Source organism: Canis lupus, chromosome 4 (assembly GCF_011100685.1).
Source record: "Canis lupus familiaris isolate Mischka breed German Shepherd chromosome 4, alternate assembly UU_Cfam_GSD_1.0, whole genome shotgun sequence".
Taxonomy (NCBI): Eukaryota; Metazoa; Chordata; class Mammalia; order Carnivora; family Canidae; genus Canis; species Canis lupus.
Window position 1 is genome coordinate 9410478 of NC_049225.1, and position 288358 is coordinate 9698835.

General features: G+C 46.8%; 1 protein-coding gene and 3 long non-coding RNA genes across 8 annotated transcripts; 2 read left to right on the top strand and 2 right to left on the bottom strand.

Annotated features, from left to right (window-relative positions):
* Positions 1–22794: 22794 nt before the first annotated feature.
* GALNT2 (polypeptide N-acetylgalactosaminyltransferase 2) lies at positions 22795–213926 on the bottom strand. 3 transcript variants are annotated; one of them, XM_038533940.1, is made up of 16 exons: positions 213733–213926; positions 113693–113786; positions 91820–91973; positions 58958–59056; positions 58670–58737; positions 58366–58431; positions 54843–54964; positions 52519–52606; positions 49008–49095; positions 47812–47915; positions 43309–43435; positions 38264–38356; positions 37846–37929; positions 35536–35662; positions 29580–29699; positions 22795–25395 (listed from the first exon to the last, which is right to left on the bottom strand). In XM_038533940.1, exons 1-16 carry the CDS (start codon positions 213856–213858, stop codon positions 25240–25242), a joined length of 1716 nt encoding a protein of 571 aa, XP_038389868.1. In that variant the 5' UTR covers positions 213859–213926; the 3' UTR covers positions 22795–25239. The 3 variants fall into 3 exon arrangements, with proteins under 3 accessions (XP_038389868.1, XP_038389869.1, XP_038389870.1); XM_038533941.1 differs by lacking the exon at positions 213733–213926 and adding an exon at positions 210509–210592; XM_038533942.1 differs by lacking the exon at positions 213733–213926 and adding an exon at positions 129373–129392.
* On the bottom strand, positions 75592–76944 carry LOC119871446. The gene is made up of 2 exons (XR_005357803.1): positions 76490–76944; positions 75592–75827 (listed from the first exon to the last, which is right to left on the bottom strand). It is a non-coding gene; the product is annotated as an uncharacterized LOC119871446 (long non-coding RNA).
* Positions 189104–203843, top strand: LOC102152185. 3 transcript variants are annotated; one of them, XR_005357801.1, is made up of 6 exons: positions 189104–189549; positions 194409–194514; positions 196325–196589; positions 197974–198161; positions 198682–198761; positions 203240–203843. It is a non-coding gene; the product is annotated as an uncharacterized LOC102152185 (long non-coding RNA). The 3 variants fall into 3 exon arrangements; XR_005357802.1 differs by lacking the exons at positions 197974–198161; positions 198682–198761; positions 203240–203843 and having other exon boundaries at positions 189105–189549; positions 194373–194514; positions 196325–196859; XR_005357800.1 differs by lacking the exons at positions 197974–198161; positions 198682–198761; positions 203240–203843 and having other exon boundaries at positions 189108–189549; positions 196325–196859.
* Positions 213927–275910: 61984 nt separating the features above from the next.
* LOC119871613 lies at positions 275911–277559 on the top strand. The gene is made up of 3 exons (XR_005357546.1): positions 275911–276666; positions 276852–277191; positions 277304–277559. It is a non-coding gene; the product is annotated as an uncharacterized LOC119871613 (long non-coding RNA).
* Positions 277560–288358: the final 10799 nt, after the last annotated feature.

Here is a 288358-nt window from a genome sequence, read left to right on the forward strand (position 1 = left end):
TGCTCCTGAAGAAGTCAGAGACAGCCGAACACCAGGGTCCCTGCACCAGGCACCCCTGATGAGGAGACAGTGGCTGACTGTCCCCTCTCCTCCCTGTCCCCAGTCCCAGGAACTAGAAAAAGATGGAGTAAGACGCGTTCTCCGGGTCCGCCCCACCCGCGGCCCCAGCCCTTGGCACCAGGGTGACCTTGGGCAGCCTGGGTTAAGTCTTGTGGTGGCCGCCACCTCTTGGTCACATTGATCATCCAGCATAGCCACCAGGAGTAACCAAACCCCCAAAAGAGACCCAGGACCTGCAACCTAGGCGTATTCTTGGAGGTGACAGGATGGCGTCCAGAGGGCTGTTGCCCTGCTGGGGACCGTAGAAGAGCTGGGAGGGTGGCCTGGGGTCGGCCTGGTCTGAGTTCAACACCGTCACAGCGAAGAAAGAGAAGCGCTTGGCCCCTGGCCTGACTCGGCCCAACGTCTCCAAACCAGAATCCCGGGCCGCCCGGTGCCTTCCGGAGGGCGCCGCCGTCCCCCCCGCGCCCGGCAGAGGGCAGCAGAGCACCGGTCCCGGGCCCGCGGGCCGATCGGGTGGCGCCGTGAGCAGGTGACCCGGGGCCCCGGGACCTCCCGGTCGCGCGGCCGAGCCCCTCCTCCGGGCGCTGACGACCCCCCGTAGGGAGGAGCCGCGGCAAGTGGACGGGGGTCGGCGGTCCTTGAAAACACACCGGGTGCTCGGGAAGGAAGAAATCGGCTCTGGGGATGTTGGGGCGAGGGGCCCAGGGGCGGGTGACATGGGGTTCAGCGGCTCGGACGCCAGCAGGTTCCGAGCGGGGAGTCCGGCCTGGAGGGGCCCACGGCAGCCGCGCCCCCGCCCCCCCCCCCACCCGGGTGGGGCCCGGCCTGGAGCAGCGCGGCCCGAGCGGCGGGGGCGGGGGCGGGGGCGGGGGCGCCCAGGGCCGAGACGGTGCCTCGGGGACCCGGGGCGCACGCGGCGGGGAGCGGAGCCCGGGCGCTACCGGCCTGACGGGCGAGGACCCCTCGTCCCGCGCCCCCTCCCGGCTCCTGCCGCGCCCCCAGGAGCCAAACCCCGCCAGTGGGGCGCCGGGGGCTCCCGGGCCGGGGACGGCGGTCTGCAGGGGGTGCGCCGCCCAGCACGGGCTCCGGGGCCGCCGCGGACAGTAAGCCTCGGGCACTGCCCCCCCCGACCCCCAGGCCCTGCCCGGAGGAGGCCGGTGGCCCCTGGCTCGACTGGGACTTCGGAGGAGGCGAAAACGGGGCTCCACCTGCTTCCTTGGGGAGCGGTCCCAAGAAGCCAAGGGGGGCGCAGAGTTGGTGGGGTCCGCGCAGGAGGTTCCAGAGCGCAGCGCGGGGTCCCCGCGGCCGCCGCTGTCCCCGCCGCCAGGTCGCGCAGTACCGCGGCTTCCCGGGAGAGGGCAGCCTGGAGCAGCCAGAAGGGGGCGGGGGCCCGCCCAGGGCCCAGGTGACCCGACCGGCCGCGAGGAGCCTGCTCCAGGGGAGGGTGCAGGAGGGTGCCCCCAAACCCTCGGAGACGCTGCCGGGCCCTGTCCACCTACACGGCCTTGGTCTCCGCTCGTGTCGCCGGTGAGCACCCCCCACCTCGGGGAGGAGGCTCCTGCCGGTGGAAAGCACTTGGGGACGCACTGCGCGGACCCCACTTCAGGGTTCAGCCTCTCCAGGGGCGGGCTCAGCAGCATCTCTGCCTCGGCTCCCCAGGAGAGTACCTGCCTGGCCTCCTTCCCAAGGACACGGGGATGACAGCGGGAGGGGAACCCCCAGGCACCACTGTCCTCACTAACACACCATGGCCTCAGCACCCCCCCCCCCCCCGTGACAAACCCACAACCTCGGCACACCGGAGGTCAGCACTGTCACAGGCCACCTGCTCTCGTCACCCCATTTCTTGTACCCAGGCGGGAGGTGGGTGCTGGTCCAGGGATGGCCCTGCAGGCCAACCAGCGCCGAGGCCTGCTTCCTACCACGCGCGCGGCCCAACCCGCAGGTGCTCCGGGGCTGGCTGGGTCACGTGTCCCCTCATTAGCCGGGGAAAGGCTGGCAAGTAGGACGTTCATTCCCTGATCAGCTTGCTAGACTTGCAAACATAGATGATGATGATAGATACATGATAGATAATAGATTGATGAATCATAGATCATAGATAATAGATCGATATAGATGATAGATATAGATAGATCGATAGAGACAGAGATAGATGATAGATAGATAGATAGATGATAGTCTTTTTGCTAAAATGTGCCAAAAGCTGGCTTAGAGTCCCATTCTGGATTTTTTTCTATTTCTGAGATTCTGTCCTTAGCCTTCTGGTATCTCGTGGCTCAGAAGCAACCGAGGTCCAACCCAGGTGGGGGAGCCACCAGCACAGGGAAACCTCGGGGGTCCCCATGATGCCCTTGGTTCCCACTCCCTGCTGGTGGTCTGCAGCGCCCTGGGGGCAGAGGTGCCGGCTGGCCACAAGCTCTGGCAGGCCACCTCCCTTCCCCTGTGATTGTGTCTCACAAGCAACCACAGCTCATTCAGTAGAGGACTCAAGAACAACCCCAGATGTGATGTGTGTAGTGCCAAGAAGACCTGTTGTGTGACTAGATCTATTTTTCCAAAAAGAGAGAGAGAGAGAGAGAGAGAGAGAGAGAGAGAGAGAGAGAGAGAGAGGAGAGAGTCAAGTGGCCTGCGGTGTGTGGTGCTTCTTCTTCTTTTCTTTTTTTTTTTTTTTTTTTGGTGTGTGGTGCTTCCGATGGTAAGTTCTGGATTCAGTTCCTGACTGCATTTTTTATTCAGCAAGCTATCAGGCTGTTTGGGGTTCACTGTTCTCACTTGTAAAATGGAGACAGTGATTCTGACTTACAGAGTGTCGGAAAGTAAGTCCCCTTCCCCCTGCCCCGGGCCTGGCAGCCACAGGTCCCTTTGGTACCAGAAAGCCAAGTAGCAGGGAAAACATTCTTTACCAGGGAACCTGCAGAACGTGCACATTCTAGGGAGAGGCTAAGCCTTCTGGGGCTGCAGGTAGACCCCAGAGCAGGCTTCTCCTATGCTCCCTGTTCCTGCCAACCTACCCCCAAGCAGCAGCAGAACCCAAAGGAAGAAAGAAAGGGGAAAAAAAGAACCCAGTGTAGACAGTCTAGCTTAAAGTGGGGTGGGTGCGGTGTGGGGGGTGGGGGGGGAGAAGGGATTACAGGTCTAGGGAAGTGGGGAGGAGGAAGAGAGGAAGAGGCAGGTGGCCTTGTAGGGAGCACTCCCTATCCAGATCCGAGGAGCCGGGAGGGGCAGCACAGCTTTAGGATCTCGCCATGGCCTCCCTGCTCCTTACTGAGCTCACCACTTGAACCATGAGAAATGACCGTCTTCTCAAGTATGTATGTTTTACCAGCCATGCCTGTCGCGGAGTGCCCACTCTTCCTTCTGGTAATAAGGGACACTCTACTCAGATTTGCTAATGTGTGCAGATCTCACGGCACGAGGGTGAGTGCTCAAAACATGGTAGATTTTATGGAGATAGGGGCACCTGGGTGGCTTAGTGGTTGAGCGTCTGCCTTTGGCTTAGGGCGTGATCCCGGAGTCCTGGGATCAAGTCCTCCATCAGGTTCCCTGCAGGGAGCCTGCTTCTCCCTCTGCCTGTGTCTCTGCCTCTCTCTGTGTGTGTCTCTCATGAATAAATAAATAAAATCTTTAAAAAAAAAAGATTTTGTGGAGATGGATGGAGAACACCCGGAGGGCCGAAAACGAACAGTAGATGTCCAAGTGCTTTAGAGGGCTTGCCTCCAAGTCACACCAAAAGATTTTAATAGATATTATGATCAAAGCTGTGTTGACCCACAAAAAGTAGAAAACAGAGGAGCCTCCAGGCTATTTCCCACAACAGCTGCACCATTTTGCATTCTCACGAAAGGTGTATAGTGGTTCCAATTTCTCCACAGGCTCCACAACACTTGCTGTCATTTCTTGTTTTGATAATGGCCATCCTGACAGGTGGGAAATGACATCCCATTGTGGTTTTGAGTTGCATTTCCCTGATGATAAGTGCTGTTGGCATTTTTTCATATACCTGTTGGTTATTTGTATGTCTTCTTTGGAGAAATTAAAAACAGAACAGCCAAATGATCCAGCAATCACTTCTGGGTATTTATTCAAAAGAATTAAGTCAGGGTCTTCAAGGATTCTCGTCCCCATGTTCATTGCAGCGTTAGCCATGGCAGCCAATATGTGGAATAATCCAAGTGTCTGCCAGCGGGTGGATGGATACAGAAAATGTGGACTGTACATCAGACGGGATATTCAACCTTTAGAAAGAAGAAAACTCTGCCACATGTGACATCATGGCTGAGTCTTGACATCATGCTGAGTGAAATGAGCTGCGCAACAGAAAAGCAAACATGTCAGGATCCCACTTGTACGGCACTGCTCAGAGATACAGCAGATTCCCTTCCAGGACCACCTCAATAGAGCAAATATCTCAAGTGAGTCAAATCAGTGTTTTGGTGTCCCAGTGCAGATACATGTTATGCTTACACCAGACTGTTGTCTATTAAGTGTGCAATAGTAGTGTCTAAAAACACAACGTGCAGACCCTAATTTAAAGATACTTTATGGGCAGCCCAGGTGGCTCAGAGGTTTAGTGACGCCTTTGGCCCAGGGCGTAATCCTGGAGACCCTGGATTAAGTCCCACAACGGGCTTCCTGCATGGAGCCTGCTTCTCCCTCGGCCTATGTCTCTGTGCCTTTCTTTCTGTGTCTCTCATGAATGAATGAATGAATGAATAAATAAATAAATAAATAATCCTAAAAAAATAAAGATACTTTATTGCTAAAAATGCCATCATCTAAGCTTTTGGGGAGTTGTAATCGTTTTTGCGGGTGGAGAATCTTGCCTTGATTTTTTGTTTGTTTGTTTCTAAAGATATTTATTTATTTATTTATTTATTTATTTATTTATTTATTTATTTATTTGAAAGAGAGACGTAGAGTGCATGAGCAAGAGCGGGGACAGAGGGCGAGGGAGAAGCAGGCTCCTCGCTGAGCAGGAAGCCCCACACAGGACTTGATCCCAGGCCCCTGAGATCACAACCGGAGTGAAAGGCAGACACTTAACTGACTGAGCCACCCAGGCGCCCCTTGTCTTGATGCCAATGGCCGCTGAACCATCAGGGTGGGGGGCTGGTGAAGGCTGGGGTGGCTGCAGCCACGTCTGAAGACACAATCAATTTTGTTGCATCAGCTGACTCTTCCTTTCAAGGAGGATTTCTCCATGGCACGCAATGCTATTTGATAGCATTTTGCCCACAGTAGAACTTCTTTGAAAATTGGAGTCTGTCCTCTCAAACCCTGCTGCTGCCTTAACAACTAAGCTTCTGTGATATTCTAAATCCTTTGTTTGCATTCCAGCAAACGTCACAGCCTCTTCACCAGGAGGAGATCCCATCTCAAGAAACCACATTCTTCGCTCATCGATAAGAAGCAACTCCTTATCCGTTAAAATTTTATCATGAGATTGCAGCCATTCAGCCACAGCTTCAGCCTCCACTTCTAATTCCACTTCTCCTGCTGTTTCCACCCCATCCGCAGTGGCTTCCTCCACTGAAGTCTTGAACCTTCAATTTGAAGAAGACAAAAAACCTGCAAAGGGCCACCAGGCGAAGCACAATAAAATGAGGTATGGCCGCCTAAGGCGCCCACGATGGCCACAGTCACAGAATCAGAGGGGACTGGTGGTGGCCAGGGGCTGGTGGGGGGGGGGGGGGAGTTACTAATCAATAACACATAGTCTCAGGTAAGTGGGAGGGACGGCTCTGGGGACCCCCTGGATAACATGGTGCCTGTAACCACCGACACTCTATTGTACACCTCGAACGTTCATTAAGAGGGTAGATCCCGTGTTATGCTCTTATCACAATAAAATAAAATTGAAAAAAAATCAGAAAACAGAACCATGACAGGTGCAGCCCAAGTAGGTGGACGGCACGATGACCAACAAGTGCCTTCCTCGCCATCAAGCCTGATGGGGTCCAGCGCAGCCTGGACCTCAAGCGTTTTGAGCAAAAGCAACTCGGCCTCATTGCTACAAAATTAATTCGCTTTTGAAGACCTTCTCAAGGAATGCTGCGCTGACCTGAGGACCTGTAGGACCCTGTATCCTTTGCGGCCTGGTGAAGTGCACGCCATCGGGCCTATGGGGCCACAGTCAGGGAGGGGCCGAATGTGGTGAAGACAGGTGGAGGGCTGCTCGGGGACCCCGGCCCTGTGGGACCTGGGACCATCCGTGGGGACCTTTGCATCCAAGCTGGCTGGACGTTACCATGGCAGCGATTCCTCGGAGAGGGTGGAGGAGATCGGCTTGTGGTTGGGCCCGAGGAGCTGGTGGATGGGAGGAGCTGTGCTCAGAGCCGCTGGACGAGGAAGGACACGAGAGCAGACCCCCGTGCTCCCCGCGCCCTGCCCGCGGCCGCTCACCGCAGGGCCCAGGCCCTCGCAACCCCAGTTATTTTTGAGAACTTCCTTAACATCTGGAGCTGGACATGCTCCCTGTACAGTATCATGTGGTACCGTCAGATTAAAATGTTTCATCCCATGTAAAAGAGAAAAAATAGAACAGAACCATGAGCTGGTCACACAGCAGCTGGACACGAAGCAGGAAGTTAGATTCTTCTTTGCATTATCTGCTCGGCGTGGTCAAGTGAATGAGCAGGTGTCTCACCTGTGCACAGGGGAGGTGCCGGGAGGAGCCAGGAACAAAGAGGCTCCTATGTCTATTTCTGGGCATCTTTGGTACAAAGATAAACAAACAGCAGTCTTTCCAGAATGGTCCACATTAATCTTGCCAAGAACCGGGAGCGCAGGTGTAGGGTCCTCTTAGGGTCTCCCCGTGATCTGATGATTAGCACTGAAATAGGAGCGTGTCGGAAGAAACAAATCCTTTCCCTGCTCCTGCTCCCGCCGCAAGCGCCCCCGGCGGTGTAGACTGCTGGCCCGCTGCCATCTGAGAGACTCTGAAAGTCCTCCCGTCAGTGGGGCCTTCCCTCCATCACTCACACCTCAGAAAGTCTGTGCTTTGTCTCCTAAGCATCTCTGATGGAAGACAAAAGTCCCCTGCCCCTCTGAGGGTGATAGATAAACTGTCTTCCATTAATGGTTTAATGTGTGAAATAGTTAATTGCTATCGTTCATTTAAATTCATTGAACCAGTCTTTCTAGAAAAACCTTGCATAAATCAAGGAGGCGGGTTTTAACTATTTCCTGGTTGCCAGCTTGGGAAGACCGGTGAGACCCAGGTCCCTGCCTGCCCAGCAGCCAGGCGGAGGGAGGCACAGACACAGGGAGCCACCGTTTACACAGGGGACAGTTCTGTGCAGAGCGCTATGGAAACTTGAAAGAATGTTCTGGGAGGCCAGGGCCATTGAAAGCTAGGACTTCAGGGATGCTTAGTAGGGCCCAGGGAGGAGTGAGGCAGAGGGCTAATGAGTGAAAGGGCTGGAAGTGGTTGGCAAGGGTCAAGGTCGATTAAGACCTAGTGATGACTGGTCACAGCAGGAAAATGTTTTCCTTTGTTTTTAGTCACAGGGCAGGCATGGGGGTTCCAACTATAAAGGAAAGCATTGTTTTGTGAATGTAGATGAGATTTATCTTTTTCTGGGAAGAAGGTCTGTGGAGTTCTTCAGATCTACAGAGTCCATAATCCTGGAAGAGTTAGGCCCCCTGTGCTCCTCAATGGCAAGACCTTGAGAGCTTTTAAGCAGGGGTGTGTCTCCACAAGAACACAGCTGTGCTCTAGAAAGTTCTGGCAGACAGCTGTTCAGCTCAGAGGCAGGAGGCCAGGCTGACCATGCTGAGGCCGGAATCCATGTGGCAGGTGGTGGGACTGAGGGGACCTGGGCTCTGACTTGGGCTCTCTGGCTGTGGGTACCGCTGGGCCCCACTTTCTCTGCTTGAGAGGAGCCAAGACGGAACCGAGTCTTTATAAAGTTGTTGCTGCCACAGTACTAATGCAAACTGCATCTTGACAAAGAGAAACGTTCGGCGGGGCACCTGGCTGGCTCAGTCAGATGAGCATGCAACTCTTGATCTTGGGGTTGTGAGTTCAAGCCCCACGATAGGCAGGGAGCTTACTTTAAAAAGAAGAAGAAAGAAACATTCATTCTTCATGTAGGCACCTTCTATAGCTGACACTATTCTGGGCATTAATGTCCCTCTCGTGAGGGATCTCATGTCCTGGTGGCAAGATGTACGGGGAACATCCACACACAAACAAGAACATTTTAGAAAGTGTTACGGAAATACAAGAAAGGAGGGGTGGGGCGGGAGAGCCATCACAAGAGGCATCTCTGAGGAGGGGACGTTTGATCTGAGGCTTCAAGAGAAGAAGGCAGGTCCTTAAGATCTTGGGGGAAGAGCATTCTGAGCAGAGGGAATGGTCAGAGCAGTGGACATCAGCTCTGTAGCTTAAAGGAGCAAAAAGAAGGCTGGAAGGGCAGAGCAGAGTGACCGCAGGGAATGTGGCAAGTGGCCAGACTGGGGGCAGAGGGCAGGGAGCCACGGCCCAGACTGGGTGGCTCTGGGGAGTTGGGAGCGTTGCACACTAACAGTATTTGGAAGCCATCGGAAGGTTTTCTTTCTGTTTTTCCTTTTGTTTTCTGTTTGTTTTTTTGTTGCTGTTTTAGAATCTCTAAATTCTACCTCTCAAGCTAATAATACATTATATGATGATTAAACTGAATTTAAATAAAAAAGAAAAAAACGTGGAAGCAACCTCATCTGATGTCTTTTTTTTTTAATAATTTTTTATTTTGAAATAGCTCAGGAGTCACAAGAAGTGGCAAAACTAGTAGAGGTATTTCCCATTTATCCTTCACAAGTTTGTGTGTGGACAGCTATTTTCATCTCCCTTGAGTAGGCGCCTACGAGTAGAGCCATGATTATTTATTCATGAGACACAGAGAAGCAGGCTCCTTGCGGGGATCCCAATGCGGGACTGGATCCCGATCCCCGGAGCCTGGGACCACACCCTGAGCTAAATGCAGCCGCTCAGCCGCTCAGCCACCCAGATGCCCCATCGGATCTCTTTTTTTGAAAGTCATTTTAGCACTTAGGGAGAGACAGCATTGAAGAAAAGCAACTGTGGGCACGAAGAGGCTAACCTGGGGGTGCCGCGAGGCACGAGAAGGCAGGGGCTTGTCCTGGAGCAGCTGAGGAGCATGAGAGCAGCCCCGGACCTGGGGTACGTTTTGGAAGGGAGAGTAATGAAGGGCACCTCTCAGGTCTCGGGGAGCAAGTGTGGACTGCCAGTCAGAAGCCAAGCCTCTGTTTTCTGGGTTACGTGAGCCTGGCTGTGGGGTCTTGAGTACATCACTTAACTTTTAGTCAAATCACTCATTCTCGACTCATAACTTGGAGCACCACTGTGGGCCCTTGGAGGAGTTTCCAGCTGTTGAATATTTGAAGTGCTGTCAGATAGAACAAATGGACTTATTTGAAACCGCTCAGAATTAGGGCCAGAGGTGGGCTCCATCTAAAAGAGCTTTTCCTAATAACCTGAACAACCTGCATGGGTTGTGCCACCCCGGCAGCTGGGATCTGCTCATTGAATGGCAAGCTGCTGGCGGGTTGCATTTGTTTTTTGAGATTTTTAATTTATTCTTGAGGGAAAGCAAGAAAGAGAGAGAGTGTGTGCACAGAGGGAGAGGGAGACACAGACTCTCGGCTGAGTGAAGAGCCAACATGGGGCATACCAGGACCCTGGGATCATGACCTGAGCCGAAGGCAGATGCTTAACTGACTGATCCACCCATGTATCCCACTGCTGGTGTGTTTTAGATTAGCTGCCCTCAGCCTATGGAATGGAGAAGATATTTGCAAATGACATATCCAATAAAGGGTTAGCATCCAAAATCTATAAAGAACTTATCAAACTCAACACCTGAAAAACAAATAACCCAGTTAGAAATGGGCAGAAGCCATGAATAGACATTTTTCCAAAGAAGACATCCAGATGGCCAACAGACACATGGAAAGATGTTTAATATCACTCATCCTCAGGGAAATGTGAATCAAACCTACAATGAGATATCACCTCACACCGGTCAGAATGGCTAAAATTAACAACACAGGAAACAGCAGATGTTGGAGAGGACGTGGAGAAAGGGGAACCCTCTTACACTGTTGGTGAGACTGCAGACTGGTGCAGCCACTGTGGAAAGCAGTATGGAGGTTCCTCAGAAAGTTAAAGGTAGAGCTACCCTACGATTCAGCACTACTAGATACTCACCCAAAGGTTATAAATTCTTTAAAAATATGGATTCGAAGGAGTACATGCACCCCAATGTAGCAGCATCATCAATAATAGCCAAACCATGGAAAGAGCCCAAATGTCCACCAACTGATGACATGGATAACGTTGTGGTGCAAATACATAATGGAATATTACTCAGCCATCAAAAAGAATGGAATCCTGCCATTTGCGACAATGTGGGTGAAACTAATCAAAATATAGAAAGACAAATACCATATGATCTCACTCATATGTGGAATTTAAGAAACAAAACAGATGAACATATTGAAAGAAGGGGGAAAAAAAGAGAGAGGGAGACAAGCCATAAGAAATGCTTAAAGATAGAGAACAAACTGAGGGTTGCTGGAGGGAGCTAGGTCGGGGGTGGGCTTGATGGGCGATGGGCATTAAGGACGGCACTTGTGATGAGCACTGGGTGTTGCATGTGAGTGACAGATCACTGTATTGTTCTCCTGAAGCCACTTTTGCACTGTATGTTAACTAAAACTTAAATAAAAAATTGAAAAGAAGGCAGCCCGGGTGGCTCAGTGGTTTAGCTCCACCTTCAGCCCAGGGCCTGATCCTGGAGACCTGGGATCGATTCCCACGTCAGGCTCCCTGCATGGAGCCTGCTTCTCCCTGTGCCTGTGTCTCTGCCTCTCTCTCTCTCTCTGTCTTTCATGAAATAAAATCTTTAAAAATTTTTGAAAAGAAAAAGAAATAACAATAAATCATTTGGCTGCCCTCAAAGAAAATGAGGGTGCACTTGATGAAGAGTGAGGTCCACTATGACCCCAAGCTCTGGATGCTTTTAGACTCCAGCTTCACCTTTTGTAGACTGAGCATTGAAGCCAGAAAATGTGCAAAGGTATGCAGGTGCTTTCACACAGGTGCTCTTTCTGGGTTCATTAAAAACTGACTGGAGACAGTAGGTGCCTAGTATATCTCTGGGTGCTCTGGGGCTTATACTAAAGATTAATGAAACCAGAGCTGACATTGTTTTACTGCCACTTATTAAGTAATTATACTAAGCACCTTACATATATTAGCTTTTGTTAAGCCTAATAACAACCCAATGACATAGGTACTTTTGTTATCGCTAATACACAGATGAAGAAATGGAAGCACAGACAGGTTAAGAAACTTGGTCAAATCACACTGGTAGTAGGTGACACAGGTAGGGCGTGAATTCAGACAGCCTGAGCCCACGGCCCGTACTCTCAGTTTTTACCCTCATCACTAAGATGTGGCTCCAGGACCATTGTAGCCAATCTGGGAATATCTGACCCTACCATGTGAGACCATTTAGAATGTACTAAGGCAACACAAAGTTGTTTGTGGTAGTTGTCACCTCCTGAAATTGCAATTTAAGTTGAGAGGAAAGAATATTCAAAGTATGGACCTCTCTCCTGCCAGGCTGGCTTTCCTTGTGAGGAGTGAGTAAAGCAGGCTGTGTACAGGGGGGTGGCTGGCCTGGGGGAGGCTCCTGTCTGGGAAGCAGCTTCTGTGAAGGGGGTGTGAGACCGAGCTCCACACCGGGCCCTGCGCTGGGCGCGGAGCCTGCCTGAGATGCTCTCCCCCCACCCTGCCCCCCTCCCCCATCTCTAAAAAAAAAAAAAGGAAAAGGGAAGAAAAGAAAGAGCAAGCCCTGGGCCAAGCTTGAGGAGCACAGGCTCGTCTGTAGGGACCCCCACGGCCCCGTCAGCCCGTCTTCATGTGGGTGGGGGGGCCTGGCTTTCTTGCAGGTGCCCCCCCCCCCACCCCAGCTGCCTGTGAGGCTCTCCTCTCTCTCCTGGAAGACACTTCTGCCTGCGGGACACAGGATGTAATAACACCGCGGGCGGGGGGGGGGGGGGGGTGACAGTGACAGGTGGTGCTAGTCTGGAGCAGGGGGCTGCTTGAAATCCCTCGATCCCATCTCCCAGCAACCTCTCGGTGTCAGCACTGGCTTCGGCCGGCACCTGGCACCTGGCACCTGGCACCTGCGGTGCCACCTGGCCGTGCAGACCTCCACCTGCCTGGATGCGCTTCTGAATGTGAAGTCTCCCCCGATTTGGATTTTCTGCCTCTGGGCCTAACGTGGCTAAAAGAAAAGGAAGGAAAGGAGGGAAAGAGAAAGGTAAAAAACTGAGTTATCACCAAAGGGGGGGGAGGAGAGATAGAGAGAGAGAGAGAGAGAGAGAGAGAGGGAGGGAGGGAGACTGGTGCGGCTGATGTAACTCGGGTCAGGTGTGTGGGACCCGAGCTGCCAGCCTGAGCAGCTCTTTCCCCTAAACTATCATTATGGGAAGAGACTTTTGACAGACAACAGTGTTTATCGCGCTGGCAGCTCTGCTCTCAGGAGCCCTGCTGAACCCGGCCGTGGCAGAGGGAGGACACAGCGGGTGTCCCCTGGAGGGAGCAGTCTGCTCTTGGAACGTGCTGGGACCCCACCGCCTCCCCTGCCCCGTCTGCTCCTGGCAGCCCAGAGCCCAGGCGGGAAGGCTGGGGCTTGATTATAGCAAGGAAGGCTTGGGGAGAGTGTGTGTGGGGGGTATGTGTGTGTGTGTGTGTGGGGGGGTATGTGTGTGTGGGTGTGTGTGGGGGTATTTGGATGTGTGTGGGGTGTGTGGGTGTGTGTGTGGGTGCCCGAAAGCTTGCCTGGGGAGTAAGGCGGAGAGCAGCCACCTGGACCGGGTGTCCAGTTGGGCTCCTTACCGCTTCTAGAGAACTGGCCCAGAGCCCACCCACTTCCTTAAGGAGCTGATGCGAACAAACCGATTAAGCTCCTAACATAGACCAAAAGGAAGAATTTGTACTAAAATGCTTTCTGGAACCAATTTCTGGGTTCGATTTCCTCCCCCGTCTAGGGAGGTGGAGGAGCTCGGGCCAGTGGTATGGTTTCATTGGTCTCCAAATCCCTGATCCAGAGCAAAAGAACAGAGCCGGGGGCGGAGGGTGGGCTACTTCCCAGCCCTTCCCCGCGGCCCAGCTCACCGGCCTCTCGGCCTCGGTTCTCCGGTAGATTTTCCGGTAGGCGCGGCGCTCGGGACGTCTCCACCCTCCACTCTCCGAGGCTGTCCCGGCCACATGTGAGTGCTTCACGCCCCTCGGATCCTTTTTATCCTCTGATTTTCAAGATCAGTTCTGTCGCCCACAGGCTTCTGCACCCAAGGATTCCAGATGGAAACCACGAAGTGAAAGGTCCGTGATATTAAATCCCCTTGAGCTGCAGACGCGGGGAGAAAGGTTTTCTGATGAAGCAGGTCAGAGAGGAGGCCGAGGAGAAGCCCCCACGTGGCTGCTGCGGCTTCCTGCGGAGCCTATGCCCCTCTTACCCAGGAGAAAACAGAGCTCGGAGGGGTTAGGACACTTAACCCAGAGCCATACAGCCAGAGTCCAAGTTCGAGCCCACGGAAGCCGGGCACACAGCGGCCCAGCTCGGAACCCGCAGCCTGAGCACCACCCGCCGGCCTCTCGACACTGCCGTGGGACTCGCAGCAGACTTTAAATTAAAAAGTGTGGGGGCAGCCCCGGTGGCTCAGCAGTTTAGGGCCGCCTTCAGCCCAGGGCCTGATCCTGGAGTCCCGGGATCGAGTCCCGCGTTGGGCTCCCTGCATGGAGCCTGCTTCTCCCTCCGTCTGTCTGTCTGTCTCTCTCACTGTGTGTGTCTCCCATGAATAAATAAATAAAATCTTAAAAAAAAAAAGATTAAAAAAAAAGTGTGGGGATTTCCTGTCGCCTAACAGAGGCTGTTGAGCCAGTCACAGCCTGAACCAAGTGCCTGTTCCTTCAAGTGTGGCTGGACAGAAGCACTGCGTCACTTGGGAGCTCTCTAGAAACATGAATTCTCAGGCCCCACCCCAGATCTCTCAAATCAGAAACTCTGGGTGTGGGAAGCGGGAATCTGTCGCCACGAGCGCTCCAGGTCACCCCGCAGCACACAGCTGGAGAAGCCCTGGTCTGGTCACAGCCTGGCTGCACGTTAGCATCCCCGGGGAGCTCCGCGGACACAGCTGAGGCTTAGCCGCATCGGTCTCGGGCTGGTGTGCGTCCGTGCTTTTCGTTTTCTGTTTGTAGCCAGTAGTGTAGACAGGTTTGTTTTTCAGCTCCCAAAGGATTTGCAATATGCAGCAAGGTTTGAGACTTGCCACTGTCACACAGAGAGCTGGAGTTTGAAGTCTGGGAACTGGGTACCAGTGATGGTTCTCCTGGCCACCAGCCGTGTCTCCGGCTTAACGAAGCCCCACTTTGTTCATGGGGTGCAAAGGTGGAAGTGACCACTAAACAAGGTCCTTCGTAATGCAGCTGGCAGTGTCTGGCCAACTGTGGGCACTCGAGATATGGGCGCTTTCACCTTGCAGGTGGGCAGCCCGCTGACGCACCCCAGCTGGTGCCCGAGCCCGCAGCAGGAGTGGGGTCCGGGACACCGGGAGTGACCTTGGGGCCGGTCCGTGCTGAACCCCTGCCCCGGGGGTGCGCTCCCAGGCAAGGCCTGTGGACATCTGGTTTGGAGCTGGCAGGAGGCTGAGCCGAGCTGTGCTCCTGGATCTGGGGATTCCTGAGGGCACCAGCCTTTGTAGGAGTTCTGAGGGCGGCAGCTGTAGGGAAGGATCACTCACGAAGTACTTCAACATTGGACATTTATTTTCTCGCAATTCTGGAAGCTAAAAGTCTGAGATCAAGGGGTCGCCAGGGATCAAGGCGTTAGCTCCTTCTGAGGCTTATAGATGGCCATCATCTTCCCTTTGTGTGTGTCCTGATCTCTTCCTATAAAGACACAGGTCCTATTGGATCAGGGCCCTCCCCAATGACCTCACTTAACCTCAGTGGCCTCTCTCAAGACCCTATCCCCAAACACAGTCACATTCGGATGTACTGGGGGTTAGCACTGCAACAGATCAATTGCGAGGAGGACACAATTCTCTTTGGGGAGGGATATGACACCCTGTCCTATGACCCCCCCCCCCCAATCACATCCTTCTTATATGCAAAATACACTCACCCCATCCCAATAGCCCCGCAGGCCGGGACACATTCCAGCATTAGCTATAAGATCCAAATCTCACGTAAACGTCACCGAAAGCAGTTATGGGTGAGACTAGAGGTACGATTGTTCTCGTACCATCTCAAACTGTTGCCTCAAACCAGACAACAGGCGAAAGGGGATTTCAACCACTCCATTTTGACCTCAGTCTGGACTAATTAAATTCTTTCCCGCTTATCTCTTAAGGTAGGCAGAAGACCCAGCAGGCAAGCATCCCAGACCCCAGGAGCAGGAGGGGCTCCCCCCAGCCGGCAGGGCCCCTCGTGACTGCCTGCAAGACAGTGACCCACATGACGTTCCACCCAGCTGCACGGACCCACCCACCTCTGTCCTGCCTTCTCCTTTCATAAACCCAGGAGTCTTTTCAGCACTTCGGAGACTGTCTTTGAGGTGCTAGTGCACAGTCTTCCTGGTGTTGGCCTCACTGGACTAAATCCCTTTCTTGTTTCACCCCTTTTGGATTTGGTCAGTGGTGAGTGGCTGGACCTGGTCTGTTCGGGACCCGCAGGGCAGGTGCTCTTGGACCCCAGAGCCCCGGGTATGCTTAATTATCTCCTTCGAAAATACAGCAGATCAGGCCTAAGACAGACATCCCCAATCCCAAAGGGAGAAGCTGGAAACAAGAAAAGAGTGTCAGTCCCAAGCAAATCCCTACCAGTATCCCAGGGCAAATTCCATTAGAGTTTAAGGCTCAAGAATAATCCTCTTTGGCTCCATGCTCTGCTTTTTGGGCCAGCCAGGATGGTGGCCGTGACTCTCAGCCCTGGGGACTGTGTGTCAGTGGCAGCCCTGTGACCTCTAGACTGCCTTCAAGGTCATTCTTGTCTTTGCCTGAAGGATAAGGCATTCCCAGAGGGATGGCTCTGTTGTGCTATCCTGCTGAATCCCGGAAGCCCAACAGCCTTCCTTCATTTTGTCCTGTCTCTGGTCCCCTAGGTCTAAGCTGGCATTCCTGCTGCTATAACATTCTGAGAACACTTGAGATGGGTCTGACGGGTCCAAGCCATCAGACGGGAGGCTCTTCATGGATCTTTCCTGGATAAGCCTGTTTCTATTTCTGGCTTCCATGGAGATGGCTGATCAGATCCTTAAGTGACACCCTTAATCTCTTTCTCATTTTTCAAAGTGTAGACAGGTTGAGAATTTTCCAAATCTTCAAGTTCTGATTTCTTTTTCAATTTGTCTCTTTTCTCTTGTATTTTACTACAAATGGCAAGGAGAAACCAAGCTGTACTTCCAACCGTTTGCTTGGAAACTCCCCAGCTCTGTACCAAGCTGATCACGCACGAGTTCTAGCAGTAGAACACCCCGCAGTCAAGTTCACTGCACTTTTTGACAAGGACGGCCTTCCTCAGTTTCCAATCGCCAGTTCTTCATGTCCATCTGAACTCGTATTAGCACCTTCGGAGTCTATATTCCAACAGCAGCCTGTTTGTGATGATTCATGGGTCTCTCCTCTTTTCTCAAGGAGCCCTTGACGGAATTGTCTTTCATATCTATGTTTCTACCAACAGTTTCTTCAAGGCGATCTATGCTTTTTCTAACATTCTCCTCAAAACTCTTCCAGCTGCTACACATCCCTAGTTGTGAAGCTACTTCCATACTTTTTAGGTGTTTATTACATAGCAACCCATCTCCCGGTACCAAAATCTGCATTATTTTTCTAGGTCAGCCAAGAAAAGTATCATAGACTGGGTGGCTTATTAACAGAAATTTACTTCTTCAAAATTCTGCAGGCTCAGAGTCCGAGATTAGGGTGTTGGCAGGGTTGGCTCCTTTAGAGGCCTCCCTCCTTGGTATACAGATGGTCGTCTTCCCTGTGTCTTTGTCCAGTCTTCCTTATAGGCTTCTGTGTCCTAATGTTCTCTTCTCTCTCTCCTTTTTTAAAGATTTTATTATTTGAGAGAGAGACACAGTGACAGAGATAGAGAGAGAATGAGCAGAGAGGAGAGAGAAAAGCAGGCCCCCTGCTGATCAGGGAGCCTGACATGGGGCTCAAGCCCAGGACCCCAGGCTCATGAACTGAGCCCAAGGCAGATGCTTCACTGAGCCCCCCGCCCCACCCCGGGTTCCCCTAATGTCCTCTTCTTTTTTTTTTTTTTTTTTTAATGTCCTCTTCTTATAAGGACACTAGTCATGCTGGATTAGAGCGCCCCCTCCAAAGACCCCACTTTAACTTATTCATCTGTTTAAGGACCTTATCTCCAAATATAGTCGCATCCTGAGTTATTGGGGTTTAGGATCTCAGCACGAATTTTTGAGGGGTGAGGGGGATATAACTGAGGCTCCATAATAAGCCTTAAACACTCACCACTTGCTAAGAACTGACTCACATGGCTTAGTGACGTCACTCTGTGGCTGTGTCCTGCCCGCCCCACTCCAGCCCTGTGAGCTGCTGTTGCCCCGACTGGAGAGACATGGGCCATGCTCTCACTCCTGACATGTGGCTGTGGGGAGGGGAACACTTAAAAGTGAGAGATATGGGGCACCTGGGTGGCTCTGTCAGTTAAGCATCTGACTCTTGATTTTGGCTCAGGTCATGATCTCAGGGTCATGGGATCAAACCCCACATTGGGCTCCATACTCAGTGGGGGGTCTACTTGAGATTCTCTCTGCCACTCCTTCTGCCCCTACCCTCCCCCTGTCCCCTCCCCATGCAGGGACACACTCTATCAGAAAAAAAAGTAAAATCTTTAAAAAAGAATGGAGAGGTGCTTAGCTGTCCCTCTGAGGCCTCTGGTGCAGCTTCTGGGGTGTGTAATGGCAGGCCTGACACCGGTCACTTTCTTGCCCACAGTGACCTTTCACTGAGAACTCAGTCTCTAACACCGACTGCCTCGGCCCCCTGTTCCTGTGCCCACATGCCTGGGGGGAAACGACGGTGGCTCGTGGCAGCTACAGCTCTGGCCCGGGAGGCAGTCGCCCAGCCATCATCCTGTGGGGCGAGCCAACTGTCCCCATGTCACAGACCGGGTTAAATGACATTCCTCAGGTGACACAGGTGGTGAGTGGAAGCGCCATCTTTCCACTTTTTTTTTTTAAGATTTTATTTTTATTTATTCATGAGAGACAGAGAGAGAGAGAGAGAGAGAGAGAGGCAGAGACACAGGCAGAGGGAGAAGCAGGCTCCATGCAGGGAGCCCAACGTGGGACTCGATCCCGGGTCTCCAGGATCACGCCCTGGGCTGCAGGCAGCGCTAAACTGCTGAGCCACCTGGGCTGCCCCATCTCTCCACTTCTGAGACCTCACCTTTCACTCACAAGAAGACTCCCGAGGCTTCTGGAAGTCTCTCCTCCAGGCCTCGGCAGGCCATCAACAGCCTTTCTCACCAGCCCGTCACCTGCCCCCTGCTCCTCAAAGTGCCCCCGTCCCAGCCCGACACACTGCAGCTCTGCACGGGCCCCACGCTCCCCCTTAACCGCACTCTGACCCCGTCCTGTCTCAGCGCGGTCGTCTCCTGGAGGTCCCCTGTCCCCCGTGGGGCTGGGAGAAGCATGGATCAGGGGAGTCTCAGCTTCCCCGATGGTGAAATGGGGTTAATGACAGTGCGGCAGGCAGGCCAGTTATCTGGGGGGCGGTGCATTTATTCCAGGGTCAGGCAAGTCACAGCCAGGCTTCTTGGGGTCACCCCAGTACCTCCTTCCACTTGCCTTTCTTGCGTCCCCCTAGGCCTTACTCCCTGCCCTTAAACTTCTGTCCCTGATGGCACCCAAGGGTGGTGTCCGACAGGTGATACCCTCTGTCCCTTCCCATCCCACTCTCCCCGCAGCCTGTGGTGAGGAGCTCCGTGGAAGCAGGGAGTCCGGAGCTGCGGTCCACGCCAGGTGGGCTTGGACATGACGGTTTCCTGCATGAGGCCAAGCCCGGGTTGGTCAAGAAACACCTCCATCTCTCTTATCAAGGCACTTTTACAAAGTCCTTCTTCCGGGTCCCTGCTCACTGGGCAACCTTCTGCTCGCTGTAGTCCCATGTGGCTCCAATATGGAGAGAAGTTGGTCAGAAAATCCCAGGCCCCTTCCAGCTCACCTGTTATAGGTTTAGCCGGTGGTTGTTCTGGGGGCCCGGTGGCTCCCCTGCAGCTGCTCCTGGGCTCCCTTGCCCACCTGGCCAAGGCATTCATTAAATGCTGTTCTCAATATAAATGAAAATTCCATGACTATGAGTCTCTGGGTGCATGGCTCACATAAGTCCATCCTCAGGGGCACTTCTTCCCACTTGGTCTTCGGAATCGGGGTGAGCCCAGGTCCAGTGTCCATGTCAGACTCCCCTCTGCCTCACACCCCATTTTCAGGTGATGCTACAGCAAAGGGACAGACCCATTGAAGCTGGGGGATGGTTCAGGCACAGACAGGTCACGGATGTCATCTACACTGAGGTTCTTAGGATTCAGGGGTTCCAGAAACTTTGATGGGAAAAAAATATTTTTTTAAAAAATAATTTTATTATTATTTTAAGATTTTATTTATTTATTCATGAGAGAGAGAGAGAGAGAGGCAGAGACACAGGCAGAGGGAGAAGAAGCAGGCTCCATGCAGGGAGCCCAACGTGGGACTCGACCCGGGGTCTCCAGGATCAGGCCCTGGGCTGAAGGCAGCACTAAACCGCTGAGCCACCCGGGCTGCCCAACATCTTTATTTTCACGAACCTCCAATTGAATATAAAACTGGGAACTCTTGTCACCATTTAAAAAAAAAAGATCACAGATATTTTCATAGAACATTAATTATCACAGATTTTTCAAAATACTGCTCATGCTCATCACGACTTTGAAATTACAGTAGCTATGAGATGTGAGGCCTTGTTATTTAATGCACTGAGAAGCACTTATTATAAAAATATTTTGATAATTGTGTCCTAGTCTAATTAGTCGTGTCTGTAATCCCAGGCCATGTGTTTCACTCATTTGAGAAGCTCAGAAGAAACCCCACGTTGCCAGCAGACGTCAGACATCAGGAGACCTGGAAGCCGCCACCACGGAGGATGCCCCCGCCTGTCCACCTGCTTCCAGAATTCTTCCGGGGGTAGCAAACGTGGTGGCTGCCGTGGTGGCCCAGTGGGTGGCTGGCCCTCCCGGTCCTCCTCGCCAGCAGAACCCACGTCTGTGACCAAGGACAGTGGCCCCGGAGAGGACGACTGCTGGCCGTCTAAGCACCTGAGCGCCCGGTTCTGGGCTGCGGGCCCGAGAAGCCTGCGGGTGGGGGTGCTCAGTGGAAAGGAGAGGAAGGAAAGAAGGGAAAGGGAAAGGGAAGGAGAAAGGCAGGCAGGCAGGAGGGAGGCAGGGAGAGGGAGAGAAGGAAGGAGGGAAAGCAAGGAGGAGGGCAGGGGGAAGGGGAGCCAACCTGGACAGGCAGCCTGGGGGGTGGAGGGGGGCAGTCAGGCAGAAAGCCGTACTATTTGTTCCGACAGGGTCGAGCCCCAGGACTGACCCGGAACCCTGTCACCTTTAGACTCCTCGTTATACAGGACAGTAAATGTCTCTTTTCATTCAGGCTGCATGTAACTGAGATTTCTTACCCTCGACTCCGAGCTCTCCAAGAGTCTCCTGCAATTCGAGAGCGACGTGACGGCTCATCCTGCAAGTTCATCAGCGAGCCCACAGGGGCCACTCGGAGGTCTCACGAGGCGGCCCCCGGAGGGCCACCCCCTCCCCCAGCCTGGGCTCCAACAGGACCGAGGAGGCCAGCGCCTTTTGGAGGCCGTCTTTATTCTCGTAACTGCATTCAATGCGTTCAAGGTCGTCTGACCCCACCCCCACCCCAGGCCGCAGGTGTGACGTAGGGTGAGCACCACAACGGTCTATTTTGCAGCCCTGTCCCACTGACCCCAGGTCCCCAGGGGCTCAGGCAGGGGCTGCAGAGCCATCTCTCATTACTGTTTTGGGACGCTCTGGTCCTACAGTGTCTTGGAAACAATGTGTATCATCTGCAGCACACACGATACAGAAAATCAACTACCGACCCTTGTATTACCTTACCGGTAGACTGGTCAGGAATATTAGTAAGTTGGTCTAAGAAGGGAGTTTGCTTTTTTGCTTTTTGGGAGGTCCATGAACAGAAGAGATGATGAGATTTTATTTTTCTGGTGGAATATTTTTTAAGAGTGTGGAATGTACTGTAGAATCAAACAGCTGAGTCAGGTTACATATTTTGTTATAATCAATGTTGCACATCTGACCCTCTCCAGCTCCAGTCCAGGGCTCACAGAGCTCCCTTCCCCCTGTATCAGCTGAAACTCCTTCCAGAGCATTCCAGAGCCCACACCTGACTCTACTACCCAGGCTCGTCTCTGCAAAGCCCCCACTCAGAGCCTGCAGAGCACCCTGTCTTCTTGCTTGGCATGGAACATTCCCTCCCCTCCTAAGTCTTCAGGACTGTCAGGGCAATACAGAGTTTCTCAACAAATACTGAATGAATAAACTTTTCCCTGATGCCAAAGCAGGAACCTCACACACACACACACACACACACACACACACACACTCCTAGGACTCTGAGGGACACTGCACAATTATGCTAAGATCTTTGTTTCTCAGATGGTAGGAAAACTGAGTTTTTGGTTGTCTCAGATAATGGGGAAAGAGGACGCAGAAATGTGGTCTCTGGAACATTAAGAAAAACTCATCTGGGCCAGCCTTTCCGGTGTGCTCCTCTCAGCACCCAGTCCCCATCCAAGAACAGGCCATTGTAGTGTTTTTGTGATGTACCTGTGGGGTATTTCAAAGGTAGGTATTTTCAAAGGCTGAGAATAAGGGGGAAGGGTCTCAGGCAGCTTCAGATGGCCCCGGAGAGCCCCAGAGAACTGGTAAACAAGCCTGTGGGTTTTATTTATTTTTTATTTTTTAAAGATTTTATTTATTTATTCTTGAAAGAGAGAGAGGCAGAGACACAGGCAGAGGGAGAAGCAGGCTCCATGCAGGGAGCCCGATGTGGGACTCGATCCCGGGTCTCCAGGATCAGGCCCTGGGCTGAAGGCGGCCCTAAACTGCTGAGCCACCTGGGCTGCCCGCCTGTGGGTTTTAAATACTATAAAAACTGTGAAAATGTTTGCCCCCTCGCCCCACCCCAATTCGGTGTGCAAGGCTCTGAGTGCCCAGGACTGACTCCAGGTGAGCACTCGGGAGTGGTGTGACCTTGAGCAGGTTAGCCCCTGCTCTTGAGGTTAAGGGCTTCAAGCCACAGCCTCTCAGGCCAGCTGTGAAAGGCACCCCATCACATCTTCTCTCAGGTTACCGCGAGCAGGACAACAGAACGAATCCCAGGGCTTGGCTCAGTGCCTGGCACATCATAAACACTCCACCGACGATAATGGTTATTACTACAAATAAGAATAAACACCACAAGGGCGCAGCAGTACTAAGCAAATGCTTTTAAAAGTGTGCTAAGAAATGGTCATTGAGCAGGGTCCCCAAAGAAGACAGGCCGTTTCTCAGACATGAGTCACCCCCCTCCAGTAAAGCCCAAGAATGACCGCAGCCACCGCCAGAGAGCGTTATCTATAAAGTATCTTCTCTTTATTTAAGTTAAACAATTTTCAAGGATGGTTTCCATCTATAAAATGGACAAAGTACAAGCTCTGTACAGCAGTTCTTTTTTAAAAATCAACTGGAAAAAAAATTACCAAACTATATTTTGAATTTGCAAAACATACTCACAGATACCATCATTTTAGCTTTTATGAAGACATAAGAAAGACCATCAGAGAGAAGAGGACTGACTTCGCCACGCTTTGCTCAAAGGGCTCTTGGGAAAGAATCTGTATTTGTAAAAACGGGAGTGAGAGGGTGGGATCGTCCCGATGACTAAGAAATAATGCAACCACAGTAAGTCACTTTGGCACACTGTTGTCTTGTAAACATAGCCCACCTCCAGGGAGCCCTCCCGGCCCACCTCTACTCACGAGGCCCGCACGGCCGGCCACCTCTGCCACCCCCACCCGCTCAGGGACGGGGAACAGCCCCAGAACAGGGGGGGTGGGGGGATCCTGATGGTACAAGCTCGGTGAGAGTTCTGGGTGGGGTGGGGGCGTGTGGGGGAAGGATTCATCAACAACCTGACTCGAATTGGTTTTACATCAAAGCCAGATTTGTTTGCTAGCAACGGGTATTTTTTGCTAATGCCTGCAGGAGCTCACAGGTGACAGGGTCCGATGATGGAACCCAGGTGCTGGGGCAGAATCACCAGTACCGAGACTGGTTCCCGTCCCACCTGCCCTCAGCAGCCTCGCACAGGGAGCTGGCGCTGTCCCCAAGGGCCTACCTGCAGTCCCGACAGCCTCTGAAGACAGTGCAGAGGTCAGCCATCTGTGGCTTCCCTGTGCATTGTGAGCACATCTGGTTGCTTGACAGAGGGCAGGAAGACGCAGGATGGTGGCCCAGCCACGCCTCTGTACCTAAGCCCAGTGTCCCAGGGCAAACACATGGGGCTTTTGCAGTGGAGGAAGAAAGACCAATAGTGTCCCCTTTCCTAGAAGAAAGGGACAGGGAAGAGAGTGGCACTTTGCAGAGTGTCAACCCAGCAGAATCTTCTAGGGCCACTTCTCACTCTGTGACCTCCAGGCCCTCCCCAGAGGGGCCTGAGGATGTGCATGTCTGACGCATGCCCCACCACGCAGCAGCTGTGGGTGGTCCCGGGGTGGCCTCTCTGATGCTGGGCATACGTGCGGGAGGGGTGGGTGAAGGCAGTGAGGGGAGAAGGCAGGAGGGAGCCATTCTGTAGGGGGCCAAGGGGGCTCTGCAGGCACCTTCCTGGGCATCCCTTCCTGCTACAGCTTTTAGTTCCTAACTGTCTTGTGGTTTATACGGACCCCTGCTTCCTAAAGCACAAGCCTCCTGTTTTGTGCCTGGAATCCTCCACGTCAACTGATTAGGCATCGTCTGGTGTCCCCCTCTCCTAACTCCGGGGCCCCATGACCAAAAGCAGGCACACAGGTCTGGGAGGGACAGTGTGGGCAGGCCAGATTCAGGCCGTCTTGCCAGCTCATGGGACACTCACGATTAGCCCGATGCCCGTCTAGGACAGCTTCCTACCCTCACCTATTGGAAGCTGTGGGGCTGGGTTCTTGTTTTTTTGCTTTTTCCCTAAGAGAAAAAAAATCTAATTTTAAAAGACCCAAAGTAATGTTTGTCAAAATAAGTAACCCATCCAGGTTTACAGATACTGAGGGCACAACAATGGATTCCGACACTTAGCAGCGACTCCCAAGCTGAAGCCCCCAGGGGCCCCCGCAGCACCTGCTCACTGATGGGGCTCCCAGGGGCCACGAGGCCACCTCCTCCCCGGGGGAGGGCCCGGTCCCCGTCCTTCCGGCTGTGAACTGCTTTGTGGGGAACTGACACGATGAGGACAACCTACAGAAACCATAAGGAACTGACCGTACATTCTTTCCTTATATATATTTATACTTAGTGTCCCACCATAGAAAAGTTCATATTCAAACAGAGCAAGTACATCACGTGGAAGAGGGGGCTGTGCTGGGAAGACAGCGGGGACGGAGGAGCGGGACGGGGGAAGAACAGAAATCTGCAAAATGACACGGTTCGGCGTCGTGGAAACCAGATGGGATTTCGATGGGATCGAAAATGGAGATTTCAAGAGTTCTCCTCGCGGTGACGTCGCAACTACACTCCCTGCCCCCTCCCCGCCCCTGCCCCCCTGCCCCCGCCGGTACGTGTTCGTGTTCGGCGGCTCCTCGGGCCCTCCCAGGGATCGCTGGGGCTTCGGTGGCGGCGGCGGCGGCCCTCGCTGCCTCCCACGGGACGAGGAGCGCGGTGTCCACCCGGGCCCTGGGCCTCGTGCAAGTTCTCCGACTTTCAGACCATGATGGAATACTGAGGTATATAGTTTCGCAGAAAGTTCAAGAAACATAATCAATAAGGTGATCACCCCACTCGGCCTGCTGCTGTGGGCGCCGGGCCAGCTCGGCCTCGGGGCGCTCCTAGGGCTGCAGGTTGAGCGTGAACTTCCACTGCTGGGACAGGGCGGGGCCGCACACCTCCACGCTCAGGCCCCCGTTCTTGGCCGCGCGGCTGTCCAGGCACAGGTTGCTGCCCACGTGCCGCAGCTTGGAGTTGCCCTCGATCTGCTCCCATTTCTGCAGGAGACAGGACAGTCAGTGCCTTACGATCAGAGCCCACACCAAACACCAAACAGCCCACACGAAACACATCGTTTGCAGGGTCTTCTAGCTACGTTACAGACAGACAAACAAAAAAATCCAAGTATTTTTTTGGGGGTGAGGTGGGGGTGGAATCTCTGATCATAATGGAGGAATTACCAACTGTCCCAAGACAAAGCAGCCCAGGGGTGGTTCAGCATCCAGGAAGGAAACCTACGCTCTCTGCCTTGGTCTGCAACTCAAAACCTCTGTGCTGGGCCTGCTGAGGATGGCTTCTCCCACCCCACCACCCCCCTTCCCTGGCTGTCCCCGCAGCCAAGGACCAGTGCTCTGGACACCTGGCCATTCTGAGTGATTAACGCAAGGACCTGAGGTAGGGAGCTTCCAGTAGGGAATTTGCATTCATCCACAAGAAGGCCTCCTCTGAGGATATTTCACCATAAAGAAGGAGCCCCAAGAAGCTGAGCCAGAAAGAGGACCCCAATCCCACCCCTGGCTACGGAAGGTAGCCCTGCCCAGAGGCCGTGGCCTGGGCACCTCCATGCTCCCACTGAGGGCCTTATGCGCAATTAAAGCAGGGGAATGGGTACGAGATGCTTGAGTGGACAGGATGTCATGCTGAAGGACCCGTTTCTAATAATGTCTGTTTTCTCTACTAGTCTGTGAGCTCTTCAATGGGGGTGTGACAAACCTGTCTCAGCCACTCCAAGGGCCCCCAGTGCTCTGCATGGCAGGGACCAAGCAATACTTGCTGAGTTCCAAATGTGACACTTGCATGCTTTTTTTTTTTTCTTTCTTTTTTTTCCTTTTTAAATATTTTATTTATTTATTCATGAGAGACACACAGAGAGAGGCAGAAACACAGGCAGAGGGAGAAGCAGGCTCCCTGTGGGGAGCCCAATGCGGGACACTATCTCAGGACCCCAGGATCACAACCTGAGCTGAAGGCAGACGCTCAACCACTGAGCCACCCAGGTGCCCCTCAAATGTGATACTTGTAAAGCACAGGGTGTAGCATCTTCTTATTTGAGTGTGTACATCCTCCCTCCACCAAGACCAACCCACTAACCTCAAACAACCAGCTAACCAAACTCAACCAGTCAACCAACCAGCCAACTCACCAATCAACTAATCAACCAACCAAACAAGAAAGAAAACAGCCCACAGGCTAGCCTAAAAGAAATCTGAGGTCCCCTCACCTTGTTGTTTACCCCTACGTAAAAATTTCTAATGTTTGTTCTTTAAAAGAAAAAACGATCACACTTTTTTTCCCCCAAAAGCTCTCCCTTCATTAATATAGTCTGTGATTCTAATTAATTTTTTACGCTGTGTGCACTAAAGCTCCTTTCCGTATTTTTGCAAATCCTTTTGACACCGTGGAATTGAATTCTCTTCCTCCTGCCTCCCCTTCCCCTCTGACTCTGCAAATGCACACACAACACGAACACACAGACGTGCCTGGAAACCAAATAGCCCAACTGGCAAGACGGTGTAGTTTCAAGATAAAATTAGTGGAGGAGCCTCCTCTCAGAGGGCAAATGGATGAGGTGGGGAAAGAGGTAGAGCGAGGCAGACAGGAACCCAGCACCTCCAGGACTGGCTTGTGCACAAGAAGAGGATGCTAAGATGTATCAAGGCCCCTATGATACTCACACCATCTCTAACCTGGAGTTTCTGCCAACAGTGAAATTCAGTGCAATCAGATGAGCAGTGGGGAGGTCACAGCTACCTGCCCATCATGGCCTCCTTTCTGGCTCCCTGGCTGTCAATCATCCCTCCATTGTCATGTAAAGTGTGTATGCGCTGCCAACATCCCGGTGTCACTCTGAGCGGCCAGAAATCAGGCTTGACAAAGAATGTGGAATGAATGGAATCTGATTCCCTTCTCTGGAGGGGCTGTGCCTGTCATGTGTCAAAGCTTCAGCTAAATGAGAGGTCTTTAAAAAAAATAACCCAACTCCAGCTCTGTCTCTGGAAGGCAGTGTCGTCAGCCCAGAATCATGGGTCAGATTTCTAGGACATGGAGGCTCTAGCGAAACAGCCCCCACACGGCTCTCCACTGGGTGAAATCTCGGGGTCAGACAAGCTGTTTGCAGGACATTTCCAGCCCATGGTGTGAGCCTTGGGGGCATCATTATGCTTTCCAAGACTTGGGAGTCGCACCAGGAACAGCTGTTAGCTCTGAAATTAGGCGAGGTCCTACTGAACTCCTCCAGATGTTAAGCATCCATCAGAAGCCAGGCTGGGGTTCTGCAGCATGGGGAATGAGGGGCACCCCGCAAGCAGGCCAGGGATGGACAGATGCAAGCATTTCCCTGGCAACTGGGATCTAGGCAAGGGACCTGGTCCTGGCAGGTGACATTGGAGAGATGCGCTGACTCTATGGGTCTCAGCCTCCTCTTTTGTGAAATCTGTGTTGGACTAGAAGCCCACTGAGGCTCCTGGCTCTGGAAGGCTCCATGTCTCAGTTTCCCTACACCCACCTATCTCATATAAAAAGGGATTGTACGAAGACAAGACAGGGCTCCATGTGTTGGCACATTGGAAGTTCCTCTCGTTGGCTGCATCTCTGACACTAGTCATTACCCCATGGCTCAAGAAAAGGCATGTCTCCAAGCTACCACCAGGGAGCATGTCAGAGAAAATCAGCTTCAAAGGTTAAAAACAATCTGAACTGTTTGGAAAAAGTAATATATTCAGATAGACACTTAGAAGAGTATGTGTGTGTGTAGAAGGTCTCATCAATTCGACCTTACTCGTTTAGCATTTTTAGAAACTTAAAAAGTAAAAATATTTAATGGATAAATAAGAACATGCAACTGTTCTTTAAAATATCTGGTGGCGTGGGATGAGAACGTCATCAGAAATAAGCAACATCAGACAGCTGACTTGAGAAATAAAAGTGTGTGTGTGTGTGTGTGTGTGTGTGTGTGTGTGTTTAAAGGTGTGTTTATAGGCCTTTTCTTCAGGGCTGTGGGTTTACTAGCACACCAAAATGAAACAGAATGAAAGCACCTCCCCCTTTGGTGACGTTGTTACAAACCTCACTTTGTTTCCTAGTACTTATCTGCAGGTCAGTGTTTCACTAACTTCTCGGTGGGCTCTGAGCCTGGACTGTGTTCTCCACGTGGCGTGGCTGGCCACTGCTGCACACCCTGCCCAGTCCTTCCGGCTGTCCCTCTCTACTCCCTGGCCTGAGGTCTGTGCCTCCACATGTGGGGGTCTGAGGAGCCAGAAAGTGATGGGGTTCCAGTCATCACAGCCAGCACTCAGACATACACACGCACAGCCACCAGCACCCACCTCTCTCCCGGGCTCACTGACATCACCAGACAAATCTCTCAGGAGGCCCACATACAAGAGGCTGTGACAAAGATGCTTCTGAAAAAGGGACCAGCAGCACTGCTCATCTGGCACGGCACAGGGAACAGGAAATGACCTGTAGGTCGGGAGCCCCTACTGCAGTGCCCAGCCTAGGGAAGGTGTTTATAGACCTTCTCAGGAGCTGGACATACAGATACAGCCCCTTCCTTTTCAATCTGGTTAGAGGGTGAGGCACAAATATAAAGGGATTAAGCAAGAAGTTATGGAAAGGGGTGCCTGAGTGGCTCGATCAGTGGGGTCTCTGACTCTTGATTTTGGCTTGAGTCACGATCCTGTGGTCCTGGGACCAAGCCCCATGTTGGGCTCTATGCTCAGCAGGGTGTCTGCTTAGGGTTTCTCTCTCTCCCTTTCTCTCGCCTCTCCTGTTGCTTTTTGCACTCTCTCTCTCGCTTTAAAATAAATGTTAAAAAAAAAAAGTTATGGAAAGACATAACCTGGGATGGGTGAACTCAAGGTGGAGCAGCTCAGAGGAGGCAGAGGGCAGAAGGCATGCTGCCCAGAGCCTGTGCACCTGGGAGACAGGGAAGCCTCCTGAGCCCTCGCACCCCACACCTTGCATACAAACACCCCACGTTCACCCAGCATGGGATTCAGGGAGTGCTTGCTAATGCCAGGAGCTCCCCAGCAGGGTGGGAGACGGTGGAGAGCAGGGGCGAGCTCTGACAGGGCGGCTGGACATCGCTAACCAGGGCAGGCAATCTACTTGGGGTGCACGCTGCCGCCGAGGTCATGGAGGGTGCACAGGAAGGCCAGGCCCAGGCGTGCAGGCGCCCTACCTGTCTGGTGTCATTCTCTCGGCAGCCCTGCAGCTTTATGACTGAGCCGGGCGCCCGGTCCACCACCGTCAGGCACAAGTCCATGTGCTTCACCGACTTCTCCTTTGTCAAGGCCCATTCCTGGAACATAAAACAGGAGGTCAGGGACATGCCACATGCAGGGCTCGGAAGTGACGGGGCCCTGAGAGGGAACCGGCCATGCTGCGGAGTGCAGATCCGGACGGAGCTCCTGAGCCAATGGTGCCCCCGACACATGACCTTCTGCCAAAGGGCAAAGCCACAACTGGCACCTCCCAGCGTACCACTGGGTTGACTGGCTGATGTGGCAAAAGGGCTTTGAGAACATGAGTAACTAAGACAAACAGTATCCATGATTTTAGCCCCAGACACAAAGCGAAGTGCTACATCCAGCTTTCTACCACGGAAGGTGAGCTGGAAACAGGGTGGCTTGTGCATGGTTCCCATGGGATGGACAGTTCAGGGCCAACTTTTCCATCCACACTATTTTGCAAAGACCCTGTCCCCCAGCAGGTGTGGTTTGGAAACCACCTTTGTGAACGTGGATTGTAACATATGAACACGATAAATTATACATGGTCTATTTAAGCAAAATACATGATGTGCAGCCTCACCACTGAGCCGTGAGTTGAATTGCTGATGCTCACGAAGGTCTGAGATCCCTAGGGATGGATCTGTATATTTACACACACACCTCTCACAGCTAACACCGCGCACCTATGTGTTGGGTACCACTGCACGCTCCAGGAGAGGGGCTTCTATTACCCTCACTTTACAGATTGGAACACCAAGCCAGAGGATGCTAAAATAATTTGCTCATGATTTTTACAAATAGAAACACACACACACACACACACACACACCCCTTAAGGGCTGAGAGTACAACCATTTATTCTGAGTGCTAATTAAGACTGTCTAAAAGGGCAAGAGGCCAGAGAATGGAGAGGATGGGTGAGCGTGGCCCCAGGCAGAAGGTTCTGGGCAGGGCCACGAGTGTGACAAGAGGAGGGATTTCCGACCTTCACTGTAGGATCTGACCTCTCCAAGGAGGCGATACCCAAGTGAGACCTCGGGATCCAGAAGCAGCCAGGCATCTTCCAACCCAGAATAGCACTGGGACACACTCCTACCACCGCATCCCCCTCTGCTATCTGTGCAGGAAAACTGCTACGACTGAGCCATTCTTCCAGTAACAGTACAGTGCTCCCTGCAGGCCTCGGGCACTCCCAGGCCTGGGTCTGGGGCAGTGAAGGACCTCACACCAGGCTGGCTCTCCAGCGGAAGAATGACTAACTCATGAATACATTTATATATAACTTTAGGTGCTATTAAGTGCTATAGAGAGATTACTTTTCTTTTTTTCTGTTTTCAGGGGATGGAGATAAGGGAGGGAAAAATGATCTTTTCATTCATTCATTCACTCATTCATTGATTTATAAATGATCTTTTAAAGAGGCTTCCCTATTCGGTACTTCGGTCACCTTGGAACAAACGGTCTGTCCCAGACAGGCAGCCCACCTAGGAAATGGAAGCCTGTTCCCAGCTTCCTCCTCTCCTACAGGGAGGCAGACTGGAGCCAGTCCCCTCACCTTCCTTGGCTTCAATGTTTTCACTTTTATTGAGTGTTTCTCAAAGTGTGCTCCAGGAGGGATTCTATGAAAAGCTAGTTTCAGGTCAAATAAGTTTGGGAAACAGTTTGGGCCATGTTTCTTTCATGTTTCTTTTTGCAAAGTCACAAAGAAGCTCTTAAAGGCTCTGGAAGCCTGAGAATAGAAGAACCTGCTTAGGCTGTTTTCCTTAGTGTCTTTCAAACTTCAGAGCACAGAGCCCTGTTCCCACCTGTCCCCATCAGCAGCTCCTGGCAGTGAGCACTGCAGAGCATTCTCCGGGAAGGGCCACAAGCCTCCCCCGAGGGTTGATTCCAACCTTGCATGCTGTCCTTGCATGCTGTCGCTCCTCAGCCAGGGCTTCCGAAGGGCCAACAGGTCCTCAGCATCACCTGTGCTTCAGGGCAGCATTCAGGGCCAAAAGGTCCTAGGAAGGAGCGCCTGCACCCCGCCTTTCATTCATTCATCATGCCCCCACTCGTGGGTAAGATTCTAGATACTTCTTTGGAAGCAAGTGTTGAACGATGTTGGAAGGGTTGCAGATACCCAGTGAAAGCTCACGTATGGATGTTTCTACCACCTTCTTGCTATTGTGTGCTTAATTATTTTAAAGCAGACTTTACACTGAATTCCAGAAAACCTAATTCAGCTGTGCAAACAACAGAGCTGGCTGCCACTTTGTTCTTCTGTTGCATTTCAATGATCTGAATTTGTAAAATAAAGTTCATAAATATTTAAGAATTGCTTTTTTGAGCTGCCACTCTTAAAAAAGCACGGCCATTAATTTTCCCATTTCCTGTGTGTCTGCTGAGGCTCAACCAGAAACCAGATAACAAACCTTACTCGTCCAGAGCATGGGATCCTGTTTTCAGTTAGGAAATATTATTTATCCTCTCATTCCTCACCCGTGTGGCACACCACTCAAAAAAGCATCGCTTTCCATCAGTTCAGATGGGACTTACTCATGGCAGGGTTATGAGTCGGGACATCTGCAAGTGGCAAGCGTGAGCTCTGGCTTCCTGCTGCCTCCAGAACCACGCTTCCCCATATGGTGGCCACTATTGACCTTGATTAAGTCAAACAGAATGAACACCTGACATCCTCAGCCACACCCTGAGGGCTCTGTAGCCACATGTGGTTGGTGGGAACTATATAGGATGGTGTACATCTAGAACATTCTCATCATACAAAGCACAACTGGGTGGTGCTGCTCTAGAAGGCAGCTCTCTGGGCCACAGGCTGGTCCAGGAGGAGGGTGTTCCCAGGTTGTAGATGACCGTACACTACGTTGTCATGCTGCCTGTCACCCACTCATGTGGTCTCTCCTTCTAGAAAACTCTTATTGTGCAGCTGCTTGTTTAGGGTCACCCACCTCGGGAGCCATCACAAACCCCCATGCTCTGCTACCCCAGGCCTGTGAAATCAGGCTTTCTGGGCAGGAGACCCATCCCCAGAATTTCCTAATAAGCTCTTGGGGTGATTCCAGCACAAAATCATGGGAGGAATGCTCAGATCAAGTAGAAACCTGCTCTCTGGACAGGCAGGGCTATGTCCTCCTGTCTAGGATCTCCGAGGGCACCACACCTAGCCCAGTGGGCACTCAGCAGATACCTGCTGGAAGGAAGGAAAGCCCCGCTCTGCCCCACATCATTGTGAGAACAGCAACGGTCTCATAACAGAAGGGGAAAATAGTGGGAACGGAGTGCTCTGCACCTGCTGTCATGTCTGTTCTTCATGACAGCCCCACACAGCACTGGAACAGGCCAACATCTGGGCTGGGCCACGGCACAGCAGTGTCACCCATGCACCCAGCTAGGGGGCGCTTACCAGTTTCTTACACAATGAAGAACGTGATGCAGGACACTCATGAGCAGCCAAGTGGACAGGGATGCGGGAGAAGTCTGGGAGGCCCAGAGCATGAGAGCTTCCTTCCCTGTGGACTCGGGGTGCCCCTCCCTCCCCACACTGGGAGGCACAAACCCAGAAGCTCCCCGAACGTGTCTGGGTGGCCTCCTCCACTGTCCCAATCTACTTTCTCCCCGCCAAATGGCATCCTGAGGGCAGCTCGTCATCAGTGAGCTCCAGTGCCTATAACTAGGGGACTGAACCAGGCTACTTTGAGACCGGGAGTGGGGGAGGCTATTCAAAATTGCACAGGAAACAGGTGTAAACCAGCAATGTGCCAGACAGGCCAGGACAGTCAGCCTCCCTGTGGGCTTGCAGAGGAGTGGTGGTCGGCTCAGACCAACTTGCAGGCAGGATCTGGGGGATCCAGAGCCACAGCCACCAGCCATCATAGGTGGTGGTGGCCACACAGGCCATGGCAGCCTGCTGCCCAGCAGCCACCAGCTTTGGTTAATCGGCTGTGGGGTAAAAGGTGCCCTCCCCTCCTAAGACCATGCTGAGTGGGTGAGAGCCAAGCACAGGGCCCAAGACAGAAGCAGGTGCCTGAGACACGGAGAAGGCGGGGTGTGGAGCAACGGAAAATCCTTCACTCGCAGCCATGGTACTTACTTTTCAAATGCTCTACAGAGTAAGGCTTCTCATGGCCCAGTAGAGCGGCTACAATATAAGGGACTGACCCCTTTAACTATCACCGAATCACCAGAACATTGCAAACGTGACAGAGGGAATCCCCAGTGATTCAATGGGGAGACGCGTGAGTCCAACTTGGCATTACAAGTCCAGCGATATAGATGGTGGATAACGTGGGCCACATGTCCTCTGCTGTGTACCATGCAGGGGGAAGGTGCACTTCACCCAGCTGCATATGCATGAGCCAAATTTCTGAATTTTTGCTGTGAAGACCAGAAGCACCCTCATGCTTACCAGAGGCACGACCTTTCTGAAGCACCACCTTGCTGACAAAGATTCAACTGAGCTTCTGGAGAATCGTTAGATCCAAGAAGCTTGTCTTCCCCAAGCTTAACTTTTTGGAAGGCAACATTTTAGTATTTTCATTCTGGCTATGGAGTCCTCCCTCCCTCCTGTCCCCATCTCTGCCTGCCTCATCTTCCCCCCCTACTCTCCTTCCTTCTCTCCTTACAGCTCTTCCACCTGACTCCTAACATCTATGGGGTCTGGGAAAGAGTACGAATGGGGACCCACATATCATAGGTTGAAATACTCGAAATCCACAAATCTGGCTGCACCCAGGGCTGGATCTGTGCTCACCCAAAGCTCCCAGTCTGTCCTTGGGGCATCTGCAGGAGCCAGGGGCTGTGCCTGCAGGACAAAGGTGAGACCCCAGGAGCCCGAGTGTGGCATGTGTGTGCTGGACCGGCCCTGGCTGCCACCTGAAGCTGGCTCTCCCTCCCTTGTCTAGTTTAGGACATCTGGATCGGTCCAAGCAACTGCTAAAATGACATTACCAAGCGAAGAGAGGAGGTAAAGCATTTGGGGATTGCAGTCTGCCAAGGTACTCCTTGGGGGGACTTGGAACAACCAACTCTTTTAAAAATACTTCTATTTAAAGAAGGTTCTGGGATCAATAAATCTGAGATACACTGAGTTAACCCCCTCCCAGCACCCCCACCATTTAAACTACAGGTCCTCTTAGAGCTTGGCATTTTTTTCAAAGAGATGAGAGTACCTAGCATTACCCAAACTTTTTTGTGTACACAGCCCACATTTTACCAAATGCTTATTATTTTCTTCTGGGAAAACTGCTTTCTAGAACATTGTCATCTGGAACATGTAGGCCTACAGGCTGTCACTTCTCTGTCTTGTTTTCAGTAAGGACAGAAGGTGATGGGAGTTTAGGCTTCCAGGACAAGTTGTGTGTGTCAGCCTGTCACTGTCCAGGACAAGTGACGACTAATATTTTCTATCTAACCCACTGTTATCTTATAGGCAGGGACCGATATGACTTTGGCAGCAGCCATAGGGGCTGTGGTTAAGCACCAATTAAACCAGCCAGGAGGCTGGTGCTTACAAGCATGCTCGAAGACCAGACACAGATGCAGACATAGGACAGGTGCTTTGGGGTGAGCACACACCACAGGGATGAGAGAGGTGACAGGAAGACGAGGAAGAGGAAGAGGAGCAGATAAAGGTCACAAGTGCTATGGCCCTGCCTTGACAACGGATGTTGGATGTCAATGTGAAGTACTATCCCCTTCATTGCTGCAGCAGGGCCTGGCCCGAGGCTGATGACAAAGTCTGGGGCATCCCACCTGATCCTGCAGCCGCAGGTGGGTGACCAGCAGGGGCCAGGGGCTACTTCAGACATCTTGGGTCAACGGACAAAGGCAGCAGTTGAGACTTGTAAGCTCAGAGCCCTTTTCTGTTCTCTCTGGGCCTCCAGGTGCTTGAGACCCTCACACACATACCTGGTTGCCCCCTGCATTGTGACACTCATAGACTCCAACGACACCATCAGCAAAATGTCCCAAAGTGTCCAGGCAGTTGGTTCCCTGCTGCAAGGCCCCAAAAGCTATATCCTGGTGGTCAGGGACCCTGGAAAGCAAGGGGAGAAACATCTGCTTGATTCTGCAGGCTGCACACCCCCGTGCTCAGTGATTGTCTCAGGCAGCAGGAACCACGGGAGGAGGCCTACTCCCCTGGCTCATAACCTTCCTCCCACAGGCGGGCTGTGTCAGCCAGGCAGCTTTTCTCACAAGCCCTGGATTGCTAACCCTAAGTGAAGACTTCAAGTTGGAGAAGGATTCTTTCTATCCCATTACCAGGGAAATATTTCTGGAAAGGAAAAGCTCCTCTATTCTTCAATCTTAGGCTGCCTAGAAACTCTTTAGAAAAGCAATTCATAAGGTCAGGTCTTGTTGCCTTGAACTTCCCAGGAGACTTAAGATCTGACCTTTACCTAGTGGAAGGGAGAGCTTGAGTGGCTTTGTCAGGCGGCTGAGACAAACAGAAACAGGGCACGGTGGCTGGGGGCAACATGCCTTAGGATTTGACCCAAAACTGTGCCTGGCCTGGGCCTGTGTCACCTCTCAGACTCCCACTCTCTCTAAACCTCAAACCCCTCTTCTGCACAGCACCTGTGAACAGGTCTGTTGCAAGTATCACAGAAAACATTTCACTGTAAGCACGTAGAGCCCAGTGCCTGGCATATAGCAAGCACCCAGTAAACAGTAGTGCTTATTACAGACACAATACGAATATTAAGTTGGTGTTTCCCTTCCTTATCTGGCATGGATGTGGGGAAGCAGATTCACCTGCTGGTGTGGTGCTCAATGCTTTACATATGGTCTTAAGTGGCACAGGCCCGATGTCACTCCAAATCATGGGTGTCCTCAGGGTGAAACTGCATTTAATGTCACTCGGCCTGGCATCATCACCCACCAAGTCACAGACAACTGTGACAGCAAAAGCAGAGTACGCATCATTTCAGGGCAACAATGCATTGGTGTGAAGCCCCTCACTGGCTAGGAGGGGGATAATGACCGGAGGCTTCCCATGGGTGAAGCCCCCATGGCTTTCTCAGGCCTCAGCGAAAGCCATCCTTCATGGAGGCGGCCAGAGGGAGGAGAACATTCTGAGGTCCCTGCTCTCTGGGGTGGGGTAGGGGTGTGTGGCATGATGTTGTGCATTACTTCCCCAAGCACAGGAAACAGTTCCAGAGGGCGATGTAAGTGAATAGCAGCGATGAGGCAAAGCCACATTATCTAACTCTCAAACAAATCTCTGTGACAAGGGCTCTGAAGGAGCCGTTAGCACAAAAGATAATGGGCGTGACTCTTGAATTCACTGTCCCTGCACTGGAGATAGGGGACTCGCTGTGCGATGCTCTGGGAATATTCACAATAAGGAATGTGCCACATTAAAGCAAAACCTGTCTGGCAATCCCGTTATGAAGATGAAGTTCAGATGGATCCCGAAACCCGCAGACCTGCAGGCCCTCTGATTAGGGTCTCAGTGCTCCCTTAGGATGTGGAGCTCTCATTAATTTAAGACGAAATGCTGGGTATAGAGAGAAGACTCAGAAGAGTATTTCTGCCATCAGTGAGTCTGCGGGTGGGAAGCAGGGTACCGGTGTTATTACTTCCATGTCACACGTGGAAGAACAAGCCTGGAGGGGGAGGCGCTGCTGCAGGCAGGGTCCCGGGCTCTGGACCTCTGCTGGGCGCTGCCATCTGTTCACCAGCCCACAGGAGGGGCAGCGGCATCCTCGCAGCAGAAGCAAGGTGGGGAGTGGATTTATTCTTTGGCCTCTGCCAGGACCAGCACTAACCTTGGCTCTGGACACTTGCTCTCTAGGGCAAGATGAACAACGTGGGTGAGGCTCTAGGAGCCAGAACAGGGAGGCTGGGGAGAGGCACCTGCTGGGCAGAGGGTGCCCAAAGTGCACACCGGGGGGGGGCCAACTTACAGAGCTGGTGACACAACAGACCTTGGTCACTTAGCCCCTGTCCTCTCCCAATAGGGCAGGAGGTAAATGAGGTGACACCCGGGACTGTTTCCACCTCTGTGGAGAATGGGAAGGTCACTTGGCAGGAGGCCGCTGTTCAGGGTGCGTGTTTGCATTATCAGGGGTGCCTTGGGACAACTGCAGGGTGAGGAAACCGGGACCCCAGCTCCTGGCTTCTTGCCTGAGGTGCAACCTTCCTTGACTTCTTTACCTCTTGGGACCTCACTGCCTCTCTGACATCCGTTGAGCCCTTTGATCCCCAGTGGCTTACCTTAGTTCTGGGTAGACATTTTCCAGGTACCACTTGAAAGGCTTGCAGCTAAGTTTCTTCCTAAGCTCCAATCGGCTCTGAATACTGGAGGAGAGGGAAACAAGATTCCTTTACCAGCTTTAAGAACGGACAAGTTCCTTACATCAAATCTGAAAAACTGCTGATGAGAAAGGGTTGGGCCGGGTAGTGGAGTGGGGCCCGTCCACACTCCTGCCCCCACACCCTCGTCCCACCTCCCATACGCCTCCTGCCTCGGGCCCTCGGCCAGCCTTGAGCAGAGGCCCCTGCTTTGATACCCGGGCAACCGTCCTGGACTCCGGGAGGCAGAATGGTTCATGGGGTGTGGGCTGACCACAGGCTCCCCCCACCTCCAATGATCCTGAGCAAAGCAGCATGAGAGGGCTCAAGTGACACTTACTTTCCATAAGGAACATTTCTGGCAGAAGGCACCGCTGCGTAATAGAAATTTTTGTATTCATCCATCCAGACCTCTGCTGCCCGGCGGGTGTTACTAGAAACAAAATAAATCTCCTTGAGCTGTGATTTGCTTCCTGGCCATCAGCATCACTTCGTTTGTACTTGTCTGCATGGAGGGCTACTAAGGAAGGTCCTCTGAGGAGGGCTGGCAGCTATGGCAGTGATGCAGAGAGCGGGCTGTCCCCCTCAGCACCCATACCCATGTCTGCACGTAGCTGGCATTCAGTGGGTGCTTCCTGAACCAATAGAACTCGCTTTCTTGTCTTTCACGGAAACAAATTGCCAAAGAACAAAAGTCAGAGTTAGAACTGAAGCACAGGCAGGTACTGGAAGAGACAGGGGCTGGGCCAGCAAGGACACAGAGCGTCACTGCAATAGCCTGCATGACGTATGCACAGATGGCTGGCACCAGGGTGTATAGCCCAGAAACCCTTGGCCTCTGTGCCCTGTCTCATCGCAGCTGTAACGCTACTAGATAATTCTGTGGAAAAGTTAAAAAGACATAAGAATTACTATTCAAAAGACTTTTTTCCCCCTGCAGACTTGAGCTGAGAGAGTGTCCTGTTTGGACAAGGAATAACAGTGCGAAGGGGAGAGCTTTATGGCCCACATCGGGGGCTCCCACTAATGACATCGTGCTGGAGGGACACAGATAGAATGGGTTTTTTCTGACAAGTGAGAAAACCACATGCTTAAATCTCATAATCATACCTACTTAAATCTCAAAACCATGATGTATGATCAGTCAAAGCCATTGAACAAGCTACTTTTGCATTACGGCCTGTATGAAAGGCTCCTGCATGCGTGGGCATCAACATTCATACCGTGAGCCTCTCCGCTCCCATATCCTGGACTCGATTCCAAGGTAGACTCACTCCTCCTTAGAACCCATATAGGAGACATTATGTTCTTCCAAAATAAATACATCAGGGAGGCAAGGATCACCTTTGAAAAGAATTCCTTTTCTCTACCAGGAAGATCTCTTTTCAATGGTGAGCCTTTCAAATTATCTGAGCTACAATTATTAAAATAATTTCTATTCAGGGCACATATCTTTCACATTAAGTGATGTATAGTCCTTTTCTCCCTCTTCGTGCAGTAGACGAACTGTTGAGAAGGCCATTTATGAGACGGGCAAGACAAGATGAATGAGTGGGCCCTCACTTTGGATTCGGCAGTTCCCACTTCTAAAAATTTACCTCAAGGAGAATATATATATGTGAAGATAAGCTCAGTTCAGCATTGTTATTAATGGCAAAAAAAAAATAATTAGAAACCATATGATGATCGACAGGGAAGTGATTGAATAAATGGGTGATTCTACAGTCATTGAAAATACTGGTGGGGGAACCCTGGGTGGCGCAGCGGTTTAGCGCCTGCCTTTGGCCCGGGGCGCGATCCTGGAGACCCAGGATCGAATCCCACGTTGGGCTCCCAGTGCATGGAGCCTGCTTCTCCCTCTGCCTGTGTCTCTGTCTCTCTCTCTCTGTGTGACTATCATAAATAAATAAAAATTAAAAAAAAAAAAAAAAAGAAAATACTGGTGGACATTTTACCTGCTGCTGTGGAATGATGTCCCTGACTGGTTGCTGGGTGAGAGACCAGTGCAGGGTAGACCTGTGTGTGCAGGGAGAAGGGAAAAGACAGGAGGGGAGGACGGGGTGAGAGATGGATCTGCCACATTATAAGGCTGTCTTTGGTAATGAGATTGAGGATACTTTTTACTCTTGTTCTGTAAGAAATGTAGATGTACAGCAATGAGCATTTAAAGATTTGAAGTAAAAAAAAAAAATAAAGATTTGAAGTGCCTGGGATGCTGGATCATAAGCATTATTTCTTAGATGAGCCATTAAATACTCTTACTAGGATTTGGGGGCTTTCCGAAGTGGCCCATGCCTCAACTTCTGCCCAGCTGTGTGACTTCAGGGCTCTTAGACTTGGATTGCTCATCAATAAGATGAAAGAATTGGATTCAAGCATCTCCTAGGTCCCTTTTAGTCCTAATGGCTTCAGGGTTTTGTGAATTCCAATGACACAGTGGTTTTGAATCAGCTAAGTCATTAAGTAATTAAGTCATTTCTTAATTCCTAAATGCAAAGCAATATCCTTCTGTCTACTTGCTAGAGAAAAGATACTAGATAACTTCAACAAATCAGCTTCCTGGGCTACTCAGTGCTCATTTCAATTCATTCATTCAAACGTTTATTTGGTACCTACTATGTGCCAAACCATCTTCTTGGTGGTGTCCTCTAGAAGGGTCCACTTTCATTCATCCAGGCTCCCTTTGCTTTCTGCTTCCCCTCTGCCCAACCCTATACTCAGTGTAGACAAAGTAGCACTATCAGGAGGCAGGCAGCAGAAAGAAGGTGTGATTCCCATGGGCCAGCTCTGCTGCTTGGTGGTTAAGAAAGTAACTTTAAACCATTGGTTTCCCGTATTTAATTTAAATCATATTAGTAAAGTCTCACTGTCTCACAGTTAACTCTAAACCTAAAACCAAGTATCCACCTAAGGATCTACCCCACCTCTACACTGTTATTCTGATTGGGACCTTCTTTGGCCCCTGGGGAACACATCCACTCAAGCAGACACAGAGTCCTCCAGTCTCTTAGGGGCTTGTAGGAAGCTAACTGGAAACACAGAGACCTGTCCAACTGGATCACTCTCAACTGGTCTTATGGGATGTGGTTGCCACAACCAGAGACAGGAAGAAAGTTTTTGCGGGTGGGTCTCATCACCTTACCCTTTCTAGCACCCACATGCACACCTGGGAGTGGTAAAACAACAAAGGACCCCACTAGGCTACTTGCTCCATTCATTCATTCACTCACTCATTCACTGACAAACTAACCTACACAAATGAGATCATCCTCCACATGCTGTTCTACTGCCCATTTTAGAATCTCTATCTAGAGATACCTGGGTGGCTCAGGTTGTGATCCCAGGGTTCTGGGATGGAGTCCCGCATCAGCCTCCCCATAGGGAGCTTGCTTCTCCCTCTACCTATGTCTCTCTTTGCCTGTTGTCTCTCATGAATAAAGAAATAAAATCTTTAAAAAATATATAAAGAAGAGTGCTTTTAAAAAAGCGTATAAAGCAATGTTCTGTGTATGCTAACAGACTCTTTTCTAAAAGCCTGCCGTGTGCTGGTAGCAACCAATAGCTTTGATTTGGGTATTTGATATGTCTACACAGGAGGTTTTGGGGAGGAATCTCACATTGTCCCTGGGGGGGAAAAACATACCTATCACTGTTTGCTCTTGTAGAGCTCACTGGATAAGAACACATTTTTGTTTCTAATAAAGAACAGAAATGAAGTCAGACAACATTCGAGAAAGGACAGGCCTTTGAAAGAAGATCATTTGGTCAGAAGTTTTGCTATCTGACTTCATGAAAGTTTCCCAGAACCCAGATTCTTTGCTGAAACTAACTTCTGTGTAATATGTGTGTATTGTGCAATCTGTACTTTGAATCCAAGTTTTAAAACACTATACAGGAGATATGTTAGTCATTCTTTCCAGCTCATTTCCACCCTCTCTCAAGTGCCCCTAGTTTGGTGGCGGCACCAGGTCAGCCAAGTTGTAGGACCAACGGCCAAGGATTCACTCTTAATTCCTGGCTCTTGGTCTCCTGTCACTGTCAGGCCACTGTAAATGCTGCCTTCCAGAAGGTGGCCAAGCCTGGCACCCCCTGGGCAGGGCACTTCCTCTCGGCCTGGGCCACGGCAATGGCTCTAAGAAATGCCCTCACCCCTGCTCCTGTAGTGGAGGGGAGGGATGTTTGCACCATCATTTCCTCCTGGTGTCACCTCCTGGCCACCCTCTGCCCAGTGGCCAGATGGACCTCACTGTAGCTTAAACCAGAGAAAGTCAGGAATGTATAGCAGTTTTCCCTGGCATCAAAACAACATCCAGTTTCCCATGACCTACACAGGTGCTTGGCAAGGGCCGGTCTAGCTCCCTCATCCTGTCTACTGTCCCCTCATTGTCTCAGCTCCAGTCCCACCTGGTGTTCTTCTGCTCTGAAGAAGTCATGCTGCTCTCAGCACCGAGAACCTGCTCATCCTGCAGGAAGCACTGCTCCCCAAGAGTCCACAGCCCCTCCCTCCCACTTTTTGGGTCTGAAACAAGTGCCACTTCCTCAGAGTGTCCCTCTGGCTGCATGCCACCCCACAAACCTCTCCTGTCTCTTTCATGCTCAACCACATGACCACATTTTATCTTTTTTCACAGCATTTATCAGTAGTTGCAATCATCTTATTTAGCTATTCATATATTGGATTGACTACTCCCACCTCCTGGAGGCCAGGCTGGCTGGCTTGTGTGCAGTTTTATCTTTAGCACCTAAAAGAATTCCCTAGAAAAAACCGTGGGCCTGAGACTGGTAATTTGCCTATTTTCTTCAGAAAGCTCATTTGGCATCCTCATGTTTACTAAAATATATCTATTATCTATCATAAATCACATCCCCATGCCCCATCTTTTTGGCTTGAATTTAGTATGGCTTGACTTACATATTGTTCCTTGGATGGTAATGCATACAAAAAAATAAGTCCCTCTTCTTTACAATAATGCTTTCTCATACATTTTTGGAGGTGTGTACAGTTGTATGAGCTTTCACACATGTAAAGTCTTGTGCGATGACCATCACATGAGGATTCAGGATAGCACCGTCACCCTGGACACCCCTCAGGCTGCCCCTCTGTGGTCACATCCCTGCCCTGCCCCGCCCGTCTGCTCTCCATCACTGTAGCTGTGTCTGAAACTGTGTTAAAAGTGGGATTGTACAGTATGCAACTTTTCACTCAGCGTAACGCCCTTGAGAGGCACGCACATTGCAGTGTGTACAGCTGATCCCTATCAATGCTGTGTGGTATGCCAATGAAGGAAACCTATTTCCATACGGCCCAGGGCTAAGTCCTGTCTGGGTGTCTGGGTGGTGGTCACCAATGTCCTCGTCCCTGCTCAGCCTCCCACAACCACTTACCGGGCAAAGACAGTGCCGCTGCCCCCAGGGAAAGTGTAGGGGTGCTGCTTCCGGAACACATGTCCCACGCGGCTGCAGGGGACAATCTCCAGGCTGCCACCGCACTGCCACACTCGGAATGAGATCTCTGCGATGAGGAATGAAGACACAATGACTGACAGAGCCCCAGACTGCTCTGAGCAGCAGCCACCCCAGACAGGGTACAGACACCTGCCAATCACCATCCCATCAAAGGGCACTTGTGCCCTCAACTACTGAAAGAGATGTGAATAAGGAACTGGCCTCCTTCCAGAACATGGTCCCAAACTTTCTACAGTGGAGACATCCGACACATCCTGGATCTCCTGGCTCCATGGCACAATCCAGAAGGTATGTGCAGGCGGATATCTCAAATCAAGCTGTGTACCTTAAATGTATACAATTTTAAATTGTCAATTGGACCTCAATAAAGTTGAAGAGAGAAAAAAAGATCGAATGAAAGTTCATCCGTGGGTTCACTAAGAGGGTGTTTCCCCAGTGGTGTTGTTTTACAGAAATGTAAAGTGATACAGACAAAATGAAGAATAATGTCAAATAAACTACCTACCCTGGAACATTTACAATCTTAGATTTTAGCACAGATCTGAATTAGGGAAAAGCCAATGAGATCTGTGTCACCAAATCCAATGTTTTCATTAAACAATTCTATTCCAAATTCAAAAGAAAGAGCATGTGGAAACACTTTCCAGATTCGGATGAGACACCCTGAGATAAGTGTGAATCTTTGGTCTATTCTGAATATAAAGGACACTGAGCATAAGACCATGCATGTCCACGTAGCATCACAGTATCTACCAATGAAATGCTCACATTGAATTCTTCACTAGCTGGTTCATGACCATGGGGTAGTACATTTGCACTTGCTTAGGATCAACACTGTTAGAAAAGGTGTCGCTGAAGGTGTATAAACACTGATAGGCATGAAATGCCCACAATGTAGCTTTGATTTTAGAAACAACAGACCACCATATATGCCGTCTTCCTCTAAAACTTACTTCCGGGGCACTGAGCATTACTATGCACCTGCGCTTTCTCCATCCAGGTGAAAAAACTCTTCCTTAAATTTCAAAATTGATACTCATCCATAACTGTGCATTATTAGCAGGCTTTAAGTCACCTGGGAAGCTCACAGGTGTCTCTTGGACTACGGTAGTGACCAAAGATGCCTGAGTAATTCACAGATCCTTCAAAGCTGGCCACTAGCCAGTTTACTAGCCAGTAAACAATAGCTCGCCTGCTCTGACACAGAATCAACCTTCAGGAGTAATGAGATGCTTAGTTACATTGGCCAGCACTGCTCAGGCCAACGTCAACACAAACGCTGTTCTGAATAACCGTATTTGGGGAAAGCTCAGCACGTGGCTGCCACCCTCTGACCAGGCACCTGTCCTAATCACTAAACATCCAAGTGACTGCAGGAGACTTTGTGGTTGGTATAAAAGGGCACTTTCTTGACATCAAGAACACAAGGAGGAGGTAAGACAATCCACAGAATTAGCAGTCACTGCTACAAGTAGAGAAGGATCAGAAGTAAGGGGGGGATTACCGTAGACCATGAGTGAGGTGCTGGGTAAATCCTCTAGATAAAGCCTCATCTGTGGTAGCCGCAGGTGCCCTGACTGCTCAGTTGAAGGTGTGTTACTCCCACTTAGGGACAGAATCACAAGAGCTCCTCGTACTGGATGCGGCAAGCTGAAGTAGTAGGAATACCCCATCGGCTGGAAATGAGTGATCCTGGCAGCTGTCATAGGCCCTTTGTAACCAATACCCTTGAACCCTTGAAAAATGTAGGGTCATGACTACCCACACCCTCTGCAGTCAAGGACTTCTGATTTTCTTTCTCAGAGTCCAAAAAAACCTTGAGTAAGAAGTTCTCTGTATTTCAGGAAATAAAATTTAGATATGGGGTTGCCTAACTGGAACCTCCAAAACTGGGGGCTAGGAAGGCCCAATGGCTTCTATAGGCAGAAGCTGTTAAATACGAAGGGATCCCTTCAGAGATCTAGTGGGAGATTTTGAAGGCCACATACAATTACAATTATATTCAGCTCTGGTTTTGCTTGAATTTGGGGATACCACAACTTGGGAATGATTCCTCAAGATAACTGGGTGGATTCTGAATTAGGGAGCTTGTGTGTGCATCGTAGCTCTGCTAACGACCAGCTCTGAGATCTGAGGCAAGAACTTGGTCCTTCAAGAAAGCAGGAAATGAAGTGTATGGAGTTGTGGAAAATTTCTATGTTATATACCTGAAACTAACGAAACTAACACTGTGTGTTAACTACTTAAATTTTTAAAAAATGGGGTGGGGGTGGGGGTGGGGCGCCTGGGTGGCTCAGTCAGTTAAGCATCTGCTTTTGGCTCAGGTCATGATCTTGGGGTCCTGGGATCAAACCCTGCATCGGGTTCTCCACTCAATGGCAATATCTGCTTCTCCCTCTCCTTCTTCATCTCCTTCTGTGATCTCTCTTGCTCTCCCTCAAATAAATAAAATCTCAAAAAAAAAAAAAAAAAAAAAAAAAGAGCATATAATGAGCTGATGTACCAGAAGCAGCCTCTATCTGAATACTGTGGGGACATGACACAAAGGATACAGGTATCCAAGGAGCCTGACCCTATGTCTCCTGGGGGCTAGGTATCAGGTTCTTTGTCTTTTTAATTGCTTACATTAGACTTACATTAGTAGGTAGGAAACATGGAAGCTGTAGTGGTTCTTTTTGGCAGGGAAGTGGGGGAGGAGAGGAGGGTGTACTTGGAGGAGGTGGTTTTGGATTTTGAGTAAAGGCATCTCTGCACCCTGCCTCCCTTGACACATATCCACACATACCACGCTGGCTGGACACCTGCTGGTATGCACCCAGTGCTCAGAAAAGGAAGTCAGAGTGGTGTCAGAAAGATGGACTCAGACTGGGGACTTCTGTTGCTGGAGCTCTGAAGACAGTGGAAGACTCCTGGAACTCTTTAGCTTTACAGAGCCAGGCAAGGGGAGGGAAGGTACCAGACGGTGCCCAGGCAGGGGCTGCTTCAGCCCCTTCCTCCCTGTCCCACTCCACCCTGATCCCAATCCCCTCAAGCCCTTCCAGGGAACCTCACCTGTGTCACAGCTACATGAATATAAAAACCAAACCGACAGCAGCAACAAACAAACCAGGTCATTAAAAAAAATTCTCTCTCTTTTCTGTTCTCTGGGCGAAATAACCTTCTGATGCTTCAATCAATGCTCTTTCTCCTCTGTGACACAAAGGCTGGCCACCATCTCGTCTGTCTAATCCGTGCTTTCAGCTAATGGCACACATTGCAAAGCACATCCTGGCTTCAGGAGATGGTTGCCTAAGTGATGCACTGTCCTATTGGGTGGGTGGGGGGGATCCTGGCTGGCAGGGTCTCCACAAAGCCATCAGGGGATGTCTGTGCAGTGAGGGGGACTCAGAATTCTCTTCAGAAGGTTAATAAATCTTCTGACGCCGTTGGTGCTCAAACCACTTTAATACAAGTCCCTCCTACCTGTCAACGTATTGTTAAAAAAACCAAAAGGAGTTTGACTCCTGGTCCTTTGCCCCAGTGTAGTTACTGAGCCTAGAGAGGCTTTCAACATCAAAACACCACAGACAAACGCTCCACAGAGGAGATGTTGCCACTAACTTTAGCATCATAAAATGAGAGAAAAATAAGAGGCTAGTCTAGTTTTTTCTTTTAAATGAAAAATACCCAAATTTCTGTTACAGGAAAAACCACTAAAAATGACAGTGATGTCACGTTTTCCTCCCCGTCCTTGCCCTGCTTCCTCCCAAGGTGCACCCATCCAACGATGGAATTAACTCGAAAGCATCCGTAGCTGAGGAGAATCAGTTCAGAACCCCTGACAGAAAACCCTAAACAAACAATTAAAAAAAAAAAAAAAAGAATTGAGTCTTTTTTCTCTTAATGCAATAAATATGATTTGGCTACTAAATGTAGACCAAAGTCTATAAAATTTCATTGTCCCTAAACCTGAGGAAAACTGATTTGCACGGGTTATTAAAAACAAAAACAAAATCAAACCAAATTGGAATCATTCACAAAGTTGTAAAGGAGGGCTTAAATGCCAAGGCCTCTCTGCTCCGTCTGATTTCTACCATCCCAGTTTGGCCAACCCCAGAGGCTGGCCAGGGCTCGTTTTCCACTCCACATGGCTGAGCACAGATCCCACATGTTTCCCCATGTCTGTAAGCTCTTCAGGTGACAGAGTTAACACCTGACCCCAGACACTAGTGAAAGGGATGCTATTGATACTTGTATGGGGGCCGACGGCAAGTGATGGTGACCAAGGCCTTTAGAGTTTTTTCCAACTGGCTCCCTGCACACTGCCAGCTCCTGCCTAACAGCCTCTTCAAAGCTTCCACTTTTCATTTGGACATCGCTGAAGGGTAGGAAAAGGCCATGGTTTCATCAGACTGGAAAGAAGAGACTCAGGCTCATACATACCCAGGTTTTCTCCTCCCCACACGTCCATCATCATGTCATACTTCCCCAGTTCTTCAAAGTAGAGCTTGTCCATCACGAATAGTCCACCAGCAATCATAGGGGTTCTGGAGAGGCAGAGAGAGAGTGGGAGGGAAGAGAGGGACGGGCCAGAGGCTAAGGTCAGATCTTCTGCATTCTCATGCCAACGTCATGTCTACAAGTTGATCTTAAAAGCAATGGCATAGCCATGGCTCCCCATTCAGAGCTCAGGACATCCTCACTGTTTTTCCACTGCTGACTTCGAATGCCTCCCACCTGCCCTGCTCAGACACTCCCACAGCGCCAGGGCCTGGACCCAGCCTTTCCTGTAAGACGGTGACTATTGGAGCTGGGGGCACTCACTGACAAGGGGCCCTAGGCAGGGACTTGGTTTTTCTATGCCTCAGTTTCCTCATAGGATTAGAAAAAATAATATGTAAATAATACATATAAGCCCTTAGCATACTCAGGAGATGCTTGATAACGTCAGCTATCCTCATTCTCATCCTGAAGCTGGTTCCTGTTAGCTGGGACTCAACACTTCTGTTTACTCAGCCTGGGCAGGGTGGTGGTGGGGTTAACTGAGCCCCCACCTCCTTCCCAGTAGATGCCCTGAGAACTCAGTGTCAAGTGCTGGCAGGCTGTGTCAGGGCTGCCACCTAAGTGTGTGTCTAGCATGGAGGGGCAGCCCACACTCACACCTCCCACAGGTGGTGGACTCCTGACTCCCAACCGCAAGTTTCTCAGCAGGGCACAGGCCTGAGTTCTCTCCTCTGTGGGCAAATGGGAACGCAGGGGTAGCTCAGGGAGGGAGGCTGAGCAGGAAGGGGAGCAGCTGAGGGGACTCACGCCCCCCCCCCCAACCCTCCCTGTTCGATTTAGTCTCCAAGCTCAACCTGAAGAGCCGGCCCTGCTGGAAACCACTCTATGGTACAAATGTGAAGGAAGTCCCTAAACTTGGAGATTTGTCTCATATATATGTACGTCAGGCTTCATCTGAGGAAATCTCAAAGTACTTTATTCTGTGATGGAAGAAGCTAACTCTCCTTTGAGCTCTGACAGGGGAAACAGGGTGGGTGGTGGGCAGGAGGACAAAGAGCCTAACTTAGCGTCTACGAAACAAATGCCCCGAGCGGGGTCACTGAGGGGGGTGCCCCCTGCAGGATGCTAACACTTACTTTATGGGGGCAACTGGGTTCCCCTGCCGGGATCTTCTCTGCTCAGGGGTCATATAATCCCATTTGAAGACCAAGTTCCAGTCAAAACCTGCAGGCCATAGGAAAGAAACCAAACATTAGGGTGCTGATGAGAACGGAGGGTACTCCTGGCACCCCGTCCCTCACAGCTCAGACGATTTGGTATTTGGACTGGACTGAGAGCCACACACAGGAAAAAAAACAAAAACAAAAACAAACCCCAAAATAATAAAACCACCACTAGAGAAGCAGCAGAGGGGAGGGCGCCAAGGGTGGACCCAGGGCCAGGGAGCCAGTGAAAAGGGCGCATACCAGCGACTCCTTCCCTGAGGAGCTCACCCCCAACAGAAAATGTGGGGTGGGCTTTCCTACATAAAATGCCTGCAAATAACTCTGACAGGGAACACAGGGCGGCAAGGAGGACAAAGTCCAATCTGCCACTGTGCCTCCCATCCTGTCCCAGGCCAAAAGAGCCCAGGGAGGGGACGAGAGCACAGGTCTCCCAGCCGGCACACTTGGCTTCCATGTCCCTTGACTGCAACCAAACCATACGGGGCAAGGTGGCAGAGGGAAGGCTTTTAGATGAAAATGAGCCCAAGGAAGTGGCAAAGCCGGCAGCAGGCTGCAACTTCTGAGAAATACAGCGGCTGTCCCAATTCATTTGTAGAATCTACAGGCCAGTCAGGACGGCTCAGCCCAGGCCTGGTGCCTGCATGTAGTTTATGACATTTGACAAGCTGCTGGGTCTCACCCTTACTCAGAAGGTCCCCACGTTGAGCCATTGGGAACCAGTACACCCCATCTGCTGATGCTCTCAAGACGCACGAGGAGACCATTTCGTGGTGACAGGTGGCTCACTTACTGCATTTCCGAGGGCCTGGCAGCCAAACCTAATTACTCCAGGGTCATCTATCCCTCAGCTCTATGCCATCAGGCTTTTTGTCAGCAGGCCCTGTGCAATACCTATGTTTGGGTTTCTCCTCAGGGTGTTCTGAGGTCAATGGGTCTGTATCCTGAACAGGCCAGGATGCGAGGTTGGTGGTCTCTTGGGCCAGCACAGGATGCAGTTTCTGGCCCAGCCAGGGGCATGGGACCCAAATGGTCTCCCAGCTGTCACTGCAAAGTGTGGCAGGCTGGCCAAAAAAGAGTGAGCGGCAGGGGAGCCAGGCAGCAGAGACAGTGGCACAGAGAGGAAACTGAGGCAGGCCCCACTGGGCTTTCATGAAGAGCCCAGCTCTGCCCAAGGGAGAAAGCCTGCCTCAACGAGGAAAAAAACAAACGTCCTGCCTATGTGATTACAGACAATGCAAAGTCCTCAATGGGCCAGGTGATATAACATTACCTGCATTTTTGGTATAATTGTTAATATTTTATTAATTTGGTCCAAAGAAACTAAATTAGGTTTTGAGAATCTGCTAAAAATGTCATCCTTGATTTTTTTCTTAAAGGAATTTGAGTAAACTAGGTGCCTACTCTTCCTCCGACCCAGCAGGAGGCCAGCACTCTTGCCCCCTGCCCCCACCCCAGAGCATCTGTGTCCTGCACTGACTCTCACATAAGCAGCCCATCAAACCTCAGCTCTTGCAAATCCTCAGGGGAAGAACGCATTATGAACACTAATGTTCTCTTCATAACTAAGGATCTGTCCTCTTTAAAACTTCAAACCTTCTTACCATTTCCTAAGCATCTTCTTTGAATTTTACGTTTCCTGATGTAAGGAGAGTCCTCCCACCACGGCTGCCCTGTTGCTGATGCCCTGGGATGGGGGAGCTGCTCACTCACATCTTTGACCTGGTGCTGGCCACTCTCACCCCTTTACTACCCCCGTGGCCGGTGTTACTATGCCCCCACTTCTCAGATGGGCATGCTGAGGTGCAGAGGTGAACTGGCCGGCCTGCGGTGACAGGGCAGGTGGGTCAAGAACCCGAGTCTCACGGACTCTTGGCATTCTGTCTTCAGAGGCTGTGCCCAAATTTACAGTTTCAACGTCTTCTTCTTCTTTTTTTTTTTTTATGTTAGACTATCAGTTAATCCTGTGTGTGTCTGTCTGGAATGGTCCAACCTCTCTACTCAGCTCAAAGTGTTAGAAGGTGGGAAAAGAAGGCCCTTGTTTCCCACCAAGCAAGAGGGGTGTTGGACAACTAGAAAAAAAATCATGGATCTTAGGCGTAAAGAATCAATAGTGAATAGATTGCACAAACAGAAGGCAAAGGCTTTGACATCTCTTTTAGCAGTACTGGGGAGTCTTTGCTGACCTCTTGGCCCTCAGCCAAGTTCTGAGAGGTGTGGCTGCCAACCAGATGAGTTTCAGAGCTCAGGACATTCACTGCTCTGACCCTGGAGCACAGGTCACCAGCCCCCAACCAACCCTGCCAGTCCCAGGGACATGAGGACAACCAGGAAGAACCAGATGTCATGTGACCAGTTCCTTCAAATGGCTGCCATGATCCCTATGCACCTCTCAGCACCATGAGGCACCACGAGGCACCACATGAGACCAGTGGTTCTCCAAGGATGGTCCAGGAGCCCATGGGGGTCCATACACCCTTTCGGGGGGTCTATCACACCAAAACTACTTTTATATTTACATGCCTCTTTCACTACTCACACTCTTTCAAAAGCATATGATAGAGCTTTTCAGAAGCCGCAGGACATACAGCATCGGTACTCTGATGGACAACAGGATGTGTACCTGCGTCCTCTTGTGTTTTAACAATCTCTTGCCTTTAATTTCTAATATAGCAAATGCTCATACATACACATAAGTTCTTTGGGGCCTGTGATAGTTTCTGAGAAGGTAAGAGCATGAGACAAGTCACTCGTGGGGCCCAAGGGGTGGTGGGTGTGAAGAGCACATCCCGAGGCTGTGAGGACCAACAGGAAGCTGGTGTGGCCCTTGGAGGCAAGGATGTGGGTGGTCAGCAGGGTAGGGAGCAGGAGCCCACAGCCAAGCCAGGTGCAGGGGTGACTAGGGGGTTTGGGTGGTCAGCGAGAGTTGGGGTGACCCAGGTGGTGGGGTAGATGGCTTTGCCCCCAGGGAGACACAGGCTGTCAGAGGAGCTGGTATCAGGAAGGAGGCAGAGCCAAGCCCAGCCCTGCTACTCTATAAATCCTGAGCTCCGTGATGCTCACCACACAGCCTGTCAGCTCTGGCAACTCCTCATCCAGGCTCTGACTTGGGAAGGCTTAATCTTCACTGATTAAAAATGACACCAAAACTGTGCACTAAGCCCCACATGTCATAACAGCCACAGAAGGTCAAAGAGATAAGAGGAGAACAGGAAACACAGGAAGTTCTTTAAGGGAAATGAGACTATTTTTCTCTCTTTATGAGATGCTACTTGTCCAGCACGGAGGCGCCCTCTGCTCGCAGCATGGGCGCCAGTGGTGTGAAAGTTGCGGTCACTGTTGCTCACGACCCTGAGGGGGAGCAGGGATCAGCCTCCAGGCGGACGGCCTGAGCAAGGCAGGGTGGAGCAGGAGCGGCACCTACCGCCTTTCAAGTCTGCGGATGCCCCCACATACTGAAAGTTGTCCATATTAATGACATCGATGATAGGGGACACGACCCGAGTCCTGTCCTAAAAAACAAATCAACAAAAGACGGGAGTAGGTATCACCAACAAAACAAAGCCTCCTGTACCCCCCACCAGAGGCAGATGTCAGTGTCAGGCAGCCTCAGTAACAGCCACCCCCTCTCACCACCTGTCCCACTGGGCCTACGGGGGCCCCGGGGCTCCCCATCCCACACGCCCTGCCCTCTGCCGTCACACTGATGGGCCCTGGTCTGTGCCGAGCAGGGTCGGGGAGGGGAGCAGCTAGACAGCTGTGGCCATGGGACACCTCCGGCGCTTGCTTTCTTGGCTGAAGGCAAGGACCGCACCCGGGTGTTCCCAGTATTCTTTTCTGTTTTCCCAAATGTCAAAACTTCCAACCACGGGGGGCTTTCATTCTGATAGAATCTAAGCTCAGCTGTCTTTAAATGTCCTAATATGCAAGTTGTGGCCAACCTTGGGAATGGACTCATGGCTGAGATCCTCACACGATGATGCTAGGAATCTATTTCTGTGGGCGTGAGGGGTGTGTGATGAGGAGAGCATAGCTATCATTATGGCCGAGGGTAACCCAAATCAGCTCAAGAATCCCAGATTCGAACTTTGTCTTACCTGTGACTCTACCCAACAAAACATTTTTTCCCCCTTAGATGGAGGCATTTCTTTGACAGCCACAGTTATTATTCTGGTCGTTTGTGAACATAAGGTCTTTTACCTTTCCTGCCCTCTTTAAAATCAGAGGCTTGATGCTGGTGAGAGGCACTGCCCCATGCGGCGAGTTAATAAAAGGGTAAGTGCTTTCCTTGAGCCATTTACAGAACCCGTGTTAACCAGAAGAAAGACTTAGAAAAACAAATTAGTAACAGAATCTGCAGAGCTAAGAACAGAATACATCAGACGAACACATAAGAGAACAGTATGAAGTTCCAGCACCACCCAGCTGCAAGTTTACGGGGGGCACTGCAAACAGAAGTCAATCTTCCTTGCCTGGCTCAGTCTGGACCTGGGGGTGGGAGTCAAAGACCATAATATCCACTACTTTTGACTTCTTTTGGTAGGACTGGAATTAGTGGGAATTACAATTTTCCACTCCTTCTGCTATCCTTACTTGAGGAGAGGGTATTTGAAATAATCCTGACAGCTCCACTGTAGAAGTGTGTGGTCTTCACCGGTAGTATCTTGGTTGTGGCTTTCCTGTGTCCTCTGCTTCCCTTGGGGACAGTATGGTGCTGTGAGAACTGGCAGTGGGGTGGGATGGTGGATAGGGGTTGGGGGGCAGGGGTGGGGATTCCAGGGGGGCTTCTTTCAACTAGATGTGTGTTTATGTGTAAGAGGACTCAGTTAGGGATGTAGTAGAACCTGCTTTGCCATCCTGGCTCCGCCTCCTGTATGAATTCTGGACATGATATCAAGTTCTTCATGTGTCAAATGGGGGTAATACCTAAATTAAAGGTAATATGTAACATGTCTAACATGTAGTTAGTACTAAGTAAGGAATACTGATTATCGTAATATTACAAATTACAAGTGGACAATATCAACATATTGTATCATAATTACTAGTAGCTTGTAGTTAGTATTTCATGACTTACCGTCCGCCAGCTATACCCTTGTCACACCTGACTTGTAAAAGGCATGACTTATTCATTTTCCATTTCTCTAGTACTTTCATTAAGTTGGCTGTATCACCCCAAAGAAACACTTTCTCAGTAGGGAGGAAAGAAAGTCAATAAAACAAGTAAAAAGCAAGAGAAATGGCAAAAGGCCAAAAGTAATACCACTGATGATGTTTCGAGAGACAAAGGCACACAGAGTGTGCCACGGGTCACCCTGACAGCCTCAAAGTGTCGGTTGTGTGGTTACGGGCACCCCGTGCTGCCACAGGCCTGCGGGGCAGGTTTCTCAGGGGGCAGCATGGCTGGAGAAGGCCAACCTGCCCCCCAGCACTGAGGCAGCCAATGCTCAGATCGCACTTGGATGCCAGGCCTTGTTCTAAGCACTCTGCCCCTTTTGAGCTCAGAGAGTTGGCTGCAAAGCTGCAGGCAAGGAACGAAGGTCCTTGTGAGAAAAAGCAAAGGGTTGTATTCGACAAATCCGGCTTTCACCAGCCTCTGCTGATCCTTGCCTCCTACCTGTCAAGTGCTTTCCCCTCCAGACGTAGATCCCTATGGTGAATAAAATACTCTTCGAATAGATGTCCAAGAGGCACCCCCTCCCCCGATTTCCGGCATCAGGGAAAACCAGTGTGAACCCTGGGCCTCACCTCAGCCACCCTCTCCAGGAGGGGCTCCAGCCAGTGCTCGTTGCATTCACAGTGGCTGTCCAGGAACGTCAGGACCTTGGCCTGGGCTGCATCAGCCCCCCGGACCCGCGAGCGCATCAGGCCTGCAGAAGGAATTTCAAAAGCGCATCAGGGTAGCTGAGCAAAAGGCCACAGAACAGCCCATCCAGCACCGCATCGCCTCCCCACCATGCGGCTCTGCAGCCCTCGTGCAAACTTGGGTGGTAGGATCAATACCACCCTGTGGTTACAAAGACACAGTTCTGTCAGGACTTCTGTTTCCAAATTAATTGGATGACCGGGGAGACAATTTTCTTAGAACTACTGCCCTCTGAGAAAGGCCTTTACATAACTGAAGTCTCCTTTATCAAGCAAGTCAAAGTGTGGAACTTTCACAACTACTTTCCTGCGACACAGCAACAGAGTTTTCTAATTAGCTGGGCCACAGAAGGTGTTACTCAAGATGCTTCAAAGGGCTGATGGAGCCGATGTGAATGGTGATAATGTAATGAGAACAATGCTGCAAATATCTCTTTCTAGGACTTACCACCGCCCAGTAAACATACATGACAAACCTCAGGTGATTGGCTTTTACACAAAATCAGTCCCATTATCGGTCCAACCATACCATTTATCACGTATTTGTGATCTGTTCCTAATATACAGTGTTTACTACCACACCAAGTCCTATCACAAGTAGTATATGTGTCACTAAACAAGGTGGTTGTAAATGGCGTTTGTTCTTCATGCTGGGCTCTCTGCAGTACCCCCTGCTTCGTCTGTGGTTTAGCTTTTCACAATTTCAGTTAGCCATGGTCAACTGCAGTCTGGAAGCAGACGATCCTCCTGCTGATTGATGTATCGTCAGAAGGTCAGTAATGGCCTGACACTACGTCACTTTGTCACTTGTGTCACTTCATCTCGTTACGTGGGCATTTTATCATCTCATGTCATCACAAGAAGGATAAGTACAGTAGAACAGGGTATTTTGAGAGGCCACATGCACATAACTTTTATACAGTATACTGTTATAATTGTTCTACTTTATTATTGTTGTTGTTGATCTCTTACTGTGCCTAATTGATAACTCAAACCTTGTTGGAGGTATGCATGCATAGGAAAGAACACAGTATACATGGGTCCCATGCTACTCATGGTTTCAGGCTTCTACTGGGGTCTTGGAATGTATTCTGTGGATAACGGGGGATGACTGTTTATGAAGATAACATGACTATTCACAACCAGTAAGGATAAGTGTTTTAAGTTCTTTTATACACAGTCATCAAAATGGGTGTTCAATGGTTCTTACAGAGCTGCACACCACAGGAAGGAAGAGACAAAGGTTCCAGGCCTGGTGTTGCAAAGGCAAGAGAATCCATTTGTACTGGGCAGACCCTTCCTTAGAGCACAGTTATAAACCCTGATCAAAACATAGGAAGCAAGTATCGGGAAGGGCCAGAGAGCAGTCAGGAGCATGCAGAAACTAGAGAGGGTTCAGTCCATCAAAGAAGAAAATCACATGGAGTGAAGTCCCTGTGTATGTGCTGTTTCTCCTGAGGTTACTCTATGATCCACCACAACATCAGGTTTTTGGCTTGTGGTGTCAGAGGACAGAGTTCAGGGTCTTTACAGTGGCTGGACTCTAGAGGGGGAGATCTGGGAAAGAAGGTTAGCCCCATTCTGGTGATAACCTCCCCAGAAGTTCTTGGCTGACTCCTGAACGTCAGGCACAGTGTGGAGGATCCCAAGGAGTCCAAGGAAAGAACAATCCAGAAGGCAGAAAGAACAGAGAGTTTGGCTGGTAACCAGCCCAGCCCTGAGACACAGAATTTGGCACACAAGTCCTGCCAAGTTAGAAGGGCGTGGTCATCTTTGAATTTCCCCAGCTGATTCTAATAAAGAGCCAGATGAAGACTCACTGGCATATAAAATCCCCAGCACTAAATGGGGTTACAGCCATTCCTTCACTGCCATAATACCTTAGGCAACTGATTTTCTGTCATCAAGTAGTAATACTATAGGCACCTGTATATATGCTTAAATATATGAGATACACACACACAAACACACGGGTACACCCAAGCACACATGCAGTTGTATGCGTGCATTTTCTCACTCAACTCTCGCATACTTCATTTATTCCATACAGGCTTCCCATCCTCTGCCTTCCCCCAGCTGCCCCTCTTCATCCTGTTTCAAAACAAAGCATCAATATGGGCTCTTACCCAAATGAACATCCTAACCTGAAGTACTTAGAAGCATGATTTCTGAGGCTAACGGCACTCTCTGACAAGGCTAGCAAGTGATCTATCAGTTATAAAACGCCGACATGAAAAATAATTTTTCTTTTCCTCCTCTTCTTTTTTTTTTTTTTTTTTTTTTCCTGTGCTAGCAGACACTTTGGGTTTAAATTCAAAAAGTCATTATGCAGTTTGGGAGCAAATAGAATTCAAGATTTTCCGTCTGATCTCAAGGTTTTGGTTTATTCTAAGCTTGGGAGACAGATGTGAGTCCCGTGAATAGAGCTTGCTTAGGAGCAAAGCTGATCCCATTGTCTATGTATCTTGAACATCTGGATTGACAACCTTAGTTGGTTAAAATACGGTGCTGAGGGCACTGTCCTAACAGGCTCAATCACTTTATCGTGGCTGAAAATTTATGCTAAGAAAGACTGCATTGCTTGACTCCGGCTGGACTGTACAGTGAATCAGAAGAGTATACACTGGTCAGGGAATGCAAGCACCAGTCCAGGGCCAACAGTCATTCTCATATAATCCAAAGGGCACGTGTAAAATCTGTGCATCTTCCTATACTGACAGATTTCTCTGGATGATGCTAGAGCCTAGAATCCAGACACCGTGCCCTCCAACAGCACTGATGCACTGGATGTTAATTACATTGTGATTTTAGCTTCCTTTCCAGACACTTCAAAGTAATACTTTCCCCCTTTGGAGTCTCTCTTATAACTGCCAATAAAGTCAACTCGATGAGCCCAGCTCCAGCAGATAAGAGTGACAGCAGGTTTTGAAGCTGGCATTTGCAAGATCCAATAAGCATGTAATTGCAGTGTTATCTTCCTTCTTGGGATGCCTCACCTTCAGCGAGCTGTCAAACTTGAATCCCTTATTTTATCAGATGCCTGGAGCATAGAGTCATTAAACTTCTCATTGCTAAATCTTTGTTTTTCTTCTAAACTCTCGTACTCCAGGGACTGATAAGACTTCCTAGGTTCTAAAAGGAAAAGAGGAGCCAATTTTCTAAATACATAAATAAAAATGTAATTTGAACTCCTGCCCTAGTATACAAACAATTTCAATTAAGCTTTGAATGTCCTCCCTAGGCTTTGCTGGGCGAGGCTCCCAGGAGGCTCTGGTAGAGAGAGACAGACAAAAAGACTAGGAAGTTAATTGTGCTTTCAGCTGAAACATTTCTTTAAGTTATCTCTGGGCTTGGGAAAGTCAGAATTCAACTGTCTTGGTATTGAATTAAGAAAAAAGAGTCTTACCTTCTCGCCGATCATTTCTGAGAACCCGTACCTTCTCAATTTTTCCCAAGAGAGCCCCATCCTCAGCTGGGGAGAGAAAGAAGCAGGGCATTTGGAATCTCGTTTACAAGGTTCGTATTCAAAGATTGTGATTCTCGGTCATCTGTGGGTGGAGGAGCTCCTGGGGCATCGAAGAGGCACCTCTTCTTTCTGTGGCCCTGACTTCCGGCTTTTTCAGGAAACTCGTCATTAGCACCCACAGTAAGGAGAGCTGGCATCCAGGAGAAGGGCTGGGGAGGGGGGCCGAGTCAGACTCAGTACTTACGGTCATTGCTGTAGTCATCCACCAAGATGATCTCTTTTATGAGATGGGGTGGGCTTTTCTTAAGCACACTAAGGAAACAGATAAAGAATGGAGGCCTTTTAGGGGCATCATTTGGGGTGGTCCCAATCCTTGGTTGGAGAAGCCACTGGCCACTCCTTGTGCTAGTGACCTGCCTGTCCCCCCACAGACAGTCCTAGCCCAGGTGCGCTTGGGTCACAGGGCTGTGGCCAGCATCCCTGCCAGGGAGAACCTCCTGTAGGTCTAATAGGTGGCATCTCCTGCCCTCACCTGACCACTGTCCTCAACAGGGCCGACCTGGCTTCATTGTGGAACGTGATCACCACGCTGGTGGCTGGCAGGTCCACTCGCCACTGCTTCCGCTGACACCTAAGGGGAGAGAAAGATGGTTCTCTGAATGAAGGACCCTGACCAGCCTCGGGAAGGCTCTGGAGAGCACAAGCAGCCCAACCTGCAAAGGTGGACACTCTGGGATAAACTGGTTATCTGCAGAAGGGACTGGTCTATTCTGAGAGAGAGTGATGGCGGGACATAAGGAAACAGAAAAACACAACCGGAGTTACATTTTAAAAGATGATTTCGGCGAAAAGTAACATATTGAGAACATCTTTCTAACGCTGAAAAAAAAAAGCGTGTTTTAAAACAGTGAAGTCCCATTTATTCTCACATGCAGATACACCTCTAGAGATGTGCTTTTCACAATTCACAGTGGTTATTTCTGAGGGGTGGAACCAAATTCGTGTCGATGTTCTTTTCTCATTTCGGCAGCAAGCACGTAAGGCGTCTGCGACTCTTGGCAGCACTGCATGTGGAACCTGACTCGGTCCCGCTGACTGCCCTCCCCAACCCAGGGCAACAGGGATGCACGTCTGTCACCCTGCCAGGCTGGGGCAGGGTGAGGGCCAGGCCCATGGGAACCTGAGCACGCCCGCTCTCGCCTCTCACTCTGAGGAGTACTCAAAGACCCCAGGGACGGCCTCTGAACAAAGTCGATTGGAACAGCCAGGGATAAACTAGGGGCAGGTCAAAACAAGGCACTTCTCAGGTCTGGTCTCCACAAACAGACACAAGACTGCAACAACATGGAATGGTTCTTTTAAAAAACAGGACTGCTGCTCTAGGTTGAGGACGCTAAAGGGCCCCATGCTAGAGAAAGAAGTGACCCATCAAGGTATAGATGGAGCTCAGCAGAATCCATCACAAGGGACCTTTCAGAGCAGGCCCCCTGGACGGAGAGAACATGCCAGCATAGAGGTGATGGTTCCAGAGACAGAGAAATACGTCCGGGGTGGGCTTACAGCCTCTCAGGACCACCAGGCAACCATCAGCTTGGGGTTTAAGTGCATTCAGAGAGTTATTAAAATGATGGTACCATGGATACCAGCTTGAAAAAAGGCTGGGGAGACAGTAAAGAAGCTTTGGCCTGCCGGGAAACAGTTCTCGAATCGTCTTTTTTTATACCCAAGGTCCAAAGAGTGAAAAATTTTTGCTGTGAGCCTGCAGTAGGGTGGGGACCTGTCATTGTCCCCACAGCGAGGCCCCTCCAGGCTGGTCTCTGTGATCTGTAGACTGTCCCTGTAATTCACGCCATGAAGCACACCAGCATGGAAGAAGCTGAGAACCTTCCACGGGGCCAAAACACTTTAAAGACCTCGTTTTACCCGTTAGCTCTTAACGCAGTTTACCGCAGCTATGAGCGATCCGCTTCCAGAATTAAAGGTACTTCTCTTCAATGGCGAATCATTGGGAAAAGGAGACAGATTTAAAACAAAAAAACCAACTCATCTTTGGAGCTCAGCACTTAAGCAGTTAAGGCCTGACGTGGCCGTGCAAGCAACTCACAATGGCCAGCAACTCCACACAAATGGGTACATCTGAAAGGCAAATGGTCCACAGACACTAATTTTCCCTCCTGACTGGGCAAACAACTTCAGAGGAGCACATTTTGAAAAGGGGCAAGAAAAGCACTGCAATTAAGAAGCAATTAGGTCACAATCACAAAGTGGACTTCTTTTGTTCATTCTGGTTATCTGGAAAGCTTGCTTTTCATTAATCATGAGAAAACTGCCTAATATACTAGTCATTGTTGCCCGGGGGACAAAATGCATGCTGGCCATTAACATGGTACACCTCATTCCGGCTCCCAACAGCCACGTCTTTCATGACACGTAGATGGATGGGCAAGTTCCTTGTCTTTCAATTTCAAGAACTGACCAATTGTTAGATTAAAGAAGGTTCAACTATAAACAAATTCCTGAGGACTGTCATTCCCCGGAGCTCCATCCGTACAGCTAACGACCAGCATCAGGAGGGCAATACCCTCTGCAGTGAGTGAGCGCCACCCAGCCAGGTGGGAAGTGCGGAGCGGAGTGGGCTGCACCCACCCCATCTGGGCTCACCTGCTCACCGAGTGCCAGTCACCCCAGCCATGAGAGTATTCAAACAGGGAAGCACTTTTTCTCCTCGAATCGTAGTCAACTTAACCCATCCAATCATGTCCTATTCTCTCGGCTTCCTTTCGTCTGTGGGAAGCCTCGTTCTCCGTGAGCACCAGGAGTCTCAGGGGGCCCTGGAAACATCTTCCTGAACACAGAGGGCTGCTGCATCCACATCGTTTTATTAAAACTCCTCTACATATTCATAAGGCACCGTTTTGCTAGGACTTGGCAGTTGGGAAGCAGCTCCTTTTTAAGAGGTATCCCATTTTTAAGGCAAAGAGGGATAACGAGCAAAAACTGAGAAACAGCTTACACCGCATGAGTTAGGAGTGTATGTGTGTGTGGACGTGTATGGATTCAGATCCGAACTCCTCACACTGAGCCAAGAGAAGTAGGGGGTGGGGGTGGGTGGGGGGAGAGTGAAGAATTTCTTTAAAAAGAAACAGAATAAATCTTGCATTTAAAGAGTCCTATCTGTGCCAACCAGTCTTCACTACTCCAGAGCGAGTGAAAGGAGGCTCGATATAGCCACTCATCGGGGGACTTGGCTGCCGAGGGCACTTTCATACTTGAGCTTTCTTGGGGAATGGAGTACCAACCGCAGCTTATTTCAAGTCAGTGGCAGGACAAGTCTGCAGTTAGTTTTGTTCTCCCAGCCGAAGCTAGCTGGAAGTGATGTGATGCCTGGGGAGCGAACCTGGGCTCTGGTCACATGCCTGGGACTCAAGTTTGCATGAGTCTCCACAGGTCTGCTACTAGAGTGATCACTCTGGTAGCTTTCTATAACACACTTAAAACACAAACATGACTTTTTTTTTAATCTTTAATTTAGTTTTAAATTTTTCTGGGACCACACAGCTATCAATATTCGAACTTTTAAGGGCCTGGAAATGGAAGAAATAGTCGATCTCAAGCACCATGTGCTTCCGAGACCTTCTGAAGAGTGAAATTGTCTCTGGGCCTGACTTTTCTCTGATGCGGGTGTTGTATTTGGGGTTCATCATAAAGTTGATCCAAGAACCCAGTGCACCTCTTCAGATGTATCCCCAGATGCACGGGGAAGCCAGAGGCTCTGTTTAATAATGGAAAAGTTTAATAATGTGTAGTTTCTCCTTTACCCCAGTGCCATGGCTCACCATCACCCTGGCTGGTCTAGTATTTCTGCTAAGAGCCTGTGGTACCCTTGGTTACTGCCTGTGTCATCTGTGAAGATGGTTCTCACAATCTTGCATGGTTACTGGGAAAATCAAATAAAAATATATGAAAAAAAAAAAACAATGAAAATGGGAAAGGTCAGTATAATGTAATGCAATGGAATACGCATTTGGCGGTTGTGCATCATTGGTGCCTGTCACAGGAACGTGGAGGTTAGCAGAGTTTTATATTTTTTTTAAATATTTTATTTATTTATTCATGAGAGACAGAGAAAGACAGAGAGGCAGAGACACAGGCAGAGGGAGAAGCAGGCTCCATGCAGGGAGCCCGACATGGGACGCGATCCTGGGTCTCCAGGATCACGCCCTGGGCTGAAGGTGGCACTAAACCACCGAGCCACCGGGGCTGCCCAGCACAGAGTTTTCTGTAGCAACCTGGAATTCAGTTTGTGTTTTTCCTACTTCAAACCCCATCCTCACGGGAGTAACCACCAACTTGAATTTGGTACTTCATTACCCCAAGTGGGTCTTTAGTAAACTATATATGTCCATATTCATAAACAGTATGTAGTATTGCTCTGCATATATCTGAAATTTATATGGGTGACGTTGCACCATGACTTGCTTTTTGCACCTTGTGGGAATATGCCTGCTTTGATACACGTTGTTCTATTAATTTCAAGTTCACTGCTGACTAGCTTCCCACAGTAGGCACACAATACATTTTACCTTTTCCGTGGATTGCCAACTTCTATTAGGAATAATGGAGTAGCGGACACTGTCTTTTGCACGCTTGAGAAGGCTTCTCGGCATTATCTACTCACATGTGGGACTGGTAGTTAAGAGATTATGTACCTCTTCCACTGAACTTGAGACAGCCAAGGGCGCTGGAAAATGGCTGTTGTAAGTTTCACCCCTACCCACAAGGACAAGTTCATCTTGCTCTATGGTCTCACCACCCCCTGGTACTGTCAGAATGTTTTCATTCTGTCAGGCAGATTGGTATGAAACGGCTGCTTAGGATTCCGATTTTTATTTCTCCAGATCCTAGAGCCACACATCTGTCCGTACGTTTGTAAGTTCACTGGAGTCTTCTGTTAACTGCCTGCTCATATTTTTTGTCTACTTTTTGATGAGATTTTTACCGCACTATAACCCGATGACAGGAATTTGTATATTCTGGACATTATCCTTTGCCAGCCAGATGCGTTGTAAAAGTCTTGTCCAAGCCTGTGGCAGATTCTTTAATTTTGTGATGTCTTCTGTCCAACATATGTTTTAAGTTTGCTTTTCAAACTGTGGCCCTGGGGTAATTGTCCTCATGACCTCAGGTCACTGATACATTCACATAGATTTTCTTCCAGATGTTTTAACTTTTACAAATACTTTTCACATTTATGTTCTCCACCTACCCATTTATATTTTTATGAATGGTAGGACTAAGTCATCTCATTTTTCTTAAGTGGATGATCCGTTGACTTAGCACCACTTAATAGCTCATTACTTCCTCCCTGATTTGTAATGTCACTGCTGTCACACCGCATTTTTTATATGCAGACATCTATTTCTGGTTCCACTTCTGCTCTGTTCATCTATTCATGTAACCCTGCATTCACGCCACACTGCCTCAACTGGAAGTCCTCCCATCAGACGAGGCAGGTTGCCCATGATTTTTCAAGACTTTTTATTGGCTATTTGGGGCCACCTGCCTTTCCTTTTGAATTTAAAGATCAGTTCTTGAAATTCCATGAGAAAAAGCACCATTTGACACTGTACTGAATTCCTACATTAATTCGAACAGAATTTGTATCCTTGTAATACTGAGTGGGGTGTTTTTGGGTTTTTTTTGTCCTTTCATTATGTTTTACTGTTTTTGCTTTTGTTTTGTTTTGCTTTTAAGTAATGGCTACACCTGACGTGGGGCTCAAACTCAGGATCCCAAGATTAAGAGTTGTGTGCTCCATTGAGGGAGCCAGCCAAGAGCCCTAGTCAATTATATTTTGTACTTTTCTAATTTTCTCCAGAAAAGTGCATGGGCAGCCCAGGTGGCTCAGCGGTTTATAGCCCAGGGCGTGGTCCTGGAGGTCCAGGATGGAGTCCCATGTCAGGCTCTGTGCCTGTGTCTCTGCTCCTCTCTCTCTCTGTGTGCCTCTCATGAATGAATAAATAAAATCTTAAAAAAAAAAAGTTGTGCACATCTTTTGTCACATTTATTCCTAACATTCCTACATTCTGCTTCCTATAAAGAGTGGGGTCTGCTAACAGGCTGGTGTGGTGCTTGATTTCGCAGGTGGATGTTGTGCTTGGCAACCTCACTGGGCTCTCTTCTTGGTTCTGACAGTGTGTAGGTTCTCTTGGATTTTCCACTAATCAATTCACCCACATTTTGTCCTTTTCTTTCCCATTTCTTGTATATATTATGCTTCTTTTCTTGGTAAGGCAGTGATTATGGACTGCAACATAACATGCGATTTTAAAAAATGAGGTAGAGAACATCCCTGCCTCCAACCCATCTTTAATCTAATCACAATTTTCATCATTAAGCATAATGTTTGTTGTGGATGTTTTATAGATGCCTTTCATCTGGTTAGGGAAATTCCCTTGTTAAGTGCCACATTTTACTGATTTTTCCCCTCTTCCATCTAATAAATTGGTCATATAGCTTTTCTTTATTTTTTAAAAAAGATTGTATTTATTTATTTTAGAGAGAGAGAGAGAACACCTGCATGTGTGCTAGCGGGGGGAGGGGCAGAGGGAGAGAGAGAATCCTAAACAGGCTCCAATGCTGAGTATGGAGCCCAAGATGCAGGCAGGGCTTGATCTCGAGCCTGAAATCATGACCTGAGCTGAAACCAAGAGTCAGATGCTCAACCGAGTCACCCAGACACCCCTAGCTTTGCTTCTTTAATCCACTGAGAAGGTCAACTGTATTCATACAGTTTCTGTTGCTCAGTCATTCTTGTAGTCCTAAAATAAACTCTAACTGGCTATGATTTTTTTTAAAATATTAGATTTTTGAGTATTTTGTTAAGATCTTTTGAATATATAACCATAGCTGTGATTGGTCTACGAGTTTCTGCTCTTATACCTTCCTTTTCCAATTTCATAGCAAGGTATTCCTGCCTTCGTGAAGCACACTGGGTAGCTTTCCTTCATTTCTTTTTTTTTTTTTTTAATTTTTATTTATTTATGACAGTCACAGAGAGAGAGAGAGAGAGGCAGAGACACAGGCAGAGGGAGAAGCAGGCTCCATGCACCGGGAGCCCGATGTGGGACTCGATCCCGGGTCTCCAGGATCGCGCCCTGGGCCAAAGGCAGGCGCCAAACCGCTGCGCCACCCAGGGATCCCCCTTTCCTTCATTTCTATTCTTTAAACTGGCTTGTGTATACAACACTTGAGTAAACCTGTGTAAACCCACTTGAGCCTTGTCAGTTTGGGGAAGGCAAACTTTTTATTGCTGATGGCTTGTATGTATGTATGTATGTATTTATTTTTTTTTTAAAGATTTTATTTATTTATTCATGAGAGAGAGAGAGAGAGAAAGAGAGAGAGGCAGACACAGGCAGAGGGAGAAGCAGGCTCCATGCAGGGAGCCTGATGTGGGACTCGATCCCAGGACTGCAGGATCATGCCCTGGGCAGAAGGCAGGTGCTAAACCGCTGAGCCATCCAGGGATTCCCCCATGGCTTGTATTTATTAATATTTTTTATTTCTTGAGTGATTCTGGTAATTTCCCTGTTCCTAAAAAACTATCCATTCCATGTAAGTTTGTCACCTCTATTTGCATAAAAGTGTACTTACTATTTTCTTATGGTCTTTACAAGCTTTACTGTATCTATAATAATGTCTGTGCTTTTTTCCTAATATTATTTAATGATGGTTTTTCTTTATTTGATTCATCAGTATTCTTGGAGATTCCTATTTTTTGAAGATCAAGCTTTAAATAATCCTGCCTATTTTGTGATTTACTAGTTCATTAAATTTTTCTTTATCCTGCATTGTCCTTCCTTCTGCTATTGAGGTTTTAACTTCAACGGGGTAAATTTACTCCCACCTTCTTGAGTCACAGAGTGGGCCTGGGTTACCCTACGGAAAAAACAGGTGCCTTCAAATCCAATCAAATTCTACAGATGAGAAACAAAGACAGCTCTGTCCTCAACCAAGAGGAGGGTAGGGTGAAATGGGGAGACGTGGCCTGAGGTGTAATGATTAGCTTTTCAACGAAGTGGCACATATCACCATCCTATGCCAAAGTACACACCGAGGGCCCAGCCCTGGGGCGACAGGGCCACAAAGGGAGCCCTGGGGTTGCTCTGAGCACACTGTCCCCACAGACCCAGTGCCTGAAAGCGTCAGCCTCCACGCACCCCTGCCGGCCGGGTGAGACAAACCAGGAGAATGTGTGAGGCTCAAGCTCAGACAGCAAGGCCAGGACGTTTCAAAACCCTCGAAGCAGATTCTGTTGCTTTCCAGCCCCTTTGCTGGCTGCTTGTGTTTGGAGACGTGTGTGTGTGTGTGTGTGTGTGTGTGTGTGTAGGGATGTTAACACCCAGGACTCTGGAAGGAAGGCTCTGAACAGCAGGTGACCCCAAGAGGCCCGAATGCACATTTGTCCCCTTTGCTCACCCACAGAGACCATGTGCATGATTTCCATTTCAAAGGGAAGAAAGGGCGGGTCTGTTGCTTGCCTGCATTCTGGCAGCCTGAGGGACACAGCTGTCCCCACGTGACCTGGCATTTCCCATATAAGCTGTACAGCCGGGGCACCTGCCAGGCTGGGGCCAACCAGGGTGCAGGCACCTGCTGGACACATGCTCTTCAACTCAAGATGCCAAAGGATCTGGGGGGCAGGGCAGCTGCCCTGGCATGGACTCCTGATCACAAGGTCCAGACAGTTCGTGTCAGACTCTCAGAAGGGAGTACTAAAATGCAAATACCTTGGCCCCGCCCACCTAAGGAGGTCTGAGTGATGCCTGAGATTCTGATTTTAGAAGATCCCCTTTTCCCCAGGTGAAGATGATGCAGGTTGTTCTTGGGCCTCATTTTCAGAAGCTTTGCAGAAGACTGTGGGACAACGGGTCTCCGACACAGAGCTGTGAGGAGCTCTGGAATTATACACCCAATTCTGGTATGGACCACATAGCACAAAGGTTAAAAACCACTTCTCTAAAAGATCTTGGTTTCCCAATCCCCCTCCACCTCAACCTGAGTCCCAGTGTCCACCATGTAAGGACCCCGCCAGTGCTGCGTTCCTCACGCTCTACCACGGCTGTGAAGCCTGACACTTAGAGTCAAGTCTGAGGCCTTTGGACTAAGGCCCTGACACATCCAGGGTCCCGGGAACGAGCCCCAGCCCATATGTGAAGTCTGGACACACTATAAGAGGTGGGATGTACTTGAAACAGGCTGTCCCTCGACCTTTAGAGCATGAAGAGCATTTATAGGCCAGACTGGGTGGGATGCCTCCCTCACCCCCAGGCGCTTCCTCTCTGGCCGCCCACAGACAATCAGCCTCCCATGGCCAAGTTCACGGTGTGTTTTGCTGTGGAGTTCGAGGAAGGCTGCACAGACCATGGCATGGAAGGGCTGTTGGAAATGGAACAGAAGGAAAAATTCAAAGGGAAGAAAAAAAAGAAGAAGAAAGCTAACTAGCTGTTGTATGGTGTTCATTTAATTAAAACACACTCTGAATAATCCTCCAGCGATCATGGCACAATATTCCACCTAATCAACTAATTTCTGATCAGTCCTAATAGCTAGAAAGCTTATTCTACGGAGGTCTCTTAAAGCTGAAGAGAACCAAATCCTGAGACATTTAAGAACCCATCTGAAATTAAGCTTCTTAAAAATCTAGTTGGCAGGAGATTTGAATAAGCCCCATTAATCACCATGGGTTTGTCTTGCTTTGAAATTATTAGTCTAAAACAGCTCTCTTGAATTCTGCAGGTTCTTGTATCCTGCACTTCATATGAAATAGGAGCCATGTCCTCAAACAAAATATTTATCCTCACTGTGGCACGGGAAACTCAAGCCAGTCTTATTGACCACACTCCCTGTGAAGTCCTCTGATGCCCCTGGAAAGCCAGGGGTTCCAGAAACAAAAGCACACACACCCCTGGGGCAGGAGGGCAGATGACGCACCAACACACACTTCACGCTCAGCACCAGCCACAGCAAAGGGCACCCGGGATCCACAGGCGTTCTCCTCCCGGGAAAGGAAAACAGTAGGTTTCTACCTGCTGCCTGCAGCAGGTACCATGTGATGGAATAAAACTCTTCTTTCATTCAAAGGGCATCATCTACCCTTCACTGCCTCCAGTTTTACAGGCACTAAATTTTAACTGAAAACTTTTTCAGGAGTCAAGAGTTATTGAAAGTTGCAGAAATGACAGCCCTGGATGAAGCCATCTGAGCTTCATAAAGCATCCAAGGACACTTCAGCCATCCACTCAGGTCACCATTCTGGTGGGGTCAGTGCAGAGATGGAAAGTGCAGGACTTCAAACTTTCCTTCCTCCTGATGCCAGGGAAAAGGTTGTCCCCTCTGGAGGGAAGTCCATGCTGCTTATCAGACAATAAGAACCATATGCTCCATTTCTTGCCCCTTACCTATTCCCCTGGGCCACGAGGCACCAACTGTCCTGCTCAACGATACCACCTCTGTTTCCAAGTTGCCAAAGATTGAGTTTTTATTTTCAGTGCTCCGTGAAGAGATGTGCTTTTATTTTATCTGCTCCCTACTGTCTTGAAGTGGCCAATCCTTAAGAGTATCCCTTTTGGGGATTATCCAGGCAGTGGGCTTTCTTTTCTGCCCTGGATCTTTCTTTTTCAGCTGTGGCCTCAAAATAATGGAGTCTGGGTGGCCACTGAGCAGCAGTTCTGACTTTTCAAACTTGGTAGGAGAAAGCGACGTGCCGTCAAGGATGGTGTTTGAAGGGACCACTTCTTTCAAATATATAGTTAATTGCTCTCTGTTGTTGACTGTCATATACAGATAACGTTTCACATAACGATCCTATGACTAGCAACTGAAGACTGCACCAGATCCCTTTGCTTGTAAGGATGAAGGCAGACAGCTCGTTCTGTCACTGGACAAGTGTAAAAGGGGAGCCTGGGTGGCTCGGTTGGTTAAGCATCTGCCTTTGGCTCAGGTCATGATCTTAAGAGTCCTGGGACTGAGCCCCAATTGGGCTCCCTGCTCAGTAGGGGGTCTGCTTCTTCTCCCTTTTTCCCCCTCTCTGCCACTTATGCTCTCTCTTTTATACTCTCACATAAATAAATACAATCTTAAAAAAAAAAAAAAAGGGTAAAGAATGTAACCTTGAGGGACGCCTGGGTGGCTCAGAGGTTGAGCATCTGCCTTTGGCTCAGGGTGTCATCCTGGAATCCCGGGATCAAGACCCACATCAGGCTCCCTGTGAGGAGCCTGCCTCTCTCCCTCTACCTATGTCTCTGCCTCTCTCTCTCTGTGTCTCTCATGAATAAATAAATAAAATCTTAAAAAAAAAAAAAGAATGTAACCTTGAAAGAGAAGATTCACTATTTTAATTGCTCCTCTGGCCCTAGTCTATCGGTGTTCCATATAGAGAACCAGACACCCAGTGTTGGTCTTGACATGTCTTATGCATATTTTTTCCAACCAATGTCAGGATAATTTGTTTGGTTCCCTAATCCTTGGTTCATGTTAAATGTAACAGCAATTCTGGAATCTCGGGAAAAATCATCAACTTCTAGATTATGACAGAATGGCATATTATGGTAAAGAATGATAAGGTTTGGGATCCCTGGGTGGCGCAGCGGTTTGGCGCCTGCCTTTGGCCCAGGGCGTGATCCTGGCTGGAGACCCCGGATCGAATCCGTCGGGCTCCCGGTGCATGGAGCCTGCTTCTCCCTCTGCCTATGTCTCTGCCTCTCTCTCTCTCTCTCTCTGTGTGACTATCATAAAATAAATAAAAATTTAAAAAAAGTAAAAAAAAAAAAAAAAAGAATGATAAGGTTTTTTAACATATCCGGACACCGACAGTTACTACATTTTACGTTCAGTCCTTCTGACTCTACGATTCTGTGGGATGCCTCTAGGCACACCTGAAGAAAGATACATCCTTCTCATTAACGCAAAAACCACCCTCTCTTGTCTTGTTCCTTTCTGCCGGATTTTGCTTTGGGTGAATTGCCAAGCCCCTGAGGTAAATCCTGAATGCCTCAAGACAAACTCATTTTCCCAACCTCAGTCATGGTCACAAATAGCCATGACTTAGTTCTAGTCCAGGGATTACAACAGTCTGCTGGGCAGACTTCCAGAAAAGTAATAAGCCACTAAAGAAAAGAGCATTTTTGACCCCTTGACTTCCTGTCTTCAAAGTGATTGTGATGCATGGAGCTACAGCAGCCTTTTTACAACCAGAAGGCAAAGAGGATGAGGCTGAAAAAAATGCTGACTATGGCGGTGAGGACAGTTCTCGGTTCAGCAGAAGCAACTCTTAGAGGAGTTACCTCCTTGTTAAATAATTCAATAAAATGTCTTTCTTTTTTTTTTTTTTTTAAAGATTTTATTTATTCATTAGAGACAGAGAAAGAGGCAAAGACATAGGCAGAGGGAAAAGTAGGCTCTCTGTGGGGAGCCTGATGTGGGGCTCGATCCCAGGATCCTGAGATCATGACCTGAGTGCTCGCTTCGGCAGCACATATACTGAGATCATGACCTGAGCCAAAGGCAGATGCTCAACCACTGAGCCACCCAGGTGCCCCAATAAAATGTCTTTTTTGCTTAAAGTATCCTGACACAGCACAAGAAATGAACACAATCAGAATACTAAACAGAAAACTATAAAACAGCATATAAGAGTCTTAAAAAAAGACATGCCCAAGAATTCTGTGCATTGTGAATTTACCATTCGTGTACAAAGGGAGTGGAAAGTAATTCTTAGGATGAGCAAGCCCACGGAGCACTTCAGTTACCTGACTGCCTGAAAATATGTTTGAAGATCTACTCTAAAATAAATAAACTTAGAAAAATAAATAAAACCAAGATTCAACTTCTGGGAAAATATGGTAGGACTTGTGAAAAATACTTCAGTAGTAGGATCATAACAGGCTTGTGTAAATATGGTGGCGCAAACAAAAAACTGCTTAAAAAATCATTATATGAAATATAATTAAATGATGATATAAAAGAACAATAATCTGTGTCAAATTCCAGGTAAATCAACAAAACCAGAAAGTGAGGAGAAAGTAAAAGCTTATTAATTCATCACCTGGAAATATGTATGATTCTATTCTTGGCATTAAACCAGTACTCCTTTAATTTCAGTGTTTTTGCTGAAGTTTTATAAACACAAAAAGGTGCAACTAGTTGACTCCTATGTGGGAAACAAGCTCTCTTAGCCACAGGAGGGAAAAATAATGGACAAAACAGAAGACCAACAAGTAAAACATGACATATTTTCCACGTGACAGAGGAAAGAAAGCGGTGCAAAAAGCAGGCATGAGAAAAACAGAATGACATGAAAAAACCAGAGAACAGATCCCACCATGAAAACGGCAGGGCATTCTCTTACACTTCAGACCATCAGGTTGGCCTAAACATAAAAATACAGTACTAGTTGCTTACAAAAGACAAATCTTAATAAAAATGACACTAACACAAAAAGAAAACTAACAGAAGACAAAAATAGGGATGCATGGGTGGCTCAGTGGCTGAGCGTCTGCCTTTGGCTCAGGGCATGATCCCAGATTCTAGGATCGAGTCCCACATCAGGCTTCCTGCATATAGCCTGCTTCTCTATCTGCCTGTGTCTCTGTCTCTGTCTCTCTCTCTCTCATGAATAAATAAAATCTTAAAAAAGAGAGATGAAAATATATCAAGAATGTGTAGAATAAAGTAGAAAATTAACACTATAAAAAGTAAGATGTATGGCCAAACAGGAAGACATTGGATGCAATACCAGAGGGTAATTTTTTGTTAATAAAGGTATAATCCATCATGAATACATAATTTCTAGGTACCAAATCAGAGTAGTCTCACATATCAAGCAAATACTCTTAGAAATAAGCAGAAATTGGGGCACCTGGGTGGCTCAGTGATTGAGCATCTACCTTTGGCTCAGGTCATGATCCTGGGGTCCTGGAATCGAGTCCCACATTGGGCTCCCAGTAGGAAGCCTGCTTTTCCCTCTGCCTATGTCTCTGCCTCTCTCTCTGTGTGTCTCTCTCATGAATAAATAAATAAAATTTTAAAAAAGGGCAGCCTGGGTGGCTTAGTGGTTTAGCGCCACCTCCAGCCCAGGGCATGATCCTGGAGACCCGGGATCAAGTCCCACGTCAGGCTCCCCGCATGGAGCCTGCTTCTCCCTCTGCCTGTGTCTCTCATAAATAAATCTTTAAGATAAATTAATTAATTAAATAAAATAAAAAAGAAGCAAAAACTTGGATCAAGAGGTTCTGAATGCAATTAACCCGTTTAACAGGTAAATTTTGAACTTTGAAACAATGATACTATTAGCCTTAAAAAAAATCCGATATTTATAGAAATGAGAAGGAAAGATTGAAGCCTCTGGAGTCAGGCTGCAGTAGTTTGACTCTACTATTCATGAGTTATGCAACCTGGGGATTCTGTTTCGTCCTATATAAAACCACAATACCAAAAGGGGCACGTATTTCAGAGTTCTTGCCAGAAAGGCCTGTGAGGTGCTTAGCAGAGCATCAGGGAACAAGACACTCCACTGCAGGCAACTACCCCGGCTGTCATGCATCTCACATCACAAATAAAGCCCTTTGTGTCCTCCAGGTCAAACTATTACGTTGTAATGCCTGACTACACCACAATAAAGTGAAAAAAAGAGAAAAAAAGATCCAAAAGAAAAGGACTTAAGTTTAAACGAGTAAAAAAGAAAAAAAAATCAATTTCTTATAATTTTGATACTCTCTGAATTAAGCAAGGTATTAGAAAAGAATCCAAAAGTAGAATTCCAGACAGAGTGAGGAATAACAGTATTCTGGTCATTTAAGAGGAGGTTTGAAATTACAATGCTACGTTTCATAATAGGGGAAATTCAGTCAAAGCGAAACAAATGTTAACAGACAAAAAGTAAACATTCAGTTCTAATTGGGGGGGGGGAGAAGAGGGAAGAAAATATAAAATAACATAGGCTGACATGAATATGCTAGAAAATAGATAAATCTTAGAATTCACCTATAATCCTAGCACTTGGTTCCCAAGGATGAAAGGAAGAAAGAGTAAAGGACAAAGAGGAAAAAGTGAAAAAACCCAGAGAGACAAACCCCTGGCATTTCTAAGCAGTGAAGAGATTTAAGTGCATATGCACAAAACTCACGCCAATACATTTGAAAATCGAGTGAAACTTATCATCTTCTGGGAAGATATAAATTATCAAAATTAATTCAAATACAACACAGACAAACCTACCATATGTCCACATCCACGAGAGAATTTTTAAAAGTCATTAAAGGACCACTGTGAGTAAAACAAAAACAGCTCTGGGTTTAGATGACTTTTATAGTGAATTTCAGGAAACAATTTCTTTGTAAAGAAGTTTTTCTAAAGCATCCTTTTTTTTTTTTCTTAAAGACGATTGTTCTAACATTCATTTTACAAAGCTAGCATAAACATGAAACCAAAGCCAGATGAAGGGAGGGGAGGGAGGGAGGGAGAGAAAGCACAGATAATTTCAATGAATCTTAATCCAAAACCCAAAATAAAATAGTAGCCAAACTCAGCAATATATGGAATACATTCTGGAAGATTCTCAGAACCAAGTAATACAGTGACATTTAAAACAGGACTTCCTTTCAAATGAGTGGGCAAAAAAAGGTTATTCAAAAATATTCACCCAACACTGTTTGCATTAAAACTGAAAAGAAACAATCTCTCCTTCCATCACCAGAGGACTAGCTAAATAAACATAAAATGGAATATATAAAGCCATTAAAAATGAAAGCTATATTTAAAATGTTTCCTATGGATCAATGAGTGAAAAAAAGTAGAATGCCAAACAGCAAATATAGAAATATATTTTTATATAATTACATGCATCTATCGGAGGATAATATAAGAGACGGATCAGGAAGGGCATCGACAAGAATGCTAATGCTTGTCCCTGCCTACTGAGATTTTTCAGATGGGGTTAAATTCCTTTTAATTCTTTAGATAATTTCCTTTTGGGGGGAGTGATATATAGCAAATGTGTATCTACTTTTTATTTTTTTATTTATTTTTTTTTAAAGATTTTTTTTTTTAAGATTTTATTTATTTATTCGTAGAGATGCAGAGAGAGAGAGAGAGAGAGAGAGGCAGAGACACAGGCAGAGGGAGAAGCAGGCTCCACGCAGAGAGCCTGACGCGGGACTCGATCCAGGGTCTCCAGATCACGCCCCGGGCTGCAGGCGGGCTTTTTAAAAGCTACTGTCAAAAGAAAAAGAAACTGGAGACTCCTGGGTGGCTCAGTGGGTCTGGGATGGAGTCCCAACTGTGCTCCCCGCAGGGAGCCTGCTTCTCCCTCTGCCTCTCTCTGTGTCTCCAACGAATAGGTGAATAAAATGTTTAAAAAAAAAATCTTAAGAGGATTTAAAAAAAAGAAAAACTGTTTAAGAAATTAGGTATTTTTTGAGGAGGTCTGATACAAGCTGTCCTATGTAAGGTAGAACAAATTCTTCTGGGTGGATCACTGTCCATTTAGAAATGGACAGATTTTAGAGATTTTTCAGCTATCATTTGCTTAAGATACCGTTTGCCAATGACAGGAGGGGGCATCGTCGTCACCATCACTATCAGCACTGTCATCCGTGTCTTGCCCTGAGCTCCTCAGGGTTGGTGCTGTTTACATCACAGAATGGACAAATCCTAGGACCCTCTTCCCCTTGGAGGCCATGATAAAAGCATGTTCAGATGACGACACCACCATGCACTGGTGGGCATCTCTTTACAAATGGGATTCTGGAGATGACAGTGCCAACTGAGTCACTGCATAAAGGGAGCCACCAAGTGAGATCCGGTTCTGCCCACTGGGCAAGTGGTGGACGGTGAGTTACAGAGAATACCAGGAGCTGCATTAGGTGCTAATCTGCAGGGGAAATCTCCAGGTAACTCCAGAAGCATTCCAGGAGACTGAACTGGTTAGAGATTATTCCTAGGGTCTCTATTCTTCTCTATGACCTCTCTTCCACCATCTAATATACCTGAGAGTGAATACATCTGATAACTTGGGTTGTCTTAATCTCGAGCTATGTTAATGCAGGAGAAGTAGGCTCTGGTCCCTCTAGGGCTAGCTGCAATTCATCATGTGTGGCAGCAGGATGACATTTACTTTGCTACTCTTCTTTATTTACCTACCAGGAGTCCATAATTCCTAATCTACATTTCCAAGGTTTGAAACTCTCAAAAAAAAAAAAAAAAAAAAAAAAAAAAACCTCAGATCATATTTCGTGGCAAAACCTGAGCCCATCTGAATTCATTTGGCAGTAAAACCTGACCCCAACTGAGGTCTATCAGCTTCATCCATCTCACTTCGTGTGAATGTTCATTAAGTTTTCCTGCAAAAAATATTAGCATTTAATTACAAGATATTGCCCCGGAATTAAGGATATTATGTAATAAATCTAAGTAATATCTATCTAAAGTGAAAAAAATCTGAGTTCTTCAGGAGTTTAAGTGAGGGACTAGGGAGCCGTATGATCACAGATGGTCTCTATCCCCAAGAAGCTTACTAAATGTCGGAAGAAAGAATATGTGAGCTCTGAAACAAGGGAGCCCCTCCAGCACACAGTGGGGATGGTGAAGGGCTGTGGGTGTAGGTCATCTGAGGGCACTGATCCCTGGGCATGGGGCCAGTCGGAGGTGGCCCTTTGGAAGAAGCAAGGTGAGCTGTGTCTTGAAGGATGAGCAGGGGGAGGAGGCAGGGCCAGCTGCTGTGGGATGCTGAGGCAAGGCCAGGAGGGCGGATTTGGCTTGCTGAGGTCTTCTGTTGTTTCTTGCATGGGAAGGAGCAGGGAGGAGGGGTGTTTGGGGAGGTGGGTCTGAGTGATGGGCCTAGGCCCCTGAGGGGGGCACTTGCAGCAATTTGGGGGGTGGTGGGGAGCCAGGGACTGGAGTGAGAGTGGTGTGGAGAGGAAGGAGCTGCTTTGAAAGGAATGCCAGAAGAGAAAGGCACTCTAAGCCCCACAGGCCGTCCCTAGTCCCACAGGCCCACACATACCAGGCAACCTGGACCAGAAGGCAGGGCCCTGCTTTTCTTCTAGCTCAGAACACACACAGGGCTTCTTCAGCGCCAATACGCAGCCCCTGGATGGGAGTATCAAAAACATGAACTACCTTGGCCTTTGTACTTAATGCAAGAGCATATAAAAAGCATTTATCAACCATAAAAAAGGTGCTGGTTTCAGGGTCACAGTGTAGGTACCAGAGGAAATTCAGCAGTCACCATAAAGGAGAGAAAGTCCATGAAGAACAAACCTATTAAGCCATTCTGGTGATCAGAAATATCTCCATGCTTACTAACACACATTCAGGGATGGGGAACAGAATGGTCATCAATATCACAGAGAACTGCTTTGAAATCCCAAATGTGGGGGCCCCTGGGTGGCTCAGTGGTTTAGTGTCTGCCTTTGGCTCAGGTCGTGATCCCGGGGTCCTGGCATCGAGTCCCACATCGGGCTCCCTGTTCAGTGGGGAGCCTCCTTCTCCCTTTATCTGTGCCTCTGCCTCTGTGTGTCCCTCATGAATACATAAAATCTTTTTTAAAAAGTCCAAAATGGGGATCCCTGGGTGGCGCAGCGGTTTGGCGCCTGCCTTTGGCCCAGGGCGCGATCCTGGAGACCCAGGATCGAATCCCACATCGGGCTCCGGTGCATGGAGCCTGCTTCTCCCTCTGCCTGTGTCTCTGCCTCTCTCTCTCTCTGTGACTATCATAAATAAATAAAAATTTAAAAAAAAAAAAAGTCCAAAATGTGTAACTTCTACCCAGGCTTGTGCTCTGAATTTCAGATCTACTGCCCACTTGACCCTTCCTTCCACTCGGATGGAAAGTTCCATCCTAGTCCCTACAGCAAGGCTTCCCTACCCACAGCTGATGTTCATGCAGCGCCTACCACATGCCGAGGAGCTGGATGGAGTTAACTCCTTCACACCTCCCCACAGTCCCATGGAAGGGCCACTGCCCTTCATCACCCCAACTTATACCTGATGGAAGTGGCAAGGGGCTCAGGGCTGCACCAAGGTTGGGCAGCTGGTGAGGGGACACCAGGATTCGAACCTGGGCACCACCCCCAGCACTCCTGCTCCTCTTCTCAGGATAGGGCCTCCTTCAGGCTGCTCGGACGAGAACCCTGGCCTCTTCCTTCACACTCCACATGCTATTGCTCAGCTTCCTTCTTGTCTCTACCATCAAAATGCATCCAGAATCCAACCACTTCTCACCAGCTCCTCTGCTAACCCCTTGCTGCGAACCACTGGGTTTCTTAGATTGTCTTTGCACCTCCCTCTCCCCCAACCCCCCATAAGCCTGGTCTCAGCACACCCACCTTTAAGGAAATGATCCTCTAGATGCCTGATTCAGGTGATGTTTCTCTGCTCTAAAACCTGCAGTGGCTCCCATGTCTCTCGGAGGAAAATCCAGTGTCCTTATAATAAGCCTCCAGGCTTCCCCAACGCCCTGATCTCACATCTCCTGCTCCCCCTTCCTTGATGCCCTGATACGCCTGCATACTCCCTCTTCAGGAACTTTCCTCCACCATGTCCCAGGAAGGGACCCCTTCCCCACTATCCAGATGGCACTCCCCTGTCCCTCCCTCAGAACTTTGCCTAAATGTCCTCCTGTCAGGGAGACCCTTCCCACATGACTTGTTTAACTTCACCCAGTTTTATTGAGATAAATTGGCATACAGCACGGAATACAGCGCAGAGCACGATGACTCACCTTAACACATACTGTGAGGTAATTACCACGGTAAGTTTAGTTAACATCCATCATCTCATACAAATACGAAGGAAGGCAGGAAGGAACGTAGTCTTCCTTGTGATGACAACTCTTAGGATGCTGTCTCTTAGCACACCATACTGCAGTGCTGACTAAAGTCACTAAGCTGCACTGACATCCTGAGTACTTACTTCTAACCGGATGTTGTACCTTACGGTCACCCTTCCTCAAGGCTCCCCCCCCCACCCCTACCACCAGTAATCACAAATCTGATCTCTTTTTCTAGGAGTTTTTCTTTTTCCTTTCCTTTTTTTTTTTGATTCCACATGTACGTGAAATCAGAAAATATCTGCCTTTCTCTGTGTGACTTATGTCACTTAACATAATGCCCTCAAAGTCTATCCATGTTGTCACAAATGACAGGATTTCCTTCCTTTCTTATGGCTAAGTTTCCACTGTGTGTGTGTGTGTGTGTGTGTGTGTGTGTGTGTGTGTGTGACATTTTCTTTATCTAGTCATCCATCAACATACACTTAGGTTGTTTTATGTATTGGCTATTATAAATTTTGCTGCTGTGAAGATGGAGGTGTAGCTACCTCTGAGATGGTGATTTTGTTCCTTTGGATAAATCCCCAGAAGTAGAATTATTAGAGTGGAGGGTTGCTCTACTTTTAATTTTTGAGGAATCTGCAAACTGCTTTCCATGGTGGCTGCATCAATTTACACTCCACCAACAGTACACAGGGTCTCTTTTTTCCACATCCTCACCATTTCTTATTTCTTGTCTTTTGATGATAGCCATTCTAACAAGGTGTGAGATGGTATCTCCTTGTCGTTTTGATTTGCATTTCCCTGATGATTAGTGATGCTAAGCATGTACCTGTTGGCCATTCACATATCTTCCTTCGAAAAATGTTTATTCAAGTCCTTTGCCCCTTTTAATTAAATTATATATTAATTATTAAATTTTTGCTATTGAGTTGTATGAGCTTTTTATATATTTTTGATGTTAACCCCTTATCAGATATATGATTTGCAAATATTTTCTCTCATTCTGTTGGTGCCTATTCACTTTATTGTTTCTTTCACTGTGCCTAACCACTTGTTTAATATTGGACCTTCAACCTTGACTATCACACTCTCTGACCCCACCCTTTTATTATTTCCCTATATAATATTTAACATCGTCTTACACTATATAATTTTTAATCACATATTTTATTGTCTCCTACCCCTACCCCCTCCATGTAAGCTCTATGAAGGCAGAATTTTTTTTAATCAGTTTTATTGAGCTTTCCCTAGTGACCAGAAAAATACCTGTCACACACAGTAAGCCCTTAAATGCTTCCTAAATGAAAGCATGAATGCAAGAGTCAAAAGAAATCAACACGAGTATAAAACTTCAAATCCAAGTTCAATTTTCCTATTGGGATATTTCCTTCTTTTAATAGGCTCGAATTTCCAAAGATGTGGATTTTCTTTTTCTTTCATCATTGTCAGATGGAGGAAATCACAGTTGATTCAGTATAGTTAAGATGGGTGTTATTTTAAAAGTCTGTACTTCTAATTTTACAGATTGAAATGGAGAGCTGGGTTCTCACAGACTCCACCACTAACACTTAGCACTCCAGGGCCCTGTGAACAGGTCAGTTACACCAGAGGGCAGGCAGATGGTTAGGTATAAGAACGCAGGTATCATAAATTGACAAGGCCACCTCTTTCCAGCTTATCAGAAAAGTCACAAGAAATCTCTGAAATCATATTGTTTCAGAAAAAAGTAAAATATACAGTTTAAGGGATTGAGAGAGCTGAAACACAGTTTATACTATTTCCTAAAATATACAAAACCCTTCAGTTAATAAAGAAAAGAAAAACTTTTAACAGTTACGTGGTGACAGTGAAGCAATGTGTTTAAGCGTGTGGCTGACATAGGAGAGGGTTTGTTCAGACGCAAAGATTCATCTCATTTACCAACAACATGCCAATGACCTCCATCTTTTTTTTTTTCTCTAAATTCTTTCTGAAATAGGCAGGATTACCATTTCAAAGTTAGTTCCTCAACTGTTTTTGATCAATAACAACACTCTCCAGTGTTGTGCTGCACGAGAAGACCCACTTACCCCTCAGCACAACAGAGGCATTCATACAGAGAAGGCTGAACGTCTGCGCTCAATGGCACGCACATATCGAAAGCAAAGCTTAACAGAATAACAATTCAGTCTTTGCTCAAAGCTGATTTCTCATACACAAGCTGCTAGTCACATAAAATAATAATACAAACTATCCTGTATTTGTGAATTTGTTTGCTGCTTATGAAGTTCTTTCACAGATATCTGAGCCTAATAGCAATATGTAAGTTGGATAGGGCATGCACTATTGTGGTTTTGCAGATAAGAAATCCAGAGTTAAAAAAAAAAAAGAAATCCAGAGTTTACAGAGACTATTTCAACTTTAGTCTGGGAGTTAAGTGACAGAGCCATTAACCACTCAAGTCCACAGCTATTTCTACTTATTATCACTTGGGATAGACAATGCTGTTCAGGGCAAAATTTAAGAATGGTCAAGATTCAGGTTGAATTTGGATCACAAATAGAATACTCAGATTTTTTCCTATTTTCAGTGATAGTATAAAGTTCCTTGGTATAGACCAATCTACTCACTAAAAGCAACTACAAAGTTTGGGTGAAACATACCAAAAAATCTATTTGAAGGCATTGGAGAGTTGATAAGGCAGCTGGGTGTTAGGGGACCAGGTTCCCAAAAAGAAGAGAGGACCTCAGAGTAAGGCCAGCATTCTCTAATCCTCTTCCCCTCAAATAGTATGAAGCCAAGAGACTGGATAAGCCAAGCATAAGTGAGGGTTTTGCAGGTGGGAAGGCAAGCCAAGTTTCTGCAGGTGTCATGGTGCTGTGGAGGCCAGAACTGGAGTTCAGGTCTTGCCAACGAGAGGGGGCTCTAATAAAGTTCCCAGACTTCCAGGTGGAATCCCAAAGAGCTACTTCCTAGTAGCAAGAGAACTGGAAACTCACCAGTGCTCTACAAAAGACCAAAACCCAGCTTTAAGGCAGCTCAATTCCAGACTTGACCCAGTTGATCTGCCCTATTTTAACTATCTGCCAGGCAGCAAAACTAAATCCTCTTTGGAGGATGAAAACACCAGCTAGGGCCTTTAAATATCTCTACATTTGTCCGCATGCACCAAAATACAATAAGTAAAATTAAGAATTCAGTAGATGGACTTTAAAATCAAAATAGATACAGCAGAAGAAAGAATCCATGAACCAGAAGGAAGGCCAATAGAATGATATCTAGATTAGAACACAGGAAATAAAAAAAGAATAAATAATATGGAAAAAAGCACAGAGGGGCACAGGACATTTAGAAATATCTAACAAAGATGTGATTAAGGCCCAAAAGGGAGAGGGAGGAGAAAATGGGGCACAAGCAAAACTTACCAAAGTTTGAAGCTGTGGATTCAGGAAACTACAAACCCAAACAGGTTAAATACAAAACAAAACAAAACAAAAAACCACACTTTAACACATTTCAGTGAAATTACTTAAAATCAAAGACAAAGAGAAATATTTTTAAGGCAGCTAGAAGAAAAAGTTAAGATGTCTGCAAAAAAAAAACCCCACTACAGGTGAGAAAGTAAGATTAACAGTTGATATTTTACCAGAAACTAGGGAAGCCTGAAGACAAGAGAATGACTATATAAAAGTGCTCAAAGTACTATCAACCTAGAATTCCAAATTCAATGAAAATACTTTTCAAAACTAAAAGTGAAATAAAGGTATTTTCAAAAAGGATAGCATTCATTGCTAGAAAAGTAGCACCAAGAGAAATACTAACAGAAGTTCTCAGATGAAAAATGGTCCCAAGTAGAAAAGTGAAAATTATAAGAAATGAGGAAAAATGGAAACATAAATATATGAATAAATTGAAATATGTAATACATTTATACTGCATAAAACAACAGAAAATGCACCATGGAGTTTACACATAAAGAGGGAATTAAAGCCATATGACAACAAAGAATGTCAAACCGACAGGAAAGTTAATGGGGTGAAGTGCTGTTAAGGTCTGTGGGTTGCTCAGGAAATAATAAAATTATTCATTAATGTTAAAGTCTTATAAGTAAAGAAAGCAATAAGCTAGTAGAGGGGGAAATATTTAATGCAAAAGAAGCAGAAAAGAGGAAAAGAACACAAAGCACAAGAACACAAAGCAGGTGGCATAAAAAGGACACCAACAGGGAGATGCTAGTGTCAATCCCAAATACCTCAGAACTTCCACTAAATGTAGAAGGACTAAATAATTAAAAGACAAGATTGTCAGAGAATATAAAAATCCAAAATCCTATTAGCTGCCACTTACATGGGATATAGTTTAAACGTAAGAACAAAAAGGTTGTAAGTGAAGAAAGCATGGGAAAAGATGGACAACAGAAAACACTAAACCAAAGAAAAGATGGGACAGCTTTACCAATACTGAGCATGAGAAAAGCATTACCAGTGGTACAGGCCACCCAGAAGATAACAGCAACTCACACTGGGTCTAAAACACAAAGGACAGAGTGCGGTGAAGAACAGCCTCAAGCTGGCGGGTTGCACTTCCTAGACCATGCAACTTTCCATTTAGCCGTTGGCCTCTTTCACTGCACTGTAAGTTCCTCAAGGACCAAAAAGACCTTTGTGTTCATCACTGTATCCCGAGGATGCTGGTAGAAAGGGGACCAAAGAATAAAACAACAAAATTATATTACTCATTTTGGACCAACCCATCTCTGCCCAAACTACAACTCAAGAGTCACAGCCAGGGAAACAGAGCCATGTGTGTGCACAGCCACTCAGGGATTCAGCTTTCAAAATGTTCGCTACTGGTGCTGGGAAAATTGGACATCCACATGCAGAAGAATGAAACTAGACCACTCTCTTTCACCATACACAAAGATAAACTCAAAATGGATGAAAGATCTAAATGTGAGACAAGATTCCATCAAAATCCTAGAGAAGAACACAGGCAACACCCTTTTTGAACTCGGCCATAGTAACTTCTTGCAAGATACATCCACAAAGGCAAAAGAAACAAAAGCAAAAATGAACTATTGGGACTTCATCAAGATAAGAAGCTTTTGTACAGCAAAGGATACAGTCAACAAAACTCAAAGACAACCTACAGAATGGGAGAAGATATTTGCAAATGACATATCAGATAAAGGGCTAGTTTCCAAGATCTATAAAGAACTTATTAAACTCAACACCAAAGAAACAAACAATCCAATCATGAAATGGGCAAAAGACATGAACAGAAATCTCACAGAGGAAGACATAGACATGGCCAACATGCATATGAGAAAATGCTCTGCATCACTTGCCATCAGGGAAATACAAATCAAAACTACAATGAGATACCACCTCACACCAGTGAGAATGGGGAAAATTAACAAGGCAGGAAACCACAAATGTTGGAGAGGATGCGGAGAAAAGGGAACCCTCTTACACTGTTGGTGGGAATGTGAACTGGTGCAGCCACTCTGGAAAACTGTGTGGAGGTTCCTCAAACAGTTAAAAATATACCTGCCCTACGACCCAGCAATTGCACTGTTGGGGATTTACCCCAAAGATACAAATGCAATGAAACGCCGGGACACCTGCACCCCGATGTTTCTAGCAGCAATGTCCACAATAGCCAAACTGTGGAAGGAGCCTCGGTGTCCAACGAAAGATGAATGGATAAAGAAGATGTGGTTTATGTATACAATGGAATATTACTCAGCTATTAGAAATGACAAATACCCACCATTTGCTTCAACGTGGATGGAACTGGAGGGTATTATGCTGAGTGAAGTAAGTCAGTCGGAGAAGGACAAACATTATATGTTCTCATTCATTTGGGGAATATAAATAATAGTGAAAGGGAAAATAAGGGAAGGGAGAAGAAATGTGTGGGAAATATCAGAAAGGGAGACAGAACGTAAAGACTGCTAACTCTGGGAAACGAACTAGGGGTGGTAGAAGGGGAGGAGGGCGGGGGGTGGGAGTGAATGGGTGACGGGCACTGGGTATTATTCTGTATGTTAGTAAATTGAACACCAATAAAAAAAAAAATAAAAAAAAATAAAAAAAAAAAAAACAAAATGTTCGCTACTGATCTTTTAAGAGGGGACCTCCACCAGGCCCTTTGGAGTTGCTAACACAGGCACAATCTCCACTGTCTATGCCTCAGACTGTCTCCCAGTTCAGGGCATTTTTAATTTTAGATGCAGATAAGGCCTCCAATAGTCAAAAAGGGGACTGTATAAAGGGGAAGAGAGGAGTGGCCTGTTGCTGGAGTTGGTTTTATAAAAACACTAAAAATAAAAACAAGCAAACACAAAACAAAAGAAGCCGGTGAACAGAGGCATGGCTGTGGTCTGAATTTTGCATGAAAGGTGTAAGTCAGGCCCTAGGACAAGGTGGCAGGGGACCTGTGAAAGCAGGGAGCCTTACAGCTGGCTGCCTCTGACTGTCCAGGTGGCATGCATGTCCTGAGCCTGCCCACAGCTCTCCCAGGGGAATGAAGACGGAGTGCACCCTTCCATTACATTCCCATGGAGAGCCTGAGACTGGAAGGAGAGAAACCAAAATCTTGCTTCTTCTCAGGATCCCATCAGCATGTAGCTAGCGGGGAACCAATGTGTCTCAGGCATTTGGCTCTAAGTCACTAATTCTTGGGGCTTTTCAGTGCATTTAGGCCTCGCGCCTGAAAACCAGGAGTGGGAAAGACGTCTGTGCTGAGCCATGGCACGGCAGTTGTGCTGGAGATGGAACTCCGACGGGGAGGTCAGGTGCTTGGCACTCCTGCTCCTCCACTAACTGCCGTGCTTGACCACAGGCTAGGGGCTCGGCTTCCGAGCCTCAGCTCCCCATCTGTTGCGCAGACATGCCATCAATGTTACGGCTTCAGAACTGCAACTTGCCAGGACTTCCCAGGGACTCAGGGCTCTAGATACAGGTGGTGCCTCAGGGAGGGCTGGGGACATCCCACGTGCCTGCTAAGCCCTAAATGTGCTCCTGCTGACAACGTGACCAAGGGGGATGGCCCCCTCTGTCCAGCACACTGTCAGGGACTCTGCCTCCTGGGGAGGCTCCTGTGCCTTCTGGAGGCTGGGGTCTCAATTCACTGGCTTCTGGAGACTGGCAGATGATGTCATCAGAAGAATAATCTCTCTACCTACTTCGCAGGAGTGCCAGCAGATTAAACAAAATCAATGCACATAAAAGGCTGAGCACAGGCCATGACACTGATAAAATGTCCAATAAATACTGTTATTGTTATTACTGAACAGACTCTAAAGCCTGTTATACCACAGCCAAACTCCCTCTGCCCCACCGCCCACAAATGCCCAAGGCCACTTGAACTTACAGCAAGCCGTGGCCCTTGCTTAGAGAAGCATGTGTCTCACGTGCCATGCCTTGTGTGGCACCTGCCTCCTCCTCCACCAGGACCCTGCCCGCGGGACAGAGGAAGTAGAGTTCAGTTTGCAAAGCAGGTGCCAGGGATTCATGGGGCTGAGCCCACTGAGATGCAGAGGGAGCAGGTGCTCTGGCCAGTTCGGCCCCGGAGCAGCTGCCACACTGGGAGGTCAGTTGTGTGTTTATGAGACCACTTTTATAAGAAAAATGTGAAATGAAAGCAAAGCCCTGGGCCCTCTGAAAAGCCCCCCTTTCATGCACCTACTGACAAGGAGCCAGATTCCCTTCAGAGGGGTGCTTCTCATTTTGTTTCCCTGGATCCTCTGCTCTCCTAAAAATCAGACTCTGGGTCCTATAATAATTGCCTGCACCAGAGCATCCCTCCAAGCAGCTGAGTTTATGTAGCAAACTTTTTCTTGGCTTCCAAAGTGTTTATTCTTACTGAGTAACAATGAGAAGTTTAGATTGTATCTTTCCCCACAACCCTTAATCCTGATCAGCCACTTTTTTCAAACAACTGACATCAATGCTGACATTCCAGCCAGAATAAACAGCACAGCCCATTACTTAAATGCCCGCCTTTTTGTTGAAATTCTCTAAAAAATCACAGAAAGAACGGAAGAATGGCCCCCTCAAGAGTCCTGATTTCTGTGTTTGGGCAGCATTACAGCCAGACATTTAAAGCTTTGCCTTAAAACATAGCCCCTCAGTGATGATCCTGAACGGAACCAAATCAAACCAAACCAAACCAAACCAAACCAAACCTTTACAACTCTAATTTATAGACTAAGTAAAAGCAGTGTTTTCTTGATTTAAAGCCTGTCAGATGAATCCATTAGGTGGAAAGTTTGGACACACTTCTCTCTAAGAGAGGATCCTTTGTGGGATGTAGCTGAGACAGCCCTGCTCTCAGGAGCAGTATTTCAGCTTTAGACTCAAAAATGTTTCACAACCTTTCATTTTAAATTTAGTGATCAAAGCGAAAGGGTGGTAACAGAGAGAAACTTTCAAATCATTTAACTTTTGCAACCTGAACAAAACCTGTTCTATCAAGCAGTTCTCATTTTTAAGGGACTTGAATAAACAAATGAAAAGGAATGGTGTTTAGCTGACAGGGAAAAGAAGAAAACAAGATAATAAGATTTCTCTCCCTAAAGGTTTATTTGATTTTACTTATATAAACAATTTTAAAGCAAATCAGCTCCAGCTTTCCCCAGTAGGCAGAATGATATTTGATAAACTTCTTGGGCTGCACTTGATTTCTGGACTTGACTTTCCCGTCAGATGCATTTCCAGGCAAACAAAGCAAAACAACACACACATGCATGCAAACGAAAAACAAACTACACAAAACCCTTGTGAGTTGGATGCTGGAAAGGCCTTAACATACCTCCACTCTAAGAAGTACAAGAGTACTCCCCCGCTGGGGCCTTGGCACTCACAGGAAATTGAAAGTGGTCTACCACACTGGACTGTACTCCAAGTGTTAGCCTTGGCTTCAAATTTATAGGTGAACATTTCAATGGTGGAGTCATCTAGAGCTTGGTCTATGGGCCTCTCCTTATTTCTGTCTGCATTCACTGCCTTGGAGTTGACATCAGTGGCATGGCTTTAAGAACCATCAGCATCCTGATCATCCCCAAATTTACATTACCATTAAGACCTTTCTCGAGAACACCATACACAAATCCAGTCACATACAATGCATCTGGAACTTAACGTGCCTGAATGTTAATTCCAGATGTGTCCCCCACACCTCTGCCCCCAGGCAGACCCTTTGGCCACTCTATTAGTGCATCCTGTTGGCTCCGCCTGCAGTACATACATATCTAGATTTGTCCAATGTGCTTTGCATGACCTTTTGCCACGGCCGTAACAGCTTCCCAGAGGTGGGAGGGGTAAGAAACAAATCGTCTGAAAAAGCACTTTCAAATTCTCATTGGTTTTTAATTTGCTTTTACTCTCGATAACTTATTTGATTTCAAGTAACAATAAATGAGGTAGAGAAGCTTTTTTTTTTTTATTTTTTTAACTGAAGAAACTGTACTTTCAAGAATAGGATGGGCTTCCACTGTAATTTCTAAGTGTCCAATATTTCCTGTATGTCAGATCTAGGATTTCACTCCTGGCAAGCTTTCCTAGGCTTCCTGCTTCTATGTTCGTATTTTTTTGGCACAGTATTTTTTGTATACTTAAAAAAGTAAATAAAACACAGCCCAGGGCAGCTTGGCTGGTTCAGCAGTTTAGCACCGCCTTCAGCCCAGGGCGTGATCCTGGAGACCCATGATCAAGTCCCATGTCAGGCTCCCTGAACGGAGCCTGCTTCTCTCTCTGCCTGTGTCTCTGCCCCTCTCTCTCTATCTGTGTGTCTCGTGAATAAATAAATAAAAATAAATTAATAAAACAAAATAAAATAACACAGCCCAAGAGTTTTTGTTTTGTTTTTGCAAGGCTCTGATGCTCTGACTTCTTTTATCTATCTCAAAGGACCGAAAATAAGGAGTAGACACAAACACGGTATAGTTATTTGGGGTTTATCATGGGGTTCATCTGATCTCCACTGCCTAAAAACCTCTCTTTTACTCTCCTTTATTCTTTTATGACTGTTAATATTACTAACGACTTAGTAGTTACTCACCATATGTCAGGCTGTGTGCTAAACAATACACTCACTCAACAAATATTTACTGAGTTTACTGAGTGCTGTTAATTGTCCAATAATAACCCTGGCCACGGTGTCTCACTATTCTACTAAGAAAAGACAGATGAACATGTAAATAAGTCAAATGCATGGTGTGTAGGTGGTGATATGGATTATAGGAGATCAAGTGTGTGGGGGGAGATTAGGAATGCTGGTGTAGGGGCCAGAGGCTGCACTCCTAGGGCAGGCGGTCAAGGTCAAGGGCTGCCTCGCTGATGTGGCTCCCAAACAAAATCTTGTGGGAGGAGGAACCAGCTCTTGTGAACATTCCATTTAATCCTCAGGGTAACCAGAGTGATCGTGTGACATCATCTAGCAAATGATAACAGTCACAGAATTAAGAACTGGAGAGTTTGGGATTGCAACCAAGATCTGTGTGACTCCAAAAACCTTGTTCTTAATTAACCACGTGCACTGCTTTCAGATTTATCTCAAGTGAAGACTGAATCCAAATGTTTCCATAATCCTAGACCAATGGGGATTCTGCAGAGACAAACAAAAACAAGTGACATTTATATGGAAGGTCAAATGCCTTAATTGTTCTCTATCAGAGAAACAGTGGGGGGAGATTCACAGAGGTAACTAGACCTCCTTAACCTGACATTCATATGAGCAGGTTATCCCAGAGCTTATGCTTGGAGGAGAGCACACTGGCTCAGTTCCAGGCATCGCACAGACTTGGGTGGACTTTAATTTAGCCAAAGTCAAACAAACATGGAAGGCATCCCAGCTGTTCCTTTAACACATGCAAATGAACATGACACAGTAGCTGCAACTAGAATTAAACCCACCTATAACACATACCATCAAGGGATGAATAGACATGTTTGGACAAACTCATTTTTCAAAAACTGAAAAAAAAATACATACACACACACACAGTTTGGGGGACTTTGAAAGGGCTTGCAGTGGAGGCAGAACCGCAGCCCACACACTGATGAGCCATCACAAAAGACACGAGTTTCCCTCAGCTCTAAGGAAAAGTCTATGGAGGAAAAGCCACAGCAGAAAAACTACTCAAACCCAAACGGTGCAGAGACACTCACATCAACTTACAGAGATGGGATTCTAAACAGTCAGTTCAAGTCACCAGGTTAGGTTTCTGAGCTAGATCCTGCTAGAACTTTAACTACTCTCTTGGGCTTAGGCCAAGACCCTCTTAAAAGCCACACTGCCCCTTCCTGGCCTTAAGTTTTTAAGGACAAGTGTTTACAGCAGGAGCCTCGGTTTCCTCTCTGTGCAAGGAGGACATCCTTTGTGTCTGGTGCCATGAGTCTGGAGGACTGTGTAAGTGCAACTCCCAGGAGCACAGGGGCCGTGCAGAGTCCAGTTAGCTTGGGGGGGAGGAAGGTGAAGGGGGGACACAGGCACTTGGGACCTCTCCCCAGACATACCTTGGGACTGTACACACAGCTTTGGAGCTTTCAGGGTCCCAAAGCTTCCATGTGGGCTCCCCGGTGTCTATGGATCCTAGGTCAGCAAATCCTAGTTTAGATAGGGTGTTAAACACTTAACCATGCTGACTTTAACCAGGAGCACAGCATTAGGACTGAATAAAGCTGCCTTTGAAAAAGAATTAATGGATCATAGGAAATATCAGACAAAGACAACCTCCTGGACTGGACTTAGAAAAATGATAAGAATTAATGCTATGTATCACATCCATTTATACATCAATCGCATGTTTCATATATTGAATACGTATCATACACACACACACACACACACACACACACACACACACACACACACACTGCACACTTCCTTCCCTGCTCCAAAAGACCTGTAAACCTGTATCTTTATGCACTGTTATGGGCAAATAGAGCTATCTAGAAGGCAAAGACAACTGTTAGGAAGTGAGCACCTGGCAGTTAACTGGTACCTACATAGTTAAGTCAAGCTCCCCTGAGAGTGGGAGAGGGAAAAAAACAAAAACAAAACTTTTCCATATATATTACTAACTTACGAAATAAATAAAGCCAAACTTTAAGATGTGTTCGTGTGGAATTTCGTTGACTTTTGTCTCTTGTCACTTACCCTCCTCTTAATCCCTGGAACACAAACCCAGAGCAATCTGATCCCTGGCTGGCTCTCTGGAAGCCCAGGGCTGCCTGTCACAGCCTTGTCCCCCTTTCTTTCTGGAGGCTTCCAGCTCAAGACCTACCCGTCCTTGGAGCCTTTCCTGACCTTCCCACTTCCATTTGGGGCCCCATTTGCATTGATTTGGAACAGACTGTCCAAGCCTCAGCATACTGCATCCCCTTGCTTCCTGGTGTACTGTCATCCCCTGACCAGCCAGAAAAGGATAAAACATTCATTCATTCATTTATTTAGATTTTACTTATCTATTTGAGATAGAGCAAGCACGAGCAGGAGGAGGGGCAGAGGCATTGGGAGAAGCAAACTCCCTGCTAAGCAGGGAGCCTGACTAGAGGCTTGATCCCAGGACACCGGAATCATGACCTGAGCTGAAGGCAGATGCTTCACTGACTGAGCCACCCAGGCACCCCAAGACTTTTCTGACTGGAATCCTGAGACCCAAACACAGTGTCTGAGTAGCAGCAGATGTGTAATCCATGACAGAAGAATGTGACTCTCTAAGTTACTCAGTGAGCAGCAGTGCCTATCAAGCACCCAGGAAAACAGCTCTCCTCCAAATGCAGCTCCCTATTTTTTTTTACAATCTCAAACAATACTAACCCCTAGTGATGCCCATGTGACAGCCTCCCCAACAGAGATTCTTAGCAGCAAGGTTTAGGGTATAGTTGCAGTGAGGGCTGTGGATATCACTTTTGTGGTACGTGGTGACAAACAAACACATGTTAGTATGTCTGGAGACCTCATCAGCCAAGCCTGAAAAACCCCAGGGTACCCTCCACCCTCAGGTCCCAGATCCCTGAAGAATCAAGAGAAGGACGCAGACGAGAGCACCTGGTATGGTAAGATGTCACCCTGCCTCTGTCTCCATTTTACACCTACTCTGCTAGGTTGTTTCTTTCCCCTTTCTGGTCTCTATATCATTTCTGACTTAAGCTGTCCTAATAAGCAAGGATTCAGATTTTCTTCCTTCCAACAAGGTTGTGAACAGTGGAAAAATTATGCTTGTTTGTGAATGGATTTTAGAAACGATAAGTGATTAGTGAACATGAGGCCAGTACCACAGGTTTCTCTTGCTGACTCCCACACTCTGGCCAGCAACCCACAGCCTCTGGATCTGGCCTTAGGGCAGCTGAAAGACTAGAATCCGATGTCAAATGGGCCTTCACTTTCAGTAGGTGAAGTTCCATTGCTATGTGCCTCAGAAGTTTTCCGAGTTTTATCACCCCGTTAAAGGCCCCGTATGCATTCAGTTTCCCAGAGTATCAGAAAAATGTTAGTGTTACGGTAAAAGCTGCTTGCTGGACTGTGGGAAAGCAAGTGAAGCTCCAGGCCAGCACACGGCTTTGTACTTACTGGTCATGTCTGGTGTCGGGTATGGCTCTGTCCATCCGCAGCTTATCACTTTCCACTTGGTTGAATTTGTTGCGGGCATAGGGGTCCTGCCCAGAGCGGACCATCGTCCCTCCGACGTAGGCTTCCTGATTAAAGTCTCGCCACCGCACTTTTCCTGAAAGCAGCAGAGCAGACGGTGTGGGACAAGGGGGAAATGAGGCCAGGGTGGCCAGCACACACCTCAGTAACGGTGCTACCTTAAGAATTAGTGCCCAGGGCTTCCTCTGATGGCAGTTGTAATCAACAAACTAGTTAGAAACAGCCTGAGCAAGCATCATCATGCCCATAAATTGGAAAGCTGAATGTTTACAGTTCACAACAGGGAAGTTAAAGACTTGGACCTCAGGTGTTGTCTAATGAACAACATTTTCTTCCAGCCAAAGTGTGCGTAAGCATGGTACCACATTTTGTAAGAAAGAGATTATCTGCTTGTCTCACCTTTCCAGGGGTTATGGTAATGCCGAAAAGCATCTCAGATATGGTGAAAAAGATAATGTCCAAATTAAACATAAGGCATCCCATTGTGCTACATCAGGTAACTCAAAAATAATTTTTAAAAAAAAGACTTATTTATTTTGAGAGAGAGAGAGAGAGAGAGAGAGCATACGGGTGGGAGGGGCAGAGGGAGGAGGAGAGAGAGAATCTCAAGCAGACTCTGTGCTCAGTGTGGAGTCTCTCACAAACCAGAGATCATGACCTGAGTGGAAACCAAGAGTCAGATGCTTAACCTACTGGACCACCCACGTGCCCCATGAAAATAAATGTTTAAACAAAGAATAACACCCCCCAAAGAAGAGGCTGTCTAAACACCCCTCAGTGAGACTCCCTCAGGGATTCTTCTCAAAGCTGTTGCCATGTCTGACCCCACATGGAGGTGAGCGAAGCCTTTCCTACCATACATGCCTCTTAGCACACACTTCAAGAGGGAACAGAGCCAAGGTAGCCTGTCCTGTCCATGCATAAGGCAGCCCTGACTCATGATCAGATAAGTGGCTGCTATTCTAGAAGGCCAAGCACAGAGTTCTCCAGGAACACAATAGTAGAGTGGGTAGTTTTTACTAGGATCTGGCGTAGGGGCAGTGTTGGCAGTACCTTGGGATCTAGAAGAAAGAGCACAATGTGGTGGAAGAGCCTGGACAAGCCTGGGCATAATGAAGGCAGAGCTAAAGAAGCATGCGAAGGTGTCAGGGCTGAGGCCAAGAGGTGGAAGGGAAGACAGACCCAAGGCAAAAGAGAAAATTCAGGACTTGATGTCTATCTGGCTTTAAAAGACCACTGCTTGCTACTTGCTACCTTCAGGGTCATGGTCAATTTTTTTATTCTTTGAAATAGTTTCCTAAAGATAAATAAAAGTAATAAAAAAGGGTTCTTCATGAGGGATATAATGGCCTACACATATGCCAGTTTGGTAGGTGTAGCTAACTCAAACCAAACTCAAAAAAAAAAAAAAAAAAAAAAAAGGAAAAAAAAGAAAGGGAAACAATGACCACAACCCTGCCCCCATGCATGATACTCATCAAATTCCAGGTAGTCCTAGTGCTGTGACGAAAAGGCATAAAGGGACAGATCATCCTGGGGTTGCTGTTTTATGGGGTGTCTGATAGGAGCTCTCTACTAGGGAGACTTTGAGCAGACATGCAGACAAAGGGAGGGAGAGGGCCATGTAGCCTTCTGAGAAGAACATAGGAAAATGCTCAGGAAACCACAGTGCAAAGGCTCTAGGGTGGCAGTGAGCTCACCTGTCCAGGACCAGCCAGGAAGCCAGTTTAACAAAGAAAGGTGCTAGTCAGAGAGCTGAAAGCAGGCCTGCTGACAGCTACTTGGAACAGGCAAGTATGTGCAGGCAATAGTTCTGCCCCATGTCAAACGTCAGGTTGTTTAGTTAAGACCAACAATACCTACATACAAGCTTTTCCAACATGGATCTTCTCACGTACAATCAAAAGAATGTCCTGTTCCTTTCTCTATTTCAGAGATGAGGAAACTGAGATTCACTTACAGGAGATTTGTTCAAGGCCATAGAGTAAATTTTCCATCTAAAAGCTCATCTGCTTCTTGTTGCAATTGTCCTGCGAGGTCAAAACCCTCATCTCATCACAGCTGGTTGCCGTGGAAATGATGCTTGGGGTCACAGAGGTCCAGTCTCTCAAATGGAAAAACAGTTTCAAAACTCACGAGCTCCCTGGCTATGACGATGCCATGCCCTCAATAAGTGTCTGCTTATGGGAGCCAGCCAGAGTGTCAGCATTCTCTCCCACCTAAAATAAAATGTTTCCAAAACATTTTTTTGGAAACATGTTTTTCATGCTAAGGTGACCCTAGAAATAACTTGATCCTCCTCTCACCCCACCTTTCTGCCTTCACCCTTATAGACTCCTAAGATGGAGGAAAAAAAAAACCACCCACCTGTGCTCAGACTAACACAAGTCAGAGCCTCAGCCTAAATCTATACCTGCAACACTCTCTACGGAATCTAAATGAGCTGGTTCCCACTAATGTTTAATGGCCTGAATATTCTTTACTGCAACGTGAAGCTTGTAACTATGAACTGGGAATTGCGGAGCTCCATCCATAGCCAAAGAAGAGACCGTCACCCAAGAGATGGTCCATCTATAATTTTGCTTATGCTTTACATGATCCTCGCCTGGAGCCCTGGGAACAGTAAGGTCACCTCACTCCTGGTTGGTGTGGGTCTATGTGCGGAAAGAGCAGTGGCTATTGGCTCTTAGCCTTAGGCCCAACCTTAGCCACTGCTGACCTCTTGGGGCTTTCAACCCACCCGTACATCTTGTGCTATCAAAACCCCGCCCCTGTTCTGGAAAAAGACCTGAGTATTGCAGAGGGTTTTACAGGATGCCTGGTGTCAGTCGACTGCAGGTACTTGGCCTCAAGCCACTGGTGTGTATTAGGTGTGGACTACACGCTAGGCATCACATTGGCTCCTGCAGGTGCAATAAGCAAAAACAGACCTGTCCTGGGGAGGTCATGTTCTAGGAGACGGAGGGAGATCGACAATAAAATGACCATAATGTGTCATTAAAAACTGAGCTAGGTGTTCTGATGGTAAGGAATGTAGTTCTGTGGAGGCATCTAGCAGAGGAAGCTGATAGAAGAGGGAACAGGGAGGGTTTCCCCAGGGAAAGACTATCTGAGCTGAGATCAGAACAACAAGTAGCAGTAACAGAAGAGAAACCATCCTCCAAAGACTATAGGAACCCACTCAGAGGCAGTCCACAGTGACTCTGCCACCTTGGGAACATTCTTAGACAGGACTCTTGGTGGCTCTGCCTTGCCTTGTGATGATTTTCCCAAGGCATACAGCCATTTTACTGGAGACAGATTATAACTGGTTTCTCTTTCATAAAAATTTAGCAATATGTTAGAAATTGGCAGGGACTTTCTAGTATGTTTGACTAGGACACACATTTTCTATCCTGTCCCAGATGTCATGATGTGCACAAATGCACACAACTGAAATGAAGGTTTCACCCTTCCAATGTGTGAACAGATCTAGTCTATCCTATTTTTCTTACGTGGGTCTGACACACCCTCTAATAGTCACAACCCGTAATTTGAAAAACGCAGGGCTAAAGTACCATTATAGGAATGAGTTATTTCTGTATTATACAGAATTCCTAGGGTTGGAGCCACCCGAAGAGGCAGAGGCAGGAAAAAGAGAGAGCAGGGCTCCTAGAGGGCATGCGTACCCCAGTCTGATCCCAGGTAGCCAGGGAAGCCCCCAGATGCAAAGATAACAGAATAGGAGGGGCAGGTTGGAGAGAAACAGTCCAAATGATAGATACAACGTTTGAATAACTTGACTTTAAAAAATGCCATTCATACATCATCTTGTACTTCTATCACCTTCTTAAAATTATTAGAAAGAGCCTTGCAAAAGAACTTTAGAAAACAAAGAAATACAGGCAAATCTAGTGACCGTGCACTTGGCTAGGCAAAAGCAGTGCACAGGAAATACCCTGGAGATAGAAAACTTTACAGGAGAAGCCAGAAAGCAGCTTCAACCCCAAGGAAAATGGGAAAAGAGCCTGCAATTAGAGAACACTAGAGCAGAGAGCCAACATTACCCTACGAAGGCCCAGGAAAACTGCTTTTTATTAAATGAGGTCCTGAAAATGCTGACGAGGAAATGGATTTCCAGGAGGTAAACTTCTCTGAGAAGGAGGGACTGTGTGGCCTTGAGAATGTGGAAACCTATGATTCTGTAAAACTGAGATGCTTCCTGGTGGTCATGTGCGGGCAGGAAGAGCCACTTGTCTGCGCCCTCATATTGACCGATGGGGCTGGGTAAGAATCCCCACCCCATTCCAGCCAAACCCCCAGGCAGCCTGCCGGGGTCCCCGACCACTCTGTGAACACACACAGCCAGCCCAAGGCCACCCTGCCTTTCAAGGTCAAGTTTGTCCTTCAAGGCTAATAAGCTTCTTGGAGAAGCAGGAGGTTTCTGATGCTGCCCCACCTGCCTCCCATCACCCCAGACATACTCCTCCCAGCTGGACTGGGAAGGAACTCCTCGCCTGAGAGCGGAATCTCCTGTTTTGTTGCTATTTCTCACCCACAGAGCCCAGCAGCCTATGCACACATGACCAATTGCTTCTGACATCCGCCTCTGAGAAGCTTTCTCTACCTGTGCTGGACAGTGGCTTCCACTCGTTTGCTGACACTGCTGCCCTCGTGAGCCCATCAGTCAGATCATCGCTCGCCACGCAAGCAATTGAGGACTCGGGTTGAACAGCAGTCCTGTGCCAATGCTCAGGTCACAGTGGGGGCTTGGAGGGCCACGGCCAGTGTTCACAGAACGTGAGCAGAGAAGCAGCCGTGAAGAGCAGGGGTCCCAGGCCCAAGACCTGGGCATGAGCTCAGTCCACCCACCCCTCCTCACCCCTAGTCTGCATGTAATCAGAACATTCCACCTCTGAAGTTGTGAAAAATAAACGAAGTAATGACAGCAACAGTAATTCCTAAGCCACTAACTACTGTACAACATTAACTGACTTCATAGGCGGAACTGGCCAAGCAAACTCAATTACCTCCACTTTGCTGATGTAACCCCTACCTAGGCTCCTTGCTTGGGAGGGTCGTTGGGAGATGCCGAGCCCACCCAGCCCCTCCATGGCTTCCCCTGGGGGTCTCACCTCTGCAGCTGAACCTGGGAAATGAGTGGAGAGCCTCACCTTCCTTCCAAGGTTCCTGTGAGCACCTGCCCAGGTGAACATGGCACCTGGCTAGGTGAGCATGGGCTAAAACACATAGGAGAATGCAGTTCATACCTCAGTGCTGCCCAGGAGCACCTTCTGCCTTTGACCTACAGTGCCCAAAAGAAGAGAGAAGGGGGACCGTGGGTAAGTTAACCTATGTCTGCACCTCTATTCCTCCATCTTCATCTGCTATGCCCAGGAAGCACTTAGAAAAAATAATAAACACAATGTCAGTGTCTGCTTGCTTCAGGCAGGGAGACAGTGTGATACCATCACATTTCAATCATGGGCCACGGGGAGAGGGGAGGGAAGGCCTGCTTGGAAGCATGGGAATTACTGCCTGGAAGAGGAGAGTCAGGCTGGAGATCAGGCTAGAACATGGGAATTCTAGTGGCCTATTCTCAGATAATATTAGTTTTGCTGTCAGTCATATCATGATCAGGGAGGCCCCTCAGCTTCTCACTTCCATTGTTTCTTCTTAGAAATAGATACCCCAGGAGTGCAGACAGGAAGCAGAGCACCCAGCAGCCCTACCCTGTGTGCCATGGGCCAGCAGGGGCCAACTGCAGACACAGATGCCATGCTTTGGCTCAGTAGGGAGGGGGAGGGAGGGGGAGGGAAGGGGAAGGAGGGGAAGGGTCCCAACCCCGTGAAGCCGTGTGTGTGTGTGTGTGTGTGTGTGTGTGTGTGCGCGCGCGCGCGCACGCAGAGGGCATGAGACAGGGTGGGAATGGATTTCTGGTCCCATTTCTACCTTCTCATTTCCTGGTGAGTCCCAGAACCCACCCTGTCACCTTTGACATCTGGAAGCCTCTTTTGTAGGGCAGCTCGCATTCTGTTCCTGCTCACATTTGCAGTCCTGGGGAACTACTCACTGCATAAGACAGCCGTTCTATTCTGGGCAAACTTACTGTAAGGAAGTTCTTAATTTTGGAGGAAACATTCACTGCCTTCTGTTTCCCCCAAGTTGGGTGGAACAGGCCAGGACAGAGAAGATGCCAACCCTGAGCAAGCATACGAGGAGTGCAGCCTCTGTCCCGGAGCTATACATACCTTGTGGGAAAAGGTGTGCCAAGTGATATGAACAAGATGAGAGGAGTCTGGAATCCAGAGGTAGAAAAAGCCCCAGAAGAGGGGCATTTGGGCTGGGTCTTCAGACATGAGTAGGAGCCTGCCACGCCCTGGAAGGGCTGTGTTGGAAGACACAATAGGATGGAGGGAAGGGGGTATGAAGCTGGGATGACAGGAGAGAAGGCGAGTCTGTGCCCAGCCCCAAGTCTCAGCCCTAGCTCCACTGCTCAAACTATATTCTCCGCATTCTGAGGAGCACAGAAGCTCTGAGCAGGTGAGTGCTGACCAAATTTGTACTCCAGGAAGTGATTCTGGCTGCGGGGAGAAGGACGGATGCTCAGAGGGGGAACCCCCAAAGTAAGGGCATGGTTGACCCCCAAACACCTGCCCCCTCGACTCCCTGCCGAGGAAGACCCCGTCTACCCCCAGGGATGCGTCCCAGGTCCCCAGAATCACATCTTTTCTTCTCTAAGCCCAGCACCGTGGACCTGAACCTGCGAGGACATCTATCCCCTGTGTGCGCTGCCCTGCTCTGTCCTCTCGGCATCTCCCATCTCCTCAATGAGGAACCACAGCAGAAGCCAGGGCCCCAGGATGGCACCTCTCATTTATGTGTGAGATCTCATTCCTGTTGTCGTCAACCTCGTCTCTCTACCCTCTACGGACTACCTGTAAACCTTTACTAAACCCATCCATGCAGAGCTCATGCTGTGTGTACTATGAGACATCACGAAACTGTGAGGCGGGGCTGCTTCTCAACGTGGTCACCTCCTCCAAGAGGCCCTCTCGGGTGTCCCCGGCTACAGCATTCCTCTTCCCTCTTCCTCACACACACAGCTCCATTCCAACCACAGCTTTGGCACAAGCCTCCTACCGTCTAATAATTTAACTCAAAATTCTGCCGAGGACAGAGTTCAAGTCCACCCTCGAAAACAGAGATGACCGCGTGTGCTCTGCCCTTCCCCAGGAATTACGGAGCGGGTTCTGCAGAGACCCGTGGGTCCTCGCAGGGCCCATCTCTCTGCTTATCTGCACTTGGAGACGCTTTCATGAAAGCCGTCTGACACCGGTACTCAGCCCCTCTTCATCCTGCTCAGCCTTTTTGGTTTGGACATCGGTGTCTAGATAGAGGCGACAGAAACCAAATAGAAACTGATGAGCTCTGCGCTTTCCGCCCGGCGCCCTAGTTCCGGCCAGGGTGGAGGCTGGCCTCCGTCTGCACCTCCACCCTCATAGGCCCGAGCACACCTCCGGCGCACCCCACACATGCACTTGCATCGCCTGCCTGCAGCTCTCTTTGCTGCCTGGTCCCTTTGCTTGCTTGTTCACTCTTTTTGCTCCCAGGCAGGGGCCGAGCCTCAAACCTGCCACGCAGCACATGTTTAATAATGCAAAGGAGTGTCCCACAAAAGGAGCCTTCTACAACCAGGCATGGCCGGCAGCCTCAGCTCGTTCTGCGGCCGCTCCGCTCCCACGGATGCAGGCAGTGCAGGAACCCTGGCCTGCCAGAGCTGCTACCTGCTGGGAGAGGAGGCCAGGCCAGGGCCGGGGAGGGGGGGGCTGGCTACCGGCAGGGGGAAGCCAGAGCACTCCCCCCTCACACCCTTGGATCAACACCCCGAGGTCTCCCGGTTGGGCCGGTCAAGGACACAGTCCCTTTCTAGCCTTCCGAGCCACAAGAAACAATGTCCAGAGGCAGGAGAGGATGAAGCCCGGGGCCACCATCTTGGGAGAGAAGGTTCGGACCAGACGCTCCCACAGGCCTCATGAGTCTCAGCTTGCGGCCCCCGCGGGCTCGGGTCCTCAGGTCAGTAGCGAGAAGACAACTTCCTGCACTTGTACCTACTGGTCCATGCTGCAGACGCGCACCTGCCCACTCTGTGCGGCCATTACCGCACTGCCTCCTGGCCACGTGGACCTCAGCTCGGGCCCGACAATTTCTTCCCGTTTTCTTTTCCTGTCTTTGACTTTCCCCGGCAAGCCTGCCCGCTCACATGCTTCCTCTTTCACGCTGCTTTCTGAAGCCAGAGTTTCTTCTCTCCCCCCGTAATCCGCCCCAGCAGGCTCTTGAGCTACTCCTGACTTTTCAGAATCTTTTTCTTCCTAGCTGAGTACCAGTAGCCCCCCCATTCCCACCCCCCCCCACCACATACCCCAATCTCATCCACACTGCAGAGCAGCACAGCACCCCTCAGGCAGAGAGACCAGCTGGTGATCATAACTGCACACGATCCACGGGGCCCAGACAGAGGCCGCACAGGTGCTGAGGTCCATGGGAGGCCTGGCTCTGTGGTCTAAGGTCAGGACCTGTTCCAGCTACCGTGGGGGTCCTAAGTGCCACCCAGGACAGCATTTCTGCAGAAAAGCTTGTTCCAGGCTCCTAATAACCAACCCTAAAACTGATCTTTTGGAAAAGACACTTTCATAACCAGGAACTGCTTGCATTTGGATGACTCTTTCCATTAAATTTAAAACAATACCACATTTCCAAACAACATCATTTCTTTCTCAAAATTTGTTTTTTGCTAGGCCTCATATTTAAAGCAACAATGATGTCAATCTATGAAGATGAACCTTCTAAAGGGTTAATACCACGAAACCTATGAAAACCCAAGTGCTTAGGGACATACACATGTGGTCTTCACATCAGAGACCTGTCAGATGTGATGGTCCTTTGGCAGATCAGGGCTGTGCTGACATGTGTCCGTCCCCGAGGACAGCCTTGTTGTCACGAGTGTACAAGGGAAGCAAAGTGCCCTGGCTGGTGTGGGTCCCTCCAGGCCAGCAGATTGGGGGGGGGGGGCGGGGGACGGGGGCAGGAGACTTCTGGATTCTGTGCTACTACCACGGCTGTGCTGTACTGTAGTGCTTCACTCAAATCCTCCCCGGGAAGGATGGCTTAAACAAATTGAAAGCCAGTCTGCGTAAAACAGAGCAGCCTCTTCCGGGAAAGCAGCCAAGAAGGGAAATAGAATGTATTTTAAATCAAAGGACAAAGCTCTCAGATTTATTTTAACCTCCTGGTTGATCTCAAATGGAATGTAATTTTACTATACTTAAGAGAAAAAAAAATCCCTAATATTTTTTCTCTAGAAGGTCATAATGCTATAACATGAAAGAGGAGACTGGGGCAAGGCTCGAGCTACAAACAAATATATCCATTTAATGACAATGACATGTAAATAATATTTTATTATTATTTGTCACTGAATAGCTGGTAGGAAAAGAAATTTTGCTCACCAATGAGAAACTGTCTCCTGGAATAAGAAATCGTACACAATTCATTTTTAAGAATGAAAAAAGAGGGAATTCAAAGAAGAGATTAAAAGTTCTTTAGTCACATAATGAAAAGAAAAACTCAGATGTTATAGGGTAAATACCCTTAATTTATTTAAAATTACTTGTGCCGTCAAAATAACTACAAAAATAACCACCCTGAAGCAATTATGATTTGCATTATGAGGTCCATACCTGGCTTGAAATCATGCAATCTTCACATATTTCTTTTCCAAATTTTAAATGGAAACTCTTCATTTTTCCTCTAAGTGACAATGTCTAATTATAATCGATCTAGTTTGTTGTACTTAGTCTCCACTGATCCCCTATTTCATCCCCAATATTAGTAGAAGTATCAAAGTGAACAGAACTGAAGCTGTTGCATTGGAAGTACAGGTGGAGAAAGAGGTAGTAGCCTATTAACCAGTGACCACAGGACAGCCACTTCACCCAGACCCAATCCCATACCATGCAATCACCCTGTAAAATATGTATTATTATTGCTCCATTTTACAGATTGGGAAAGTGTAAAATGATGGTACCACAACTCAAACCCAGGTCTCTCACTTCCCAACGCCGTGTTCCTTCTACTGTGGCCTACGACGCACTTTAAAGGAATTGAAGCAAGCACCAAAGGTAACTCCACAGGTCTGTGCAGGTCGCACTCCCCCTGACAAGCACCCTCTCACATGGCACAAGCCATGGCACGGCCTTCCCCAGGTGTGATGGAGCCTCTGAGTTGAAGCCATGTACTACTCTCTTGAATGCTGACATCCTATGTGGCTGGAGTCAGAAGGAACCAGGGAGGCTATTTCTCTATAAGTGTGGGAAAATCTTTTCATTAAAACTCCTAGCATCCAGCCACTGCTTATGAGTTTCCAGTGATGGAGGAATCATTGTTTCAAAGGGAGTCTGTTTCACCAGACAGCTGGAATTGTTGGCATAGGTTTCCTTATACAATAACAAAAACTGCCTGCAACTTCCACTCTCTGGAGTCTCAAATAAAAAGAAAAAAAATGAGACTTTAGCCTCTTTTGTATGGCGGCCTTCCAAATATTTGGACATCACGATTCCATTTTCCCCTTCTAAGCCGTTCTGTAAAAACATGCTGTTATTTTAAGTGCTCCTCATCAGATGCTGTTTCCGGCCCCCTCACTGTCTGAGTCACATCATCTGGACCTACTCTAGCTTATGAGCATCTGTGAAAACCCTGTGCCCAGAGCAGAACAGAGGAGTTCAGGTGTGGTGTGTCAGCATGAAGGGCACTAAATGACATCTGAATTATTTGCAATGCTCTATTTCTACTAATAGAGCACAAGACAATTCTACTTCTGGCTACTGACCTGATCTCTGTCTGCAGCTTTTTTTCTTACTTGTTGGAAGGTGGGGGGAAGGACATTAGAAGGTTTGTTTTTTTTTTAATGCTGGCTAGGGTGCAAGGAAACAGGCCACCTTGGGAGACAATCTGGTGACCGATATAAAAAATTCTTTAATACGTGCCTTCCCCCTGACCCTGCAGTTTCACTTTTAGGGATTTATTTCAAGGAAGTAATTAAGGGCATATAAAGATTTATCTCTTTACTAGAAACTTTCTATATGTCCTACTGCACAGGATAAGTTCAGGGAGCTTAGGTAACAGTACATTGATGTCATTAAAAATGCTGTATAGGGGGAACGCCTGGGTGGCTCAGCGGTTGAGCATCTGCCTTTGGCTCAGGGTGTGATCCCAGAATCCCGGGATCGAGTCCCACATCGGGCTCCCTGCATGGAGCTTGCTTCTCTCTCTGCCTGTGTCTCTGCCTCTCTCTCCATCTCTCATGAATAAATAAATAAAATCTTTTTAAAAAATGCTGTATAAAAAAATAAAAAAATAAAAAAATGAAAATAAAAAAATGCTGTATAGGAAGTATTCATGGACACGAGAAGGTGTTTATGATAGAATACCCCAGGAAGAAACGGGTGAAGTCCAGTGTGGTGCCTTATGTATAAAAATGTCGATGTAACCAGCTGGTAGAGGCTGCTTGTGGCCTGTCCTGAGCCATCCCAGGAGGGGGAGGGAGGATGGAGGCTTGAGGTGTCGCCCATGACAGGCTCGGAGAGAGCCCTGAGGTGCTATGCCCAGGAGAGGGGGCCTGTGGGGGTAGACTTCTCAGCTAACCCCCAAATCCTTAGCAGTGTTACGTGGTGGACTACTTGCATATTTTTTGTAAAGATTCATGAAAACATGAAAATCCCAGGAGCTGATTCAGAAATTGTGCCTAGGCCCCAGGCCTCCCATACCTGCGCTTGGCACATCTGGCTGCAGACACCACGTCATCTTAGTCACGTGGGTAAGTGCATCTGGATATATGCCCAAAACAAATCCAGAGGAACAGGCAGTGGCAGAGAACGGTGGTGACTTTGGGGTAGTAGAATTACACTTGAATACTTTCCTTATTTTTGCTGATCTGAGTTTCTAATTTTTCCACAATAACATACTGCTTGTTTTTAAAAAGATGCTTCTCCGAAGGATACTCAACCACTTATTTTCCTAATGACAACGCTGTGCAGAGCAGAGCCCTGGGCCTCAGGTCTGGGTCATGGCGAGCCACGCAGAGTGAGCTGTCCCATGGCTGTCACACAGTGCTCCCTGACCATGCGGCCTGCAGGGTGCCTGGCACAGAGAGATTACGGGGGAGGAGTGTTCAACCCTAAGCAACAACCCTGACGTGTGCTACCACATGTGTGAACGCAGAGGACACTACACAGAGTGAAACACACCCATTGCAAAAGGACAAATACCGTATGATTCCACCTATGTGAGGTGTTGGGAGGAGTTGAGTTCATGGAGACAGAAGGAGAATGGTGGCCAGGGACCAGGCTAGGGGGAATGGGAGTCAGTGTTGAATAGAGACGAGTTTCAGGCTGGAAAATGAAAAAGTTCTGGGGATAGACGGGGGTGATGGTTGCACAACTGTGTGAATGTGCTTAATGCTACTCGACTGTATGCTTAAAAATGGTTAAAATGGTGAATCTTATGTTATGTGAATCTTACCATGATGTTTTAAAAAACACATACCATGCTGGAACCCAGTAAATCCCTGAGAAGGAGAAAGGTCAGGGGAGCATTTCTCCCGACTCTGCAGCAATGCTGAATAAATATACAAGTGGTTCATCTCATCTCTCTTCCGGCAGGTGGGAAGTAGAAAAGCTAAAACGTTTCCATTAGCATCAGCGGCAATTCACACTGGGATTTGGGTTCTATTACACACCTCGCCATTCCCGTGTCATTCATCTTTGTGTGAACGCGAGCCATTTCTGTTTGGAGAAATCAACTGTCTCGGGTAATGAAGCAGCAGCAGGCAGGGCCGCGGCGGGAGGAGACCCCGGGACAGATGGGGCCACCTCCCAGACAAGCCAGAATGTAATCAGGACTCTCCCCCTACCCGTGTCTCTCCCCCTTCCACGAGGTTGTAACGAACACCAGAATGACACCACGGTTTCAGAGAGGCAGAAAGAAAATCTCTCAAAGGAGACGTCAGCATCTGAAGGATGAGAGCTGCTTACGAAGAACGTGCCTCAGAGACAGGCCTCGGCCTTCCCACCCCTGGCCAACCTCTGCTTCTCCCTGTCCTGGATCATCGGCCATCCTGCCCCACTGGCCTCATCAGTCAGAGTGGCAGATGCCGAGGATGCAGGATGAGAGGATGCAGGAGGCACAATTACTAAGAGAGACTAATTTTTCAAGGCAGAGGACTTTTTCTGTATCCAGGGGGGAAAAAAGATTAAATTTGTCTCCATCAGGGTGCACCTGGGTGGCTCAGCACTTGAGCATCTGCCTTTAGCTCAGGTCTTGGTTTTGGGGTCCTGGGATCAAGTCCTGGATTGGGCTCCCCACAGGGGGCCTGCTTCTCCCTCTGCCTGTGTCTCTGCCTTTCTCTGTGTGTCTCTCATGAATAAATAAAATCTTTAAAAAAATTCATCTCCATCAGATAGATTTTAAGAAAACAAAAAAACAGACAATCAGCACCAAAAAAGAAACTTCAGTAGTTGATATGGAAGGAATCAGTCCTGGAATCTCAGGGCCAAAGGCCTTCCTTCCATTCCAGACCTGAACTCTGCGAGGAGGGAATCACTCCATTTCTGAGGCAGTGAGGTTGGTGATCCCAACCTCGGATGAGAGGCTGGAAGGCAGCAGAAAGACAGAGGTGAAACAACAGAATCTAGGGCTCTCAGAGTGAGAAAGTGTCTCTGTTTTACATAGAAGGGAAATGAAACTGCAAATAGACACAATTTTTCTAAGGCCAAATACCTGGGGGCAGCGCTAGGCCCTGAGGCCGGTGCCTGGCTCAGGATGCTGGCCTTGTCCTTAAGCCCTGTGGTTCTCGAGGACAGCTCTCACATCCCAGTTGCTGTGCGGCTGCTATTTAGAAATGGCAAAAACACTGGAAAGAGGACACGGGGTGTTGCTATCCAACGCATTCAGGAGTTCAAGAATCTTGCAGCAACTCCTCAACCTCTAAAAAAATTGTGATAGAAGAACATGTCCACTTGAGAATACTGTGCACCCTCTCTGGTGCCAGTGGACTCCCTGCGAGTGCTGGGCAGTTAGCAGGACTCTCCCCATGAGCATGACCTCAGCCTCCTCTGCAAGGCACCAGGAAACCCACCCCAGGTGCAAAGGAAACACAGTACTCCCTCCTTCCTTAGGCAACCGGAGGAGAACTATCTGACTTCTAAGCTGTCTGTGACCCAGACAAAGTGCAGATCTATGAAGGGAAACGGAGGATTCCCTGAGTGACCCTCGAGCCCAGGGAGCTTCCAAGGGAGAACCCCTGGCCAGCATGAGCTGGGTGAGGGCCAGCCTGCTTCACAACCGCACTCAGTCACCCTGATGACAGTGGGATCCGACTAAACAGAAGTAAAAGATGATGCTGACCAGATCTCTCACCCCAATTCCCCAACCTCCTTCTTGGATGGGCTTTAGACTGGAGAGCTTGCTGAGGAAATCACAGGTCTCTAAAAGGCAAACACTAGATTCAATTGTTTAAGGATTTAGCTGCTGCCGTTCACACACTGTGGTTCTGCCCCTGCCCAGAGCTCACAAAGCCCACTGGGGCTGTGCCCTGGCTCAGCATGTAGCATGCAGCTTGGTCTGTGCTCAAGCCCCTAGAATCTACAGCTGGGATGTACATGATTGAGCTTTCAACAGAAAATGAAGGCCAGGACTCCAGCCTCCAGGCCTCCCCTCTGCCACAGCCACTTCACTGGCATGCTTTATTGAAATTCCAGATTCTCCCCCAAAGTACAATGGGCTGGGACAGGAGATCTAGTTAAAAAAAATAATCTGGGCTTTTGTGGCCATGGTTGACTCAAGAGCAGTGATATCCGAACTGGGGCCACATGAGACACTCTTCAGGGATAAAGAAACAGTAGATATTTTCAAGTATTTTTCCTAATCCATTATAATATCCTATTGAAAATATGCCTTAGAATGCATCAATAGATTCGTAAGGTATTATGTGTTTAATTTATGAATATTTTAAGATATACAGAGGGAGAGTGAGCTATACTCAAAATATTTTTGCTAATAGGGTGTTTGGTCAAAAAAGTTGGAGCTGTTGCCTGGGGGCATCATTGCTATCTCTAATCTGGCTCCTACATCTGTCAGTGGGTTTCGTGGCCATGCTGAAAGACACCAGGCTCCTATATTCGGCTTCATGCTGCCTCCTCCCACCCATCTGTCTACAACTGCTAGATATCCAACACCTAGAACACAGGAAGCTACTGAGCTTCTGAGCAACCCACTTTACAAAGTGGAAAGTGCTATGAACAGTGGTTCCTTACAGACCACAACTCTGGTACTGCCCATCATTCTTGTGGAAAATATGTTTCTTAACCATGGCAAAATAACTTCTAAAGGGAAAATTCATGTGTATGCTGATTTAGTGAGAAAAAAAGGTCACAACAAAAACAGATGACATCCTCTGGCAAAATAAAAGGACATAGTGCCTTCATCAAAAGTTATTAGTAGTAACTCAAAAAAAGAGGAAAATCAGTACATTCCTATCTCTGAAGGAAATTACTGTGTAACAGCTAGAAACATGAAAGCCAGGGTCACTATCACATTGAATGGATTTTAACTAGAGTATGACTCTTAATAGTAACATCTAGTATATGCCCTGAAGATGGCTTCCCCCTCCCTCTCCATATATGTCTTAAAATCCACTAGAACACTCTTTTTTTTTAAACAGAAGACAACCCACAGGAAGTCTCTCATTAATCCACACAGTAGAAGCATATCCTATTATTATAATAAAGAAATGCTTATTAGCTAAGTATTCCATTCAGATGCTCCCCACTGCGTGGGTAATGCCTATTTTACATAGGAAGGAACTGTGGCTCACGCTGCTGACTCATCTAGGAGTTGGGAAAGAAGAGAGGGGGCCGCCCTAATAGATATATCTAATGCGCGTGCACACACACACATTTCACATCTAGTGTAACTGGGACAATGGGAAGGGTATGTAGACAAAGGAGGGTCTGTATTCCCTGGGGTGATGCTTATCCAACCTCAGTAAGAAACATCAATATACAGACTCTTCATCATCATCAAAGTAAAAATGTCACGGACTAACTTCTGGTTTCTAGTGTATAAAGAGCTTGGAAGTTATCATTCCATTCTAATAATAAAGCAAAACACTGAACAAGGCAAAACATCAACTCTTCTTAGCTTGCTCAGAGAAGTGAGATCATAGAACATGCTGCTACTCCAAAAACTGGAGAGACCAACAGGTGAGTACAGGGAATCACAGCAGAAACCTCTAGGGGAACGTTGTCTGGGGAATGAAAACCAGACTGTAGTGGATGAACAGCTGGAGGTCACCACAGACAAGGCTGAGAAATAAAAACTCCAGGGGCCTCAGCCATAGGTGGGCCCCCACACCTCTGTAAGTTTTACCACCAGGAGCTTAACTAGGTTTCTCATAGTGAATAGTGGGAGACAGATCCCTTCATGTTTCCCATAGAACAGGAGAGGAGAAAGAATCATTTTGAAATATGCCAGAGCATTCTGTTCTTAACAAGGCCTGCCCTCAAGAGAAATTGTTTTACCACAGCTAACCTATTGGGAGTTTATCAGAGCCTAATCAACCTGGAAAAAGGAGAATACTCATTTCATTTTTTTTTCTTTTTTTAATTTATTTTTTATTGGTGTTCAATTTACTAACATACAGAATAACACCCAGTGCCCGTCACCCATTCACTCCCACCCCCCGCCCTCCTCCCCTTCTACCACCCCTAGTTCGTTTCCCAGAGTTAGCAGTCTTTACGTTCTGTCTCCCTTTCTGATATTTCCCACACATTTTTTCTCCCTTCCCTTATATTCCCTTTCACTATTATTTATATTCCCCAAATGAATGAGAATACTCATTTCAAATCACCTCTAGCCACACTGTCCCACCTATTTGATAGAGAAACTGAGGAGTATTTGTGAAGTTGACAGCCCAGGGGTGCAGATCTATCCTATGACTATAGAATGTGTCCCCTACCCCTCTAGACCTTATCATCATGTCACTAAAGGCCTATTTACTGGAGTTCCTTTTACCCAGCACATCATATCTAGTGCTGAAGAAATACAAAGCATACTAAAAAGCAAAAAAACATAGTTTGAAGAAACAAAGCAAGCGTCAAAACAGACTCCGATATGGTAGGGATGCCAGAATTATACCAGGAATTTAAAACAAGTATGATTAATATATTAAAAGTTCTAATGGAAAAAGTAGACAACATGGAAGGACAAATGAATACTGTAAACAGAGAGAGAAAATTCTTGTAAAAAAATCATAAACAATTATTGGAGATCAAAACACTGCCACAGAAATGAAGAATGGCTCTGATAGACTCATCAGTAAAGCTGATGGAAGAATCTTTGAGCTTGAGAATAAGATAGCAGAAGCTTCCAAACTGAAAAGCAAACATTAAAAAAAACTGAAAAGAAATCAGAACAGAGTATCCAAGAAATGTTGGGCAACTACCAACAGTGTACAAACATGTGTAATGGGAATACCAGAATGAGAAGAAAGAAAGACAGGAATAAAAGAAGTATTTGAAGTGATAATGACTGATCATTTCCTTAAATTAAAGTCAGACACCAAAACACAGCTCCAGGGAGCTTAGAGGGCACCAAGCAGGATAAAGAACAAAGACTAACAAACAAACAAAAAGCACAAACTATACCTAGACATAGCACATTCAAAGTGTAGAAAATTAGTGATTTTTTTTTTAATCTTAAAAGAAGAGTTGGGGGGGGGGGGGACAGCTTTACAGAAACAAAGATTAGAATTCCATCCAACTTCTCATAAACCATGCAAGCAAGAAGAGAGTAGAATGAAATATCTAAAGTGCTGAAAGAAAAAAATTGCCAACCTAGAATTCTTTATCCTGTGAAAATAATCTTCAAAAGTGAAGGAGAAATAAAATAAAGACTTTCTCAGACAACAAAAATCGAAGCAATATGTTGCCAGTAGACCTGCCTTGCAAGAAATATTAGAAGACGCTTTTCAGACAGAAGGAAAATTATATAGGGCAGAAATTCAGAACTCCATAATCAAAGTAAGAACATCAGATAAGGAAAAAGTGATGGTAAAATGACAACTTTAGTTTTCTTATTCTTAATTTATCTGATAGATAACCGTTTATTCAAAAGAATAATAGCAACAATGGATTTGATTATATATGCTTATATATATGTATATACACACATACATGTGAAATAATAACAGTGATGATACAGGAACGGAAGGGAAGAATTCTTAATATTTTGTTATAAAAAACACTAAGTATGAAGCAGGCTAGTGCTATTTGAAATTAGACTTACATTAGTTGTAAATACATATTGCAAACTCTAAGGCAACCACTAAAACTAAGGAAAAAAAATAGGAGAGAAAAATGGATTCATGTAGAATGCTTAATGAAAGCTAAAGAAGGCAGAAAAAAGTGTGGAAGATAAAAATAACAGAACAAGAAGAAAAGAGTAGCAAATATGGTAAATATTAATACAACTAGATTGATAACCACTCTAAATGGCAATGGTTTCAATACACCAATTAAAAGATAGAGATTGTCAGAGTAGATAGAAACAAGACCCAACTGACTGTATGTTATCTATATAGGAAATCCACTTCCAAAACAGAAAGCACTGAGCCCAGATGGGTTCACTAGTGAATTCTACCAAGCATTTAAGGAACAAACCATATTAATTCCCTATAATCTCCTTCAAAAGATAGAAGCTGAAGGAATACTTTCTAACTTATTCTATGAAGTCAGCATCATCCTAGTAACAAAACCAGAGGACATTCCAAGAAAACAAATCAATATCTCTTATGAAAATAGATGCAAAAATCAAAATATTAGCTAATTAAGTACAACAAAGTATAAAAAGAATTATATACCATGACCAAGTAGGATTTATCTTAGGTATCCAAGGCTAGTTCAACATGTGAAAATCAATATAATCAATTGACAAAATCCAACTCATTCATGATAAAAATTGTCAGCAAACTTGGAGTGGAAGGGAAACTTCTTCAACTCGATAAAGAACATCTGCAAAATCCTAGAGCTAACTATACTTAATGCTGAGACACTAGAAGCTCTCCTGCTAGATCAGAAATATGGCAAGGATGTCACCACTTTCCAACATCATACTAGAAGTCTCAGCTAATGCAATAAGGAAACAAAAAAATATAATATAGATTAAGAAGGAAGATGTTTGCAGTTGATATGACTATGTAAAAAATCTGAAAGAATCAAAAACTCCTAGAACTAATAAGTAATTACAGCAAGGTTGTAGGATACAGGGTTAATATACAAAAGTCAATTGTTTTCTTATACATGAATAATGAACAAGCGGAATTTGAAATTAAAAACAAAATACCATATACTTTAGTGCCTCCCCAAATATAAATCTAACAAAACAGGCACAAAATTCATACGAGCAAATTGTAAAACTTATGATAAAAATTTTTTAAAAACTAGGTAAAAGGAGAGAGATTCCACGTTCACAAGAGGAAGACTCAATATCGTCAAGATGTCCATCCATCCTTACCAACTTGACCTAGAAGTTTGACACAAATGAAAATCCCAGCACGTTATTTTGTATCAACAGATTCTAAAGTTTATATGAAAGGCAACAAACAAACAGAATAAGGAACACAACATTAAAGAGAAAGAACAAAGTTGGAGGACCAACATTATCCGAATTCAAGAATTACTATAAAGTAATCAAGATAATGTGGTATTGGGAAGAGAATAGGCTAACAGATCAATGGAACATAATAGAGTCCAGAAATGGACCCACATAAATACAGTCAACTGATTTTTGACAAAGGTGCAAAAGCAACACGATGGGGTAAAGACAGTCTTTCCAACAAATGGTGCTGCAACAACTGGAAAACCACATTCAATCAATCTAGACACAGAACTTACACCCTTCGCAAAAATTAACTCAAAATGGATCACAAACCTATATATAAAAGCAAATTATAAGACACTTGAAACGTAATATAGGAAAAAAAAACTTAGGTGATCTTGGGTAGGGCAATTACTTTTTAGGTATAATATCAAAGCCAAGATCCATGAAAGAACTGATAAACTTCATTAAAATTAAAATTTCTGTTTTGGGAAAGATACTGTCAAGAAAATGAGAAGACGGGATCCCTGGGTGGCGCAGCGGTTTGGCGCCTGCCTTTGGCCCAGGGCGTGATCCTGGAGACCCAGGATGGAATCCCACATCAGGCTCCTGGTGCATGGAGCCTGCTTCTCCCTCTGCCTATGTCTCTGCCTCTCTCTCTCTCTCTCTCTCTCTCTCTCTGTGACTATCATAAAAAAAAAAAAATTAAAAAAAAAAAAGAAAGAAAATGAGAAGACAAAGATGGAGAGAAAATATCTGCAAATGAATATCTGATGGAGGACTGTTATCCAAAATCTATAAAAATGCTTAAAATTCAGTAAGAAAATGAGCAACCCACTTAAAAAAATGGGTGGAACACCTGAACAGATACCTCCCCATAGGAGATAAACAGAGGGTAAATAAACATATCAAAAGAAACTCAATATTATACATTATTAGGGAAATGCAAACTTGAACAATGAGATTTCCACTTCCCACCTATTATAATAGCCCAAACTGAAAACACTGACAACACCAAATGCCTGCTGAGGACGTGGAGAAACAGGAACTGTCATTCATCGCTAGTGGGAATGCAAAATGGTACAACTACTTTGGAAGAGTTTGGTAGCTTCTCCCAACACTACACATACTCTTACTATATGATCCAACAGTCTTATTCCTTGGCATTTACCCAAATGAACTGAAAATGTATTATCTACAAAAAAAACCTGCACACAGATGTTTATAGCAGTTTTATTTACAACTACCAAAGCTGAGAAGTAACCACAATGTCTCGCAGTAGGTGAATGGATAAGCTGTGGTCCATTCAGACAACAGAATATTATTCAGTGATAAGAACAAATATACTATTAAGCCATGAAGAGACATGGAGGAGCCTTCAATACACATTACCAAGTGAAAGAAGCTAACCTGAAAGGGCAACATACTGTATGATTCTAATAGGAAAAAGATGAGTGGTTTCAGGGATTGGGAGGAGAGGGGAACGGAAGAGTTGGAAAACAGAGGATGCTTAGGGCAGTGAAACTATTCTGTAGGATACTGTAACAGTGGATTTATGTCCCCATAGATTTGTTAAAACCACCAAGAGTGAAGACTAATAAAAGCAATGGACTTTGGATGATTGTGATGTGTCCCTGTTGGTACCCTGATTGTAGCAATGTATCACTCTGGTGGGATATGTTGTCAGTGGGGGTGGTATGCATGTGTAGGGGCAGGAAGTATATAGGAATCTCTGTACTTTACGCACAATTTTGCTATGAACCTAGAATCACTCTAAAAAACAGCCTTTTAAAAAAATTTGTGAATCGATATACTATCCTGTATTTTCTATTTTATTCTATTTTTTTTTTCTTTCAACAAATTTTGGGCATTTCCTAGTACACTTATTTCACCACCCACTAATGGGCTTGAAGGAAGACCACAACACATTGCCATAGAGCGGTGTCTCCAGCAGCCCTATGAAATCCATGTTCTACCCCGCAGGCTCCACAGGCTCTACAGGTCACATTCAGCTCTACAGTTTCTGAGCAAGAGGACTTCCCAGCCACTAGCCACCAGCCACCAGCCCAAGGCTGGATGGGTCCCCAGGGGCTGCTGTGGTACCTGGAGGGAGGGTCTCCATGCTTTGTGCTTTCTCATCCCCGTTGCTGTGATGAAGGTCTTTCTTTTTAATTGGGTCAATTTCATTCCAGTCCTCCTACGGGGAACAAAGACACCAAATGAGTTGATCAGTTTTTCAAGCACACCTGCGTTCACCAGTTCAATAAACAGTAAGTGTTAGGATGCCAGTGGACCCCGGGGATGCAAAGGATGAGGGAGAGAGAATTCTCATCTCCAGGACTGCATCCTAGAAGTTCTCAAAGGGTGGAGATTTGAGGGGAGAAAAGTATGGGAGTGACTTTTTCCAGTGAAGGATTTCCACGTCCCTCTTCATTTTATATTTGCATTGTGTATCTATGGGAAGGAAATACTCGAGGCAAATCCCAGGTCTCTGTGGATCCGCGAAGGTAGGGAAGGGAGATGGGGGAAAGTAGATTAAATAACTCAGTAGGGGTTAAATTAAAGCCATTAAAATCAGGGTAGCTCTCCAGACATCTTAGATAGTTTAAGGACACCCTAGGACCCCATTCTCCCTCCGGGCCCCTTGGAGCCCTCCCTTGAGGTTGCTAAATGATTTAATTCCGCTGAATAACAGTGGACAGAGGAGGAAGGACCAGCCAAGCTTTTCCTAGGGCTAACTCTAATAACACTGCCAATGGAACAGAGCTGTAAATTAAGGGTTTAATGTGAAACCAGAATAAGATATAAGTTCTGGCAGAATTTATTCAGCTCATCTGCACAAACAATTTAATCCATCAACATTAAATCAAACTAAAAAACATCTCCATGACCACAGAGCTAAATATATTTTTCAACCACTTGGAATCTGATTTCTGCGAATCAAATAAGAAAGGCTTCTGTATATAACCCAGATCAGAAATGTCCCATGGCTAGTCATTTTCCTACACAGACTTGTGTGAGCCAAGCATTGCCGACTGGCCATTCTCCTGAGCAGATGCTGCCGGGATGATCCGCAGCAGCATTAAGCCCTTCCTCAGGGAGACCCGACCAGTTCCGCGCAGGTCTGTCCAGCTAGCATTCCTCCAGACCAGCGTGGGCTGTGCGCTGTGCAAAAGCTGTCCACTGGAGACATTTTGGCTCTTCAACATGTAAAGTGAGATCTGCAAGGAGGGCAACCCTCGGGGGCTGGGCCAAATCATACATTTTTCCCAAATGTGACTTGCTTTGCCAATAATCTGCATTTTTACTCAAACGGTATGGTAATTAAAGAGCAATCATGCCTAAGCTTCCTCCCTCTTGAGGCCACCTTTTCCTTCAGCTGCTTCTTCAGTGATACAGTTAGGTTTAAACCAGCAGGGTCAACATGGAAATGACAGGTCGAGGCACCCAGGAGGATGACCCCACTGCAGAAACAGTAGTCTGGTGAGGAACCCTCTGGCACCTTGGAGGTCTTTGTCCCACCCAGCTGTGATAATGGCCTCAGTCCTCCAAGCGCCCCAAGTCCTGGGACTTTTGAAGATTTTTATCCTGCATTTTAACAAATGTATTAAAATGCATCTGTATCCCCATTCAAGTATTTTTTGCTGCAAAAAAAAAAAAATTTCCAAAGGTATTTATAATTTGGCTTTTGAGATTATTTGGTTAAAAATAAACTTCCGGTTTACTATTGGCAATGATTTCACAGCAAGTTTGGCAAAAGTATGAGAGGGAGAGACTAACCTACTACTGCCTTTACAATATATGGAAACGTGTGAATACTAATTCGGTAAGTAATAAAGTAACCAGAGTCATGCTGTGCAGGCTTTTAATTAAGCATTATTAATTTTTATTTTGCAGCTTGCTTGTAGCATTTTGTGGCTAATAACTTTTTTCTCCACAGGCATTATACTGGTTAACGGATCAAACCATTTAACCTTGTACTTGAATAAAATCAAAAGTGAAAGTTGCTGGTGGGGCCGGAGCCTTACTTTCTATGTGTAAGAACCACGGCATTCGCTGTACTGTTGACAAAATCAACACTGAAGTAGGCCAACCGTCCATGTTTTCTCAGAAAATAAATGCCTCTTTCTTCCCACAGGCAAGACTGAGTAGTCCACAGGCAACATTCCTTAACCCTGCTCCCCACCCCAGTCCACGAAGCCCACCACAAAACTAAAGTGGGAGATGAGAGTGTGCTGAATGACAAAGTCCCAAGCAGGTGAAATAAAGCTAAGTGCCGTTTATGAACACCTACCATGTGCCACGTGTTGCACACAGATACCTCCCATCCCTGCAACAGCCACCCTGGCAGTTTATAATTCCTATTTCACAATGGGGACGTGGAAGACCAGCAAGCCTAAGCAATTTGCCCACACAGGTCAAAGAAAAAAGTAAGAAGCTTAAAGGTGGCTTTTCCTAAATCAGGACTCAGGCTAAACCAAGTTACAAAAGCCCAATTATCACAAAATCATAAAAATCCAAGGATACGTTTCTAGGAGGTCATTCACGAAGGACTCTCTTATTCTGGACTCCCAAGTCAAGAACTGCAAATTACCATGGTAACTACCTTCTCCTAGAGGAAAATGAGGAGCAGGAGGAGGAAAAGGAGGAACTGCCTAAGCTACTAATAGGGAGCGTTCAGGAGATGCCAAGCTCCCCTCTAAACACTGTGCACACACTGATCTTCCTTACAGTACTCTAACTAGCCCCATTTTACAGATGAGGAAGTTGAGGCACTGAAAGCTAAAGTAGCACAAAGGTCACAACGAGGCTACAATCGAACCCCAGGGGGTTTAGTATTGACTCCACGGTCTCCATCATTCTATGCACTGCCCTTAGATAAGAGAGCTTCCCCTTCTACCAGCAAGATAGACACAGTAAAGCAAAACAAGGTATTAACTATTCATCTCAGAGTATGTCTGAGCACCATAAATTCTTGATCGTTCACGATCATTGATTGGATTTGCTGCCTGAGACAGCCAGTGCCCATGAACGACCCACCACCTGTCAACAGCTCACCCTTCCAGACACCTGTCATGTTCTACTCTCTTCCTGAAACCCTGACCTGTGGCCTTCGCTGGGTGGAAGAAAGTCCCCAGAGACATGGTGGGGACCTGGCAGCTTCACCTCGGCTGAGTGTGTCCGCTGGGGTGCAGACAAGCATCCAACAATGATGGCACCGCGCCACTGAATACTGGCACACCTTGAAGACTGTGGGGGCAGGGCACACTGGCAGCAGTGCCAGGAAGGCTCCAAGAAGCCTATGTATGAGAATTGACAGCTTAGTAGAGATCTGAGGGGGTCAAGAATTAACCTGGCAAGGAGAAATGATGGGCATGAGGGAGAGGAGGGTTGTGGTGGAGAGAACACCATGAAAGACAGGAAACAAGAAGATGTGGAAGTGGCAAGATACGGAGACTTGAGACTTGTGTTCCAGAAACATCACTCTGGCTGTAGTGTAGGCAGCAGAGGGAGGGGATAGAGGAGAGGCCAGGGGGCCATGAGGGCAATGCAGCAAGGGATGGTGGTGAGCTGGCTCACGTCCGGGTCTTGGAGATGCAGAGAGGAGGTCGGCACAGCCATGGGGTGATGGCTGGAAGAGAGGAGCAAGGAAGAAAGGAAAGGATCAGAGATGGAGGCTTCCAACCTGGACATTTCAGACAGGCGGGGCATTCACCACTAAGGAATACGACGACGCTGTGTGGGTGCGGTAATGAATGGTGCTGGGAAATAAAGACAGCTCTGTTTGGGAAATGTTGGGGTTACTGCGAGATACCGAGAGGAGGTGGCTGGCAAACATGGGAGACATGTGGCTGGAGTTCTGGAAAGGCAGGATGAGCATGTGAGAGCACCCTGGGAGGGCAGGAGCTGAGTGAGAATGGGTCCTGGGCCAGTGGGAGATACCAATACTTGAGGGGCATGTTGGGAAGAGTCTCGGCCCGGGAGCTGGAGCCTCGGGTTCTAGCACAGGAGTCTGAGGAAGTCACCAGCCTCTCTCTCCCCATGGGGGGCCCTGGGCTGAAAGGGCCCTGGGACCAGTCCCATGGTCCCTGCTTGCCCAAGCATTCCTGGGGACCAGATACACCCAGCACTTTTTTATCCTTTCTACCTATCTTCCATATGCTTGGTATCTGAAAGCACTTCAGGGCAGGGCATACCTTTGAGGGCAGAAGGGCTTTGTCACATCTCTGGCGTATCCCCGTGGCACCAAGTATGCTGCTGGTCGCACGTCAGATGCATAATAATAAACAGAGTTGAAAAAAGCTCTCACACTACTTACTCAGATTGATTTGACTGGCTTCGCCCACTTTGCAGTGGAAGCTTTTCATTACAACAACCCCCTGCCATACATCTACATACATTACGAGGCTTATTTACGCCCGTGGAGGCTCCTTTCAAACGGGAAACGTGCAGAATGTAAATAGATGGAGAAGCCTCTGGTGCCCAGGACCCACTGACAGCCGGGATGCGCTACCAACTGATCTGTTTTCTCCCAGTTGAGAGAAAACGATGCGGTGACAGACAGGTCCTCTTTTTAGTGACAAGGATAAACTGCTGAGATTAGAGGAGTCATGATGAGGTTTGATGCTGGGTCAGAAGTTGCAGAGAATTCAAAGCCCAGGATCTGGTAAGCCTGCTTTTATTCCTGGGCTGCAGCCCCATCCTTGCATTGTCTCTCCCACCCTCTGAGGAGGGCTGCTGACACCAAATGCATAATGAGTAACCCACTGAGGGCCAATGCTGCTGGCAAATGTAGACCAGGGAGGGCTCAGTGCTTCTGGCCCAACACTGGATTGTGTCAGGGAAGTTTAAACAGAGGTCTGCCAACACCCATCACCCATCGTGGAGCAGGGGGTGTGCTGTTCCCCGCGCCCCTGGACTTTATCATTTTGACCACACTGCAGGAAAGCCCTGGAGAGCCTCACCTACGGCATGAGATGGTCTCATCCCTGTTAAACATTTGAGTCAGATAATGCAAACTCAATTTCCTGTCCTCCTACTTACTAACTGACCTGAGCTCACAGCTGTTATTATTCGTATTTGAATTGGTTGAGTTTTCATAGAGTCTTTAGAAGCTCGAGATATGCACTTTGCCCACATTGTTCTTACAAATGTGTACAACGGAAGCAGTCTATTACCTGAAGCACAAATGGAATTAAATCAGGCCGGGAGTGAAATCAGATGGAAACAAATGACTGAGTGATATCTATTTATCTACCGTAATTAGAGAGTACAAAAGCCAAAATTCATCCTATTTCCAAGAAGATAAAAGAACAATGAGTTTTAATAAAATGACATTATTTTCAGAAATAGTAAAATCCAGTAGGTTGGTTTATTGAGTAGTTATGAAAATTAATTTAGTGTAAATATAGCTTTACTTATTAAAAGAGTATTACCCATATTCCCAATATGCTTTGCCTCCATTTCAAAATAAGAAGAAGTAAGTAACAAGTGGACTTGACTTTTGCCAGAAACAGCCGACAGTGGCTAAGAGGTGTGGAGGCAGAAAGGCCAGTGGGGGGTTGGGGGAGAGATGCAGAGAGGGTCAGCTGGTTTTTGAGAGCAGCCTTTTACATAGGAATAGATTGTCATCAGCTTATTCAGGGCCCTATTTCATCCCTGTTTCTTGTCCCAGATGAGAAAGCGATCCAGAAGGGCTAAGTGACTTATGTTATTAACCACTGCAAAACAAGTTCCCTCAAAACTGAGGAGCTTGAAACAAGAAACATTTTTTATCTCACACTCTGCTTCTGCGAGTCAGGAATCCGGGTGGCTCATGGTCCCTCATGAGGCTGCAGTTAAGATGTCAGCCCAGGCTGCCACCATATCAGGGTCCGACTGGGCTGCTCCCAAGATTGGTCACTCACAGGCTGCTGGTGTGCCCTCACAACACAGCAGCTGGCCTTCCCCGTAGTAAGAGATCAGAGAGGAGAGCAAAGTTGGGGGAGAAAGGGAGAGGGGCAGACACCAGGGCTCCTTTTACAACTTAATCTTAGAAACCATATCCTGTCACATCAGCACATTCTGTTGACCGGGAGCACATCACTATGTCCAGCTCACACTCAAGGGGAGGGGAAGTAGATCCCACATTTTGAGAAGAGGACTGCCAAAAAATTGGTGAGCATACTCTAAAACCACTCTGTGTGTCAATGCCTAAGACGGAGAATGGCAGAGCTGAGGACAGAATATTCCAAAGGGAGACAGAACACTGCTGTGACCCAGACAGTCAGTTATCCACACATGGGAGCCATGAGATGATGGGAGTCCAAGAGATGAGTCACGAAAGGGTCAAGTCTGCACAGTAAAAATGTCATTTCATCTCACATTCTCTTGTCCACAGTCCAATATAAAGACTAACACCACTTATGGTAACACGTTTGAATCATGAACCACCGAAGCAAACATGCTTACACACGTAAAACTGGATGATAAAGGTTGGGGTATATTGTAGACTCAGCAAAGGCTGTCTTCATAAATTTTAAGTGGCTAACATTGTATTTGTTAACAGAGATAAATATATCACTGTGGAAGGAAAAAGGAAAATAAATAGGTTGTTTTTAATCTCCCGTTACTGAAATATATTTTGTCACTGTTAAATTATTTCAGCCGGCTAGACCATATGCTCAGAGACGATTAAGTAACCAAAAATATCATCTGAATGACTACTTGATTTTTTTCTTCATCAACTGTCTACTTTCCACTGTTATTTAATGACTGTTCAGTGATCACCGCTACCACAACCAATCTCTAACAGCAACATTTGAGTTCTGGGAGGTAAAAAAGAAAGCCAGGTTGCTAGACCTGTTAAAAAGATATGATCATTTATATTTCCACAGCCCACTGATACTGAAAACTAACTAGTTACTTGAAAGCAAATTTTTTAAAGAGTAGACTTAGTTTCCTGCTAAAGACCAAGACTTCCCATACTCCAGCATTCTCACTATAAAGTGATCCATAGAGGAACGGAAGGACTATTTATTATTTCTAATTCTTCAGGGTGGATATCCCACCACATCAGTGCAAAAGAGTATTCCTGGGTCTTCTTATGAGAGGATGGAAAAAATCTGCTGATATAAGGTATCACTATCAAAATTTTAGTTTCCAAATAAGGTATTACCCATTAATAAAGTGGCAAATGTAATTTTAACTCACTGGGGAAACAGCCTAAGAAAAGAATATCAGAATACTCAGGGGAAGCCTCCTTAGCTAGGCTAGGAGTCAGGTCACTCTGAACCATGATCAAATTTCAGTTAAGACCAGAAACCTGTACCCTGCAAACAATGACCTCTGCATTTATAAAAGAGATGGTTTCTGTGACACTGTATATCAACACAGATAGTAATGTTTTTTCAAATAAAAGCAATAAGACATGAAAATAATTGGTGGGAAAAAGATTTCTGCTTCTAAATAACAGTTCCCACTGAAAGCAGTAATTTAAGAGGAAGAGTGTGCTCCTCCCTGATTCTCAGGATAGAAAGGGGACATAATATACTGTAGAGACCAGAACCACACTGGCTCAGTTATTCAACCATTTCTGAACATGCATTTTGTGCGTGGGTACCAGTGAGAACCCCTAATGCCAGGTTTCATCACTTTAGGAGAGCGAGTCAAACAAGCTAGAAGAGTAGGAAGAGCTCAGGGTGAGCTTCCAACGGCAACTTCCCAACAGTTTCCAAAACTTTTATTCAGGTAAGTATCCTAACATAGGAAGGGTTTAAGAATCAGGAGCTGGGTAGAGTGGTGAGGGAAGAAACAAGACAGAAAGGCCAGGTCCTTGCCCCAAGGCCTGGTCCGTGTCTCAGCTTGGGTGTTTTCTAGAAGCTCCCCCGGCAGCTCTAACGCACAGTCAGGCTTGAGAACCACTGGCTTCACTAATGCACTTAAAGTTGTTCGCATTCATTTCTCCAACTGAGTTCATGAAACTCAATGCTGCTAAAATGGAAGGGGCAAATTTCTACTGTGGATTCAAGTCACAGGCTACTTCATACATAATCACTTGCTCGCAAATAAAAAAATATATTATGATAAAGGTCACTGCTTTGTTTATCTTACAGTGTAGTCTTAGAGAAACGTGGGCTGGTGAGAAATACCATGGGGCTGCTCGTTATTTGGGAGCTGTAACGATCAATCGTACTAAAGGCATGAGTTAGAAGAACACCGCTTTTTATCCTCCGTTATTTAACTTTTCTAACGTGCAGGGGGCCAGGTGCATTATCCCGCACAGCCAGTCAACTACCTTAATTCGGTCAAAATCTTCCTGTTCACAACCTGGTGGCCACATATAGATGAAATGTCATCAGTGACCCCCGCCTGTTCAAATCCAGAAACTCTAGAGCCTAAGATGCAATTAGGAGAGGTTTGGGATGTGCTTTGGGAATGGCAAGGTGATCCTGGTCTATCTCTAACACCCTGGGCAATTCAGGGCCTTGGGTTTCCAATATGCAACACAGAAATTTAAAAACCCCTCTATCCTATCCCATAAAAATGTGACAGGGCTCCAATGGACTGTAACGCGTTAGACATTAAGTCCCATTACTGAGAACATCAAACTTGCCTTCTTCTAATCTGAGGGACCGGTCTTCCTCTCTTTGTCCTCACACTAGGGTTACTGAACATCCCTCCCCGCCCCCATCATTAGCTCATTCACTGACTTGTTAACATGTATACATATGTTACCTCTGTGGTCTCCCCTCCCCAAATCCTAAACCCCTGTCTCACCATGATGAAAACATTAGATAAACCCCAAATGTGGGATATATTTTTATCAAATGCTTGACCAGGATGCCTAAAAACTATCAAGGTCATCAAAAATAAGGAAGGCTGAAGACTGTCACAGCGCAGCCCAAAAATATCTGACAAGTTAATGTAATGTTGGATCTGGACAGATCATAGAAAAGAAAAAGAACATTAGGGGAAAACTCAAGAAATCTGAATAAAGTAGGGACTTCAGCTCATAAAAATGTATCAGTATTGGTTCTTTAATTATAACATTTGGGGGGATCCCTGGGTGGCTCAGCGGTTTGGCGCCTGCCTTTGGCCCAGGGCGCGATCCTGGAGTCCCGGGATCGAGACCCGCATCGGGCTCCTGGCATGGAGCCTGCTTCTCCCTCTGCCTCTGTCTCTGCCTCTCTCTCTCTCTCTCTCAGTGTGTCTATCATAAATAAATAAATAAATCGGGCAGCCCCGGTGGCGCAGCGGTTTAGCGCCGCCTGCAGCTCAGGGCGTGATCCTGGGGACCCTGGATCGAGTCCCACATCGGACTCCCTGCATGGAGCCCGCTCCTCCCTCTGCCTGTGTCTCTGCCTCTCTCTCTCTAGCTGTGTCTCTATGAATAAATAAATAAAATATAAAAAAAAATAAATAAATCTTAAAAAAAAATTATAACATTCATACCATCCTAATTTGAGATGGTCATAAGAGGGGAAACTGGGTACGGAGTATATGAGAATCTCTGTACTTGTGTTCTCGTTTTTTTCTGCAAATCTAAGACTACTCTAAAAAACAGCTTAAAATTTTTTAAACTAAATGTGTGCATAAATCTTATTTACATAAAGGGAAAATAATTACATTAAACACTCCTGGTCCAACATCTGTCAACTGTATTTCTAGGGTGTCTGTCAATTTTTAATAGCAATTTTAATTCCACTCCCTTTCCCTGCAGGGAGCTAAGGTGTGAATCTCTTGATAAATGCTGATTTTAAAGCCAATTTTTGCAATGAGACACAGAGCCCAGGAGTAATCCATTTCACACCACAATTCTCTTTTCAAGAGCAATCAATCCATCCTCAACTCCCATGTTCACAGTAGATGACCAAAGCAGTAGGAAGCCCAGAGCAGAGGGAGCACAAGGCAGGCTATTAACATGCAGCTTTTCCTTATTCCTGCTTCTAAATAAGAGTTTATGAAGCAAGACGACTCTTGGGCCAGATCATAAACATTCCTGAAGGCAAGAGCAGCAGGCCTTTTAATACAGAGGCACAGGATGGCAGAATGAGAGCCCACAAGTCAGCTAAGCACCTGCTATTTTAAGGAGCTGTTTATGGTCTCATTTTCTATCACTTGATCTGATTCTACCTCTTTCTTCCTATAAACAGAGAAACAGCTTCTCCTATTTGGGGGAGGGGGCTCTTGGACAAAGCCCCTTCTTAACGGCTACTCTACTTCTTGTTCTGGAATCTTCAACATTAGCTGAAGCAGATTCTCTTTAGGGAAATGATGAATAGCAGCAACCTTGACAAGAAAATGTCTTTTTTTACCCCCCCCCCCCCCAAAAAAAATGTATTCTAGAAAATTACTGGGCTGCCTGGGTGACTCAGTTGGTTAAGCGTCTGACTCTTGATTTTGGCTGAGGTCATGATCTCAGGGTCATGGGATCAAGCCCCGCATCGGGGTCTGCACTCGGCAGGGAATCTGCTTGAAGTTCTCTCTCTCTCTCTCCCTCTCTCTCTCTACCCCTCTGGCTGCTCGTACATACGTTCTCACTCTCTAATAAATAAAATCTTAAAAATAAAATTATTTCCCCCATGACTTTTGCGAAGATCAATTGTATATTAAAATTTAAAAAACATAATTCCCAGTAGATGAAATAAAAGTGGGAAGAGAAAGGTTAGGCAGGCAGTGGGCATGGCACGGTGTGCAGCAGCCAGCAGGAGGAGTAGCCAGGCGGCACCCTCCTCAGCCTTGAGGACCAAGAGCCACAACCTACCCTCACCAGCCTCTCTACATGCACACCCACGCTGTCCCACCCTCCCCCACCCCCCACTGCCACCAGGATTCCTCCAAGTCTGGCAGCACCCTGACTTCTGTGTCAACACCCCGGTAGAGCTGCTTCCCCACTTTGCTTCAGCTCACGGATATATCAGGTCTCATAGACCTGTGCTGCAATGCTCCCCTGCCATCAGTAGGTGCCACCAACTTGCCCATTTGCTGATTAAATCCAACCTGCTGGAGGGGGGGGGGGGGGGGGGTTGTCCTCCCCTTGCTCAGCTCTGTAACCACTTGAGTCAGATATAATAAGGGAATGATCCTCCAGGAACAACAGATCTGTTTGGAAGAGCATCTGCAGGAGAAAGTAAGTCCTAGAATGATATGCTAAGGGTTCCAAGGGGACCCAGGATTAGAAATTAAATGGAAAACATGGAATTATGCCCCCTCCCCCTTTTGGAATCACAGGTCATTAGAGTCAGAAATCCCTGGCAGCAAAGCCCAGGTGCAGCTGACCAGGAGGGACGATCTCTTATTAAAGCCTCAGCTGGTCTTGTCTCATTTCCTCCTCCAGACTGTCCGGTGAGGCTGATACAGCCATTCTGCCCCAAACCCGAGGTTCCCCTTACAGTACCTGACCCGCACGCCTCAAAGGGAAGACTCTCTAGATTTCGACTCTCTTTTCTTTGGGGCCAATTAAATTCAGAGAGATCCGGATGTTAGAAAAAGGAAAGAAGCAGAGAAGTGAGGGGAGAGGCGGTGGCTCCCCCAAAGCTGCCCTAGGAGAGAAGGGGAAGGCAGCAAAGCCCAGCACACCTCTGTGGCCAACACCAAGGCTGTGCAACCTGAAGGCTGAGGAAGGATGTGTTTGGAAAATAAATGATAATTCGAGTCTTTTTAGAAAATCAGTGTGCATGGCTAGAGGACCAGAGACACTACATGTGAGCCACACCTTGGAAGATGCATGTCATGAGCAGTGAAGGAAAATAAACTATGAGCATCTCAGTGAGATGGTGGGGAGGAGTTTTCTGAAGTTTCTAACCAATGAGTAACAGCAAACGGGAACTATACAGCATTGACCTTTATTAATGTAAAATCTATTCTCATTAACATTCTCTTCATCTGGGGTCGATGCCTAGGAAGGCATTCTGCCATGGGAACACATGAACATCACAGAAAAATCCTAGAATGGGTTGTCCTAAATCTGTTTTTCTCACTGGGCTTTCATTTTATGAATTACAAATTCTTTTTTCACAAATGATTTGTGCAAACAGAACACTGTCGTACATCATCAGCCCACTTTATAAATGGGTAAACATGGGGGAAGGTGGGTGACCTAGCACCGCCTGAGCCCAGATTCCACTCCGGCCTGTTTCCAAACAGTGTTTTTCCCAAAGCTCCATGCTCTTCTCTTAGGAGGTTATTTACATCAGATCACAGAAGCCAAGTGGAGTGTTTGCATCCTTTGTCTGGTGTGAGGGGCATGCAGCAGGACACTGCACTCGACAACACAGAAAGCCCCGCCCAGCTGGGTACAGTCTGCTGGCATGTTGCAGGGTGCTGGTTGCCACAGGAGCCTCCCACCGTCTTGTGTTCTGTCATGGGACAGGACGGACAGCCCTGGTCAGGGACAAGCTGTTTGCTCCCTCAACCCCTGGCACATTTACTTACATGTCCATTCTGTGCCTCCAACAGCTGGGACATTCTCCAGACTATTACAGTATGTGGTATTACAACATGAGTTGTAAATGTCCCACTATCTTATGAAAAAGCAAAAGGAGGGGCGCCTGGGTGGCTCAGTCAGTTGACGGCTGCCTTTGGGCTCAGGTCATGATTCCAGGGTCCCTGGATCAAGCCCCCACATGGAGCCCCCTGCTTCTCCCTCTGCCACTCCCCCAGCTTGTGCTCTCTCTCTGTCAAATAAATGAATAAAATCTTTTTTTCTTTTAATAAATAAAAAAAAAGCAAAAGGAAAGAGTGTAAATTAGTCCAGCCTGACTGGAAAGCAACTGGGCACCACACATCAAGAAGTAGAAAGACACCTATAACCTTTAAGCTGAGAAATTGCATTACTGTGAATCTATCCTAATGAACTAACCTAGAATAAGGAACAAATCTTATGCACAAATGTTGCAGCATTGTTTCTTACGAAAAAAAAGTACCAAAAAGAGGTTGGTTAAATTATGTTATAGCCCCTCAAAAGAATATTATGCCACCATTAAAAATTCTAATTATAAGGATCACACAGCCATATGTAAACGCTTATAATATGTTAAATGAAAAAGCAGGAAACAAAATTTTATGTACACAATGAAACAACTATATAAAACTACGTAGCCATATGGGTTAGCTTGGAATGAAACGCACTAAAATAAAAATGGTGTGTTAGAGTGAAGAATAATGAGTTTTGTCTCTACTTCTTAAACTTTCTGTCATGTTTTTAAATTACCTTCATGAATAATAAATTTAAGCACAGACACGTTTAGGTTGGAACTTCAAACCTATGCACTATTTCACATCATTAAAGGCATTGTGGCAGAAGGCTTGTATCTGGCCAGAAGGTCTGGATGCTGCCCAAAGCAGCCAGGGAAACCTGTGGTGGCACAGGACCTGTTTCTGGAAATGGACATGAGCCTAGCCTCTCCTTTCAAGGTGTGAGGACAAGACACTATTCTAGAAGTCGGGGAGGTCTTCTCTTCCCTCAGGCCCTGGAAGGGTCCCTGCTGTTCTGGACAGGATTCAGCACTGCCAGACCCATGGAGAGGCCCATCTCCTCTGTGTGCATCTCTTCCTCTATTGAGTGTTCCTTCCAGAATGGTCGACAAAAGACCAAACTGATCTTGGATACTTAGGGCCAATGCTGGTGCTGACCTGAACTAAGGGGTACGCTGGGCACTAACACTGAGTTCACGGGCAAGTATAGACACAGAAATCAAACCATTCTCTTCCACCAGGTCACCCATCTCTAGCTTGACTGGCCCTGTTCCTCTAGTGTAGAACATGTAGGCAATGGGAGTCACAGTGGCAGTGGCACTGCCTCCACAGAACAGACATTTACAGAGAAGTCCCTAGGTGCCAGGAGTGGTGGGGTAGCTGTATATATGCTCTTTCTGCCATTCCTCACAGCATTCTGGAGATGCGGTATTAATGCCTCCATTCAAAGACGAGAGAATTGAACACCAAAAAGAGAATTGAGGGCATGTGACAAACAGGCAGCGCATCCAGGGTCACACCCAGGTCTGACCGGCCCAGGGTCTGTAATCCATCCATCATACCCAGGCAGGTCTCGGGTGGACTGGATGACTCAGTGCCTACCTGCATAGTTAGAATAACCAAATCCAGCTCATCTAAGTTTCTGGCCCACAGTTTATAAGACAGTAACTGGGGGCTCCCCACCCTTCCTCTTTATCTAATCTTACTCAATTTCAGAAAATTATAATCTTACATTAATATTTCATTTCAAAGACTGCTTTTCCTATTCACAAACTTTATCTCATTTAATCATAAAGGGAAAGTTGGGGAGCAGGTGATCTGCTGCAGGGAACTTGGGCTTTGCAGGCAAATTCAGATTCCTGCTCTGGAGCTCACAGCAAGAAGAATCGTGTTTTCCACCCATGGTGATGTTGCAAGAATTAAATGAGTTAACATGCATCATGATAATGATGCCAGCAGGTTCTGACACACAGTAGGTTCCCCAAAAAAGTGAGCCTTTGTCCCACACAATAGTCTTCTAAGTTATGAGGCACTCTATCTTATAGCAGAGAAAACTAAGCACAAAAAATCACCTGGGTTACCCAAGACCTCATAGTTACTGACAACCAGTCATGAGCCTTCTTTCTGCTGCAGACAGAGTCTATGGGACTCAGAAATGGACACCAAGGTGAGTCAACTCCACAGAATTTGTTTCAAGTGGTGCTTGTATCTCTCCTCTAGTACATACTAGGTCTGAGAAGTTTACACTCTTTTGACACAGTGGTTTTTTTTTTTTTAATGCTGCATTCCAAAGAGCCTGTTTGCCTGCTAATTTACTCTCTGTAAGCCAAAGATTCATGTGCCCATTGGCTTTAAAACAAGAAAGAACTAGATGCAAATCCAGGTTCTAGAACCTTTTTTTTTTTTTTTTTAAGATTTTATTTGAGAGAGAGAACATGCGTGAGAGTGCACACGCAGGGGGAGTGGCAGCAGAGGGAACAGGGAGAAGCAGGCTCCCCGCTGAACAGGGAGACCGATGCGGGGCTTCACCCCAGGACCCCAGGATCATGACCTGAGCCGAAGCAGATGTTTAACCAATGGAGCCAGCCAGGCATCCCTAGAACTTTATAAATTATCCATCTCTCTAAGTCTTGGTGGCATCATCCAGAATGCTAGCCTCCAAGAGTATTTGAGCAAGTGTACCCGAACATAGCAGACAGAGAAGCTGTGATACAGCTCAGATACCGAAGCTTCGCCCAACACCTCGAGGACATGGTGGACCAGATGTAACACGTGCCAGAAGAAACACACTACAAAGTTGACTCGCCCATGTGCTCGTGAAAAATGGCAAAGTTCATCTGAGTCAAATCAAGCAGGACATGCAAACTCACTTGCATTCCTGTGTACACAAGCTTGGACAGCAGTACAAGAACCCCGAGGTTTACCAGCAAAACCAATGAACTGGCAGTGCCGGAAATTTTTACCTTTTTAAGGAATTTTGCTGGTGGGTCTTACCAAAGGTTTATACCCCATCTTCCAAAAGCTTAAAACGAAAGACTTAAAGAGCAACACGGAGGGGATGGGACACAGAGACTGGGGAAATGGGGAAGCAAAATACTGTGGTCAACTTGAATGTTAACTCTGAGCTTCCCAGGCACAGGAGTATAGGGAGTAAGAGGAACGAGAGCTAGGCTGCAACGAGCTTCGGCCGCGAGCCCGAGGACACGTATGCAAGTAACCTCCCAAAGGCAAAGCGTACGTGATGGAGTCCGTCTCCATTCAGCCCAGATCCGACGGCTACGCTTCAACGCACTGCATTTTCAGTCCCCAAGAGAAGTCATAATTACCTTAGGAGAGACTGAATTTCTGGTGCAAAATCCTAAATTTGTCACGAAAGTCACGGACTGCAGAAACGTAAGGTGGAGGACTCAAGTAGGCCACGTTTCTTGGCTCCTCCTCCCGCCCCTCGCGGCCGCCGGGCGTGGGCGTGGCCGGGCGTGGGCGTGGCCGGGCGTGGGCGTGGCCGTGGGACGGCTCAGCCAATGGGACGCCCGCCCCCGAGGCCGGGGGGTGGAGCTTGCACCTGCCGTGCAGGGGGCGTGTCCTCTCAGGCCCGCACAGGCCCGCACAGGCCTGCACAGGCCGCAAGGAAGCCGAGGTCCTTGGCACTTAACCTGGGCCTTCGGGCAAGGAGGCTCCCAGGCCGCGGCCGGCAGTCCTGGACCAGCCAGCCAACTGAGCTGTCACTTGACGGCAGGGACACACGCGAGCCCCAGACGGATCTGGAGAGACCTGCAGAGGCACTGTCCCACAGCGTCGTGGGGAGTCATCAATCATTCCCATTAGGGCCACTATGCTCAGGGGGACCTGCCAAAAAGCAACAGATAACAGACAAGGATGTGGACTGAAATAATACAGGAAATCCTCAACAACAGCTGACAGAAAACAGGAAGTGATTTTCCATGGCTGTTGCCCATAAAAACCACGGGAGCATGACATGGAAGGGCAGTCACAGGATGCTACATGGAGCAAAACCAAGTATCAGACACAGTCTGAGCCAACAGCCCCCAGTTTAAATATTATACACGCCCTTAAGTAAATATAAAAAGGGATCTGGGATAACCTGTGCATCAGCAGGGCTGAAAGAGTTTCTGAGCTTCTGAAGCCATCTGCCAGAGACGATTTATTCCTTTAACAAGTTTGAATGCTTACTATATGCCAGGTCCTCTGCCAGCTAGTAGAGCTGCAGAGATAACTGCTCAGTCAGGCCCTGTCTTCAAGAACACCACAAGGCATTCTTCCTGAGTACTAGGTGGACACCGTGATCTTGGGCACATCTACACCCTCCCTAAGGCTCAGCTCTTGTCTAAAGAATGGGAACAGCAGTTGATAGTCACCACACAGGATTTCTTGGTATAGTGCCGGACGCACACTGTATATTCAGCAACATTACTGTCATTAATACTGCCATCAGTACTATAATCCCGAAACTAACACAATATCCCTTTGCTATGATATGGAAGATGGGCTGCAGAAGTCATCAGTGGGAGGAAGGGAGGAGGGACTTTCACATGACAATGGTCACCCTGGAGAAAAGAGATGAAGGTCTGACCAATAAGCAGAGGCTTAGGACACTGGCCCAGAAGCCAGGGAAGAAGCCCCTAGTGCGTGGCTCCTGGAGACAGAACACACCACAAGGGCTGTGACTTCCACCTCCCCACCCACTCCTCCAAAACTCTCCGTAGTCATTCTGGCTCAAAAGGCAGAAATGGAAGGCGTGCTGGCCAACTCCTCCAGAGCTGGGAACAAACTGGCAAACATGGGTTGGCCAATGGCTTCAGAAAGCTGGCACTCCTCCAGGATTCTGGTTCCCTAGAGGCATAATGGTCTACCAGGTCCACCAGGTCCACCAAATCCCTGGTGAAAAAGGGATGAAGGGACAAGGAGGCGCAGTATGGCCAGAGCCAGCCTGCCTGCAGGTGGTAGGAAGACTCTGCATTTCCATCCTGGAGCTGACCGATATTCACCTGGCCTTGCTGCACATGAGCCATCCAATTCAGTCTTCACTCTGTTCAGTGGTACAGCCCACCTGTCAGAACCAAGATGGACCAGGGTGATTCCCTATGGACTCGGTGTGTGGTCTTCAGGCTGGCCATGGCAGTGTGGAGCCCTAGGGCCAAGGGCAGAGCAAAGTGACCATCTCTTTCCCATTGAAGAAAGTATGGTCCATGCGGTCTCAAACTAAACTACAGTTTTTAAATATTTTCTTCACACCTGGCCGAAATGCAATTAGGTGAACTTCTCTTGCTGATCCCCTAGTCTCACAATGAGTATCTTCTTTCTGGAGATCCTCCTAATAAACTCAAGGTAGTGCTCAGCATTTTGAGAGAAACGGATGGAACGGCTTGGTGTCGTGCAAATAGAAGTCATGTGCATCAGATATCTTTGTGGAGGCAGGAGCAACCAGTAAGAGAAGAGAAGACAGTTCCCTGCGTAAATAAAATATCACATTGATAGCAGCCAAAACTGCAGGGTGATTGGTGCTCTTCCTGGGCTGGGTAAGCTCGCATGTTTACAGACTATGGGTGAAAGAGCATGCTTCTGATAAAGCTCTATTTCAACCCCAGCTTCTGTATCATCAAAAAGCAGTGTCAGTGCCCTGGGCAGACACACTGGGTCGGTCCCTTCACCACTTCAGGCATGTGATGCAAGAAGAAACACACTGCTGCCCAGGTGCTGGACATTCAAGTAGCAGGGGATGGGAGCCGTGCGGAAACACTGCCTCTGAGCCTGGTTCTTTTTGTGGCTGCTTGTTCACAGCTCTGCATAGAAACAAAGCCATCAGACAGCATTCATCCAACCAACTTAGGGGCCAATGGTACAAAAATCTTTATCTGTGCTAGGATGGCAAAACACAAGAGCTCCAGAGGGAGAGTCAACTTGACTTGATTTACCTGGAGGGAGAGATGGTAGGAACCCTTCCAGTAGGCCAGACCAGCTGTCTCATGAGGTGGTTTAAGCTCTACTCACTTGCTGGCCACTTCTGCTTTCATGGGAAGAGGGGGATATTCTGGCTAAAAATATCCTGCAGACTACCACTGGTCCCATATGCAAAGTCTGGCGGTGTCACAGGAGGTCTTAGCTTTCTCCTCTATTGGGCATTTTTCCAAAACAAAAGTTGTTGACTTCATACCTTAGTATTCCCATCTCTAGAACATGCAGCATATGTTAGTGATGGCCTCAAGCCCCTCTCTACAACCCCTCGACAGATCCACTGTGTGCAGGCTTTACCCACATGCTGGAGAAATGCACTGGTCCCTGGCTGCTCCCTTATCTGTCCCTTGCATGACACAAAATGCCACCATCACTCTGCCTCCCACTGCCTGGGTAGTCCTGAGGGTGGCTCACCATCTTCTATCCCCTCAGGTACAAACACTTTCAATACCCCTGTAGCCAGGCTCCACCTTACCCACCCAGGCTTATTTCTTACTGATCCTGCCAACGGCCCAATTCCAGGCCTGTTCCAGCAGGCTCTTTACAATGACATGATGGTTCTAAGTTCCCTGACTTAGCTCATGATTTGTTTTAAATTAAGATACAATTTACATACAGTGAAATTCACTCTAGTGTTCAGCTCTGTGAGTTTGGACAATTGCACATTCATGAACCACCACTACACACAAGATACACAGCAATTTTGTCACCTCAAAAATTCCCCTGCATACCTTAACTCAGCCTCTGGCATCCCCTGATCGGCCTTCTCTCTCTGTAGTTTTGCCTTTCTGGAACATGTAAATAAATCATACAGTAAGTGACCTTCTGTTTTGCTTATTTCATTCATGTTGTGCATGGAGATCGTCCATGTGTATGTTTATCAGTACTTGCTTCCTTTCTGCCACGGGGTGGTATCCCACCGCGTACCACCTCGCTCTTTCTTATGGGTGTACCACAGCTTGTTCACCCATTCTCCAGCTGAGGGGCAGTTAAGTGGTTTCCAGTTTGGGGTAAATATGAATTAAGTTATCAAAAATACTGTGAGCACAAAATTTTCATTTCCCTTGGAGAAATACCTAAGTGGGACTGCTGGGTGGCATGGGAGCATGTGTTGAACTTTATAAGAAACTGCCAACAATAGTCACACCATTTTGCTTTCCCACGAACAACATGGGAATTCCAGTTGCTCTATATCTCTGCCAGTGCTTGGTATTATCATTTCGGTTTTTTTATTAAGTCATTCTACACAGATGTATGGTGACACGATATAGCTTTCTTATTTGCTATAATTATACTTCCTACCTGCCAGGCACCATGTTTAGTGGCTCATATACATCTCGATTCATACTTATTCCAACTCTACACACTAAGTTCCTATATTTTCTCTGCTTTTAAATGCAGAAATTGAAGGGCACCTGGGTGGCTCAGTCAGTTAATCCTCTGCCTTCAGTTCAGGTCATGATCTCAGGGTCCTGGGATCTAGTCCCATGTCGGGCTCCCTGCTCAGTGGGGAGCCCGTCCCCTTTCCTTCTGTGCTAATAAATAAAATCTTTAAAAAATGCAGAAATTGAGGTGGCACTTGATCCAGGGTCATATGACTACAAAGTTCATGGCCTTAAATAAGACTTCACCTAGGATGACCTTATTTATACCTTCCTGAATTCTCTCCTTGCTTTTGGGTTCTGGCTCAAATTTCACTTCCTGCGTGATAGTTTCTCCAAATCATAATGTAACACAGCCCAGCCTGACCTTGCGTGTGTCCTATTGTACTTGATCAATTCCCTAATTATTTATCTTCAATTAGAAAACCAAAGTATTCTTCAAATACCTCATGTTTCTTGCTTCCCAAACAGGATGTTCAGCCTCTCGAGACCAGAGCACCTGTCTTCCCAGCACTACTTTTCACCTTTTACATTTCAGGCACTGATTGAAATGAATCAGAACTTGTAGAAAGTGTTTGGAAATTGAGGAGGGAGGTGTGCTTGCATGTCATGGCCTCAGAGTTCCGTAGTGCTTTACATAGCCACAACCTGCAGGTGGTATCTGCCCTACCAGGGGGACCAGGAAGTTAAGTTACAGAAAATAAGATAGGTTATGAGTCAAGGTAAAGTACATTCCTCCCCTACCCAACAAAAATTACCATAAACGGATCCATGACAAATGATAATAAAATATCTAGTGTCTGGAAAATAGGGTGAAAGTTGTTGGTGACATCATGAAGGATCAGTTTTAGGAAACAAACATTGAAGGCAAAAGAAACACAAAATGGAGCCTCTTGAGTTAATTAACCAATTAACATTCTACCAGGGACAAGGAAACTTCTTAGGATGACAATGCAAAGTAGTGCTGAAGCCAGAATAGATGCTAAAATAACACAGCAGGCCTCAGCCACGTCACCAGAAGCTGCCGGAAAGCAGCCACACCTGGAGGCCAACCAGCACACCCACCAGCTCCTCCCGTGCTCAACCCCATCATGTTGCTTTGCCCACAGGATTCAGGAGCCAGGTCCTTGCTGTAAGTCCACATCTCTGTACTCTGCTCCCTCTCCTCCCCCACTCCAGCCCCAGTCTCATGACATCAGCACCCAAAGGCGAGGCCTACATGCTGTCTGGTCAGCATTTCACATCCAGGACCCACATCCTAGAGAGTGAAAGCCTTTGCCTCTATTTCTATCCGTCACCCAGAGAAAGCTCCCAGTTACCTTCCCTCACCCCAGCCTGTGTCCTGGAGTCCTACCACGGTGTCATTCACATGGCTCTGGCCATCCGCAGAGCCAGGGACCCCAAGTCCGTGGCATGGATTCCATGGTGTCTCCTGACCTGATGCAGTGCTTCCCTCTTTCTCCATGTGTGAGCCGTTAGGGAATCTGCCCTTCACAGCAACACTTTATCCTCTGCTCAGGCCCTAGAGCAAGCCGTGTTTCACTTCCTAGAACCCTCAGGGCACTCTCCTGACCTGGCCCCTTAGCTAACCTGTCTTGGTCAGCACTTTGTCCTCTAGTCACACTAGGCGATTCTTGACCTTCTGTGACTTCCCCGTTCTGTGTTCTTCACACTTGGGAATCCAGTTTGGCTTTATAATCACTCTTTCTCTTGGAAATGGCCTTCAGGTTATAAAAGCTGCAGACCCCAAAGCCTGACCCTGCCTGTGGAGCCATGCTGGGAGAGTCCTGCCCCGTTGCTACCAGCCCAGGGGACGAGACCCCATTTGGCCATACACCCTACACTTGCACCCCTATCATAACACTTGTGGTGGGATGAACTTACTGACCTATCCCTGAACATTTCTGATCTGTTTTTGAAGGTCCTGGAATAAGATAAAATTTCTTTTTCTTCTTAAGATTTATTTGAGAGAGAATGCTCATAAGCTGGGGGCGGGGCGGGGGGCAGCAGAGAGAAACAGACTCCCCGCTGACCATGAAGCCCAAAGTGGGGCTTGATTCTACAACTTGGAGATCATGACCTGAGCGGAACACAGGCACTTCACTGACTGAGCCACCTAGGTGCCCCTAAAATTTCTTTTTCCTAAACATCTGAATTAATGGCCATTTCTAAAAAATCTCCTGGTTGAGTTGTACGCCAATCACCGGTTCAGGGACAGCCAAGCCAAAGTATGGGCTGGGAGTGAGAGGTGAGCTGTGATGGGGAAGGCAGAGAGGCACCACTCTCCCACAGTTCAGAGGCAGCAGGCCCAACTGCAGAGATCAGACCAAGATTCTAGACAGAGAGCCTGATGCAACAGGAGAGACTGACAGAGCCAGAGCTCAGCATGCACAGCTTCGAGAATCCTTGGGTGGAAATCAGAGGGCACTCGCTCACCCAGATGCAGGGGAAAGTGATGCTCTTTGACGGGAAGGAACCCACAAATTTGGGAAACTGCTTAGAGGCCAGCCACAGGCTCCAAACCTAAACCCAAATAGTTAAAAGTAAAACTGAGTGGAGAGCCAGCCCTACTTGGGAGGCCCTGATGTCTAGAAAACAAAGCCCCAAACCTAGATCCCAACCAGCAAGTCTCGGAGTCCAAATGTTCCCATCTGACAAGGATACCATCCTTGCTGGAATAGGGCTCATCTTAATAACCTTATTTTAATTTGATTACCTCTGTAGAGAACTTGCTTCAAGATAAGGTCACAAAAAAAAAAAAAAAAAAAAAAAAAGATAAGGTCACATTCTCAGGGACAGGGGGTTAAGATTCACCATATCTTTTTTGAGGGGATGCCTGTAAGATGACCTCTCCCCCAGGGCAGCCCCAGTGGCTTAGTGGTTTAATGCCGCCTTCGGCCCAGGGTGTGATCCTGGAGACCTGGGATCAAGTCCCACATCAGGCTCTGGGCATACAGCCCGCTTCTCCCTGCCTGTCTCTCTCTCTCTCTCTCTCTCTCTCTCTCTCTAATAAATAAATAAAAAATCTTAAAAAAAAAAAAAAAGATGACCTCTCCCCCAGAGATTTCACAGCGGGGGCAGAGGATACAAATAGAAGGGCCCAGACACCTCTTGTGGCTCAGCTGCGGGTTTTCCCACTGACCTGAGGCTATTTGTTTTCATCCCATCTGACTCAAGACTATTTCTTAAAAAGGCAGAAAGCATCGGCTCTGTGCCACGGGGGAAAGCTGGCACAGAGGTCAGTGAGCTGAGAGGCCTGTGGTCCCCCCCTCTATGCAGAGTTCATCTCCTATGGAGAAGAACTCACCCACCGCATGACCAAGGGAACCACATCTTGATTCCAGGCACAGGCAGCTTGATTTCTAAAGGACTGAACAGTGCAATATTTAAAACGTACAAAATATACATTCCCATTGCACAATGGGGATAAGTTCTTGGCGTAACAGCTCAACAGACACTCTGATTATGCAAGTGCTTTTCAAAAAGCATAGAGCCTCCAAGAAGCTAATCTGACAGAGACTTATTATGCTCTCCAAATAATGGGTGAAAAGAGAAACCATTTCTGAGTCTTTAGAAGATAGACACCCAGGCAGACAGACCCACACAATAAATCTGCACAGTTGGTAAGAGGCCTGGACACCAGTAGTTTTTATGAACATATCGATTCCACCGGACTCCAGTGAAGGAGAGAGCATGAATGTTCAGGGCCACCGGCAGGAGGGCCCCCCACCCCACACCCCGGGGCCCAGGGCCTCCTGCGGGCTGCTGGCGTGCCAGGCCGGCCAGGAGGGCCAGGGGAGCAAAACAATGGCAACAAATGGCTGTAATCCATCCCGCGGGGGTGGGGACCAGGGCCATGGCCAGACAGGCTCAGCTCACTGGGTCTGACAAAAGGAACTTTTCACCACTGAGACCTTTGGGTTGCAATTATGAAAAGGCAGCAGGGGTGGGGGGTCAGGAGGGCACTCTGGGGGACTGGTGATTGGTGAATTGAGAAGCCGTCCTCAGACAAGACTGGATGTTCCCTGAGAAGTATTTTTCGAAAGGACTGGGGAAATGAACACCAAGGCCACTGTAATGCTGGTTTCAACGTAGCAAGAATTATGGGGATGTTTTCTGTTTCCCAGAGACATGAAAATGTGCTTATCGTGATGTTAAACAAAAAAAAAAAAAAAAAGAAAAGAAAAATCTTTAAAATGTTAAGAGATGGGTCCTCATAAATTGTTATTTAGGGTGTCTGTCAAATCTGACTACAGAAATGCTCTTTTTACTAAGAGAAACAGAACTGGTGATCAGTGGGTCTCTACTGTGTGTGTGTCCCAGGCATGGCACTGAGCCTGCCTGTCCTCGTTCTCTGTTTCCATCTTATCTCCTTTAGATGTACCTAGGGGGGCTGAATGCACTGGAGTCAGGTCACCAAGTATTAAAAGCTTTCCTCAAAGTGGTGGACAAGAAAATCTAAGTGCAGGGAGCTGGGAGGGACTGCCTGTCCCAAACCAGAGCCAGGCACGAGGCAGGAACACAGAGGACAGGGGACAGGTAACAGGGTGCAAAGGCGACCAAAGGTGGGCAGTGCAGTGTCTGAGTAGTGCACCTGGGAGCCAGGCAGCAGGCGCTGCAGGGAGATGTGGGGCATGGGCAGGTGGAAGGGGACCCTGCCCCATGAAGATGATTTATGAGGAGCCATCTGAGGAGTGGACCAAGGCCGCACATCACAATGATGCCCATCTTGTCACACTTACCCGAAACATGAATACGTGTTCTAAATGGGATTGGCTAGCTCCTCTCCTCTCCCTAGCCTCTCCTCTTACTCCTGTCCTGTCTATGCTCTGGCCCAGCAGCTTTCAAGTTTTTTTTTTGCCAAAACCCACAGAAAGAAATAAACTCAAGGTAGAGACCTAATATTACATAATTCATATTACACATATCTAATATATGATACATATATTATGTATTATATTAATTATATTAATATATTTATTAATTATAAATATAATACATACATTATATTAATATATGCACGTACACAGATGTATACACATCCACATACATGTAACAAGTTTCACTCAATACTACCTACGCTAGTAGATGTCACGTGCTCCAGTATCTTCTCTTCTATTTTTCTTTTAAAGATGGATGCCATCTTCCTAAAGGAGTTTCATGATCTGCTCTACAGGTTGTGACTTAAAATCTGAAAAACTTTGCCCTAGCCTTTGGAAGAGTCATGTTCCAGATTCCAACTGGGTGTTGGGTCCACTCACAGGCCACAAGTTCAAGCCTGAGTCAAGGAAGTAAAAGGGAATAGAGCCCGGACCCTCCGAGGGCCTTCTTTCCATTCACCTGCAGCTGAGGACACAGGTGGAGCCCAGCATCTGTGTTGTCCTTCCTCACACCCATGTGGCAGGAGCAGGGCCTAGGAGGGAAGGTACCTTGGGCGAAGGCAACTGTGAGTGGATCATAGGACTGGAAATCCTCCTCCCAGGGCCACACTGGGGAGGCCGGCTGCTCAGGGTCACTGCCTTATAAAGGAAACATGGGCCCTGCACTACCTCTTTAGCATCCTGTGCTCTGAGGTAGTTTTCATTTCTGGCTGGGCCATCACCAGGCTCCCGGAGGCATCTAGACGAAAAGCCCCACCTTTATCATCGCCCTTGCCTGGATCTACACATGCAGCACTGATTGTACCTGAATGGAAACAGGGCAGGAGATACATGCAGAAGGCTCTGCTGGAAATGCTCCTCCAGGCTCCTGCCTCCCAGAGCTTGCAGGGACGTGAGGGACAGGGTGGGACAGCGAGGCAGCAGTGACAATCAGGTGCTCTGGAATCACTATGATGACAAAGCTACAAAATCTGATCCAGAAGGCCACACAAAACCTGAACACATCTGCCCAACAGGAGGAATATTACGTTCCAGGAAGCAACTTGGGTCGCAGAGTAAACAGAAAAGAGCTGCATGACATCACATAAAAGCCCTGACACACCTGTATATTTCTGCTACATCCACCCTAGTCTGAAGAGTTGCACACAGCAGCCCTAAGTAGAGGTTCTGTGAGTTGCCTGGAGACCACAAGGACAGATTCCTCAGGGAAGGGAAAGGCTAAGACGTGTTCCTGTGTGTTCAGAAGACAGACAGCAGGCTTCTGTCCAGAAAACTCATCAGAGACGAGCAGCAGAGCCTGTACTTGGGAAGCTCACTCTCCAGCTTGTCTGGATGCCTCTTGCCATCTTGAAAGGCTGAGCAGAGGGCTGGGTGTTCCAGCATATCTTCCACGGGAAGGCCAAGCACTGCAGCAGCTCTACAGAGGTGCCCTGGGCAGAATTTTTGAATTCTGCTTTTTAAAGCAGAGCTTTAAGTTTCAAAAGAAGAAAGGAAGAAGGAAGAAGGAAGGAGAAGAAGAAGAAGGAGGAGGAGGAGGAGGGCTCTGAAACCGCTGTATAAGGGGGTAAGACATCTCTGTAAGAAAAGTTTTTTGCAACAGAAGAGATTAGACTTTCCTTTCAGAATAAAGTAAGACACACCCCCTCCCTGATTCCCAACTCAAACTCCAGCGGAGACCTTCACTTTTCCGGGGAGGCTGTTGACAAAAACAAAGCATAAGAAAAGAGGAAACGTGAAGTTGCTGTTTTAGTACATCTTCTGAAAGCAGGTTTCAGAAATAGGTTCAAAAGTTAAAAAAAAAAAAGAGAGAGAGAGAGAGAAAGGATTTTTGTTTGTTTTATCCAAACATAAGTTTTTGGGAGCAAATATGCCACCTTGGGAGATGTATGAAATATTGCCTTTTATTTCAAGCCTGTGAAGTCTCTTCTGGGTTTTCTATCTCAGGCTTCCTTTGGTGAAATAAAGAAGTGAGTCTTCTGTACCGAGAAACAAGCACACATAGGTGGGCAGCTGCCCAGGCACCAAATGAACTGATGACTCCCTGGCTCCGAAGCTCAGGAATGGAGAGCAAGCCGGCAGGTCCCTGGTTCACTGGCTCCCAAGCCCCTGCAGCCATCCCCATCCTGGGGGCTGTCACACTCCATTATGGCACAATCAGGTAAGACACGGGCAGGACGTGAAGCATTCGAGAGGATTAGATCAGAGTGGGAAGCCCGCAGAGCCTACACGTCAGCATGGACGGCTCTGATGGCTACCAGAGAAGCCCTGCCAGACTAATTCAACAATCTGCCCCATCTCCAGAGAGGAAATCCTAATGAGGCAGGAGAGCCTGTAAGGCAGTTTTGTGGGTGTTCCGTCCAGCCACACTATTCTGAAAGTGAAGAGCATTTGGCTGCAATTTCCTGCTCTGGACATAGAATTATGCAATACCTGTCTGTTTATATTTACATGGCCAACATATAAAACAACAAAACCAAAACAAAGCCCTTCGCCCACCTCGTTAAGCCAGCCGAGGCGGCACATGCATATGCACACACACACCAATCAAGTGGTATTTTCAATCCTCTAAATGCAAGGATCCTCAAACTTCTGTTGTACTCCAATGCTTGGAGGGGGCCCTATGTGCCCCTGCCATGACACTGGGCCACCCCAGTATCACTACAAAGGAGAGGGGATGTGTTCAGCTGAGAAACGTCCCTCCGCACAACACCAGACCCAAGAGTTGCCATAATCCTAGAGCGCCCAAACCAGCAGAGCTGCACATGCTCTGGGCCCCAGAAGCCTGCAATCAGGCTGCACTCATGGCTACCACTGCTAAACCCTAAGCAGCCCTGCAATGACTCCCTGCCAGGAGAGACGAGATCTAGGCCACAGGATGACCTCTAGAGCCAGGTGACAGCAGCAGCAGCTCTTGTAACCAGACAACCAAGACTCAGATAGGAAAGCCCCTCAAGATGCTGCAGACCCCGGAACTGACTTTGAGGGAGTGAGGCACATCCTTCTGGAGAGACATTCAGGAGCAAGGCATCTGGCCCTCTCTGCAGCAGGGAGGGGGCCACAGGGTGCTCTTCCAGTCCGGCAGGCCCGGAGGAACCCGACTCCACCATCCCACCACCATGCAGACTGTATTGAAATGTTCTAGATCTTCCCCTGGTAGAAGGCCCTCGGTAGGTATCAGGCTTCCCCATTTCAGTTTGGGAGAAAAGTAGCTCATCACCATGCGTTCTCCCTCACTGAGCACTGGGCACATGCGGGCTTTCTCGAGTGATCTGGCTGTTGGAAGGGCAGGGGTAGCCTTCATCTGTGGGCCACTGCTTCTCCCCTCTGGGTCAGTGCTTCAGTCTTTGAAGACTCAGAGCCTAAAAGCAGAGGTGGTGAGGGGTGGAGTCTGTGTCCTCTAGGCTGGTGCCAAAGGGCTACAACTGTATTTATTACTATCAACAACTGTCTGAAGGGTCAGCAGGTGTAAGAGTTTCAGAAGCAAACTGGATGAAGCATAAGTTGGCGTTTGCTATGAAGATCTGGGACATGTGCCTTCCTCTGTCCAGGCACTTTGTACAAGGGCCTCCAGCACATAAACAACCCTCGGAATACTGCTCAGCTCAAGCTCCCAGGCTGGAAACCACGACACCCACCAGGCAAAGCCGAGAAGAAGCCTCCCATGCAAGCGGGGCAGTGCCAGGGGCAGGTGTGCTCCCCGCAGGAGGCAGCCTCTGCGAACAGTGACCCCCAAGCCTCAGCCCCTGCTCAGGGGTGCAGCAAGGTCATCAGCCAGCAAGTGCTCCCAATCAAGACAAGCTCTGCTGAAAGCAGGCATGAGGTGCAGCTCTGGCCTGAGATCTCAAGAGAGGGGAGGGAGAGAAAGACAAGGGACCTCAGGGCCAGGAAAGGGGAACCAGCTCTCTGTTTCTATTTCTTCTCTCCCAGGGGAGAGGCACTCACCCACCCTGCACCACAGCAGTCCCAGCCTGACCAGCTCTCCAACAATTTCTGCCAGAAGTTGAGGACAGGCAAAGTGAACACTAGGTGAAACCACACTTCACCAGGAAGTAGGCTGCTGTCTATGAGAAGTTTCACCATAATAAATAGTTTTTTTGGTTTGTTTTGGTTTTTGAAAAGATTTATTTAAGAGCAAGCGAGCTCACATGCATAGGGCAGAGGGAGACAGATAGAGAATCTTAAGCAGACTCCCCACTGACCATGCAGTCCCACATGGCTCGATCCCACGACCCCGAGATCACGACCTGAGCAGAAATCAAGAGTCAGAGCTCAAGCGACTGAGCCACCCAGGTGTCCCACCTTAAATGTTGCCATATGTATCAGTCAGGGATCAACATGCTGAGAAGAATACAAAAGCAATCCCTCCAAACTGAGGATGGTGTCAAAGCACAGAACTGAGGATGGAGAGTCATGGCTGGCCATCTCCCTGGACTCAGTGACTCCACCGCCTTCCCGCTCACCCCCAGCACTGCCTCAGGCCTCGAGTTCTTCTGACTCCACTTCCCATTTCTCTGGCTCCAGCCTCTCCCTCCAGATTCTCTCAGAAACACCCTCCCAATGGCCCACCTGCCTCTAGACTGGTTTCCCACTTCTCCCACGCAGTGCTGCCAGGGGAACATTCCATCCACATGCCCTACATGATTCTCCCCTTTACCTTCTCATGGGTACGTTTCCAAATACACACACACACACACACACACACACACACAAATGAGCTACACGTAGCTCCCCGACATGCCATCACCACTTCTTAGGCAAGACCCCCTGTTCCCTGTCCCACCGAACCCCCAGCATGGGCCACACTTCCGGCTCAGTCCTGATGACACTGCATCATTATCAATTTTGGTGCCTTCTTTCTCCTAAAAACATAGGCTCCCTGACCACAAGGTTGGCTTCTTACTCTGATGCCCACCGTGTGGTACACGCACAGTAAAAGCTGACCCAACCATAAAGACATAGGGGAGTGATTCTGAAACATGATTTAATTATTAACAAAAAATACTGGGGAAGGAGGAATGGTCATGTCCATATATGACGCGGTGTAATCAAATTCTCGGCCTGGGGCTGGAGACGTGAGTCAGGACCACCCCCCAGCCACCCTGTTCCTCTGGGGCTCCCTCACAGTCATAATGAAAGGGGGCGGGCAAAAAGAGCCAGTCTGCCTTTATCAGTTTCTCATGCCTGACTCCAAAGTGCAGAAGTATAATGACTGTCTTTTTAATTCCCAGCTCAGGAGGAAGAAGGAAAAAGCGCTTATTTTTAGCCAAGCCAAAAAACATAAGCATCTACAGATCAATAAGGAGCAAAGGAGAAGAAAGAAATCTCACAAGAGATCAGAACTGGATCCAAACCCTCCAGGGAGCACCAGAAACGTGTACACTGATTGCCTGAAGCGGCCTGGACAAGGAGTGGACCGTCTTCTCTCCTCTCTGGATAATAATCTCAGGATAATGGAAACACATGCCGTAAGCTTCTTGAAAACACACACACTTCCCAAAGGAGCTGGGCAAGTGGGTAAGAAAACGAGCAGTGTGAACGCCTGTTTTCTCTGTAATTATTTACAGAGACCTTGTTTCAAATGTGATCTTTCCAAGTTCAGAGAGAACCACTGCCACCAAGGCAAGAACTGGTTCTCTGTGGGGCATCCTACCTGGGCCTGCAGACACCACCCCATTTCCTCCTGCACCCACTGCTCAGAGGCAGCACCCAACACCCACCTGGCCAAGCCCCACACAGGCATCATGCCAAGGGGGGTGGCTTTCAACACTAGCTATGAAGCAGAGTTTTTGTTTTTGTTTTTTACATGGAAATGCCTAAGCCCCAGCCTCAGCGGAGTCCAAGCTGAACAATCCAAGCATCCCCAGGTGTTTCAGGGGGCTGAGAGCCACTGACTTGGCTGTGTTTTCTCACCCACCACTGAAGTGTTTTAAAAACAAAATACAGAGGAAACTGGAGACTGGCTTCAAACACTAGACACACAAGGAACAAATGCACATACGCTTCCATGACAAACCATCTTTCAAGTTGTAGGCCTGACCCAGAGACTCCCAAGCCTTGGGTGCCCAGGGTGGGAGTTTAAAATATGGATTTCAGAGCCCCTTCCCTGCTCCTCCAGGGATTCTGATTCAGAGGGTCTGGACTGAATTGGCCAATTGTCAAGCAACACAGAGGCACTCTGAGAAATGGTGGTGTGAGGATCATCTTGGTAGTATGATGAAAGAAAGGATGAGTGAGAAAGTCTCCAGATGCCCTAACTCTGGAGGGGCCACCGGGGAGCCACTGGGATGCTCAGCCCCTTCTCTCCCTGCTTTTGCAGGTTATCAAGGAAAGGGAGCCCAACCTCCCTTGAGAACTTTCCCGAAGATCTGCAGGGAGATATCCAAAGGTTGCCAAAGGGAAAATGAGTTGCCATCCTCCCCTCCATGTTTGGAAGCCATAACATCAGAAATGCTCACCATAACCTCTGCCCTGAATCAGCTCCTCACAGGGCGTTTTGACACCTTCTAAATGCAGCTTCTCCCCCATCCTCCAGTCTCTAATTAGTCCCTTCGCTCCTCCTGCCCCTCATGAGAACAGGGACTCAGGCCAGAGATGCTTCCTTTGAAGTAAGTATCACAAGGAGAAAAACGATGCCTGGGATTTGCGTGAAACTACAATAGGGACAGAATAAAGCGCACATGGAAAGAGACAAACCAAGCACAGTAAAATCCCAGTGACTACTGAGAGGGTGGTCAGTACACAGTTCATTGCATCTACTTCTGCGGGTTTTTCATTATTAAAAAAAAATTCAAGAAAAATTACTGAAATTCTATATTTTGATTACTACCATAATTCTCACAGCAAGGAACAGAGACCATGGAGAGACCACTGGATCTGTGGTCATCTGAGGTATACAAGTGACCCCAATTGTCCTGATCTGGAGCTACTGTTCCCCTGTAATTACTGACTCTCCTTTGCTTTCACTCCCCAAAGGGCCCTGGATCCTAAATTGCAGTCACTCTGGATATAGGGAACAATGAGCCTGTCATAACAGAACTATCTCTTTGAAACGCAGCCCAAAAGCAGCATAGTAACATTTATTCCCCTGACCTGCTCTAAATCATGATCTAGGTCAAAATACTGACCCAGATCTGTTTCTGCACACCTCCTTGCTACAGACACCAGGCTGCAAAGCATTCATGGGTGAGGCTTTTGGAAGTTGAGCATGTTTCAGCAGATTTCAGAGGCATGGTTGTGTTTGAAAGGGTGCTATTTTAAAACTGATTAAGATTCAAAGGTTAGCAATTAAAGCTATTAAAAACAAAACTCTTGGTATCTGACAAATGCCCAAATGACAGGAGGAACATCATCTGGGAGAAACAAAATGAGCTATTTACCACTGAACACGGTGACAGTCAAATGCTGCCCGAGAGAAACGTCAAAGAACAGCTGTTGCAGCTGGAAAGTCTGGCCATCTTATGGATGTCACCCACGTGACTGTCACAGATAAAGACAGGCCTAGTATCCTCTGAATCATCAGAATGGTAAAAGAGGCCTGGGAAAACCAGGGGCTTCAGTAAGGGTTGTTGGGCTGACACTTTCCCACATGAAAACCATATGCTACATAAAGCCAAGGAAAAACAGTGTTCAGGGCCAGCTGGACCATCTCTTTCTCCTTGATCCCTTCTGCATCTGTTACATCTCTTTACAGAGCAACAGCAGCATTCACAGAAAAGGCAACTGGTCCCCGTGGCAGGTTCCTGATGGAACATCAGGGTTATCTGAAGGGTAGAAGCCAGCACGTCATGCTAATGTGCCCACCTGAACACACCCACACTGCTGCCACTTCCACTTCACCTCATGATCCAGTTTCTGTGTTTCATTCCTGCTGCTGCAACAGATGGACAGATGGACAGGGGGCCCCTGGCATCTTACCAGAAAATAATTACTTGCCACAGAACCAGTCATATGGCCCCTCCCCCCCCCAAGTTTTCAGATGTGGAAACCGAAAGCCAGAGAGCAGGGACCCTGTCCAGGTCACGGGGCCCACAGTGATGAGCCAGAGAGTGCTCCAGTGCCTATTCCTAGGGTCTACTGCTAGAAAAGACTCCAGGGTTCTGCCTTTGGATTCACACTCCAGGAATACCAGAAGCTAAACTGAGCAAGCACCATTCTCTCTGCCAGCTGCTCACACACAGCCCTCTAGCCCCCTCTTCTAAAACCAGCTGGGCTGAGGCTCTGAATTTCAAGTAGCCACTGCTGGGACTCAGCTGGGGACTCCCCATCTACCCCTGGTATGCATACAGGCCGATCCACACTTTGGGTTTAAAATGAACATTAAAAGGGTAATTTATAAGTGAGTATTCAGAGAAAAACCATGAAAACCAGCCTTCCTACCCAGGTGAGGCAGGGGAATGAGAAGTAGCTGACCAGTTAAGTACCCAGAGAGCATTTAGCAAATATGCAAATGTATTTTATTAAGGGATTGAATAGACCAGGCAATGTCCAGTTCATAGAAGTTATATTCCAGACTCCCACACTTACCAGAAGCCTGGCCTATCTTCACATATCTATCTTTATATGCCTGCCTCTTCTATCTGTCCCACACACCCCTGCAGGGATTCCTGATCCTGCAACAGCCCAGTCCCTTCCACCAACACACACACAAAGTATGATGATTTTCCAAGTTCCAAATAATCAACTCACAGAAAACTAAAAATGTTTTATACCTGCTTTCAAATCACTTGCCAAAAACAAGGAGAGGACCTGCCATGACACTGAGAAATACGAGAAAGAGGGGACCTATTCCATCCCACCATCTTGATGCGGCCAGGAGGTGACTCATGGTGTGCCTCTGACCTATAGCAGATGACCCTGAGCCTGAGGAAGGGTGTGTGTTGCTGTCATCAGGGTCTCCCCTCAGCTTCCTTATCCACAAACTTCAACTTGGCACAAATCATCTAGTCAGGCCTACAGAGCGTTTACAAGGCTTGGTACCCTTTATAATCATCAACTTATTTCATTCTCTTAACAACCCAAGGTCGAGGGTACCTGGGTGGCTCAGTCAGTTAAGCATCTGCCTTCAGATTAAGGTCCTCAGGGTCCTGGGATTGAGACCCACATTGGGCTTCCTGCTCAGTGGAGAGCCTGCTTCTCCCTCTCTGTCTCCCCCCCGCCCCAGTTGCGTACTCACTCGCTCACACACACTCTCTCTCTCTCAAATGAAGAAATAAAATCTTTAAAAAACAAACAAACAAAAACAATCCAAGGTCAAAAAGCAAAGTAAGATCTATTAAAAAAAAAAAAAAAAAAAACCAACCCCACCCAAAACTCAGAAAATAACAAGTGTTGGCAAGGATGTAGAGAAATTAGAACCCTGTGCACTATTGATGGTAATGTTAAATGGTGCAACTATTAAAGAAGATAGTATGGTGGTTCTTAAAAAAATTAAAAGTAGAATTACCAGATGATCTAGCAATCCCACTTCTGAATACAGACCCAAAAGAATGGAAAGCAGAGATCTCACCAGATGCTCATAGTTGATTTGTAATAGCTGAATGGTGGAAGCAACACAAGTGTCCACCTACAGATGAATGGATCAACACACCATGATACATACATACAATGTAATTCCCTTAAAAAGGGGAAAAAATGGTACATAGATGAGCCCTGAGGACATCGCACAAGTGAAATACGCCAGTCCCACCAAGACAAATACCGTGTGATTCCACTTATGTGAGGTTCCTAATGGTAGTGAAATTCCTAGAAACAGAAAGTAGAATGGTGGTGGTCAGAGGCTGGGGGTGAGGGAGGAGAATGAGGAGTCAGTGTTTAATGGGGGCAGGATTATAGTTTGGGATGATGAAAAAGTTCTGGAGATGGATGGTGGTGATGGTTGTACAACAGTGTGAATGTTCTTAATGTCACTCAATTGTACAGTTAAAAATGGTTAAGATGGAAAATTCTGTATTATATATATTTTACTACAATTTTTAAAAAAATTTTAAAGCAAAGTAAGGGGCACAGCCAGGGTCTGAAGCCAGCATCTGAAGCCAGCATCTGGACCTGAAGTCCATGATTATCTTAAATGATGGGTAAGGCCCCTTCTTTCAGGAGTAATATCAAGACTCCATGATTGAAATACTGTGAACGTTTTTGAAATAAATCAGCTCCTGTGATCCTCCCAAAGGTCACCCAAATCACATGCGAAAAGAACACATCTTCTGTTTTCATGTTTTTAAGAATCTTTATTGCATAGCCATGTATTCTTTCTTAGTTTCTGGTTTGTTCCAAAATATACACATTTGCAGGGAATGCTGACATTTTCCCACGATGACACAAAACCAGAGAAATAAGGATAGAGCTCTTCCAAAACCACGAAGGACCCAGGAAAGCACAAATCTTATTTTTTTCTTCCCCTTAACACCATCATTCGGTAATCAGAAAGAAGATCCTCTGCATAAATTTAAATACTGTAGAAGTGGGTTGTATAAAGGCACGTGCTACCAGAGTCACCTTATTTTGCGTTATGCTAAATGATTTAGACAATTCATTTACCACTGAGACACACACAGGCCTCTCCCTGAGGAGAAAGGGAAGGGGGGCTGAGGAGGAGGATTTGTAAACAAGATGATATCTAAACACTGACACACGCAGAATCAGGCGTAGGAGGGGAAAGGATGGAACTGTAATATATTTGTAAAAAAGCCTCCCGCCGTGGAAGTGAGCCGCACTAGGAAACCCGGGACACAGATGCATCCTCTCATCAGAAGGAACATACACAGAGAAGAAAAAGCACTTGGGTGGCTCAGTCAGTTGAGCATCTGCCTTCAGCTCAGGTGGTGATTCTGGGGTCTTGGGATCAAGTCCTATGTCCAGCTCCCTGCTCAGCAGGGATGCTGCTTCTCCTCCCCATTGTGCCCCTCTTTGGCTCATGCTGTCTCTCTCTCTCTATCTCTCTCTCTCTCAAGAAGGAAAGCAAGCAAGCACATATGCATTTCAACATAAAAACCATGACTCTTCAGATTTGCCAGTTAGACCTTCATTTACTGGAATTTCCTAACTATAAGATATACCCATGCTTAAGTTTCACCTAATTCCCTCATTTAAATATAAAATTTGCTAAATGTTCACCTAAATTTCCACATTTAACGTAAGAACTCAGAGATGGGGATGAGTCTACCTGCTTTGAGAACGAGCAAAGGGAAGCTCAAGGAAGTGGTGACTGCCAATGGTTGATGGTCAGTAGTGGCTATGAAGAGCCAGAAGCTTCTAGCTAGACTCAGCAGTCTGTAAGTCCCTGGAGAGCAGATGCCAGGCACTCTTGCCTGGGTCTCCAGCAGGTGCTTGGTCAACAGCCGATGAGGCAGTGGGGCGGGGCCACAGCCAGAAGTCACAGGAGAGATGCAAGCAGTGACAAACAAGGTCACTTTTTCCTATCAAACTGGCACTGAACAAAATCCAAGGAGAAAAAGGCAAAAGGGATAAGTGAGGTGTCAGGATGTAGCACAGCAACTTGTAAAACAAGAACTAAAAAGCCAGGGAATAATAAAAATATTTAAAGTCTGGAAGGAAATCTTTATTTCTAACACCACATCAAAAGAAATCTAAGGAGAATATATTACATTTCTCATTAATGAAGGAAAATAAAGGCTTAACCATATAGAAGCTGAGCTAAATCCTACTTTACCTTTAGGGCAGTTTGCTTTTTTTTTTCTTTTAAGATTTTATTTATTTATTCATGAAAGACACAGAGAGAGAGAGGCAGAGACACAGGGAGAGGGAGAAGCAGGCTCCATGCCAGAAACCTGACGCGGTACTCGATCCCGGGTCCCCAGGATCACACCCTGGGCTGAAGGCGGTGCTAAACCGCTGAGCCACCCGGGCTGCCCGATTCTCCCATTTTTTTTGTTTGTTTTTGATTCTCCCATTTTTAGTGTGTTTCGCTAACTAGGTCCCACTCTTGAACTGGACATGTCCAGAAAGCTAGGCAGACACCACGGTGGTACGTGGCACTGGAGTCTGGCACGTGTAGCGGAGCCAGGAGAATTCAAGTGCAGGGCAACGACCCTTCTGCAAATCAGTCGGTGATTCACGTCCACCTGCCACCAGCAAGCACCCCTGCAAGCAGCAGCAGGTGAGGAGGTGTGAGACCCGCTCCCCAACTGCAGCACCTGACCACATGCACTTCTGGGCAACAGCACCCGACACAGTATGAGTCAGAAATGGACTTGGCTCCCAGTTGAAATCTTCCTGCTGCGTCTGCCACGTCCACGCAGGCTTTCTGCTGTGCAGCACAGACCCTGCCTACACTCCATTCCATGATGGAGCCCACGGCAGCAAGACAGACCATGTGATTCCTCTCCACAAAGCACTTGTGCCTCCTAGCACCCATTCATGCCAAAATGAGCAATACCATCTGGCTCCACCCAGTAAACCCTGGGGAAGCCCCCTCATTCCCCTAAGGAAATGGGGTAGAAAAGAGAAGCTCCAGGTAGGGAAAGATCAGCCTTTTGTCTCAAAAAATGGTCTCTTAACTTAGGGACAACGCACTGACTACCTAGGGTTACTCTCACCCCTCAGCCCCCTGCCTGTCTCCCACCCCATGCATACCATCAGAGAAGCCTGATAAGGAAGCAAAGTGGAAAGCCAGGGCTCAGGTTTGAGAAAAGCAAGCTATGCGGACAGTGAGCTCTCAGGTCTGAGGGTTACTGTAATAGGTTCTTGCTGAATGACCTTGGACCAAATACGACACTGTAGATTCTTACAAAATGACATTATCAGGACCCTCCTCCCACTTGCCCTCCTCCAAGTCTGGTAAGGCTAAAGACACACGGTGGTTTGAAGAGTCTAATAATAGCATCAAAGCAGAACATTGCCCCAGTGATTTCTGACCTTACTCTGTCATGTCCAGTGCTCCAGAAGGAGCAGCACTCCAGAAGTGAAGCCCTACAAGTTAGTGATCTGAAGAGCACACCTCCCTCCTTAGGGATGAATGTATTCAGACAGGGAAGATGGTGAGTCTGGTCAGGAGGAGGTCAGGAGGCCAAACTGTGCTAGAAATCATGACAAGAAGAAACAGGCCTGTGGACCTAACTGTATTTTGAAATGTTAGGTTAAATGTAAAAAGTACAGCTTGCCAGCTCAGGCCACAAGGTATGGACCTTACTCTCTTGTGGGAGCTCTGTGGCAGGGTCATCTATAGAGGGCAGCCAGACACAACTACTGAAGGGGACTCTAGACACAAGACAAGAGAAGCAAACGGATCATGCACGATCCAATACCGCATGCAAATACACATGCAGGTTCAACTGGAGGTACTTGATACACCACCAAGGGAGTAAAACTCACATCCCCTGCACTCTGCTGTCACCTACAACTTGTAAGAGAGGCAAAAAGGAAGGTGATGTATCTACAATATCTACAATATGCCCAAGATACGCTGCTAGGGCTTCATACACATCGGCTCATTGAATCCTCTTGACAAGGCTCCAGAAAAAATCCTTTCACCCTCATTTTCTAGAGGAAAAAACTAAGGATCAGAAAGATGGCACTTGTCTCAGATCCCTCAAACAATAAATGGCAGAGACAGAATTCAAATTCAAAGCCAGACTGCAAAGGGTTCTCCCCCCACCCCCACATCTCCACAAGGGGACAGGATGAAGGGCTGCTGGCTTCCACACAGAAGGCAGATTCTGATGGCTTCTGTGGCTTATGCCTGACAATTCAAAGACAAGAGGAAGACACCTGGGCTGAATTCAGAGCTTCTCTGTCAGCACAATGGAAATGAGATGTAGAAATTTGGAGAATAGCATCCTCTCTAAGAAAAGCATCACAAAGTGGAATTACAAAGAGGAAAAACGAGCCTCAGGAACTGGCACAAAATGAAGATTCTGTATTGGAGAATAAGATCTGGGTATCACAATGACTGTCTTCCCCTACTGTCCTTACACGAGCACCCAAAAGCCATGCCTGCGGTGAGAGCATGCCTCAGGAGAGGCAGGTTCAAACACCAAATGTCATTTGCTCAAAGATGCATGATTTTTCCCATCTTGACATCTCTGAAACAGAGAGGAGTCTTAAAATTGATTGCAGAACACTTTGGTCACTGTTTTGTTTTGTTTTGTTAGGGATAATAAGGTGATGGTATATCTTACAATCCTTAGCACCTAAGATTGAATTTAGTAGGCTATAATGCTTCAACATTGTAACATTTCATTATTTAACATTTGGAGGATTCAACACAGCCTCTTTTTTTTTTTTTTTTTTTTTTAATGACAGATACAGAGAGAGAGAGAGGCAGAGACACAGGCAGAGGGAGAAGCAGGCTCCATGCACCGGGAGCCTGATGTGGGATTCGATCCCGGGTCTCCAGGATCACACCCTGGGCCAAAGGCAGGCGCCAAACCGCTGTGCCACCCAGGGATCCCTCAACACAGCCTCAAATACTTTGTCTCATTTGAGCTTCAGAGGCAAGCCCAATAGGTTTTGTTGTTTTGGGTTTTTTTTTTTTTTTTAAGATTTTATTTATTTATTCCTGAGAGACAGAGAGAGAGACAGAGAGAGAGAGAGAGAGAGAGAGAGAGAGAGGGGCAGAGACACAGGCAGAGGGAGAAGCAGGCTCCATGCAGGGAGTTCGACGTGGGACTTGATCCCGGGTCTCCAGGATCAGGCCCTGGGCCGAAGGTACGTGCTAAACCACTGAGCCACCCGGGCTGCCCACTGATAGTTTTTTAATTCCCACTCTTCTTACTTAAATAAAAATGGAGCAACCAAGGCAGACTCCTCGGGGATTTGTTCAAGCAAGTGGCAGCATCAAGACCGGACCTGAGCTGGGCCCAGGGGAGGAGTATGGAATTACAGTGTGGACCATGCAGAGTGGGATGCTCCAGGACACGCTGTGTACTCGCTTCGCTCCCCCCCCTTCCCCGGGTGCCTCTCCCTCACGTGGTCAGGAGGGTGAAGATCCCAATCACGAGATGTCCCATGAGCCGTCCCATGAGCCGAAGTGGGGGAAGAGCTTTGTCAATACAGAGCATCACTGCCATCAAAAGAGGCTGAGTCAAGGAAGCTAGTCCCCACCCAGTCTGGGACTCCCTCCACCTGGCCCCAACCCAGAGAGGGGGGAGCACAAGGGAGGGACAGTTAGAAACTGCTCCCCTGGAAACAAAGAAATAGCGAATGGCTGTCACGCCTGGACCACTGCTTTATTAGCTTCCGAGAGCAGAGAGGGAAAGCGACTCAGAATTTCACTTCTCAAAAATGCCAAATAAATTCAGATGAAGAGTTAAACATGGAAATCAAGCAAACAAACCAAACACCAGAACAATATGTAATTATTTTATATCTGACTTCTAGATGAGAAGGGCATTTCTAAATTTAAAAGCAATGTAAGAAACCACAGAGGAAAAGAATGAGAATTTAAATGTATAACGTGAGGTCCTCCCTATTTAAAAAAGACAAGAACAAAGTCAGAGAAAATATTAGCCCCAGAAATAGACAAAGGGATACAATTTGTAACCCTTATTAAACAGCGTATACAAAGTGATGGGGAAAATAATCCAGTTAGTACACACGGGAAACCTATCAAAAGATTTAGCAAGGTTCAAACTCTCTGACCCTGTAATTCCACTCCCAGGAATTTCTTCTAAGGAAATGGTGAAAAACTCAGCCAAGGTTTGTGTAAAAACATGTTCACTTCAAGTTAAATGACTGGCAGGGAATTAGCTAGGTAGACTGGGACATAGCTATACAATCTTAAAAAAAAAAAAAAACACCTTTTCAGATCACGTAAAAATACTTATGATGTAGTGTTAAAATTTTCAAGTAAGGAAAAAAAAAACCCCTAACATGTTATTATCTCAAGTATATTAAGAAACAAAGAGAATGAAGCTTAGAAGGAACCATGGCAATGTCACTTACACATACAGATTGTGTATTACTTCTTACAGCTTCCTGTGCTCTTCTTGAGTTTATCATTAGTGTACAACAGCTCTATAATGGGGTGGGGGGTGGTAAACAGATTCTCATCCTCTCACCCCATGCTCAAGAAACATAATTCCAAAGCAAAGGGAGGCCAGCACAACGGATACTAGATATTTTTAGAGGTATTCAGAAAGAAAAGAAGCACCTAATATAGCAGGCCTTTACTCTCCAACAAAATGCTCAAAACATGTTTTTAATCACTGGTTTAATTCTTTCAACACTAGTTTGTACACGCTTGAAGAAATGCACAGACTGCCCTCCTTCATTTGAGTATTGCCACCCTGAATTTCTCTTCCCTAAGTAAGCTCCAAGACAGTTTGCAGGTCATCACGGCTCACTGTGGTTCCTTCCTTGAGATGCCTAATTTCATATTTATCAGCAAGACCCAGCCCTGACACAGAACCAGAGGAGGGGGCAAGGCAAGCTGGAGGGGCCCATGACCTAGTCCTCCCATGGGCTTTCCCAACATTCGAGGAGCTTCCACATATAATCAGGGACCCACACCATGGGTACACCAGACAGATGGACACCAAACCCATTGGCTCAGTCAGTTAAGCGTCTGCCTTTGGCTCAGGTTATGATCTCAGGGTCCTGGGATCAAGCCCCACATTGGGCTCTCTGCTCAGTGGGGAATCTGCTTCTTTCTCTCAAATAAATAAAATCTTTAAAAATAAACAAACAGGGTGGCTGAGCAGTTTGGTGCCTTCAGCCTGGTACATGATCCTGGAGACCCGTGATCGGGTCCCACGTGGAGCTCCCTGCATGGAGCCTGCTTCTCTCTTTGCCTGTGTCTCTGCCTCTCTCTGCACCTCTCATGGATAAATAAAAAAGCTTTTTAAAAAGTGTTTAAAAAATTAAAAATAAATAAATAAATAAAAACCAGGTCAGAAGACAGTTACTCCAGGGACCCCACACCTGGACCAGCCAAGGCCCCACATTCCTACCTCTTTGGGGCTCACATTCCAGTTTTCCACTCCCATGAGAAACAGAGAGCAGTTGGGCATGGAAGGAGTGAGGGGCCAGTGCCTCTGCTGCTTCTGTGCCAATGCACCCAGAGCTAGCTCATCATCCTCCTTCTACCTTAGGTCCACTCATCCCCCCAGCTACCATCCTGACCCAGTCTGCTGCTTTGCTGGTGGCCTAAAAACTCATTAAAGCAATTTAGCCATCATCAGCCAAGTTTGACCCTGGGCACTCGGAGCTGTCTCTGAGACTACCAAACCTGTCTAAGCGGAAATTCCAGACACTCCTTGGGGCACTGCAGGCAGGGGTTCCCTACTTGGGAGAGGAGACAGGGTCAGCCAAGGCCCCCGCTGTGCTCCAGATACAGTGCAGCTTCTGCTGGCTGGCTCCTCAGTGAGCCCCTAACAGCCTCTGTGTGCAATTGGTGTTCCTTTAGGCAGCCCGGCCAATAGTGGGGGTAAACACAGGGCTCCTGGACCCCTCCCAGCTGGGCTCCCAGCACAACGGAACCTTTGCATAAGTTAATGCATAGCAGCATCGAGAAATGCATTTAATGAGTGTTCTCTAACTGCCAGACCCCATGTTAAGTGCTTTTCCAAAGCCACTTAATTTATTTAACAAGGAAAGCAATAGTGGCCTCTGCTTTGCGCTGACATTAACTACAATGGACAGTGAGATCACACACAAAGGGAGCACGGCTCTGGTAAAGAAGCTCCAATGAGCACACAGGCAACTGGAGCAGATGGGGGCTGGTTGAAGGAAGTTCTCAAAAATCCTAAAATGTGAAGGAATTGGACAGGTTTCTTTCACAAGTGGCAGAAGAAGGTGGTGGGAGAGTAGTTTTCAAATATTTGGGAGATTCTCATGTGCCAGAGGTAGAAGGACCAGTAAGTTCCAGATTTGGTGGAGATCAGCTAACTAGAAGCTTTAGAGATGCAGAAGCTGGGTCTTCAGGGGCTGTCTACCCTAACGCTGTAATTTACAAATAAAGAAAATGAGATCCCCCAGACCTTTCTACATGGCTCAGACAAGAGCCTGAGTGAGGCTGCAGTGGTGCTGGCTCCGGGAATCCCAGCAGGAAGGTGAGGCCTGTCCTCAGGGATGCAGCGGAATGCTTGGGCGGGGGCCAGCTGGGGTCACTCTGAGTTCTAAGACTCTGATACTAAGTGAGTCACAGAACGAAGAAATCTTTTCAGTACCAGGGCACATGGCCGCTCCTGAAGGACACGCGGTGTACTGTCTCCTCTCAAAAGATTTTAGATTTGTGGCTTTTCTCCCCCAAATAGCACACAGGCTAGAGGATAGGAAAGAAAAAAGTATTAAGAAATAGAAAAATTCACAGCATATCTGCAGTCAGAATTTGGCTTTAAATCCTGGCAACATAATCTATTTTGAGCATAAGACAAGTTTGCTAATTCCTAATGAGCCAGATTAGAAACAGACTACAAACGAACAGCAAACTCATCACAAAACTATGAGAGTGCCCAAAATACACTGCATTACTTATGCACCGCGAACAGCGGCATGTGGCTACTGAGTGAAAACCGTGTCACGGGTGCTCTGGGAAGAAAGGGCTTGCGGAAGTATTACCGATCATCTAGAAAATCCTCTCCACGGACTCTCAAAGATCCAGAACATGCCAGGTTGAGCTGCTCTGAAGGATGCGGAAGCACTAAAAGTCCCGGGCAGGCAAAGTGCAGGGTGCCCTGGGACAGCGTGTAGGGCCACTGACCCAGATTCGAGAAGACGGTGGTTCGACAAGGCTCTTCTGGGCTGGGCCCTTCCGGGCACTTGGAAGAGTGCTCTGGCACAGGCAAGAGGGGATTTCAGAGGAAAGGGTCTGGAAAATGCTTCCCAGCCAAAGCTCAGGTACTCTGGCCATTCAGGTAAGACGCACCCAGAAAAAAAGTCTCACGTAAACATCCTTATCAAAGTCCCTTCTCTACTTTCCGATAATTCCTGCTTTTCTTTCTCGTGCACCTCCCTGCCCAAGAAGCGATGAGTCTATGCAGACAGACCCAGAAACCAGTGTTTCCAACCCTAGTATAAGAACTAACTGAGGAGCTTTATTTAATAAACGGGATGGACAGAGGACACCTGGGCTCCACACCCTCCAAATGATGGGGCACGCCACAGAAAAGGCAGGGCACGAGCCACCTCCCAGGGACTGAGGGGCCAGCACCCAGAGCCACCATAGTCAGCAGCACCAGGGCCCTCACGTGACCCCGTTGAGGCTGGGACAACCCAAGGTGGTGCAGACACTGCTTTTCTCTATAACCCCCTGAATGCGATCCTCAAGTGCACCTGCATTTAGAACGAGCTGCATATGGTGAGTGGGGTGTGAAAGAGCAGTTATAACAGGAGGCCTGTTCGGAAGGCAGGACAGATGGCCTAGGATGGGCTGGGAGGGCGCGAAGTCACAGCCGAGCCCCACAGTGCCCTTTTAGGGCCCATATGCTCCCCGCCCCCATGGGGACTAGAGAGGACCTAACCAGCAAGCTTGCAGTGAGAACCTCCAGAGAAGAAAAAGAAAAATGACAGCTGAGGCATACAAGCCAGCTCTCTGCTCCCACACCCACCCCTACTGCGGCCCAGGAAGGCCACTGCGTTAATGAACCCCAGAGGGCATTAAGGGCCAGAGCCACCCACACACAGGGCACGACCACAAGGACACTCTGTCTTCACCAGCAAAGATGCTCTATATCCTGCACCCTGGACACAATGCTCTGGTGAAAGGGAGGGAGTTGTGGCACGATGACCTCACACCTGGGGAGAGCGCAGGCACCCTGCTTACACCCCACGCTGGGCCTGGGTAACCGGGCCTAGAGTAGCAGACAGGCAGCCCTGAGGAAGTGGAAATGCAGCTCATCACTCAGGGCGATTAAGGTGCACAGTGAGATGCTCCAGCATATTTGACTCTTCTTAAAAGCAACTGCTCACAGGTTTTAAGTCAAACTATGAAGAGAGTCCTCCAAAGCAGGTGGGAAAGGGAAGGCAGAACAGTGAACTAGGGGAACCCACCACAGAGCGCCAGCTGCAGGGCTCACGGTGGATTTGGGAGGAGCCTCAGACCCTGTCCCCCTTTTTAAACCAAGGGCCGCTGGCACCCGGCAGGAGAGAACATATGTCTTCTGGATCTTTCTCAGGCTCTAGCACTTGGCGAAATATGAACATCCGTTAACCGACCACTGGGAATATAAAACCCCCAGACTGAGCTATGGAGTTGTATGTTTACAACCTCAGGGCTTGGGTCGGGAAACAAAAGTCAGCCTTGTGGATCCCTCCTGCTCCCAGTAAGCCCTGAGGGGAGAGTGGTGCACTGTGCGGTCCTGGGGCCAGTCATCCCACGGGGCTCCACTGGCTTCAGGAAAGCCCATCACCGAGGCCACAGAAGCCTGCAAGCTGGCAGCCCAGGCCTTGTCCGACTCAGAGATGCAACGGTTTTGGACCTGGCTGGGTGCATGGACATTGATGTGCTGTCCTCATTCCTGCTCTTTGGCCTGGAGGTGCTGACGTATTTCTACACACCTTGGGGTGGGGAGGTGTGAAGCCCTCTCCTTCTCACCCTAACCCTCTCAAAGCGTCAGCATGCATTAGGCCTCAGCCGTAGCCCCCACAAGCTAGAGTAAAGAGGCACATGGCTCCCCAGTCAGCAGGCTCCTTGTCCCATTCACACCCACCTCCTCACAGCACCCCAGGAGGCCCCCCACCACTACACTCCTCATTGGGCGCCTCTCTGCCCTTTGCTCCACCCCACGATCTAGCCCTGCCCGTGACCTCACTCCGGGCTTTGGGGCCTCCTGGAGTGTCTCCCCACACCCAGCCCCCAGGCACCCCGCTCCACTAAGTTCTCAGGGTCTCTGCTCAAGCCGTTCCCTTAGCTAAGACTGTCCTGTCCCCACCCACCCTGCCAGCAAATACACTCTCGTCTGGATAACTCGCCAATCCTCAGGTACAGCTCAGGGGTCCCTGCTCCAATAGGCCTTCCCACGGCTGTCCTCTCCACCATTAGGGGCCCTCCCTCTTTCCCCCCTCCACCGACACCTACCCCAGCCCCACCACACCACAGGGCAGCTACCCATTTACACGTGGCCTCCACCTAGACCCCAAGCTCCTAGGAGGCTACCATTCTCCCTGTGTCTGACGTATTTTGGTCACTGAAACACAGACTTGAGGGAAGGAAAGACAGACAGGAGGGGGACATCAGGAACTCTGCCAAAAATCCCTTTTAGAAGGATTGGCACACATGTTGTAGTTCTGAAGAAATGATGATATGAGGCAAGACAAGAGGTTTAAAAACAGCTTGACTTTTCACTTAAACGGAAGACTGGAATATCACGGGAAGAGCTCTCAGGATCGGGTCATCCAACACAAAGTTGCCTGTTACCCTTCACACCCCAATTTAATTTTCTCATTGCCTGGAAGCTGCTACAAACCCCACTCTCCAGCCTACAAAAATCTAGGAGCTCTGGTGAGACACTCCCACTAGCCCTCCACACAACTGTGGACTTTTTTAAATGTGACTGGCCTTTCCATAGTTGGTGATATTGTAAGATACAAAATTTAAGACACAATCTTGGCTGAAAGACTCACAATCCAAACCCAGAAAGTAAACCTTTCATCTCTCGTTATTCAATGTGCCTTTAATTAAACTATCAAATTCCAGCCCAGCCTGGCGTGACATCCTCAGGGAGGGGTACCCAGCAAACTGCAGAATTCGGAAAACAGAGAGACCTTTCCCAGCTCTACTTTCTTTCTCCACTGCCCCACCCCGCCTCATATAACTTCCTTCCCCCCATTTCAGTTAGTTTGCTTTGGGGAAAGACACTATATTGTAATTGCGTGACGGGTTAGCACATCTTCACCTACAAATGCTCCAACTGGTACTGACTTCAGACTTTGGCTGTCTTCTTTGGAAGTCTACTGACTTCAAACATTTTTTCAGCCGCAACGCATAACCAGGCTTGGGAAGCCTTCATATTTAACAAGAATAAAGAATAATAGCTTGGTGGAGATCAGCTTACATGGCACGACAAGTCATTTCAACTTCGTCAACAAATAAAGCAAAATCTGAAGGTCACGTTGTGGTTTGTTTCGTAAAGAACAATAGTCATGAAAACAAACAGTAGTGCAAAGGAACGTGATGATCTTCTAGTATTCATACAATTGATGAGAGCACAATATCCTGGATTTGATGACCACACAGTTGGGTTCTCAGAAGGAAAGACCATATTCCCTAATGGACCCTAAGCCTTCAAGACCTCCATTTTCATTGCTGAATTAATAGGAAGGACTCAGGGCAAAAATCAGTAGAGGGTCCCAAGATCCCTGTCCATGCTTTCTCCAAGGACCTGAAGAAATTTGGTATATTCCGGAACACAAGAAAAGTTCCTTCCCATCTCTCTAAGGAGAACAGCCACCTGCTTCCTTGAAGTACCAGGAGCCCTGGAATTACTCCCACTATGCTACACCACAGCCACTTCCCCCACGTAGTACAACCAGGGAGATTTTTCATGCGATGGACAGCCTTCGAGAGAACTCCTAATTATATTTTCTTTGCTTTTTAATAACATTAAACATTCCACTGGTGACAAGGTGACATGGCAGCTTGTCACAAACCCAGTACAACCACAGCTTGGGTTTAGAAGGGCTCTTCTGGTAGACAGTTCTTCCAGCGATGTTTACCAACAAACCAACATGCTGAATTCCTAAGAGTTGGTGTGTTCCACTCTCCTAGTCTCCATGTTTGCATCAACACTAAAAGGAAATGATCAAAATTTACTGCAAGAAAGTACCTATCAAAACCTGTACTTAATTTAACTCCATCTAAATCTATGCTGGATGATATTTTTGACATTATACAGATCTGAGAACATCTGTGTTTCTTTTTAAATCTGAGCTGGGCATGTGAGTAGTTGAAGTGTCACCAGAAGTCCAGAGGACAGGGACAAAATCTCTAGCTCATGCACACATCACTCTGTGCATGCTTTCATTACATGGCAAGAGCTATACTTTGGGGCCCTACAAAGTTCACCAATGAGGGAGAATGCCTAAGAAAAGCATTTTTATGGCACTCCCGCATTTTCAGAGTGCTTGCTCAGTGTGAGCTTGGGGTTTGGTTTCTGTATCACATCTGCTAAGTGTACAAGTCATTTTCAAAACTGCAGATGCTGGAAAACAAACGAAAATTATGATCATGGGGCTAAAGTAGACAAAAGAAAGCAATTAGAACATTCTGTTCCCACAGGACAGAAGGGCTTAAGTACACCTGCTGCCTTATAAATAATCTATATACAAATTACACACACACACACACACACACACACACACGCTTCCCCTTCTCATCTCAGCAGAAAGCAAGGAAGCAAAAAAGGCCCCTAAGAAATGCACTAAAGGTCTTTCACAACATAGACTAAGGGAGGATGATCCCAAGTGGGTACAAAGTGAAAGACAAAAGTAAAAAGTGGTGAGGGGCCAACTCTCAGAAGCCTGAATCGCTTAGGAGTCTATACTTAAGGGTGGAGGTGATGTAAATATGGCCATCATTGGGTACAGATGGGCTACTTTCAGATTCTAGAACTCACACACCTGTTGTGTAGGCCACCCTTCAAAACAATCCCCTTGGGAGACCTTTGGTATACCCACGAAGGTGCCAGTAGCCAAAATATTTCTGGAGCCCCTGTCATGGCTTGGTTCCCCCTACCCCAGCGGCAACAGCATAATTTTCATCCTTTAAGGCATATTTGATTTTTGGAAATAGCTACTAATCACTCAGAGCCAAGAGTGATGAATACAGCAGGTAATCAAGCTCAGTAATTTCATTCTTGGTCAGACACTCACAATGGGTCCCAAACAGCAAGTGCAATTTTCTCACACAGCCTGTAAGCTAGCTGTTGATGATGCTGTTAAAGGCAGAGCTCCAGCACTGCTCTGAGCAAGGACAGCATCAGTGAAGTAAGTGGATAGCCCCCTCTGAAAGTAACATCTTTGAAGATCATCCTTCCCTCTGAATGCACACACACTGATGAGTCTATTATTTTTATAAAGATTTATTTATGAGAGACACAGAGAGAGAGGCAGAGACACAGGCAGAGGGAGAAGCAGGCTCCATGCAGGGAGCCCGATGTGGGACTCGATCCCCAGATCCAGGATCACACCCTGAGCCAAAGGCAGACGCTCAACCACTGAGCCACCCAGGCGTCCCTGATGAGTCTATTAAACCCAGTCTCCTGGGGCGCCTGGGTGGCTCAAGTGGTTAAGTATCACGTGGCTCAGGTCAGACTCTTGCAGTTGTGGCACTGAGCCCTGTGTCAGGCTCCATGCTCATTACGGAGTCTGCTTAGAATTCTCTCCCTCCCTCTCCCCCTCATAAGCACTCGCTCTCTCCCTCTCTCATAATAATTAAAATCTAAAAAAAAATTCCAGTCTCATGATTTTATAGCCATCCCTTAATATATCACTACAATGCCTGATGCCTTCCCCAACTCAACACAACCCCAAATAAGTTATTATTAATGAGGGACACTGGGCACTTCAACAGCTAATCAAGAAAATCCTGAACCACAACCCTGCAGGGACATTCACATCCCGTGGGTATGTATCAGTGTCCAGAAGTATACGCATGTGTGTGCAGGTACACACACATATGTATACATATACAGCACAGATTTACAACTCATCCTCGAATCATCTTTAGTGGGCTTATCCTAAGTTTAGATAATAAATTCAATGTTAATAATAGCTGAGACCTTTAAAATCCTCTGGAGGAAAACACACACAGCGCTACCATTCATATGCCCTCACATTGATTGATCAACTGTGGTTTTCTGGTTTCTCTAGCCTTGCAAGAAAAAAGGGGCATTAAAAGAAATACAACTAAGAAAGCTAAGATACAGTGCAAGTGCAAACATCAACACAGGATTTCCCCCGAACACAACACACCTGCTTCCTGACTTACAACGTGAAAAAGTGTAGGTTTCACAGAGAGACAAGATCGGGGGAGAGGTAGGATCAGTGTGCAGTGACTGGTTTGGAAGCTTTGGGGTTTGGATTCATATTCTTTAAACCCTGACCTAATCCAGAAGGAAATTTTTAAGGCAGAGTTACACTATTTTCCCCACCCAACTATGAATGAGTCGGTGATTAGCCTCTAGTTAACCAAATCTATCTGAGAGAAGCAACAAACGGCCAACCCACGCTTGTGGGCAGAGGTTCATTCTGCTAAGTCCTAGCACCTAGGCTGCTTACAAGAGGCGGTATGCGTCCAGGAGGGAAGGGGAGATGTTAGAATCAGAGAGACCTGGGTGCGAATTCTCAATCTCCCCTCCTTCTAGCTGTGTGACCTTGAGCTAGTTGCTACCTTCCCATTGTCCCCTTTCCAGGAGCTATAAAAAATGGGTTCTGTGATAGCATGTGTCCTCCCAAGGCTGTTGGGAGGACTGAATCTGTATGTTAAGTGCTTGGTGCAGTGCCTGGGACATTATCCAGCTGCTCTTCCTTATGGGGAAGTCAACAAATTTCCCCCAGTGTAACCCTCCTCCAGGGGAACACACGCACACCAGCATTAGCAGGTTGTAAAGGTGACACCGGGGCACCTGAGTGGCTCAGTGGTTCACTGTCTGCCTTTGGCTCAGGTCGTGATCGGGTCCTGGGATTGAGTCCCACATCGGGCTCCCCGCAGGGAGCCCACTTCTCCTTCTACCCGTGTCTCTGCCTCTCTCTGTGTGTCTCTCATGAATAAACAAAATATAAATAAATAAATAAATAAATAAACAAACAAACAAACAAACAAACAAATGAACGAATGTGATACCATCCATCTTTTAGGGGATCAGAGTGAAAGAGGGCATCTGCCCCAAACATAAACAGACACTGGTGTTCCCTTACAATAGAAACAAAGCCTCGCACAATGTCTCCTTGCCCAAACCTGGAGTATTCAGACGCTGGAACTCTCCTTACCAATGACAGAGCCCATCAGGAAATGGATGAACTAAAGGAAAGAGAGATCCTGAGCATTGAAGCAAGGACTGAGGAAGAAGCAGAGAATATGAGAGGGGGCAAAATGAGGAAATGAACAGGTAAGGACAGGTCAGCAGAACAGAGTTGCCTCTTCATGCGTGAACACCTTGCTGGTGCTTCTTTTTTTTTTTTTTTTAAGATTTTATTTATTTATTCATGAGAGACACAAAGAGAGAGAGAGGCAGAGACATAGGCAGAGGGAGAAGCAGGTTCCATGCAGGGATCCCAATGTGAGACTTGATCCTGGGACTCCAGGATCATACCCTGGGCCAAAGGGAGGTGCCTAACCGCTGAGCCCCCCAGGAGTCCCTGCTTCTTCCAATACTGGAAGCTGCTTCTCCAGTGCTGGGGTGGCTCAGACTTCCTCACATCCTCACGGGCCTCTGCCAGCATATGGCAGGCACAGGGAGGACTGATGCTCCAGCAGAAAAGAGAGAAGAGTGGGAAGCAGACATCCAGATCTGGAAGCAGATCCAGATCCAGGGAGTGTAAATAAAGGGAGGCAGCTCCAACCCACTGGACACTGGCTCTAGCTCACTCACTGCTCTAAGATCACCCCTCCTCAGGGAACATAGGGCCGGCGTCATGCACCACCATGGAGAAACATCTGGCATATACCCATCCTAGGGAATGCTTTCAATAAAGCTGGAGAAAGATGGGAAGTCCAAACCGAAATTAACCAATTTCTAGCCTGGTGTAAACCTCAAAGTTTGCTATGAGCCATTCAGTCTATCAAAAAATTAAGGAAGTCACTGGAAGTTTTATCTTAACCAAGGGGTTGAAGCTATGCCAGCATGACCTAGCCTGAGACTCAGCCATGTCTGGCCATGTGTGATGACCTCCGGCCACAGGCACTACTAGAAATAAATTTATTGAAGAGTAAGGATGTGTGTGTGTTCTTGTGTGTCTGTGTATGTGTGTGTGTAAGAGAGCTTTTTCACCCAGGCAGCCTAGAGAAGAGAGGAACTTTGACTCCTGTGGAGGGAAGAGCAGAAAAGAAGCTAAAGGAGCATTTCCACATCCAGCTCTGAACCATGAAGGTCCGGATAGCAGTGTCCAGCTGGCATAGTGACACTGGAGGGAAGAGATGCAGAGGCTCCATTTAAACAAGGAACAGTGTTCCATGAAGCAAAGACTCCAGGGACGCACTGGTAGGACTCAGACACCAAGAGGGTTTGCAGCTTGGCAGCTCCAGGAGATACACCCTTGGCAGGGACCTCATCCCTCTCAGGAAAAGTCCTAGCAGGGCTGATTAGGGTGCAGGCAACATCCACAAGGCAGATCAAACCGTACATCAACAGGCTGTTACTGGGCAGCAACCCCTGGACCACTTAGAACCAAATGGAGACTCTGAGAAGAAACAGAGGTTACCCTTACTATCTAACAACCTCCTTATAACCCAGGCTAGGAGTTGGGACCTGGAGAAACTCAGGGGTAGCCTTGAGAAACCCCTCACAAGCCTGATGAAGGGTTAGTCAGCAGGGGTCTGCATTAAGATGTTCTATGTGGCAAGGTTAGTGCTGGTGGCTAAGCATCCAAAGATGTGCGAGCCAGCTACTGACCCTGGGACACTTATATCCTAGGTAATGGGAGGAGTCACAAGGGTAACAAATATTGGCAACATATGGTGGTGGTATCTGCAGAACTATCAGCCAGGTATGAGAGGGTCTAGGGGAAGAGCATGAGAAGCCCGCCGCCCCGGGGAACAGACAATGGCTACAAACACCACTTCCTAATAAAAGGAAGCAAGGCTCTCTGGGAAAATGGCTAATTCCAGGTCTGGGGCAAGAAATGCACAATGTGACCTCAGAAATCTTTTCATACCAGATAGCAAGACAGTGATCGAAGGTGACCAGGATCACATTGAAAGGAGCTAGGAGCCACCTAGAGAAGGGCTCACTGACCAAGGCTGAGATAATCTGAACATTAAACAGAATACAAACTATAACAAATTGAAACACATCATTAAATCCCTGAGTTCCCGGCACCTGGTTGGCTCAGTTGGTTAAGCATGTGCCTTCAACTCAGGTCATGATTCTGGGGTCCTGGGACTGAGCTCCACATCGGGCTCCCTGCACAGCGGAGAATCTGCTTTTCCCTCTCCCTCTGCTGCTTCCTTTACTTGTGCTCTGTCAAATAAATAACATAACATCTTTAAAAAAATAATAATAAATCCATGGTTCATAATAATACAAAGCCAAATCAAACCAACAAAACACTCTATTTGTTCACAACTCACTGAAAACCAATAAATAAAAGAGAAAGAATCAAGCTGTGTGTTGTCTTTCCCATATGGGCAGCACAAGGTAGGCAGTGGATGAGGAAGAGTTTTCCTTTCTACAAATATTCTACCAAGGACAGTAAAAATGGCTTACAGAATGAAAACGCCACGATACTGCAATCCCCACGAACTAGGGATCCAGGCATGGAACATTCACAGCTGCTAACATCACAAAGAGACAACCACAAGATACCATGGGACACTCACTGAACAATGCAACCCCAACACATGATGAACATTAATCTTGCTCACTCTCCCCAAAAATGAAAAATTAAAACTCAAACCTGAATCTGATCAAACTTCTAGGTCCAAATTCTAATTTGCAAGAAATAAAGAGCACAAAGGAGCTTGCTTATCTATACCATGGGGATGCAATCAGCAAAATACAGACTGTGGAAAAGTGTAAGGCAAACGCCTGGTTCCCCTGAACAAATGAATTGCAAAAACAAACCAAGAAAAAAAATAAATGAGAGAGATAAAAAAGAAAGAAAGATATTTAAAAAGATTAAAGGCAAATGAATCATCAGAGTGACTTTATCTAAATCTTGAGTTAACAAAAAAACCGTAAGATAAATTTGTGACATTTATGAACAGGAAATCTGAATTACTGAATATTTGATGATTAAATAAATGTGCTAATTTTTAAAGGTAGGATTTATGATACTAGGAGTTATTTTAAGAGCCCTTATATTTTAACAATGCATACTAAAATATTTACAGATGAAAATAATGATTTCTGGGGCCTGCTTGAGAAGGCACATGGATGGGGCAAGACTGTCCCCAGGCTGATGGCAGTTGGAGCAGGGGAACAGTATGTGGAGTTCATAATAATATTCTGTCTACTTATGCATATTTGAACTTCTTCACAAAATTTTTTAAATCAGGCTAGACTGAGAACAAGGGCCTCTCAGAGGAGGTGAGATCCAAATCAAGCCTTGCAGGGTAAGGACAGGCTGGGATGGCGTTGCCACTAAGATGGTGTGAACAAAGGCTCTGAGGTGAGGTGGAGCCACACATAGAGCAAGCTGCCTGCCAGTCTGCCATGGTCCAAACATCTGTGTCACCCCCAAGTTCATGTTTATGTCCTACACCCAATATGATGATGTTAGGAGGTGGGGCCTCAGGAGGTGACTCCGTCATGTATGGCTGTAGTGCCCTTATAGAAGAGACCACCCCCATTTCCAGCTCCCTTCCCATCAGGTCACTGGAGTGGCTCAGTTGGTTAAGCATGTCACCAGGTGAGGACACAGCAAGAAAGCAACCTGAGAAAGGGCTCCCCCAGAGCCTGACCATGCTGGCACCCTGACCTCAGCCTTCCAGCCTCCAGAGCTGTGAGAAGTTAATGCCCATTATTTACCCAGTCTGTGGGGTTTCTGGTCACAGCCCAAATTGACTGAGCCCCACACAGTCCTTACAGGGCAGATGAGAAGGCAGGCTGAGACCTGAGCGAGTTGGGGAGAAGCCTGGTCATGCACGGCCTTGCCTCCTAGTCGTCAACTGGGGACTCTGATGGGGAACCCAGTCTTGTCACTCATAGCTCAAATACTGCAGATCACCCTGATGCCCCTGCAGATGGTAGCACTAAGTGGGACTAAAGGGGGGGGACCACCCCAGAAGTCACACCGACAGTCCTGGTCACCATGCATGGCTAACCACCCTGGTCAATGTGAGGCCTGCACACTGGAAATGGCGAAATGACACATCGCCATATCTATCCTGTTATGCGACACCAAGTGTTTATGGCAAAGCTCAAGAGACCAATCCAACATTCTAGATGCAAAGGTGAGCAGAAGGCACATTCCCTGGGCCATGCCCATCCCAGAAAGCCAGCTCGTTATGTCAGATCATGACTCACGTGGTCAGTATAGCTCTGATCCACCTGGTCGGCCCAACCCTAATTCCAGCGTCCTGATCATTACGGGACCTACTTACGGCCAATCACCCTCCTCTCTGTAAGAAATCCCTCCCACCTCACTACCACCTAAAAATAAATCTTTCAAAGATAAAGAGATAATAACAAGGAAAACGTCTGTCAATGTATTAAGCTCAAGTGTCTTCCTAAATTTCACCGAGAAAGAGTCACTTGAGAAAACTCCTTTACAAGTAACAGTCTGTAGGCACCAGGTGACAGCGGACAAGAGGCAGGAATGAGGTGTGAATTCACCAGGAAGCTAAACTGAAAACCTCATATTCAATGTGGTCAAAAAGGAATCACAGTGGCCTAGTTCTCAAATCCTGGGTGACTCGGCAACTGCTCAGTGGGTGGGAAGCTCCCCCCGCACCTGAAGCCAGCTCCAGACTTCAAGGAAATACACGTCAAAACTGGCTTCCCTGAGGGGGAGATTCTGGGGCACCCAGGGGGACTAGCCGCTGAGCGTCTGCCTTCCACTCAGGTCACGATCGTGGGGTCCTGGGATCACGTCCCACACTGGGCTCCTTGCGAGGAGCCTGCTTCTCCCCTCGGCCTGTGTCTCTGCCTCTCTCTCTGTCTCATGAATAAATAAACAAATCTTTAAAAAAAATAGAAAAAGATGAGATTCTGACACTCAAGGCTTGTCACAAAAAGACTTTCATTCTATCACATCAAGCGCTGCACAGAGATTTAAGTCCTTCATGCAACTGCCTCCCCCTGTATGTCAGAGATCAGCACATGTTGAGTCGAGTCCGCAAGAAAGAACCAGTGGCTCGCCCTCGGCCACGGCGACATGTCACCAAGCACAGGGAAGAGAGCCCCCCCCCATGCACCTCCCAAATGGGCGCTCCGACCGCAAGCCCAGGAGCACCCCTGACCCTCTTCCCCTGAAAGCACCTTCATGAGACCATGACCCCTTAACCACTCAGGCACAAACAGGCCTCCGTCACTCACTAGGCTCTGAAGGGAACCTGAGGAGTACCTGAAACCCCACATGCTGGTGGTGTTGGGGAGGTCCCCGCGCCCAGGCCCCATCAACCCTAAAACTCTCAGCTCTTAACTCCCCCCCTCCCCCACGCAGCAACGGGCCATGCCATCCACTCCCTCGGCACACTGTACGGGGCACTCTGCTCTTATCTCATTTTTGCTCATCTCTTGCCCCAAAACAGTCTTTGGCTGTTCTGTGCAGGGTCATTGCCCTTAAGGGAAGGTCACATCCTCTAGTTCTTACACATCTCCCACAGTCCCTTCCCCAGCCTCCTCGAGAGCGGCTGTACCCTCTGGTTCCAGGTACAGACCAGAGAGACACAAATGCCAGGCAAACGGGGCTGTGAGTGAAGGAGGAGAGAAGAAAGGAGAAAGAAACTTGTACAAGGAAGGCTCACCTTTGCTCAAGGGCCCCTGGCTCTCTGTGCTAGGCTGCTGCAGCCCCAAGCAGAGCTCTGGGTACAACCAGCATGGCCTGGACCAGACCATTCCAACGGTCTCAGCCCCGGGGCTTGCCCCTCCAGCACTCGCTGTGCTCCACGCACAGGGACAGTGCAGGCAGCTTTCTGAAGCAGAGATTCAAAGTCCTGCACACACGAGCCCAGACTCTCAGGTCCTGATGTCCAGCTGCCACCCAAGCAAAGTGGGCGTAAAGCACCTCAGCGGGCCAGCCGGCAAGGGAAGAGCCCCACCAGGATGTGCTCGGAAGGGAGGGTGCAGGTGGGAGGGTGCCAAGGATATTTCTACAGTCTCCCCATGCCCCTGGCCCACTCCTGCAGTCATCCAGGAGGCCTTGGTGGCAGGACAGGACGCGATTATGCCACGTGTTGTGTAAGTACCTGAAGACACCATGCTTTACCAGGAAAGATGCTTGCTCAGGGTGCGCTTTTGGCCTGGCTGGCACCCAAAGGCAGATCAGAGGTGGTCCCTGCTCCCCGCGCAGGCCCAGGGCAGGCAACAGCCATACTTCCCCTCTCCCTGGCCACCCCTCCCTCTTCTCCCCATCGCCACCCTCACAGCCCACACACAGGGAAGGCTGACACTGGAACACTCGGGAGAGATCCCCGGGCCCATGCTGCCACTTCCTCCCCTCTTCCTCACCTGCCTGCTGTCGGCTCAGGCGGGAGACCATCGTGGGCAGAGCTGGAAACCAAGTGCTTTCAGATCCTTCACCAGGAGCAACCTAGGCACTTTGGACACATGCTTCAAAGGCAGGTACTCCTAGCACCTTGGGAGCCCGCAGTGCCCCTGCCCCGGCACACGGGTCATGCCACAGTCCCTCCAGATGTGCCAGCAGCGAGCAGACACCCACGCTATGCTAAGCCAAGCAATTCCTCTGGGGAGGTGCTGGCTCAGTCTAGGCTGGGAGGCCCAACCAGGGTGTGCAGATTAGGATTCCCAAGGCAGAGAGAAGCCCTCTGCAGAGAGAAGAGGGAGCAGCAACCGGGGGGGGGGGGGGGGGGGGGGGGGGGGGGAACTGCTGTGCCTGGGCCATGACCCAGGCCATGACCTAGGCCATGCTCCAGGCTGCTTCCAAGTCCCACCTCACACCTGGCCCTCAGGAGGCCAGGCAGCCTTCCTACTCTCAGCAATGTGGCATACCCTCACATCCTCACAATAAATTCCTTTCTCCACTTAAGTTAGCCTGCATTAGGCTGCTTTTGCTTGTAATCAAGAGGACCTTTTTTTTTTAAGATTTTATTTATTTATTCTTGAGAGACACAGAAACAGAGGCAGAGACACAAGCAGAGGGAGAAGCAGGCTCCATGCAGGGAGCCTGATGTGGGACTTGATCCCAGGACCCTGAGATCACACCCTGAGCCAAAGGCAGATGCTCAACCGCTGAGCCACCCAGGCATCCCGAGAGGACCTGTTAATAGGACCTTCATTAGAAAGCGAAGAACGACAAAAGCAGGTGGCTGCAATGTGAATCAGCGGCCCCTCCCAGGAAAAAAGCAAAAAGCATTTTGCACCCAAATCTCAGGTCTTTAGCTCTAGACTCTGCATTCAGGGTACTTTTCTCTTTCCTCCATAAGACATTCCAGAGGGAAACAGTTTTCATTTTAAGAAGCTTTGGTGCCAGGCAACCTGACAATTAATTTAATGCAACAAGCTAATCACCGTGAGAGGCATAACAGCAAACTTGTTTCCATTCAAGGGCTGGCTCTGGCTTTTAAAGGGAAAATCAGAAGTTAAAACTTTAAAACAATTCCTGATGATCTGAGCTGGCTAAAGAAAGCCCACCTGGGTCCCTGCAGAGCTTTCTCAGGACAGTGTCTTGAGGACCCGAGAGCATCTCTGGTCAGAACTTAATGGGGAAACCTCACTGTGGAACATGCAAACACACACACATGCACATGTGCACACACCCAGGTGCTTACATAAATATACACCCAACCCTTCCCATATTCCCATGACACCTTCAACTCACCTGTGATCAGCTTCTACCTTGCAGTGGGTGTCTCTTGCATTAGAGAGAAGAACATGAATTTCCCCCAAGGTCCTACAGTTGTACTAGTAACCTGCCCAAAGAAAACCATATACCACAACCTCTCCATTTCTGTGAGAAGCCCAGGCTCAGGTCCAAACCCCTCTGAACTCATACTCAATGCATCTGCATTCCTGGTCTCAAACCAGGAAAAGTCCCCAGAAAAATCTTGGAGACAAACAAAACAAAACAGAAACAGAAAAAGCACAGCTGAGGAGGGACCCTCAGGGCTTAGGCATAGATGTCTAGAAACCAAATAAATAAAGAACAGCGGCAGTGTGAGCAATTTATTGCATTATTACTGTGTCCAACATCCTGTTACACTCACTCATTCAATCCTCCCACAAGCCTCTAGTTATTAAGAGGAGAAACAGAGCAGAAGTTGAGCACCCCCCAGGTAACAGAGCTGGGGACAGACCCCAATGACCCATCCTGGGGTCACTCCATAGCCTGCCCCTGTGTGATGCTAGTGGGACACCCTGGCCACCACAGCTCCTGACAGCCCAGTGACTCAGACAAGAACAGCATGCACAGGGCATGCACAGGGCAAAGCCAGAGATCCCTTCTTCCCTTAAAATGTTCCTACCACACAGGAAAAACATAAAAGAGAGGTTAAAGAGGCACAGAAATTAAAAACCACCATAGCATTGAAAAAAAGGAGCTAGAGGCCAGACTGCAAGAACCAGAAGGACCACTTGGTGGGTGGTCAGGGTGCTTTGGTGGCTCTCACCAGTTGCTCCATGCTGGTATTCTGAGCAGGAGAGCTGCACCAGGCTAGGGGAGACCATCACCCCCAGGGCCTGCCGGAGGGCAAGGTGACAAGTCACAGGGGCACATGCTGTGCAGGTGGTTCCCCACCTTTGATCCTACTACAGAAACAGAAATAAACCTGAACGGTAGATAACCCATGTCCAAAACGAGGTAAACCATTAGTACACTGGCGCAATGGACTCATTTGGCCTTCTGACTTGGGGGCTCACTGACTGCTTGCCTAAAGGCTCCTCCCTAAGCATACCTGTGTCCACACACACCACCCTGTGTCCTATGGCTGACCCAACACCCCGAGTCTTTCTGCCCAGGTCGCCTGAGCACCACCATCAGGTGTGCTTCATAAAATTACTCCAGTCTGCAGCCTCCGTTGAGACTTCTGTAACTCCTCACAGTGCTAGTGACCCAAGGTCCTGCCCCAAGAATCACCCTCGACCATTCTGCCCCGGCCAACCCGGCTGCCCCCTTCCTTTCCCAAACCTGCGCTTCTCCTGGTTCCATCCGGACACCACCCAGCCTCTGTGGTCCTTCCTCCCCACCTGTTTCCACCACACTGGCCCCTGTGAATGGCAGGGCTCATCAACTAGAAGGCCACCTACCACACTGTGCCCAGAGGCTTCCGTGCACGCTCCAGACGCTCATGATTACATGAAATGGCATAAGTCATGCAGTCACATCTACTCTGGCCACACTGCCTGTAGGAGCCCAAGAAGCAGTTTCAAAGTGTAGCCTCCACTATATCCTTCAGGCAATGTCCTTTTCTTTTGGATCAAATATCATCAAGGGACATGGGTAAAGCAGCCTAGAGGCACAAGGTAGAGCTTTCCACACCCCCTCAGGGGACTCATAGGGAAAAAATCTCTCTGAGTCAATCTTTCTTTGACCTTGCTCATGGGGTTACTTTTCGATGACCCCAACTTCATAACTGTGAAAGCACTCAAATTCTGTAGCACATTCTGCCAATCGAGAAATACTTGCTGAGCAGCTGCATTGTGCTGGGCTCAGTGGGGGACGGGAGGGTCCCCCTAATGCCTCGCACTGCTGCCAGGTTCCTCCCATCCTATGGATGAGTGGGTACAGGTCATCAGAAGAAAGGTCTTCTGACAGAAAAACAGGAAGTGAACAGGATGTAGGTAGGAAGGGTCCTCTCACCTCCTTGGGCTCTCTCTGTTCTAGTACTCGGGGGTCTGTCTGGAGGACTCAGAAGTCTGTCTGGAGGCCTCAGGTAGGGCAAGGCAGGTGGTGTCCAGAAAAGCAACTCACATTTACTGTGCTTGGTGAGCACGAGCACTGAGCTAATAAGCCTTTGCATGCATCATAACAGGTGGATGTCTGTATCTCCTTCTTTTCCTAAGTAGGGAAACCCCAAGTCCAGTTGTGAGCATGACGGCTGCTGCCCCATGGAAGAATGCTGGGAGAAGGCAGGGCACCCAAGCCAGCCCCCAACTGCAAGAAGGTGGTCAGATCTAAACTGGTTACCCAGCAGTCTAGCTGTGCAGCCCTCTGTCAAAATGTCCACATGGGCCCCAGCTGTGCTACAAAAACCTGAAGCATGAGATGTGTTCTCATGTCTAGGCAAGAGAATTCAAGGGGAGCTCTCCCACCTCCAGGCTGGCGTAAAGGCAGCAGGGACTAGGAGGGGGCCTCGCAGGGGTGTGAACCTAGAAGGCTTCATCTGGGGCCTCCTGCCCCCCTGTCCATGCCCACATGGCAACTGCCCCTCCACATGCTCTTCTTCAAGTCCCAGGGTGTAACTCTATTTATCCTTGCCTTACAAATTCCCGGTGTGGAAAATAAATAGGTAAACCACTATGCCAGGGAAAAAGTAACTGTTACAAGAGATACAGGAAAACACTCTGGCAGCCCCAAAGAGGCGATTTATTTTAGCACAGTGGTTCCTAACCTTGCCTGTGGATGCCTATCCCCATGCCCCAAGAGATTCTGAGCCTGAATGAGGGCTGGCTGGCCTGGCATCAGAACAAGCCTCTGGCTTACAAGCAGCCAGGGTCACTCCTTGTTCCTTATGGGCAAATATGGTCTTGGCATATGTTACACTCCTCTTGCATCCCACAAAGCCTAGGACAATTGCTGAATAAACACTGGTTGGTTTCTGGTGAATCCTGATGAATGATCTGCCAATCAAATGCACAGCTCTGAAAGAAAAGAGCTACCTTTTTTAAAAAGATTTTTTAAAATTTTATTTTAGGGAGAGGGGAGGGACAGACAGAGAGGGAGAGGGAGAGAGAATCTCAAGCAGACTCTGTGCTGAGCACAGAGCCCAACATGGGACTCAATCCCATGACCCTGAGATCATGACCTGAGCTGAAAGTCAGATGCTCAACTGACTGAGCCACCCAGGTGCCCCAAGAGCTATCTTTTAATAACCAAGGTCCACTTATTGTTTTGCTGTTAACCCTGTAGTGTCCAACCTGAGCAGCTTCCACCTGCCCCATTTCACCACTGTCTCTAAATGTCAATAGGTCTAAACTTTATAGATGCAGCAATTTTATAATATTGTAACCTAAATGGTAATGGAGTCACGATACATACATGGGATCCAGCCCCAGCCAGGCCAGAGAATTCAGGAGCAAACCCTAATGGCCCAAAGGCATTGGTGGCTCCAGACACAGATACATGTCACAGAGAGACTGACCACGCAAACCCGGTGGCAGGGCTGGTGGCCCTCCTCCTGCTGACCACTGGCAGGTCCCTGCCATACCCTACAGGGAGCCTGCACAGTCCCATGCCCACTGCTGCAGCAGGTTACCCACCTGCTCCCCGAGGTCACACACCTGCTCCCCCCCACTCCGCCCCACCCCCGTGCCTACAGCAAGAACACCTGGGTATTCTCATCCATCCACTACTCCCTAAGCATCTGGCCCAAATTCACCCATCTGAGAAAGCCTCTTTAAGCAACTAGATCCCATTTACAGGACTGCTGGAGCCACTTCTCCTAAGGAGACACAGATCTTAGGGGAATGCTTTTCAACTGCCAGAGGAGGCCAGCAGTGGAGTGTGAGATCAGTTCAGTGGGCTGAACAAATCCATGTGGCTCAGAGTGAGCGCTCCTGGTGGCATTGAGCTCGTCTTCTACCACCATGTTTACCCCCACCCCACACCCTGTGCGATGCAAGCCAGTAAGCCTGATGAATGAGCCTGTCCAGACCTCAGCAACACCTTCCACAGTGCTTTACGGTTTACACCACTGACATCCACCTGTTTGCACCCGCAGGACGAATGGGGGTACACGCACTGCCCAAGGCCGCACAGCCAGCGGGGCAGCTGAATCCAGGCATCTGGTGTCACACCACCACTGCCCAGAAGCTAATGCCCCACCAAAGCTGCCCAAGGGACTGCTCAGGCTCTGCTTCTCCCTTCCCTGAGCTCTGTCTCTGATTTTTAACATCTCAAGTCTAATGAAGATCTAAGAAAATTTTTTGTTTTAATTGTTCATATAAACTACCCTACGAAATTCGTGCTCTACCCACGATACATAAACTACTTTTACTCATAGAAAACCTATTTGTGGGACGCCTGGATGGCTTAGCGGTTTAGCACCTCCCTTTGGCCCAGGGTGTGACCCTGGGGTCCCAGGATCGAGTTCCGCATCAGGCTCCCCAGAGGGACCCTGCTTCTCCCTCTGCCTGTGTCTCTGCCTCTCTCTCTGTGTCTCTCATGAATAAATCAACAAGATCTCTAAAAAAAGAAAGAAAGAAAGAAAGAAAACCTATTTGCAAGTTAGAAGACCTCCGCAATTCTCTTTCCTTTAATCAACAGTTTAGAATGCACACACGTGCACATGCATACATGTGCTCATACACACGGAGAATCTGTGAAACTACAACCCGTTTCTTCCCAACTACGTCTCGGTCCGTACACGCAGCTGACCCCGAGGAGGAGGTGAGGGCCTGCACGTATCAGCTGCTGTCTGAGCCACTGCCGCCTCTGCCAGTCCCCGCACCGCAACATATGTCCCCAGAGCACCCCTTCTGCTGACGGGACTCGACCCTCTCCAGAGTGGCTGAGGAGCCCTGCCTTCCTGGAACTGTGATCCAGCTTCCAGAACCAGCGTTTCTGTGTTCAACCAGAGCACTGGATTCGGGGCTTGGCCTGCCCAGACCAACAGGGGGACCCCCACGTTGCTGTCACTTGCCCACTGGCAAGTCTCATAAACGGGAGGCCCCAATTATCCCTGAAAATATGGGGAGAATACATATAATAACGCCATGAGAAAGAATACTTTCTCATGGCGTTATTACAAGGAGTAAATGAGATGACACATGTAAATAGGATGAACTCACTCATTTCGTCCAAACAGGAACGCTTGCAGAAGTGAGAGGGAACGTGTTGGTCGCCACTGGGCAGCAGGGCGCCCCACGACCACCCAGGATGGCAGCATGGGGCCAACCAACGAAGAGGGACCGTTTAGACAGCGCTGATGAGGGGCATCATCAAATTCTCTCTCACCAGTGCCTGGCCTACAGTAAGTGTCGACCCTTACTCGTGACAGTTCCATCATCCGCTTCCCATCTCAACCCCTGGAGCCTTTAATGTAAAATAAGAGGAACAGGGACTAACGCTCAACATAAAACATCAGCACTGAGGTCACAACCTTAGCGACCAGGTCGAGGGACAGCGGGCCAAATCACCAAAGGTGTCAGCAACTGAAGGGACATGGGGCCTTCAGTGTCCAGGGCCCTGCCCCCAGGCCACCAGGATGCCCCGGCTTCTGGAGGCCAGCACTGGGAAATGATCTCCATCCACTGCTGCTCCTCATGCTGCAAACTCCGGGCGATAGGACACTCTCCCCACACACGGCCAGGCTCCCACGGAGGAATAAGCCGTCCAGAGATAACATGGCTCATGCATGCAGAAAACACAGAACTCTGCTCTCAAAGTCCAGGACCCAGAGCAGACGATACCTGGCAATTCTCCAGTACGCAATCCTAAGCAGAAAAGAGCCTGTATGCCCTAGGTCATGGAGTCTCCTCGTGGTTAATGTACAACTACTACACAACACTGGCAGGTTTGAAGACTAAAGAATGAATCATGTCTACTGCAATCACCCGACTGCTCTCGGGGACAGGAAAGGTAAGCGAGAAGGACTGGAGAGACAGTGTGCACATTGCCACGCACACAGGGTACTGGACTTGGTATCAGACAGAGCTACTCTGCCGCTTACTAACTGTCCATCCTCAACAAGCTGCTGGGCCGCTCCCTGGGAGCCAGGACCCTGATGTGTAAAGGGGGATGATCATCCTCGTGAGCCAAGAGGACATGAAACCCCAACACAGAGTAAAACACAAGTATGAGTCTCCTAAACAGGCACACTGCAATGACAGGGACAGAAGCTCTCGCTGTCGTGTGCCGCTGCTCATGTAAGCTTCAACGCTTCGCCCGTGCTGACTACCATGAGTTATATATATGAGGTGGGCCAGAAAGAATCTGCTCCCACAACAGCATAAGCAAGAGTGACATGGGTCACTGAATGGAGATACCATCGACTGCAGGGCATGCCATTAGTTTTACATGCCACTTAGGAAGAAAAATGGTATTAAACCATGAAACACTGTCCATTGTAAGATGCACCCTGGTTTCAGAGATGTTAAAACATGAGAGAGAAAAAAGGTGCATTTTAGAATCCATGAGACACAGTGTGACAAGGACCCCAGGGCGGCCTCAAAGTCAGGCTCCAGTCCTCACTGGACAAGGTCCGAGGCCAATTTGAGCACACTGGGCAGTGAGGGGTCTAGCAGAGAAGGCTCTTTATAACCACCAGGAACTTGCATACATTCCAGACTTCCTGTCTCTCCTGCAGACTGACTGTGTGGATCTGGAATGGTGTCTGGGGATCCTTTTTACAAGGCGCCTCAGATGATAGGTTAGGAGGGCCCTCCAGTCTGAAAGGGTCCCTGCCTCCCACCAGCTGGTCCCACACCACCCCACCACCATGCCCTGGGCTGAGAAGGTGGAGAGAGGGTTCCGTGCCTTGAGCACCCTGTGCCAGCCAGGGTTAAAGCCCAGCTAAACTAACAGAATGGATCTACTCCACGGTGGCTCCCCCATCGTTCCCCCTACCCCAACTTCTGGCATCAGAACACACCTTCGCTAAAGAATGATCAGGACTGAAGCTGTGGGTCTCTACATACAGCACCATTCTGTGGCCCTCCCACACTTCCATTTCTGCTGAGTTTCTCTTGCACACTCCCCCCTCCCCACTCTGATTCATTTTCTGAGTATGCAGTTGCAAACCTCCATTTAGAACAGGGGGGGAATTGAAGGCGTCCTGTGTGGCATTTCCCTAAGTCAGCTGTGACTCAGCCTGGCAAAGCCCCAAGTGCCTTTATAGAGGCTTCCTTCTGCCCCTTTATTAGCTCAGCGAGCAGCAAAGACCAGTAATAACAGGCCAATCACTGCTCAGGGGCGCATTTGCCGCACCTCCAGGGACCCAGGGAAAGAGAAGGAATGAGGGCCCCTTCCTCCCAGCTCTGCAAATTTCATTTACATTTTGAAGCGACAGGGGACATGGGTGGAACTCCAGGGTTGCAAATTATGCACTCCAGGATTTCTGAAACCCTATTAAGAAAGGGGAGCCTAAGTGGGTGGCGAGCATGAAGCAGCTCCAGCCACCTGTTCCCTCCTCCCACCCCTGCTTAGCACATCACATTTATTTTATGACTCAAGGTATCCAACTAGGCAGGGGTTTTAAAGTTTCCCATTTCTGATGCTAGAGCACCAGGGGGCTGAGAATCCAGATCCTCAAGCTAAAATGTCAGCTCCGGCCCTCCGAGGCCCACCAGCTGGTTCTGACAAGGCACTGCACTGCAGGAGGAGGATTCCCCAGAAGACAGGATTTCAGTTTTTTAGACAGTGGTTTCATGAAGCTTTGGGGAAAGGAGCCAGGGTGACAGTGGGTGAGTGAGCCCTGTGCCAAATAAAGTCCATGCCCATATGCCCTGCTTCCTGCAGCACTTCCTGGCCCCAGAGCCTACAGGCCTCAGGGGGTCCAAGATCCCTGTCCCACATCCTAGGAGAACACAGAGAAGCCAAGGGTGCTGTACCCCCAAATGTTGCTGTATCCTGAAAAGGAACACAGTGCGAGCCTTGCCCAGTGAGCACGCAGTGAGCAAGAGTCGAGTTGATTAAAAAAAAAAAAAAAAAAAAGAGTCGAGTTGATTTGTTTAATTGAACCCAATACATGGCTCTCTGGGACAAGCGTCTGCACCCTGAGTGAGGAGAGTCCTGCCAGAGATGCACAGCATCACTCCAGAACATGCTGAATGGAAATCAGCGAAGGTCAGGCAGGACCAACGCTCGCTGAGTAAATGACTAGGGAAGGAAAGGCATACATAACAAGCCATTACCTAATAAGGGGTCTGTCTAAGCAGCTGACTTGTTCCAGAATTGAGGCCAAAATCAGGGTTAACTGCAAAGTGCCTACATGATAATTACATGGCTGGGGGGTTTTGGCATTTTGTTTCCTTCCTTCCTTCCCTCCTTCCCTCTCTTCCTTTTTATCCTTTTCTTCCTTCCTTCCTTAGCCACCTCATTCTCTCCTTACAGCCACACCATAAAAATCCTGCAAGATTCTCCTTTCTAGAAGCAGCAACTGATCCTTGAGAGCCCCTGGGGATAAGGACAGCCTGGCCCACATCTGATCCAAACCAGGCAGGAGGGAAGCCCACCAGCATTTCTTCTCAGCCCCAAGGCTGAAGACAGAAGCTTGCTCGTGGCTGTGGATGTTCATCTGGAGGAAAGACAGCAGTCGTGGGAGAGCATCTCCATGCTCAACCCAATTCCTGCCGAATGAAAAATAATCACCTTCTCATGAAGGCAGCACAGTCACTCACATCCATGAGCAAGGACCAAATAAGCCAAGGTGAAGAGAGTAAGAGCCCCATTACGTCCCAGGATGTGCAAACTGAGATCCCACAACCATTATCAACGTCCAATTAAGGGGATTCGGGGCTCCCAGAGATCTAAGGGATGATGACTAGAACACAAAGGACCACAACCCTCTGTCTCTGTAAACAGCTCTTTCTAGCAACTGTCTTTCCAGACAGCCTCACCTAGAAGGAAGTGGAGGCTGTTATAATTTCTCCAAAACCACACTTGACGAGGGTCATCAGATAGCCTTACTGCAAAGTGCAGTATTCCCAACGCCACCCCAGGAAGGCCTGGGTCTCAGCCTCAGAGTGACCTACAAAAAGCAAAATGTCACTTCCGGTCCCACAGAGGGAGTCCTCACGTAACACCCTTCTCCATGCCACTTCTGAGTACTCTCCGCTCTTCTCCTACGGCCCACGCTCACCACGGCTGCCCCCAGAACAGTCCCTTAGCACTTCCACTGTCACGGCTACCGCAATGTTTTCAACTTCTGCATTACTCGAGTGTCTCTTTGCAGTCTGCCCCACGGAATCTGTTTCCATCAATGCCTACGTGAAAAACTGCGTGAGACTTAGTTTGCTCTTTAAAAAAAAAAAAAAAAAAAAAAAAAGCCACAAGCTGTCCCAAGTTCTCATACTAAGTGCATGTCATTACAACTAAGAAGCCTGTGCAGCCTTATGTCAGATCAACAAGCAATTTCCACCTCGCTCTTGCAGATATGAATACTTCAAAGACCCCAAATTGGGTATCAACTTTCCCCACAAAACCACATCTGCCACAAGCTCTTCCAGAAAATAAACTGGGAATTCTAAAACAAGAATTCATCTATTTGGGCTTATAATTTCAGAGAGACACAACTTCACTCTTGAGACCAAAATTACTGATTTATTTTGAAGCTGCAGTTGCCGTCTCCAACAGAAGCTTCCCCTGAGAATGCTCCGCCCCTGCATTTACAGCACAGAAGACCCATTTGCCCACCACCGAGTCACTCTGGAGACAATAAACCAGACACATCTGCCCCCGAGACACATCTGCCCTCAAGGGGCTTGTCTGGGCTCCCCTTGTCTGCCTTGAAAACAGTTAGGCTTGTTTTCCAGGTGGGAAGGGTGCTTCTTCTGAAACAACAGAAACAATTTTGAGCCTCGTAAGCCCTTAAAATTTACTAGCACCTAAAATTAGCTCCTCTGATGGACAATTTGTCTTTGCACTTTTACACAATGCAGACAGCTCACCAAGGAGGGCAAACAGTGCCTATGTCAACCAACCAAAAAGTGTCAAGGAACGAAGAGGAGAGCTAATTTTAGGAGGCAACTTTTCACTGCAGCCACTTCTTGTGCTTCTGTCTGGCACAGGGACAGAAGAGGAATACATACACCATCCCCAAAATCTCCCCTATGAACTTCTCACCACGCATCAACCTCTATTCCAGGCCAACCCAGTCCAAAGTGCCAGGAAAGGAATCCATATTATACAGCTTCTTGAGGAAAGAGGGGAAACCTCAGGAAGAATGGGAATCATTACACACAAAAAAAGCAAAGACAATAATCCATCAGATTCATAAAACCCACACTTCCACTTATGATACATGCTTTTTCTACATCACCCTTACATGGTTTATTTATTTTTTTTTTCTTTACATGGTTTATTAAACACTTATTCCTAGCCCAGAGTTTGGCTGACCAGGACTTGAAAACCTGTTCAAACACCATTAGGATCATGTCAAGAATCTTTTAAGTCATCTAAAAAGGCATTGTCTTACCTGTCTTGACAAACTGGGAATATACCTGGCATGCTTGGGAATCTCAGCTCAACAAACATGCCCTGGCACCTGATACGCTCAAGAGCAGGCACAAACTGTCTGAGAAGATGTGTGTACCAGTGCCTGGACCCAGGGAGCACCTGACAGGAGCCGGCCACAAAAGCCAAAGAAGGAAAGCATGGTGGAAATGCTTGTATAACACTTACTGCCAAAGCCAGAATTACAGTGAGGTGCCCCTGTTGTAGAGCACATTCACGAGGTGTCAGGGGAACCTACACGTACATATACACACATACACCTGACCCTTGAACCACAGGACGCTCAAGGGCACCGCAGAGTCGAAAATCTGCATCGAATTTTTGACTCCCCCAAAACATAACTATGACTAGCCTGCTGTTGACCAGAAGCCTTATAGAGAACATAAGGAGTCGATTAACATACACTCTGTATATGTATTCTATATTGTACTCTTACAATGAAGCAAGTTAAAGAAAATATTAAGAGAATCATAAAGAAAATACATTCACAATACTGTGCCCTATTAGAAAAGATCTGTGTATAAGTGGGCCTGCACAGCTAAAACCGTGTTGTTCAAGGGTCAATGGTACATTGTGTGTGTGTGTGTGCATATTTCCCACACGTACACCTCCTAAATGTGTCCTACACCAGGGGTGTGCGTGTATACATCATGCACATATATATGTATTCCTCCACTTTCTAAATATGTACACACATACATAAGTATGTGTGTATACTTTTTTTCCCCATTTGAAAGTAGCCATTTATTAACTGACCAGATTATAAAAATAATCATGGTAGATACTTGAGTTCATCCTTCTAATAAGCCTATTGATCTGGTCTTCCCTGTTGCCAGCATCTCCACCTTCTACAAAATGGGTGGTCTTTTTTTTCATTTCCCCCCAGTGGAGAAGAACATTTGAAGGGCCATAAAAAGTTGTTTGCTTCTTTGAAACAATTTCCAACCATACAGATCTCATGAGTCAGACCCTCCATGCTGATGATGCCATATCTACCAGAGATCGGGCAACCAATGTGTTCTCTGCCATGGTAATTCACTTCTTGTTAACCTTGCCATAACCACGCTCGTAGATCAATTCAGTCACCGACTTCAGATTTGGGTCCCCCCATGCTATATATGGTTCCACAATCCTTAGCATGTTAACAAGCCTTGCTGAGCTTAACCAAGGTGCCATTAAAGATCTGGTGAAAAAAAAATAAAAATAAATAAAAATAAAATAAAAATAAAAATAAAAATAAAAATAAAAATAAAAATAAAAATAAAAATAAAAATAAAAATAAAAATAAATAAATAAAGATCTGGTGAAAGCAAAGAAGCTGTAACACTTTTAGAACCTGCGGGCTCACACCATTGAAGCCTCTGATCCTGATGACAAATGCCAACCTGGGTTCTGCAGGCACATGGAAATTGCCAGCTTTTCTTACCAGCCCCACCATTCAAACCTCAGTTCTGTACATCTGCCTATATTCCTTGTGGTAATGCTCAGCTTTTTCATAGATAAGCTTCCTCCTTGCCTTTTCGAAGCATCTTTTGGGCAAACTTTTTTCTCAGACACTTGATCTTCAACTCTGCAAAATTCCTTTGCTTTTTCTTATGGGTTTCTGGCAAAGCAGGAACCTTCTTTTTCTTCTCTTCTGCACCCTCCATGGTTCCAGCCAGAGAAGAGGCCATATATATATTTCTGTGTACACAAATATGCACGCACACGCACACACACACAGAGATTCTGCAGGGAGGCAGCGCTGCATGTTAGTTACACTTGTCTAACTTAAGAGCATTGTGACCATGAGTGAGCTATTCAGCTCTGTGGTTGCTCATTGCAGAATCAGGGGAGTCATGCCTACACCTCACAGGATTTGCTAATGTTGACCACAAACCCTGGATGGCCCAGTTCTGCACGGTAGCAGGCACACAGTAGGTGGAGAACCAAGGAAGTTTCTCCAGTGTTCTTTGGAGCCACTTGAGGAATATTAGCTACACCTTAGAACTTAGAAAACTGAAGCAGAATAATGGGGCACATTGCCTGGAATTGTAGCACGTTAAAACTACTTTCAGAACCTGACCCTTCATTTTCCAGTCGCTCATTGAGCAAAAACCATTTTGAACTTCAATTCTTCACCACAGACTGCATGAGAAGCTGGGATAAACCATGGGCCCTGCCCTCAAGGCACCTGGGTCCTAGTGGACAGGAAATAAATGCTATTAACTAAATATTCACATATGCAGCATCTGGGACATCAAGCCATGGATGAAGCAATTCCTTAGAGCCAGGTGTCTCATAACCCTAGAATGGAAAGAAGCTGAGAGTGATGGGAGCAACTGGCCTCCTTGCAAGCATCAGGCCCAAAGAAAGGATGGAGCCCTCTTGCTTGGGTCTGCAAAGCCATCTGCAGAGCCAGATGGAGGGAGACTCCAGGAACTCCTGCCTGGCAGCCTCAGAACATGGGAAAAGAAAAAGTCTCCTTCCAGGAACAAAGGCCAAAATACCATTAAGCTGTCCACAGTGAACCCTCTGAGGGCAGGGGCAGTTGCCAAAAGACTTGCAATGGCTGTGGCCACAATGGTGTAACATATGCCACCCCCGGGGTTTCCCTGCTGTCGTCTCCTGGGTTCCACAGCATGGGACATGTGAAGAGCTCTGACAAGGGGAAACAAGCCATCCTGGTCAGAGCTACAGAGCTATATGGACTTGCTGCAGATTCGGAAATGCACTAGTAGATTAATGCTTTCAAAAACCTTGCAACAAAGAATGCATATTAACTCTGTTTACTGTCCCAGACTCCCAAGACGTCTGATGTGATGTGCTCCTGCCATGCACCCCAGCCTGGGGCTCAGGGAACCCTGGAATCGCTATCATAGGGGTGTAGAATAGGCTGTATACATGACTGCCAATTAGCAAAATGGATAAAATTGGTGCCAGTAAAGAAAACAAACCAGGGCCAGGGGGCACTGAGACTGCTCCAAGTCCACAAGCAAGCCCAACAAAGCACATGGTGAGTTGCTTGTAGAAATGCCACCATCAAAGATGGCCAGTATGATACAGGAGGGTATGGAAGGCCACCTCTGCTGAGAAGGCAATTAAAAGTCTACGGTTAAATGGCACTGCTGAAGCTCAGATTCTCCTTTCACGTATGTGATTTTGCGCGATCAAGAACATCAAAACTCAACAGATGATTGGGTCTGTAACACCATACCAGTTAGAATTTCTACCAGTTAGAATTTCCCAGATTCATCTAGGACTGAAGTCCCTCATATCTCCTACAACATCTTGGGCAGTCCCTGGCATATGATCAATAAATACATCCAGGAAGGGGACATGGCAAATCCACAAGACATCTGGGTGGTAGCTTTGATGCCTATCCTCCTGGATTAATTTCTGTGTCCTAGAGAGGGTCTTTTTGGCTATGGCCAGCCCTCAGGGATCCTAGTAGCCTCCAAGAGCCTGCGGCCCACACAATGGCTAAAATATGATATGATCTGGAAAGTTCTCACTTTGGGGTGGACTGGGCTACCAACACAGCCTAGTGGACCAACCTGGTTAATCACTGGGAGGAAAGAAACTGAGGCGTAAGGTAGACACACAAGTTTGGAGGAGGCAGGTTTAGTCCAGTCCTCTAACACCCCTACCCTAAGCTGAGCTGTCAAGGTGTGTGGTGGGCAGAAGCCAAGCAGCCTAGGGTAGGACATAGCCCATGCCACCTCTGGAGTGCTGCTCCCTTCACCTGTCTTGTGAGGAGCCCTCCTGCCTGGGAGCTCATTCTTTGGAGGACATTGGGCCCAAAGTAGCCACAGTCAAGTCAAATGCTCTGGCACCCCTGCCTGGTTCCAGGGCCCTCAAGGTTAAGAGGAGCCATGCCTCACCTCCTTTTTCTTCATGCTGGATTTGTTACTATTTTGCACTCAACATCTGCCAATAAATATCTACACTGAGCCAAAAAAAAGATAGATAGAGAGAGAGAGAGAGAGAGAAGGAAAGAAAAAAATTATGTGCATATAGTCTAAAAAGTATACTATCCTACATTATGGCCATCAGACCTCATAGGAACAGATACAGCCAAGCAGAACAACAGGAAAGAAGAGAAAACTCTGGCATTCTTCTACAGGGGTACAGGACATCCTGCCACACTAACTCTAGAGAACCTGCATAATATTTAGATATGCCTTCAAAACCTCCTAATCCCACAAATAACACCTTATAGTCCAAGTCTGTGCTAAAAAGAGTGAGTGTAAAGTGTTTGAAGTTTCTAGAAAAACATGGTTATAAATGTGTACTTACCCAGAAGGCAAACAAGGAAATTCAGAATTTATCCTGGTTATTAATTACTAGCATTTATATACTTTTTTTTTTTACAAGGGGCACTCATACATATTAACTTATCTTTGATCTCTGAAACCAAGGCAGAATTAGCAGTATTATCTATTTTATAGGGGCCAACCTAAAGAGTCAGTTACACATGTCCACCCTAAACTGCCAACCAGTTAAGTACGATACAACATATTATTTGGTACGTTACCATAATTCTCTACTATTAAAAGAGATTTCATGGCGCATGAGTGGCTTGGTCAGTTAAGCGTCTGTCCAACTCATGATTTCAGCTCAGATCATGATCTCAGAGTTGTTGAGTTCAAGGCCTGCCTGGGACTCCACACTCAATGGGAAGTCTGCTTGTGATTCTCCTCTCCTCTGCCCCCTCCCCACTTGTGTGCACAGACAGGCATTCTCTCCCTCTCTCTCTCTCTCTCTCAAAAAAAAAAAAAAAAAATAGGTATTTCAAACTTTCTAATATCAAAGATAGATAATTGTTTCATTCTTAAAATTAAAATGTAAGGGACGATGTTATTTACAACAGCCAAGAGGTGAAAGCCACCCAAGTGTCCACTGACAGATGAACTGATAAACGAAACGTGGCCTACGTCCGTACAACGGAACGTTATCTAGCCTCACAAAGAAAGGGAATTCTGCTACGGTGTGGATGGACCTTGCAGACATACTGCTAAGTGAAATAAACAATCACAAAAAGACAAATATTCCACAATTCTGCTCATAAGAGGTCCCTAGAGGAGTCAAGTTGACAGAGACAAAAGAAGAATGGTGGTGGCCAGGGGCTAGGGAAGGGGAAACTGGCAGTTAGTGTTGAATGGAGACAGAGTTTCCGTTTTAGAAGACGGAAGAGTTCTGGAGCTCAAGGGTGGTGATGCACACACGACAATGTGAACATACTTAATGCCACTGAATAGCCACCTGTAAATATGGTTACCATGGGGAAAAAAAAGTAGTTGGTTTGCTGAAACATAGTAATCTCAACATGATAAAAATTTTATCTCCTGAGCAAAGTACCTAGCAGTTTAACAATCTGGATAAATAGTTCATTAAATTCAAGAGTCTGGTGAGGAACGTTATCGGTGTCCCCCATGACCCTGAGTCTGAACTGTGAAATCTCTATCCCCTCCCCACAGGCGTAGCTCTGGACAGTAACTTAGTATGATCCTGATGTTCTCACAACAAATTTAATAGGAAGAGGGAATCATTTTGTTTGCTTCTAAACAAACCATTCAGACAGAAATGAAGGAATTACTCATCCTGCAGAATCTATTTACCATCTGTTGCTGAAGGGGAAGTCTTCGCTGAATAAGGAGCCTGAGCTGGAGGACCTCAGAGTGAATTAAACACTTGCAGCTTCCAGGTCCCACTGATTCTACGCCTGTATATAACTCGGATCACACCGATTCTTCCCTTGAGAAGAAATACATGAAGGGCCATTAAGGAAACCCAACATGGACAGCACCTCCCCACCTGCACCCCAGGCTGCTAAGGATTATACAGAAGAGGCTGAAAAACTGAATTAATTATGAATTAAGAAAGACTCTGCTTGATGGATAACAGAAATCTCTCAAGTAAGATGAGAGTCAAATGCAGAAGCATTAAAGAGGTCCTGGAGGGGAGGTGGGAGAGGCTGCTGTGGGGCCCTCGGGTCAGCCTCCCGGCCCCCTCAGCTAGCATTGCCCCTAATCACCAAATCACTTCAGCAAATGACTAAGAAATTGGTAAGAAATTCTTTCTTCATAATTATCACAGATAAGTACGTATTTAATATGTTCGGTTTCACTAATTAAAATCTGAAAAGGTAATATTTTCTATCCTGGTGCAAGCCACACTGACAGGTTCTAGAATGAGAAGACAGCATAAATGCAAGCTGATTTGTAGGTTTTCTGAAAGCAAACCCAACTGAAGCCAGCCAGGATCAGTGAGAAGAATTGTGAGGGCAACTGTCTTCAGACCTAGGGCAGAGCCCACTCCCTCCCGCTCCCCAGCCTCAGGAACTCCAGGCACACTCCCGCAGAGAAGCCCTCTGAAAAAGCAGCGGCCTGGACGACAATGATTTATCAGATCTCAGGGCACTTTGGGCTGCCTGGGCAGTCCTTTTTTTTTTTTTTTTTTTTTAAGATTTTATTTATTTATTCATGAGAGACAGAGAGAGAGAGAAAGAGAGAGAGAGAGAGAGAGAGAGAGGCAGAGACACAGGCAGAAGGAGAAACAGGCTCCATGCAGGGAGCCTGATGTGGGGACTCGATCCCCGGACTCCAGGATCATGTCCTGGGCCAAAGGCAGGCACTAAACCGCTGAGCTACCCAGGGATCTCCCTGCCTGGACAGTCCTGATGGCCCACCAGTGTCACTGGGCATAAAGGGGGCAGGCCTCTCTTACCAGAGGCACAGGCCCGTGGTTCTCCATGCCACCACCACAATGGAGTGTTCTATCCCCCGGGGAAACTCCCCTAGGCTTCTCTCTCCAGCAAGAGGGGCCGGGACTTCTCACAGCACAGTAGCCCAGCTCCAGGAGAGAAAGGCAGAGACTGCCTGGCCTCTGAAGGCTGGGCCTACAGAGCTCAGTGTCCCCCCTTTGGCAGTCCACTGGTTATGTAAGCCACCAGACTGGCCCAGACTCCACCAGGTGAATTCAGCATTTGGAGTAGGGGCATGCAGAGCAAACAGGGAGGAGAACCTGCCAGGACGTTGCTGCTGACCTCCTCTCACAACAGGACACCGGAGTCACTATCTCCTCTGAAGCCAGAACTACTTGGTTTTGTTCTGAGAAGTGTGCACTGGAACCCATCACGTGGAGACAGCAGTGGAGTGTGATGGTTAAGGGCAGGCCCAGCCCAAGGGGCCAGCAAGAGCAGGTGTCAACTCCAACACCTAAGGTAACTCCTTTAACCCCTCTTTATCTGGCAGTCTGTCCACAGAGGGGATGATAAAACTGCCTCATGCCGTTTTTATAAGGATTAGATGAAGTAACACATTACCAAGTGCTCAAAAGAGTCCATGGGACACAATCAGTTCTTGGGGTCACTGTTTTTATTTCCCGCTGGAGGGGCCACACCAAAGTCTGTCCAAGCCACAGAATGCACAGATGCAGCCCCACAGGTCTGCTGACCACTGCCACATTCCATACCAGTTCTCTGCAGGCTGGATACATAGAAGAGCCAGGTTCTGGGTCCCCAGCTCGCGCTGATCGCTTTTTCTCTCTCACCCTGTTCAATCAGAGACAGATAACAAAAATCTGGGAATCAGAACACCTCGGGCAGAGGGGCCAGTTTTTAATCACAGTGAAAACCCAGAAACCAGGAACCGGAACCATATGTGACTCAAGCCCTGCACTGAGAGCTTTCTCCACATTGCTTTAATCCTCGCCACCCCAATGGGAGTTAGGAGCACACCTAACACAGGCTAGGTTCCACGTGTGAAGCTGTTTCGTCTATAAAGAGGGTATCAGCCCCCCACAGACCTGTACACAGAACAGTACTCGAGGTTAGTTCCCGCGCACCTGGCTCTTTAGCTCCTTTCCTCGAATTGTTTAGTTCTATTTCCTATTTGATGGTTTTTACTTCTACTACATATATTCCTTTTAACATCAGATGTTCTGGGAAAATGTGCAGATTTAAATCAAAAGAACAGTAACATTATAATTACCCCCCCCCCCTTCTAAGTGACAAAACTAAGGCTACGACAGATTGAGGAGCTTACACGGCCCGAGTTTACACAGCCAATAAATGGTAGAGGGTGGATTCAAACCCACTTATCAAAAGCCTGCCCTCTTGGCAACTGCCTCATGTGCCTCTCAAGGGTGAAGTGAACAGGATGAGGTGCGTGACCCACAGACCCCTGGGTCTCACCCATGACCCGTCAGGGCTGCAGAAGGCGGGCCTTAGACAGAGGCAATCATTCTCTCTCACAAACATGAACTCCATGTCCTTGCTTCAGCTTTGGGCATTGACTTAAATAAATGGCCACATGCACCTCTCTGCATTTAGTTTTTGATATTTTTTTTGTCCAACTGACACCATCCATTATGATGTGCAGTGATCTTTAAAGTCCAGTATTCTCATCAAGTGTAAAGGCTACGAGATGTTTGTCTCTCATGAGGAAGTGCTTCATTCTGTTAGAAAACGAGGACGATGTAACTCAACATGTTTCCTTCGGCTACCAAGATCCAACTTATGCACAACTGATGGAACTTCCCTTGGTCCAGTATCAGCGGACTTGTTAAAAAGCTCGTGAGCACTGAGCTATGCTGTTAACCCTTTGGGTCTCAGGCTCCTGCTCTACATATGGGGATAATAATACCCACCAGGCAGGATTATGTTGGGGGTTAAAATCAACACAGATGGGCAACACTTACCCAGTATCTGGCCCCACAGAGATGCTTCATGTTCATTCTCCTTCATTCTTCAATTCTCCTAGCACTTCGGTTTTCTTCTCCTCTTTCTCCCCACCCCTGCAAATTATTGGGCCCTAGATTTTTAAGCTCTTGTTTTAATGAGTCTGTGTTTATATACAATATACGCATTTTTTATGTGCTGCCTCAAATCTTTTTTGGAGTGTACACGGCTTAAATACACAACAGCCATGATCTAGATAGTTGAAGGAAATTTCAGAGTTGTCACATAAGGGGCATAGAATTTAGTGATAAGGTTGGAAAATGTCACCCTCTGAAAATAAAGCCAAAAAGAACCAAGAGAATGAATGGCATTAGCCATCTGGGGTGATCTTTCCAGGAAATAGCTCACTCTAGCTGATGACTTAGAAGTGTAGCTGATGAGAAAAGAGTATGTCTCAAATCTCATAGAGGAATCAAAAACAAAATCTCATCAGAATGACTTGAGCAAAAAATCTATGGAACGTAACATAAACCGTAATCTAATTAAGTACAATATGTCTCAGGAAATAGTTCTGCTGGCTGAATACTAAAGAATGTTGGCAAGAAAGTCAGATGTATCAGTCAGGATCCAATTAGAATTCAGATGCCACATGAGCTTTTTAAACAGTGGGTAAAAAAAAATAAAAAAATAAAAAAAAAAACAGAGGGTAGCTTTAACAGGAATTGTTAACTAGGTGTAAAGTTGTTAACTAGGTAACTGAGGTATCAGGGCTGTAGCAACTGCAGAACCGGCCAGCGCCCCCAGGACTGGGGGGACGAAGGGGAGAAGTTGGAAGGACTGACCCTTACAAACTCAGAGAAGAGGCCCTGATGCCCAGAGCACTGAGGACAAGGCAGAGGCCATGAGGCAGTTTGAAAGCTAGATTCAGCTGCTGCAGGTGAAGTGGGCAAGTGTCCCTGAGGACTGCTCATGGGAAGAGGAAGCCTAGGGGAAGGACCAAGTCCTTTGCTGGTCCTTTGACTGCCCCCTACCCACACCTGGCCTGCCAGGGAGCTGCTGGCAAGAGCAGAAATGAGCTGGCATGCAGAGTACTAGCTTGGGTATCACAGAGCAGAGTCTGGAAGGATTTGGGGCTGAGATAATACTTTCATAAATTGTACACTGGGTTTTTGTGAAAAATGAGTCTCCACTGCCACCTTAGGGAGAGGGTATTGATTCTATATACAGAAATATCCCCAGAATGGTGAAGGCCAATTCATCAAGCTTCATAGGCATAGGGAAATAAGCCTACAGAAAACATAGCTGCTCCCCCAGCAGTGTTGTGGTTTCCTGATTACATGAGCCCCTAGGAGCCTTCTTACAACAGCATGGTTCTCGTCATCAGTTAATAAACTGTCAATCTTATTTACCAAAATTTTACAACCCTGATTCACGGAAACCCAAATCTTTGATTGATAAAAATTCCAAGGTGAACTAATCAAATTGAGTTTCAAGACCTGTAAAACCCAGAGTGAGACCCCAGACCTGTGGCAATTCCTCTCTCAAAGCTCTTACACAACTTGGTGGCTTCTGTTATTTTACCTGTGTGTTTGACCACATGTGATTTACACATTGGGAAATTTATCAGGTATTCTAAAGACAATAACTGAAGTCTCAACTGTTTTTACAAATTTGTTACACACACACACACACCTGTGCAGAATAAAGAAAACAGATGCAAAACTTCAACCTCCCCGTGGATAAACCCATTCATGGCATTCCTAAATTCTAGCCAGTTTATCCTTCAACAGAGAAATCAGCCGATGTTCATAGATTTCAGAAACCTCAGAACCACGGGGACCTCCCTCCCCTTCCCTCCCAACTCAGCTTCTCAACACACACAAAGTAAATCATACTGAGTTGATAACAATAGGGAGACAAGGACAGAAGTGCTACTGGAAGGTCCTCTACCTTCAGTTCAAATGGGCATGTGTGAGACTGTGGAGGGGAAGCAGCCAGGCTGCTGTGCAGAGTGCTTAGTAGCACTCACCAATTCCAGGTCAGACTGGGACAGACAGCTTTGTTGATATCCCCCCAGAAGATAAGTGGCTAACAGGCAGCCTAACGACAAATGTCAGTGTCCTCTAATCATGTAAAAGTTCCCAACACTCCCAATCAGCGGGTACATGATCCATAATAGGTTGTCTAGAATGATTTTTTCTGGAGATTTACAACCACATGGTCACTGACACTCAACATTATGGGGTCAAACCTCCCTCCTCAAAACAAAAACAAAAACAAAAACCCATAAACACAACAACAAAAACCACCAAATCCAGAATAAAAAAAATACACAAAAATAGGGATCCCTGGGTGGCGCAGCGGTTTGGCGCCTGCCTTTGGCCCAGGGCGCGATCCTGGAGACCTGGGATCGAATCCCATATCAGGCTCCTGGTGCATGGAGCCTGCTTCTCCCTCTGCCTGTGTCTCTGCCTCTCTCTCTCTCTCTCTGTGACTATCATAAATAAATTTTAAAAAATTTTAAAAAATACACAAAAATAAAACCCATGATTGCTCAATGACCGAATACCCTACTCCCTGTATCACTCAGTCCAGAGCCTATAAGAAAAGTTACATTTTCTTTAAGCTCTAAACTGTCACTCTGGTATCTTTTGATCATTATTTTCTATTGCAAACAGCAAGCTTCTTGGAGATTCCAGAATAACTAGTTATAACTAAAAGCCTCATTCAGTAATCCAATGGGCAATCCATTATATGCTCGTCAATATTCAACTCTAAATCAAGCACCCACAGAGAAGACCCAATTCAAAGTCCACAAAACTGACCAAACATATATGCAAGGACTCCATGATGCTTAGCAATTATGGCCAAAGATGGAAACTCTCAGTAATTAACCTTCCTGACCACTGTTTCCAAACCTGACTGCATGCGAATCAAGAGTGGGGAGCTTCTTCTAAAACATTCTTCAGCCCTATGGCCCAACATTCCAATTTAATTGGTCTGGGGTAGTGACTGGGTGCCTGTACTTTTAAATCCCCCCAGGTGTTCCTCCTGTGTGGCCAGATTGAGAAACACTGGACAACAGTTTGCAGGGTGGGCAGGTATGAAAGATGTAATAAGCTGCAAGGAAAACCAATTAAAAGACACAGGGGAAAAGCAAGGGGGGGGGGGTGGGGAGAATCAAGAAGATAACAGAGTCCAAGGCTACTGCAGTCCTCGAAATTTCATTTGAAGCCAGCAAATCAAGTGCAATCAATGGACAAATTCCTTCACTCCACATATATTGCCTTAGTGAAATTACTAATTAGTACTGGTCCTCAGATGAGGCAGCTCTTAAAATACGGACACTATGCATGTCCTAACAGGCCACGTCCCCTCCTCTCCGGGGACACTGTGTACAGGTTTTGAAGGGGCTGTGCCAGATGCTTGCTTGGAGCCTGCCACGTGAAAGAAGGGGACAGAAGCCAGCTTCAAACCAGGATCTTCATTTCCACCTTCCCTGGCAAAGTACGTTTCTCCCTGTAGTAGACAAAAAAGTACGCAACCTACGCAAAGTAACCTTGCATATCTAATGAAATGACATACACACCTTTTCAGCCAGGAAGAAGCAAAGTTGTGGGAGTGTGTGGCTGCATGTGTGTGTACACACAAGTGTATGAGTACATGTGTCTGTAGCTGCAGACAGAAAATGACTGAGAGCTGAGTTAACAACACACACACACACACTATATTGAGCACTTTCTACCTACATGCTGGGGCACAGGTTTATACTACGTGCTTGACAGACAACATCTCACTTAATCCTTGGAACAAAAGAGGTCTTGTTATTTCCATCTTACAGGGGAGGTGACAGAGACTTAAGGAAGGTGCCTGTCCAGGGACAGACAGCAGTAAGAAGGGCTTAGACTGGACCCAGATGATGATTCCGAAGCCCAAAGCTTCCCACACCACCTCTCCATACACACTCTCAGGGTTCCCCAAAAGCACAAGCAGCATGGCCAACACACAGCTGGGGAGAAAGTGCTGTGCCCTAAATCCATGTTATTAATGATAAGTTATTAACTGCTCCTAGGGCTCCCATGCAGGAGATTCAGTCTGCAATTGGATCCTCATTTCTACAGAAATTATGTCCTGGGTGGCGGGCGGGCGGGCGGAAGGGGTTGTAATTGAGGAGGAGGAATAAGGAGCAAAGAGGGAAATCAATGCCCTTGGCACACAAAGAACTCACTTTGCAGCTGTTTTCCTCCCCAGACAAGGAGAACACCCCCAAATAGGTCAGAGACAGGAAGCTCCAACCTCCAAAGGGGAGCCAGCTGTGCTGCAGGACAGTCTCCCTCCAGGCTTGCTCCCCCCCCCACCCCCCGTTCACCCTCTTCCCTTGACATGGGCAATATTCCAGCCACCCACACCCCATTCACCCACCAGTTGTTTAAAAGTGAATTAACCACTCCTCGGCACAGGGCAGAGAGATGCGCAGGTATCATTAATTATCACTATCCATTCTAAATTCTTGCTCAAATGACTCCAGATGCCATCCCCCAGGGTCTCATTATTCTGTACCTCCAAACACTGCAAATAATGGAGGACAGAATTTTCTCGGTTCCTAAGCATGCCAAGTCCTGGAGTAAAACCCTTTGTTGGGTCTCTACATTGCACAAAGGCGGACAGAACTCTGCCCTGTGGCTCAGCACACTTCCAGTGGCACCCGCATTCCTCCCTTACCTTGGTGGGTTGGCTCCATACACTTCACAAATTGTTCCAGGCATCCCAACAAATGCTCCAGAAGAGTCTGCCCCTTTGGCAATCAGTGTCCGATGACCTCAGGGACACTGACTGAAGTGTGACCAGGCTGTGTGCCGACTCAGTGGCCCCCACATTTCACAACACACATCCACCTCCACCCTATCTGTCCGATGCCCTAAACCTCCCATCCTCTATTACCAGAAGTCAGTAGTATTATCAAGTTTTATTTATTTTATTTATTTAGACACAGTTTTATTTTATAAGTGGCCATCGAAGGCACAGAGCATTAAAATAAGAAGTCAGAGGTAGCTCCCAAAACTCAGGAATGTAATGAATAAGAGAACAATGGATGCCTAATCCCTAGCCTATCAGCGTGTCCACCCAGAGACTATTTTAACCTAGGTGACTGCCTCCAGATTACCATCCATGTGCAGAGCAGTTTTATGATTTGATGAATTGGTGGAAGGAGAGTTCACAATGGAAAAACTTTGCTAAATACAACTAGAAGGAACTAAGAGGGTTTAAAAACAATTGATAATTTTATTGTTCATTATCTCTCTCTCCTCTCCTTCAGCATCCTGGCGTGGTCTCCGTGCGCTCCTCAGACGAGGTAAAGCGGCACCCCCACTGATTAAGGCCCAGTGATTTAATAGCACACAGATACAGCTGGGGCCTGTTTGGCTGCAAGAGCAATGCAGCATTTCTGGAGGAAAAAACGCTCTAGGATGCACTGCACTTGAGGAAAAGCCAGATTCACACCCAGAAAGGAAGGTGACTCCCCACCTTGACCATGTCTGCCAGACCACAACTGTTACAGACCAGAGACAGTGCATAAAGGGGTAAATGACTTGTAACAGAAGGCTGGGTCACCCGGCAGGGAAAAAGCCCAGGGGAGGGTGGGGGCAGGGGCCAGCATGTGCTGTATAGCATGGCATGTTTACCAAGCAGCAGACCCTCCACAGAGTCTGGGCTTGCAGCCATTCTCATCACAGTGACCCCAGCAGTCTGAGACTCATCTCACTGACCAATGGTCACAGAGCACCAACTGTGTGTTGGGTGCATACTCAGGGAACCCAATGACACACACGAATAAATTCCTAAGTGCTTACCGACCTGGTGCCTCCCTTGCCCACTGTGCTTCCATTCACCAGCCTTCTTTTTGCTTTTAATTGCCCAATCACACCAAATTGACTGGCCTCAGGACCTTTGCACATGATTCCTCTCCATCCCTTCCACCATGTCCTCATGGCTGTATCCCTCCAATCATCAGTTCTTCCCCAAATGTCCCCCCTTCAGGACTCTCTGCTGGTTATGTGAGTCCCCTTGGAGCACCATATAGGGCTATCCAGTACCGTTTTGGTGGCCTTCAACCTGCACCTCTCCCAGAATGCAGATTCCCAAGCCCACAGGGCCCTCATTCCCCAAAGCCTCCCTCAGTGTCAACACACCATGATTGTTAATGCATCTCTCTAGGAGGGAGGAGGGCAGGGAAGGGGAGTAGCTAAGCACATGCCAGCCCTCAAGACGCTCACAGCCTGTAGGATGCAGGCATTCAAATATTATATGGCATGGCTCAGCAGGCTGGGGAGGTCCTGGGTGTCAATACCAGCACACAGTTAAGGACCCAGGGAGACTGGACAGCCTTGGACCCAGATAGCCTTGCTATCTGCTGGACTAGCAGGATTCTGGGGCTGCAGACCTTCTCCCCCAAGGGCACACAGCCCAGCGTTCGGGGCTGGTGAGAAGAGCTCAGACCAACACCCGACCCAGTCTCTTTCCTCCTTTGTCCTGGGCACCACTTCCCTCTACTTACACACAGATCAGAGGACAGGGCAGTGGGGCTCCTTCTTGGGGGAAGGCCTAAGAAATGCCCAGAGGGATCCTCAACACTTCATACACACACAGGTAATGTTGGTCCGAATCATTCCAGAGACACGGAGCACAAACACAGTGTGTCCCGTTCCCCCCCATTACCCCCCACAAGAAACTAAATGCTGAATGTTGTCCATCTCTTAAACTCCCTGGGCACCATTTAACAGCCCAGACAGCCTCTTTAAGGGAAAGAGCAATGCCTTAGAACGGGAATTCTATATCTTGAAACATCTCAATGTGCTGTATCAGAGGGCTGCAGACAACCTTTAAAGGTCATCTCTTAGCCTGGCTCCCGGGCTCCATCATCCCAGCTGCCTAATTAGCACTTAAATGGGTATGTTCCATGCACAGGCCTTCCTGAGCGTCAGGCTGGGCAAGGACTGGTTTCTAGGCTCTGTCCCCTATTTCTCTGTGTGCGGACCTCCAGAGCCAGGACGTGCCTTCTCACAGCTCGACACTCCCTTCTTGCTTCCAATGGATAGTCTTTCCTCCTTTATCGAATATTAGTTGCCCATATCGACACTCCCTTCTTGAAACAAGTAAGTACTGCAGACCCTGTGGAAGGTCCCTAAACCAGACTCTCCCCCAGCTCAGCCCTGAGGGGGAGGGACGAGGAGAGCCCACCTCGGGGGGCCAACAGAGCACGGGTGGATCTCCAAGGGTGCGCCAGCTCCAGAGGCCCCTAGCTGACCAGCCTGAACGTCGTGGACTGGGAAGGCAGGACTTAAAGTCAGACACCCATGAAATTGCCATCCCATCAGCTCACTCCCTCAGGCCATTAATCCATTAGGTCTGCTTTGTTCTCATGCCCCTGGGATCCACACAGCACTTTGACCAATCACAGAACCTTAAAAATGTAACCCAAATGTGACACTTCTAGCTTCGCTCAGCACCACAGCTTCCATTATAAATGGGGCCCTCCCTAGATCCACGTGATTTCGTGGGGCCCAAGAAAGGGAGCCAGACCACAAAGGGAGGGAAAGTTTCCACCATCGGGGGTTCTGCACCTGATGTCATTTCTAGTCCAGTGAGTCATACCATGACATCACCACCCACTAGGGTGTCTCCCTCCAAGCAAGCCCCCTCGTCTATGGGAGAAGCCCAGAGCCGGCACCAAGGAGCATCTGCAAGAAAGGAGGGTGAGTACATGTGCCAGTAAAAATAAAAGTAGGCCTTCGCTAAACTGGTCAGGCACCACACCAGCAGCTCAGGAATTTCCAAAAATCCTTTTTATGGATGAGGAAATGGAGGCCAATCAGAATACCAGCAGCATCTGAATGTGGGCCTGCCGCCAGAGCCAGGATCTTTGAGTTATCATAACCAAACATCCGGAATTTTGTATAGATCATACTTCTTAAAATCATCACACAGTGTATCTATTAATCTACAATCTAGTCATAAATTGTCTTAATTAGAGGCATCAGAGAAACCACACGAACACCGTGCTAATTGACAGAACTAGTCCTGGGCCCTCCCGGGGTGGGGGACTTTGTTTCATTGCCACAATTATTAATTTGTCTTCCACTTGTCACTCACCTACAGTTTCAAAAGCAAGTCAGAAACTGAACTAATGAAACTAAAAGAACGTTTACTAATTAAAACCTTGTGGAAAAGTTTTCAAATAACACGTTGCATTCGGATAATAACAGCTCAAGATATTGAACAAACCAATTGCCAATTAGAGTTAAAAAATTAATTATACAGTCACAGAGTTAAAAACCACATCCTGGTGTAATTTGCAAAGATGAGAGATTAAGGGGTAAAAGTGGGAAATAAGCTCTTGGTAACCACGTGCGGGAGAAGGGGCCTGCCGCGGCCCCCAGAGCCCGCGCTGGCCGCCCGGGGCCCTTGCCCCACTCACCCCGCCGCCCCGGGCTCAGCCTCCACGCTGGAGAACGAGCAAGATCTGTGGGAATCCCTCCCGGCCTCACCCCCCTTCCACGGTGAAGGTTCCAGGCCAGGCCCGTGGAGGTGGAGGGGCTCTCTGGGAAAGGAGGCTCTTCTGCTTAACCACGGCAGAGGGAGGCCAGCTCCAGTGGGCACAGAAGCCCCAGGCTGGTGAAAGCCAGCCACGGCGGACAGCCCCAGCCAGCTCGGGGTGCCAGCACCTGCCACCCTACCAGCCCAAGAGTTTGTGTCAGCACCAGCAGCTAGGGGCACTTAGCACGTAAGTTCCAGGCCCCATTCGGACTTATTCTTCACTGAACAATCCGATGAGCTACATAAATGAGGAAACGGAGGAACAGAGGAGTTAGGTAACTTGCCTGAGTTTCCACAGCTAACTGGAAAAGCCAGACATCCAACCCAGGCCTAAGGCCGCCGTGCCACATGTCCCCTTAGGCGTGTCGCCCCAGAGCCAACTGCCCACAGAAGACTTCTCTGCACAATCTCTCTGGGCTCCGCAAGACCACTTCCCGAGGCTCCAACATGGATTTACTGAGCTGTCCTGGCAACCGCCCCGGAGACTCAGTCCTCCTCCAGACACTCAGTACCCCTCCGGACACCAAGCAGGCTGCGCTTACCGGTACCCAGAAGTCCTCCCTCATCACACACAGAACCTGGGTCACCAAGACTCCACTCTATGGGCAGCTCAGACCCTGAACCCACTCTAGCCCTGCACAGAGGCCTCCTACCCTCTGCTGAAACCTAAAATAAAGTCTCACAGTCCTGAGGAGAGCTCTGCTTCAAGATACCTATGACACAGGTGGTTAGGACACCAGCGCTTTCTAGTGCTTGCGTGAAAAACTAGACCGATGGCATCATCAGAAATCCCATTCTGGGGCCAGTGCAATGTGGCCAGGAGACAAGCCTCCGCGGCCCTCACGCAGGGATGCTCCACAGAAGGCCCCACCGTCTCTGAGGCCTGCACACCCACCCTCAGGCTGGCACTCCGATCTCCTAAGAACCCAGGCCGCTCCCCCTCCCAGCTCACTGCCAGCTCCCACACACCAGCAGCTCTCACTGAAAAAGGTTACCGAGATGATCCCCAGCCCCAGCAATCAGCACCTTCCAGGCCTGCAGCTGTAGCTCTGCGTTCATACACAAGAAGCCTGTTTGTGACTTGTCCCTGACTGCAGCTCTAAGACCAGGACAGCCACAGCTGACTTTCTCCAAAGCCGTATCTTAGCTGGGGGACCATGACAATTCCAGCCACGACACTGCTGCCATGTGACCTGGGGGGCAAGTTCACCACCTTGGGGCCCGCAAAAAACCACATGCGTGAGTGCGGGAAGAAAACTAGCTCCTGATGTTCTTCTGGGCAGAGAGAAATGAAAGAAACGAGCACTGTCTCTAAAACTGTTTCGGGCATCTCTGTGACAAGGCTGATACAAATTTGAAGTACTAGGAATTATAGAATTATACCTTCCAGAACACATGCATTATCATACATTTGTCACAAGTCGCTCATTTACAAATCTGATGTAAAATATGAGGTGTTAGCGATAATATCCTGCTGGAGAAACAAAGGGGAATAATGTGTATTTATTAAAGGTCTCCCACCCTGGCTTCCCAAATCATCCCCAGCTCCCACTAATGGACTGTTTATTCCAACAAGCAAACTGCCCAGGATGAGTGGAAAAGCTGGCAGAAGGACTAAACATAGAAACGTGCTGTCTGCCCACTCACACCTGTCAAATGAGAAGGATGGAGTCAACATAATATAATAACCCACCAAATTCAGGTGGGTGACAGGGTCTCTGGGCCACCGAGCAGGCTGGTTAGGTGTAAGCAAACTCACAGAGCACCCTAAACTGACACTCTACCATCAAAATGATCACCAAAATTAGCCATCTCCTAGGAGTTTAAATAATTTTTTTTTAAAGATTTTATTTATCTGAGAGAGAGAGAACACAAGCAAGCATGAATAGGAGAAGGGCAGAGACAGAGGGAGAAGCAGACTCCCCACTGAGCAAGGAGCCAGACAACATGGGCTTGATCCCAAGACATCAGGACCTGCCTGAGGAACACAGACACTTAACCGACTGAGCCACCCAGGCGGGCCTAAATAATTTTCATAAAAGAAATGGTATCAAACATAAGAATATTTTCCTTGTTATACGGGTGCCAATTCCAAGATCTTAGGCAACCCTGAAGCATCCTTTGGAAGAATCACCACTAGACATTCCTAAATTACAGAGGATACACAAGGCTGATTACGTCTTTGCTAACTATGATACTGTGATTTACAAGAAATACAAATTTCATCCACAGTTCCTGGCTCATGATTCCCCAAACCCTTGAATTTCCTGGGAGCAAAAGGAGCATCTTTTCTCATAATACTTTAGTCTCTGTCTTCTGTTCCTGAAAACTCCTTACAGCCAGAAAGGTGAAAGAAATGTCTCCTAATTTATAACAAGCCCCCTCCCACAACTGGGGTTATGTTAATGAGGTGACTTTTGAAAAGCACCCGGGGAACCAACCACAGGACTAGAGGGCTGGAACTTTCCATCCCCTGATTTCTGGGGGTGGCTGAGGAGGAAAAGACTGAATAAATTACCAATGGCCAACGATTTGATCAGTCATGCCTTTGTAACAAAAACCCTAAAGGAGGGGGTACGGAGAGCTTCCAGGTTGGAGAACCAGAATGCTTCCTTATGCCACCATGCCAGGCCCCAAATTCCATGAGGACAGAAGCTTCTTTGTTTGGGACTGTGCCCTGCGTATCTCTTCCTCTGGCTGTTCCTTCATATCCTTTGATGTTCTTTGTAATAAACCAGTAATCTAGTCAGTAAACAGGCTTCTTGAATTCTGTGAGCTGCTCTAGCAAACTAATTAAACCCAAGAAAAGGGTGATGGTAACCTCTGATTTACAGCCAGTCAGTCAGAAGCACAGGGGACAACCTGGGCCTGCAGCTCTGGCGTCAGAAGTGGAGGAGAATCTCATAGGACTGAGCCTTTACCCTGCGGGACCTGGTGCTGTCTCTGGGCAGACTGTATCTGAATCTGACCAAACTGTAAGACACTCAGCAGGTGTTGGGGCATTGCTTGGTAGAACCTTCCCTGTGATGCACATGCTGGAAACTGAGAGCAGAAACCTTCCACTGACTCTGTCACTAAGCCTTCAAGTTGCTTTTTAAAAAATATTAGTTTTCACCCGGTTTGCTAGTTGTAGCTACGAACAACTGTAAATTTCTTTTTAAAAACATTAATGAGGGATCCCTGGGTGGCGCAGCGGTTTAGCGCCTGTCTTTGGCCCAGGGCGCGATCCTGGAGACCCGGGATCGAATCCCACGTCGGGCTCCCGGTGCATGGAACCTGCTTCTCCCTCTGCCTGTGTCTCTGCCTCTCTCTCTCTCTGTGACTATCATAAATAAATAAAAATTAAAAAAAAATTAATGAAATTTTCAAAAGTACACAAAAATAAAATAGTAGGATGGACCCCAGGTAACCATCAGCCAAATTCAATAACACATAGCCCTATCTTATTCTCCCATAATTTTCCCTCCAGACATGGTATCATTGCATCCATAAACACTTAAGATTGGATTTACAAAAGATTAGGATTTTCAAAAAACAACCCCAAGATTCCATTAATAAAATTAATAGTGATGCTTTATAGTTCATCTACTATTCAGTCCCTATTTGACTTACTTCTAATTTTTTTTTTTCTTTTTAGGTCTTTCTCTAGTTGGTTTGTTCAGTGATCCTGAGCTCCATGAAGGAAGACAGAGTATCTTGCTCACTTCTGCAGATCCCAGAATTCAACAGGGTAATTTGTAAATAGAGATTGCTCCAAAGTGTTTGAGTGGGTTTGTGCTCATCACTGTTCACCTCTCAAAAATAAAAAGTAAAAAAATAATAATAAATAAATTTAAAAAAAGAAGTAAACTTCTGTTTATATGGATCCTGAGAATTAGGTCATTACCAGCACATGGTCAAACATACAACAGACTAGCAGCAAAGTCTACATGATGCATGTCAGTGGCCTGGAAGAAAATCCCAGAAACAACAATAAAGCTCTCACAGTCCTCAGAAACCAAATCAAGTGGAGAAGTAGATGGTGAATTGGGAAATCAGAAAATATTCCCAAATGAGTAAAAAACTGGCTAACTCTACATAACTGCCAAGCTACATTAAAAGCCCAGAACCAAGAGCTTTTAGCGCTTTCATTGATTTTTTTTTAATGCTGCATCACCAAAGGTCTTGGTGGCACAGATGACTTTGAGGAAAATTGGCACAAATATCTTGGGGTCAAAAACTAGATACTGGAAAAGTTTTAGGAACACCTTACCCCTACACTTCATGTGTATTTTCCTTTTTATCTATGTACAAGAGTGATATATGGAAAAATCAATGTCTAATTAAGTCTAAAAGAGCTCTTTAAATAAGTAGACAAATAAAAATGTTAACTGATAAAGAAACCATGTGTCACAGTTCAATGAACAGTGTTTTTTCCTTGCCTACTGGTACATAAAGTGGTGGTTTTATGAATAATGGCATCTTAGATTTGATCAAAAGAGGTATATTCTATATGAAGGGGAAAATCAGAGATTATCAAAAGTGAGGAGCAAGAAAAACAAGTGGGTGAGCTTGTCCACACGAGGGAAGAGGGAAGGAACAGAAGTGGGCAGGGACAGTGAAAAGAGGAAAAGAAGGTGAGCCTCGTGAAGGTCACAGCAAAAGCTCAAAATCTTGGTCAGTGGGAGAGCTCCTGAGGTGGAAAGAGCCAAGATAATGACACTTGAAGCTTCCCACGCTGGCCAATCGGCCCATCATCAAGGACAGCCTTGGGCATCCCCATGCACAAGAGGCACCGCCACTTGCCACAGCCTGATAACAGAGTATTAGTTTATGGGCATCTCCCAAATGCAGACCTCTAATTTCCATCAACTGCTCAGCAATCCCAGGTGATTCAGCTTAGACCCTTCCATTGAAGTGTGTCATCCTTCTAGAGCAGTACCCTTCCAGGAAGGAGTTCACTCCTTCACTGGCCTCTGAAGAAGCAAAGTCAAAGAAACCATCCCAAATGCTCTTAAGTCTGAAAGTCTTTAAAATTACCTTTCCTTTGCTGCCATGCAAATATTCCAGTTGTTTCATCCAGAAACAATTGTTGGCATCATGCATAACCCCCATAAAGGACCTAAGATCCCTCATAAATGCCAACATTTTCTCTGAAAAGCAACTGGATGCTCCCACTTGAGAACGAGGAGAATCTGCAGTTTCCTACCATGCCACCTCCCTACAACAGCTGTAGGCAATGAAGTCACACATCCATTTTATTTCCCACAAATACTACAGATTGCAGAGCATCAACGTAGGCCACGTTGCCAAGCACAACCTCTCCAAAGCCCGGGCTTCAGGCAGGCTTCTGACCTCTGGTTTCCTACAGGCTGGTTTTCCTGCAGGAATCAACAAGCCCCATCGCCCATAGCAACTCCCAGAGATTACATCACAGTGGAAATCCTGCGCTGGAACAGGTGTGCAGGGACCGCAAGGATTTCTCGTTAAGTGATAACATGCGTGGAAAGCATTCTATCAATGTGCAATGCCACTTAACAGTGTACTCAACAATGGACAATGCATGCTTCCCAGGTCCAACTTAGCATCTCATAGAGATCAGCCCAGGAATCAAGCAACGAGATTGTTCCAAAGGCACATTTTACTGAGTTGATGAGCAAACTAACCTGCAGGCACATAAAGCAGCCCCAGGTCCAAAGTGGGACACAGGGGCATGGGAGCAGGCGTACCATTCTCCTAGGATGGGTACACGTGGCCCAAGGCTCCACGGGAACAAGAAGACCCAAGGTTCCCACACCACACAGGAAACCCCACCTGTGACAAACCAAAGGTATCAATCTACAGAGGTAAAAAACTAGCTCATTTATTTGGCAAAAGTCAGCAAAAGGAGGCATCACGAAGACAGGACACGGCTAAAACCATTGGCTGCGTGTGAAGCGAAGTGAGTCCCAAACATTCATCTGCTTCCAGTTTTGGCTCAAAGCTCACTTCTCCAGTGAGCTGGACCCCCACTCGGTTCCTATCCCCTCCCTCTGCACTTGGCACCTTTCTTCACACTGCAGCGGCTACTTACCTATCCTGGGTTTCGTCTAGCTCCCCACTAAAATCAAAGTTCCATGAGGACAGGGATCCTGCCTGTTATAGTCCTGCCACGTTCCCAAGCACCCAAATAGTGCCTGTCACACACTAGGTGTTAAAGAAATACTCATTGAAAGGATGAATGAAAGGGACCAGAGCCTGTTTTGACTTCTGCTCCTGCCAGAGGGGCAGCTGGGGACGGTCGTCTTCAGGACAGGCAGATGGCGGATGGAGAACACACAAAACCTCTCACAGCGCAAAAGGTTAAAAAATGAAAAAGGCAAAACAGACTGACACTACCATCAAAGCATTACTATGAGTGCTCCAAAATGCCTTCCAGGAATGCTCTGACAAGGGGCAGCAGGATGAGGGCATGCCAAGAGCACGGCAAGGCCGGCTCCCGACAGCAAGCCACATGCCACGCTGCTGGCCGCCAGACACCTTCCAGGCCCCGAGCTGCCACAAAGCCCACCACCCACCGAGGCCTCGGGAGATTCCTCCCAGCAGACGACTCTGGGTCAGCCATCCACCAGCTCCGCCACCTTAGGAAAGTCACTCCCCCTCTCTGTGCTTCAGGCTCCATCAGTAAAATGACAGAACCGAAGGGGCTATCAGGAGAAGTCACTGAGTTCATATTGACAGAGCAGCGTTAGGACATGGCCTGGCACACAGTGGGTGCTAACAGCTTAAGTGTTTATTAGATTAAAACCCTTGCCCAGGGGTTCCACCCCTGACCACACAAAGAGGCCATCCTGTTCTGCTAGGATCTAACCATAAAAGTCACAGAGAGAAAAGAAATGAAAGTTAACATAGACACAGCAGTGGCTCTCAATGAGGGACGTCTCTGTCCTCCAGGTGACACTTGGCAGTGCCTCAAGATGCTGTTGGTTGTCACATGTGGGGTCAAGGCCACGGAAGCCACTAAACACCCGATGATACGCAGTGTAGCCCCACACAACAAAGATTATCTGTCTCCAAATGTCAACCAGGTCAAGCCTGAGCAACCCTGATCGGGGGTGATCATGCCCCACAAGGACACTGACAAAACACGTGTCCAGTTTGGGGCTCTGGAAAGTCAGTAACTCCGTCCCAGCCAGACTGACCATTCTTCCCCGCAAAAAATCCCCAGGCCATAAACAGCTACCCCGGCAGGATCGGGTAACCAGCACTCAGGGCCCGAGAGACCCTGGGGAGGGCAGAGGGCGAGGAGACAGAGGAGAGTTTGCCCAGGCAGGCGGCCCAAGGCAGCTTTGATGCCCACTCTGGGCCACAGTGACCGGCCCATTCCACGTCCCCAGACAGCCACCCCTCAGCCGCTGCTCCACAACAGCCAGCTCCTGTAACACGTGGGGCTCACGGCACAGAATTCCCAAAGCCTGGCAGAGCTGTTTCAATTTAGGCCCGGGAGTGAGATTCTATGCGACCGTTTTTGGTTTTCTCAGACCCAGCCCCAGTGAATCACTGCCTTCTACATTCCAGCCTGCTAAGAAACCCAATGTGCATAAAACGACATGTTTCCCAGGCCTGTAATCCCGGACATGACGGAATGCAAAAATGCCAAGTGTCTCACTCTATGCTCCAAGAGGCAGAGTGAGGGCAGGAGCAGAGATCTACCTGCCTAGGCCAAGGGACCAGGGGTGAGGGTGACGTGCTCCACCAGGAAAGGCCTTGTTGGCTCCTTGAGTCTGGTTTTTGGGTTTTTTTTTTTTTTTAAGATTTTATTTATTTATGAAAGACAGAGAGAGAGAGAGAGAGAGAGAGAGAAGCAGAGACATTGGCAGAGGGAAAAGTAGGCTCCCTACAGGGAGCCCGATGCAGGACTCGATCCCGGAATCACGACCTGAGCCAACAGCAGATGCTCGACCGTGAAGCCACCCAGGTGCCCCGAGTCTGGCTTTTTATTTCCTAGAAATGGTCCCATGATCAGAAAGGAGAAAGGTGGAGGAGGCTCTCCTGAGTAGACAGGTAAACCAGACAGGTCCTCCTGGTACCTCCTGCCATGGAACCAATCCTTAAGGTCAAGCACATGGCTGAAGGCTAGAGAACCTTCACACCAGCTAAGAGACAAAGTCTGGTTCCACTCTGTGGGCATAAGTGTCCATAGGAGGGCTCCCTCCAACACGCAGGCATGAGTGTCCACAGGAGTACTCCCTCCAACACATTCAATCTAAACTCTCAAAGAAGGGACATTCCTTACCAGGCCCAGCCTTTCCTAAAACCCTCTCAGGTGGGTTTGCTTGTGGAAGTACCAGGAGGTCTGCCTTCAAAAACTTCACCAAAAAGGCAGTCTGGAGGCAAGACAGTCTGGATCCAAGACAACAAGAGGGGAACAAGGGTCCCCAGTAGCAGAGACTCAAACACACCCTCAAGGGGAAAGATGACCCTTCAGGTCAGAGAAGTGAGACCAGGCCAACGCTTCCTTGGATCCAAGCGGCACACTTACATGAGTGATACTCAGCATGTTTAAGTATCACTGTGATGTGGACGCAGAGGTAGGGTACAAAAGGCCCCTGCAGTGGCAGCTTTCAATTCTTTGGTTGCTGATCATGGTGAAGGGATTCCCAAGGGAAGAGACCAGGATAGCCAGGGGCTGGGAATCATTCAGAGTCTTAGGAGTGACATTTACTTACCAACCAGTATGGAAGCATCCCCCTATTTTAATCTGTGTGGCATCACGGTATGGGTGTGTTTCCATTTGGACATCCACCCAGCTTATATGTCTCAGCATCATCTCATCCATGCAAACCTTCCAGAAGAGGATTCACAAGGAGAAATGCAGAAGAACAAAAGCAGGGAGTGGATTTGGCCAGGTTTGGCTACTTTTCTCATCCCTCGAATTCTGCTGGGCCAGCTAGGAGGCTGCATAGATTTTCTTTTTTTTTCCCCAGGAATACCCTGAGTCCTTCCTGGGATCTCAGCCAGAACCTCAAAGTGAACTCCTGTGTGTGCCTGTGTCTCTGCCCCAAGCAGTCTCAGCCTCACCCTCATCACCATCACCACCACCACCACCACCACTACCACCACCTCCTCCTTCCACTAAGCCAACTGCCTCGGATTTGCTAGAAGGTAGGCAGCATAGCATTGCCTGCTTTGAAATCGACATCCTCCCAAACTTACTTCCCACTCCCCAAAGATCTGAAAAACATGAATGGCAGAAACAAAATATTATATGCATATAGAGATATAAATGCGTGCATGCCCAGTCATTTTCCTGACCACCTCTTGATTACCTCTTCCTCTGATCCAAATAGGAAACCCACCACGCATGAGGAGGTATGGTGGAGAGATTTACAGAGGGCCTGAAGGCCACGTACAACCTCTACCAGTTGGGTCTCCTCAACCCTACCTCAAGGTTTGACAGCCTGAGCAAGCTGACCCTACTCTGTACTGGGTACAGCCACTTCTTTTCCATTTTTCTTAGAGGGTTAAGGGAAGCGCTCATTACTTTGGCACTGTTTATCAGTCACAATCTGTTTCCATTATGTTTGAGCACCCGGAGGCAGCCACAACATAACTTGGGAACAGGGAAACTTGATTTTCTTTAGAGAAAAGTTTATATTACAGTGCCATTTGTCAGATTCTCTGGCGATAGTGTTTTTCCCCCCTCTGCTGCCCTCCCTGCCTCAGCTTCAAACTCTCATTTCAAATGGAATTTCTTTAAACTCCAAACTGATTATAGGTGGCGAGGTGTAGTATGGGTCCCCTCCTGCACATACACCCACAGACTCACATATCTACTGACACCCATCAAAGCACATGGCAGCTTCATGTTCCACCTCAAACCACTCAGCCGAGAGCAGTCATAGCTCCCCTCCCGCCAGGAGAAGCAAGGCTGCAGAGACAGAGGGGAGCCCAGATCGTAGGTGGGGGATGGAGCAGGCTGGCTTCCTTGCCACAGGAAGTCTCCACTGAAGGGCACGTTTATCACACGCTCTGTTCACACAATCGCCAGAGAAAGATGTGCCTTCCATCCAGCTTGCCTGCTGGCTGCCAACAGGTGGGGACCCCACTCCTATACCGCAGCTAGGCATGAGAGAGCTGGCGCAGTCCAGACTGCGTCCCCCAAAGGCAGTCCTTAATGTCATTCAAGGTTCTTTAGAACAAGCCCAAATAAACCAAACAAATCAATCTCAGAGGAATGGATGAAAGCTAAAGAAAAAATAAAAACATCAACGATTTTCCAGAGAGCCAGAAGACACTGCAGATTCCTGGTTCAATATTCGGCTTTTTCAAGGAGTATTGTGGCTTTTTACTTGTTCTTTATCACCACCCCCAGCCCCAAAACCATTTATTCAGCATCTACTATTTCTCAACACCTACTAATGGCATTTAGCTCTCTGCCATAAGGTGAAAATGATTATCGCCACTGTAAAGATGAAAAACTGAGGGTCAGAGAGTGAATTAGTAAAGGTCACTAAGCAGAAGGTGGTAGAGAGCTAACGTCACTCAGCGCCAATAAATGGATTCATGCCATTCCTCTTCCTGTGAATGTCCATAACCCAGCTCAAGAAACATGACTGTTTCCCTGATAGACCAAACTGAGAATCAATGAGTCAGCTTGGCATGTGAAGCCCTCTTCGGCCCAGTCCCCACCTCCTTCTCCAATTTCATACCCCACTGTTCCCCTATACACGTGCCACACTCCAACCAAGTGAGGTCTCTCACCACTCCCTCCTCCCTGCAAATGCCTCCTACAAGAATACCGCCCTCCCCCCAGCCCTCCATCCTCGAACCCCCAAAGCCCCCCAAAGTGAGGGCTGCAGCAGTTCATCCACTCATCAAGGAAGGATGGGAAGTGAACAGGATGCCCAGGCCTTGGTCATGTCCTTCAGCTAACACTCTCACCTACCTCCCGAGGATGTGAGCAGCACAGACAAGGGATCTCAGGCTGGACATGCTCTCTTTTGGTAGAGATCATTCTTCACAAACTGGGAAACCATTCCCTTTCCATCCTCAACGGCCACACTTTACCCAGAGGCAGGCTCACTGCAACAGAAATCCCTTCTTCTCTTCTATAGCTCTATCCACTGCCAACCTGCCAAGGCCTGGGGAGACTTAACATGATTAAAATTGTAAAGCATTTAAGATGTTTGAAGGAAAGGCATCATTGAAGTGCAAATCATCAATTTGGGGGGGGGGGGGAAGCAAACTATGGGAGGAGTGCAGAGATCTATACATGTGTAAATGGTATAATTTTAAACATTATGCATAAACTGATTGACTACCCACCCTGAACCTCAGCATTGAGTCCCAAATGGTGCTGCTATGCCCAGATTGCTTTTGAGCACCTGTTCCTGTTCACTGTATTAGATCTGCAATCTGAGGTGAGTTGACTTTGTGGGTTTTGCCAAATGGAGAATAACAGTCCTGAGATCAGTTATTTAACAGGCAGGGCACAGAGCAACAAGCCCGGGCAGGGGTGCTGAAGCAGCAGAAACACCAGGCAGGCTCCCGTCAGACAATCCCCCAAAGCCTAATACTGAAGCCTGGTACCCCGTGAAAAACATCAGGGCAGAGCGAAACGTGCTAAATACAGAACAAGAGCTTTGACTTATTATAGCATAGTATGAATCAAGAGAAGAAACATTAATTCCACTTGCATCTAAAAAACTATAGCTATTATTTACATTCTGCCTTCACTTGCATACCACATGATCTTTTTTAAGTCCATACTTTGCAAGCCCCCCCCCCCCAAAAAACCCAACAGATTTCCTTTCATCATAAGGATGAACTAAATTTGAAGACTCTTTAGTCTTTAAATCCATGGAAACAATTCAGGAGGAAGGAAGACTACCCAGTTTTACACTCTAGATTAGGAAATTCAGGACAGCGGGGTTCTATTCAGGCCCTCCAGAATGGTCTCGCAGCTTCGACTTTTATACCAGCATCCACAACCCTAAGTTAATGAGTCTTTTGCTGTGATTTCAAAAGCTATTGCATTTACACACCTCTTCCTCAACTGACAAATCACTAAACCATTCTAAGGGCTAGGATTAAATTTTATGGTTCGTTGACAGAAAGAATAGAATCCCAAATCACCAATCCATGTATAATTGTTCATTTCCCACACATTTTTTTCCTACCTGATCTCCATACCTTCCCATTGCCACTAGGTCACAAAGAGTTCTTGGATTTTTTTCTTTCAATTAAGGATACCCCTCAAAAACCAGCGGCTGAAGGCCACCAGGGAGAAAGCAGCCTCTCTGGATGCTAAGGACACACTGTTGCTGTTTCTAATCACAGGTACTAAGGAAAGTACTAAACCCAAGGAAAGAGAAATACCAGTGTGGCTTATTTGTTTGTTTTTCTTTTGCATGAAAGGCAGAAGGCTTTGCCAGGTCCCACCAGCATACCAGACCTTGCAGACCTGCCAAGGCCTAGTTTATTGCAAAGCAAAGTTTTGAAAAGAATTTCAGTTTAACATGAGCATAGTTTTTAAAGGGCTGCAGTGCTCCTACTGGATGCACTGCTCTTCACCATTCAAGAATAAACAAGAGACTTCAGGTACATCTACAGCAGTTCTCTGCATTAAAAAAAGAAAAAGAAATTGGGCTAAGAGCACCCTGTTGGCGCAGAACTAAGCTAGGCCAATTCAGCACATGGAAAGACTTTCCATTTCTGTTCCCTCCAGATAAAGCAAACCCATGCAATTTCCCAAGACTCACACAAGATACCTACCTCCATCTAATACCTTCAGGTGAGAATGAATGAATCAGTGAATCAATGACACAAACAAGGGGGGAAACCTCAGAGGCGGCCAAACCTCAGCGTTGACTTCACCTGTCTGACTTGAAGGCTAAAAAGTCTGTTCATGCACGGTCGGTCCCGTCTGGCTTGTTTCAGAATACCATTCGCTAGTTCCAGCCCAACCCGCGGTCCACCTCCATGAACTCAGAATTTCCTGGGTTCGCGGTGACACTAAACGCCACAGTAATGAGGGTTACAGGATTTTGGAAAAGATAGCGCTGCTTTCAAAGCCTCTTGCCCGCTAAGCGCCACAACCCCGCGGGCGGCATGTGCCCAGCCAAAGCCCTCCGCCGGCAGCGCGCGCGGCCGCAGGACCCCGCCGTCGGGGCTTCCCTGGCCGCCCCATTTCCTCCCGAAAACGCCCGGCTGTCGGGGGGCTTATGCGGTGCCCGGGGCCTAGCCCCTCGGCCCCCGGGAGCCTGCTCAAAGCACGCCCATAGGACAGGGACCACCCCCGCGTAACCAGGCAGCGGGGCTGGGAAAGGCACGCTCAGGGCGCCCGGGCCAGGCGGGGCCAGGAGGGTCGGGCCGTGCGGGCCAGAGCCTCGAAGTCGGGGGGCGGGGGTGTCTGTGGCCGGCCCCACTCCGGGCGAGGGGCGCGCGGGCCCTCGGCTCACACCCGCCCAGGGAGCCCCTTCTCTCCGGCACCCGGCTGGCTGCACCCGCCGCCGCCGCCGCCGCCCCCAGGGGCGATGGGCAGAGAAAGCGGCGAGACCCCGAGCTGACCCCGAGCTGCCCCCCAACTCCCGCCGCGCGCTGACAAGGGGGAAAGGGGGGAGGCTCTGCAGCGGCTTGTATCAAAGGGCTGGAAAGAAACTTGGACTCCTCTCTCCCGCACACGGCGCTTCGGAGAGGCGGCCGCCTCTCCCTCCTCTCCTCCCCACCCCCTTTTGTGCGTCCCAACACCCCCGCCGCTAAACTTCCCACCGCAGGGGACGGGGCTCCCGGCGGCCGGACCAGACTCAACTTCAGTTACGCGGAGCAGACAGAGGGGGACGTCTACCCGGAGGACGCGCACGGAGGGGCAGGGGGGCGCCGAGGAAGGCGTCCGGGGTCCCGCAGGGCCGCCGTCTCCCGAGCCGGCCGAGCGCCGAGGGCCCGGTGCGCCCCTGCCCCGGGGGGCCGGCCGGGAGGCCGGGGGAGGGGAGCGGGGGCCCGAGCGGAGGAGAGCGGAGGGGCGGGAGCCCCCGTCGGCGCCCGGCCCGCCTCGTCCCGGCGCGGGGTCCGCAGCGGGGCAGGGGGCGCGTCGGCGCGCGAGGGGCTGGCGGGGAAAGGGGAGCCGGGGGCTCGGGGGCCGGTCGGGCCCGGGCAGGGCGCCCCACTCACCTTCCTGCCGGCGCCGCCGCCCGCGCCCGCGGCCAGCGCGGAGCCGCCCCCCGAGTACATGTAGTAGGCGATGCCCAGCACCCACAGGAAGGCGAAGCAGAGCAGCATCCGCGAGCGCCGCCGCATTCTCCCCTCTCGGCCGCCGGCCGCGGCCGCCGCTGCTCGCGAGTGCTGCCTGGGGCCGGCGCGGGCGGGGAGCGGGCCGGGGGAGGAGCGGAGGAAGGGGAAGGGCGCGGCGGCGGCTCCTCCTCCGGCGCGGGCGGCTGCTCGGCGGCGGCGAAGGCGGCGCGCGCCCGGCGCCCGAGCTCCGCCCCGGGCCGGGAGCGCGGCGCGGCGCCCGAGCAGGAAGCGGCGGCCTCGGAGGCGGCGAGCGGGTCAGGGAGCAAAGGGCGACCAATCGGCGGCGGCTGCGGGGGCCGGGACGCGGGCCGGAGGAGGGGATTGCCGCGTCTCCATGGCGGCAGCACGCGGGGCTCCGGCGGGAGGGCGTCCGCGGGCCCGGCCCCGCCCCGCCCCGCCCCGCCCCTCTGCGTCCTCCCCGCCGCGGCCCGGCCGCCCCCGTGAGTGACAGGTGGCGGCCCGGCCCGGCCCGGCCCGGCGGAGCGCGCGCACGTGCACACACACACGTGCACACGCACCGGGGCCCGGCGGGGAGGCCGTGGGCGCCCCGCTCCCGGGCCTCGGGACCCCTCGGGCTCGCCCTTCCCGGCCCGCCCGCCTGAGTGCTTTGGTGCAAACCCGCCTGCTGGACCCGACTTCGCCCCTGCTCGCCGCAGTTTTCTTTCTAATCTCGCAGCAAAACATCCCTGGTCCCCAGTTGTCGATTGTAGGTATTTATTTAGTCAGAGGTGGGGGCCCACGGGTAGAATGCGAGCGGTCAAGGGAACGTTTTTCCGAGAAAATGGACAGCCCTCAGTAGCAGGATTATTTTTGTTTAATTTTGTTGTTAAGAAACGCGAAAGAGGAAGAAGGGATGCGACGTATTTTGTTTTTTCGATCTTTTCCTTTGAATGTGTTGCTTTCTTAAGAGAAGAAAGAAGAGTTAGCACATAAACATCTCGGGAAAATACACCTGTCTCGTAACAGATCTCTGTAACCTTGACGATGCCCTTGCCACACGCAAAGTTTCCCCGTGCTCCTAAGAAAGAAAGAACTGTTACTTGGCGCTGGTTGTTTCGAACGCGATTTCAGGAGCTTCCCCGTCTGGAGGATAAGGCAGCTGCCTGAATCTGAATCTCTACTCACCAAAATACAAACACAAACAAGCCTTCGGCACCGCTAGGAGAGGGAATGCCGGGAACTGAACTTCTAATTACTTCTTAAGTAGAAGAAAGAAAAGACATCGGATTCCAGCAGCGCTCCTTGCACTGCTGCCAAGGACTTAAGTGAAGTCCCGGCTTAAAGCCTCTACAAAGAGAAAGTCCAACACCAAAAACTAAAACTGAACACAGGTCAGGTACTTAACAGGGAAGAGGTTTGAAAGAGAATGGGACAGGAGGTGGCAGCCTTGAAGAAGCCTTGCTTCTGGGAGAAGTCAAATAAATAAAGAGAGGGTAATGCCCTTTGGAGGCCTAGCAGAGAAGGGAAAGAAGGAAGTACAAAGGGCAAATTAAAGATCCTACAGAAATAAAAGACGGCCAGTCCCTCCCCCAGACAGTTATCTATTAAAAACTGCACTTCACTCTACAAATAGAACTGGGAATCCAGTGTCAAAATTCTTAGTAACGGGGTAACATCAAATTGAATGAATACAAAACTACCACAAAAAGAAAACAAAAAAGGAATCACATTTCCTATGACAAAAAAAATGAATCCTGACATTTTTGGCTGATGACACACATACATACACACACACACACACACACACACACACACAAAACCAGGAAGCAGAAGAAATTGTTACACCACACATCAAACTACCAAACTGAACAAAGCATCATGTATATGGACACACACACACATACACAATGTGCGTACATCTAGACAACTAAAATCAGAAATTCGAAAACTAAGAACAGACTAGACAAAAATTAAGAAGCAATACAATTAAAGCTCATCAAATTCAAGAAAAATATGGAAAAGAAGACAAAACGATCTGAGAAACAAAAAATAATTATGAAATGCCCATGGGAGAATATAGTCAAATATATGTAAAAGGACACTGAAGAATGGCAAGAAAATAATCAAGAAATTGAACAATAAGAAAGAAAGAAACAAAAAAGTGTTCAAAGAGAAGTGGTTGAGGTAAAAGGAAAGAAGAACCAAAATACATATAACTGGAGTCCTCAATGTAGACACACCAGTGAAGCAGAATTAGTATTAAAACGAATCCCAGATGTAATGTTTGACATGTTAACTGCATCATCATGGGTAATGCTGTATGGCATATTTGAAAGTTATTAGGAGAGTAGGTCCTAGGAGTTCTCATTACAAGGAAAACTTTTTTTTTTTCTCTTTTTGTATCTATATGAGGTAATGAATGTTAACTTTACTGTGGTCATCATTTCACAATATATGTTAGTCAATTCATTATGCTGTACAAATTATATGGTACTTATGTAGTTATGTAAATTCTGAATTCAGAAATAGGAGAAAATTTCAATTATATATCAAAATTACCTTCCATGTACCTTGAAAAACTATTCTGGAATAATCAACTCCAAAATATATCTGAGTAAAACTATTGGATTTTAAAGGCAACAAGATCAAATTACTTATGGGGATCACAAATTTAGGCTGGCATCAGACTTCTTTTTAAAAAAAAAAAAGATTTATTTATTTATTTATTCATGAGAGACACAGACAGAGACATAGGCAGAGGGAGAAGTGGGTTCCTTGCAGGGACCCTGATATGGGACTCGACCCCAGATCCCGGGATCATGATCTGAGCCAAAGGCAGGCACCACCCAGGCATCCCTGCATCAGACTTCTTAAAATCAACATACAAAGCAACACAACAATGGAGCAGCATTTATAAGAAACTCAATGCAAGCAAATACCAGCCAAGGATTTTTGTGTCCAGCTACGAACCAACAGATAGGAACTGAGTGCAAAAATTCAGAGACCATTATATGCCCTTCCTGGAGAATTAACTTCCTTCATCCAAGAGAAAACTCCTGGATAATTAACTTCCCTCATCTGAGAGATAACTGAGGAAAACCAGCAAAATGATTGATGGAGAGCATTTATATATTTAATTGGTTGAAAGAATAGTATGTATGCATTATAGTTTCTGGTAAAGTAAAACACAAGCAACTAAAAGCAATTGAAGGAGAAGGGAGAAAGAAAAAAACAGAATCATATCATTGACTATTAAATAGGCAATAAATGAAAAAAATAGGCAATAGATGGATGGAAGTCAAAGGAAACCATGTAGAATGGACAGATGAGATGTTAAAAGAAACAAAGGAAGGAACTAAGGGTAATATAATAATATAAAACTTGACCACAAAGCAAAATATAAATATTCCCAAATATCAAATCCTATTTTAAAACCCTAAGAGAAAAAATTTTAAAACAGCAAAGAATACATGCCAGATAGTGGGGGCAAAAAAACACCACAGTAAGTATAGCATAATACATGTGGTATTGTAAAAGAAAATAATATGACAGAATTGATATCACAATATCATTACAAATGGGCTTAATTTACCGATTAAAAGATTTCCAAGGGGTACCTGGATGGCTCAATTAATCAGCTGAGGTCCTGATCTCGGGGTCCTGGGATCCAGCCCCAGTGGGTCTCTGTGCTCAGCAGGAGTCTGCTTAAGGATTCTCTCCCCTTCTCTTTTGGCCCCCTCTCCTGATTAAATAAACAAACAAACAAGTCTTTTAAAAAAGAAAAGAAAAGAAAGCCCAAATCTAAAAAATGCAGGAGCTGTGATATCAAAGCAGAACAGACCAAAGAACATCAAATGAAACAAAGAAGGACAATTAATAGCCAAAACTTCAATTCCCAATGAAGACATATCAATTGTGTATCAGTAAGGCTTTGATCAGAGGAGTAAAACCATTATTAATGTTATAGAATAAGGAACATATGATAGGGTTTAAACTTTTACAATGTTGAAGGGTAGGAAAAAAGTCAGTCAGACTTTGGGTAGGAAGTCTATTTCCATTTGTGTGGCAACAGGTCTGAAGTCATTGCAATTTTCAGACCTGGCAGTCCAAAAAATTTTTTAAATGCTAGAAGTGACAGTCTGAAGTCATTGAAGTCACTGAACCTTGAGGATGTGAGGCCAAGAAAATAAGCCAGTCACAGGAAGACAAATACTATATGACTCCACTGATACGAAGTACCTAGCATAGTACAACTCCTAAGTACAGAATTTCAGTTTGCGAAGATTAAAAAGTTCTGGAGATGGATGAGGGTGATAGTTGCACAACAGTGTGAATGTATACTTAATGCCAACAGAGCTACATACTTAAAAATTGTCCAAGTGTGGGATCCCTGGGTGGCGCAGCAGTTTAGCGCCTGCCTTTGGCCCAGGGCGCGATCCTGGAGACCCGGAATCGAATCCCACGTCGGGCTCCCGGTGCATGGAGCCTGCTTCTCCCTCTGCCTGTGTCTCTGCCTCTCTCTCTCTCATGAATAAATAAATAAAATCTTTTTTTAAAAAAAGGGTCTGTAAACATATGAAAAAATGTTAAACTTCACTCATAGTGGAGCTACAAATTAACACTACAGAGAAACTACCCCCTCACAAACTGGCAAAAATTCAAAAACTTGATAAAACACTGTTGACTGGACTATAAGAAAGAATAAGGAACACTTCTGTGAACAGATATGGAGATAACTTCCAGGATATGTTATTAAGGTAAAAAAGCAAAGAGTATATATTATATGCTATTTTTTATTAGATATAAAGGAAAATAGTAAACCATACAAATATCTGCTTTTTTTGGCAACACAACAGATAGGAACTGAGTGCAAAAATTCAGAGACCATTATATGCCTTTCCTGGAGAATTAACTTCCTTCATCCAAGAGAAAACTTCTGGATAATTAACACAATCACAAGCATATAATAATGATACACCAGAAAACAATGAAATTAGTTACCTATACATGGTGAGAGGATAAGATGGAGGGGATAGAAGGAGGGACACCTCCCTGGGTACAACCTTTTCCTAGGTTTGACTTTTGGAAACATGTTAAGGTCCTCCAAAAAGTAAAATAAAATTAACAAAGATGGGGAGGTTCCTTAAAATGTAATCCAAAAAGAAAGACCTGAACCCAACTATATTGCAAATGAATGCCACACTGTGAGAGGGTAAAAGAACTAATATGCATACCTTTTAAACAAAGTACTTGGGCTATATAACCTCAGCCTACAGAAGGAAACAACTTCAAAAAATTTTTGAGCTCTTTATGTTTCTTTCATAGTGTTATGGTGTAGCAATTAAACTATTTTATGCATATTGTGCAATTGAACACATAAGAAAATGCATTGCTTTGGGGAGCTAAGATTTTTACTGTGGAAGAAAGAAGATGTGATGTGGAATGGTCTATAATGAAAGACAAGGAAAGGGTGAGGAAAGCAAATAAGATTCTTGTGGAGTAGATTTGAAATCAGAATTAACAGTAAATATATGCATATATGTTTATACATCTACATGCATGTACATATTCCCTAGATCTGTCCACTGAAAAGATCCCAGAGCAATGATACCTCAATAGCAATGAGCACATTTGCAACCAGATCTTGGTTTCTAACACCATTTTCCACCATAAGAAGATTTCCTTGGAGAAACGATCGATTCAATGACCAGAGTATAGAAGGTACTAGATGAGCCTAGAAGATCTTTTTGTAATGGAGAGTAAGAAATAATGGTGGAGGAATGTCAAAACATCACAGGAGTCAGCTTGAAGGGCCTCTACCAGCTAAATCTAGACATATATGTATCAAAATAAATATTGAATAAATTAGGAATCTTGAGTACATACTGATAGTAAACAGATAACTAAATAAAGGAGATGGGAGATATCTTTGTTTCCATAGAATGCCAACTGATAAATGTGAATGGAAGGGTGAAATTGAAAATCACCATCACAGTAAAGATTGGTTGGTGAAAAGGGAGTTTGATAAAGAGGATATTTACAGTGTCTTCAAATATCTTTCAATAGGACATTTATTCATTGCAGAAGGAACTTAGTAACTGTATAGTGAGAAACTGGACACCTTGGCCAGGTGATTAAAATTAACATCACTCACAAGGATCAGATGGATATCATAGATATCTCAGATACCCTGAGAAGGACATATCACTGTTTTGGTATTCTGGCTGAGGATTTGTAACTTGAATCTCATAATGAATAAATGCTGGAAAAAAACAAAATTGAGGAACATTCTGTAAAACAACTAGTTTGTATCTGCAGAAATGTCACTATTGTGAAAGACAGGGAATAGGCAAAGAACCACTACAGACTAGTGGACCTAATGAGACCTAACTGAATGCAATACATGATCCTGTGTTAGGAACTCCAAGAACGCTGTAGAGGACATAAATAGGACAATTAACAAAACTGGACTACGGACCGTAGATTAGGCAACAGTATGGTGTTACATACTATAGCATGCCTTAGTGTATCACACAGCGTTGTACTTTCTGATGCTGATAACTGTGCTATTGTTACACAGAAGATTCTTGTTCTCAGGAAATGTGAACTGAAGGTTCAAAGGTCCAAGGGGCAAGATAGAACACAAGTTGCTCTCAAAATGTCAGAAGAAATATGCACAGAGGATGATGCAACAAATATGGCAAAATATTAGAAGGTCTGGGTAAAGAACATATGGGAATTGTCTTCCTAACTTTTCTGTAAGGGTGATATTATAGATATTGAAATCATTTTCTTTAAAAAGTGATTTAACTTACAGTGTGTGCACCCTGATTGTTAGTTTCATCTTGCAGGTTAGGAAAGCTTAGAAACCTGAAATCATTTGGCTAAAGCTATTATAACCTAGGACTCTAAACCCCACTGCAGCCAGCACACACGCAGCTCTGTCTTTCCATGACTTTTACCTTTGCTGACTTTCCTACCACACCTCAACACACACTTTCAGCCACTCGTGCATGGTTTCTGTGTTTTTACAGGTAACGAGCTGAGTAGCTAAGTCTCTATAAATGTTGACTTGCCCTTTATTCAGCCCCTGACACTGTACAGCACTGTGGCTGTCATTTATCAATGTAATATTCTCATGCTGGAAGCCCTTAGGGTTTTTTTCTTGACTGTATAGTACAATATGAACAGCTACCTATTTGTAGCAACACAGAAATGTAGCTTCAGTATTTCTCCTGCCAGTTCACTGTTACTGTTGTCAGAGATGTCAGGAGCCCTGCACAATTTAATGATATTTGTGTCTTTATACAATGGAAACTTTATGATCTGATAGCTCAATTTTTCTTTGCCTCAAATATTTGAATGAAGGCAAAATACCCAACTAAGAGAGAACAGAAAAACAAAATTACAACGCCTTAACTAGGACCAAAATATTAAACACTAAGATTGGATAATCAGAGCTCTTTCTCCCCTGCTGCCCCCAAATTTGAAATGTGTTTACGCAGAGGCTTTTGTCGAAAGAGGAGATTATAGAGTGTGGCTCAGGTCCCGTCACAGTCCCAGGATCCACCACAGGCTGGCTTTAATGGGAAGGGACACTTTGGAGTATAACACTTCTATCCATTGTGAGTCAAGGACTACTGTCCCTGAAAAGTGCCACTCTGAGTGACAGAAGCTCAAAACTTGCATACCCCATAGAGACATGTGGTGACCACCTGCCACAATCTTCCCTGAAATCTGACTTGCATCATAACTGAGAAAGAACTCATCAATGTGATTTAAGTTAAGGAATTCAATTCCCCTAAAAATATAAACATTAATGATGTGCTTACTACATGCCAGGCACTGTTCCAAGTGCCATTCATGTATTATTTTATGCAATTATTATTAATCTTCACAACAGCCAATGATGTAAATGCCATTATTCCAGCTTTATATTGAGGCGCGACACTGTTGCATTCCTCGCCCAGGGCAGCTCTGTGCACTGCAGAGCCTGGGAAGGTGAGTGACAAGGAAACATTTGGCCACACCACAGGCAAAATGGGTAACCTGGAGGGCTGGGGCTGGGACTTGACTAAAATAGCACAGCAGGGGCTTTGGGGAGCCAGACACCTTCTGGCTCTTGGTCTGGGTGCTGATTCCATGTTGTGCTGGATGTGAAAAAGGTCAATGGCTTGTGATGTATGTACTCTCTATATGAAATTATAGTTCAGTAAAAAAAAAAAAAAAAAACAGGGTGAAAAATCACTGACTTCCTTTCAGTCTCCATAAATGCGGGTGAAGCTCACCCCCACTCATCAGCCTCTGTCTGGACCAACCGCAGCACAACTACTTTCTGTCTCCACTTCCCTTCCACTCCTGCCCTGCAACCCACGCTGCTGGAAACATCCCCAGAAACCTCCACACAGCCTCCTGGGTGTCTGGACACGGAGCTCCTCACCTCACATTAGGGGAATGTCAATCCATTAATGATGATGAACAGGCCACTGGGCTGCTCACACACCTGATTCTTGCTTTGCATCCCATGGATCTTTCTACCTGGGGCCTCATCTCTGCCTCTCTTGGTCCAGAGGTGGGGAGAGGAGCTCCAGAGAAGAGCTGGGATGTCAGCACCATAGTCCCTCATTCCCCATAGCTCTTGCCCCGTAACCCCCTGACAAATGGGCCTGGGGAAAGAACATCACCACAACTGCCCTAAAAGGGAATTCTTGTTGGTGGCTTCAGGGTGACCCCCAGCCCCTCCAAGTCCTCTGTAGTGATTCCTGTTCTCTTCGGCAACACCATGTTGCCAGGTGAAAGGTAGTGTTCTTGCTCCACCTTCCCCTTTTGTAAATCCCTTTACCCAAGACTCCCAGAAGACAAGTCCACCGGGTGGCTATACCACTAGCGCCCCCTGCAGTACAACCTCTGTTAATGCCGATGCAGACCTGCGCTGCCGGTGAGTTTGAGAGCTGACCGGGGAAGTAGGGGGCAGCCTTCAGCTGTCCTGGCAATGTGCCCTGTCCACATTCCACAGAGATGGCAAAGAACCAGTTCCTTTAGTTTTTGTACACTCTGGCATGATGACCTTTCCCTCCCTATGCCCTGGACAGCAAATAGAACCTTCCAGGTCAAGGGCAGATTCTTCCCTAACCTCAGATGCCCCTCCCCTTCCTCCCCTCCAGCCTGTGGATGAGCTCCCTTCCTTTCCTATGAGCTTCTTCCTGGGAGGTCTCTCAGTTCATTGAGTAAATGAACTCCCAGTGTGCCTGTCCCAGCAGTCCCCCAGATAGATCTGGGTTCTGGGGTGAATATATCTCCAACTCAACTAGACTCCTGCTGCGTATTTTACAGCTTTTTCACATACACTATCCCATCAAATTCCTCCTGAGGTAGGTAGTACTCTGCTCATCTTGGAGGATGACCTGAGGCTCAGAGAATTCAGGGACGTTATCCCAAACCATCCAGGAGCTAGCTGACAGCAGCACCAAGGGTAGAAACAGGTCACCTCCCTCCAAATCCCCAGCCTTCTCCCCCACGGCCTGCCCATGCCAGCTGCAGAGTCCCAAGATTGGCTCCGGTGCGCGTGGATGTTCTGAGGAAGTCTCTGATTTATTTATAGTCTATACTCCACTCACTTCCAAAGATAATTGGAGTCATCTTACAAAACCCACAAACACACATCCATAAGATGTACAGAGAAGTGTTGTGTAGGCAGACCATGTAATGGGGGATTTTCCATACCTCCTTCCCCCTGCCAGATTTCTAATCCTGGAGAGCTTTGTAAAAATATAATTTCCTGAGATTCCCATCCCAGACCTACTGAATCAGAATTGCCAAGAGATGAGCTGACTTGTATATAGTGTTTTTATTCCAAATACAAGGAGATAAAGGAGGCTAGCAACAGATTTAAGAGAAGAAGATCATACAGTGTATGGCTGATATGGGCTAAAGAGCTCTAATGACTATCTGGGGCCCATGGCAGGCCTTAGTGTTCCCAAAACCACACTTCTCCTGCCCCTGCTTAAGGATGGACACGGTCTATTCTGGAAACAACCCATCTTTGGGGCCTAAACAACCCTTTATCATCCAACAACCAGAGAATGCAACACTATCCTGTGAACTACAGGTCTTTACCACACCTATAAAACCCAAGGAATCTATAAGGAACAAGAATACAGTTTTGGAAAGCAAAGTCATTTTGTGGTCCAAAAACAAATGTCTCCAACTTAAGAATACATGAAAGGATATTGGATTATTATTTTTTAAAGATTTATTTATTTATTCATGAGAGACACACAGAGAGAGGCAGGAACATAGGCAGAGGGAGAAGCAGACTTCCTACTGGGAGCCCGATGTGGGACTCGATTCCAGGACCCCAGGATCATTACCTGAGCCAAAGGCAGATGCTCAACCACTTGAGCCACCAGGCGTACCAAGGGGGTATTGGATTATATTTTGAAATTATTATTAATTTTTAGCTATGATAATGCTGTTGTGGTTATATGGAAAATGTCCTCATTCTTAGGAGGCAAGGGCTGAAGTATTTAGAAAGTGAAGTGTCATGATGTCAGCAACTGACTTTCAAATGACCCAGCAACAAAGTTTTTCTATTATACAGAGTTGTAAAAATATGGGTGTAGATTTAGTGAAGAAATATATGGAGAGAGATGGAAAAAACAACTGTAGAAAAATGCTAATTGTTGAATCCAAGTTGGAGAGCATAATAGGGTTATTGTTGCATTCTTTCAGTTTTGTCTATGTTTAAAATTTTTCAAAATGAAAAATGGGGAGAGAAAGAAAGAATAAAGAACAAATGAGGGAGATCTGGTGAATAATTGCAGTGAAAATAATCACAATTTTTCCTGGAGAAAAAAAAAAATCCCAGACATCGCAGCCAGACAGAAACATCCGGCATGCTTGGCTGGCTGTCAGTCAATCAATTATTCAACAGGTGTTTATTATGGGTCTGTGCTGGGCTAAAACTTCTCTAAACAGTGAAAGGGAAACAAAGTTGTATACATGGGGTTCCTGTCCTCGAGGCCCTAATGATTAAATTCCGTTTCATGAAACTTTTTTTTTTAAAGATTTTATTTATTTATTCATGAGAGGCAGAGAGAGATGTAGGCTCCCCTTGGGGAACCCAATGCAGGACTCAATTCCAGGACCCTGGAATCATGCCCTGAGCCAAAGGCAGACGCTCAACCAATGAGCCACCCAGGCGCTCCCATTTCATGAAGCTTTTTTGCTCTGGATCTAATTTCTTGGTATAATCTAAAAAAACACCTAAGTGATACCTCTGTGAGCAAAGACTTTTCAGCCCCAAGAAGAATGTCTTTGTCAGAAACTTTACCGGGAAGAGAAATAATACAGGATGTTCCAGATTTTCAGGAAAAAAAAAAAATGTTATACTAAGAAAATTCCTGAACCATGGGATGCCTGGGTGGCTCAGCGGTTAAGCATCTGCCTTCAGCTCAGGGCGTGATCCCGGATCTGGGATCGAGTCCCACGTTGGGCTCCCTGCAGGGAGCCTGCTTCTCCCTCTGCCTGTGTCTCTGCCTCTCTTTCTCTCTGTGTCTCTCATGAATAAATAAATAAAATCTTAAAAAAAAAAGAAAAGAAAAGAAAATTCCTGAACCAGATCCCAAATATGGCCAAAGATTATAGAAATGTGACCTGCTGTGTCTGAAGGAAGGTGACAGCAGAGCTGGGTCAATGTTAAGGGCAAGTGGAAACAAGGTGGGACCTCAGTAGCTATGAAGGATGCAGGGAGCCCAGGAGAGAAGAGAGCTCGAGAGGCCCAAAGAACCTGTAGACACAAGGAAGATGGTTCAGGAGAGAGAGACACAGCTATAGCCCGACCTCCTCTAGGGACAAGCAGGGAGCAGGGATGGCAGCCAGTGAGGAAGTCTCTGGGCATCGCCTTACCCTGGGGGAGGTCAGGCCAGCTATGGGATCCCTTTCACAAGCCTAATGGTATTATTTCAGGGGTATTTTTGCTTAAAAGGGTAGAGGGAATGAGCACATTTCTCCCCATGAAGATCATTGATAATTCCTCAACATTTCATTGAGTAACTGGGGATAAAGGGTTCAAAGTATGAACTCCCATGGAGGTAAGAGTCACTTGTTCCATAAGAGTATTTTCAAGTTTGTGCTTCATGCCAAGCTCTGTTCTGGATTACTGGAGCACTTTGAGGAAGAGCACGTAGAAGTCCCTGCTGTCAGAGAAATCTCGAGGTGTCTAGTGTGGTGTATACAAGCACTCATCAGTGAGCAGGAAGGACAGGCTCCGGCACCCATCTGCTCCAGAGGAGGCCCTGGGAGCGGGGAGCAGGGGGTATGTCCTGAAAAGTTCCCTGAGGGGCCTGACGATGGTGCTACTGAGGCCAGAGACACAGTGAAGAGGCTCCAGGTTCAGCCACAAACCTTCCAGGCTGCTGACACCCCCTGTGATGGGCCCCATTGACTTCAGCATCCGAGGAGACAAACAGAACCTGCGTTGAAGTATTTCTGACACGCAGCTGTAAGCAGGCAGCTCTGCTTAGAATGATTTATGAAGATGTTTTGTTTTTATTTTTGCACATAGTTGACTTTGAGTAAATGAGCCTTGTTTCTGAGGAATTTCTAATCAAGGTATCGCTGTATAAAACAGCCTTTGCCCTCAAGGAACTTACGGCCTTGCTTAAAAGACAGAGCACACACCCGTGGAATAGATAGGAAGGCAATAAATAAAGTGACAAAATGCTGGGTAGGGACAATTAAGGGGTCAACGGAAAATTTAAAATGCAATATACATGATAGAGAGCAAGCCAGGTTTCTACCCGAGTCTCTTTTGGATTTCCAAATAAAAAAGGCTTACGGTGCTTCATCTCCTGCTGATGATCTGTCTTTAAATCAGAGGCTGCCCTCGGACCGCAGGTATGAGAAGTCAGAGAAGGGACACTCATGTCAGCGTGGGACCACCCCTCAGACCATCCAGCTTGGTGAGGCGGGAGCCAGAGGGAGCCAGAGCAGAGCTTTTTTAAAAAATGAACTCAATAGATGATTCCAGGAGGCCCTGGGGTGAAGAGAACCATCCCCTGCCTGGGGGTGGCCGACTGCTCGACTGACTGCTCCGTGGGGAGTGAGAATGTTTACGAAGGAAGGAGGCGAAGGAAAGAGGCCGGGTGTGAAAGACAGAAGCCGCCTCCTGAGCCTCCCACTTCAGGGAGCCCAGGACAGTGGTGGATGGCTTACCAGAGAGTTCTAGTTCTTCCTCCAACCTGTACCTATTAGGCACATGCTTGGCGCCAGGCACTGTGCTAGGAACTTGGGTTATATCTGGGAAAGAACAGACTTAGGTTCTCTCTCGAGTTTCTGTTCTAGCAGAGCCATGAGACGAGGGAGCCAGGGCCGGGCCCTAAGCATTGCACATGATCAGTACGTGAACGGTGTGCCGGGAGGTAGAAGGTGCTGGACAGAGGCCCGCAGAGCCCGAGAAGGGGGTGATGTGCGTGCCCAGCGGGTGCTCAGGCACGTGGTGCAGGCAAGATCCAAGCCTAGGAAGGGGGGAGGGAGGAGAATTAGCTAAGCAGGTAGCTGGAGGGACGGGATCCCAAGCAGGAGCCAGAGCAGCCAGTGCAAAGACCCCCGGGGTGGGAGCTAGCCTGGCCAGAGAGACGAACCCCAGGAGGCCAGTGTTGCTGGAACACAAGGAGAGAGGGGGAAAAGGGGAGATCAGATGGACCGAGGCCACAGGGAGGTGAAAATGGAAGATCCCAAAGGGCTAACATAAGGATTTTGCTTCTATTCTGAACACAACAAAAAGCCTGCAGAGGGCCTGGAGCCAAAGATGATAGTGTGGCACTGAGGGCCCTGTTAAGATTTGATCATAGAGGGTTGGGGCAGAAGCAGGAAGATCATTCGGGAAGGCACCGAGATGTGGTAGCTCAGACCAGGGTGTGGACAGTGAAGGAGGCAAGAGGCTCAGCCTCTGGATGTTTTGAAGGTAGAACCAGCAAGATTACCTGCGAGGTGAGAGATGGGGTACAGGAGTTAAAAAACAGGTGATCCCTGGGACATGGCCCTGAGCCCCTGCAAGTCAGGAGCTGCCTCAGCTGAGAAGAGAAGGTGGGAGGCAGGGCTGGTTCTTGAGGGATGGTCAGGAGTTCACTGTGGGATGTGTGGGGTCTGAGCCATCTCCAAGACGCCCAAGTGAGGAAGTCAGGAGGCAGTTAGATGCATGTGCCTGGAGAGTGGGAGGGGGCGTGGGGAAGAGACACCTGAGGGTCTGGGTGGAGAGGTGGCGGTAAAGCTGAGAGATGACAGAGAATACCAAGAGGCAGGCCAAGGACTGAGCTCTCTCTAATGTTACTTAAAAGTTAAACTCAGTAAAACACGCTATACGTCTAGCATGCAAATAAAGAGAATGGGGCGAGGGGAATCAGAGGGAGAGAACTGAATGTGCTCTTAAGTTTTGCTGCACAGAGGAGCAAAGAAATGGGGTGTGATCGGTGAGACAGGGATCAAGAAATAAACATTGTATTTGAGGAAGAGGAGTTTGTGAAGGGGACCAGATTGGATGGCGAGATGACTTTGAGACTGAGGAGATGGCAGGCCATCTGGTGAAAATGCTAGTCACTGTCAGCACTGTGAGGGCCAGATGAGAAAAGGCATCACGCGAGTGAGGCCACCGGCACCTGCTCAGGTCTGTGGACCCCAGTGGTTAAAAACAGAAATAGACAAGACTACTTAACTCATGCTCTAACTAAACCCATTGTGACTATTTCTTGTTGCACTTCCTTGAGACATTGATGATGGTGTTTTGCAATGACTAGAACTTCCCAACTCCCAGAGCAGAAAAGCCCTGATAGCAATGGAATACCTGAAAAACCACTCCCCACACATCTGCTTTTCTGTCTGTGATCGTGGGCTGAACACATCCTGCCCCCAGCCATGATCACACAATCACAGCCTGCTGTCTCATACATACCCCCTGAACCTCTCCTATAAAATTCTAGGTGTTCATCCTGCAGGCAGAGAGGTCGGTGGAGGCGTGAGCCTGACACCTCCCTTGGCTGCTGGCACCTGAACTAAAGTTCTCTCTTTCTCTTGTCCAAACTCTCATCTCTTGAATTATTGGCTTACTCTTGTGACAAGTGTGTCCACGTTTGTTGGGCAAGTGTTGGCCAACCCAACCAAGAGCTATGCCTCTGATTTGTCCAGCCCTTGGGGTTTCTTAGGATGGAGCTTTTGGTCCCAACAGTGCTCCAGAGCTTACCTGTTCCTTTCCTTAGTTAGGGTCTGTGATAGATGGGTCCCCAACATGAGAGAGGGGCAGAAGCGAGTTAAAAATGAATCAGAAAAGACCCCAAATAGCCAGGGGAATTTTAAAAAAGAAAACCATAGCTGGGGGCATCACAATGCCAGATTTCAGGTTGTACTACAAAGCTGTGGTCATCAAGACAGTGTGGTACTGGCACAAAAACAGACACATAGATCAATGGAACAGAATAGAGAACCCAGAAGTGGACCCTGAACTTTATGGTCAACTAATATTTGACAAAGGAGGAAAGACTATCCACTGGAAGAAAGACAGTCTCTTCAATAAATGGTGCTGGGAAAATTGGACATCCACATGCAGAAGAATGAAACTGGACCATTCTCTTTCACCATACACAAAGATAAACTCAAAATGGATGAAAGATCTAAATGTGAGACAAGATTCCATCCAAATCGTAGAGGAGAACACAGGCAACACCCTTTTTGAACTCGGCCACAGTAACTTCTTGCAAGATACATCCATGAAGGCAAAAGAAACAAAAGCAAAAATGAACTATTGGGACTTCATCAAGATAAGAAGCTTCTGCACAGCAAAGGATACAGTCAACAAAACTAAAAGACAACCTACAGATGGGAGAAGATATTTGCAAATGACGCATCAGATAAAGGGCTCCTTTCCAAGATCTATAAAGAACTTCTTAAACTCAACACCAAAGAAACAAACAATCCAATCATGAAATGGGCAAAAGACATGAACAGAAATCTCACAGAGGAAGACATAGACATGGCCAACATGCATATGAGAAAATGCTCTGCATCACTTGCCATCAGGGAAATACAAATCAAAACCACAATGAGATCCCACCTCACACCAGTGAGAATGGGGCAAATTAACAAGGCAGGAAACAACAAATGTTGGAGAGGATGCGGAGAAAGGGGAACCCTCTGACACTGTTGGTGGGAATGTGACCTGGTGCAGCCACTCTGGAAAACTGTGTGGAGGTTCCTCAAACAGTTAAAAATAGACCTGCCCTACGACCCAGCAATTGCACTGTTGGGGATTTACCCCAAAGATACAGATGCAATGAAACGCCGGGACACCTGCACCCGGATGTTTCTAGCAGCAATGTCCACAATAGCCAAACTGTGGAAGGAGCCTCGGTGTCCATCGAAAGATGAATGGATAAAGAAGATGTGGTCTATGTATACAATGGAATATTACTCAGCCATTAGAAATGACAAATACCCACCATTTGCTTCAACGTGGATGGAACTGGAGGGTATTATGCTGAGTGGAGTAAGTCAGTCGGAGAAGAACAAACATTATATGTTCTCATTCATGTGGGGAATATAAATAATAGTGAAAGGGAATAGAAGGGAAGGGAGAAGAAATGTGTGGGAAATATCAGAAAGGGAGACAGAACATAAAGACTCCTAACTCTGGGAAACGAACTAGGGGTGATGGAAGGGGAGGAGGGTGGGGGGTGGGGGTGAATGGGTGACGGGCACTGAGGGAGGCACTTGATGGGATGAGCACTGGGTGTTATTCTGTATGTTGCAAATTGAACACCAATAAAAAATAAATTTATTATTAAAAAAAAGGAAAAAAATGAATGGAGAGACACTGGAAGGGATGCCCAGCCTGCAGAAAGAAATAGAGGGGTGACATGGGACCAGGGGAGCCTCAGCAAGAGACATTAGCCACAGGGACAGGGACTCCTTCTAGGGGTGGGGACTGGCCTCCTGAGGAATAGTGTGAGCAAGCCATAGGCCAGGAGGATGGAGATCTATGGTGTTCTGTTGACTGGGGCTGCCATGACAAACGACCACAGACTGGGGCTTCAGCAGGTCATTCAACAACAGTTCTGGAGGCTGGAGGTCTGAGGTCAAGGTGTTGGCAGGTGTGGCTCCTTCTGAGGCCTCTCTCCTGGGCTTACCTGTGGCCAGCTTCTCTCCATGTCTTCCTGATCTTCCTTCTGTGTGTGTCTGCGGCCTAATGTCCTCTTATAAGGACACCAGTCCTGGGATTAGGGTCCACCCCAATGACCTCATTTTACCTTAATTACCATTTGAGACATTCAAACACAGTCACATTCTGAGGAACTGGGAATTAGGGCTTCCACGTACAAATTTTGATATGACATAATTCAGCCCATAGCACATAGAGAGTAGATTAGACCTCATTTCCTCCTGAGATGGTAAAGCTAGTGTCAGAATAAGGCTGCAGTTAAGCTAGAGGCAGATGCTGTCAGCTAAATCTCCCCACCAAATTAAGAGTGAGGTCAGGAGCAGCAATGGTGAGGGGTACAATACACAGATTCTTCTCCACTTAAGGAGAAATGGGAAGGCCAGGAAACATGGCCAGGCCCCAAAGGAACTCGTTTTGACAACTGAGATTTCCATGAGAAATGGCTTCCCTGCCCCTTCCCAGAGCCCCCAGTTATGTTCATTGCTTCATTCTTCTCTCAAAGCACCTGCTTTCTGCACCTCTGGGCTGATGAGGCCAGACATGGCCCTCCCCGGGCCTGGCCTCACATGGCTCCCCAGTCCTACGACCAACAGATTATAGGGATGCTCTCTGAGATTGAACTCCTGATCCCCAGGAATTGAAAATTTGATTGGCTGGGTTGAGTAAAATGCATCCCCCTTTCCAGACATTAAGGTCCATGGAGAACAAGTACATCTGAGGTTCTCTTCCAGGCTGCTGGTAGAGAGAGCATGCACAGGCCAACCTGGGCAGCTACTGGAGAAGGTAAGGGGTGGGCTAGGTAGGGAGGAAGGAGTCAGAGCTGGGGGTTTTCAGAAAGCCAGAAGTAGCCTGTGTGCAGATTAGACGAGAGCAAGAGAAGCCAGGACTGGGTGTGAATGGCTATGGGAGTGTGAGAATCAGGAACACACAGGAAAGAAAGTGAAATTTCCCCAGAGGAGGACCATTTAGGCCAGGTAATGTTCTGTGGAGTGTGATTGCATATAATGAGGCAGAACAGTAGGGAAATGAGTGAGGTCTCAGACACTTTCGAGGGGCTGCTACAAATAACTTACCATGGTTTTGTGCCATTCATGGACTTAGAACACAAATGGTAACTTCAGGCAAATTAGTTTTTTCTGTACAGAATAAAGAGGAAAAATGCCCCGCAGTTTGTGTTTATCAAGTAGTTCAGCCCAAATGCAGAAACCAATCCACTCTAGAATGAAATTAATCTGCCCAAAGATAGAAATTTGGGAAATATTCACACCTTTAAAAAATCACTGACTTTGTTTTTGATGATTGGAATTTAACAAATAAGACTAGTTCTGCCTTCTTGGCCCTTCTAAGCCCTCAAAGGCAAAGAGCCTCAGGTGACAAATCTTTTCTTACTGGGCCTTGCCTTACCAGAAGACCATGGGTTTGCTTGTCTTGCAAATGGATACCGTAACACCTGTCCTCCAACCTCTCCAGGCTACTGGAGACTTGCCGTGTGTGGAGGGATTTGGCAAAGAGCAGAGCTAATCTGTCCTTCGGCTCACCTGCACCTGTGGGGAGGTGCATGACATTCTCCTGTGTCTTGCTCTACAGCTGTGGCTGTCAGCGGTGGTGGTGGTGGGCAAGGGCGTGGGAAGCCCCATCTCCTACCCGGGCACTGCTGCAGTGCAGACTGACTGGCTGCCAGCCCAGACCCACTGGGGACTTGCCATGTTACATGCGTTTCAGCAGCAACTGTAAGTGACGTTGACAGAACTCCACATGCTGAATGCTACAGTGTAGACAGTTTTATAAACGATGAGTGCAACCACCATCTTCTACGTACGCCCTCATTCGCTTGTTCGGTAGTTCATGGAGATATAGATTCAGAGTCTTCCAGGTTTATTGCTCCGTAATCTGGACCCTGGTGCCAGAGTCAAAATACCATATTCACAGCAAGGTAGTGTAGCTCACTGTCATCAAAGTTAACAAATTAAATCCATTGTTTCATTTAACAAATAAGATGAATTTTGTTCCTCTCCCTTCTATCTATTCAATGATTTTTCGTTACTTTGTTCCTGGGGCCCCAAGGCAAAATGTGCTGGATCTGCAATCCCATGAGGAAAAGCCCCAGACATACATGGCCCCATATCCTTGTGAACAGCACGAGGGCACACACTCCCAGTTCAGCTCAAGGGCTCGCAGAAGCTGCTGAAGGCCTCCTGGATCAGGCAGGATGTTTTGGTTACAAGTCCAATTAGAAGTGGCAAATAGGGCACCCCGGGTGGCTCAGCGGTTTAGCGCTGCCTTCAGCCCAGGGCGTGATCCTGGAGATCCGGGATCGAGTCCCACATCGGGCTCTCTGCATGGAGCCTGCTTCTGTCTCTGCCTCTTTCTCTCTCTCTCTCTCTTTCTCTGTGTGTCTATCAGGAATAAATAAATAAAATCTTAAAAAAAAAAAGAAAGAAAGAAAAACAAAAGTGGTGAACAATGTTATTCATGGACCCGGAAAGTCTGGCAATAGTGATTTACTGTATGTTTGTCAATCTTGGCTGCTCAAAGTCTTTTAAACATCCTCCTCGTGTTTTGATCATTGGCCACATTGTAACTGCCTCTTTTTCAATGTAGAGGCTCAGCCCCCTTGCTGCCTTAACATGGATTCCACCAATCGGTTGTGCCCTCCTAAAGCTTCGATTGGTAAGATAGGCCATCCTGGTTTGCCTGACACTGAGGGTATATGACACTTTTGATGCTAAAATTGGCCAAGTCCCAGACAAATTTCACCAAATTGATCACTACCTATGTGTGGAAACAGGCTAGACTAGGGCATCCTGTTTGTGGGCCTGGGGCAGAGGTGGCATAGGGTGATGTTGGTTGCAGTTTCTTTTCATACTGTTTCTGCAAAGGAGTGTGTGTGTGTGTGTGTGTGTGTGTGTGTGTGCCTATAAACACAGTCTAAAGCCTATTTCCAGTCATTCTCTGGGCTTCGAAATATTCTCTGTGGTATCCCTTCCCCTGAACTAGCTAGAGGAAGATCTGTGACTGACAAAGCAGGGATTTCAGGTTTAGTTGATCAGGCTGGATGGCATCCAAGACTATTGCTATTTCTCCAATCAGTTGTCCAGCTTAGGTGGCTCCCCTTGTGGCTGTTATCCAACTGTCACATGCCAATAAGGGATTTTTCTCATTGGTATCCAGTGAGAGAGAGAGTGCTTCTGCCCCAGATTCCCAAGCAAGATTCCAGTTCTGATTGGACTGCCTCAGGCCATATTCCACACCAAAAAAATGATGTGGCTCAGGGAACGGAAGGTACCAATTGGCTTCAATTGAGCTAAATGTTTTTCCAAAGGACATGGGTTGTGCTGGCAAGAAGCAGATACCAGAATTAATATCTGTCTTCTGCTAGGAAGTGGAGAGGTTGGGGGAAGTCGGGGCCCGGGAGGCTACAACAAGCGTCATCACCTAGGGCTCCTGCCTCTGCTGCCTATGAAAACTGAAGTTTCAGCTGCCTTGCATGCTGCCTTGCACCTGACAGCACAGGGTGGCTGCTGAATGAACAGCCCCCTCAAAGTCCCTGATTCCATCCCCTCCTAGGAGTCTCAAGCCTGGTCTACCAGGATCTCTGTTCCATAAGAACTTGCACTATGAAAACATGAATAGCTCAACTTTTAATTTATTTATATATTTGTTAGTTACTAAGTTAATTGCAAGGTGCTGAGGAGTCAGGCCTCTAGCTTTCTCCAAACAGTCTTCGTGCCATTGCTACCACTTCTGCTCTGTCTTTTTTCACCATGGAGCATTTTCATCCCGGGGAAGCATATGCCCTTCCCTGCTCATTGAAAACTAAATGAAGTTGGGTAGGAGAGTGGTCAAGACCTGGCTTTGATGTTGAAAGAAGCTCTCCACTTGGATCAACTAAGTAAGCAGTTTGAAGTAGAGATGGTGGCTCATAATTGAAAAAACTTCTCCCTGTCATTCTTTCCTTGGTTGGGTAGGGATGAGAACTGAGAAGATGACTTTTTTTTTTTTTTTTTTAAGACACCTTTAATCAAAGAGAACTCAGTAGAAGGGCTGAAAGAGAAAACCTGTCATTTTTTAAATGAGCAGGCCAGTTGTTTCAAAGGAAATTATTAGCATATTTCAAGAACAGCATTGGTAAAGCAGGTTTGAGAATGCAAAAGCAGGAAAATCACATGCCGAATGTTAAACAGAGATCAATCAGGTCTCAGTGCTGAAGGGGCTGGATTCAGAGACATAATCAGCAGGCATTTTCCGTAATTATTTCTGTTTCACATGCAGCTGGCATGATTACAGAGGGGCCTTGGCATTGCCTCTTTACCTGAAGAGAGCCCCCAATCCCTCTTTAAATTCCAGAGAAAGCAACAATGGGAAACAGGGAAAACAAAAATCCACACAACAACTTCCCCCAAGAAAATTCTGAGCAGCGTTTGTATCGTGAGATGCTCTGTAATCACCTAAATTTGAGAAATCCTCTTTAATCTGAATTCCCTTGCAGGGAATTGGCATATTAAAAACCCTGAGAAGTTCTGCAGCAAAGGAATCTGTTTAGTTGTCTCTACTCCTGGATTTCTCAAGTATATTTGGCCAGACAAAAAAATTTTTTTTTACCCATAACGTGCCTGTAGTACTAGTGTTTCATAGAGCATAATTTGAGAAATATTGCCTTGGCCCATTTCCAGGTCACATTTTGGCTATCAACTTCAGACTCTTCTTCTATTTCTTTTTTTTTTTTTTTAAAGATTTTATTTATTCATGAGAGACACAGAAAGAGAGAGAGAGGCAGAGACGCAGGCAGAGGGAGAAGCAGGCTCCATGCGGGTAGCCCCATATGGGACTCGATCCTGGGTCTCCAGGATCACCCCTGGGCCGAAGGTAGATGCTCAACCGCTGAGCCACCTGGGCTGCCCAACTTCAGATTCTTCTACCAAAACTTTGTGAAAGAACCACTTTACAGTTTGAAACTGGACTTTCATGTGTTCATGCTACCCACATTCTAGGAGTGACACTGAGGAACAGCAGAAGATCCCAAATACTGAAGTCAAGAAAGAGCCCAGACCCCACCTGCAGTGAACTGCTTCCTAAAAAGATCCTACAGGTCAGGCCCAGGGTCAGAGCAAGTCTGGTAGCATTCAGGTATGGAGTCAGAACAAGGCCCCAGCTTAGCAGCTTACAGTTTGAAGGGTATGGCCCATGCTCTTTTGGAAATGGGAGTGACTAGCAGGAACATGAAAGGATAGAAGGACTGGCTTGTCATATAGATTGACAGCCTTTGGTGGGGTGGGTGGAAAATCATAGCTCCATTCCCATAATGGGCTCCAGGAATTCAGTTCATCTAAAACAACCTGGCTAGCAGACATTGGCATTAGATTCCATGACCCAAATAGAGAGGTAGTTTCTGTGAATACATTCCCTGTCTTGACCTTCATTGGTTTGGGGATTAGCAATATGGAGCAAATAGCCAGCAAGTATAATCCACCTGGGTGGGATTGGGGCCAACCTGGAGGGACAGCCGTAGTGGTTTTATAAAAATTCAGTAAATTCAGAGATCAAGACCCAGCCCAGCAGGCAAAGCCACTGTTAATTTTTAATGCCAAGAAAAAGGAAACCAAGGCAAGAAGAGTGAGGGTACCATGCCAGCTGTGTGCAATTGTGTGAGCTCTATGCTGTACAAGGGTGACTAGTCAAGGAGATGTGCAGGGGCTGAAATCTAGCCTACATCCACCTGCAGAGCTAAGAACCCTCATATGGAACTATGTGTACTTATAGAAAGGAGTATCTTTTACAAATTCATGCAAAGTCTAAGATATCCAGATGGGTGTGAAGTGAAACCTTAACTTGTGAAGTGGAAGAAGAAAAGGGACCTGGCTGGGGTCACTTAGCACACTTGACATACAAAATTTGGGCAAAACTTGGGTCATAAGCTGAGACAATAGGCAAATCCAAAATCTAAAGCTGGCAATGATTGACAGGCAAATAAGACACAGAGAAAGGGCCTCATATGTGGTCACTCCAGGTGAATCCAACTGCCCTATTCAAACAGTGCCTCTCTGAAAGCTCCAAGTGCCCACCCCGTGGTACTCTCTCATAAGAGTTAAAGGTGTAGTTCTAACCTCAGCGTCTGACCATGTATGAACTCTTCTCTATTTTTAATAGAGTAACAAGAGCCAAGGATTTTAGGAAGGCTTTACAGCCAGGCCTAGGAATGGACTGGATATGTAACCCTGATGGTCTTTAAGCTCTGGGCTGTCAATCTTGCTTGGATTTCCAGTGGCTGAGGGAGCCTAGAAGAGCGATGTTTAATAAGTTACAATGTACATGAACCTTTGATGGTGAGTAGTGGTCTCATGGTGAAGGGTTTCAGATAGGGTTTACTCCTGCTCTTCAAGTTACCTTTCTTCTTCTTGGTCAGTTTTGTTATAAATTTATGCATCTTCTAATCTGGTCACCTGTCTTTTCTCCCCCTAATTAGCTCTACTTTATGCTCCTTGCCTCTACCAGCTACTCTTTATTTTATTTTCTTTACAGATTTTATTTGAGAGAGAGCAAGTGCATTGCTTTTTTTTTTTTTTTTTTGCCGGAAGTAGGCCTCAGGGGAGAGGCCTGAGACGTTTTTATTCTTAAGACAGCATGTTGGTAAAGAATGCCTTTATGTGGGGATCCCTGGGTGGCTCAGCGGTTTAGCGCCTGCCTTTGGCCCAGGGCGCGATCCTGGAGTCCCAGGATCAAGTCCCACATCAGGCTCCCGGCATGGAGCCTGTCTCTGCCTCTCTTTCTCTCTCTCTCTCTCTCTCTGTCTATCATAAATAAATAAATCTTTAAAAAAGAAAAAAAAGAATGCCTTTATGTATGCTGACAGTGTATGAATACGACAATTAAAGCGTCTCTGAAAAAATGACTTCACGCCCTACCAGCTTCTGGTCCCTTTCTGCCCGTGTCCCCAGGCTGCTTGGGCCGGGCTGCAGGGTCAGCTCGTGTCCTGAACACTCTCATGTTTCAGGAACTGATGAAGTGCCCTTCTTCTGGCAGATGGCGACCGCAGAACTCCTGGATTCTTTGAATGATAGTTCTGTAGGCTAAAGTGGCTGGGGAATCCGGAGCATCAATCAGAAAAGACTTTTTTTTTTTTTTTTTTTTTTTTTGCTCACTGTCTCCCCGCCCTGCAAAGCGTAAGGCCCCGCTCCTTGGCCTTGCAGCCTCCAGAGTTCAAAGACCAGGCGGAGCAGGTGGGAGGCCTCCGGCAGGTGAACCTTGGTTTCTCCTTGGATGGAGAGCGAGGCTGGCCACTGCTGGGGCAGGCCGCTTCTGCAGTGTGGACTTAGGAGTGCGGTGAGGGTGGCCTCGGTGCAAGTGCATGAGCACTGGGGAGGGGCAGAGGGAGAGGGAGAAGCAGACTCCTCGTTGAGCAGGGAGCCCAATGCAGGGCTTAATCTCAGGGTCCTGGGATCATGACTCAAGCCAAAAGCAGGTACTTAACCAACTGAGCCACCTGGGTGCCCCTACCAACTACTCTTTAAATCTTCCCATTTTCTAAGTTTCACACCATTTTTACTGGATTACTGTGCTTCCCACATTTCAGAGAATATAAATGTCCCCAGAGATGAGCTCCTTGAAACTTTCTACCCAGTGTTGCTGTGTCATTGTGATATAATAAGAAATACATATTTTGTCTGTGGTTTCTGACCAGAGCTCCTAAAACCATTGTGATTCCCTAAGTGATAAGAGCAATGGGAGTGTCTTTCATGATAATATTTAGTTTTTATCTCAGCTCAAGAATGGAGTAATAAAGATGAAAGGAGTATCTTCTGTTGTTCATAACAAGTCCCTGTCATCCACAGGCATTTATGTTAATGAGGTGGCTTTCTAAAAGGTTCTAAGGATGGGAGACCATTTGCTAGGGCAACCAATCATATGATTAGAAGTTTGGAACTTTCAACCCCACTCCCTACCTCCATGAAAGGGAGAAAGAGCCCTCCATGAAAGGGAGAAAGGGGTAAGTTAATCATTAATAGCTAATGATCTAGTAAATCATGTCATGTGAAGAAGCCTCCATAAAAAAACGTGACCAATGGGGTTCAGAGAGCTGCCAGGTCCATGACCACATTGAGATATTAGGAGGTGGTGCATCTGGAGGTGGTATGGAAGCTCTGAGCACCCCCACTCACAGACCTTGCCCTATGCATTTCTTCCATTTAGCTGTTCCTGAGTTATAACTTAAACAAAATATAAGTAAGCATTTCTCTGAGTTCTATGAGCCATTCTAGAAAGTTATTAAACCCAAGGACGGAGTAGTGAGGACAGTGATTTACAACTGGTCAGTTGGAAGTACAGGTTACAGCCTGACACTGTAATGTCTGACATAGAGGCAATCTTGTGGGACTGAGCCCTTAACCTGTGGGGTCCATGCTAGCTCTAGGTAGTGATTGTAAGAACTGTCTAATGTAGGGGGGAAAAAACCCCACCACATATTTGGTATCTGAAATATTGTTAGAGTATAGAGAAACAATTGTTTTTTCTTTGAATTGCAAATTTTAGTTCTAATGCTGTTTATCCTAAGATACAAGGAAAATTTTGCAAGCAACCAGAAGAAAACAACACAGAGAAACAAAAATAAGAATGTCAGAAGAATTATTGCCAGAAACTATATAATCCAGATGACAACAGGATGACATAAAGTTTTGACCAAACAACCTGTCAATCTAAAATTTCACACCCAGCAAAAATAGCTTTCAAAAGTGAAATAAAAATGAAAACTTTTCAGATAAATAAAAGCTGATCTACTTATCTTCAGCAAACCTGCACCATAAGAAATATTACAGGAAGTTAGTTCTTCAAAGAGAAGAAAATGAAATTTGGGTCAGTTTCCAATAAATTTTGTGGGAGATCAGGACCTTAGTGGGTAAAAGAAACAATAAGAATAGGAATACACATAGCTTTATGCCTGTGGCAAAAGTCAGTTATTCCTGCCCTTGGTTCAAACCGAAAACAGTACACAATGAAAACAGCAATGATGGTGTATAAGATAGCCAGGTCTACTGAGGTCAGTTCTCCCATTCCCTGCAGCTCCCTAGTTAATGCTTCTCTGAGACCCTTGCAGATAGTCACATATGCAGTTCCCTGCTGCCTCTCATGTAATTGGTTTCTTGAGTTGTTTTTCCTTCCTTGCTTCTGCATACTCTACATTCTATGATAATAAAACCAAGAGCCAGGACTTGGGGCTTCATCTTGTCACCTGTACTTCTTGGCAGTGCCTGATGGTATAGCTCTTTTAGGCCTCTCTTTGTTCCAAGATATTGAATCTGAGCAATCATTTCTTCTGTCATCAGAATGTGCCACACAGCATAAAATATTTGGAAATATTTGGAAATGAGACAATATACTTCTCAATAACCCATGGGTCAAAGAAGAAGTCACAGGGAAATTAGAAAATATTTGAACCAAAAAAGGAAATATATCACAATTTTTTGGTTTCTTTCTTTTTTCTTTTATTTTTTTTAAAAAAGATTTTGTTTATTTATTCATGAGAGACACAGAGGAAGAGGCAGAGAGATACACAGAGGCAGAAGCAGACTCCCCATGGGGAGCCCCATGTGCGACTTGATCCCAGGACCCTGGGATCAGGCCCTGAGCCAAAGGCAGATGCTCAACCACTGAGTCACCCAGGCATCCCAATTTTTTGGTTTCTGCTAAAGGAGGAAATCAACAAGAAGACACAAATTACTAATATTAGGAATGAGATATGAGCACTATTCCAGATTCTAAAAGTATATAAGGGATATCCACTAAAGGATTTAAGGGAATAGTCTGAACAATTTATGTAAAAAAATTCAATCAATTAAATAAAATGGGCAAAGGTCTTGAAAAAACAAATTTCACTTAACAGGAAATAAGTTATTAATAACCCTGTATCTATTAATGAAGTTAAATTTATAATTTAAAACTTCCTAAGGATAAAAAAAAAAGAAAATTTAAGGTAGAGAAACCTAAAAAACACTACCTCAGCCAGGTAGTCAAAGTTAGTATAAATAGTGATAAGTTGTGTTAATAGCATGTACACTTGGTATAATGTGATGAATGGTACTTTACCTTTGTGGTCTTCCTCCCCAAAACTCATCACCCCAGTCTAATCATGAAAAAGCATCAAACAAACCCTAATTGAGAGGTATTCTACAAAATAACTGACCAATATTCCTGAAAACCATCAAGGTCAACAAAACAAGGAAAGTCTGAAACTGTCACAACCTAGAAAATCCTAAAGTGACATGATGACCAGAGCTAATGTGGTACCTTAGATGGAATTCTGGAACCAAAAACAAACTCACGAACGAAAACAAAAAAAACACCAATATCAGCTAATAGTTGTGACAAAGTTGCCATATAAATGCAAAATATTAGTAGAGTATATGGAAGCTCTCTGTACTATCTTCATAGCTTCTCTGTAAGTCTAGAACCCTCCTAAAATAGAAAGTGTATTTAAAACACCACACACACAGAAAACTGCTTATAAAGAAAACCCCAGGCCCAGTTCACTGGTGAATTCAATGAAACATTAAAGGAATAATATCAATTTTATAGCAACTCTTCAAGAAAATAAGAAGGGAGAACATTTTCCAACTTTTTCTGTGAGACCAATGTTGTCCTGATAACAAAAACATAAAAAGACAATACAATAAAAGAAAAATGTAGACTAAAATTCTTCAGAACAGAGAAAAAAGTCTTAGCATAAGTTTAGTAAATAAAAAACAAAATCTTAAAAAAAAAGTTTAGTAAATAGAATCTAAAAAAAATAAAATAGAATCTAGTGACATAATCTAGAATATATCATTACCAAATAGAACTTACATCAGGAATGCAAGTTTGGTTTAACATGTGAAAAGTCAATAAATTCACCATGTAAAAAGGTTTTAAAAAGAAAAGCCATATAATGAGCTCAACAAATGCAAAAACAGTAATTGACAAAATTTAATACCTATTTATGATTTTAAAAAACTCAATACTTGGGGTGCCTGGGTGGCTCAGTCAGTTAAGTGTTTGCCTTTGGCTCAGGGCATGATCCCAGGGTTCTGGGATCAAGCCCCACATTGGGGTTTCTGCTCAGTGGAAAATATGCTTCTTCCTCTCCCTCCATGATCCCTCTCACTCTCACTCTTTCTCAAATAAATAAATAAAATCTTTTTTAAAAATTAAAATAAAAAAACTCACCAAACTAGAAATGGAAGGGAATTTTCTTAATCTGATACATCATGCTTTGTGATGAAAGACAGATATTTTATCCCTTAGATCTAGAGCAAGACAAGAATGTTTGCTCTTGCTTTTTCCATTTCACTTTGTACTGGAGAAGTTTACTGATTCAGTAAGTCTAGAAAAAGAACCCAAATGCACAGAATTCAAAAGCAAAAATATAAAACTGATTATATTCCCAGGTATTGTGACATGTACATGTAGAAAATACTAATGAATTTACAAAAATGGTGGGTTTAACAATATCAACATACAAAAGTCAACTGTATTTCTATATACTAGCAATGAACAATTAAATTTTAAAATTTAATACCATTTATACTTATATCAAAAAATATTTAGGGATATATTTTACAAAATATGCACAAGACCTGTACACTGAAAAACTAGTGTTGAGAAAAATTAGATAAGACCTAAAGAAATGGGGTGATATATCATGTTCATGAATTGGAAGATTTAATATTTTTAGTGTCACTTCCACCTAAATTGATTTATAGATTTAGAGAATTCCAATCAAAATCCCAGCAGGTTCATTGGGTAAACATTGGTAAGCCATTATCTAAAATTTATATGTAAATGCAAATGACCTAGAAAAGCCAAAATAATTTTGAAAAATAAGATCCAAGTTGGAATACTCAGACTACCTAATTTTAAGATTTACTATAAAGACACAATATTAGAGATAGTGTGGCATTTGTATTTAGATAGGAGATCAAAAGACAGGGTTTCAGCAAGAAGGGCAGAGTAAAGACCCTGAAAATCACCTCTTCCATTAGGGCCATAAGACCACTGGAAAAAATCAGTCAAGTTCAGCTTTTTCTGATCTCTAGAAATTACTCAAAGCTTGAAGCAAACTGGGAGTCTTTAGTCAAGAAAAACAGCAGAATCTCAGTAAGAATGTTGACTTTTGTAGGGTTTTTAAAAAGGTTTTATTTATCTATTCATGAGAAACACACAGAGAGGCAAAGGGAGAAGCAGGCTCCATGCAGGGAGCCCAATGTGGGACTCGATCCTGGAACTCTAGGATCATATCCTGAGCCAAAGGTAGACACTCAACCACTGAGCCACCCAGGCATCTTTTTTGTGGTGTTTTAACTTGCCCTATTCCCATCCCCTTTTCCCAGCTCTGCAGTGGCTTTGAAAACAAACAGCTTACAGTCACATGAGAACCAGCAGCCTGTTGTTAGCCACTAGAGGAGGCAGAAGCAGGTTGGAACTCTTTGAAGCCCTTCCCCAGAGAATTGTCATTATTTGACCCATTTGGTGGTTCTTTAAAAGAGACCACTTCCAAGACTTCTCTTTATTTGAATTGACTAGGAGCTTTCCAAATGTGAAAAGCCTTTTCTCAAGGAGTATTTGTTGGAAACAGTCAGGGACAATTGCTTAACCTCGCAGCTGTCTGAAGCAGTAGGTTAACATTTTGGGAGAACAAAAGTTACCCAAAAGTTTAAAAGCAAGTGCTGGGGAATGAGATGTCTACAGAAAGCTTTGAAAGCTCTGAGATATTCCTGGCAATCTAGAAGTTCACATGTTCATGTAGGGCTATGTGCATGCTCAGAGCTATGAGGATCCTCAGGAAGGATCTGAGAAGGTCTATATTCTCACCCTGAGGCTACGTACAAGCAATAAGTGAAGGCCAGGGCAGAAATGTAGACTGCTTGGCTAAGGGTTGAATGTATTCCTCAATATATACACAGAGTTCCACAACAAAGATTGGGAGTCTTATTGGTTTCAAGCATTTAAGGGAATTTCCAATGAGCTGACTACTAAGCTATTCATGCAGAGACTTCAGAGGCCAAACATGACAAAAAGTATAGGCTCAATTGAATTAATCCAGAAGGGTCACTACACAAACAGCAACAACAACAATAACTATAAACCCTAGAGAGGGGTAGATTCTGACTTTCAGAATTGCCTCATTCTATTAATAAAAAGTACAAGAGATGCAAAGACACAAGTACATATGGCCCATGGACAGGGAAAAAACAGTGAATGAAACGATCTCTATAGACATTAGACTTACTAGACAAGACTTTAGGTCAGCTAGTTTGAATATATTCAAAGAAATAAAGGAGATCATGTCTAAAGAACTAAAGGAAAAAAAAAAAAGAACTAAAGGAAAGCATGAGAACAATTGAGAGTATAAGAATATTGAAAACAATGTCTCAACAAAGAAAATAATAATAGAGACAAAAATTATGTATGTGTCTATATGTATGTATCTAATATAAATTATGTATGCATGTATGCACAAAAGGAAATTAGAAATTCTGGAATCAAAGGGTACAATGCCTGACACGAGGGGCAAGAGGAGCTCAACAGCAAATTTGAACTAGTAAAAGAATCAGAAAACTTGAAAATAAGCCCATTGAGGTTATTCAGTTGAGGAAGAGAAAGAAAAATGAAGAAATGTAAACAGAGCTTCAGAGAACTCTGAAATTCTATTAAACACATCAACATATGCATAATGGGAATTCTAGAAAGACAGGAAAGAAGAAACAGGCAGAAAGAATATTTGAAGAAATAATGGTTGAAAACTTCCCAAATTTGATGCAAAACATTAATCTACATAGTCAAGAAGCTCAATGAACTTCAAGTAGGATAAATTTTTAAAAATCCGTACCTAGACACATCATAATCACATTGTTGAAAGTCAAAGACAAAGAGAGAGCCACGAAAGCAGCAAGAAACAAACAATGCAATGGAATCTCAAGAAGATCAACAGTTGACTGACTTCTCATCGGAAACCATAGAAGCAAAAAAAAAAAAAAAAAAAAAAGGAAACCATAGAAGCCAGAAGGCAGTGGGACAACATATTCAAAGTGCTAAAAGAAAAAGAAAGTGAATCAAGAATTCTATATCCAGCATGACAATCTTTCAAAAATGAAGGAGAAATTATGACATTCCCACATAAACCAAAACTGGGAGAATTGGTTTCTAGCCAAGAAGCTCTACAAGAAATACTGATGGGAGTATTCTCAGCTGAAATGAAAAGACAAACAGTAGTTTAAATCCACATGAAAAAACAAAGAGCTCTAGTACAGATAACTGCATGGGTAAATATAAGTATAAAATACAAATACAGTATAAATGTATTTTTAAATTTTTTTATTTTAAAAAAGATTTTATTTATTTATTTGAGATAGAGAGAGAGCAAATGAGTGGGGGGAGGGGCAGAGGGAAAGGGAGAAGCAGGTTCTCCACTGAGTAGGAAGCCCAATGTGGGGCTCTACCTAGGACCATGACCTGAGATGAAGGCAGACGCTTTACCAACTGAGCCATCCAAATGGCCCTGTATTTTTTAATTTCTCACTGTTTTTTTCTCTTGACTGATTTTTTTTTTTTTTTTTTATGATAGTCACACAGAGAGAGAGAGAGACAGAGACACAGGCAGAGGGAGAAGCAGGCTCCATGCACCGGGAGCCCGACGTGGGACTCGATCCCGGGTCTCCAGGATCGCGCCCTGGGCCAAAGGCAGGCGCCAAACCGCTGCGCCACCCAGGGATCCTCTTGACTGATTTAAAATACAATTGTAGAAATCAATAATTTGATTAAAAGGGAAAAATAGAGACCAGAAAGAGACCCACATGCATATGTTGAATTAATTTGGGGCAAAGTTATCAAGATAATTCAATGAGGGGAAAAATAATTCAATGGGGGGTAGATTATCTGTTTGACAAATATTAGGGCACCATATAAAAATGAATCTTAGATCATGTTCAATATTAATTCTTATTGGATAGTAAACCTAAATTAAGATATAAAATTATAGAGGAAACTCCTAGATAAAATAGGAATATATTTTTTCTTGTGTTGAGTAAAAATTTCTTAGGTATGACACAAAAATCATTAACATGAAAAAACCAATAGGTTGGACATCATCAAAATTAAAGATTTTATTATTCAAAAAATGCTGATAAGAAAATGAAAAGGGAAACCACAGCCAGGGAAAGAATATTTGTAGAAAATGTATCTAGGGACGCCTGGGTGGCTCAGTGGTTGAGCGCCTCCCTTCCGCCCAGGGTGTGATCCCTGTCCTGGGATGGAATCCCACATCAGGCTCCCAGCAGGGAGCCTGCTTCTCCCTCTGCCTGTGTCTCTGCCTCTCTCTGTGTCTTTCATGAATAAATAAGATCTTCATTATATATATATATATAATAAAGATTTTAAGTCTAGAACATATAAAGAACTTTTACAACTCAATAACAAGAAGATAACTCAATTAAAAAATAGGTAATGTTTTAAATAGACATTTCACTAAATTAGATATATAAATAAGCCTATGAAAGATGTTCAACATTATTTGTCATCAGAGAAACAAAAATTGCTATCCCAGTGATATTCTATCACACATCCATTAAGATAGCTAAATATAAAGAGCTTGTTGGTATCAAGTTTTGGCAAAGATGCATGGCAACTTTGCCAAAACTTGCCATTTTTTGGTGGAACTCTTACCCACTTTGATATAAACAGTTTACCAATTTCTTATAAAGTTAAGTGTAAAGTTACCTTATGCCTAGAAATCTTTTGTTTTTCCTAGGTGTTTGCAGAAGAGAAATGAAGATATATGTCCACATGTTCTCATTTGTTTCTAGCAGATTTATTCCTAATAGTCCCAAACTGATAACCAAATGTCCATCAACTGGTGAATGGATCAGCACTTTTTTGGATCTTAGAAATATAATATATTATTTGGTATAGGAGGGAATAGTATTCAGCACAAAAAAATGGGCAAACTGCTGAGACACACAGTAACATGGATGTATCTCAACAGCATACGCTAAGCGGAGAAAACCAGAAACAGACCACTGCATAATGTATACTGCCATTTATATAAAATTCTTACAAAAAGCCAAAACTATAGTGACAGGAAGCAGTAGTAGATCAGTGTTTGCTAGGGGGCTGGAAACAGGGTTGACTGTAAAGAACACAAGGAATGTTTGGTATAATGAAATTGTTCCAGAACCACGGCAGTTACACAACTATATACATTTGCCAAAGATCATCAATATATATGCTTAAAATGGGCATTATTGATTGTAAACTTATATCTCAATAAAGCTAATTTAAAAACACATAGAGTGAGTAACACTCATTTCATGTCCCCCCTCCACCCTCATCACAGCTCAGGACATACAGTCATTTGTTCTGTCCTCACCTTCCTCCCAGCTCATCTCTAGGTCCATGAGCTGCCAGTTACTTCAGTCTCCAGCTGCTCTGTCTTCCACATTTCATGTTTTGGTCATTCCCTTTCCTTCAATGTTTTCTCTGCTGGGGCTTTCTTAATCTCCCTGTCTCCTGTGTTGCCCTCACCTCTTGCTTCATTTTGGTTTTCAAGTTTTTCTGTCTGGCCCTTAGAGGTTGGTCTTCACTAAGATGCTTGTGTTTTCAGTCCTCTGCTCTCCTCAAAATGCTGGGCATGACTGATCTCATCCCCACATGACCTCACTCACCACTTCCAAATATAACAACTGAGACCAACCCAGTCTTGGCAAGCAAAGTGTCTTAAATCATGTCAAAGGATGTAAAGAAAGCCTTAAAAAGAAATGAATCCACATTTGCTTTAATTAAACCCAGTATATACCCACAACTGGAAAAGATACGTAGAAAAAATGAACAAATGGACATTAATGTTGTAACTCCAGTGAAAGTTTATCATCACTGCCCTCAATCTAATTGGAGTTTGATGTATAGCACACAGATGAGATGTCTACCCTCCATTATATGATAGCACTAACTGCCCCGGAACTCCCCTACCCCCAACTCCTTTTGTGCCCCCCCTTCCCACCTCCCCATTCCCCCATCCCCCCACTCCACCCCCGCATTCATCATGTCAATTCTATTCCTTCTTAGGCTGAGTCCTCAGCACATGGTCACAGCTAACTGCAAGTTGGCCTGCCCACTGGGAGTATTTTCCAGACAAGCGAACTTCCCTTTGTTGTTCATTCTCCTTTTGGTTCCAGGGCACTTTTCAAACCAAGGAACTACCTCATAAAGCAATGTGCCTGCCACCCTACATGAGTCAAAGGAGCATGTCACCATGAATTTAAGAAAATAAAATCATAGTCCACAGTAAATTAGATTTAATGGTCACAGTGGTGTTCATAAAACACCTCTCCTCAGCTTCTTAAGCATAGACTTTAATAATTTAATGTTTTTTCTACAATGACACTAAGATTTTTCTGAGACAGAAAGTCAGCAGTAAGATAAAGCCTACATCTTCCTCCACTTTGATGGTGGCAGAACTAATGCCTCTTCTGCCACCTTTCACCCTGCCTATGTGGAAAGTCTCTTCACACCAACGCACTGATTTGGGACGCTGTTGCCTCCCTGACTCATTGGCATGAAAGCCTCAGTTCTCAAAATGTTTAGTAAAGAAAAAAACTCTCAGTGCTTGCATTTGGTCAAGCTTATTTTAAATTATTTCAAATTCTAAATCTTTACCCTAAAAGCAAAAGCAATTAACATATAACAATATAAAAACAAAACGAAGCACTTGGTAACTCGCCATATTAACCAGACAAATGCTTCAGAATCACTTTCCCTCATATGGGTTTATTATAGTTATTAAAAATTTCCTAATTAAAGCTTTAAACATATGTAGAATATATAAAAAATAAACACATGTAGAATACATAAATATATATATAAAATATTTTAAAAATATAAAAAGAAGGATCCCTGGGTGGCGCAGCGGTTTGGCGCCTGCCTTTGGCCCAGGGCGCGATCCTGGAGACCCGGGATCGAATCCCACGTCGGGCTCCCTGCATGGAGCCTGCTTCTCCCTCTGCCTGTGTCTCTGCCTCTCTGTCTCTCTCTGTGTGACTATCATGAATAAATAAATAAAATCTTAAAATAAAATAAAATAAAAATATAAAAAAATATCCGGCCCATTTCCTAAATTTGGAAAATAGAGAATATACAAAGAAGAAAACTAAAATGACTCATAATTCCAGTGGTGAAAGATTACTGTTAGAATTATTTTATAGCTTTTCAGGTTTTTTTGGATATGTACAACTGATTTACGAGGGTTTGTGTGGTCATACTATACATATACTGTTTTATAACCTGCTTCTTTTAATAATCCACTATGAGCATTTAGTCTTCATATACTCCCCCACAATCATATTTTTAATGCCCTTGATAACATTCCATCATATTCCTTGTATCATTTATATAACGGGGATCCTATTTTTAAATAAAAAGATGTTTCAGCTATTTCTATTTGTTTATAAATATCACATCCTTTTCTAGTTTTCTTTAGTACACATGTATTTCTATAGGATGAATTCCTGGATGATATACCTATAATTTTTGATGAGGTAAACTTAGGAGTCTGAAATTCCCTTCAAGGTCTAGAATATTCCAGTTAAGAGCCTATGCCTCTAATAAACTCTTTCAAATGATTTTTCTTAGAACTCAGCTGCAATCCTGCGACTTGTAGTTCTTTAAGAGCATGTACTGAATTAGATATTTATTCCTTAACCTGACATTCCCAGACCTTTTTTCTAGTTATGTGCCAGGCACTTTACACACATTATCTCTAATCCTCACAGTGGCCTGAGGCAGGTAGTTTTGTCTCATTTTATGGCATGGAAATCGATATTAAGAGAAGTTTGATAACTTGCCCAAGGTCACATCACTAATTAATGGGTATTTGAATCCAGGTCTGTAAAGCCTGTGTTCTTTCCCTGGGTGACTCTTCTTAATGCTCCAATCCAGCCTCACAGGAGAGAGGCAACCTGCTACACATGCAGGAGTCAGTCTTCCAGGATTTGTACACCAGGTTTACATCTAGCCTTGTGACCTCATGTGAGATACTGTCTTTGTCTATTCTTGTTTCCTCATCTCTAAGATGTAGATAATAATAGTAGCCACCTCATAGGTGTGTGGTAAAGATTAAATTATTTACTATACATAAAGTGCTTAGGCTTGTGCCCAGTGCATTGGAATATTAATTACTTTTATTATCATCACCATCATAATTGTTGTTCTTTTTTTTTTAAGATCTTATTTATTTATTCATGAGAGACACAGAGAGAGGCAGCGATACAGGCAGGGGGAGAAGCAGGCTCCCTGCAAGGAGCGCAATGTGGGACTCGATCCTGGATCCTGGGATCACACCCTGAGCTGAAGGCAGATGCTCAACCGCTGAGCCACCCAGCGTCCCATCATTGTTGTTCTTACTGTTTTGTTTTAAATACATGAAAAATGTCTAATCTCACTGGTAAGCTAGAGAAATGCAAATTAAGCAATATATTAGTATTTTTTCTTCACAAATTAATACAACAGATCATTCAAACCACTCTAATACTCAGTGCTGATGAGGGGACAGCAGGACAGGTATATTTTATTCTATTGCTGAAGGTGTAAATTGGCACAAAGCTGTTTTTTTTAAAGATTTTATTCATTTATTCATGAGAGATAGAGAGAGAGAGAGAGGCAGGGACACAGGTAGAGGGAGAAGCAGGCTCCATGCAAGGAGCCCGATGTGGGACTCGATCCCGGGACTCCAGGATCACACCCTGGGCCGAAGGCAGGTGCCAAACCGCTGAGCCACCCAGAGATCCCCTGGCACAAAGTTCTTAAAGGCAGTTTTCAACATATGTGAGATGATTATTTTAAATTGTTATTTACAAAATTCTTTTTTATTTGAGTGTAGTTGACACACAATATTACATTAGTCTCAGGTGTACAACATAGTGATTTGACAAGTTTATATGTTATGCTATGCTCACCACATGTGTAGTCATTATACAAGGGTCTTACAATATCATTGACTGTATTCCTTATGCTGTGCCTTTTATCCCCATGACTTATTCATGCCATAACTAAGAAGCCTGTATCTCCCACTCCCCTTCACCCATTTTGCCCATCCCCCCACATCCTTCCCTAATGGCAACCACCAGTTTGTTCTCTGTGTTTACAGGTCTGATTCTGCTTTTTTGTTTGTTTATTTTTTTTAATTCCATAGATGAGTGAAATCATATGGTATTTGTATTTCTCAGTTAGACTGAGGGTTGGCATGTGAGAAGAGGGCTGGGGGCTGGGCAAAATGGATGAAAGGGAGTGGGAGATACACACTTCCAGTTATGGAAGCACTTGTGTTGCTTACATATTTCAGCTGCTATAAATCATGTTGTAATAAACATAGAGGTGCATATATATTTTTGAATTAGTGTTTTCATTTCTTTGGGTAAATAGCAGAATTATTGGATCCTACAATATTTCTATTTTTAATTTTTGAGTAACCTCCATACTGTTTTCCACAGTGGCTGCACCAGTTTGCATTTTCAACGGCAGTGCATGAGGGTTCCTTTTTCTCCACCTCCTCACCAATACTTTTTATTTCCTGTCATTTTGATTTTAGCCATTCTAACAGATGTAAGGTGACATCTCATTGTGGTTTTGTTGTTGTTTGTTTTTGTTTTTGTTTTGTTTAAGTAGACTTCATGCCCAGTAGAGCCCAATGTGGGGCTTGAACTCACAACACAACCCTGAGATCAAGACCTGAGCTGAGATCAAGATGCTCAACCAAATGAGCCACCCAGGTGCCTCTCCTTGTGGTTTTGATTTGCATTGTCCTGATGATTAGTGATGCTGAGCATCTTTTCATGTATCTGGTGGCCATCTAATATGTCTTCTTTGGAAAAATATCTATTCAGATCCTCTGTCCATTTTTAAATTGGATTTGGGGGGGTTTTGGTGTTGAATTGTATAAGCTCTTTACATACTTTGGATATTAACCCCTTACTGGATATAATATTTGCAAATATCTCCTCCCATTTAGGTAGTTCCCTTTTTGTTTTGTTGATGGTTTCTTTCACTGTGAAAAATGGTGTTCTTACTATTACATTCCAGGCAAATCAGCCTTGCTGGCCATTTCTAAACATAACTTGGTTACTTGATCTAATGCCTTTGCTCACACTGTTCTCTGCTCTTGGCATGCTTGTCCCATCTCTTCCTAATACTAACTTGATAGCTAATATTTATTGATGAGGCCAGTAGAAATAAATCCTTATCTTTTCAAAGACATTCTCTTTCTTATTGTAACATGATCTCTTCCTTTTTCTTATGCCACCTACAACACTTTTTTATTTTTCATCCTGTTTGTCTGCTTTTAGAGTTATGCATGTACCTGTTTACTTTCTTACTATACAAAAGGTTTGCTGAGGGCAGGGATCATTCTGGGAACCATCATATACATGGTGTGGAGAAGAGCATGAGGTAGAGCCAGACAGTCCATGTTTAATTTCCAAGTCTCCCCTTTACTATCTTGCACATTATTTAACTTCTCCATGTCTTAGTTTTTTCTGTAAAATGAACATGATAATAGGACTTGTGGAGTTTTGGGAAGAATTAAATGCATAAATATAACTAATATGCGTTGGAAAATGTCTGGGGCATAGTAAGTGCTCAATAAATGCTAGTTCTAATATAATTTTACATAGTAAGCACTAAGTAGGTGTTAGTTTAATGAATAGAGGCACTCATGAATCATAATTAGTCACTAGACATTTGTCTGAGCTGTGCACTCTCTCTGATTATTTCTAATTATTTCCTAGAATTAGTCTTGTCTTTGGGGTGCTAATGGGATTGAGGATAGTAGTGGTGATTGTTGAACTCTAATCTCTGGGTCAAAAGGTGAAGGTATAGGTAAAGCATGGAGAAATAAAGAAGAAAATAATCTTTGGCAGATGATTTTTAAAATTTCTCCAGAATTCAAACTCTTTCTGAGAGAACAGGCCCCCTCTGATGCCATCTTTGAACACCTCCCCTGCTGAGGGCATCTCGGGGCCATAGCAATAGCATTGTTTGGCTCATAGTGCTACATACAAAAAGGTGATCAAATATAAGCAGGTATGGGAGAAGCTGCAGCTGTCCAGTACATTTTATGTTTCCGTAGAACTTTTTTCTCCCACCTGAAAGAGCAACACGGCCACCACATCCCATAGTCTCATTTACCTGCTGGTGCTCTGACTTCTCACTTTTTGATCTCCTGCCCAATTTGAGATCAGTCTCCAGGTCACAGAATTTTGCACCTTCCCTCTCTTGGCTGGAGAGTTATGCAGTATATTTCTATACTTTTAGTGGTTACCCTAGGAATTGCAACATATGTTCTTAATTTATCACAAGCTAATGTTAATCTATACCTTTACCCTCCTTCTGAATAACATATTGCCTCTCTGCCAAAATTATTGTATTATATCACATGGCACTAAGTCCATTTCTCTAGTCTAGTGACAAGCCCTTCTACCATTAAAACAGGTTATGTCAAGGAAGAAGATTAGGTTTCAGTTTTCATGCCAACATCAGTTAGTAAGAGCCAGAGTACTGAAGCAATCTTCAAGGTCAGAGGGGAAACCGAGCTTTGAAGTTTTAGGAGCCTAGGAGGAGCCCAGTAGAAATCAGAGATTAGATAAGAGAGTAACAAGAAATCAGATCTTGCTAGAAAAATATAACCTACTAAGATTGAATCATAAAAATTGAAAATTGAAAGTCTGAGCTAACCAGTTATTAATAAGGAGATTGAATCAGTAATCTAAAAAATTCCCAACAAATAAAAGTGCAGGGCCAGATGGCTTCAGTGGTGAATTCTACCAAACATTTTTTTTTTAAGATTTTATTTATTTATTCATGAGAGACACACACAGAGAGAAAGGCAGAGAAGCAGCTCCATGCAGGGAGCCGGATATGGGACTTGATCCTGGGACTCGATCCTGGGACTCCAGGATCACGCCCTGGGCTGAAGGCAGGCGCTAAACTGCTGAGCCACCCAGGGATCCCCTCTCCCAAACATTTAAAGAAAAAATAATTCCAATCCTTCCCAAACTCTTCCAAAAAACAAAAGAAGAGGGAACATTTATAAACTCATTTTATAAGCCAAAATCCCACACTTGTTTTTCTTTTTATTAGCCAAAATCAGACTGTGTTTCAGCTTACTGTATAGCAAAGGAAATCATAAACAAATTGAAAAGACAATTTACAGAATGGAAGAATATTTCCACAAATCATATATCTGGTAAGGTGTTAATACTCCCCAAATATAAAGAGCTCATACAAATCAATAGCAAAAGCAATCTGATTTTAAAAATGGGCAGAGAAACTAAGTGGACATTTTCCCAGACATACAGGTACATACAAAGATGCTCCGCATCACTAATCATTAGGGACATGCAAATCAAAACCACAATGAGATATCCCCTCACAGTTGTTAGAATGGCTGCCATCAAAAAGATGGGACAATTAGCATTGGCCAGACTGTGGAGAGAAGGGAACCCTTGTGTACTGTTGGTGGGAATGGAAGCTGGTGTAGTCGCTATGGAAGATAGTATGGAGGCTCCTCCAAAAACTGAAAATAGAACTAACTACCCACTAGTAATTCCACTTCTGGGTATTTGAATGAAGGAAATGAAATCACTATCTTGAAAAGATATCTGCACCTATATTCATTGAAACTTTATTTACACTAGCCAAAACACAGAAACAACCTGTGTGTGTGTGTGTGTGTGTAGTGAAATAAGTCAGAGAAAGACAAGTAGTGGAGGATATTCCACTTACATGTGGAATCTTAAAAACAAAACTAATTCATAGATGATGTAAGAAAGATGTTAGGGTTCGAAGCCAATCACCAAGAAAGAATTCTTGAGACATCTTTGGTGCAAAAAGGTGGTTTTATTATATAAAGCATGGGGATGGGAACTGTGGGCAGAAAAAGCTGCACTGAGGTCATAAGAAGAGGCCCATTATGTACTCTCCAGTCAGGAGGGGGTTAGGGAGAGGGCAAGTCTCTAAGGACTTTTGGAAGCAAGATTTTGCCTGTTTTAAGGTCATGGAGATCCCTGGGTGGCGCAGCGGTTTAGCGCCTGCCTTTGGCCCAGGGCGCGATCCTGGAGTCCCGGGATCAAGTCCCACATCGGGCTCCCTGCAGGGATCCTGCTTCTCCCTCTGCCTGTGTCTCTGCTTCTCTCTGTGTCTCTCATGAATAAATAAAATCTTAAAAAAAAAAAAAAAAGGACATGTCAGTGGGCTATAAGTAATAAGGAAATTTAAGAGTTTTTCTTCTGCCTTTTTTCTCATATCAATAGATACAGAGAACAGATTGACGGTTGTAAGAGGCAGAGTGGGAATATGTGAAGGTGATGAAAGGTACGAACTTCCAGTGTAAGATAAATAAGTCAAGGAGTCTAATGTACAGCATGGAGAGTACAGTTAACAGTACTGTCTGGTATATTTGAAAGTAGCTAATGGAGTAGATCTGAAAAGTTCTCATCACAAGAAAAAAATTATAACTAGGTGACCGATATTAAAGCCGGTGATGACTGTGGTGATCATTTCACAACATCTCCATGTATATCAAATCACTACGTTGTACACCTGGGACTCATACAATGTTTCATGTCAATTACACCTCAACAAAACTGGGGGCAAAAGATCTGCCTAATGAAAGACCTTAGCAGCCCAAAGGCTTCCCCTGGGATTGTGTTTGGGTTTCCTGGATTACTGGTGGCTGGGTTCCACGTGAAAGCACTGCTCTCTAGGGGAGGGGCCAGTCACTGTCAGAGGGGTCAACAGATAAATAGAGACCTGCGAGTGACGTAATCAGGATGGTTGCCACCACACTGGGGAAACTAACATGCACAACAAGAAGTTAACAAACAGAAAAGTCACCAAAAATACCTTTCTGGACAAGAAAGAAGGCTGTTCATCCTCTGTGGTGCTTCCTTCTACATATAAAATGTGGGGCACTATTTGAGCCACCAGGAGTGGGAGTGGGGCTCAGCCTTGAGGTGGCCTTTAGAGACTGGTTCATGTTTCTTCCACTGGTGAATAGGTCACAGATTTCCTTAAATCACTGTGGTGTTAGGCTAGCAGAGAGATAACAGTGTTAGCCATGTGTGTTGTGTAGCAACGTGGAGAAAAAGATAAATCCCCTGTTGGACGGGAGCCTGTGAAACCTGAGATCCCAGGTTTCTAGATCCTGCTAGGGAGCACGTGGGGGTTCCCAGGGAATCCCTCCTCCATTCGGTTCCTCTGCTCCCAGGAAAATCAGCCCTTGGGACACCCAAGGACGGAAGAACCAGACTTTCTTCCCTGCTCCCCATCTCAGAGTCTGGGGAGTAGGGGGGACTTTGAAACTGCAGAGACTATAGATCGTTAAGTAGAATGGGGTAAATCAACATGAAATCTAGAGAAGCAGTCTTTCTCCAGAGACAGATCCTGCCTGCTGAGACTTGCAAATCAAGCTCTAGGAAGCCACTGTGTAAATACAAACCGAGAAAGCCAGGCCCTTCTTCAAATTGCTTTTGCGAGAGAAGTAACCACAAGATGACATTGGTCCCCCCCAGCCCCCGCCTCCTGAGGCATAAAATGAACACACTGAAGGAGAAGCTTGACTTGAAAAAATATTCAGCTTAATTGGTGTCTAGTGCTTAATCTTTCTAGGTGCAAGCTGGGAACCACTGAGAATTGGTGTCTAACTGGACTGACAGGCAAAATGAAGGTTTTCTCTGGGGCTCCCCCTCAACCCACCCAACCTGGTTCTCTCAAAGAAAAACAAAGATTGCTGATAATACCCCGAGGTGTGAGCCATTCCCAAGGACATTTGCATTTAAATGAACCAAACTCATCAAACTGAAGGACTTGACTGAGAGAAAGATCTCTCTGAGGCACTAAGACTGGGAGGCTTCACATGGCTTTCCTGTGACCCAGGATGGTTCTGGATAAAAATGATTGGGTGCCCTTTTTGCTCAATCGAAGCCAGTATAAGTGAACACCACTTTTATGTCCTTTTGTTCCTCCTGCCCTCCACCCAGCTGTCCTCAAGCCCGAACAACCTAAGCTTTCATGCAACAGCCAATTTATTTCTGCATTCCTTCTAACTGGTGCAAAATTTAATCTAATTAAAAACTTAATCAGGTGAAGCAATCAACACAATATGGAAATCCAGGATTTCTACCCTTTGCATAATGTGCAAATAAGAAAAAACATATTTACCTGAAGAAATAGTAGTTTCAAAGTGTCTAATAATTATTACCTGCTGGGACCAAACTCTTGGAGAGGAGGGAAGGTAGAATTAATTTAGGGGGCTGATCAAGAATGTGTTGTGGGTTACCTGTTTTAAAAAACAAAATCAACTGAATAAATTTGAAGACCTAATTGTCTTTATAAATTGATTCAGGAATCGGGCAGCAGCCCATTGAGCAATTAGAGAGGAGCTCTGTCTGTGGAGTTGTACAAAATGGAAGGTTTTTATAGGAAGGAGGAAGAGCCAAGGAGTTATCAGCAAAAGGAAAGACAGGATTGTTTATCAGCAAAAGAAAAAAACTAAGGATTGTTTCAGGCAATGTCACTTTCCCTTAGGGGGAAGACTAGAAGGTCTTACCATGCAGAGTGAGTTCCTCACATTTTAGGGGAGAGGATGGAGAGGACCCTGGTGAGACTACCTCCCTATGCTGGGCAGAAAGTTTCCGACTGACCAGTTAAAATTACATTTCCAGGGGAAGCCAAAACTTGTCTTAAGTGCCACCATTTGGGGCTTATAGTTTTCTATTTAACACCTGGTTGTTGGGGAATAATGCAGCATCTACCTGAGCAGAACGCCTGGCCCAGGCAGACCAGGAAAGCCAGTAAAAGGATAAGGACATGAAGGACAAAATAAAGGAAACAAAGGACACATGGATATTGAGAATGGGCTAGGTCGACCCTCAGTTCCTAACAGGCTTCAGTTCTGAGAGTCAGTCCTTGGTCCAGGGGGCGGGGAGGTGAGTTTTGCCTCTGGAAAGTCTGTCTCAATCTCTACAATTCTGGGCAGGAGCCTCGGTTTTCTTATCTGGCCAATGGGGACCCAGTCCCTACCCATCCTTGTTGACATAGCCGCTGCCTGGGGTGACATATGTCCAAGCCTGTGGAAAGCTGTAAAGCGCTACCGAGATGTTCCATATGTTTATTAAATGAGACTGGTTATATAATAAACAGGCACAGGAAGTAGTTGACTAAACTGATCAACAGCACGTAGGGGACCCTTGTGACGGCAGAGCGCGGGGGACACTGGGACACCCAGGGGCTGATCCACAGCATGTGCCGCCCCCCCCCCCCGCCCCCCGTGTGGGAAAGAGATCAACGAATAGGTTTGGGCAGGGGCTCTTGGATTCGTTCTGAAAAATGGGTAAAGTCTGCGGAGCATAAGGGTTTTAAATCTATGAGGACAGGGAAGGAGCTCTTTTCTAGGCTGACACAATCACAGTATTCATTTGCTCATTCAAAAAATTATTTGCTCAACAAATGTCTGCTGTGTGTTTGATCTGTATCAGGCAGAGGAGCACATGCCCCAAGGCGAGAATGTGCAGAGCATACTGGAAGCTTCCGGAGAGCATTGGGAGGAGCATTGGGAGGATCGAGGGAGCAGAGAGGGGAGAGGAGGGGGAGGGGAGAGAGTGGAAGAGCAGCCGGATCCGGGAGTCTGCAGGAGTGCAGAGCGCTGCCCTTGAAGCCCACCCAAGGGGAGTGAGGAAGAGTCTCCCTGAGTTGGCGGATGTCCCCCCACTAACAGGTGCACGTGGAGAGCAGCTAAGAGGCACGTGAACACACAGCAGCCAGCTCAGAGGCGCCTCTTCGAGTTGCTGGAGGGAACCCAGGGGACCCTCTGGAGCTGGGCCAGTAGGCAGCCGGCTCGAGCCTAAAGTGATTCTGTGACCTTGGTTCCTTTTCATGGTGGAAGTCCTGGTCTCTTCTCCCCGAAGCCTCTGACTTTTCGAGGCCTCTTAGGATGGAGAGGAATCCAGGGAACCAAATGCACCGATCTGGGGAGAGCCTACACCAGGCCAAACCCAAGGCCCTTGTGAGTAACCCCGTGAGCCCAGATTGGCTCGCAAGTGCAGGGGGCCGGCAGAGAGGCGGAAGCGTGCTCACTTCCAGCGTGTCCTTAGTTTGGAACTAAGATGGGTACAATCAGTCCTCACTGCTTCATCCCACACATGAACTACTGGATAGAAGCAAAAGAAGGTTGTCACTGTCGGTTGGATTGGTGCAGTTGTAGAGCTGGCCAGAGACTGGCTGGGGGTCAGGAGGCCTGGATTCTGTTGCTGCTCCCCTACAGGTGGGCGGTCTTATGACCTTGGGGAGACACCTTGTCTTTCTGGGTGTCTGTTTACTCCCTTTGAAACAGATGTTGGCATTAGAGCTGTAGTCCTCACCTGGAAGGTGCCTGATAAAGGGATGGGGAACTCAGCTTCTTAGAGGAGGGCGGGGCAGGTGTATGCAAATTAAGACTCCCACGCAGGAATTTTAGTAACACCGGCTTCACCCTTCCTGCCACCCTCCCGTGCACAGTTTCTAACTGCCCTCCCAAGGCTGGACGTAAGTGCCACTGCCGATGCTTGTGGGCTAGACAAAGGTGAGGAGATTGGGGTTCCCCTGGAACCTGTCCCCTCACTCTGACACCCAAGATCCCATGTGGACTTTTTCAACTCCAGGATCATGTCACCTCTGTGAAGCGGAATCGATCTGCCTGTCTACAAAGAGGAAATCAACAAAAGAGTGACACTTTACAGGAAACAGCTGAATCTTCAGTCTTCGAGGACACAGAAATGCAAACCATGAATCCCCAAATTTCAGAGCATTGCAACCAAGCTGTAATTAAAACGATGAAATCGATTGGCCTGGCACTGAACTGAAAATTTCCCTGGGGCGTTACATCGCCCAAGCCTTGAGTGGAAATGAGTCAGAGGGGAAATTTTCAACTCTGGTCTCCTCTCTGGCTTTGATCTCTTGCCACCCTCTCAGTGATGTGTGGGCCATCCTCGGCCGCCTCCTCTTCCTCTGTCCCCGCGCGGTCCCTCACGGGGCCACCTGTCCTTTCGGCCCTCACGGGGCTCCCATGCCAGGGTGAAATGGGCACCTGTCAGGTTCTGAGGGCCCCGTTCTTCATGTCACAGCCACTTCGCTCACACCTTCCTGTCAGTGAGTATTTATTTCCAGGCTTTGTCACTTTCCTCAAACCGCCCCAAGCCTTCTTCATAGAATGACCTTGCCTCTTAGTCCACAGAGGAAATAGAGCCCATCTGGAAGCATCATTCTCCTGCCTCTCTGCTGTCCAAGCTAGCCAGACACCCTCCTGTGGCCTAACGGGGCCGCGCCCTGGCTCCTCTCCACCTGGGAACCACCTACCTCGCCCTCTCCTGCCCCACATCACAAGCACCCCATCCATATGTAGCATTCAGAGGGAAGGCTGTTCCTCAACAGAAAGAGAATCAAAACTCCCTTCTTGGCCATCAGGTGATCCTTGACCAGAGGATGGGGCAAATGGCCTTATGTTTCTGCCCTCCTTGTAGTCATTTGGGCCACATAGAGCTCAGCTCCAGGGACGCTGCCCTCTGGCCCCCTCCCTCTTTATGCCCTTCCCTGGCCTCGGCACCCTGCCCAGACCTCGGGTTGTGTGGCTCCTCCTCTGGGCCTGGGGCTGGGGTGCTGGTTTCATGGGTGCCATCTGGTTTTCTGCTGGGATGGAGGAGGTTTCAGGGACTCTGGATCTTGAGAGTGGAAGAAGGGGACAGAGGAAAATGGTCCATCGTGGTCCAGCCCCCAAATAAAACAACTACAAGAAAGACCAAGCTTTCTTGCCTTAGTATTCATGGTGGAATTTTGTTCTTCTAGACCATCTTTCTCTCTGCTTTATCCTTTTCATTATCCTTGCTGGGTGTGTGGAGGATCACAACCTGATCTGCTGCCCACAGCCCACTTGCCCGCTTGCCTTCCTCCCACCAAAAGCACCTGTCTCTTGAAAAAGTGGACACATCAGCAGGCTGTGTGTGGCCTCTTGCTCACCACCAGCTGCTTGTCAGCCCCCAACACCTGGGGGCTTTGAATGTTCTTCTAAAACTTCCCTAAATTTCCTAGTGCCCTCCAGTTGTTTGATTCAAGGCAGAGTTTTCAATTCTTCTCTTTGTTTGACTCTTCCAGAAACATCCCCACTTCCAGTGCCCAGGCCATAGTGACTCCTGTTCCCTTTCATCTGTAAGCTGATCCTTCCCAGAATTCTCTGGCTCTTAGATGCAAATATCTCTTGTCTGTTCTCATGACTCTCATCTGCTATCTCTGTCCTTACAATTTTCAAACCTCAGTGTGTGACTCGGAACCTCCCCACGGAACTCCAGGTCCCCAAAGCTCAATACCTATTAAATGTTCTATCAAATGTCCCACAGGCACTTCAGGCTCCATCTTCCCCAAGCTCTATCAAGCTCCAGATAGAACTTGCTGCCCCCTTTTCTAAATATTTGTCTCATGTTTTTTTCTTTGAAGGCCACTGTCATTCCTGATGTCACGCAAAGTCACCTCTCATTTGTCTGGTCACTTTCTCTTCATCCATGCCTGACTTCTGTGAGGCCTTATCATCTCTCCCATAACACACACTCCTCCCGACACTCTCCATGGTGCTGCCGAGAAAATCTTTTTAAAATCACTCCTGGGATTTAGACTTCTCTATGGCTCTCTATTGACTTATGTCAAAACAAAATCCAAATCTCATGTCAAGGTCAAGAGGCTGTTCTCGATCTGAATAGGATGAAAAGCCAGGAGACCCAATGATACATAAACTAAATATTCACCCTCTGCTCTAAGCTGTCTGAGAGCAAAATCAAGTCTAAAGAACTTGGTTTTGTTTTTTAAAGAAAGGAGACTCGTAGAGACACAGAAGATTCATAAAAACCAGAGGAAGAACCTGGGCTAATAGGAATGCCAGAGTGAGCAAGACACAGTGGCCCGCAGGGCAGACCCTCACTACTTAGGTACACTCCCTCCCCCCTCCCGATGGTCTGCTCCAACTGCTTCCGGCAGTATGTGGTTACCATTCTCCCCTGCTCCTTTGAATTCAACTGCTTTCTTTCCCCCCTGGAGTGTCCTCTGTTGTCCAGCTCTCCCATAACATGTGTCCAATAAGTATGTTACATACGCTCTGAATAAATGGATGAACATGTCTCCTAGATGAAGGAAATTATAGTAACCCACTCGTACCTGACAATAAATTGGCCAGGATAAATCTACCCTAAAAATCAGTTGTCAAGTGGTAGGACAAAGATCATAGAACTTTTATGGGGAGGAATGAAGAGGAGTAGTTTCAGGGAAAGAGGAGGAAGATCTATAACAGAATGGTTCCAGGGAATATGTTGGGGACAAGCCCAGTGAAGTTCCATACTGAAGGGCTTCTGGAAAGCGCCAAGTCGCAAGGTGTCTGAGGAGTAGTGGTGTGTGGTACATCTGATGTGGAAATATAAGAAAAGGGCACTAGGCCCTCTGTGGTCTCATCTCATGCGGGCCCTTGCTAGTCACCCGGGAAAGGGCCACAAGACCTTCTCTTTCTGCTTTAGCCTCACTGGCCTTGATAGTTTCTGGAGCCTACTAAATTCTTTGATCTTAGTGCTCCTGGAATCAGTAGTGCCCTTCTCTTTTTATTTTAAAATACCGATCCTATTACTCTTTAAGTATGGTGAGGCCAACAGATCAGGAGACGATACATAGAAAAGAAGGTTTGTTACAGCTATGGAATAAATGTTTGGGTGCTCCCCCAACTCCATTCCTGTATTGGAAACTTGATGCCCAATGTGCTGGTTTTTTCAGAGCCCTCATGAATGGGACCAGACCCCTGTAAAAGAAGCCCAGGGAGAGTTACCGGTGGGAGATTCTGTGCTGTGTGAATGAAGGTCTCAGTTCTTGGATTCCCCATGAAAGATTTACATGAGGATCCATGCTCAGATGAAGCCATCCAGAAGGAAAACAGCAAGCATCACACAGTGTATTAAGGACAGTACACTCACAAGAACAGAGAACACAGAGGCCCAGAAGTGGCAACTGCCCTGAGGCTGCAGGATATTTTCTTGTTATGTAAGCAGGGTCTTGCATTGTAGAGTGGTCTCTGATGGAGGCTGCTCACAGTCATTTGGGGGGACCCCTCCCACAGGTCAGGAGGGGGAGTTGTTGGGCCTACAAGGTTGGTACCGGACCCTCATGGCATCCTTGTCCCATCAGGGGGGCAAAACCTCAATGCCAGTGAGATAAAATGAGTCTAGGGGTCACCCTGGGGCAGAGGTAGAAGAAGAGAGAGCATGTTCTGCACTTAGTCTGTTAGACCCCCAGGGTCTTGGAAACTACCGGGTCAGGATATTGAGCCCTGGGGCTTTGAATGGGTCACCTGTGTATCTCCACCCTTGCCTCCAGCTCATGTCTAACCACCTACTCTACCAAGAGCTCCCTTGCCTCTTCTGCTCTGTGAGGACACAGTAAGAAGATGGCCTTCTATGAACCGGGAAGCAGGACCTCACCAGATGTTGAATCTGCTGGCACCATGATGTTGGGCTTCCAGGCTCCAGAACTGTGAGGGATAAATGTTTATTATTTATGAACCACTTAGTCTCTGGAATTTTGTTACAGTGGCTCAAGATAGGTAAGCTAAGAGTTATACACGCAGCTTTCAAGAGGCGGGGGAAGCATTGGGTTGGTTAGGAGGCAGACAGAGGAGGGGGAAATGTGGGCAAGAACCTTTACCATAGTCCCCATGGGAAAGAACAGGTAGGGAAAAAAGGCTCAAGGTTGGCTATTTTGAGAGCTCTGGTACCTGTAATTGTCTTGTACCCTAGTTGGGTGATGAGGGCATGGGAATAGTGGTCCAGAGTGTGCCAGAGGAATCCCAAGCAAGATCAAGAAAAGTGAATCCTTACATTGACTCATCAGAGTGAACCTACAGAACACCCAACATAAAGATCTTAAAAACAATCACAGAAAAGAAGGCAGTTTAAAAAGTAAATATTGTGAGATTGGCAGTACAATTCTCAATAGCAACAACAGAATGTAGACCACACTGGATTTCATTTTAAAGTACTAGGAGAAAATAACTGATATTCTGGAAATCTATGTCAATATAAACATTATTTAAGAGGGGAAAACAAAGGTATTTTCAGACAAACAAAGATTAAAATAATTTTCTGCTAAGAGAGCCTCACTGAAGGAATTAATAAGTATGTGTTTCAGGAGTAAGGAACCTGAACGCGGAAGGAAGGAGTAGGATGAAAGGAGGAAGAAGGCAAAGAAGGAAATTCGTAAACAAAGGAATAAATCTAGAGACACATCTGATGTAAAACAGATAGACCTTGAACAACATTTTCAACATTCATTCCTTCAACAAATATTTATTGAGCATATAAAATGTGCCAGCAATTGTTTTAGGGGTTGGTAAGATAATAGTGAATAAAACAGACTGAACGCCTGCCCTTATGAAGGTTATAAATAAATAAGTAAAATATTTAGTATGCTGCAGGAGGATATATGTAAAGGAGAAAAATCAAGCAGGAGCAGGGGATGAGGAATGTTGGAAAGAAGGGCAAGGATAAATTAAACTCCAGCCTCACGACTGGAGGCTAGTGCACACATGTCTGTAAGGAAAAAAATCCCACAAGCCCCAAATGGTATCACTTAGGCCAAGTCACCAAGCCCCACTGTGGTTTCAACCTGCCCCAGAAATGGAAGTCTTAACCGGTCAGTCAGGAATTTCCTGATTGGGACAAATGAGCTGTGCCCTCTCTGCCAAAGGAAGATGAGGACATCCTCCAATCAAGCCCCCTTGTCGGTCTCCCTCAGGGAAGGTGAATTTGCCTGAAAACAATCCTTTCTTTTCTCTTGCTGGTAACTCCTTGCCCCATCCTTTTCCCTATAAAAGCCTTCTATTTTGTACCACTCCTTGGAGCAGCCCTCTATGGGGAGGCCACCGGATTCTTGGATCATTAGTAAAGCCAATTAGATCTTCCAAAGTACTTGGTTGAATTTTTTTTTTTTTTTTAGCAAGTGTAAGAACTTTGGGTTCTATCTCTGCCTTCACCATTTTAGGAGCCGGACTGCCTCCTGACTCCCCCACCCACCTACCCAAAGGGACAGAAAAGAAAAGAAAAGGAAAAAACAGGACATTGTGAACAGCCATCTCTGACCTTTTAAAGGGACAATCTGTGAAGATCAGTGCAGTCATGGGCAGTGAGGGGACTTGCCATTCAGCAATTTGCGGGTGACTGTTGGTAGCCAATCCTTTATGTCCCAGCTTTAGAGAAAAAGTAACAACCTAATTGATCCGGAACTCATGGGACTAAGTGTGAAGTGTTATTAGAATTCAGCATTTGAAAGGGTTTGGGAAGAAGTATGCTTAAATCAAACCCTTTTTGAGGGAAAGTAAGAAACAGATTTTGTGGGTTGTGGCCAGTCGTAAATCTGTTTCAGTGCCAGAGTTTTTAAAAAGTGGATTTTACAATCTATAAATCAGCTTTATTTATGAACTTAAACTTGATCTATTTTCTGTTACTTTGCATAAAATAGGCTAAGCCAGCCTCATGTTACTTGGATTGTGAAGCAGCCAGCACAAGTGTGAAATATCAGAGGTCCTCAACTTATGAAACCTGAATATGTCTAATTTATAAACCACATTTATGAACGATTTCTAGGATGGGAGTTTCTCTCCTCTGACTACCTGGCCACTTCTGGGAACTGCCCTCCCTGCCCAGGTCTTGCTGTGTTGAGCCACGTGGGGAGCGCCTCTGGTGCTCCATAGTGATACGAGAGCCAGGGTCATGAGGGAGGATACTGCTGCCCTGCTCACCTGGCCCCTTGGAATTGACATTCATCTACTCCGTGGGTGAAATTGTTAGGTAGAAGCTAGACCTGAGCAGGGGAAGGAATGCCCTGGAGGCAGAGTCCCAAGTCCTTGAGGGGAGAATGATAACAGACAGGAGCTAGAGGCAAGGATGGTGATAAAATAGCTCTGCATTAAAAGCCCAGGAGTGGGGCTGGTGGCTGGGAAGCACAATATTCTGACCCTGTGGCTTCCAAGCCCTTGGGCCTGATAGATGAAAAGTCATAGGTGCAGAACATAGGCTCTCCTCTTCCACCCCTGCCCCAGGGGAACCCCTAGACTCATTATAATGCATTTGCTTTGTGGGTACAGCTCCCTCCCAATCTTTGAAGGGTCAAAACCCCCTCTCCCAACCTGTGGGAGGAGTTTCCCAAAGGCTGGAAACATCCTCCGTTAGATATCTCGCACTCTATATCACAGCTCCTCTCAGCCTAGAGAGACTCAGTAATATCCAATCCCAAAACAACATAGGGGCTGGTTCCACCTAGAGGAACATTCTCACTCTTCCACCCTGAGAGTGTATTTTCGCTCTGATAAACTGTGTTGTGCTTGCTATTTTCTTTCTGGTTGTCTTTATTAGAGCATGGATCCCCACCTAAATCTCATGGGGAATTCCAAGGACTGAGCCCTCCGTTCACATAACACAGACTCCCACCGCTGACAAAATGGACTTTATTAAATAAACACTATGCTGGCAGTTAACTTTCATCCAAGTAGGGTCTCCATGGGAAAAGGAATTCTGAGTTACAAACAGCTGAATTTAATCAATTTTTGCAACTCACACTCACATGGGAGGCATGCAAAGCCTGATAACAATGACATAAAAACAAGAAGAAAGATTCCTTGCTTCATTGAGGGAACTCTCTTTGCTCTCAAGCCCCAGAATACTTGGTCTAATCATGGAGAGCAGACCTTGGCTCTGGATAGTGGGTGGGAAGAAGCTCATGTCAATCAAGCTCAGGAGAATGAGTCAGTCTTCCACTGCTCGGGAGGAGGGCAAGCAAGGGGTACCTTAAGGAAACCAGCTAACCAAACAGAAAAAGTGTGCCACACCCTAATTCCACCCAAAGCAAGCAATCGGATCATTACCCTCTGGGGGGAGGCTTAGGGCTGGCAGAGTTCAGCACCTGACCTGCCTGGCCAGGAGTCGGAGCCGGGGTGCCTGCCGGGGTGCCTGCTGCCTCTCTTGGCCTCGGGCAATGCTCTCCTAAGGTCAATTGGGAGTCAGGGTCAGCTGTGCCGAGTCTCTGTTCTCTTATCCTCTGAGCCTTTGTGAGAACACACTTGGAAAGGGCCTTCGTTAATGGATCCAGGGACCTGAAACTTGAAGTCGCTTACCTCTGTTTCAGGGAGATGGGAACCTGCCTTACAAAAAGGTAAACCCGAGGGTAATAAATTCGGCTGTCTTTAAGCCAGATGCTGAGTAATCTGATCATCGGCATCACCTGGGGAGCTTAAAAAAAAGCATGCAGATATTTGGACCGCAACCCAGACACACTGGATCCAGAATTCTGGGGTGGAGTCCAGGAGTGTGTACTTTATCAAACTTCCTGGGTGACTCAGATTATAAACCAGGTCAGGGAAAATCTGACACAAAGAATTCAAATAGAATTCTCACATTGGTGATTCAATCCTTGAAACCCTATTAACATGCAAAGAACTCTGCTAAAATCAGTAAGAAAAATATGAACAGTACTGGGGAAATTAAGGCAAAGGCAGTTTTACTTTAAAAAAATACAGATAAAAAATACAGATCATCAATAGTCACATGGAAAGATGTTCATCCTTACTACTATACCATTGAAGCAACCAGATGTGATTGTTTTTATACAACAAATTGGCAACTCTGAAAACACTGGATAATTCTTAGCATGGCAGGGTGTGAGGAAACCCACATTTTGCACCCTGTTGGTGGGAATGTGAATTGATATACTGTGTTTGCAGAGCCAGTTAGCAATCTCCACCAAAATTATAAGTAAATGTTATAGTTTTAAATACATATGACTTTCATGAAACAATTTCAAAGACCTTACTCTACAGGTATGTTTGAAGAAGCAAGCAAAACACGTAAGAATGATCCTTACAGCCTTGTTTATCATAGCAAATTCTGGAAACAACCTAAAAGTCTATTAGTAGAAGACAGTATATACATTAAGGCACCACCACACAATGGATTCCTGTTCAAATGTTAAGAAGAATGAGCTAGATCTATACTGTGGATTATGGAACAATCTCTTTCATGAAAAAGCAGTATGCATGCTTGGGATTCATTGTGGGGAAAATGAAATTGGGTAAAATGGGTATTTGTGTTTAAATGTGTATAGAATACTAAGAGACAAAAAAAAAAGAATACTAAGAGAGGAACATGAGAAAACTTAACATGACATTACTTCTAGAGAGTGGGAATCAAGGTTTAGGTAAGACAGGTACTTTTATTTACTTTTCATTTGACAACTTTATAAATTATTTGAATCTTACCATGAGCATATATTACTTTTGCAAAGCAACACAAGGAAAGAAACCGAAATAAAGAAGTGAAAACGTGTACATACACCTGCATAGCCTCTGTGGGTCTGCTGGCCCCATTTTCCAGTCTTGTTCCCCATAGCAGATGCCACTGGAAGGCCCCCCACATCTCCCGGCTTACCCCCGATTTTTGCTGCCATGAGTTTAGACTTACTTCCAGCAATTAGCATTGCCACAGGCCCATTGCCAAGTCCTTCTGCTTTCTACCCCAGGACCTTTACTAATGCTCTGAGTCTGACACCTGAGAGGTCCAGGGGGTTCGAAGCCCCAAGGAGCCACCTTTGATGGGGAAGTGGATTAGTGGGTAAAGTTCCCGTCCTTCAGAACGAAGGCTCCAGGAGGCATTCTTTTGACAGAGTCTGACAGATTGAAGCCACAGAGTCAGCCCATCCTTCCTCTCCATCTCCCTCTCTTTGGGTCAACACCCAAATAAGCTACCTCACTCACGTACTTGCCTCAGGATCTGCCTTGCAGGGAACCCTGATGAAGTCACTCCCACCAGAATTGCAGGTTCTTGGAAGCCACTATTCTCTCAGGCTGTGGCACGTTGCGTTTATGGTGTGAGCTGCACAAACTGTGGTGGTCACATTAGCAATGACCAAGATTTGGTGACATGGCAGGCTGTCTGCTGTGTGGACAGCCCTGTCGCATCATCCCAGTGATGTGAAGTGGAAATTTTTCTGATCCCCTTTCGACACTCAAGAAGATGGGGGGTGCCTGGGGTCACTGAGTGTGAGTCTCAGAGAGCTGTGGTGGATGGGTCAGCAGTGCCCCAGCTTTAGAGCCAGCTCGTGCTCCTTTGGCTCTTGTTTGTGGAGTATGGTGCTCACAGACCACATCCTGCAGGGTCCCTGGCAGCAGAAGTAAGAGGCCAATGACAAATCTAAACTGGACAAAACCAGACCAAGAGATTATGATGCAAGAGTCAAGCACTTTGGGAGCTGAGAAGTAAAGATGTAGAAGGCATTTCCTCTTGGAAGGGAGGAGTCCCTTCAGTTAGGATCCAGGGAATTATCCTTTTACGGCAAGTCCATAGCCTTAGGCATAGCCTGGGTGTGGCACACAAATGTCGGGGAGGTGGGTACAAGTGACCAGCCTGACTGTGGGAAACAGGTGTGACTCCTCCAGAAAGAGCTGGAGAATGAGAATGGGTCCCTCGTTTGAGGAGTGGTCTGAAACTCCACCAAAGTTCTTGTGGGCAAGGGCTCCTGATCACCTATCATCCAGAAGAGAATATTCTTTAAACAAACACCATTGTGTTTGGATGCAAATGCGGCTTCAAGATGAATCCCCAGCTCTTCCCATCCAGCCTGGTCCCGCCCCGAAATCCTCCCTCCCCAGTGATAATTCAGAACTCTCTTTGGAGAAGGTGAGCTAGAGGGAAGGGGGCACCAGGAAACTGGTCTGACCCTGCTTAGAAATTTCAAACAAGGCCTAGGTGGCAAACCCTGTGGGGCCTGGGCCAAACTGGGTGTAGCCCTTGGGGGTGGCCCCATGGTATTGGTTATCACATGCACCTGGTCATGACTTCCCTTGGTGGAGGCCTCCACAGGGCATCACATGTGGCATGTCTCCACAGATAGCCCTCTGGGAGTCTGAGACACACCAGCTCCTTGCCCTGAACCAGCAGGGTGTCCTTCCAAAATGTCATGGATGAGGGGTCTGAGAAGGGTGTCAAGCAAGAAGGCAATTCAGAAAGACAAAGGAAAACAATTTTATTAGCAGAGAGTGCCAAAACCAGAATATTTGTTCTTCTACACGGACCAAAGCTCCTAGTGTTCTTTGAGTAATATTTAATCAAAGGAGTGTTTTAGGTGGGTAGAGAAGTAAACACCTGAACCCAGGATTGACTGAATTATCTCCAGGGAAAACATCCTGGACACAAAAACCATTAATTCTCAGGGGTCCTGTATCTACTGTCTTCAGAGAAGGGAAGGAGAATGAATCCGATGGTCTTTGGCTCAGCGAGGTCAGCTGGCAATGATCTGGTGCCGTAGGTCTCCGGTGCTCCAGGGAGCCCAGAGCTCAGATAGGCCCTGATGGGTGCCTAACTTTCCCACTGGGAGCTTCCTTGAGAAGCTGAGGGTTCTGATGCTCTTTTGTGAGGCCAGGACGTGGGGGCCAGGCATTGTGATTTAGCAGCCACTTATTCCTCTGGGAACTAGGGCTTTCAGAAAAGGTTTTGATAGAGAGAGAGGAGGGATGCTTTGGGTTGAACTGTGTCACCCCCAAATTCATATGCTGAAGGCATAGCCATCAGTACCTTGGAGTGTCAGAGTGTGACCCTTTCTGGAAATAGGGTCAGAGAGGATGTAATTATGACGAGGTCACACTGGAGGAAACGGGGCCCTAATCCAGCAGGCCTGGTGTCCTTATAACAGGGGAACTGGGACACAGACAGGCACACTTGGAGAGCGCCACGTGAAATGAGGCAGGGATGGGGTGATGCTTCCACAGCCAAGGAGCACTGAAGCCTCCTGCAAGTCCCCGAGGCTGGGGGTCTGCTGCTCGGCCTTGTGGGGGAGCCAGCCCTGCCCACACCTACGGCTCAGGTGGGACACTATGAACCTGTGCTGTAAGTCACCAGGGCTGGGCGGCTTCTCCCCGCAGTGTGCGCAGATGGATACAATGGGGGCCGCTGTGGGGAAGCGCGGGAGGAAACAGGCCACCCCAAGGAAGGGGTGGCAGCCCAGGGGCTGGCAGCCAATGACAACGAGCAGTCCTGAGGGCCCGTTGGGAGTCAGCACTGGCTTCTCCAAGGGAGGGGTGACCTTCACCTCTCTGCACACCTGCTCAAGACAGAAAAGAAAGCAAAGCCCCTGCAATCTCCCTCCAGCAATCTGCTCACACCACAGAGGAGGAAGAGAAGATGATTCATATTGTTATCTGAGGTCGGATGGAGACAAACGCTCTGGGTGATCACCAGCCACTGGAAAGAAATAGGAACTCCCAGCATGCCTTGGCCACTTCTGGCAAAGCTCAGTATTCTATCTGCCTCCTACCTGCCTCCTTTTAGGATTTGCTGATGGATCTTGGTTTCCTGCCATGTGGAAAAACCCTCATGATAATTCATTATTCTTCCAAAGAGTCTCCCTGAAAGAGGTTTCATGATCTAGAGTTACAGTTTCACACTGGAGTACGGAGGAAAACCCCAGAACACTGAGCCTGACTATCTGGAGGACAAATATCCATGGGGGGCAGAAATGATTTTAGTCTGAGAACACAGCACATCAGAGCACCCTTTACTGACACTAGGACCTCCCCGTGAGTTTCCCTCATGAGTGGTCGGCCGAGGGAGGGGCTTGCCAGGCCAGGCACAGAACTTTCCATGGCCATTTCTGAGGCTCCGTGATGTTGGCCTCCCCCATCTTTCCCATCTCGGTCTGTGGCTTGACCTCTTGCCGAGTGTTGTGAACCAGAGGCCCCAGGTTGACTGTCCAACCTGTCTATCTGCTACAGCAGTAGCAGGGAACTGTTCTAACTCAAGGTACCCATCTGAACGTGTCTGCCTCAGCAGCCACCTCCCCAACACACACACACACACACACACACGCACACACACATGTTCCTCCCCTTTCCTTCCTTACTCAGCTAATAGCACGAACATCCTCTTGCTCACCCAGCCTCAAAACCGTAGCATCATCTGTAATCTTGCCTCACCTGAATCTGCCAAGTGCAGGCCGTTGGCGATCCCTGGTAGTCTACCTCCCACATGTCTTCATGTCTTTTCATTCCATTTGGTTTTTCCAGAGTTCAAGTCTTCACTGTGTCTCCCTTAGACAATGCAGCAGCCTCCAGATGTCACTATCACCCGCCTCCAACCTTCCCCACCCTGATCCATCTGTCCTGAACCCCAGAGTCACCTTCACAAAGTACAGCTGCCCAGCCCAGATCCCTTCAATGGCTCCTCACTGTTGTATTTGAGATGCTCTGCAACCTGGGGAGTGGGGGTGGGGGGCGCAGGGGGCAGGAAATTCAGCATGGTGTGTGTGGTGAGCAGAGAGCTTTCCCCCTACTTGCCCCTTGTCAGGGGACTGGTGGGGGAACAGTTAGCAAAAGAGAAGAAAGAAAATGCTAGTCCATTAGGATAACACTTCCCTGGAATTATGCTCTAAGGAAAGCATACATGGTCTTGCACCTGTTCCACTCTGAGACACCTGAAGGAACAGGACAGAGGGAGAAGCAAAGCGGGCCCAGGCAGGCCATGGCAGAGGTGAGGAGAGAGCTGGGGCACCCACGTGCCTTTCGGTTTCTGGGTCAGTATTGATGCCAAGTCAGTCTGAGCCTATAATGAGACTCCAGCAAAAGGGGCACCGTGTCTCAGGTCCACCACGTGCCAGGGGTGATGCTGGGCAGGGGATAGTAGTAACAGTTGGGGTTAATGATTCTCTTCCTCACCTCGTGCTTGTGGTAGAACCAGGGCAGAGATGAATCTTGAGAAAGACCATGACTGAGATTACCAGTGTTCGGCCACAGGTACTGAGTAGATGCTTGTTGAACTGAATAAAGGCAAGAACGAGCAAGTGGGTATAGTGAAAGCTGCCTTTACCTGGACTCCTCTGCAGTAACCAGCATGGTCTTAGATCTCATTGCTTCTCCACAAACAGCTAATGTGTTCTTTTCATGGAGCTTATGATTATAATAATCTTATGTCATGATTTTTTACCCACCTCCTATGGGGAGGATGAAGGGAAATGCCCAGAGCTTACTACAAATATATTTTCTGATTATTCCAGGCAGCATCAATCATTTGGATCTCTCTAACCTGCACTGGGCTCCATGGGGAAGTCCAGCCGGCAAGGCTGCTTTCCTGGAGGATGCTCAAGAGCATCTTGGGTTCTGTGGAGTACCTTTCGGTTACTTTTGCACATAGTTATGCACATACTTGATCTAGTCCTCTGGACATTGGAGGTGTAGGCAATATTGACCATGGCAGACTGGCTTTCTAGATGAGGAGAGGCACTTAAAAAAAAATTATTTATGTATTAGAGAGAGAGCACCAGTAGGAGTAGGGGAGGGCAGAGGGAGAAACAGATCCCCACTGAGCAGGGAGCCCGATGTGGGGCTCGATCCCAGGACCCTGGGATCTTGACCTGAGCCAAAGGCAGATGCTTAATTGACTGAGCCACCCAGGCACCCCAAGGAAAGGCACTTTTAAGGAGATAAAAGCCCACCCTGGGCCACAGATGTCATTGGGTAAAGACCTGGCTGTGCCCAGAGCCCAGGATGCTTCTTGCCCCATCTGGGGGAGAGCAAGTTCCCATCAGGCTTCCCAATTCTTGGTGAAAGGATTCCTGGGGTTGTCTCCTTCTCTCCCATGGAACAGAGGCTTGTTCTTGCCCCTGAGATCCTGAGGCAGGAAACCAGGATTAGTTTGGCTCCAGGCCAAGGCAATCTTGTCCCCTCGGAGCAGCAGTAAAGCCTTGACACAGCCTATGCCACCTGGGACTTTGTCTAGAAACTTACATGGACGTCGTCCCTCCCTCCCCCACTTCCATGGCCTACTTACCCGCCCCCTCCCTGGTCAAAGTTTGACTTTCTTTTCAAGCTCACAGCTTTTGCAAACCGCTGGAGAGAAGAAATCAGTCTGGAATTTTAAGCCTCTCAGCATAGTTGGCTCTGCCTGCAAACCGGGGGAGGAGAGAAGCAGGGATAGAATCGCCCTCCAGTCTCCTTGCTCCTGGGTGGGGGAGAGACGTGGTTCAGATTAGGGCCCCGGGCTGCTGCCTGAGGTCGCTTCCTTGCCGACAGGGCTCTCTGGGCTCTCTCACAGCTCCTCCTGCTGCACCACCGCGAGGTGCCCTCATACTCAGGACAGCCTGGGCTGGGTTGTTGACAGCTCACCGTGTGCCCAGTGTTGTGCAAAGTGCTTGGAATGCGCGTTATCTCCCATCACCCTCACCATCAGCCTTGTGCATCTCCCTCACTGAGGGGATGAAGGCTCAGAGTATTCGCGGTGCTTGTCTGAACCACCTATAAACCCACTCTGTCTGACTCCAGGCCTGAGCTCTTAATGGGACCAGGTCTCAGGGTCTGGATACACTGGTCCCATTGGAGGGTGTAACCCAGAGAGTTTGCTTTCTGGAAACCTCTTTTTTTCCTGCGGACTTATTCTAAGACCTTTGATCAGACACTTCTCCTGATGTGCCTTTTTGTTCTTGCCTTGGATATGGGGTCTGATGTTAGCCTCTACCAGTTCTTGGAAGTCCAGCACCTTCATTTTCTAACATCCAGTATCATGGCCTCAAAACATAGAGGGATGGAGTGACCCAGCACAAGAGGCTGGCAAATAGGGTGGAGTAGAGGTTGACAGTGGGACCTTGCAACTGGTCTGCCCAGGTCCAAATGCTGGTCCTACTTTCTGTGCGATTTAACCCCTCTGTGCCTCAGTCTGCTCATCTGAGATGTCTGGGTGCTATGGGCTGAGTCGTATCCACCCACATTCCTATGTTGAAGTCCTAACCCCCAGTGCCTCAGAATGAGACTATATTCAGAGATAGGGTCTTGAAAGAGGTAATTAAGGTAAAAGGAGGCCCTTACAGTGGGTCCTGATCTAGTCTGACTGGTGTCCTTACAAGGAGGGGAAATCGGGACATGCAGAGAGACCCTGGGGATGTGTGTACACAGAGGAGAGGCCATGTGAGGACACATCAAGAGAGTGGCCGTCTGCATGCCGAGCGGATTGGCCTCTGGAGAAACCAACCCTACCAACACCTTGATCTTAGACCAACAGCCTCCAGAACTGTGAGAAAATAAATGTTTGTTTAAGCCTCTCAGTCTGTGCTACTTTGTTCTGGCCGCCCAGCGGACGAAGGCAGGGGTCTGTTCACAACTGTACCTCTACTGGACCCGTTCCAGTTACGATCACTTCATTCTGGAATCAGACTGTCTGGTATCAAATTCCTGCTCAGGCCCTTCCCAACCGTGTGATCCTGAGCAAGTCAGCTCCCTAAGCCTGGCGTTCAGCCCGTAGGAGGAGGACGCATAAAGCGCCTGCCTTGCAGGGCCGCTGGGAAGTCCGAAGAGTCTGTGTGCCTTAAGTGAAGCAGACACAGAGCAAACGGGCCAGCGGGGATTTGCGCACAGCTCGTCCGGTTGGTTCCACGGCAACTGTAACCAGAGTCACTCCAGGGCAAGTCTGTGTTCTTTTTCATAAACTGTATCTCTCTAGTCCATCAAAAGTGACCGGTTGTGAAATGCAGACACAAAAGTAAAACAGCTCTCTGAGTGTCAGCTCCCAGGCCGGACCGCCCCCCCCCACTTGCCTGGAGCCAGAGCGGCGGGTCTGTGTGGCCACGGGCCTGCCCTCTCCCCTGGCTCACTCGGCTTCCTGCTTCCAGCTCGTGCACAGTGCACGGCTTCCAGGGAAAACAGCTGAAAACCCCAGGATAAACAGTAGTGCTTTACCTCGTGTTAGGCAGACCCTGAAAATGGGACCAAAACTAGCATAGGCCGTGGCTCATTCCTCAAAGGAAGCAGCAGTCTCTCTTGTGGCCCATAAGGCAGGAGAGGTTTTGGAAGTCGCCTTGACTCTTTCAGAAGGCGCTGGGGGCGGCCCGCGGGCCAAGGCCTGTTACCTGTGCAGGTGCTGGGACAGGTGTAGGTCGATGTCCTCAGGAACCCACTGGGCTCTTAGCACAGGCTCCAGGGTTTCCCACCTCGCCCCGGAGAAGCCGGAGAAGCCGGAGCAAGGCCTTGTGAGCAATTGAGAAACCAGGGGACCGGCGGCGCTCTCCTCCCTCTCCCGGCAGGGGCAGGTGTCACCAAGCGGGAGTGAGCGTCCAGATGGGGAGACAGAGCTCCTGCTGGCCTGACTGGCACGCGGCTCCCCAGGATTTGGCCCGGGGCACATCCTGGCACGTCGGGCTCCGCGCTGGCTGCGTTATAAGAGCCTCATTTGGGCAAATACCTGTTGACTTAGGCGCTACCTGGGAGCGATCTCTGAAGCCCCCGCTCCGGTGCTCTGCTTGCCAGCTGCCGAAGCACCCTGCACGGCTCATGCCCTGGCTTCCTCATTGCTCCCGCTGGGCTGTCTACTCCTTGCGCTCTCCTAGCTCGGCTCCGAGTAAATAATTCACCACAGGCCGAAATCGAAGATGTAGCCAAGAGAGAAGGAGAGAGAGAGAAAACCAGGGAGCGGCAGTCCTGCGCACTGGATGGGCACGTCTGCTTTTGTGAGGACAGTCACAGCCTCTGCGGCGGGGCATCCTCGCCAGGCTGGTCCCTGGACCACCCGCCGCCTGAGGTCTTTCCACTTTTACTCCATTGCCTCATTGCAGCAAAAGGGTTTCAGCTCCTGAGAGGAAGGCGGGGACTTCTGGGGGCAGCCCGACCCATATGCTGGATGTTTAGAAGGAAAACTAAGAAATCAGGACAAAGAGAGAGGAGAAGGGGATTTTCACTGCTTCTTTCCTTTTTTCCCTTTGGCAGGAGGAGTGCTGAGAAAGAATCGCCAGGATTCAAGTGTCCGCTCCAAGTGAGGCCATTTAGTACGAATTCCCTATTTCCTTTCCCCTGCCTTCCCTTTTGGTCCATCATGGGAATGTCTGGATTTTCCTGTAACTCGTCAGTGGTGCAGGACTTCCCCTGGCAGTCGGTGAGAGCTGCTTCTGAAGACGTTCTGGTGTTTCTCTGACACTACTTCCCAGAGCTTCAGAAAATAGCACATGGCCCGAGTGACTCAGGTTCTTCCAGTGAAACTGCTCCATCTTAATTTACCCATTTCACAGCTCAAAAGAAGACAGAGAGAGAGGTTGCAGGCCCACTTCAGGTAGGTCTGGCCTGCACGCCCAGAGATCTGGAGCCCTGCAAGGGGAACACTTGGAAGAAAAGCAGAAAAGATGCTGGCTTGACATGTCCTCCTCTAAAAATTGTTATTACAGCTCCTGAAGCCCCAGGAAAGCCCTCATGGATGGGAAGCGACAGAATAGGACTCACTGCCTCTTGGGTGCCTGCACCTGCCACTGACAGGGCATGGGATGGAGCACCAGAGCTGTAGCCGCCCACCACCCCTTCCACTCCCAGAGTGACTGGGGCAAGTCCCTGCCCTCTCCAGACCCTTGCTCTGAGAGGTGCACTAGCAGGGAGGGCCTGGAAGTTCCACATGGGAGTCGCCAGGTTAGTAATGTGGTGCAGGGTCCCCCCATCCTCTATTTATTATCATTTATTATAATATATAATATATTTATTATTTTTATATAATACAACTTAATTATATTTCATATTTCTCTATTATAATGTACAATATAATTTCTTATACTTTATATAATTTATTATTACAATTTACTTGTTTTTGACCAGGTCATGATAGCAAATACTGACATGGCATTTACTCTGTGCTGGACCCTGCTCTAAACCATTACATATACTAATTCATTTGATCCTTACAACTCAAGAGAGAGATGCTACTATGACCATTCCCATTTACAGAGGAGGATGTGAGGCACAAAGAGATTACAGTTAAAAAAATGAACAGATGAAGAGATAAAGCCAGGAGAGATTATCTTCTCTGAGTTAGACGGCAAGGGGCAGAGCTGGGTTGGGAATGTAGACAGCCTCCGCCCAGCCCAGTGCCCTCACCCTGCTCTACTCTCCAGACTCCTCTGGAGGCTACGACTGTCAGTAGACTTATGTATCTTTAAAAAAAATACTGCAGGGTATTTATACATTTATATACACACATGCACATATATCATATACATACAGAACATAGATATATATTTTTTCTTTCTTCAAATAGTAACATTTATACTCACCTTTTTTGCACCAAAGACAAGAATGTGATCTTTCCATATCAGTTTATTCTTTTAAACAACTGCAGAGCATAGTTCATTGTATCAGCCGTAATTTATAACCTACTGCCTACTGACTCACATTTAGGCTGTTTCCATTATTTTACTATTATGACAATGCTGCAATGAACTTCTTGTAGCTACATCATTTTGTGCAAGTGAGGCTGTGGCAAGCAGACTGGCTCTCCCTCAAGATGTTCATGCTCTAATTCCTTGAGCTGGTGAAAATGCTACGTCCCCTGGTGAAAGGGACTTTGCAGATGTGATTATGATTATGAACCCTAAGAAAGAAAGGTTATCCTAGGCATACCGTTTAATCATATGAGCCATTAAAAGCACAGAACTATTTCCAGCTAGAGGCAGGAGAGATGAGAGGTTGACAGAAAGATTTGAATCTTGAGAAGGATTCAGTCCACCATTATTGGCTTTAAAAACGGAGGGAACCAAGAGCCAGGGAATCTGGCAGCTCCTAGAAGCCCTGGCCAACAGCCAACAAAGGAAGGGGGACTTCAATGCTATGATTGAGTGGATTGAATTCTACCAACAATCAGAATGAGCCTGGTAATGTATTCTTCCCCAAGACTCTCCATAAGAGTCAGGCCACCAACTCCTTGGTTTCAGCCTTGTGGGTCCTGGAAGCAAGAAACTAGATGAGCCTTTTAACTCTCTAAGCTACACAACCATGAGATAATAAACCTGTGTTATTTTAAGCAATAATTTGTGGTAATCTATGACAGAAGCAAGAGAAAAACACCCTGTGGAATAGTAGAAGAGCAGGGTCGAAGAGTATATGCATTTAGCATTTTGGTAGATACTGTCAAACTGCTGTCCTTGGAAGTATGACCAATTTACAGTTTCACCAGTTATATAGGCGGGGCTGTTGCCCCACGTCTTCACTCACTTAGTATGTAATCAAACTTTCAGAACTTTGCTGCTTAGAGGAGATTGTCCTGAACTTGCACTTAGACAGCGAGAACACTGCTTCAATTTAGATTCTACGACCACTTGGAGTTGTTTTGGGTGCAGATAGATTCCTAATAGAAAATGCTAGGGTTCTCTTGGGGCGTGCCACTGTCAAACAGGCTTAAAGAGACAGCTCTGTTATCTGTCCTCTGCAACGAGAAGCAGTTAGGGAAGGTCTTGAGATCGGCCCCAGCTTGGGTGGAGCTTCCGGCCATGGAGTGTCAAGCCAAGGAAGACTAAAGTTAGTGACCCAAGTGCAGCTCGCCACAAAGGAGGAGTCCACGTGTTGTCTCCTTGGGAGTAAGGGCAGGACAAAGGCAGTCTGAAGCCAGTTGCAAAAGATGGAGCGCATAGGACAGTGTTATGGAAAATACAGAGCTTTCGGAAGAGCCCAAAGGCCCCGCTGGGTTTGGACTCAGCAGTCAAAGGATGGTGACCTCTGCAAGGGAACTGGGAGGGCAGAGGATCTGGCTGACTTAGAAACAGGAGCTCAGCCCCAGACACTGTGGGGTCCGTTGAAGGTGGGCATCAGAAGCCTCAGTCCCTTCTTGTCTGGCCTCACCTAGAGCAAGAAGCAGATGGCAAGGCTGGGAGAGTGAGAAGGCTGGTGAATGTCGGAAGGCCTCGCTAGCAGAGACAGCTGTGGGGAAACCCAGCCAAGCAGCCTTAACACATAGAGCGCCCCCTATGGGCCGATGCTACAAGCCTGTGAGAAAATCAGAGGGAGTCCACTAGCTTCGACACCATCCAGTCAGTCTTTCCAGAGGATCCATTACAGTGGAACTGAATTTCATCCTGGCTCACTCACCAGCTATGAGACCTGCCTGAAGATGCTTACAGTCCTAGAGCTTCACTGTCTGTACCAGAAAATGGAAGCCTTTGGGGCTGTTGTAAGGATGAGAAATAAACATACATAGAAACACAATATACGTATACATATTTGCGTGAGTATTTGTGTGTGTACACTTATATGCATGTGTGTATACACATACGTGCACATATATTTATATACATACACACAGACATATATGCATATGTGAGTATACACCTATGTGGCATGTATACGCACACAGTACCTATGCATGTGCACATACATACTTATGTACACACACATGTATGACAGAAAGTGAGCATTTGTGTACATGGTAAGTACTCAGTAAATGCTAGTCACTATAGTTTCAGAATTAATAAAAATGTATCTGAGGGGCACCTGGCTGGCTCAGTTGGTGGATCATGCGACTCTTGAGCTCAAGGTTGTGAGTTCAGGCCCCACATTGGGTGTAGAGATTACTTAAGAATAAAATCTTTTAAAAAATAATAAAATTATCTGAAAATCACCTAGTGTATTTACAGATGGGAAATCAAGGCTCAGGAAAATCTGATGATACGCCTAGAGCCAGGCCACCAAAGACATGAACACTGATCTCCCCCTAAGCCCCAGCATGGTGCATTTTCACCCTGACTACCTCTTGTCCAAATACCTAAGAACAATGATAAGCCCCCTTTGAGGAGGCATCCTTTTCAGGGAGGCCTCCTTTCTAGGGAGAGCACTACACCACTGGGACCCATTAGCTCAGTATCAGAGCCTATGCTGTTGGTTATGATGCTCCCCCTGTAGTCCTGTGTTCCCCTGTGGAGTTAGGATTTGGGCAATGAAATACAGAACTCCCAGGGATATGTCACCATGGCAAACAAAAGTTGCAGAACCAAGTCATTTTCTTTCTTGGGAAGAAATAGAAAGGATTAGTATAATTGACCTCTCCCTTGGACAGAGTGAATGCTAGAGAAAATGAAACTTTGAAAGGAATAATTTTTAGATTATTTATCTAAGTATCTCCCAAACGTCAGTTCACACACTATTGTCATGGAGTCACCTGGGTGCCGATTGAGACTACAAAATCAGGGATCCCTCCTTGACCTGCTAAACTGAATCTCAAGGGATGAGGTTTGGGACGCTGATGTTTGTCAAGCTCTTCTGGGTGATTCTGATTTGTATTTGGGGGTGGACGCTGCTGTCGGGATCCTTGAGAGAAGGCAGTCCTTCAGACTGCTTCCCTGAGTGACGCCCCCCGCCCCCCCCCCCCCCCCCCCCCCACACACACACACCAGAGCCAGCCTGTTCTGCTGGTGGCACACAGCCTGAGTAGAAAGCTCCTTTCCCGGAGCCATACTCCTCCCTCTAACTGCCACCAGTTCAACATGCTTTCCAGAAAAGTCAAACTCGACGCTTTCATCAACATGACAGCCTTCAAGTGTTCAGTGTCAAGTGAGCAAGTCTAGTCTTTGCTGTTCGCCAGACTCCTCCTGGGATACTGGGGCCTCTTTCCATCTTTCTGCTGCCCTCACAGTGATGCCCACTGAGGTCTCCTTCTACAGCACGGTGCTCTTTTCATTCAAAGGACTTGTTTCCTTCTATGCTGGAGTTAACTAGGGGTTCTGCTGTCACCATCCTCGTGTGCTCGAGAGTGCCAGCAGCTCAATGTGTCACTCTGGTTCCATGTATATTAACAGGAGTCTCCTGCAGACAAAGGCTTGATCCAGTGATTGCTATGGTGTAGGAATGTGAGCAATCTGCAGGTGGAGGGGCACAGGGCCAGGGAGAGTCTCAGCGTCTCTGTTATATCATCTATGTCTACAATAAACTCTAAATCTGAGATGATGGCATGAGACATCTATATGTCACTGTCTTGTCTTTTGAATATTCCAGTTGTCTTGTTTCCTGCCCTGTTCTGGCCAGTTTTTGCTATTGCAAAATTGCATTTCCTCTCATTTCTATTTTTACTCATTTTATCTGTAGGACCAGACATAGCTTTTGATCTTAGCTACCGATGTCCCTCTCCACCCCACAGTTACATGTGGGAATGTTCCATGGAGATGTGGGTTATGGATCAAGTTCTCCAGAAGCTTCTGTGTTCTCAGACACCAGACCTATAATTCAGGTGACAAGTGGAGTGTGGCTGTGGGGAACAGCATATGTAGCTGAGGAAACACTTCCAGTGACAGCCAAGGGATCAAAGACCAATAAATCCACTTAACAGAAGACAAAATGGAAACTCAGAAAAGTAAAATGACATTTCTTAGACTGCAGTTAGTTGTAAAAGAAATAGAACTTGTAAAAGTTATGTGGCATTTTATTATTTTATCATATTTTTCATTAGGTAACACACATCAGTGGTTTAAAAATAAAAATGATGTAACATGATATATACTGAGATGCATATTCCAACCCTACCTTCTTCTTCTCCCACCTGCTCCAACGTTACTTTCTTTTGTAGTATTTCTTCATGCAGATATCAGCAAATATAAGTGTATATGATTATTTTTCTACCCTTTTTTTCCCCAAAGGTTGCAGATGGAATATGCTACTTTATTTTGTTTTTTCACTTAGGAAATCCTGGATAGCTTATAATCATCATAATTTTCTTAAAATTGTATTTATTTGAGAGAGAATATGAGAGAGAGAGAGAGAGGGAGAGAGAGATTATAAGCAAGAGGAACAGGAAAGAGAGTAACAGACTTCTCATTGAGCAGGAAGCCCAATGAGGAACTCAATCCCAGGATCTGGGGATCATGACCTGAGCCCAAAGCAGACCCTTAACTGACTGAGCCACCCACGTGCTCCATCATAATTTTTTATAGCAGCATTTCATGCAGTCCTTCCTATGGATCTACCAGAGTACCTTCTAACAGTTTGATTGAGATTAAAGTCACATACCATAATTTTTATTTATTTAGGGTATATAATTCAGTTTTTAGTATATTCAGAGATGTACAACCTTTAAACACTACTGTAGTATTTCAGCCAGTCACCTATGAAGAAACAACTTGGGTTATTTCTAATCTGTTACTATTAAAAAAAAAAGATACAAGGAGCATTCTAGTTTACAGCTCTTTGTGCAATTCATGGGTACTTCTCTAGGATAAATGGCTGGGAGTAGAGGCTCAGCAGGACTGAAGGTGTGTCCATCTGGAATTCTGGCGACTACTTGTTCCTCAGGTCGATTGTACTTTACCATAGACCATGAGGGAGACGGTCATTCCTCCTTGATACCCTCCACTGCCCCCACAGGCCAGTGTGGAACATTATTATTCTTTAAAATTTTTGCTATCTGAAGAGTAAAAAATGACGTCTCATTGTTGTTTCCATTAGTCATCTATTATAGTTTCATTCTAAAAATATACTTTCTGTTCTGGTAGCCAGCCTCCAAGATGGCTCCAAGTGATCTTAGCCTGCCTTATACATTCTCTTCCCACAGTAGATCAGGGCAGACCCATATACCTCAGAGAATGTGGCAGGAGCAAGGTATGTGACTTCTCTGGCCAGGTCATAAAATGCCCCTTCACCTGCCTCTTGGCTTGCATGCTCTAGGGGGACAGCTGCAGTACAGTGAGGGCACACTGTCAAGAGCCTGCAAAAAACCTACTACCGAGCACCAGCTTGCCAGCCATGTGAGTGAGCCAGCTTCAGAGCAATTCTTTAGCCCTGATTAAACCTCCAGATAACTGTGGCCCCAGCTGGCAATTCACTGCAACCTCACGGAAAGTCTTGAGCCAGAACCATCCAAATGAGCCACTCCTGAATCCCTGCTTTCAGAAGCAGGAGAGATAATAAATGGTATTTGTTGTCTTAGCCTCTAGAGTGATTTATTATATGGTGATAGATAACCACTATATTCAATGAATGTGCAGAGAAGAACTGCTAACTCTTAGCATGTTTTAAAAGATGACAATATGGAACGAGTTATAAATTCACATACCTTAATGTAAATCAAGTACTTTTTAATCTCAGCTTTAATTGTTATTGATGACTGCTTGCTCCTGTATTCTGTTTTAAAGAGAAAATATTAGGGGTGCCTGCATGGTTCAGTCAGTTAAGCATCTCATCTTGATTTTAGCTCAGGTCATGGTCTCAGGGTCGTGAGATGGAGCCAAGTGTCAGGCTCTGTGCAGAGCGTGGAGCCTGCTTAAGAGTCTCTCTTTCCTTCTCCTTCTGCTCCTCCCCAGTTCTCTTAAAAAAAAATTTAAAGAGAAAATATTAGCATGCATATTTACACAGGGTGCCTCATCTCATTCGTGGTTCCTGAACTATCCAGCCCAGCCCAGCCCAACTTTGCAAGGCTTCCCAGGTGTTTTGGGTCAAAACTATTAACTCCTTCAAAAACCTTTTCTTTTCTTTTCTTTTCTTTTCTTTTCTTTTCTTTTCTTTTCTTTTCTTTTCTTTTCTTTTCTTTTCTTTTTTTTTTCTTTTCTTTTCTTTTCTTTTCTTTCTTTTCTTTTCTTCTTTCTTTTCTTTTCTTTTCTTTTTTTCTTTTCTTTTTCTTTTCTTTTTCTTTCTTTTTTTTCCCTGAAGGTTCCTATTGTCTGTTCCATGGTACTTGGTTTCTAGTACAAGTGTTTCTGGACATGTGTTCTGGCAGTGGTCAAAATTGCTTGATTGTTTCCTTTTCAAATGGGACAGTGATTTTGTTTTGTTTTGTTTCTACCTGACCCACTTCTCCAGCCCAACACCTGCCCTTTCTAGATTCCTTTTGACTGAGCCGTCATCTGTATTTTGCATTTACACAGATAGCTTAACAATAAATTGATAGCGACCAGAAAATCAGTAGTTGGCACTGGCAGGCACTTCTGTCAGAAAAGCTATTAAATTACAGCCACATTCTATACTTTAAAAAACAACTTGGTTATAGAAGAGCCTGGTGAAGAAAGGCAACATTCACAGAGGGTTTCCTTATGAACCTGAGGCAGCCTGCTTGTCAATAAATATACTCCCTTCACTTGGACACAGCCTTGATGCAGAGGTTACTTTGCACAAAGCATTAAAGATTGCGCACGAATTGCCCTGCCAGGGTTCCAGTAGTTCCAAGCCTGGCTTTTCCAGAGACTATTCAGAGTGGCCAGATCTGTCTATTTTAAAGATCTAAGAGCTCACTTTAAAAGACAAGTTTTGAAATAGGGATATACAAATATTTTCCTTGTAGCTACAGTTCCTCTTCCATGTAGAGGTGACTTCTTCCAGAGATGTCAAGGTGTGCTGACCAGTATGGTAGCCACTGGCCATGTGCAGCTATTTCAATCTAAATTCAGGGCAGCCTGGTTGGCTCAGAGGCTTAAGTGCCACCTTCGGCCCAGGGTGTGATCCTGGGGACCTGGGATGGAGTCCCATGTCGGGCTCTCTGCATGGGGCCTACTTCTCCCTCTGCCTATGTCTCTGTCTCTCTCTGTCTCTCATGAATAAATAAAATCCTTAAAAAAATAAATTCAAAGTAATTCATATTAATCTAAGTTAAAAAATCAGTACTTTAATCACACTAGCCACATTTCAAGTGCTCAGGTAGCCACAGGTGACTGGTAGCTGTCGGCCTCAAGACCATTCCAGAGTCCGGAAAGTTCTATTAGGCAGCTCTGGTTTCGAGTTTTGACTGGTTCCTTTCGTGTGAAAACAAACAGAACAAAGCATGCCTACTCCCTCATCTCACAAAGGGGCAAAACTGCTTGAGTCAGGACTTTCCAACTCAGTGTTAGCTCATGTTGCCCTGAGTAGGGAGACACAATGGTTAAAAATAATCAAATTTTGAAAATTGAGTGTATGCAAAGCCAAGATGTAATTCTCTCTCTTGCTTGTTAAAAATAAATAACAACAGAAGAGGACACTAAGAAAACATGGGGTTCACTTACTGGGTGTTTGTGATATTTTGACAAATGGAGGAGAGGTAATGCTTTCCTACTTCATAGAAGCAATGCTTGCAAGAGCTAGCTAATGTTTGCAAATCCTTCTGAAGATGGAAAGCACAGTTACATAAGTGCCAAGCGCTATTTCATTATTTATTAACATCTGTATTAATAATAGGAAAACGGATGCCTTGTTATGATGGATTTTCTTTAAATATGTGAGCTTCAAAAATATATTTTGTACATCTAACTCTTCTAGAATGTAAAAGGGGAAATAAAATAAACAACCTAAAAAAAAAAAAAAAAGGATGCATGGAAAAGTAGCCAAGAAAGTAGACACCATCCATTTATAAAGTACAAATAGTGCTATTTCCTAAGTTGCAGTCGAGAATATTCTTCAGGGGAATCCCTGGGTGGCTCAGTGGTTTAGCACCACCTTTGGCCCAGGACGTGTTCCTGGGGACCCGGGATTGAGTCCCACGTCAGGTTCCCTGCATGGAGCCTGCTTCTCCCTCTGCCTCTCTCTCTCTCTGTGTCTCTCATGAATAAATAAATAAAAAATCTTTAAAAAAAAAGAATATTCTTCAGGGAATACTGAGCACCTTAGTAACCTTTGTTAGCTTCCCTTGCTTAACAGAAACAAACCTAAATGGGTGGCATGTCCCTAGCCAACACCAATTATAAGCAAATAATAACAATAACAGCAATAATAGTGAACATTTAGTGAAAACTTATGTCAGACTGGCTAAGAGCTTCACTTGCATTACCTCAGTTAATCTTCTCAAGATCCCGAAGTGAGGAGGTAGCCCTACTTAGCCAACTGAGGCAACTAAGGGTTTCCTTAGGTTAGGGAGGTGGGCACTGCAAAGTCTTGATGGGGCATTCTGCTTCTGTGCAGGGATTTCACTCTGGTAGTTTCTGGAGGAAGACCTGAATGGAAGAGGGCTCACATTTTATGCTGTCCAAGAGGGGAAACCTAAGACCCCCAAAGAAGTCTGAGGCCCCCAAACTCAATGCCAGTTGAGACAAGAGAAAATACTTTACGTGTATGAAAACATACATCACACTGTCCTGAGGCCTCAAGGGTTTTGATTGGCTAAAAAGGAAGACATTTGAAAAACTAGAGTTGCTACTGAGGAGCCTGTCTTCAGGAACAGTTGCTCAAAGTTTATAGGAAATGGAAGACAGCCCTGAGAAATTCAGAAGGTTAAATAACTCTTAATTACTATCCCCCTAGGTGATCACAAGGTGAAGCACTTATGGAACCCTTTTCTGTGATAGAATACTTAAACAGACTTAGCAGCTCACTCCTACCACTTTCATGATGCTCAAGGATGCTAAACTTTCCATTAAAATGTCACAAAACAAGAAATTCCCTTCCCGCCCTACCCCAATATATAAACTGGGGAATAGAGAATTCAGGTTCTGATGACCTCACCACCAGCGGTTGCCTGGGATGGGGGTGGGGTCCATGGATAAAACCTCTGAGAGTTTTTTGAACAACGTATGCCAAGGACAATCTGGTAGGGTCTGTGGTGATGGTGAGTGCTCTATGATTCCCATAGACAGGAAGGGCTTGAAGATTCTCAGAGGGGACTCAACAGGCCTTTCATTGCTCCCAAGGGGCCCTGGTCAGCAGAAATTGCCCAAAGTCTGTCTTCTTCCTTCTCTGGAGAGAAGGGGCTAGGGGCTGAAAGGACCCCCAACAAAGTATAAAAGGGCAAATATTTAGGATGCAAAGCCTGATCTCACGGTGGCATTTGGCCTCCCATCTTAATCATGGGGTTGTAGTTGTCATCCATCTTGGGGTCACTCTGCCACACTTGCACAAAGCTGAGACCAGCTCCATTATTGGTGAATAACTTAAAGAGTGGAAATTGACAACGATGGGAGGGGAGTGGACGGAGGGCCCATCTTATTCTAGGTGTCTAAGAGAGAAGGTAACCAGCCTTCAGCAGGTTTAAGCTCATTGATATTCACCCGGAGCCTTCATTATCTTGATGTAAATCACAGGAAGATTTTAGATAAGAATAGGTCAAGGAACCAAATTAATTTTACATTCCAGAACTCCATGCTCTATGACCTCTTATCTCAGCCTTTGATGTTCCCGTCTTAGAGCAAGGAGAGCCGCTCAAGTGCTGGAACAGCTCCGGCTGTCTGGTGCCTGTGAAGTTTGAGTCCTGGGATGAGTAATGTGATGTGGGCACAAGATCTCCTTACCCTTTGGAACTTGCAAATTTCACCAGGAAAGCTCCCTGTATGGTAGGAGCCAAACTTTCAAAAACTTTTCTATTATTTGGTCCTTTTTGGCTTCTGCAGAAGTGTTTCCCACACTCAAGGAGCTTGTAGTCCCTTGGGGCAGAGGAAACAGACCCTTGGAACTGTCTCCTGTGTATCTCCCTCACTGGAATGTAAGTTTTGAGTGGGCAAGAATCACCTGACCGGTTCCCCAAGGTATGGCCAGTACTCAGACCAGAGGTAAGTGGTAACAGGTGTTCACTGTACATTTGCTGA

What these genes read in the sequence shown, in the direction of transcription:
- GALNT2 (XM_038533940.1), bottom strand. Translation starts at nt 213,858, where the DNA reads ATGCGGCGGCGCTCGCGGATGCTGCTCTGCTTCGCCTTCCTGTGGGTG. An exon ending in CCCGACACCAGACATGACCA is followed by an intron (nt 59,057 to 91,819) that starts GTAAGTACAAAG and finishes CTCTCCCCTTAG; the next exon opens with GTGTCAGCGGAAGCAGTGGC. An exon ending in AACCCAGTTGCCCCCATAAA is followed by an intron (nt 47,916 to 49,007) that starts GTAAGTGTTAGC and finishes CTGCCTCTCCAG; the next exon opens with AACCCCTATGATTGCTGGTG.